The sequence below is a fragment of the Myotis myotis genome, unplaced genomic scaffold, assembly GCF_014108235.1.
Source record: "Myotis myotis isolate mMyoMyo1 unplaced genomic scaffold, mMyoMyo1.p scaffold_m19_p_6, whole genome shotgun sequence".
NCBI lineage: Eukaryota > Metazoa > Chordata > Mammalia > Chiroptera > Vespertilionidae > Myotis > Myotis myotis.
Window position 1 is genome coordinate 32,194,322 of NW_023416368.1, and position 288,358 is coordinate 32,482,679.

General features: G+C 42.5%; 3 protein-coding genes across 8 annotated transcripts; 2 read left to right on the forward strand and 1 right to left on the reverse strand.

Annotated features, from left to right (window-relative positions):
- Window positions 1-39,782: 39,782 nt before the first annotated feature.
- Window positions 39,783-181,635, forward strand: TRPC7 (transient receptor potential cation channel subfamily C member 7). The gene is made up of 12 exons (XM_036312601.1): window positions 39,783-39,799; window positions 54,786-55,563; window positions 89,568-89,750; window positions 128,384-128,548; window positions 137,224-137,440; window positions 147,598-147,831; window positions 151,567-151,831; window positions 166,747-166,942; window positions 174,480-174,701; window positions 175,318-175,398; window positions 179,397-179,472; window positions 181,406-181,635. The coding sequence occupies exons 1-12, from the start codon at window positions 39,783-39,785 to the stop codon at window positions 181,573-181,575; spliced, it is 2,604 nt and encodes an 867-aa protein (XP_036168494.1). The 3' UTR covers window positions 181,576-181,635.
- A 19,124-nt stretch (window positions 181,636-200,759) lies between these two features.
- SMIM32 (small integral membrane protein 32) lies at window positions 200,760-202,162 on the forward strand. The gene has a single exon (XM_036314394.1). It carries the CDS (start codon window positions 201,262-201,264, stop codon window positions 201,571-201,573), a length of 312 nt encoding a protein of 103 aa, XP_036170287.1. The 5' UTR covers window positions 200,760-201,261; the 3' UTR covers window positions 201,574-202,162.
- Window positions 202,163-212,688: 10,526 nt separating this feature from the next.
- On the reverse strand, window positions 212,689-255,758 carry SMAD5 (SMAD family member 5). Of its 6 annotated transcripts, XM_036312800.1 has the most exons (8): window positions 255,609-255,627; window positions 247,332-247,441; window positions 235,962-236,533; window positions 229,048-229,299; window positions 226,905-227,024; window positions 221,617-221,838; window positions 219,426-219,682; window positions 212,689-217,727 (listed from the first exon to the last, which is right to left on the reverse strand). In XM_036312800.1, exons 3-8 carry the CDS (start codon window positions 236,362-236,364, stop codon window positions 217,584-217,586), a joined length of 1,398 nt encoding a protein of 465 aa, XP_036168693.1. In that variant the 5' UTR covers window positions 236,365-236,533; window positions 247,332-247,441; window positions 255,609-255,627; the 3' UTR covers window positions 212,689-217,583. The 6 variants fall into 6 exon arrangements, with proteins under 6 accessions (XP_036168693.1, XP_036168692.1, XP_036168694.1 ...); XM_036312799.1 differs by lacking the exon at window positions 247,332-247,441 and having other exon boundaries at window positions 255,609-255,758; XM_036312801.1 differs by lacking the exons at window positions 247,332-247,441; window positions 255,609-255,627 and adding an exon at window positions 254,921-255,203.
- Window positions 255,759-288,358: the final 32,600 nt, after the last annotated feature.

Consider the following 288,358-nt stretch of genomic DNA (forward strand, 5'->3'; position numbering starts at 1 on the left):
ACACACACACACACACACACACATCCCATGCACGAATTTCATGAACCATGCCTCTGGTTTTAAAATAGGTTCCTGGTTTCCTGCAAGTGACTTGGGAGGATGCTTAAGTGTGATGTAACAAACAACAGGGGGCGCTGCAGGGCAAAGGACCATCAGGTATGCAGGCTGCCAGAGTAGGCTTTTTCACTTGGTCACACTCTAAGCATCTCAATTTCAGAGACCAAGTGTACAGCAAGTGCTAGCTCCATTGTGGAGGCCTAGAGCACCACAGTTGGAAAGGAACAAGGATTAGCTAAGCCTGACTGACCTCTCCTTCCACTAGGGGGAAACTGAGATGGGGGATGGGGGCACGGTTGAGGCTGGGCCCTCCTCCAGTTCACAGAGAATTGAAGTCTCACCTCAGACTAAAATCGGACCTCAATGCTCTAAGTTCAGTGATTAAGTTTAGAAACCCACTATTTCTATTTTCTTACTGGTTCCTCACATCAAAGTCTCTGAAAAGATAGATAAAATGTTTATAACCATATTCCTACAATCACATCAGACAGCTCTTACATTTTCCACAAAATCCCACTTAAAGATGCCACCCGGCTGGGTTCTCTTTTCTGTTTTAGAAGCCTGGTGTTCAGCACTACAGCTATCCCACCCCATGAACTACAGTAAAGCAGAGAAACAGAGAGCCACTCTCCAGAATGTGGAAGTTTACGGAATAAGTTTGTTTCACCTCATCTATACTTGCATAGGTTTAACCCTGCACACATTGGTCCCTACCCCTCACAGTCTTTGTCTTTCTGGTCTAGAGTCCTGCCTATGTTTTCAATTGCAGAGCCCTAGCATGACCCTCACACACTAGTTTAATTTTAATTTGTATAAATAGAAGCCATGTATTGCTGATATCTGTGGGGATCCTGTAGAAACCACCATCTCCACTTTTCACCAGCCTGTGACTGCAAAGCAAAGTTACCATTTTTAATAAGCAAATTATTATAGCACAAGCTCCATTTATATAAATCTTTCTAGTCAATTCCCAGCAATTTCTCCAGACTCTTCCTCTGGAACCTGCTGGTCTGGCCAGTCATAACTGCCTCTCCATCCTAGTCTCTGCTGGTAGTCACATCATCCCAAATTCAGAGAGATGGCATTGTAATTTCTAACTCCCAAACCATAGCTGTGATGTTGACAAGATAGCACAAGCTCATGGGAGCATAACTTCTTCCTAAAAGTAACTACATTCTCCTAAAGCTGGCCCTTCTAAAGATCATGGGCTCTGTCTCACTCAGTGTATTTCTGGCAGCCAGTCCTTATCTATCTCCTAACCTGTCCCAGATGGCAGGCCAAAATCATTGCCCCCTGATGGATGCTCCAAGCATCTTCACGTCAATGGTTTTCCCAACACCCTCTTCAAATTAAAGGAGAAGTCCTTCCAAAACTCCCATCTAACACCTCATCCTTCCTGCTCTAGAATTAACTTCTCATGTGACAATGGAAGCCTCATTTTCCTCAGAAGGAAACCCAAAACCACATCAAAGAAAAGAAAGTCATAATAGTCAACAGTAAATTTAGCAACATCTGGCCTTTACTAGATTAACTAACAGCATGAGATGTACCAGCGGTCCTTTTTCTTTGTCCAAATCTGATTCCAGTCCTCTTCATCATCTTTTCTCACCAGGAAGAGATTAATTGGTCTATCTGGTTCGAGTTGCCCTTCTGTGAGCAGAAGATGGAGTGAAAAGACTGGTGCAATTTCTAAGAACAGCACAGGCAGGCCAAATCCAGAGGTAAGAGCAAAACAAGAGAAAAAAACAGCTTCCACCTCTGTGAGTACAGGACATACTGTCAGCATTGCCAGCTGCCTTCTCATAGCAAAATCTCAGTCTACCACATTTCCATTTTATTTTTTGGTGCATGTGGCGCTTCCCCAAGAAAAATGGGGGAGAGGGGTGTTAATTGCCCTACATCTGCATGACACCAAAGATACAGTCCTCCAAGAAATTCAGAAGGTTATATTCCAAAGACAAATTGCAACATCCATGCAGAAATGTTGAAACAAATGGTAGAATTTCTAGTTTCTAAAAAATGTTCAATGCCTGTCAGACCTTCTGCTGCATTCACATGACACTCCCCATGCTGTCACATAGATTCTAATGTGGATGTGTCTACCCACAAAGGTTCTTTAATCCACAAAGGATTGCTGGAAATGTGGCTATGTGTAAAAATTAAAAAAGAGGCTACAGATAGCAGGGACACAGTAGGACCAGTTATTAAAGTGCAGTTTTTGGTAAATTAGAGCCTTTAAGGGAAAACAGTATAATAAACAATTGAAGCCTTTAAGGGAAACAGTATTAATACACATGATGGCCCAATCTGGCACATAAATTCCTTGAAAATGCTTAATTTTCCCCCCAAATAAAGAAGTAAACTTTCAGAGCTAAATTAGTAGGAAATAAGGACCTAGTATTTTACATTTCAAAGGACAGTCAAAAAAGAGAAAGACCAATATTCAAGGATGCTAGGAAGGCACTTTAAGTAACGGCATAGGACAACCCAGCTAGTGTGGCTCAGTGGTTGAGTGTCGACCTATGAACCAGGAGGTCATAGTTTGATTCTCGGTCAGGGCATATGCTGGGGTTGCAGGCTTGATCCCCAGTGTGAGGCATACAAGAGGCAACCAATGATGTTTCTCTCTCATCACTGATGTTTCTATCTCTCTCTCCCCGCTTCTTCCTCTCTGAAGTCAATAAAAATAGATATATTTTTTTTAAAAAAAGGCATAAGAGAGTCAAACCTAAAAACTAGAAACTAGAAATTGTACCATCAGACTCATACAACCCTGTCATTTGGGCCAACAACCACCCTACCCTGTGAGCTCCACTTCTGCTTCTCCTGGGTACCACTCTGCCCCTTGGGCAGTACCACATAGTGAAACACAGCTGTGGCCTCTGAGGGCCCCACTGTCTCACCCAGTCTCTGCTGACCTGGGTGTTCAAAATAGCACAGGGGTTATGAGGTCAGCAGGGTCTCATATGCTCTCAGAGGGGTACCGAAACAATGCTCCTTGGTCATCATCATTACACCCACCCCAGAGTCCTGCTCCCCACCAAACTTAGAACTTAGTTACACATCAAACAGAGGCCAAGAGATAAACAAAAAGAAAGCTTTTCACTGTATCACTCTCCACACTTCTCAAGTCTGCTCTGCCTGGTTCTTTCTGCCTTTAGGGTAAGTTCTCTCCAGGAGGCTCCTTAGCCCTTAAGAAGTGAGAATCTTGGCTGACTCACCTACCAACCAAGCACGCATGTGATATGGGCTTAATGCCCAGTGGACATTAAATTATCACAACCCATAGACACATCTTATATACGATACACCAGTGTGGAGGGTGGACTTGCCATGTTTGCCCTTTGTAGTCATCCAAAATGTGCCCGTGCTCAGTGACCTCCCACTCCTGGTGTTAGTGTCCACTTCTACCTCAGGACATGACATATGCTGGCTGAATGGACTGCTGTTTAATGGAGACACTCAAATCTAGAAACCCAGGACAGTTGGAAGAGAGCTGGCTGGCTGCTGGGATGTCCCTCTGCCAGCAGTTGGGATTGCTTTCTTCAGAGGTACAGGGGGAGGAAGGGTCATTCTTCTCTTCCTCTTTTATACTGATTCTCTGTGGGCCACCATTTACACAGGTGGCTGTCTCAGGAATAGTGAGACCCATATATAGTGAACTCAGCCCAGTACGTTTAACAAGCCCTTACCCTAACATGCCCATGTTCCATCATGTCCATTCATTTAGAGATTGCTTGCATTTCTTTAGCTCCACTATACCATATCATATGTAGTCCCAGCAGTAGGAAAATGAGAATATAATAAACACCACAGAAAAACTTCCCAAACATATATAAATCTCAGGAAAAATTTTCAAGACAAGCAACCTCCAGTGCAGCCAGAATGTTCTTCTTCTCACTAGAAGTCGCCACTGGCCTGGGCATGTGGTTCCAGGCCCAGCTCCATCCATTTCTTTGATAAATTTATGGATCTAGGTTCCCTTTGGTTCCTGCCTGGGTTGACAAGGAAATGAGTTGATGAAGTATAATCTTCCAATAAAAAAGTACATATGGGCACAGATGTTGGCTCTATAAATCAATAATCTCCAGTGTGACCACTGAAGAATTATTTCCGATTTTTCCTCAAACACTCTATGAGGAAGCTACCCACAGGAGTTAAACACTATGAAGGTAGAAGTCAGACCTGAAGCAAAGCAAACACTCTCCTTCTTTGCCTCGCTTGACAATGTCACTAAACTTATTAATAGTGTATTACAATTGGAAAGTTTGGCTTTGAGCCAAGTGTTGCCTTCTGAATAAGGGGCAGGGGATGGAAGAGTAATAGATGTTAATTGCTCCACATGCAAGCTCAGGGCCACCTGCCCCATGCTCCTATATCACATCAATCATCACAGCCTCTGGTTCAACCAAGTGAGGAGACTTCCCTAGTAGACGCCCAGAAGAGGAATAATCAATGTGACTTCCTTGTGCCTACAGCTTCTGACTGCATAGCATTTATAATAAGGGCCTGAAGTTATTGCTAAGGCTCTAGAAACTCCATTTCCCAAAACTCCCAGACTGAGAAACTGAGTGCAGAATGAAACAGTGGCAACAGTTCCACAGGCGAGAGAACCCGTCTGTCACTGCTGAACCCTTAGCCCTCTGCTCAGCCCCTAATACTGAGCAGAAGCACAGTAAATACTCGTGGTCCCTCCCCATTTAAACCCACAAACATAATGCTACACAGAAAGGCTCAGCCAGACACTCAACAACTCACACACACAAATAGATAGAAGTGTAGACACACACTTGTACAGTCTCTCTCTCTCTCCTCTCTCTCTCTCTCTCTCTCTCTCTCTCTCTCTCTCTCTCTCTCTCTCTCTCTCTCTCACACACACACACACACACACACACACACACACACACACACATATCTTTACCTCTTTACCTTAATAACAAGGTAACAAGGTTTGGGGCTAGAATTACCATTACTTCTTTCATTGGTTTGATATTTAACTTTGCTGGTAAAAATAGACCAATTTATACCTTGGTGACTCTGTTTTATTTCATTTTCTCAGTCACATTTGAATAGTCAGTTTTTCTAGGCCATTCTTCTCATTTTAAAGGTAGGAAAACTGAGGCTCAGATGGGAAGGGGAATTGCTTAAGTGAACTAGCAATGGTCAGGAATGAATCTGGTCCTTGGTTTCCTAAGTTAAATGGTCCTAAATTAAATGGCAAATCAATAATTTACCCCCAGCCCTCGCAGGTTTGGCTTAGTGGATAGAGAGTCGGCCTGTGGACTGAAGGGTCCCAAGTTCGATTCCGGTCAAGGGTATGTGCCTGGGTTATGGGCTCAATCCCCAGTGGGGGTTGCAGGAGGCAGCCGATCAATGATTCTCTCATCATTGATGTTTCTATATCTCTCTCTCCCTCTCCCTTCCTCTCTGAAGTCAATAAAAATATATTTTAAAAAAATAATTTATCCCCAGCCTTAGAGCGGGTAAGTGGCCAAGCCACGCTTGCCCCAGAGCCCTTCCACCTCTATGATAGCCTCCCTGAATATGCGCAACCTCCTTTGCCCATCACACCTGCCTGTGGGCAGGACCTGCTTCCTCTACCACCTCAAAGTGGCTGATTCTGATTGCCTTCTTTCATGCTTACACTAACCTTGACCTGCTACCCTCCACTCTACGGACTAAATTTTCATCGCAGCAATCCTATGGCTTTTCTGATTTCCACTCTTTATGCTTTGGAATTTTCTCTCTTTGATCAGATTAATAATTCCTTTGACTCTTCTTTATCCATGAGGACCCTGTGCCTACACTGAGCCTCCCAGTCCACATAGGTCAGGACAGCTTCTCTCTTCTCTTGGTCTGTCCTTTTCATCGTTTGGAGCCTTCTAAGCATTTACTCCTCACATTTTTGCAGTTTACTTTAAGCATGGGCACTGACTTGGCCTTCAAAATATGTCCACAAATGTTTTGATACTCCTGCTTTCATGAAGTGAAGCTTATCTCCCCTCTTCCTGAATTCAGGCTGGACTTAGTGATTGAAATCTAACAAAGAAAATACAGCAGAAGTGATGGTGTGCCACTTCCAGGATTAGGTTATAAAAAAACTGCAGCTTCCAATTGTATATTCTCATTCTCATTCATTTTCCCTCCTCTCCCCTCCTACTCTCTCTCATCACTTGCTCTGTGGAAGAAATGTCATGAACAGCCAGTCCACGTGGTAGATCTTTGCCAAAAGCCACATTAGGAACTTAGCAGAGGAACCTCCAGTCAAGCCCAGAGAATGCAAGCCCTAGCCAACAACTTGACTTGAGAGATCCCATGCCAGAACTACCCAACTAAGTTGCTCCTGAATTCCTGACCCACAAAAGCTGCAAGACAGCCAACATTTGCTGAAGCTGCTAAATTTGGGTATTTTAAGTAACTAATACAGGCATCTTTAGTCTTAATTGACAGAAAGAGGCTGCACCCATACTGACAATCACATATTGCAGATGGACTTCTTCATTCATTTCCCTAATTATTCTCCACACCGCCTTCCTAATTGCAAACTGGCCTATACTTGCTCCCATTAGCCTTCCTTGCCAGGTGCCCATTGCCTCCAAGACCTAAACCAAGTCATTTCCAGGCCAATCTTTGTTTTAATTCCATTTAGCAAAACAAACAAACAAACAAGCTAATAAAGAGTAAAACAGCAATAAAATCTCCGAAGATATGATGTACTTGTCTGACATGAGTATATGCTGCTACAAAATGACAGAGTTACAGCACCACTCAAATAAAACATCTCATTGCTCTGTTCATGGTCTCTGACTTTGAGGTACAAGAGGAGACTGAAATGCATGCTGACATTAAAAACATGTCTGAGTGGTAACAGAGACAAAAGACTCAAATGTCTGAAGATTGATTCCAATTCTCAGAAGTGTGCATCTTGCCCTGTGTTGGCAAATTATATGAAACATTTATACAGGGATAAAATCCTACAACTATGAACAACATGAAAGGCCCCTCTCTGGGTCAATTGATGGCCACAGAATTCTACTAAGTAGAAGCTGATTTAATGTAAGTGGACTTAGGAACCCTGTTGGGAATTTAGAGGTTTTACTGCGAGAGCACTGGATGTGATACGACAGCATGGTTTCTTCAGGCCTCTTAGGTGCATGGTATTTCCTCTCTCATTCCCTTTGCTCCTTTTGTCCCATCTTGCCTCACACTCCCTCATCTGGGTGTTAAGCCACGTCAGTCTTCTCAGAAGAATTAGGAACAGGTTTATTACTTTTGAGAGGTCTATCACCATGGAACCAAGGCATGCTTACTAGGTCTTTAAACTGAAACAGTATCATTTCTAATCTCTGGAAAACAGACAAAAAAATCAAGTTGAGCTTTCTACCTATTTCACAAATAGCTCACAGCAACTGGCTTTGGCTGTGGGTACCATCATTCCTTATTCTTGCTCCATTTCATCCCCCAGGTCTGCCTGCCCCTTAGAGAACACCTAATTGCTGTGTGCGCCTCCAGGAATCCAGGACACTGGGTAGGAGCTGATGTGACAGATCTGCCTATCCTCAAAACCACTAGGCCTATACCTCTCTGACAATAGAGCTGCACTGAGAACATCACTGCCCCTAAGTTAAGCCTCTCCAGTGTGACAGAAACCAAGTCCTTGGCTACCAAGATGGAAGGTTGCCCTTTAACAAGGTGATGTCATCTAAAGGAAGACATAATTAGAGGAGGTCATGTCAAGTGGATAAAAGCAAACCTTAGACATAAAAATAAGCCTGTTGGATTTGCTTTTGAAATTACAGATAAGGGAACTTTGAAATATAGTCTACGGGCTTCCTACACTCACCAATTCCACTGACTAAATGGGTTTTTGAAGCAGCCAACTGGAAAGGTACTCTGTATTTTAAGAGAGCAAAATCAGCTTTCATTACTCAAATCTGGTGATTTCAAATTTCCACACATGCTGAAACATGAAAAAGAGTAAAATAATTTGAGCTCAAACCTGGAAATACACACAAGTGGAGGAAAGGAAAAGCAACTGGGCCCATATTATTGTCCCAACTGTGAACAAACTCTGAGATCTAGCTATGAGACTTCAGTATTGTTACATAACCTCACTGTGGCTCAGTTTCATCGCCTGTAAAATGGAGATATTAGTAGAATCTTCCTCACTGTATTATTGTAAGGATTAAATAAAATCCACAGAATAACTCTGGGCACATCAGAAGTACTCAATAATTACTAGCTATCGTTGTTGATGTTACTTTTTCACTATCCATTCTCCTTCTTGTAAGCACATCATATGAGAAGCCACATCAAAGCACAGTATTGCTTGGTGAGCATAAGGTATGCAATTAGATGAATATAATGTTTACTGGTGTCAGTCAAGACGCCTGATGTCCCCAATCCGATTATATAGCAAAGGTTTCATCAGTGGGGTCAGAATATTCCCAGATCATTACTTGGAGCTTCCTTTATTCTGGTCATATGAGCAATGCTTCATTTTATAGCTCCCTACTGCCTTTCTCTTTATTTTTTTTAATATATATTTTCATGCTCCACACTGAGGATCGAGACCGCAACCCATGCATGTACCCTGACCAAGAATCAAACCATAAGCTCTTGGTTCATCAACCACTGAGCAACACTGGCCAGGCTTTCTCTTTCATTTTTAATAAATCAAACATTCTAGATAGTCTTTCTGAATGGAGAACCACTGTTGCTCCCTCACATCTCAATCTACCTCTCATATGACTGGTATGCATTAATTGTAACTTTTACCTCTCCAGGGGCTCTCTTATTTCCTTGTTCTTGGTGGACATATAACCCCCAAGAATTTATTATCTTTTTGATAAATTTTCCCACTAAATATTTTTGGAAACCCATAGAATTATCCATAGTTTAGAGACTTCATGATTCCTAGTAGTTTGATAAAATACTCTCTTTTTCTGAGTTTGGTGAAGGAAATTTGCCCTGACACTTAATAATGTTGTTTACTGCCGAAACTGGTTTGGCTCAGTGGATAGAGCGTCGGCCTGCGGACTAAAGGGTCCCAGGTTCGATTCCGGTCAAGGGCATGTACCTTGGTTGTGGGCACATCCCCAGTGGGAAGTGTGCAGGAGGCGGCTGGTCGATGTTTCTCTCTCATCAATGTTTCTAACTCTCTATCTCTCTCCTTTCCTCTCTGTAAAAACTCAATAAAATATATTTTTTTAAAAAATAAATAAATAATGTTGTTTATTTATACTTAAAATGAAACAAGATCATCAAGTCTAAGATGACTGGAAAAGACAGTCCTTATTATATACTAGAGGCCCAGTGCATGAAATTTATGCATAGGTGGGGTCCATAGGCCTGGCCAGTTATCAGGGACTATCAGGGCTGTCTCACCCAGTCCTAATAGGGGCTGGGCTGGCTGGGGCCTGCTGGCTGCTTGCCAGGGCTGCTGACCCAGACCTGCCAGACGGGGGGGGGGGGGGGGGGGATGGGAGAAGGGACCATGGGAGGTTTGCCAGCTGGGGGGAGGGACCAGGGGAGGTTGGCTGTGAGAGAGCACTGACCACCAGGGGGCAGCTCCTGCATTGAGCGGTCAGTGTGTGTCATAGTGACCAGTCATTCCCAGTCATTCTGCTGTTAGGGTCAATTTGCATATTACCCTTTTATTATATAGGATAGATAATCCTGCTAGAGTTTGGGTTTGCCTGGGCTGATCATGGGGCAATACAGCATAACTGCCCAAGGAGCCATGCTTGAGAGTAGCAAATATAATTAAATAACAACTTGGATATTGGTTTTCATTATTTTTCCTAATGATATTTTCATTAATTTTTTAATCTGTCCTTATAAACTAATAGATGATCCTACTTAATTATGTCCAAGGGATATTTCAAGCCAGGTCAGATTTTCATATCAATTATAGGCAATGAATCCACTTTCTCTGAAATGTCACCCTAACATAAACATGGTTGATCAGGTCAAAAGTTTCTGGCTAATACTGAAAGAGATCTTTCTATGTGCAAGATGCTTTATATATACTGCACTATATATATACTGCACCATTTTCACAGCAAACCTTTCATAGGTATTATGCTGATGAGGCATAGATAGATCCATTAACTTACTGAAGGAACAAACTGGTAAGAGATAAAATTGGGTATGGTGTTTTTTTGTTTTTTAGTTACAATTCTATTTGAAAGCAGAAGCCATTCTAGATATTACAAGTAGAGAAGGATTTTACACAGAGAATTCTGTTTCATAATTGTTGAGAGGGCCAGAATAGAAAAGGGGGGTCATGGTGTGATATAAAGATAAACTGTAGGGTGTCACTGCCACACCCCAGAGCCTGTACTTTTCTAACCCATGATCCTCAAGCCCTGAGCTGCCAGTGTAACTATCAGCTGATCCCACTGCTGCCAGTGCTAAATAAAGAAGTCCATTTCTTCCTATACCTATGTGCCCAAGGATTCTCTCATTGGAAGAGCCTAAAGGAGGTCCCTCTGAAAAGAAAGAAAAAAATGTAGTTTACAGACTTTCAGTCCCTATTGTACAGAGGGTCATGAATTTGGATGAGAAAAAATAATTACATCACCATTTTCAATGACCTCTTACTGAAATTTAGATATCTTTCTACATATGAGCATAGGTAACTATCCATGAAATAATTGATAATACTGTGACATTTTTAACAATAGAAGGCAGAGATATCTTCATATTACGTATGGTTGATATATTTCAAGAATTCATCCCTACAGCAAAATTAGTGGTTATCAGATCCATCACTAGATCTCATTATCTAATGCTTCAAGTTTATTACTTTATACATTTTCACAACCAATTTAACTGGTTTCCTATAAAATCTTATGGATTTTATTTTATTTTAATCATTTAAAAGTATTATTTGTAAAGACGTGCATGGGCTTCACCAGATACTAAAGGGTCTGGGGCACAGAAACATTAATTACACACAGAATCCGAAATCTGAACCCCTTTTATCAGACTCCATTGTCTGTACTTGAGTCATCACACTCTACTGGGCTTTGAGAGTGAGAGCAATTTTGAATACCACCAAAAACTTTAGTATCTCCAGTTTGTTGGGCATTGATGAAGCCTTGAGAACCCCCGGTGAACACTGGAGGAGTTCCTTCATCCAAAAGAACAGTCTTTTTTGAGACCAGGGGAGGGGTATCATCTCTGAATAATTTTACTCAATACATTGCCTTTTCATTTGAAAGGTCCCTCTTCCAGTGACTTCATTAGGACATACCAGAACTACATAGCTGACTTCTATTTTCATCAAGTAGAGTATTGACACATGCAAAGATTAAATGTTGGATGTGGTTAAAGGAAGAACTAAAGTGTTACCCTAAGAATTTTTCCATGAAACATCCAACTCAAAATTGCGACATCTGTAGGTATAGCTAAAAATATGAATGACCTGTTTGTCCTCATGCATCTGAGAATGAAAGAACCAGAACAGACATCATTTAACAGATAAAGAAAGCAAAAGAAATATGATGGAATGGTTAAGGGTTCAGTGGTAGAGTCAAATGGACTTGGGTTTGAATCCTAACTTTTCATACTACTTATGGGACAGTGGGTACAAAGCCTTGTTATGGAGTCACTTTATTACATGTTCATAATCTATAAAGTGGGGAGAATTACTTCTCAAGATATTTTTGTAATCTAATCTAATAAAAGAGAAACATGGTAACTGGCGTACGACCACTACACTTCCCATTGGCTAATCAGGGAGATATGCAAATTAACTGTCAGCCAAGATGGCGGCCGGCAGCCAGGCAGCTTAAAACTAACTGAGGCTTGCTTGCTTCAGTGACAGAGGACTCCAACGTTACTGCCTGCCGCTGCAGGCCTCTGAGCCTGCAGTTTAAAAAACATTGTAACGAATATAGAAGGTAAACAAAACCCCAGAAACCTGCTTTCAGCAAGCTGGGATCTCAGAACTGGAGTCAGAGCTGGAGTTATACATTGTTTTGATTACCTACTTTCAGCAGCGGAGGCCTAAGAGCTGGAGCCTCAGAGCTAAAGCTGGCCCAGAATTAAAAAAAGAAAAAGAAAAAAAGGAGCGGTTGAGAGCTTCCGTCACCCGCCAGCCTGAAAACAGCCCTCAGCCCCTCACCCAGACTGGCCAGGCACCCCAGTGGGGACCCCCCCACCCTGAAGGGTGTGTGACCAGCTGCAAACAGCCCTTAGCCCCTCACCCAGGCTGGCCAGGCACCCCAATGGGGACCCCAACCCTGAAGGGTGTGTGACCAGCTGCAAACGGCCATCATCCCCTCACCCAGGCTGGCCAAGCACCCCAGTGGAGACCCCCACCCTGATCCAGAACACCCTTCAGGGCAAACCAGCCAGCCCCACCCGTGCACCAGGCCTCTATTCTATATAGTAAAAGGGTAATATGCCTCCCAGCACCGGGATCAGCGTGACAGGGGGCAGCACCCAAACCCCCTGATCGCCCTGCGGCTCTGTGTGTGACAGGGGGTGGGGCCACAACCTCCCTATCTGCCCTGCTCTGTTCGTGACAGGGGAAGGCACCCCAACCCGCTGATCAGCCCTGCTCTGTGCCTGATACAGGGGAGCTCCCCAACCTCTGATCGCCCTGCGGCTCTGTGTGTGACAGGGTGTGGCACCCCAACCCCCTGATCGGCCCTGCTCTGTGGGTGACAGGGGGCGGTGCCCCAACTCCCCTATCGGCCCTACTCTCTGAGTGACAGGGGGGAGCTCCTCAACCCCCTGATGGGCCCTGCTCTGTGTGTGACAGGGGGTGGCGCCACAACCTCCTCATCGACCCTGCCTTGAGTGTGACAGGGGGTGGTGCCCCAACCCCCCAATCAGCCCTACCCTGAGCGTGACTGGGGGTGGCATCGCAACCTCCCAATCCGCCCTGCTCTGTGCATGACAGGGGGCGGTGCCCCAACTCCCCAATCGGCCCTGCTCTGAGCCCGACCAGGGGCTGCACCTAGGGATTGGGCCTGCCTCTGCCACCCGGGAGTAGGCCTAAGCCAGCCGGTCGTTATCTCCCAAGGGGTCCCAGACTGCGAGAGGGCACAGGCCGGGCTGAGGGATCCCCCTCCCCGCTGAGTGCACAAATTTTTGTGCACCGGGCCTCTAGTCCTATATAATAAAAGCCTAATATGCAAATTGTCCCCTCAGGTGGCTGTCTGACTGGGAGTTCAACTGCTCGCTATTATGTGTGCTGACCACCAGGGAGTGGCGCAGAACATGGCAGGTGTCAGCAACACGGCGCTGGCAGCGGGCGGCAGTGAGGGTGTTGCCAGCCCTGATGGACCCTGATAAAAGCAGGATAGTGGCAAGACAGTGGAACAGGTGGGTGGGCAGCGCCAGGCCAAGGCAGGAGTGAGCGGGGACCCTATCACCCGCCGATTGCCCCAAAAACGGTGACCAGTGGTGGTGGCAGGGGGCAAGGGCCACCGCCCGGCTCCCAAGTGCTGAGGGAGCCGGGTGGGGGACGCAGCCCCAATCGATTGCCCCCCAGGTAGGATGGTGGAGCAGGTAAGGGGGTGGCACCAGGCCAAGGCGGAGTGCCAGGTAGGACTGCGGGGCTGCAAGCAGAAGCTGAGGCCTGATCTCCGCAGGCCACCCCGAGGGACCCCACCCATGCATGAATTTGTGCACCGGGCCTCTAGTTAATGAAATACACATGAAAGATGACTAACACACATAATGGATATTATTAGCACAGAGACAAGACTACTAAGGTCATAAGATGGGATGGTCCAGAGCCAGGTCTAAGACCTAGGCTTCTGGCCTTTACAACAGTGTGCTTTTCTGCATGAAGATCTTCTATGTGACAGGCAGCTGGTGCTGACCCCTTTCTAGCTTGTGCCTAGAGCAGCCGTGGGCAAACTACGGACCGCGGGCCGGATCCGGCCCGTTTGAAATGAATAAAAGTAAAAAAGAAAAAAGACCGTACCCTTTTATGTAATGATGTTTACTTTGAATTTATATTAGTTCACACAAACACTCCATCCATGCTTTTGTTCCGGCCCTCTGGTCCAGTTTAAGAACCCATTGTGGCCCTCGAGTCAAAAAGTTTGCCCACCCCTGGCATAGAGAAAGGAAATATAGTATAAAAACAACATGCTTATATAGCAAGCTGAGACTCCAAAAGCAAGACTTCCTTCTTCTATCACTATAAAATGAAAAAATAATAGTGGACCAGCCAAAGACAGACACCAAGGGAGCTTTTAATCTTGTACCTGCTAGTAATCAGACAACTGAACTCTAAGCTCCCTCTGATAAATTGGCTGTTAACTTTTCACATCTCTGTGATCCATTCGCAGCACATGTTCACCTAAAGTTTATGTTCAAATCATAATCACCTTTGGAAAACACATTTCCAGATGATTCAACAGACTTCTGAGAGATGACATGTTGTCCTGTTACTCACATGGGTCTCCTTTTACTGCCCACTTGGCTGAACAGACTCACAGGAAAGCACCTCCAACTAGCTACGTCCTCAGGGACACACAGTACAAAGGGAAGCACATGCAAACAGACCAAGACCCTCTAAACCCAGGATTCTGGGGAAACACATAGCAAGAAGTCTGATCTTAACGGAAGAGATAGTTAGGGAAAGCTGGAGTCGCTTAAGCTAAGGAGCAGTCAGCAGGTGAAGAAAAGGATAAAGAAATGCCAAGCAAAGGAAACAGCATATTCCAATGCCCAGAAGTGAGAGAAGCAGAGTGGGTTTGTGAAACTAGAATAAAAAATTCTGAGAGATTCTGGAATTGGTGGACATTTAATAAAATCTCTCATGTTAAATTAAGAAGGTTTCTTTTTCCTTAATACCGTGACACCAAAAAGAAAAGGTTGTTCGTGCTACTCTGAGATGGAGCAGGTTTTCTCTCTCTTTCTTTTTGTTCGCTTTTGTTTTTTCAGAATAAAAAGATTCTCCATATAAACCATGAGCTCACTGTTGAGAAAGCAGTGATGAACACTCAGCAGCTGCTGGGGTTTGTGTGACACAGAGCAAGGGCCTTAAAAGAGACCCATTAGGCTGGGCCTGGCAACTGGGCTGTCCCTTTACCTCACAATGAGAATGAGTCATACAGGAGAAAGACAGCACTCTCCCTGATACAGCCACGAAGAAACTCCCTGGTGTGACTAGAGGTGGGATTGGATTTCGACTGGGAATTCCACTTAGTCTGCCAGGTCTAAGTGGAATTCTACAGCAGCAAGTCAATATTAGAGCTCAGTGTCCACTGATTCAGTCTAGGATGTCAACTGCTCCAGTTTGCTGGGACTCAGAGCTTCAGGAAACATGGGGCTTTCTATGCTAATTCATGGAAGTGACATTTGAAACAGGAGAGCTGGTAACTCTCATTCAGCCCATGACAAGAGTATCCTCTCTCTGTGCTGGGCCCAGACTAGGCACTGAGGATCTGGAGATGGGTAAGACACAACTTCTGTCCTCAGGAAGTTGGCAGTGTAATAGAAAAAAAAAAGCATGTAGTGAAAATAAAGTCCGGGGTCCCTCATGTATCCCTTTCTTGATTAAGTGGTTAATGAAAGAAGTTCACCAACTACAAGTAATTGAAATGCAATTCTAATTTATCTTTATCTCTCTCAGAATATCAAAGTAGATCCAGTTCATCACCCACATTCTTCTTTTTTTAATCCCCCTTTTTCTCACCTCATCTTCAAATCTCTCTGAACCTCAATGTACCTAAGCTTCTGGGGCCATCCTCCCACTCTGCTCCCTCCCCAAGGTTTCCCTGGCACCCTAATGTCAAGGCATCTTCTTCCTTCACTGGTCCCTGAACATGCAACACTATTCTCTACTGGAAGTGGCTGCTGGAAGGAACCTCCTCCGGGGCCATTCCAGGAAGGCTGGGAACCCAGTGACTCCACAGCCTGTCTTCCTCTCTGCCCACAGAGGAGCAGAGCAGTTGTTTTCTCATGCGACTGCTTTCTTACAAGAAATTCTCCATCTCATTTTACTCACATAATTCCAAACCACTCTGGTAAGGGCCATGATGAGGATAATGTGTGCACAGGGAGGTGTGTAGCCACAGAGGTGGGCACTTAGCTCAAGAACACAGCAGACACTTGGTTGCTAGAACCAAATCAGGTTGTGTCCTGCAGGTGCAGAGTTTCTCCCTTGCTGTTCCAGAGCAAGGGAACTCTAACTGCGGAGGAGAAGGGCTTAAGGCTGCATGATACAACCTAACAAGCAAATGAGCTTGAAAGCAAAGTGAAATGCACAAACTAAGCCCATGTTGCTCTATTTTCCCAACAACTTAAGAAAAATTAGGTTCTCTTCTTTCATTTTAAAAAGTATTTATTTATTTTTAAAATTGTCATACATTAAAACTGACTTCTTGGACTGGGAGTACAGTTCAATGAATTTTAACTCATTTCTTTTGTAGCCACCACCGGATACATAAATATTCCATCACTCCAAAAAAGCAACCTTTATTTAATTACACAAACCCCCTCACCTCTTTCATCTGTTGATCTGTTCTCCATCTTCACAGTTTGTCATTTCTAAAATGTCAGATAAATGGAATCATATCTGCCTTTTCAGTTTGATTCCTTTCACCCAATTTAAAACCTCCCCATGTTTGTGTGTTCATTTTTCAGAAAATTTCCTTTCTCCCGTACACCTGAATCGAACAGAGGCATCTTTCAGATGATCATAGAGGAATGATAAGCTTCCTAGTTTTAAGGAAAGTTGATAAAGTATCTCATGAAAAGCAGTCCAGGTAGTCAGGTCTCAGTTTTAATGGATCTCGGCTCTGTTCCTCCAATATGTATATACAAGTGCTTTGAATGATGGAGGAGATATGAGAGATGTACTGTATAAGACCAGCAGAGCTTAGAATCAGGCTGGGGAAGGGGCAGATTGGGGGGAGGGGCAGATTGGCTGAGGGTCTGAGGAATGATTGACTCTGAGGCTCCCAGGCTCTCCATGATCGGTCTCTCCAAGGCAGCACTATGTGGTTGCTTCCATATCTCTTTGGGTACACAGGAGTCATTTTTCTGTTCTCCATCTAATGCTGAGCTCAAGGAGTCCGCTAGTACCTGGGAACAAATACTCGCAAACAACTTCTCAGCAGATTGAACCATAGTTGGGTTAAGGTTTAGCTTCCCCCTCTCCCCCAAACCTGACATCCTAACCTTGCCCCGTCTTTTGGGATACAGATTTCAGAGAGGAAGGAGAGGAAGAGAGAGAGAGACAGAAATATCAATGATGAGAGATAATCATTGATAAGCTCTTTCCTGCATGCTACACTGGGAATCGAGCCTGGAACCCAAACTTTTGCCCTGACTAGGAATCGAACCGTGACCTCCTAGGTCCACACTCAACAACTGAGCCATGCCAGCCAGGCACAAGGAAGCCATTTTAAAGCCACCTGCTCTACATACTCTACATACCCATTGCCACTGACCTATGCGTCAGGATAAAGAAATGACAACACAAGCAGTCTTATACTCCCACGCTCCATCAAGAAAGTTAAGTGCAGATATCCTCCCTCCAAACTCTCCCCAAATCTACTCAATATACTGTCTTCCCTAGAACTCATCCATGGGACCCCCTTCTCAGGGAACAGCACCAGTGTTCATTTCTATCACATTCCCTCCACTTCTCCTTTAGCCCAGAAAATCTTTGTCTTTGATGGAGCAGGAAAAACAAAGAATCCCAAACTCTGATTGGTCTAATATTCTCTAGACCATTAGTCTCTTCAAAGCAAAGATTTTGGAACCTCAAATTCTTAAACTTTTGGAAGCCAAAAGTCTTTTTTTTTTTCCAAACTATTGCCTGCGCCTTGAGTTTTCAAACATATTTTGAAACTCAAAAACCAAGAATTGACTTCTATATTTCTGTAGTCTACTGTAAAAACCCTTCCCTGAGACAAAGAATGCCTCAAGGTCTAGTTTGAATAGGGATGTGCCACAGAACAAAACAAACACAATACTAAATACATCAAAATAGCATCTCACTACCTCTTAAGTTATCTGATTCCCCCTCGACTGAACTCTATGAAAGTAATTATTTCATTTCTTTTTAAAATATATTTGCTTTTATTGATTTTAGACAGAGAAGAAGGAAGAGGGAAAGAGATAAAAACATCGATGAGAGGCAAACATCAACATAGATCGGCTGCCTCCTGCATGCCCCTTGCTGGGGTTCGAGTCGGCAACTCAGGTATGTGCCCTGACCTGAAATGGGACTGGGGACCTCCTGATGCATGGTCCATGCTCAACTACCAAGCCACACCACTGGGCTCATTTCGTTTACTAATACTTAGCAAGTGCTCTATATACTTAGGTTGAATAAATAAATATTTCTATTCACAGTATTTGGAATTTCAAGAAATAAACAATATACTGGACTATTAAACAGAGTATAAACAAGCAATACAAAGGCAGCGAAGCTCCCGTATTACGATGGCAAAGCCAGCAGAATGGAGAACCTTGTTTCTTCTGCATGCCTTTCTTCTCAGCACTTACTCAGCAGAGTCAGACACTTAGGTATTTTACATACATTATCTCGCTTAATTTCATCTTGGAAACGAGAGCATGGAATCTTTTACGGAACAAGGCTCCAAGAGCTAGAGGCTCAGTGCTTTTACTAGAAAATGGGAGGGCTCTCTTTGCTCATCTATCAAGCTCAAAGGCTTATCAGTCCAGGTATAGACAACATTGGAGGTTAGAGAAAATAAGCATCTTTCCTGGCATCTGTGACTCTCACCCCATTAGATCTACAGTGAAAAATTGGAAAACATTTATCATTTCATATCACGTTTTCTGTTATCAACTCTTGAACTGAGATAAAATCATGGAAGTTAATATGGGAAGCTGGTAATAACTTCTGGAAGGCTCCTGGAAACTCATATTGCATTTTTCCCTGGGGCTCATAATTTGACTATCAACACAGCTAAGATATGAGGCATGAAATTTTATAGCAAAAGAAAAATGTGTGCCAGGAGGTAACCTCCTTTATGAGTTAATTATTTACTTTTTAAGGGAAAATATTTGCAACACAAATCACAGGTGTATTATTCATCAGATTCTGACTAGAGTATAAAGATGGCTATGCTCACTAACACCAAACATAGTCATTTATTCATATTCATCCTGAAGCTATTACTGTCCAGCTGTATTGCCAAAGTGGAACTAGGGAGGAGGCAATTTGGTACAGGGGAATGACTGCTAGATTTAGAGAAAATATTTGAGCTCAAGCCAGAACTCTCTCCTTCTTCACTTGCTAAGTCACTTATGATCCTGACCCTGTTGTCTCATCTCTCCCCTAGAGATAATATAACTCTACCTACAGCACATAGTTGCTATACCAAATCAGCTGATACCTGTGAAAGAGCTTTGTACACTGTAAAACATCATGCATGAAGGAGAGAAGGTAACTTAGGTAAGAGGCATATGCTTCCTGTGCCTCTTATAGAAACAATAACAGCTAGCACTCCTTTGGTGCTCACCTTATACAAACACAGTAGTTTGCGATTAGAAATATTCATTCATTTCACTCTCAAACAACCCAATATGGCAGGTTCTATTATTATTTCCATTTATAAATAAGGAAATGGAGTCAAGGAGAGGCTAAGCCTCTTGCCAAGATAGTAGTAAGCTGCAACACTGAGATTCTTATCCAAGCCATATGGCTCCAGAATCTCTGCTCTTAATGCCTTTGTTAAGGATGTCTACTAGCCTCCCCTCAGACATCTTTATCCTTTGGTCCTACTATAAAGTCATACTTCTTTGGGCTATCAAATAGCTAAAAAGAAGTACATCTCTCCAAAACAGTCTGTCTGGGGATCTGATGCTCCTTCCCACTTACTGCTGTATTTATGTACCCTATAGAGATAAAGCATCTGCTTGCTGGCCCTCCCGGTGCCCTCTGAGGTTATGCAGAGAAGTATGAATCCCTTCCACATGGAAGTTCAAATACTGAACAGAATCCTCAAATCCACCATGAGCCTTTAAAAAAAAAACAAAACACTAAACTTTCCAGACTTTTCAACTCTTTATCCCAAGGGACATTCCTAGGACTTTTCAAAAAGCTCTCCACCCACTTCTGTGTTCCTCTGATTTTGTCTTCCTAGAAATGGGTTATGACTGGACATACAGCCACGAGGGCTATCTGCCCAGGACAGAAGCCAGGACTGCCATTTCCTACAGCCAGTATTATATACCACCCACTACAGCACAGCTGAAAACCATGCTTAATTTTCACATGCTATTATAACCATCAGAGCTCAGCTTCCCTCCAGCGTGGTATTTGAAGACCTAAAATAGTGAAGCTCTTCTTGGTAGAGAACAACTTCCTGATGGAGAAAAACTCAGCCAGCTCCCATCAACCAGAGAATGGGATGCCTTTATTTCCTCAAGCACAAAATGGGTATAAAGCCATGGGGGCCACACAAAGACTTTTGTGAGCATTAAATAAAATGTTTCAGGTAAAGTACTCAGCACAGGACTTGGTAGAATGAGTGCTTACTAAACAATAGCTTCCATTTTGCCCAGAATAGGAACTTTTTCCTCTAATGAAAACAGTCCTCCTACCTCCATAAGCCTGGTGTTAGAAGGCAGGCTGGACCTTCCTTGGTCAAGAAGCATGAGTGATATTCAAAATACCGAACAACCTGTGTGGCCCTGGAGTAGCCAGTGAGAACTTCATAGTCTTAAAGCCCTCCTGTGCAGAGCATTCACTCTTCAGTTGCTGGCTTGGGAGAGGTTGAAGAGATCCCAGGGGGCAGGCCAGTGCATCAGGGTGGCAGAGGAGCCTGTCAAGGGCTTGGAGCAATGCCTATTTACCAATAAATACAGAAATATTTCAATGCTGTAACCCCAAGTATGGCCAGACAGGTGTGGCCCTGCTAAACAACAGCCTGTGTAGGACAAGAAGTGCCAGGGCCCCTCTAAGGCAGGTGATTTGATTAGTGCAGCTAGCGAAGAGAGAAACCAAAAGCCCACCCTTCCTGTCTGGAGGAGTTAGGTTTAAATGCAATCGATACCCAGCATGATACAAACCAGGGAACAAAAATTCAATTCTACAGTTTTGTCGGAGTCCCACTGCATCCACGGCCTGGCAACCAGCAGTGGGAGATAAACAGCAGCCAAGAAACAAATGAAGAGCATGGAGGAGTGTCCAAAGGCTCTGATATGGATAGATCCTGGTAAAGCAGGAACACATAGTGTGCAGCTATGAGTAACAGAAGCCAGATCAGTTTCCTCATTCTAAAAGAAGATAATATTCATACCTGCCTCATAAGTATTTTGAAGATTAAATAGGACAATATATGTAAAGTATTCAGAGAGTGTCTGGAACTCAATAAATGTTAGCTATTATTTTTCATTAATAAAGTTTATAATTTATTAGCTTTATTATAGAGTTAAATTAAGGCCTCACTCTCACTGACCCATACTCTAAAATGCTTTATTGAATGACAGGGAAAAGTTGGAAGTGTTTTTAGATTGTGGCAAATTTCTCACAATCTGAGGAATATCAAATAGAGAACCTTGCACACATAGCGTCATTCACAGTGTGCTGAGGGGTATTCAGATACGCTCCTCTGGTTAGAGCCAGAGCATTTCTTTGGGAGGGGAATGCTTGAGGCTAGGTGGTAATTTTTCTTCTCTTCTCTTCTCTTCTCTTCTCTTCTCTTCTCTTCTCTTCTCTTCTCTTCTCTTCTCTTCTCTTTTCTCTCCTCTCCTCTCCCCTCCCCTCCCCTCCCCTCCCCTCCCCTCCCCTCCCCTCCCCTCCCCTCCCCTCCCCTCCCTTTCTTTTCTTTTCTTTTCTTTTCTTTTCTTTTCTTTCTTTTCTTTTAGAGTCTAACCCTAACCCTCCCCTCCCCTCCCCTCCCCTCCCCTTCTTTTCTTTTCTTTTCTTTTTTCTTTTCTTTTCTTTTAGAGTCTAAGGACTTGGAGATCATCTTTAGAGTCAAAGACCTCAAGATGCCCAGCAGTAAGAAGACACACTCTTTAGAAGCAGAGAGATATGGGTTTAAAGTGTAGCTTAATCACAAATTATGTGACCATAGGCAAGTAACTTAAACTCTATCAATATCATTTTTCTTTTTTGTCAAATTGGATAAAACATCTCTTTGTGAGTTGTAAGGATTAAGCCAAAATATGTAAAGCAAACAAGCTGGATGTTTTCCCTGTGTGACATTAAGCATGGTAACATTTAAACATTAATTTCCTCATACAGATAATGAGGTTGACATAATGTCTGAGGGGTTTCTTTACACATTTACTAAGTCATAAGTGACATATGATAAAATACATATATATCAAGTGCACAATTTCATAAGTTTTAACATATGTATACATCCATGAAACCACCATCACAATGAAGATAATGAACATATATCCATCACACTCAAATGCTGCCTCATGTATCTTTATAATCCTTTCCCACTGTCCTTCCCATTCCACCCCCACCTATGAATTCAGGCAACTGACCCTTAATTTGATTTCTATCATTCTACACTAGGTTGAATTTCCCAAAATTTAAATAAATGGAATAATACAATATGTATTCTATGTTGTGTAATTTTCTTCACTCGGCACAATTATTTTGAAAGTTGTCATAGCATGTATCAATAGTTCATCATTTTTATTATTAAGTAATATTCCATTGAATGAATATAGCACAGTATATTTATCCTTTTGCCTGCTGAGAAGCCCTGAGTTGTTTCTAGACTATTCCAAACAATGCTACATTGAACATTTGTACACAGGTCTCTGTATGGACATATGATTTCATTACTCTTGGGTATAGAAACTCTAGGTTGACACTATTTTTTCTTTCAGTACTGTTTACTCTCTTCTCACTGGTATTTTTCCTGATGAGAGATTTTTCTGGCATTTCTGTCTCAAATGTCTCATCTTCCTCTAACTGCTCTTAACTTTTTCTTTGTATTATTGATTTTGAGAAAATTACGATGTGTCTTGTACTTTTATTTATATTTCTTTGCTTGTAGCTCATTTAGCTTCTTAAATTTGTAAGTATCAGATAAGGAATATCTAATCTGGCATTTAAAATGAAGTAATAGTTTCCAGACCCAGATGTTTTAAAAATAAGGCAACTTACTAACAGCCAATCTGAAATATTTTCCTTTTTAATCCTTCTGGATCAAAGGCTGGAATCAAGGATAGTACCAAGCAAATAGACCATGTGGAGAGGGTGTCTCAACCTTTCTTTTTGGGTCATCCAAGTACAATAAGGATTTCTTATTCATGGGAGATACTTCAGGCAGATTCTTGTGTTCCATGAAAAAAGATAGGTTGGAGAAAAAAAATAGAGACTGGGTATAGGGAAATGAGGGAGTTTGGGCAGTCTGGCACACCAAATACAATTTATCCTATCAAAGATATCACAAAAATGGTTCTCCAGACTGTCTAAATTTTTAAAATTCTCAGGTAGATGGATTCTATGGTCTAGCCTTTTCTAAGAGTTTTAGGGTAAACTAAAAATATTAAGGCAAAAATAAGAATAAGTGGTGGGAGGAGGAAGAGAATGGGAGAAGAAGGAGAAAGGGAAGAATGGGATAATGGTAAGAGGTGGGAAGGAAAAGGCAGGGCAAATGGTCAACCTTATGACTGCATTGGTTTTGCACATCTAACTTATTACCTCTGCTGTCATTCCTGGTCTCCTTTTACAAGTCTATATTCAGCCCTTTAGAAGAGCTGAAAATGATTCTGCAGATGCACCAGGATAACTAATATAAGAAAAGATTTTTTTAAAGTGCCTTTATCATGATAAGTCATCATACAGACTGATGTGGAAATAACAGCTAGATCTAAAAGAGAGGGGAAATAATGTCCTTTCTCAGTAAGAGGAACAAACATAAATAAAAGAGAACTCTAAAAAGATTTCATGAAGAACACATTTCTATCTCCTGCCAACACAACATCTGAACTTGGGCAAAGTAACATGATTTTGGTATAAAGCACTGAATCCTGAAACAGGAAGAATCAATACAGATGAGAGGCAGTGGCTTCTTGTGACATTTTTCATGCAGAAAGGTCTCCTCTTGCTATAAACTATATTATAGAATTACTTGAGAGAACATTTTTCACAAAATTAAAATTCAAAGCTTGATATAAAAGGGAAAAAAGGAAATTCCTACAGGCAACACAAGAAAGGGAAGCCACTCTCATGGTAGATCAAGGGAGTATAGGACCAGATATAGGCTTCACATGGCTGAGAATTGGGGTTTTAAGACACACTCAGGAATGCAGGGTCACATGAGACACAGTCCCATATTAAAGGGATACAATAACCCATGGACATACCCATCACAGGAACACAGCATCTCTTTGCTCTAGTATCCCTTGTATAATCACACCAAAATGTGTTTATCAATTCTCCAATTCATGGATATATGGGTTACTTTTGGTCTTCATAAATACATATATTGCTGCTATGAAAAGTCTTACACAGGGCTTGGTGCACAAAATCAAGCATTTCTTCAGGGTCTGTGTCTAGGCGTGGAATTGCTTAGTCTTTACGCATTATCAGCTGTTTACAAAATGAGATCCTTTCAGATGTTTTCATTTTTACTAACTGATGGGTATAAAATGGTATTTCATTGTGGTGGTTATTTATTTGCAATTATTTGATTACTAGTAAGGTTGATAATTTTCATACTCTCAGTCCATTTCAGGTTCCTCTGTGATGATTAAGTTTATCTTTTGTCCATTTTTTCTGTTGAGTTTTGAGAAGAATTAATTTTATATTCCAAATACTTTTTTTCTCAAGAACATATATTGCAAATATACTTTCATTTTCTGGGTGTTTTTTACTTTATGGCAGTTTTTTATGAACAAAAATTTTTAACTTTGCTGTCAAATGTAACAATCTTTCCTCTGTAGTTAGAATTTTTGCCACCATTTTAAGGAATCATTTCCTACCCCAAAGCTATACTCTACAGGGGTGAGGAAAAGTAGTTTTACAGTTGTGAGTACACAAAACACAGTTTATCCTTGTATTCTTTTTAATTAATTATTTTATTATTTATTTGTACTATTTGTTTTATTATTGTTGTTATTTCATATCTTTATGATTTATCTTTTAGGTAATGATGGCTGATAATTTAACCTACTTTTGCCCATCCCTGTATTCTCCAATAGTGCCTCATAAATTTACGTTTTCAACTTTCATCTTAATTTTTGTCATACTTTAGGAATGAATCCAATTATATATTTTTATGTGCAAATAGTCCTAGTACCATTTATTGACAACCCCTTCCTTGAATTACTAAGTCCAATATCTGAAACCAAACCTCTCCCAGCACCATGCACACATAAACACACACACAAATCTGTTTTTGTATTATTTTTTAGGTTTAGTAAAGAAAGATAAAACATGAAAATATTAACAGAAACATGATATAATATTACTATCAAATTATACTAAGGCAAAATGTATCTTTAAGGATAAAATAGGGTCTTATTAATGATGGAAAGAGAAAATTCACCAGAAAGACTTAACCATCCTGATCCAGCATAAATGCAACCATACAGTTTCAATGTGTATAAGATAAATAAGTAAAACTGAGAGGAGAAATTGATCAATCACCACAGGATATATTAACACATCTCTCTCAGAAAGTAGTAGATCAAGCGGGCAAAAAAAGTAAGGCAATAAAAGATTTGAACAAGAAAATAAACAATATTGATCCAGAAAATATCCTACAAATAGAATAAACATTCTTTTCAAGCACACACGAATAATTCACAAAAACTGACCACGTTCCAGACCATGAAAGAAGTCTGAATCAATCAATCCTTACCACATACTGAATTCTCTAACTACAATGCAATAATAATAGAAAGCAATAGCAAAATAACACCTTTCAAAGTCTATTTGTACAGCTCTTGAGGAGTTTTTCATAGCTTGCCAAGCTCTTGAAAAGAGACCTCTCCCTTGAGAGTAAAAAACAAAACAAACAAACAAAAAACGTAACAATGTAGTCTATGGAGTCAAGCAGACTCACCTGGGGATTCCAGCTCCATTACCTGCCAGCCTTGTGACCTCAGGCAAGTGTCACAGCCTTTCTGTGCCACTGTTTCCTTTCACTTAGAACGGAAAGGGCTATAGCAGGATTCAATGAGATAATACACAGAACTTGGCATAAAGTAAGACCACATAGAAATAGCTAATGTTGGGAGTTTTCGCTTTTATTAATTTCTTATTTAATTGTGTTTAGTTTTAATACTGTTGTTATTATTAAGATTTGGTTCTCAACATCACCAAGTGCATTTCCCTTAGGTTTTCTATCCTGGCATAAGGCACCTTTTTCAAATCTGAACTACTGACTCAGGTTCAATCACAGTAGTGTAATAGGAGAGGCCAACCAACCAACTAGCTTCTAGTTTTTCTTTTTTTTAAAATTTTTTTATTGATTAAGTTATTACATATGTGTTCTTATCCCCACGTTACCCCCGCTCCCCGCCCCCCCCCCCCCCCACATTTTGTGTGTGTTCTACTTTCTTACACTTGGTTTCTCTGGGTGTTTATGGCTTCCAAGGAAAATCCTTTTCCAATTTCCCTATTCAAAACATCCAAAGAGGTCATTCAGATTTGACTACTTTTTACCATACAAACTAATGATTTTTTTTTCTCTATTGCCATTGTCATTTCTACTTTGGAATCCTTTGTGGATGTGTGTGGAGCTGTGGATACCTGAAATGCTGATGAACTAGCAGCAGTGTCACTTGGATTAGAAATCCTGCCATGTCTCATTTAATCTCCTTGTAACAGGGAAAGTCCGCTTTTGCCAGTGAAATGGTGAGCGCTACTGTGGAACTTTGAAGGACATTTTTTACACTGGCTGAGGTAACTGGCTCCTCCTTTTCCCCTCGGTTTCTCACAGCTACCCACGCCCAATGGTGTGCATTTGTACTCTCTTCATATGATGTCATAATGTAAAGGGTCAGAGGGAAAGAGGTGCTTGCTTGATTGGAGCAAAGTTCAAGATGTGGGAAGTGTTACATAAAATCAAATTAGTGGGAGTTATGGAAAGGAGAGAGGGTCCAGGAACTTCAAAATCGACACAACCAAGATAATGAATATATCAATCACCCCCAAAATTTCTTCTTCCTAACCCTTTAACAGGTCTTGAGATGAAAGTATGTGGGCAAGTTTATCCAGGAGTGCGCTCAGGAACAACACCTGTGTGGGAGTGAGGGCAGCAGGACTGGAGAGAAGAAGAGTTGGGGTTGAACTGTGATGCAGAGGAGACAGAGGCCCTAGCCAGCTGACTCCATGTGGAGCTCTTCAGAGTTACCCCACACTGAAACAAGGGAGCCTGCCCTTTGTATCATGTCTACCAGTCACTGGATAAGTTGGCCAATGGCAGTTGCTTTTGGCCCTAGGCAATTCCTGGAGAAGAACTCAGTTGTGAACCTCAGCAACACTCCCAGCAGTTGTGGGAATAGGTACCTGGATCCTGAAGGGGAATCTGGGTGGGACACCACAAAATACACCTTCAATGGGTCAAGTAAAGGGATGGCATGGCAGACAGACCTGGTTCCTGCCCTCACAGAGTGGGGAAATTAAGTTTCTACTTTCTATGGGAGAATACCATCCAACCAAATGAAAGTTTCTGCCTTCACTGTGCCATGCACTCCTCTAAGCACTAATTATTACCTCATAACTACAACAGCCCCATTATGCCCTAGTACAGTAGATGAGGCAAGAAGCAGAGAGGCCAAGCAGTCACTCAGCATCACATGATCAGTGAGTTCTGAGCTAACCATAGAAACTCCAGGCAGTCTGGTCCTATTCTACATTTCTAACTCCTATAATCTGCTGCCTGAGTTTCTATTTCCATTCACATTCTTTTATTATAGTTTACATTGCATATCTTTGAAAGCTACTATTTTTTGGTGTTATGTTTAAAATGTGAAAAAATGGCAGTTTGGCACACACTGGTTGTATAAATCATTCAATATCTGTATTAAAAATTACCATAGTAACAATTACAAAGTTATGTGATAGTTTGTCACCACATTAGGAAAGGCTGTCATTATAGCTTGCAATCACTGACAGAGTGAAAACACCATCTCAGAATTAGTCTAACTAGAAATAGGAAATATAAGTATATGCTCCACAAGGAAGGAGTACTTGAAGGCCCAGAGCCTCATTTCTTATTCCCCAGGAAATGGTCATCTTTTACTGAATTATCCTAGTAACTGAGGGATACCAAGCTTGAGCTACGCAGCTACTTTGATCAAACGCATACCTATGGTATTTGACAAGATTCAGTCAAATAAGCAAAACCACGGTGACAGATTCAATATATTAAAAGATTATCCTAGCCGGTTTGGCTCAGTGGACAGAGTGTCAGCCCTTGGATTGAGGATCCCAGGTTCGATTACAGTCAAGGGCATGTACCTCAGTTGCAGGCTCTATCCCTGATCCCTGGCTGTGGTTGGGGCTCATGTGGAAGGCAACCAATCGGTGTCTCTCTCTCACACATCAATATTTCTCTCTTTATATCTCCCCCTCCCTTCCATTCTCTATAAAAATCAATGGAAAAATATCTTTGGATGAGGATTAACAAAAAATATATAAATAAAAATATGAATTGCAGGAAGTTGACCTTTCACAACTGGTGGAGCAGGTTAGTCCATATAAAGCTATTCCACCTGCTCTGGCACTGGAGCATGAATATGCAGACAGGTCATCAGAAAGAGAAGATAGATGCAAAATGGGGGAAGCAAAGAAAAACTGAAACTTATGAAGATGAGTAGAAAAGACTAGTACCCACTGCACACTATCACTGTCTCCAAGCTCCTACTCTGACAATGGAGGTATCCTGGAGGGAAGGCTGGCCCCCAGCCTCACAAAGCTAAGCACACGTCTGGCCCAAGAATCAGAGAAGCTGAAGGCAGAAAGGCAACAGGAGCTAGCTGGAGGTGAGCCAGCATATCAAGTTCAGCATGTGACAGCACGCAGTGGGCTGCGGCAGCACCTCGTGTCCTGCACTGACTTGGGCATAAATAAAATGGCTACTGCTTCACTTCCACCTGTCACACCCCCTGCAAAATGTGTGGTGTGGCCCAAGTGACTTATAATTATGCAGGGAAAATAATGCTGGGAAGTGTAGCTTTTTACCTAAGTTGATACAGTACAAATCCACCACACCTATTATTGAAGGCAGATCTAGCACAAGAGGGAACTGATCAGATGTTCTACCTGAGAAAAATGTCACCTTAGATCTTCTCAAAGCAGCCCTTGGCATTATGTACGCAAAGACTTTGTTTCCCGAAGAAACAGTGATCTCCATATTTGTCATTATAAATTTATATCCATTACCTTAGTTATTTCTCATGGTTAGTTCCATATTACTCTTATTTGTAAACAAATGCATTAGATCTTAGAGAAGTTAACAGGTTTACTCAAAAGTACACATTTATAAATCTGGGACCCAGGACCCTATGATTCCTAACTCCTGCCCATCACCAATTCATCCTGCTACTCCTATGGTACTAGTTAGCAAAAAGCTTTTCAATCATCAGTCTTGATGAAAACCTGAGAAGAGCCAGACTCTTCTACTAGTATATTGCCCTGGTATAGCCCCGCTGTTTCCTGAGTACTTACTGAGTCAAAGGCCCATAGAGAATGACAACTAGAAGGATGCCAAGAGATGGTCTGCACCCCCCCAACCCCCGCCCAAGAAAAACAAGGAAGGAAAGGGAAAAGAAGATTTAAAGTTCAGGAAGAAAGTCAGAGAGGAGAACCACAGGTCTGTTAAGGGAATATTCAGCAGAACTAAGGTGGGAAAAAGATGTATGAGCACAGAAAGGAAAGTCCTCATGCATTTTCAAAAGGAAAAGGGTTTGTCTAGTCATGAGCAGCTCAAGGTCAAGTCAGGATTTTAGTGTGGGCTCCAGTGAAAGACACAAGTCCCACATCTCTCAGACCTCTGTAAGCCCACACTGTTATGAGCAAAATGGCCTTAACATTTCTCTAACTTGACTAAATTTTAAACAGGTCTTCCTTTTCTTAGAGCATTTGCTTGAAAACAAAAACAAAAGAACTTGTCCTTATAAATCCTTTCTCTGCTTCTTTGAGATGCAAATCTCTAAAAAGCTTCTTATGAAAGTTAGAGGACAATTATACCTAAAACAAACAAACAAACAAAAAAAACTTCCTACCAGTTTACAATCCTTTAATGTCTTTCTCAAGAACCTGAGAGCCATTAGGACAAGGGCCTAACTTCCCATGGACACTGCTTAAAGTTGTAAAACTACCTCCTATCAAGAAGATACAGAAGATTTACTTTTCCTTTGGGTAAGGCCAATTAGCAAACGCAAGTGGCCTATGATCCTCCCCGCTCCCTTCCTAGCTCTTTAAAACATCCAGCTCTTTAACGCTGAAAAAAATAAAGCTTCAGGAAAGAAGAAGATCAAATATGAGATGGACTGACTCCATTAAAGAAACCATGAGCATGAGTGTACAGGAGTGGAGCAGGGCTGTTCAGGACAGGACATTGTAGATGGACATCACTCATTCATAGTTCCCAGGAGACAGAGCCAACTCAGTAGCATGTAACACAGCAGAGTAGAGGTCAGATTGGGTTCTGGTCTCTCTCTCTCTCTCTCTCTCTCTCTCTCTCTCTCTCTCTCTCTCTCTCTGTCTCTTTCTCTCTCTCTCTCTCTCTCATTATAGTAGCCTTGTATAAGTTCTTTCTTACCTGTTTAGCTTTGTCTAGTACAATTTTTGTTTGCACAATCATAAGCCCAATATGGAAGGGCCTCACATTTAACTTTGGTCTGCCTGGAGGGAAACATTACTTCAAGAGGGAAACATTACTTCAAGAGGCAGATAATGTTAGATTATCCCACTTTCAGAGATGCCATGTTTGATTACTTGGTTAAGGTGTTGAACATCAGATCTGCCCATAAAAGTGCATTTTTCCTCCTATTTCAAATAATCTTTGGAGAAATACTTTGAGACCACATAAATATCCTTTTCCTCAACAATCTTTCACCCAATGGTTTCAGCATTCACTAATCCCCCTAGTTTGAATCAATTGTTACATTGGGGTAAAAATGATGATTTTATTGTGTTATTCCATCTATATTTATGATCTAACATTCTTTTATAAAAAGAACATTTCTTCTCTCTCTTGATACTTCCCACACAACTCTCTCCTCTCATCACTATGAACTCATGAATTCAGTTTTCACTTGCCAATTATTATACTTTATAATATCTAACTTGTCCCAAGCCAGCTTTTATATTTTTCTTTTTAATGAACCCATTAATCTTTGTGCACTTATACTTGCTTTTTGACATGAGATTTTTCAGGCTTTCCTTGCAAATTCCCTGCTCTGGGCCTGAAAATAGCCATTTTTCTAAGGAGTACTTCAATAGTGAATAGTAATCAGAAATCCAGATCTGGGTGCCAACTATACTCAATACCACTAAAGTGGATTTGCTTAAAACCCTTTCAGCTAACAGCTAGAAAGTATGCTTGTTTTTCCAAGTTATCTATCAATCAATCTACTTATCCGTCTATATGTGTATACATATGTATGTATACATATATACATGTGATGAACTAATATTCATACTTTTCACTGAAATCAATCCTATAATGTTTCACTTATGAAAGAAAAAATCATGCTTCCCCAAAACATATACATTTTTTCATTATTTTGACCTATTTAAACACAAAACAGTTTCAGAATTATATCACCAATACTACCAGCAAGAACAAAGCCATGAGAAAATATAGTTCTTTTTTACTTTATATTCTATTTAGACTGTACAGTCAAAGCCCTTTATTCAAAAGTTACTTGACAATTCTTTTCTCTGTGATTATTATCAATTTAACATGCAGTTCGGTTATTTTTTCCTGCTTGTATTCAAATTTAATGTCTGCCTTTTTGTGGTTTTGTCATATTTTTGAACATTTAAAATGTTTACATGTTTAAAAATTAAAACTATATAAAAATGGTTTACTAAGAGAATTCTCATATTCATCCCTATAATCTCCACACCATCTCTATATACCCTTTTAATAAATGTTTTCTTTAATTTCTGGTTGATATATCCTGTTTCATTTCGTAAGAATAAGCAATTTCCCCTTCTTTCTTACACAATAGGTATCCTATTGTATGCACTCCATTATACCCAGGATTCACAGAGAGCTCCCTTATTCTTCCTCTTTGGCTACATTGTACTCCATTGTATGGAGTACTGTGTTTAATTCAATCCCTGTCCTTCAAGTGATGATTTAGAGTGAATGCAATACTTTGTTGTTACAACTTATTCCTGAATGAAAACCTTGCACATATGCTTTTACATACTTGTGAAGATATGTCTGTGGGGCAAGTTTCTAGAAGTGGCATTTCTGGGTCAAAAGGTAAATGCATATGTAATTTTGTTCAATATCATCAACTTCCTCCAGAGGCGTTGCTATCATTTTTGCAGTCCCACCAGAAATGCATGAAAGTATCTAAATTTCTGCAGCCTTGACAAATGTGTTGTCTAGATTTTGAACTTTCTACCAATCTGAGAGACGAGAAATGTTCTCTCAATATGCATGAAAGTATCTAAATTTCTGCAGCCTTGACAAATGTGTTGTCTAGATTTTGAACTTTCTACCAATCTGAGAGACGAGAAATGTTCTCTCAATAAAGTTTTAAATTACATTTTATTATAAGTTGAAAAACCTTGGCATGTATTTAAGGGCCATTTTTAAATTTTGTTTTTATGAACTGTTTGGGGTTTTTCTCCATTTATATCATATTTGTGGGGGCTTTTCTTGGTTATTTTTTTTATTCAGAGAGGAAGAGAGGGAGAAAGAAATAGAAACATCAGTGATGAGAATCATTGATGGGCTGTCTCCTGCACACCCTACACCTGGAATCAAGCCTGCAATCAGGGCATGTGCCCTGAGGGGAATTGAGCTGTGACCTCCTGGTTCATAGGTCAACGTTCAACCCCTGAGCCACACTGGCCAGGCTTTTCTTGGTTATTAAAAATTTTTTTAGTTACTAAAGAAATTAGCCCTTTAGCCATAATATAACTCCCCTGTCATTGGTCTTTTGACTTTGCATGGGGTATTTTGCCATGTAAAAATTTTTTTATTTTTATGAGGTTGATATTATCTACCTTTTCTTTGGTTGTTTCTACATTTTAGATTATAGTTTGAAAGTTTCTTCATGCCCACATCGAGATAAGTCAGCCATGTTTTCTTATATTATTACATGGTTCATTTTTACATTTAGATTCTGATCCACTTGAAATTTGTTTTAGTGATTGGTATGAGAGGTGAAACTTATTTCTTTTCCAAATGACAACCCAGTTGTCCCACAATTGTTTATTTTAAAAGTCCACATTTTCTAAAACAGAGAAAACTTGAGGCACAGAATTAGTTTTCTGAGTCATGGATGAGCTAAGCAGCAAAAAAAAAAGGGGGTGGGGGGTGAGGGTGGGCCAGCTCAGAGACTGACAACCATGGGAAAACCACCATCAGCTCTAGGCCAACGTATCAAAGAGAGGAGGAAATGTTCCTGAGGTCCAGGGTTTAGGGCCACCAAGCAAATGCAGGCATCACAAGAGTCAGTACAATGAGATCTGAAACTCTCCAGCAGCTGCACTTGCTGCCCAAGTATACGTTATTATTTTTTAAATATGTTATGATTGATTTCAGAGAGAAAGGGAAAGGGAGAGATAGAAATATCAATGATGAGAGAGAATCATTTATCAGCTGCCTCCTGCATGCCCCCTACTGGGGATTGAGCCCGCAACCCAGGCATGTGCCCTTGACCAGAACTGACCCCGGGACCCCTCACTCCACAGGCTGATGCTCTATTCATTGAGCCAAACCACCCAGGGCTGCTGCCCAAGAATATAGAGAGGTGTACAAATACCTCCTTTCCCCCTGCCCTTCAATCTCCCAGTGGTTCCAATGGACCAAATGCATATGAATGCCAGCTAATAGGGAGCCTGAGGCATGCAGCCAGCCAAGTTTAGCCCCATTGCAAAATAGAAGCAATATGGGTGAGGGGGAAGAACTGTTCTGAGGGCAAAGGGCCAGCACAGCAAACAGAAAGAACTGTAAAATGAACTCTTTATCTTTTTATTAAAATAAACTAGAGGCCTGGTGCACAAAATTCGTGCAGGGTGGGGGGTGTCTCTCAGCCCGACCTGCACCCTCTCCAATCCAGGAGCCCTCGGGGAATGTCCAACTGCCAGTTAAGGCCCGATCCCTGTGGGCAGTTGGACATCCCTCTCGCAATCTGGGATCTCTAGCTCCTAACTGCTCACCTGCCTGCCTGCCTGCCCTAACCACTCTGCCTGCCTGCCTGATCTCCCTAACTGCCCTCCCCTGCTGGTCTAGTCACCCCTAACTACCCTTCCCAGACAGCCTGGTTGCCCCTATTAACTTTTTTTTTTAATCTTATCCCCTTCACACACAATTGTATTTGACTTCCTTATTGGCTCTCCCTCTCACACAATTTTTCTCTCCTTTATGTAACACTTTTTCCTACTAACTCATCATTTATAAACTTTTCTTTCCTCCTTATTTCCTACTTCTGTTCCATCATCCTTCTTCCCATCTTTTTCCTACCCTATCTCTCCCCACATTCCTTTTTTCCTTTATCTTTACCCCTGCCCTCCTGCCCCTTTTCCTTCCTTCCCACCTTAATTTTTTTCTTCACTTCTTCCTTCAGACTTGCTTTGCTCCCTCCCCCATTTCTTCCTTCTTCCCATTCTCCTTTTAAGCTCTACCGGCTCCCCTTTAAAACTTTTCTTCCCTCCCTATTTCTCTCTCATCCTACCGTTTCCATACATTCTTCTCTACTTACTTCCACTATTTTAATATCTATCTATCTACCTGCCTAATTATTCACTATCATTTATCTTTTTTCTTTTCTGACTTCCAATTTTATTTTTTTTATTTTTTATTGTTTAAAGTATTACATATGTCTCCTTTTTCCCCACTGACCTCTCCCCAGCTGCTCCCACCCCCCAGCACATGCCCTTACTCCCTACTGTGTGTGCCCATTAGTTATGCTTATATGCATACATACAAGTCCTTTGGTTGATCTCTTACCCCACCTTCCCACCCTCCCCTGCCTTCCCTCTGAGGTTGGATAGTCTGTTCGATGCTTCTAAGTCTCTGGATCTATTTTGTTCATCAGTTTATGTTGTTCATTATATTCCACAAATAATGATATCATGTGATATTCATCTTTCTCCAACTGGCTTATTTCACTTAGCATAATGCTCTCCAACTCAATCCATGCTGTTGAGAATGGTAGGAGTTCCTTCCTTTTTACAGCAGCATAGTATTCCATTGTGTAGATGTACCACAGTTTTTTAATCCATTTATCTACTGATGGGCATTTAGGCTGTTTCCAAATCTTAGCTATGGTGAATTGTGATGCTATGAACATAGGGGTGCATATATCCTTTCTAATTGGTGTTTCTAGTTTCTTGGTATATATTCCTAGAAGTGGGATCACTGGGTCAAATGGAAGTTTCATTTTTAGTTTTTTGAGGAAACTCCATACTGTTCTCCACAGTAGCTGCACCAGTCTGCATTCCCACCAGCAGTGCACAAGGGTTCCTTTTTCTCCACATCCTTGCCAGCATTTGTTGTTTGTTGATTTGTTGATGCTAGCCATTCTGACAGGTGTGAGATGGTAACTCATTGTCGTTTTGATTTGCATCTCTCGGATGATCAGCGACTTTGAGCATGTTTTCATATGTCTCCTGGTCTTTCTTCTATCTTCTTTCGAAAAGTATCTATTTAGGTCTGTTGCTCATTTTTTGATTGAGTTTTTCTCTTCCTTTTGTTAAGTTGTATGAGTTCCCTTTAAATGTTGGAGATTAAACCCTTTTTGGAGATAACATTGGCAAATATGTTCTTCCATGCAGTGGGCTTTATTTTTTTGTGTTTGTTTCTTTTTAATTTTTTATTGATTAAGGTATTACAAATGTATCTTTATCCCCTCAATGTCCCCTCATTCCCCCAGTCTTGCCCTCACCCTCACCCCCTGTTGTCTGCATCCATCGCTTATGCTTATATGCATGCATACAAGTCCTTTGGTTGATCTCTCTCCCTTACCCACACCCTCCCTTACCTTCCCTCTGAGGTTTGAGCATCTGATCGATGCTTCTCTGTCCCTCAATCTGTTTTTTGTTCATCGGTTTATGTTGTTCATTATAGTCCACAAGAGAGTGAGATCATATGCTATTTATCTTTCTCTGATTGACTTATTTCGCTTAGCATAATGCTCTCCAGTTCAATCCATGCTGTTGCAAATGGTAGGAATTCCTTCCTTTTTACTGCAGCATAGTATTCCATTGCATAGATGTGCCAAAGTTTTTTAATCCACTCATCTGCTGATGGGCACTTAGGTTGATTACAAATCTTAGCTATTGTAAAGTGTGCTGCTATGAACATGGGGGTGCATATATCCATTCTGATTGGTGTTTCTGGTTTCTTGGGATATATTCCTAGAAGTGGGATCACTGGGTCAAATGGGAGTTTGATTTTTAGTTTTTTGAGGAAACTCCATACTGTTTTCCACAGTGGCTGCACCAGTCTGCATTCCCACCAGCAGTGCATGAGTGTTCCTTTTTCTCCGCATCCTCACCAGCATTTGTCATTTGATTTGTTGATGACAGCCATTCTGACAGGTGTGAGATGGTACTTCATTGTAGTTTTGATTTGCATCTCGGATGATTAGTGACTTTGAGCATGTTTTCATATGTCTCTTGGCCTTCCTTATGTCTTATTTTTAAAATTATCTATTTAGATCCGTTGCCCATTTTTTTGATTGGGTTGTCTTCCTTTTCTTAAGTTGCATGAGTTCCCTGTATGTGTTGGAGATTAAACCTTTATTGAACATATCGTTGGCAAATATGTTCTCCCATGCAGTGGGTTTTCTTGTTGTTTTGTTGATGGTTCCTTTTGCTGTGCAGAAGCTTTTTATTTGGATATAGTCCCATTTGTTTATTTCCCCTTTAGTTTCCATTGCCGCAGGAGCTGCATTGGTGAAGATATTGCTTTGGAATATATCTGAGATCTTGCTGCCTGTGAATTCCTCTAATATTTTTATGGTTTCCCGTCTTAAATTTAAGTCGTTTATCCATTTTGAGTTTAGTTTTGTGTACGGTGTAAGTGGTGGTCTAGTTTCAGTTTTTTGCATGTATCTGACCAAGTTTTCCAGCACGATTTATTGAATAGACTGTCTTGACTCCATTGTATTGAGAAGGCTAAAAAGGGCTAATTTAAATGTAATCCTGATATTTTGGGGGCTAGCAACTGGAACCCATGCCAACAAGCTAACCTATAATTAAGTAATTACCTCCTTCCCAGAAACTGGTCTTGCAGAACCTGTTACAGAGGCCATAAACCTGTGAACAGTGCACTCCCCGGAGGGAGGGTTGTTACTGCTGGCGCTGGCGCCAGGCCAGGCTATCAGATATGGCCTGGAGACCACACACACACACACACACACACACACACACACACACACACACCGCCCGTAACACCTGAGGGCCTTCTTGCAAAGCCCGCGGAAAAGCCCGAAAGCATAATCCATATTTGTGGGACAAAGATCACAGGGAGATATAAAATGAAGGCCCCTGCATGTATCGGTACTCTGATTTGGAAATCATTCCCAGAGTCCGCCAGTGTAATTAAAACAGTGTTCCTCCACTTCTTCAAAGCATCGCTTGGTTTTTCTGGGGTCTTCTTGCAACAGTATGTTCTTGCCTCCTTTGTCAAATATTAATTGAGCATAGTGGTTTGGGTCAATTTCTGGGTTCTCTATTCTATTCCACTGATCTATATGTCTGTTCTTGTGCCAGTACCAGGCAGTTTTGAGAACCATGGCTTGATATGTGGTATTCAGATCCCTCCTATTTTGTTCTTCTTTCTCAGGATCGCTGCAGCTTTTCGGGCTTTTTTAAAATTCCAGATGAATTTTTGGAGAGTTCTTTCTAGATCTGTGAAATATGCCACTGGTATTTTAATGGGTGGTGCATTGAATTTATAGATTTCTTTGGGTAGTATGGACATTTTAATGATGTTGAGTCTACTAATCCATGAACATGGTATGTTCTTCCATCTGTTTATGTCTTCCTCTATCTCTCTTTTCAACATCTTGTAGTTTTCTGAGTACAGGTCTTTTACCTCCTTAGTTAAGTTTATTCCTAGTTATCTTAATTTTTTTGTACAATGGTAAATTGGATTGTTTTTGTAATTTCTCTTTCTGTAAGTTCACTATTGGTGTATAAAAATGCCATAGATTTCTTGGCGTTAATTTTGTATCCTGCTACTTTGCCAAATTCATTTATTGAGTCTAATAATTTTTTGATGGGAGTCTTTAGGGATTTCTATGTACAGTATCATGTCATCTGTGAATAATGATAGTTTTACTTCTTCTTTTCCAATTTGGATGCCTTTTATTTCTTCTTATCTGATCACTATGGCAAGTACTTCTAGTACTATGTTGAACAGGAGTGGTAAAAGCAGGCATCCCTGTCTTTTCATACGCCTGGTGGCCATCTGGATGTACATTACTCTGATACAAAAACCAGGCAAGGACTTCATACAAAAAAAGAAAATTTCAGGCCAATATCTCTGATGAACATAAATGTAAAAATCCTAGACAAAATATTAGCAAATTTAATATAACAGCACATTAAAAGGACCAAACACCACAAACAAATGCAATTCATTCCAGGAATGCAATAAGGATGGTTCAATATCAGCAAATCAATCAATGTGATACAGGACACTAGTAAAATAAAAGATAAAAATCATATCATCATCTTAATAGATGTAGATAAAACATCTGACAAGATGCAACAAGTATTTACAATCAAAAATTCTCAATAAAATGGGCATAGAAGGAAAGTGCCTCAACATAATGAAGGCCACATATGACAAACCCTCAGCTAACATACTACTCAACAGTGAAAAACAAGACAAGAATGTCCCTCTCACTACTTTTGTTAAACAAAATACTGGACGTCCTAGCCAGAGGAATTAAGTAAGAAAAAGAAATAAAAGGCATGCCAATGGGAAAGGAAGAGGTAAAACTGTTTTGTATTTTATATATCCCCGTAGGCCATCTGTTGCAGGTTGAGAAACAGATCAGAGATAGAGTTCAGAGTGCAAGATGTTTATTTTGTAATCTAAATTGTTGAAGAGAGGAAGAAGGGAATAGGATTGTGCAGAGAGAAAATACAGGCCTGATCAAACCTTTGCCATACTCTGAAGTGAGTACAGCCTTGTGCCAAGCCATAATGGCTGGTATATCCTGAGATTTTAACAGAAACTACACATAGTATCTTTTCCCATCAGTGATAACCCCTAATACTTTTACATCTGCCAGACTGAAGGATCTAAGCAGGACTGCTTACACTACAACCTGGTCCTGCTGGAAAGTCACTGATTTCTCCAGGTCCTAGACCTAGACTGACCAATTAAATGGAGGCACCTTGGGGACTATCACCTCTCCTTTAAATCCTGAAGTGTGCCATTAATTTCCATTATTTTACTTCTCCAGTATGCTATGTCCTTTTTTTATTTTACCATCTTGTCTGGTGGAGTGTGGGTTTTTTTTCTTGGTTTGGTTTTTCTTGCTGTGATAGTTCTTATCCCATATGACTAAGACAGAATGTAGAGGTTACATTAACTGCCGAGTATGCCAAACTCATTTAACATCCTGGGACCATGGAAATGGACATCAGGTGAGCTCAAGGACTCAGTGGACCTCCTGTAAGCTCAACATTGACCAGAACTCCATTTATTACCTTATCACTGTATACCACCACTCAACAAGGGGGCCATGAGGAGGTCTTGAGTCTATGGATATTAATGTCAACTCAGACCCTGTGTCTAATAGATCTCAAAATGCCTGGGCATTCCACTTTCTCTTTTCTCCCAGTAAACAACAATAAGAACTTTCAGATAAGGGCTAGAATAATCATTGCCATATAAAGAACCTAGATGTTCTTTTTCCTAGGAATCAATCCAACACTTCAATCAGTGGATTCCAGGTCTGAAAACTGGATCAGATCCAGAAACTGAACAAAAGATCATGACTTTTTCCCCCCAACAGACTATATATTTTAAAGCAGTTCTAGGTTCACAGCAAAACTGAACAGAAAATACAGAGAGATCCCGTATACTCTCTGGTTCCCACACCTGCACAGCCTCCTCTACTATCAAATCCCCCACTAAAATAGTACATTTGTTAAATCTACATTAACACATCATTATCACCCAAAGTGCACATTATACATTAGTGTTCACTCTTGATGTTGTACAGTCTATGGGTTTGACAAATGCATAATGATACAAATCTACCATTATAGTACCATACAGAATAGGTTCGCTGCCCTAATAGGTTCTTGTGTGCTCCACCTATTCATCCCTCTTCTTCTTGCTAACCCCTGACAACCACTAATCCTTTTACTATCTCTAGTTTTATCTTTACCAGAATTTCATATAGTTAGAATCATATAATATGGAGCCTTTTCAGGTTGGTATCTTTCACTAAGTAATAAACATTTAGGATCATGACTTTTTATCGAAGTAGCATATTCTCAGCCTACTGATCATTCTTTCTTGATTTTCCTACAGGCATAAGCTGAATATTAGTTCAGCTATCCATCTAGTTTGTCTTTAGAGATCTATTTTCTACTAATCATTTCCATAACTCTATATATGATCACTCTCTTGCCTGCCCCGCCAGTCTTGCTGGTTTACAATTTTGCAACAGCTTGGTTTAGGATGTTTAAGCAATGCTACCTGACCACCATTATTTCAAGGTCCTATATGTACATTGTTACCAGTGAGCCAAGTTCTAAAGCAAAACTATCCTACTGCCACCCCTGGACTACAGAGAAGATATACCCCTAAAAATTTTAGTGATACTGGATGGCCCCTCCAACCAGTGCATTTCTTATGCCCTTGATAAAAGATATGTCCTTTAGGTCCCATGAACTTAATCATCTCATGGCCTTCTAGCCAAACATAACAGATCAAAATCAACATCCCCACATCTGTAAGCTTGTTATTCTGATAAACCTACATTAACACATCATTATCACTCAAAGTGCACATTTTAATTAGAGTTCATTCTTGGAGGTGTACAATCTATGGGTTTGACAAATGTATAATGATATGTATCTTCTGCCATGGAATTGTGTCATTTCAACTTTGTAATGTGGGCCACTGCTTTTATCTTGCTTACTGGGGCCATCCTACTAGTAAGTTCACACTATCCCCTGGAATCCTTGTAAAAATGTTAAATCCTGTAATTCAAAAGAGCATTTCTAAGTCAATAAACTCTTCATTATCAAATTTTTATTTCAGGCCCCTTGATCAAGTGTCCTTATACTCCAATCCCACATGTACTCTGTGACTCCTTCTAGTACATGTTGGCTAGTTCTTGTAGCACTATCCCCTTTCATGCCTTATCAGACTCAGAACATACTCTGCTGAATTACTCTATAGATATGTCAACTCAGATCCTCTGAACAAATGAACCCCAGTGATAGCCTGTGAACAACTTAACCTCTGTGGGCAGTGGGGAAGGTGGCGTGGGTCCTAGAGCTGCTACATGATATGTCATAGGTAAGAGGCCTATATCATGCTTCCCAGTGCAAGATGGTGAGATGAGTGGGCCACTTCTGTAGGTTCAAGGGCTCAGGGGTGTATGGAAAGTCAGAATCTTCACAAACATCCATGCAGATATCCTCATCCCATTAGAGTCCTACATTTTCCCAACCAAGGAACTGAACTTAGCTTGACAAACCTATATTGGTTTGGCATTTAGTCATCTCTGAAATTTAGTACTCTGAATATTAATTCCTAGTCTTAGACTTCGATTTTCTCTACCCATCCACAAGAGTTAATAAGAGCTTCTCTGTGTGCAACCAAGTGGTCCTCTGCTTTTTATACCTGGATTTCAATGGCCTATTACACACCCTCCACTACTCATTATCTTTCTGTTGGGCATCAGTGGCATTTAACAATAGCCATCAATACCATTGTACTTACCATTATTATTTCTCCTTAAGTTTTAAATGTATAATATATCACACCTGATAAAGTATTCTCTTCCACCAGTATAACCTCCAGACTAAGCACAAGTAAAGGTTTCAGAACTGGACCATCACCTCGGTTCAGGAGCTGTATACATTCCACATATGACCACTGAAGAGGTCCTCACTGCCAGTTGGATGGTGATGATCCAGCTTCTCTGGAAGCAGACACTAAGAGAGGGTTTGATGTGAAAGATCAACATTTATGAAAAAAAACTAGAGATGAAGTAGGATTGGGCAGAGACAGAAATCAAACTACGGTAATTTGGCCAATATGGCAGTGACCTCTGGAGTAAGTATTGCTCATTAGAGGGTCCCTAAAATGGCCTATATATTCCCATCTTTCTCAGTCACTGAATACAGTCTACCCAAGAAAAGGTAGGACCTTAGATATGGTGGATCTTTGTAGCTAAGGCAGACACTCAAGAATCTGAAAGTAGGGTCTATAAACTGACTGCTATCCCTGTGCAAGGGGATCTCCATGAATAAGTAATTATTTCATATTAATTGCTATTTGCTTTTAAAAAAAACTTTAATAGGTTACTGGCCAATTATAGCTGATATAAATTTTGTAAAGTCATAACCATTGGAATCCACAAAACTATGAATCAAACTGGAAGATAAATAATTTTCCATAAAACACATACAAAATGAACAAGATTAAATTAGTATTCTTCTTATCACTACATTGAAACACAGTGCCATTTCTAGTCATTCCCCATCTGTGAATAAAGACACACTTTTTCATGACTTGAGAACCATCTAGAGCACAGGATTCTTTCCAGGTATTGTGCTCACTCTGGGGACGTTTTCCGGTGATATTGCAATCAAAGCAAGATGAGAGTGAGTCTTACTCTTTTTGAATATGAGCTTAACATAGTGGATTTTGGACAGTCCAAGTAGTATTTTTTTCAATGAAACTGATTTGCATCACTTTCTTAAATCAAAAATGAAAGAAGAAGTCTGCTCAGTATATTGCTCTTTGTATTTAGGAGAAATAGCCAGGACTGTTCAGTAACTGAACAAAATAGCACAGACTATTAAAGAGCATTTTTAGAGTAGAAAAAAGAGAATGAACATTCCAAAGGATTCAGTCATTTGAAAGACTTTCATACTTATGGCTGCAGTTTCTAAAACAATTTTGTCTTACAATTAATAAGACTAGTGTTTCTTCAAAGTGTGATTTATGAATCATCTTCATCAGATTCACCAGAAGTTTTGGGAGGGAAATGCAAATTCTCTGGAGAAGCACCATAAATTTGTATTTTTATATTTTAACAGGCTTGTTAGGTGATTATGGAACACGTAAAGTTTAAGAACCACAAATCAATATAGTATGTTCACTGTTTAGTCAGAGAGTAAGCTGTTAAGCAATAATTAAAACTGACATATGCTAAGCTCTGACTATGTGCCAGGCATTTCTGCAAGCACTTCATGTGAATTCTCTCTATTATTACTTTCATTATATAAGTGAGGGACACACTTAGGAAATGGAATAGATGGAATTACTAGTAAAACACAGGATGTTTGGCTAGAAGTGGTATGGACTCTACTGTAACCCTGGGAGAAAACAAAGCTCAAGACCTTACACATGAACCTTAAACACCTTCTAGTCCAAGAGCTAATAGTCTTCATTTATTTTTAATTTAAATTCTTTATTGTTTACTAGTAAAGTATTACATAAGTCTCCTTCCCCACCCCCTATTGACCACTCCTTGGCCGCCCCCACCCCCAGCACATGCCCTCAACCACCCGCCCCATCTGTGTCCATTGGTTATGCTCATATGCATGCATACAAGTCCTTTGGTTGATCTCTTTCCCCCACACCCCCCACCTTCCCTCATAGGTTGGACAGTCACTTCCATACTTCTTTGACTCTGGTTCTATTTTTGTTCATCAGTTTATGTTGTTCATTATATTCCACAAATGAGTGAGATCATGTGATATTTATCTTTCTCTGACTGGCTTATTTCTCTTAGCATAATGCTTTCCAGTTCCATCCATGCTGTTGCAAATGGTAAGAATTCCTTCTTTTTTACAGTGAGCTAATAGTCTTCTGAACTTTAAATTTTTTTGTAAGAACCTAATTACTTCTGTGTCTTACATATTAAAATATTTTATTTTGTATTTAAGAGAGGAAGAAAGAGGGAGAAAGAGACAGAAACATCAATTACGAGAGAGAATCTCTGATCGGCTGCCTCCTGCACGCCCCCCACCAGGGATCAAACTCACAACCCAGGCATGTGCCCTTGACCGGAATTGAACCCGGGACCCTTCAGTCTGCAGGCCAACACTCTATTCATTAAGCCAAACTGGCTAGGGCTGAAAATATTTTATATGTATGTAAACATTTTTAAAATTACAAGTGTTTATCCAAGTGTCATGTATGATATCTTCTAGAAGCGATAAAGTTCTCTAATAATGTACACACTGAAGGTTGGAACCTTCACTAAACATCATCTTATCCTATCACCTTTGAAGAGCTGTCTGGCCTGATTCTGACCTCTATTCAGCTATGTACCTATAAAATAATCTGCTCACTTCCTCTATATATATAACTGTACTATAATTGACACACTTCTTAAAAATATGATTTTTAATGAGCCCATCATGAATAGAAACAAGAATATATTTCATGTCAAAATTTCATGGAGATATTCTCTTGTTTACTTACTAAAAAGACTATAATAAGACTCCATTTCCATTGTTATCAACTAAAAGCTACAACACAGTATTTTTAAGAAAGCATTTTGTAATTAAGAGTATCTTTTCTATACTGCTTCACTAATCAATATGATGAGACTCCTAATCAAAAGGATGTTATCAGTGTCACAGTTAATCTTCTAACCTTGTGGTTGTGTAAGACATTTTTAGTGAGTTACATATTTTGTTTTACACTTCAGTGCAATACTAAATAGTTCTTAACATTTTCTTCAAATAATTAAATGTATTTGTTGCTGATTATAATTTTTAAAAATTCTTTTGTCCTTCAGACTGTAAAAATGTTTAGTGTTAATCTTTTAAAACTTCTTAAAAAGGTATTTTATTCAATAAAGCACAATCTTTAGCATTAAACGGCTTTTGTAGAAGCCTACAGAAATAAAAATGCATTTGTGTCAAGCTTCTTAGAGAATTTTAACTAGAGAATTACTTTAATCTCTCTTGAGCAAGAAGAGAAGAACACTCAAACTTATTATGCATATCTTAAATGCTAACTCTTCTGGGTGCTCTGTGTATGTTATTTCCCAGTCAATTGTTACAAATTTGGAAAAAGGCATTATTATCCACTATTTACACAGGAGAACACTGAGGTTCAATGAGGTTAAGTATTATGCCAAAGGTAACACAGTTAATAAATGAATCAAAAGTTCAGTGTTTTCCCCTATATACCATGTTGTTTCCAGAGTAAATGATAGTAGCATACTAATGAACCATGCCATTTGATTTATATATAAACCTAGAATGGCCCTGTGCAATACATTATAAGCCAATTTTTTTAATCCTAACTATTGCATTTGCATACACTGTCTTTACAGACTGACAGTTATTAATCCATGACTTGATTTATTGTTCAGTGACCAAGGTCGATCCTGGGAGTAATCCTGGTTTCCCTCACACAGGCAATACAGGGTGAGGCAAAAGTAGGTTTACAGTTGTTTGTGGAAATAATAAACAACAATATAAGAATAAGCTCTGTGTTTCACATAATTTGTACTCACAACTGTAAACCTACTTTTGTTCCACCCTGAATTTCAATTAGGTTTCTCTCCAATGAGGCCAATACAATATCTTAGTGTTTAAAAGAGCAGACCACTTGTTAACATAGCAATTGGTGAGAGTGAGGACTGTGGAGGAAAAGGAGTTTTGCATTAGGAACTTCCTTTCAAAAAATGGTAAGTTACAAATGAAAACTAATCCTGTTCCAGTCTTGTTACTAACATCAGACTTGAATTACCTCTTCCTGATTCTAGACAATGCAAAAAGATATGAAACAAAAAAAGGTAAAGGTAGAAGATGCATCACTCACAGAAGGCAAAGTGGGGTGTGACCTTAAAGCTTATTAAAGGAGACTACTGTTGCCATTTTTCAGGTTCCTCTGGTTTTAGGTTTTTTTTAACTCCCTCGCTCTGTAAATTGATACAGAGACACAACAGGTAGGAAACCAGTTCATTCCTCATTTTTCATTTATTTAAACAGATGAATATTCTGCCTCAGGAGCAGAACCTGCTGCCTTATATAACTGAGGTAGGGATGTGAGGGTTGGTTGGGTGGGAGGAGGGTGGAGGGGGTAGGTAGAAATCCTGAGGAGCTCAGCAGAGTGTCTACCTCCCTAACAAAACTGTCTGAGAGAGGGGGTGGGGACTATACCAAGCCATCACCACAGTCTCACACACGGATCCTTCTCCATCATGTTCCTTGGGAAATTTCCCGCGGATTAGAGGAAAAAAAGGCACAGGAAGGCGGGTCTGCTTCAGAAGGCGAGTTTTTATCATTTCAGCACAAAGGAGGGAAGTGCGCGCTTTCACATCCTCCTAACTCCACTCACTGGACCAGCTCTATACTTCAGCACCACGGAGAGCAGCAGCACCTCGGCTACCACCCATGGGGAGCCAGATTCCCGCGACTCAACACCGGATTCCCATCATCTAAAGGAGAGATAAGCCTGCGTATTTCACTCTCAATGTAAGCAGCTATGATTCTTTCATATTGTTTTTTCCAATAGAGGTTGTTATCTTACTGGAATATGGAATTAAACTTTTATTAGTCCTCTCCCTCTCTTGAATTGCTTAAATATTTACATGTAAATCTGGATCTAAAATCTTTCTTATTTGTTGGGTTGGTAGAATTTTTTACTTCTCATTGAAAGTCTAAGTGTACAAAGCCACTTAGAAATAGACAACTCATCCTGGTAGCCCAGTCCTTTGTACTGGAGTGTAGTTTAAGCTTACAAGAGTATTATGTTCTTTTCTCCTACTTCATTACTAGCAGCTTTTTAATTTAGTGTTTGTGGTTTGTTTGTTTTTGTGTGGGGGGGTCGGGGGGTTGCATTTATCTTAATATAAATGTGAGGGTAGGATGAGGACAGAGGCTACATTTTAATAAGTAGGCACCATTAGAGAACAGGTGAGAAAAAAGAAATTATTTTATTTTTGCTTTGCTGAAAATACATCCTTTAGACATAAATTTCAACATAATGAATATGTTCTTAATAAAAGATCTAATCTGAGCAGGGATTTGACATAGATTTGAAACTCTGGAACACCAGAATCTCCCTCTTTAAGTTTGAATTTATAAATTCACTTAAATTCGATTGAATGGACATAACCAAGATGCCTCTGCCATTTGTCGTAATTTAAAGGCTTAATGGATTCAGGGTATATTTAAAGAGGAAATAATGACTGACCCTGTCTGGTTGCACTGCATGAATTTTTGCCTCAGAATGCCACCTGCTGGTGGGTCCTATTTTTTGAAGAACTGGGCACACAGATTTATGAATGAATGTACATTAAATCCAGAATATTCGTTATGGATATAATTCAAACTCACTCTCTAAGAGAACTTAAACAATAATACTGGTTCAATTATTTAACAACTTATAAAGATCTATGTCACAATTATAATTTCATAAAAATATATTTCCAAAAACATTTGTTTCTGAGCTTCAGGCATGTAGACTAGCTAACTCCTTTAGGCAGTAATTAACCCAGAAAAAAATCAGAACTATGTGGAGCATCACTGAGACTAACTGCAGATGCATGTGGTATCCTGCATGAGAACTGCCAGGATCTCTTGCTTAGGAAAAGCAATTAACATTTCTCCCCAGATAAATATTCACCATGCTACTTTTTTCAGTATTTTCATTTCACAATTTAAGAGCCTCTCTTACTCTTTTGGTAGTAGATGTTTATTTTAAACCCTGCTGTCATTGAGGTCAATGAAACAATATCTACTTTATTACAAGGCAACTATTTGGGGAACAAAACATAACTATTAGAACTTTGTTTCAGCTCTATCTGGAGCTATCCACAATGAGGTCTAAATATCCAGTTTCATAATTTCCCAGTTCCAAACAGACAAATAAGGATTTAAAAAGAAAGAAGTAAAAGAAGCACACACAACTCACTAGTTATGCTTGGATGGCTAATATATAAGGTACCTAGAAAATATTGAGAATAACCTCTTTTGTAAATGTTTACAGATATAATGATTTGGTGAAAAAATACTGATAAAATCATTTATTAACATTCAGGAGCACTAGATAATATTTTCAATCTAAGGTGCAATGGAAAATCCACATTAGCAGAATTGTTTGGAAAGTATATATTGATATAACACATTATAATTAAAAGTAGAAGGATACTTTGCTTGTTTCCTGTAGGACATGACTAACAAGGTATATGAACTCCTATATATTCATGGTATAAATAGGTGGATATATTTATTCAAAATACCTGTTGTACAAATTACTGTCTCTAGCTTAGGTGGCAACTTGAATGCTCTAGATCTACAATTATTATAATTGTAACAAACTAAAATATTTAATGTTATCCAATGTTACTAGAGCACTTACTAGGCACTGTAATTTATATGCACTATCTTATCTCAACTTCAACAGAATAAGATGATACCTAGAAATAAGTTGAATGCCTCTGGAAATACATTAAAAAATTTAGGAATATTATGCAGAAGTGGGAATGCCTCAGTCTTCTGCCTCAGTCATCCAAGGGATTTAATATACCCTTTGATGTTAGCTGTCTCATCTAGCAACTTATGTGCCATTATTTATAGTGGAGCTAACTGGAAACTAATTTTTCATTGAAACTCAGTTACAAATGGGAAATAGTAGTTAAAGGATTATATGTCTCCTATATTTGTAAGAAGGAAGCCACTATTAAACATTAATACCTCTATTTTACTTGTCTTTTTAAATGACTAACCCAAAGTCAAATATATCAAAAATATAATATAAAAATATATTAAGTTATTTGATCTTGCACCATAGGCCAGTCATTAGAAGTTCTAGATGCCAGGTATATATACCATATAAAAGCTAGTTATATTTTCCTGCTCTCAGAAATCCTGCACTCCAATGGAGCATTCTACAATCTAAAGAAATTTAGAAAAATGCAGGAGGAAGATGGATGGCAGTAGTATATCAGCCAAAAGCACTAGCTTTGAAATCAGATAGGTTAGACTCCTAATAGTAGATCTACCACTCACAAGTAGTGTAGTCTTGGCAAAGTGGTTAATTTAGCTGAGCCTCACTTCATTATCTATTAGATGAGAATAATAATAGTACTTATGTCATGCAGTAGTTTGAGAATTTAAAATGATGGTGCATGTAAAATACTCAGCAAGTGCCTGCTGTGTGGTTAGTGTGTCATAATGCTTATCATTATGATTGGTCAGGGAAGAAAAGTTAAGCTTATCATATGATTTGTATGTTTAAAATAATAATTCACATAAAGTATTTAACACAGTGTCTGTCAGATGGCAAATGTGTGATGCATGTTAACTATCACTATTATATAGTCATTTAGAAAAATAGCCAAGCTGAAAAATATCAGCATAAACTGTTAGCCAATTTGTAAATATTTATCTGAGTGTACTGATATGTAAGGTTTTGACCTTTATTGTCATGGACATTTGTATAAGGCTTTATAGTACTCAGGACATTTAACATACATCACTTCATTCCCACTGTGGTCCTGAAGCACATGGAGGATAGATTCAATGATTCTCTTTCCATTGGTAAGAGAGCTGAGGTTTAGGAGAAGGTTCCAAATCTCTTGACTATTTCACCACTGTTGTTCTGGACTAAAATTCAATATGCACACGTGTATAGACCAGAACTAGTTTTTCTTGGATGAATGACCCGACTCTTGGATTTTGTTTGCTTCTATGTTCAGTTGTGGAATGTTATAAACTGAATTGGTTTCAGGCCTGAATAATTTCCAGAGACCTATGGTGTATGTTACAATTAAAAAAAAAAAAAAAAAAAAAAAAAAAAAAAACAATATCTCTAAAAAGACATTTTGATTAAGTGGCCTTTTCTTATTGGTAATTAACAACAATCCCTGTACTTAGGGTACAGAATTCATACTTTTCATGGATCACTGACATCTGGCTTCCTTCAGACTGGCTGATGCATCTATCTGTAAGAGCAGCTTGATAAAAATAGCAACCAAGGGATTAAGAGGGAGTTTAATAATCAGTTCTCCTCTCAAACATAGTTTTGTTTCCACTGGAACCCTTCTCAATGACATCAAATGTCAACATATGCATTTATTAAAAATGAAAAACGTTATCTTAATTGAGGTATTTTTGATGAGTTTGATCACTCACTATCTCAATAATATATGCAAATAAAAATGCATTTGCATTCAAAGTTCATTTTTAAGAAAAATATCAAAGTACGGGCAATCAAATGTTAATTGCACCGTAGGGAGAATCATTTTGCTCCTTACTGGCCCTTAAACTGCGACAAGATCCCCAGAGTCTAGCAGAAAAACACATCTGATTCACAAGTGCCAGCTTTGGCCACCAGCTATGGTGGACCAAATGACTTCCTCTTTCTGACATATCTTTTATGGTTCTTTCCAACCCATGTGAACCATATAACTAAAGCCTGAGTGAAGTCAAGATTAAATAGCAAGAATATGGTGACCTAATATATTCATATTTGTATAAATGTTTAAGTGGGGGAACTAGGGAGAGGTTGGTAAAAGGGTACAAACTTTCAGCTTTAAAATGAGTAACGTCTGAAGGTCTAATATAAAATATGGTGACCATAGTTGATAACTGAAATTTGTAGAGTAGAATTTACATAATCTCATAAAAAAAAATATATATGTATGTATATATATATACATATATATGTGTGTGTGTGTATACATATATATATATGTATACACACACACACACACACATATATATATTCATACATACATGGTGAATAATGTGTAAACTAGATGGTGGGATTCCTTTAATTATGTATACATATGTCAAATCACCACAATGTATACCTAAAACATTTTACTATTTGATTTGTCAGTTATACCTTAATAAAGCTGAAAAATAAATGTTTGAAAAACATTATTAGAGGGACATCAAGGTAAAAGGCCTCCACCAATATCTGGATTAATTCATGTGGCTTCAGGGTATGCTGTGAAACACCTGATGTTGGAAGTAATCTCACTGAGTCACATGTCCCATTATATGCTTGTGTGCATACATGATTTGAAGGTTTCATCAATACCAAATTCTGCTAGGAAAGAAGCAGAGTTGACAATTCTGTGAGCATCCAAATGTATATCTCAAAGCTGAGGTTTTAAAGGCTAAGGAAAAGGGGCTTCTTTACTACTCTGGGTTGTCTGCTTTCATGGTCATTTGTAAAAAATGCATGTCAAATGGTGAGGACATTTTAACTTCTGACAAATACTAGCCATAAATATGTATTTTTCTTTGACACAACATAATTATTATAGAAACATCAAGATATATAATGCTCTACTCTTGTGTAGAAATTACTTACCCTAAGGTTTAGTCTTTTTGCTTCACCTACCTCAGATTCTCCACCCAGAAAATGAGAATGCTAATACCTTGCTATGTATGTTTGTGTAATGAGGGGAATTAACAATAATGCTTTAACATTCTTTAAATTTGTAGGTTGTAGCGTCTATGATAGTCATGTGGACTCTGAATTTAGATTGGGTACTTATATGTTCCTTGTGAACTGTTTCTCTACTCTGACTTGGTTCAGTAGTTATTATATTTCATTTGAATTAATCTCCCCATGGCTCATTGTTGTGTAATAGTTGTATATCCTTGACCTTGCAGTCTGACCTATTTGCCCTCTTGAGCAGACCTCTAATGGAAAGTGACATAGAATCAAGCTCAAATCCCTTCTAGGACAGCTGCCATTTCATCTCTGACACACTGTTCAGATGCTCTTGAGTGGAAACTGCTTTTTCTTGGGTAGAATTGTGATGTCCAAGTCCAAAAAGGTCTCCCTAACGGGGTAGAAGCATGATCATCATAGAACAGGCTGAGTAATTTTATGAGGATTATTAGTCTTTTGTGGGCTAAATTCCCACCTGAGTCTGTGTATCCAGATGACAGATCTTGAAACTGAATTCATAACATCCTTTGAAACTAGCCCCCTTGGGAATAAAAATCAGGTGAATGCTTAGCTTTCAACTAAATTGCCTCCTCTTCTTTTGAAAAACCTATAATAATACATACTTGCACCCTATTTGTGAGTCCCTCCTCTGCTGGACTCCCAACCTCTGGTCTGCTTTGGCATCAAAGAGCAGCCACTCTCTCTGGAATAGTGGAATTGTTGAGAGTAATGGGCTCAGAAGGAGTTCATGAACTTGAATCCTAAAAATCTTTTCTCTAGCAATCTTCTATCAAAGTGCACTTTAGAAAAGTGGATGGCAGTTCAGATGCTCTTCCTAAAGGAGCATAAAGCACTCTATTAGGATTTATCACCCACAGTTGCCTTTTGAGGGAGTTGCCCTTAATTATGCCTTTTACTTTTTGCAGCTAAAGAAGCTGCTCCACTGACTAGTTTAGCAATTTCTCCCAGGAAGTGTGACTTAGGCCCAGGCAAGACGAGAGTACAAATTCTGACCTCCAAGTCTTTGCTTTAGGGCCCTCTAAAGGAAGTAAAACCAAAAGGTTCTCAGCAAGTTAAACAGTGAAATGAGCAGAAAACTAAATAAAGCCCAATTTTTTTTATCACAAGACTGAGGGACACTACTATTTTTTTTTAAATCTCAAAACCCTAGGTTTAATTTAAAAGCCTTCCTCTGTGATTATTTTTAAAAAATGGCTTAAGTGAAATACTTAGTATTCTTAATGCATGGAGGCATGACCAATAACAAACAGAAAGTGAGAAACATGGAAAGTAGTTCAAAACAAATACCCAAGTTTTTTCTCTTCAGAACATATATTCACTTATTGAAATGTATGCCATTCTAATAGTACCTGAGTAATATGAGTAGAGGTAGACTAGAAAAGGGGAATCAAAAATATGAGTAGGGCCAAGTGGAGAACCAGAAAAGTTTGAAATGTTCAAGTTCTTAGAGAGTTAGGAAATGTCTGGTCCAGGTTCTCTTTTTTTATAGTTAAAGTGCCTTGAGCTAGGGACCTGCTCAAGATCTGAAGACTAGCTGCAGATGAGTATCTGGTTCAAGCTCAAATTACACTATGGCTTTATTCTCTCCAGTCTGCCACTTTAAAACTTTGGCAAACTAAACATTATGTAACTTGTCCAAAGTCACAAGGCTGGCAAAAGTGGACCAAGGTTTCTGATTCTAGACCTTCTGACCTCAAAGCCCATCTCTCAGCCATACTTGTCTCATGATCTTCATCTGAGATAAAGGCAACAATACTATCTCATAGGGTGGATGCAAGAATTACACAAGTAATACATGTGAAGTATAGCTCCTGGTATATAGTAGGTGCTTAATAAATGTTAATAGCTTTTACTAGCAGTATATTATTAACCTCTATACTATGTCACAATGGGAAAGAATACGTTAGAAATGAACCTGCATATGAATTGACCTGCCTTTTCATCCATAAAAAAAAACAAAAAACCCAGGTTTGATCCTAAGAAGTTATGGCTACATTTTTTTAGGAGGACTGCTATGTGGCCATCAGTAAGTGGGAGATGCTCCCTGCCACATCCTGACCTCTGTAAGTACTTAGGCTCCATGGGGACAGAAAGTGAGCACAGTCCCATACAGCAGAGGTGGGGAACATCCGTCCCGTGGGCCATATAAGACCCACAAAATCATTTGGTGAGTTAATTATATGTTTGACCAAATACAGCAGACTAACTTTTAAGCTGATAATTTTGTATGGCCCTCGAATGATGTTATAAATATCTAAATGGCCCATGGCAGAAAAAAAGGTTCCCTACCCCTACCATACAGGATAGCAATGAATGTAGAAACAAATGTGTGACTGGCTTGCATGTTATTGCATCTTGTCATTGGGAACAATACAAAGGCAGCAGTATCCATGGTGGCCATCTCTATGGCACAGCCCTTGGAGAAATGAGCATATCACTAGGCAGGAGGAGACAGGATAAAACCAATACTGACTAAGTACTTTCTACATGTTACCTCATTTAGTCCTCCTATGGAACCTATGGCCCACACAAGTTATTCACATTGTACAGGTGAAAGCACAGAGAAGCATTGCACTACAGCTCAGAGAAGTTCAAGTGACATACTCAGCTTTGTACAAATGGAAATAAAACCAACAGCCCTTGACCTGTGTCAGCCATATCAGCACCCAAACCCACCACCTCCATCTCCCATGACACTCCACCTAGAACCGCATTTCAGCTCTGCTACCACTCCTCCCCCCAAGTGGTGTAGATGCTGGATAATGAATTCAATACTTCCACTTTAATAAGAATAGTTCAGGTCATCTAATTTGTCTTAATCTCAGTGATAAGACAATTACTTCTAATAAGATTTCATAATTACTCCTAAGATTCCAATCATGACATTCTTCTTTATCTCAACAATTTTTATTTGCTCTGTCCCTGGGGAACCCACAAGCCCATGGCAGAGTAACCAAGCATCTTTGCCTTGTTGCCCCACAGGTTGGGGAGCAGCACCTTCAAAAATATGCAGCGCCGTCACACAACACTGAGGGAGAAAGGCCGCCGCCAGGCTATCCGGGGTCCTGCCTACATGTTTAACGAGAAGGGGACCAGCCTGACACCCGAGGAGGAGCGCTTCCTGGACTCAGCCGAGTATGGCAACATCCCAGTGGTCAGGAAAATGCTGGAAGAGTCCAAGACCCTCAACTTCAACTGTGTGGACTACATGGGGCAGAACGCACTGCAGCTGGCCGTGGGCAATGAACACCTGGAGGTCACAGAGCTGCTGCTCAAGAAAGAGAACCTAGCACGGGTGGGGGATGCTTTACTTTTGGCTATCAGCAAGGGCTACGTGCGCATTGTGGAGGCCATCCTCAACCACCCAGCCTTCGCTCAGGGCCAGCGCCTGACACTCAGCCCACTAGAGCAGGAGCTCCGAGACGATGACTTCTATGCCTATGACGAGGATGGCACACGCTTCTCCCATGATATCACACCCATCATCCTGGCAGCCCATTGCCAGGAGTATGAAATCGTGCACATCCTCCTGCTCAAGGGTGCCCGCATCGAGCGGCCCCATGACTACTTCTGCAAGTGCAATGAGTGCACCGAGAAGCAGCGGAAGGACTCTTTCAGCCACTCGCGCTCCCGCATGAATGCCTACAAGGGACTGGCAAGTGCTGCCTACTTGTCCCTGTCCAGTGAAGACCCTGTCCTCACCGCACTGGAGCTAAGCAATGAATTAGCCAGACTAGCCAACATTGAGACTGAATTCAAGGTAATTCACCACTCACCACCCTGCAGGCAGCTTGTGCAGTGGGCTCTTCCAGGTGTGCCCAGTGGCCAAACAGGTTGTCTTCCAGTCTAACACAGGTGAAGGACTTGGGGTCCTCTCTTTCAGGCTCACAGGGAGGAGGGCACTTCCTGAACCTGTCAGATATAGGCCTGGAAAAAAAAAGCAGCCCATTATGTGGAATATTTGAAACCATGTAAGTGTGGTGGAGAGATGACTTACACACCAACTCATGCTGTAGAAGACAAGCGGCAGGCAGGCAGGCAGAATTACACTGTGGTTCTGGTGCAAATACCTCAGTTCTGCCCTCAGAGAACTTAGGAGTGCCCAGAAGTCCAGCGATGGTTTCCTAGCCCAGGTCTTGGACTTGCTGTCTCACCTGCATGGTTGTGATTGTCTTGTCCACATCTCTATCCCAACCTGAACTGTGCTAATCCTAGATTCAGTCTCATATCTAATGCTAGAAAGACTTGGCAGCAGCCTTCCTCAATTTAGCAAGCTATTGCTTTGTCCTGTCAAAGGGCTGAGGAGAAAACACATGAAAATGAAAACTGTCTGTAGAGTTGGGCTTGTCACCCCAGTAGATGGGCATGGGGCAAAGCCCTGTAATTCAGCCACCCTGATAACACTTGGACCTACCAGGTTAGCCTAGGGCAGTGTTAGGCAAATTGCGGCTCCCAAGCGGCTCTTTGGCCCCTTGAGTGTGGCTCTTCCACAAAATACCGACTTCTGAGCATGGGCCACGAAGTTTCAATCGCACTGTACATGCATGCCCGCATGTGGTATTTTGTGGAAGAGCCACACTCAAGGGGCCAAAGAGCCACATGTGGCTCGCGAGCCGCAGTTTGCCGACCACTGGCCTAGGGGATGGTGACCCATCTCCAAAGTCCACTATTCAATAGTGGGCCTATGTTTTTCCTGTCAATTGACATTCCCCCTAAAAGAGAAGACTGGGACCTAATTCTTTTGACAGTGTTCAGTAATAATTAAAAGCAAACCATTTAGTGAGCACTTACTGTGTGCCAAAGGCTGTGTCTTAATATGATGTTTAATCCCTTCAATAATCATTTATATGGATACCATTATTACCCTCATTTTAATCCTTACTCAAAGATATGTCTTTTTATTATTATTGATTTGAGAGAGGAAGGGGGAAGAGAGAGAGACTTGGAATCAAACCCACAACCTAGGTATGTGCCCTGACTGAAAATTGAACCCGCAACTTTTTTGGTGTATGAGATGATGCTCCAACCAACTGAGCCATCTGGCCAGGGCCAATTATCCTCAATTTATATGAGGGCTATCCTGGATGTTATCCTGCAGGAAATGGAGAGCCACTGGAAGTTTGTGATTAGGGTACTTACTAAAATGATGAAAGCTAGAGTTTTTGGAATTTACTTGGCTGGTAGGTAAGGTGAATTAGAAGATTTGGAGTGTGAGGCACTGCGACTAAAGAGGGGGACAATGTAGCTGTGCGTGCATGAGGCCATGGAAGCCTCTCTGTAGGAGTGGAATCACACACAATCAGGGACAGAAGAACCAGGCCTACAGGGAGTGCAGGGCACCAAAAATTGTGAATAGATTAAGAATATTATAATTAACTAGTTTTATTACATCTGTCCCCCATCTCTGACCCATTTACTAAATTGAAGACACTTCTCTACTCATGCCTTGTACATAGCCTTACCTAGAAAAATTGGTGGTTGTAGATGTAGAGATTACCCACAGAAGTTCACAAGAAATGTAGCTACTGCCTCTCCTTTCCTTGTTTCTATACAATAAACTCCACCTACCAGCAATAAAGCCAATGATGTCCCAAGGAAACCTGGTGGAATTTTGCTGTACCCTGGGCTTCAGACTAAATCTGCATATAGGTCATGTAGAAAAAAATGGGTAAGCCAATTAATTTAGATATTTCTGGCAAAGAAAAAAACAATTCAAGGAAAAAATGTTTTCTTAATTCGATTATCTGAATAATTGCACAACTCTCTACTTATCTGAAATCTGGGAGCATGCCAGCCATTCTAAATAAAATTATGCTAGACTAACATCTGCAATTACATCTGGGCTATTTTTTCCTTTTAATAAAACCCAAAGTCTGACATATTTCAGTATATATAATATCTAGAATTGGAAGTTTACTAAAAGCATTTACTGTGGTATTTTTATTTAAAAAGTAAATTATAAAAATTATGGACAGTTAAGAACCTACTAACATGATGACAAATGCTCTCTACAATGCAATGATTTAAGCCCGTGGTCGGCAAACTGCGGCTCACAAGCCACATGCGGTACTTTGGTCCCTTGAGTGTGGCTCTTCCTAAGCCTTAGGAGTACCCTAATTAAGTTAATAACAATGTACCTATCTATATAGTTTAAGTTTAAAAAATTTGGCTCTCAAAGGAAATTTCAATCAATGTACTGTTGATATTTGGCTCTGTTGACTAATGAGTTTGCTGACCACTGATTTAAGCAGATAAGAGTTCACATAAATACACATTCACTGGCTATTAACATCTCCCTTTGTTTGAAATGTCTTTCAGGTTGTTGACAAAGGGTGCATTATAAATTAACCTAAGTGTTCTGTCAGAACTGTATCACTTATTCAACTACCCTTGCATGTGCATTCCTGATATAAATCTTCTCAGAGAAGAGAATAGCTTAGCAAGAGGGAAGTCAAATTGTAATGAAAGAGTAAAGAGTAAATGCATGTGTTCTACAGTGCACTCTTTTGGAGTCTGTTCTGCCTTAAGGGAACTACACATTACTGCCTGTAGCCATGTGTTACGGAGATGACACAGGGTACAGCACAGCTATCAGGTTCTCGATGGAGATGTCATGTCATCCTCCAGAGCCTTTAAAACACACATTCTGGGAGTGACTCTCCTGACTAACACTGTGCATGAAAACCTGATTCAGTTGCTGAGGCTACTGTTTGGGAGTCATTTTAATTTACCATCAGAATAGTCCAGTTATTAGCAAGAAGTGCAGCTAATGTGAAGGTCTCCAATAAATTGTAGCTGGTGTCAGATGCCTGCTAGAAAACCATTATTTTTAGTGTGGAAATGATACAGCTGTTCAAGGATTTTCTTATGTCCCTCTAATCTCCTTGGGTCTAGAAAAATATTAAAACTCAACGTGGTCACTGAGGCCTTCCTAGCATCTTGAATGGTTCCTAGCATCCATAAATATTTAACGAAGAAAATCCTAAAAGGATGAAGCAAGTGATTACTATATCTATGGTTTAAACTCTTCCTGCATATATGGATTTAATGGAGGTATTTGATGGACATGGTGAAATGGGGAAGCATTAAAAGTGATAAGGTAGTTAAAGGGATAAAAGCAAACCACATTAAATAACTAAAGATCAATCATTAACTGCACTGCATGGTGCCAATGATCACTAAACTCTGGAGGGTACTGTGTGTCTTCTTGGTCTTGCCCACAATACCTACCATGTGGAGTCTAAGAGCCCTGCCCACAATGACATTTTGGCTGATTGGTTTATCTATGTAGTAGGAGACAGAGAAGAGGAAGCCCAGCATGGAACAGACTATTCAGAGGTGTTTCACTACTGGAACGGGCTCTGCTCTCTCTGTGTAGAGGACTTTGTCTACCTCAGTTGAGTTACAGCTTCTGCCACCAAGTACGTAATAAGGTCTCTACATTTCTCTTGAATGAGTCTGCTTGGTTTTTTTATTGATCATCTTTCTGATAAAATTGCTCAGGGTTTACCTTATTTTGTTTGTGTCTTCCCAAATTACTTGGCATTCTGTCTGTGCATGTTGTTTATTAGTGGAGCTATTGTTTTGAAAAGATTTCAGGCATTAAATCTTTTTTCCAATTCAGAGTTATGCCAACAGCAATACCTAAGAGGGATGAAAGGGGAAGGTGAGGAAAGGACAAGAGAATATTGTAGAATGAGATTCAAGGCTTTGGAAGGAAGGAGAAGCAGGATAGGAATTGGAGGGATACCTCTTGCTCTCTCATCTTTTGCTTAAATTGAAAAGTATCCCTTGTTCCCAAGTCAGAGAAGCCAACAAACACTTCACCTTAGTTATTTAAGATTTGACCATTCTCAATAATAACAAAACTGCAACTGAGAAAGCATTTTCTGTTGACAAAACATCAGCAAGGAAGCTGCTGACTGTGCTGCAGTCACATGCAATTTATCCTTACAGGGCACAGAGGGGAAGAGTAGGGGGGCAGAAAGCTAGACCTGTAGCCTATCTTGCTCAAAGTGTTGATGAATTTTCTATTTGTCAATGAGTTGCTAACCACATGCATTATGAAAAATAATGAATTATGTACTAACTAGAGGCCCAGTGCACAAAAATTTGTGCACTCGGGGGGCGGGGGGGGGGGGGGAGTCCCTCAGCCCGGCCTGTGCCCTCTCACAGTCTGGGACCCCTCAGGGGATGACCATCTGCTGGCTGAGGCCTGCTCTCCAGGGGATTGGGCCTAAGCTGGCAATCAGACATCCCTCTGGCAGCCCGGCAGCCCTCGGGGGATGTCCACTTGCCACTAAGCTGCAGTCGGACATCCTTAGCGCGGCTGAGGAGGCAGGAGAGGCTCCCACCACCACCCCTGTACTGGCAGCCATCAGCCTGGCTAGTGGCTGCGCAAAGCTCCTCCATGTGGGAGCTCACTGACCACTAGAGGGCAGCTCCTGTGTTGAGTGTCTGCTGCTGGTGATCAGTGTGTATCATAGTGACCAGTCATTCCCAGTCTTTCTGCTGTTAGGGTCAGTTTGCATATTACCCTTTTACTATATAGGATAGAGGCCTGGTGCACGTGTGGGGGCCAGCTGGTTTTCCCTGAAGGGTGTCCCGAATCAGGGTGGGGGTCCCGCTTGGGTGCCTGGCCAGCCTGAATGAGGGGCTGATGGCTGTTTTCAGACTGCCTGCACCCTCTTCAGGGTGGGGATCCCCACTGGGGTGTCTGGCCAGCCTGGATGAGGGGCTGATGGCTGTTTTCAGGCTGCCACACCCCCTTCAGGGTGGGGGGTCCCCACTGGGGTGCCTGGCCAGCCTGGATGAGGGGCTGAGGGCTGTTTTCAGGCTGGCCAAGCCTGCAACTGAAGCTCCCAGTATCTCCTTTTTTCCTTTTTTTTTTTTTATTCTGGGATTTATTTACCTTCTGTAATTGGAACTTTGTTGCAGCTCCAGCTCCGAGGCCAGATGGCTGAAAGCCTGTATCTGGGGTTTGTTTAGCTTCTATAATTGCAACATTGTTGCTTTCGGGCTCAGAGCCAGGCCGCGGCAGGCAGGGAACCTTGGCTTCCTCCATTGCCAGGGCAACCAAGCCTCATGTTCACTTCAGCTGTGTGGCTGCCGGCCGCCATCTTGGTTGGCAGTTAATTTGCATATCACCCTGATTAGCCAATGGGAAACATAGTGGAGGTATGGTTAATTACCATGTTTGTCTATTATTATATAGGATGTTTGTTTTGCCATTTGAAGGCCCATAAAAAAAGTCAGTGGACCTAAAATACCACAAATTAAAAATGCAAATGACAACAAGTCAGACCAATTTACCAAGCACTAATGATCTCTAGTGAGATCTCATTGTGGAAGGTAAAGATGTTGAGATGATAGTTTGTAAACTGCTTGCAAACTTTATCAAAGTGGAAAAGGGAAGAAGAGGGGGAAAGGAGGAGGAGTGACTGTACTGTGGTAGGGACAGCTCAGAGCACATCTGAACTCTGGCTTTGTGTAGGGAGCCAGGAGCCAGAAGCCAGGAAGCCTGAGGGAAGACCCTCCCTGGGCCTGAGGCAGAGCCAAAGGCTGAACAAGCCCATTGCCTCCAGTGGAATCTGTGTTTGCACCTATTTCTCACATGCTTTGAATATTTTTAAAATTTTTAAATTTTATAGATGAACACTCTGGGAAAATAGAGTTGAAGTTTGAAATCTTGGCTGGTAGTATAAACAAATGCCTGCTTCACATACACAAAATGACTTGAAAACGGTTTCCTTTTCCATTGGGAAAATATTTTTTAAACTGTGAAGGCTGCAGGTCTTAAAAGCAAGTTGTTATTTAAGAGACTCTGGCAGAAAACTCCTCAAAGCACTCACTTATATGCTATCCCCAATACCCTCAGTAATCTGATTGTGTCATCCAAGCTCTCTGCTTGAGTGCTTGGTAATGCAGAGCAGAAGCAGAAAGAGAAAGATGACATATAAAAGGTGATAAGCTATGATGGGATGGCCCCCCACTAAGCATGTACAAGTAAGGTGAGGTAAAAGCACGCATGCCAGTTAACAGTCCACACTGGGGCCAGGATTGTCAGCTTTTATATCTGACAGTAAGATCTGGGGACTGGCTCATCTCAGGAGAAGAAACAGAGGTGACCTCTGCCATGTTAGCTTTGTCTTTTTCTATTTCTCTACCTAAATATCTGGACGAGCACTTATGCCAGAGCCTTAAATAAATCATAACAGGAAAAGAGTTAATTAATGTGTCCTTTAATGACTATTTTTCACTGGGTCATAACTAATGCCTAAAGTTAAATGATTTTCCTCTTCTGGCGTTCATGCCAAGAGTATAAGACAGTGTACACTGGATGACAGGTATTTAGGTGGCAAAGGAGGCCATTTTGCTTAGTGAGGACAAGGGCAGTGGACAGGCTCTCATGAGCACCCAGGGCAGCCATGCTTCATTTCCTCAAGGCTTTGAAACAGAGAACAAAAAAATTGGCTCTGGAATCTGACTCACCAGGTTTCTAGTCCCAGAGTTATCCCCTGGCAACCATGCAATCTTGGGGGATCCAGTGGAAGTTAGTTTTCTTATCTGAAAAGGGGTAAGTGGGTAGAACTGTAAGAGGTCAGAATGGAATGCTTATTTTCCTCACCCAAAATCTTGCTCTTACCCTAATCTCTGTAAGTGACATCATGATTCACCCAGTTGTTAAGAGCTTTCCATGTCTCATCCCATTTAACCTCAAGAAAGTCCTGGCACATATTTGGTATTCAATACATAATATTAGCTCAGTCAATACATGACTTGGTGAGTGACTTAATGAATAACGACCTCCCAGGGTACTGATGAGGATTAAATGAGATGAACAATAGAAAACGTTGCAGAGAACCTGACACTCCCCGCCCAACATACACGAAGAACTCAGTGAGGATCCCTTTTTGTTCCCCAAAGCCCACTGGATTTTTAGTGCCACAACTTTTCCTACCAACACAACTTAAGTGTCAGCACTTCTTCTATTCAAAAGGTCTTCCTGATTTTGCTAAGCTTCTCTCCTTGCCCACCAAGACATCTTTTCAGAGCAAGAGATAGTATGGGCTGTACATGTAAATCTCTGTGGGTAAAAACAGGGGATATTTTCAATTGGAAAATGCAGACCAGTGAAACTGAGCAAGCCTGGAGTGCTGCTAAGTATTGTGAAGACACGCGTTATGGGCAGGAAGACAGAGGAGCAGAGGAGGAGAGAGAAGGAAATGGGAAGGTACAGCTCCTATGAAACACAGAGATTACTTTTTTTAAAATATCTCCATGAAAAAGATTCATCACTACACACACAAAAAAAAATTGAGAAAAAGTAATTTCCTATACAAGTATAACTATCATGATGAAATATATCAGAGATATGGAGAAAATAGAAACAGTTCTTAGAGAATATTAGTCAATGAGAAGTAGCACAAATTAAATCAAATAGAAATGAGGAAAATACAGGACTTATCTCTGAAAAAAGTTGCAATGCTATATAAGTTATTTACAATACAGTGACATTAATCAAGTGTGCTACACACACCATCAACATAGAGGCATGTGTTTTATGAGCAAATTCACCTTCAGATTAATATGGAAAATATGCCAGGAGGGTGGAATGGGAGATGGGTTGCAGACCTGCAGAATATCAGAACTGGATGAGCCCTCATTACAGAGCTACCTGATAATTCAGCATCATTAACCCTCTAGGCTCTGGGTTGGATGTTGGGATGAAATAATGAACAAAATAAAGTTCATGCCCTCAGGACCTTCTAGTCTAGTGGAAAAGATCAGCATTTTTCATACCACCACACAAATAAACACAGCTTTACATATCGTGCTAAGCAGTAAAAGGGCAATTTTAAAAGAGCTGACTTAGTGGACAGCTGACTGTGTGTGTGTGTGTGTGTACACACACACATGCACACATACAGATGTAAATGTGTTTAAAGAAAACCTGAGGTTATGGGAGAGATAAACAGACATGATGGAATGGGAAAATGGTTCTAGGTATAGAAGTAGCACATGAAATATCTCAGTGCAGAGAGGGGAAAGAGAATTGTGAGTAACTCCCATTGCAAGGAGTAAAAAGGAGAGGTAGCAGGTAACAGTGTTGAAGAAGAACACTTCAGACATGACTTTGCCATTGGCAGCTATAGCAAGAAGATGGATTTCATTTTAGGGCGAATGGAGAGCCATTGGAAGGTTTCAGCCGGTAAGGGAGTGACTCATATCTGCAGTTCGGTAAAATCCACTCTATCTACTATAGAAATTGACTGGAGGAGACATACTGAAAAAAACTGGATGACCACTATAGGAAGGAGAGGTCCACCCAGGAAGGGGATGAGTGGCACCTGAGTGCAGAAGGACCAGCACATCCCAACCAGTGGGTGATTCATCACAATCACAGTAACAGCACAGTCAGACAAGGTTCCTGTGGAGATGGAGAAACTCATTCCCCAGGTCTGGGCAAACTGTTTGTTGCAAAGCACTGCCAGCACAGAGGTCCTGTAAAGCAGGTTTAGGAGTAACAGTCCCAGAATAAGAAGGATTCCATTGGATTTTGAAATTTCTACATTTTCCAGATTCTACGGACATTTTTCTCCCTCTGTTGGCTGCATGAATCAAGTAAAATTTTCATTAAAGTAGAGGAAAGTGGCTAAATTTTATCTCCGATTTTGATTCACCTAGAGCAGGTTTGAGCATAAAGGCATGGACTACCAGTGACGGCAAACCTTTTGAGCTCGGCGTGCCAGCATTTTGAAAAACCCTAACTTAACTCTGGTGCCGTGTCACATATAGAAATTTTTTTATATTTGCAACCATAGTAAAACAAAGACTTACATTTTTGGTATTTATTTTATATATTTAAATGCCATTTAACAAAGAAAAATCAACCAAAAAAATGAGTTCGCGTGTCACCTCTGACACGCGTGTCATAGGTTCGCCATCACTGGACTAGACCTCTCCTTCTTCCTCCAAAGCTTTGGAATTGAAATTTACTCTCATAGTGCTGGAGGCCAGAAGTCCAATATCAAGGTATTATCAGGGCCATGCTCTCTCTGAAGACTCTAAGGGAAGGATCCTTCCTTGTCTCTTCCTAGCTGCCACGGTGATCCTTAACTTGAAGACACATCATCCCAATCTCTGTCTTTGTTGTCACACAGTGATCTCACTGTTTGTATCAGTGGCCCTTATCCTCTTCTTATACAGACATTCTTATAAACAGCAGTCATTTTGGATTGAGAGCCAACTACTCCAGAAGGACTTCATTCTACCTAATTACACCTGAAATACACTATTTTCAAATAAGGTCCCATACTGAAGTTCCAGGAAGGATACTATACAACCCAATACCATGGGAAAGTACCAAGTTGAGATGAACTGGGGAAGAATAAGACCACTAATCTAGCTGAACCTCACAGCAGGGCAGGATAGAAAGCTAGAGGTCAGTTATTCTGGGAAGCCAAAGATAGTCCTAAAAGTAGGAGTCAGTCTGAAGGAAAGGAAGAGATTGCTGATGCTTTCTATTGACCAAGGCACAAGTGGAGACAGAGAACTTGGAATTCTGTTTGTGCATACGGTGCTTGGGAAAGCTGGTGGATACGGGGTAGGAGGTAACTGACAGAAGAAATGGGGTTAACTTAGAACTGGGGAACTACCCCTCCCAAGTATGAGAAAAACATCTTCAAGTGTTTGGGTTTGAGGATAATGAAAATGACACACTGATTATAGAATTTTAGAAAATATAGAAAAATAGAGGAAACAGAAAGTTCAGCATTAATCCCACCATCTAAGAACAATCCATATGTTTCCTCCTAGTGTTCCCTCTACCCCCAGGTGCAAAAATTAGAATTAAAACTATGACTCAGTTGATGGAACATTATCATATTTTTGTTTCTCTTCATACTTTATCCTCATTCCCATTTTCCTACACCTCAAAAATGCGTGCGCACGCACACATATGTGCATAAGTCAATGTATATATATAGTGTGTTTATATGTATGTATGTCTACATGTATTATTCAAGAAATATTTCTTTTTTTTTTTTTTTAAATATACTTCACTGAGTCTCTACAGAGGAAAGGAGAGAGATAGAGAGTTAGAAACATCGATGAGAGAGAAACATTGACCAGCCGCCTCCTGCACACTCCCCACCGGGGATGCGCCCGCAACCAAGGCACATGCCCCTAACCGGAATCGAACCCGGGACCCTCCAGTCCGCAGGCCGACACTCTATCCACTGAGCCAAACCGGTCTCGGCAAGAAATATTTCTTTTGCACCTACTATGTAAAAAGCTCTAGAGGTTGGAACACTCAGAGACCATCAAAGTCCTGTAACCTTTGCCCCATAGAACTTACAGGCTAATAGAGACCACGGAAAATATACATTGCTGATATGTGTGTGTGTGTGTGTTGATAAATTACGTAAGAGAGATCATACAATAAAATTGTGATCTTTCTTTTTTTTTCAATGTTTTTTTTATTTTTATTTTTATTTTTTTTTATTGCTTAAAGTATTACAAAGAGTATTACATATGATGATCTTTCTTACTCTTTCACTCATTACCAAGTTTTTTAGTCTCTCCAAATTGCTGTATATAAACCTAGTCCGTTGCTTCTGTCTGAGGCCTAAATTCCATTATCTGTACCTACAACCTCTCACTTTCTCATTTCCATAGTGATAGATACCTAGATTGCCTCTAATTTCTCGTTACCACAAATAATGCTGCAAAGAACATCCTGTACCTGTTTCCAATCCTCTCTTAGCATTCATGTGCTATAGACCCATAAGGTCTGCTCATGGCTCATTCCACTCAACACCACTGATGCCCCAGACACCTGCCTTGGGACTGGGTTGCCATGTCTGCCAGCTCTAGGTATTACCCTGCTTTCTAATGTTTGCCAATGTGAGGAACGTAAAGTGAGTTTAATTTGCATTTCTCTAATTGCTAATGAAGCTGAGTGCTTCATCTATTGTTCAGCCACATGGGTTTCTCTTTTCTTTGACTTGCCTCTTCCTATCATCCTTCACCCACTTTTTAACAGACTTTCTATTTGGGGGTATTTTTACATCTTCTTTCATGAGTTCCTCATATATTCTAAATACTAGTTCCTTCTTTACTTCAGGTATTGCAAATATCTTCTCCCAGTCTATCACTGCTCTGTTAGATATGTACAGGGCACCCTTTGTTGAACAAAAAACCCTTATTTTTTAAAGAATTTGTGCACTTAGTTTTATTAAGAAATCTTCCCCATCCTATGTCAAAAGATACTATCCTATATTACACCTATTTTTTTCTATTGCCTTCAGAGATCTACCATTAACTTTTATTTTATTTTACTAAATTTATTGGGGTGACACTGGTTAATAAGATTATGTAAGTTTCAAGTGCCTTCTATGATGCATCATCTGTATACTATATTGCATGCTCTCCACCTATGGTTCTTGTCCTTTTCCATCTTTTTAAGTCCGCAGTACAATTGGAGTTTACTTTTGTATATAGGGTGAGTTTGTGTCAGATTTTTGCTTTTCTCCATGAGTTAGTTTCCTAGCACCATTATTAGATAATCTAACTTTTCCCCCCACTAGCCTGTGATGCCACCTGTATCACACACCAATTCCCAAATACACAGGTTTCTGCTTCTGGACTCTCTATTCCATCCCAGTGTCCCAGTAACTATTTCTCTACCCATTCATTCCTCCAAGTTTTATTCCTAAGACTCTGTTCTGTTTTATGACCTATTACCAAGTGATATTTATACATGTGCATATTTTTCTGTGCATATATTTGTTCTATGCAATGGTAACACGACTATATAAACAATTTGGAATCCTGGTTTTCTCATTAAATATTGTAACTTTGGCACTTCCCTCATGTGACGGCAACACTTTATAACTAACAGCTCCTGGAAATATTCAGTGTCCTGCTTTGCTAGGAAAACTTTTCCTCTGTCACTTTAGGTTGCAATCTTGGGGGAGTGGGGTGCTGTGATTAACAGGAGAAAAGACAGAGCTTATTCATATGCGTAGAGAAGTACCTAAAAGAAGTAGCTACCTGAACAATAAAAGACAGGGGTTTATATATCAACTTAGTGGGGAAAGAGAGGGGAGAAAACAGTTTCTGAGGAATAAGAGGACTGTTAGGAAACACACAAGCTTTTGGGGAAACAAATGGAAGGCATGAGAGTGTGTGATGCTCTCACCTGGGTGCGAGTGGTCAGTCTCTTTTCTGGCAATAACACCCACCTCCACCCTCTCACCCCCAACACATTTATGGTGGCTATACTTTTGGGAGGCTCTGCTAAAAAATATTAAAAGAAGTAAAAGAAGTTTAGCTGCTGTTTATTCAGAAATTTTCAGCTTAAAATATTCTTTATGCCATTCTGATGAATTGAGAGTCCCTACATGTATAAATAAATAAAACTAAATCTCTGACAATTCATCACTGGGTTCCAAACAACCCCTGTGGCCCAGTATAGGGTGAGAGTGGGCCCCAGGGGCTGAGGATGGGCCATGTGACAAAGGGCATCTGAGCCCTTGGCCAGGGAGATACAGACAGGCCCGTGTAGAAAAGGAAAAATGATTTCCCTCCACCCTTCTGAGTTCATAGCTTTGGATTATTTTAGTGTTTGGTTTTTAGGTTGTATAATGGTAAAAAGTCATGGTTCTTTTTTTCCTCTATTAGGCTGTAGGGGATGAAAAAAAAATCGTTTTCCCTCTACCCTCCTAGCTTCCCCAGCTACAGCCCTGTAAACTAGACAAGCAAAAGACAGATTAACAAGGAAAAAGAAAAACAGAATTTTATTAACATGTGCGCAGCACAACAGATGAGAGAACTCAGAAATGAGTAACTCAAAGGGATGGTGAGGACTTGGGTTTGTAGAGCATCTTAAAATTCAGTTTTAGAGAAGTGACAATGCAAAGGATAAGGACTTGGAGCTTCTAGAGACATAAAATTGTGGGAAGGTAAGTCTATGGAGAAACTAATAGTAGATGAGGATAGTTTTAGCCAGGTTTGTTATATAAATACTTCCAGTGCTGTCTCTGGGCTGATAAAGGTCTAAAGTTGTTTTGTCCTTGGTAGAGAGGGAAAGGAGGACACCCTTACAAATAAATTTATATCCAGCTTTTAGACAAATAGGGGGAGGGCAGAGAGCTTTTCTTTTACCTACTTCTTCTTAATTGCCTTCAGCTCAATATAATCCTTACACCAAAGGCATATTTGGGGGTGGCATATTCTGCTACCCTTCAAACACATGAATTGTAAGTCAGCAAATGCCATTGCATCTCCTGGATCCAAGATAGAGTTCCATTTAACACCAGTCAAGAAAACTGACAGAACTGCACTTGATTGCAAAGTGAAAAAAATCTCCATCATCAGAAACCTCACTTGTTTTGGATGAACTAGAGGCCTGGTGCACAAAATTCGTGCACTAAAGGGGTCCCCTCAGCTCAGCCTGCACCCTCCCACAGTCTGGGAGCCCTTGGGGGATGTCCAACTAATGGCTTAAGCCTGCTCTCCCATGGCAAATGGGCCTAAACCAGCAGTTGGACAGCCTTAGCGTTGCCACGGAGGTGGGAGAGGCTCCCACCACCGCTGCTCCACTTGCCAGCTGTGAGCCCAGCTTCTGGCTGATCGGCACTCCCCCTGTGAGAGCACACTGAACACCAGAGGGAAGCTCCTGCATTGAGTGTCTGCCTCCTGGTAGTCAGTGCACGTCATAGCAACCGGTCGTTCTGTTATTTAGCTGATTTGCATATTAGCCTATTATTATTTTTTATTATATAGGATTAAGTGTCTCCCTCTTTATTTTCCATTTCTAAAATATATAATCAGTACCTAGCATGATATACACTCACAGTATAAGGATAAGAAACTTGCAATAAACACTGAATATTCTGGTACAGGCTTCCTTTTAAAACATGTATTGCCTGAACAATAGGAGGCCATGAACTTATCCATCAGCTCTCCACAAAACAGACAGGTGGTATAGTACAATCTGCACTCTTGGGTACCCCAGGAGGTCTGCAGGAGTTGGAGAGTATGGTCTCTGATCACAGTATGGGCAGTATGATGTAAGACCCTGGAGAAATAAGAAAACTAAAGTTGTAAACCTCGTCCTAAAATTACAGTGACATAAGAATGATTGAAGCTAAAGTTTTCTAAATACTATCACTTCTCAAACACAAAAGGACTTTCCAAATGTTTGGTAGCATGATTACCTTTCATATTATTAGGACCTCTCTATCGCTCATATCTACAGTGTGAAATTAATAATAATGACTTGTTATTCTGGGCTCCAGAACAGGTTTGCTAATTACTGATGGTTAAATGCTTTGAAAATTAAGAAAGGCTATACTGAAATGACTTCTCTCTCTCTCTCTCTCTCTCTCTCTCTCTCTCTCTCTCTCTCACACACACACACACACACACACACACACAGACACACACACACACACCCTAGAAACAAAACACACTTTACATTTACTAATAATACAGTTGCTTGGATGCACTGGGGGGCACAGATCATGCTTTTATTCTTAGAAACCTAATGCAGTTGCTGACCTATGGGATGATGAAGACCAGGGTGTTGCCTGTTTAGTTAATAGTTCTTTCCAGCTTCTTTTACATACTTTGAAAACAGTGGCCTAAGAATCTTTCTGATAATAATCTTCTCTGGTAAGTATTCTTTTTTTTTTTTATTGATAATGTATTCTTTATTTTATTTTATTTATTTATTTATTTTTTATTGCTTAAAGTATTACAAAGGGTATTACATATGTGTCCTTTTTTCCCCCCGCCCTTGACAGTCCCCTAGCCTCCCCTATCCCCCAGTGTCTTATGTCCATTGGTTATGCTTATATGCATGCATACAAGTCCTTTGGTTGATCTCTTACCCCCCTACCTCCTGCCCCCCAACCCTCCCCGGCCTTCCTGATGCAGTTTGACAATCTGTTTGAGGCAGCTCTGCCTCTGTATCTATTATTGTTCCAAAGTTTATAATGGTCTCTATTATTCATGAATGAGTGAGATCATGTGGTATTTTTCCTTCACTGACTGGCTTATTTCACTTAGCATAATGCTCTCCAGAACCATCCATGCCGTTGCAAATGGTAAGAGTTCCTTCCTTTTTAGAGCAGCATAGTATTCCATCGTGTAGATGTACCACAGTTTTCTAATCCATTCATCTACTGATGGGCACTTAGGCTGTTTCCAGATCTTAGCTATGGTGAATTGTGCTGCTATGAACATAGGGGTGCATATATCCTTTCTGATTGGTGTTTCTGGTTTCTTGGGATATATTCCTAGAAGTGGGATCACAGGGTCAAATGGGAGTTCCATTTTCAGTTTTTTGAGGAAACTCCATACTGTCTTCCATAGTGGCTGCACCAGTCTGCATTCCCACCAGCAGTGCACAAGTGTTCCTTTTTCTCCACATCCTCTCCAGCACTTGTCGTTTGTGGATTTGTTGATGATAGCCAGTCTGACAGGTGTGAGATGGTACCTCATTGTTGTTTTGATTTGCATCTCTTGGATGATTAGTGACTTTGAGCATGGTAAGTATCCATTTTGCTTAAGGTTTGTACTCCAAAGAATTCACCCAATACCTTCCCACAGCATACCAGAACCTTGATGTTTTATGTGCTTAAAACTGATATTTTAACATAAATATGGAGATAAGCTCCAGTAAATGTGCAGGAAAAGAAAAAAAAAATGTTTTACTTCAACTGAAAAAAAAACAACTAGGAGCAAGAATCCCGCCCCCCGCCACCAAATGGCATCTCATCTCAGATTACCAATTTAGAAATCAGACATCAAAGAAAGTTGGATCTTTTCTTCACCTAAAGCAGGGTGGGGAACCTTTTCTTTTGCCAAGGGCCGCTGGGATATTTATAACATCATTCAGGAGCCATACAAAAAATTATCAGCTTAAAAATTAGCCTGTTATATTTAGTCAAACATTTAATTAACTCACCCCTAATGCCTTGGCAGGACCAGACCAAATTATTTCATGGGCCTTAAGTGGCTCGGGGACCTGACGTTCCCCACCCCTGACCTAAAGGAAATATTTGATGAGTGTTCTCATGGTAATCATGAGAGATGACTTGAGGAAACCAAATAGCTTGGAGCCTTATGGTCTCACTCTCCCCAGGATATGGCATATGTCACTGGAGACATGGCATCATAGGCAATGCTAGGATGGGGCCTTGACAGGTGGGGCTCCCAAAGCAGAAGGAAAAGCACTGAGTGAGGAGACCAGGCTCCACCATGAACTGTCAGGTGACCTTGGCCCAGTCACTCACTGCTCTGAAGCTCCTCTTCCTCATTCATTAAACCGGGTACTTAGACTAGTAATCTTTACATGAGTTCCTATGTATCTAGCCCTTTTTGCTCCTCATTTCTATTGAGCACTTTGATAAAGAACATCTAAGTTGAGGTTTACAAAAGGATTGTTATTCCCCTTTTACAGATGAAGAAGAGACTAGAGTGGTTAAATGATTAATCAGCAAAGTGTAGTCTTCCTTCTGTGTGCAGGACTTACCAGTGTAGATGGCCATTTGGCAGATGAATATTTAAATCAGCTCCTTAGTATACAAGTTGGGGTTGGAGGTAAAAACCTGGGAATCATCAGCATATAGATAGCAGTGGAAGCTGTGGAGATATATATATATATATATATATATATATATATATATATATATGAAATCATGTCAAAGCCTCAGTCTTCTTTTTTCATATTTACAAAGTAGGCACATAGAGTCCTACTTCCAAGTGTTATTCAGTCATACACTGGATAAATTAGTTTAGGCAAGAAGCTAGAATCTGATTTTCCTGATTACATTTGAACTTATTTAAATGTAATCACTTATCTTTTACTCATGTCTTCTGAGACTTTTAGAAACTTACTGTAGTTGTCTATGCACAATATAATGAGCTTCCATCAGTCAGCTTTGGCTTCAAGACATCTCTTAGAGTCCCATATACCCTCCTTGCTGTTCCTACATCAATTCCCTGATAGCCATTCCAGCACTTACTTGCTCCTCAGCCTCCTACAAATAAAATTCTTAAATCAGAGTATATGTACTAAGTGATTTTATGCAAATTTATTAAGTCCTGTAATGTGGCAGGTCCTGGGCTGCAATATACAAATGATTAGTTAAGTATGAAAATGTCAAAAATACAAACAGCACTTTGACAGGGCTATTGGGCCCTAAGAACAAAACGCTGTGGGGGAAAGAAAAATGCTGTGGGGTTCTGGAGCATGAAACAGTGGGTTTCCCCAGGGACATAAGGAAAGTCATCCTGCAGTTACCTTCAAGCTGATCTGAGGAAGGGTTAGGGTTTCTTAGAGGAGGCAAAGAGGAGCATCAGTCCAGGCTTGGGAACACAATGGACAGAGGCACCAAAGTGGAAAGAATGGAGCATTCTGATACATCATCAGTATAACCCCCTTATCCGCAAATTCACTTTCTGCAGTCACCACAGTCAACCACGGTCTGAAAACAATAAATGGAAAATTCCAGAAATAAACAATTCATAAATTTTAGATTGATCACCATTCTGAGTAGCATGACGAAATTGTGAACTATCCGCTCTGTCCTGCCCAGAAGGTGAGTCATCCCTTTGCCCAGTGTATCCACACTGTATACACTACCTACCCATTAGTCCGTTAGCAGCCATCTCAGTTATGGGACCAACTGTTGCTATATCACAGAGATTGTGCTCCTGTAAACTTTATTTTACTTAATAATGGCCCCAAAGCACAAAACTAGTGATGCTGGCATTCAGATATGCCAAAGAGAAGCTGTAAAGTTCTTCGTTTGAGTGAAAACTTGAGTACAATACAATAAAATACTTTGAGAGAGAGAGAGAGAGACCAAATTAACATAACTTTTATCACAGCATATTTTTTAATTGTTCTATTTTATTACTAGTTATTTTTGTTAATCTCTTACTGTGTCTGATTTATAAATTAAACTTTACCATAGGTATGTATGTGTAGTAAAAAACACAGTATATATAGGGTTCAGTACCATCCAGGCCTTCAGGCATCCATTGGGGGTCTTAGAAATGATTCCTCATGGAAAGGGGCACTACTGTACTGATTTGCCTAACTTTGGTTTTTGTTTTATAATCATCAGGGCTCTACATTTTTCTAATTGCTACTTTGTCATCTAGTCTCTTAATAGCATTTTCAGTGATCAGGAGAAAATGTTAAAAAATTACTTCTATACATATGTTGTGCTATAAGTACTCTTCAAAACTTGTCTCATGAACATTTACTATTCTAAATCCATAATGAGGTGAGTCATGACATATCCTCTGGAAGGTTATGATATCCGGTGATGCCAATTCTAAATTAGAGTTTCTCTGAAATGTTTTCACAATATATAGTTAATGCAAATAAGATATATAGGTCACAATAGCTCTGAAACTTTGTCAATCTTCTTTTCATTTGATATATTTTTAAAAACCAACAAAGTTATCAAACATCAAGCAGAGAAGACTGCAGCCCTGGCCAAGGCAGCATGAAGGGTGATACCCTTTTCCAAGATTGAGATTTAAGGATTCAGCAAACTTTGTCCAAAGGAAAACAAACAGGTTTAAATACCATAACACTCAAAAATGTTTTGTGATTATATCTGCAATGTAGAAAATGAATTTGCGTATAAGAAAAATTATCTGTAAGCCAACATATGTTAACATGTCAGGGAATTTCCTCCCAGTGTTTTTCTAGAAATTCCTTCCAAAATTTTCTGTCCAAGCATGCCACATAATGAACTCTGACTTTCTCTCTGTACCTTAAATCATGTTGGTATTAAAACTTACTTCCCTAATCCATTTCTATCCCTGCATCTCTACCAACACTGCACTTGACCAAATGACTACAACAGCTCCCACTTTGACCCCACATCCAGGCCACAATATTCCCCCGTCCACCAAGGTGCCAATCAGACCATGACATTCTTCGACTTTAAAAACCTTCTTAGCTCCCTCCTTCACCTCCTTCAACTCTCTATCCAAAATCATGTCCTCGGGGAGTTCCTACATAACCTTGTATTAGAAAATAGCAATCTGCATAAGCTTCTGTCTGTTTTGCTTATGGCTATATCTCAAAGATTTAGAACAGTGCCTGGCACAGAGCAGGCACTCAATGACTATTTACTGAATGAGTGACTAGCACTGCCTCATACTTTCACACAGTTGGGTCATGTGATACCTCCCCCATAGTGGGCAGTGACCACATCTCACTCCTTGCATCTCCAGTGCTGGGCAAGCTTCTAGAACACAGAAGGTTCAATAAGCTCATTTTGAACTGAGTGGAACATCCTTTTAAGGGTGGATTATTGGAAAGTGCTCAAGCTTTCAAGCTAATAGGCTCATACTATTTCTGCTGCTTACTAATTGGGTTTATTTGAAAGAAAATGTTTTCCCAGAAATTGCTATGAGATTGGATGTAAAGAAACTCAGGTCTAATTTGCACAAAAAGGAGAGTTCCTCATTACACTTTGTAGTAGGACCTCCTGTCTGCCATTCCCTCTGGTCTGCCAGCTCCAGGAGAGCAGCAATCATGTCTGCCTCCCTCTTCATTGTTTCTCCAGGGCCCTAGCACAGTGCTCAGCACATGATAGATCTTTATTTATCTTTGTTGCTTAATGAAGTAATGATCAATGAACACATGAGTTCTTCCATGAGCCAATCCATGCACCAAAGGGGGTTAGGTGTGCTTGTGGGTCACAGTTTTGGAAGGATCCAAGAATAGGGTGTTGTTAATTCAGAGCTCCTCTGCAGCTACATTGTATGCTTCAGCTCCACCAGAACAAACAGACCCCAAAATGCTTGCTAAAAGCAGTGTACCGTGAACAGCAGTCACCATACAGTCCCCTTAGGATTTCAGCTGGTACACAAAATGCCACCTCATCCCGCCACGCTTAATTTCTCTATCTGCAGAATAAGCTGCAAGGTCCCCCAGCCACTTCAGGGAAGAAAGTGCAAACCCTTTGCTTCCCTCCCTTTCCCCTGACTTCTTACATGAGGACAGGGATCCTGGATGAGGCAGGGGAATCTGTTATAGAATAGAGAAGGATGACCCCCTGATGGGAGTCATAAGAACAAAAAGGGAGTGGGGGAATAGACAGACAGACCCTTTGATAAGAGGCTTAGAGCCTTGGGATAAATAGAATGACTTCCACTCTGACACTTTGATTGCCAGCACACCTGCTGGTAATTTGTTGAGTGCGGGTCAAACTCAGTTCGGGTCTGAGTTCAGCCAGGCTCAGCTCCCTGGCTTTCTCCTGAGTGTAGTAGATGTGGGGTATTGCCTTTCACAGTTTCAGCACTTCTGCCTCTTAACAACAGGCATCATCTCCCAGTGTTAGGATTATAAAATTTGAAGCCCTATCCAGTTTAGCTCAGTGACTAGAGCATTGGCCTGTGGACCAAAGGGTCCGGGGTTCAATTCCAGTCAAGGTCATGTACCTCAGTTGCAGGCTCCTCCCCAGCCCAGGCCCTGGTCAGAGCTTGCACAGGAAGCAACCAATCGATGTGTTTCTCTCACATTGGTTTTTCTCTCTGTCTTTCCCTTTCTTTTCCATTCTCTCTAAAAATCAATGGGAAAATATCCTTGGGTGAGGATTACAAATAAATAAATTCATTTAACTTAATTTAGAGTTAGCCATACCCAAGTTCAAATCCCAGCTGCCACTGAAGTCTCTGGGCCTCAGTCCCCTGTTTATACAAGAGAAATGATGATAGTATCTACTTCCTAGTTTTGTCATGAGAACTCAATGAGCTAAATATATAAAGCATTTAGCTCTGGGCCTGGCACATAATAAGCATTTAATAAATGATAACCAAAAGTAGTAGTAACTATGACAGTCTATGTTTTAATATTCTCTACCATTTTAATGGGTATAGAAACCAATCAAACATGCTTAGGCTAACTCCACGTGGGGGCAGAGCAGGAAGGCAGGGCAAGGGTGGGCCTGCTTCTATGTAAGTGAACCATGGGGCTTCCTGAGGGTCCTTCTTTCTCTTTCAATTCATACAGCCTGGCTGATTTTCTGAGTTGCAGCTTGAAGCAATCACCCTATCATGGAGCTGTAGGACCTTCTTCTTTTCCTCTGGTCTATCGGTCCCATGAGGGCAGCAACCATTCCTGATTCATTTTTCATTGACTCACACTGACCTATGATGACAGAGTGTCGTATATGAGAGAGAGGGAGAAGAAGAGACAGAGGAAGAGACAGAGATAGATAAACAGAGGGGGAGAACAATCAGAGAGAGGGGAGAAAGCCCTGGAGCCTTCCAGAGAGCTGTGGGGATGAGGCAAGGCTCACATAGGCAGACCTGCCTTCCAATCTTGGCTCCTGTGGTTCCAGCAGAAAAAGCAAAAAGCTAAGGAGAGGCTCTCCTGGGAGCTCAGCAAGAGAGAACCAAGCAGCATCTTTCATCTGAATAAGGATGTACAGAGAGAATATACATTAATTTCTCTCTGGATGAATAACGACATTCATGTAATAGTGAGAATTTATGTAAAACATTGGATAACGCTCATGACCTATGCACATAACTACGCTATGGTTAAAGTAGTTAGTAACTATATGGGTCCACATGGTGACTATTCTCTCCTTTCTGGGCCTTTGCACTTACCAATACTTCTTTTTAGAATGTTCATTCCCTGTTACCTCTCCTCCCGCACGTGCCTCGCCCCTGCTAGCTTTACTCATCCTCAGGTCTCAATTTATACTCCACCGCTTCTTGAAAGCCCTCCATATCTGTATCTGGGTGGCCTGGCATGTCCCAAGGCACTTACATCACTTATGGGCCTTACCTGGTTACTTCTTATTCTCTCTAGAAAGACTCTGAGTTCCTCAAGGATAAAGACTATGCTTTATTTAAGTCTGTATCCCCAGTGCCTGGCACACAGTGGGTGCTCAAATATACTTGCTGAGCTAAGGAATAAAATACTTGAGTTGCTCTTCTGTTTCCTTGAAAGACAGTCTCTCTCCTCCTTAGACAAGCCTCTGAGTCCATCAGAGAGGACTTGTTATAAAATCAACAAGCAGAACAATCCACTACTTCTGGGATTTCACAATGTCATGGTGATGGATTAAGGAGCCCATTATAATGTCAGTAACTGCCAATAAAGTAAACCAAAAAGCACGGTGGAAATCAAAGTATCAAGACAGTACTGTTGGCACTCCCTGGCTAAGAAAGGCGGTGCAGCCACCTGCAGATTCAGGCTCTGTACCCAGGGGCCTACACCTACACTGTGAATTATCAAGGACTCTGCTCCCAGCCCAAGCTCCAAGTTTCTGCCCTGCTGTGCTGCCTGCACCTTCCACCTGAGAGATGATGCAAAGTGAAGCTGTAGAACTCAACCCAATGATCAATGAATTAGCTTTGTTAGAAAGGCACTTGAAGACCCACACCCCAAAAGAGAGAAATTTTCCATGTTTATACCCTCTACTAACATATAAGCAACAGGTATAACATTCGCTAATACTTGTTATATATTGTGTTAAGTGAGTGAAATGGGTTATCTCATTTAGTTACTCCTTGAAACAGCCCTATTAAGTAACATCATCATCCCCATTATACAGATTAGAACACACGGAGAGATTAAATTATACACTCAAAATCACACAGCCAGTATGAAGCAGAGCTGTGATTTGAACTCAGATACTCTGATTCTAAAGCCCAAGCACTAACCATCCAGTTATCCTTCTCATGTAAATACTGATCAAGCCTGTGCTGAAAACTTGTAAGATCACCACTGGCTCACATACAATCAACTTTCCCAAATCCTGAAACACTTAGGACAGAGACCCCGATAGAGATGTGCAGGAAGTGTGGGATGAAAAAAGAAAGGCCTCCTGCAGAGAGCAAATAATAAACTCAACGTGGCAGTGGGCAGCCTGTGGCAGCGTTAAAGAATTGGGCCTTTGAGATGTCATGGAGCAGAGAGCCAGCCCTATCCCACCCCACCTTTGGGGCAGAACCCTGGATTCTGAAGACAGAGGGGCTTGTCTAAATCCCCCTGGGAAAGGCAAGGTGAGATATGCTGGCTATCTGACTCATGCACTAAACTAAAAAATGCTGAGGGATATTAGCCTTTTATGATAATTCAGGATATGGGCTTATTGATATGGGCTTATTAAAGGTTAATGAAACAAGTTTATGCATTAAAGACAAAACATGGATTGAAGCTTTTCAATTTATATCTGCCATAATGAGCACTAGGCTCAGGTTTTTACCCAGCATTTGATACCCACTAATTATTTCAGTGATTCCAGTTACAATTAATAAAAACTCAGCCATGTGTGTAAAATCTTAATATTCCCTTTTGTCATCCATCAACTGAGTAGCGGGACATGCAGAAGGGAGTACTGGAGGGCAGGATGTGGCTCTAAATTCCTTTCTTAACCAAAAGGTAGTGAGCATGATCTACATGCCTAGCACCGTGCTATGCACTTCACTTTACCTGCTTTGCCTCACTGACTCCTTACATACAATTTAAGTGCCCTAATCCCTTTTTATGTTATCACCATCTGTCTCCCAAGTCACTCTTCAGAACCTAAAATCAATTCTCTATAAGACTCCTCCAATCCCGCTCCATCCTCATACCTCCTTTCTTCATCTCCAGATGCCCTCCCACTTCACCATCTGGAAATCATAGTTCCTCCTCAGTAAAATCTCCATCATTGCCTCTCCTCTTGAAAATGCATCACCTTCTTGTTCTTCCTAAAGACTAGTTCCCTGAAGGACAAACTTCCCCAACAGCCCTTTCAAGAGAAGCTGGTTTTGCTCCCACAGTCCTCTTACCACTCAGATGGGAATGAGCAGTGTATCTCTCTTGCTGTTCCTAAGTACTTCCAAATCTTTCTCTTTCTCACCTCCCTAAAAGCACTTAGCTTTAAATCTTATTTCATCATATTATATTACCCATTAACCCTCATCATTGCAGCCTGCAACAATGGGTCACTCTGTCATTTCTCCATGGTTTTGGTCCCTGCTATTTAAATTCTTGGCACTCTAATATTATACATAGATCATCCTTTTAACACTCTGGCTCAACTTAATCAACTCATGTCCTTCAGTGGTCTACTTTAGTCACCACAAGTCTATATGATCCTACGACAGTCATGATCAATAAATGTAAACTCTCCATAATCTAGGCATCACACCTCATACTACTCCTTGACTTATTTTTTTTAAGTATAAGTTTATTTTTTTATTTTTTAAATAAATTTTATTGATTTTTTCACAGAGAGAAAGGGAGAGGGATAGAGAGTTAGAAACATCGATGAGAGAGAAACATTGATCGGCTGCCTCCTACACACCCCCTACTGGGGATGTGCCCGCAACCAAGGTACATGCCCTTGACCGGAATCGAACCTGGGGCCTTTCAGTTCGCAGGCCGACGTTCTATCCACTGAGCCAAACCAGTAAGGGCTACTCCCTGACTTCTTGCTCAAACTTTCCATCTCCCTCTCATACCCTAACTCTGTCAATCTTTTGCTTCCCCCCAGGATCTACCTTCCAAATCACTAACCTGACCTCTTTTTTAAATAGACTTTTCAGAGAAGTTTTCAGTTCACACCAGCATTCAGCAGAAGGTATAGAGTTACCATATACCGCAACTCACACATGTGCACAGCCACCCCATAATCAACATCCCCCCAGAGAGTAGCTGATGAATCTACACTGACACATCATTATCACCCAAAGTCCATATTTATATTGGGGTTCACTATGGTGTTGTGCATGGGTTTGGACAAACATGTAATGACATTATCTACCATTATAGTATCATACAGAATAGTTTTGCTGCCCTAAAAAATCCTCTGTGTCCACCTATTCATTACTCCCTCCCCACTAACCCCTGGCAACCTCTGATCTTTTTACTGCCTTCAATAGGTTTGCCCTTTCCAGAATATCATGTCATTGAAACCATATTCTATGTAGCCTTTTCAGATTGGCTTCTTTCACTTAGTAATATATATTAAGTTTCCTCTATCTTTTTCCTTGGCTTGATAGCCCATTACTTTTTATCACTGAACAATATTCCATTGTCAGGATGTGCCAGTTTATTTTTCCACAGTTTATTTATCCTACTAAAGGACATCTTGGTTGCTTCTAATTATGAATAAAGCTTATATAAACATCTATGTGCAGGTTTTTGTGTGGACATAGTTTTCTTACTTCATTGGATAAATACCAAGGACATAGTTTTTTACTCCTTTGGGTAAATACCAAGGATCATGATTTGCTGGATCGTGTTGTAACAGTATGTTTAGTTTTGTAAGAAATTGCCAACCTTATGTTTAAAGTGGGTTTCTTGTGGACAACATATGATTGGATCTTGTTTTTCTAACCATCTTTCCACTTTCCTTCTCCCTTAGAAGTCCTGACTCTCTCCATACCAGCCTCAATTCCATGAACTATCATTATAATCTTCATCACATACAGCTCAATTCCTCTGCCCCTCTCTTGATATGGTGTATTCTTTAGCAAAAATACAATCCTGGTAAAATCTAATTCTCTACCTCTTCCATGCCAGCACCATGAATGTGTTAGAAAACATCAACCATTTGGGACAGTCTTATTTATTTAACTTTCTTTCTTTCTTTCATTCATTCATTCATTCATTTATTTGAGGGAAACAGAGAAAAACATCGATGTGAGAGAAAAATCTACCAGTTGGCTCCTGCACGTGTCCCAACTGGGGATCAAATAGGCAACCTTTAGGTATACAGGATGATGCTCCCACCACTGACTCACACCTGCCAGAGCAGCTAGTCTCATTTTAAATTTCTGACCATGAACCTCAAATGGGTTGTTATTGTTCTCCAGCAAGCATACCGTCTTCCTAATCCACTCACTCTTAAAATTCTCCTAAAATTATTTCAGACCTCCTCTCCTCAAATTTCTATCACCTCCTCTCCAATTTTTACTCTCAACTGATAACTTTTCTTCCTATTTCACTGAAAAAAAAAAAAAAAAAAAAACACTGAGCAATAGGAAAAAAATGTCTAAAACCCCACCACCAGTGCTAGCATCTTCACCACATATTTGAACTTCTTCCTACTATAGAAAAACCACATATGGTTCTATCTAAATTCATTCCTATGTATATAGACCAGGGGTCCTCAAACTACGGCCAGCGGGCCACATGCAAATACAAATACTCTATTTGTTCCCATTTTGTTTTTTTACTTCAAAATAAGATATGTGCAGTGTGCATAGGAATTTGTTCATAGTTCTTTTTTAAACTATAGTCCGGCCCTCCAACGGTCTGAGGGACAGTGAACTGGCCCCCTGTTTAAAAAGTTTGAGGACCCCTAATATAGACTATTCAAATCGTCTGTTATATGCTATTGAACTACTTGCTGGATTAATATAATGATCTGCTGATATCATACACAAGGATCAGCAAAACTATCCACTGAAAAATTCCCATCAACATATAAAATATGTGGTTTCTCCCCCATCAGAAGAAAGAAGGCGGGGAGGGAGGGAAGGAAGGCAGTGGTAAGAGGGGAATAAAACCAAACACTTCTCTAATCTGTTACTTACCATTTCTCTGCCTCTTTTGCAATAAAGCTCCTCAAAAGAGTTGTCTATGTAACTGGCTCCAATTCTCTCTTCCAGTTCTCTAATCCTCACCAGTCATGCTTTCCACTCTCCCAAATTGGTCACCTTGTGCTCCCATCAAGGTGACCAATGACCTCCAAATTGCTAAATCTAATAGTCAATTCTCAGTCCTCATATTATTTAGGAATAATAATACTACCAGCTTTAAAGGGTAATTGTGACCACTTAAAGAAATATTGGAGTACTCAGAACACTTTTATTGTAAACTGTTATTGTAATTATTTTGTAAACTCAACCTGAATGTCAAAACCTCCTAGGCTGACAGCATGCAAACTTATGGTAATTTATCTCCCTTTGTACTTCAATGGGTGCTTTCAATGAACATTCCTTCTCCATAACTGGGTCTCTGAAGGGAGAAAAAGGGGAATGGATTGGAGGCCCACACTCCTTTTAAATCTAATTTCTAAGGTCTCCCTTGAGGATTGAGTGTTAATTATCCTGTATTGTGTGGGTGTCTCCACAGCATCCATCTGAAAAATTAATTTTAACTTTTGACCAATGAGAGTAATAAGCTTCTCCCTCTTTTCTAAGTTTGACAGTAGCTTTGAAAATGTTTGAGAGTTGGGGGGTCTTAACTAAAGTCAAGCAAACTAACAATTTCTTAAAATTTGTGTTGTCAAAACAATAGCTTCAGCACCACAGATTCAAAAATATCAACATATCATTTGGAGCTAGAGATTCATGTATATATATAAAAGGCTAAGCGACCGGCCAACTGAACAATATTCCATTGTTCAGCTGGTAACTATGATATGCACTGACCACCAGGGGGCAGATGCTCAACGCAGGAGCTACTGAGCAGCAGCAACTTTGCAGAGTGCCCTCTCACACACCCTAGGACCCCTCAGGGGATGTTGGACTGCTGGCTTCTCCTGATCCCCACAGGCCAGGCCAAGGGACCCCACTGGTGCATGAATCCTTGCACCAGGCCTCTAGTAAATATATATTAGAGCTAGCAGGACTTGCTACTGAACTATATGTTGGATATGAGAGTAATAGAAGCATCGAGGATAAATCCAAGATTGTTTTGACCAGTGGGGAAAACTAAATGAGGTGGAACATACTAGATCCAGAGTTAGTTTGATTAAGTCTGAAAAGCTTATTTAGAATCCAACTGGAAATATCAAGTTGGCAATTAGATATATGAGCTGAGTTCAAGAAAAAAATGCTGGGCTAAAGATATAAATCTTGGAGTCATCAGCATATAGATGGTATCTTATGATCTTAGATAAGACTACTAAGGCAATTAGTGTAAACAGATAAAAATAGAATTCAAAGGACTGGGCACATATTTGGGCATTCCATAATGAAGACATCAGGGCTATGAGAATGAATCAAAAACAAATGCAAAAAGTAATCATTCAGGAAGAAAAACACAGAAGAGTATGGTGTGCTGGAAGCCAGGTAAAGAACTTGTATCAAGGAGATAGAAGTGATCAGCTATGTCCAAGAACTTGGTAAGTCATGTAAGATGAGCACTGAGAGAGAACCAACCATTAGATTTAGCAACATGAAAGTCACTTGTGACTGATAAGCCCAGTCTCAGTGGAGGCAGTGGGTATAGATGAGAAAGTCTTATTAAATGGCATAAGAAACATTACAAGGAGGGCAATTGGAAATACTCAGTGTAGACAACTCAAGGTATTTTCTATAAAATGGAACAGAAAAGTAGAGCAGTGGTTGGAAAGGGAATTGGGATTAAGAGAAATTCCATTTTAACACATTGCGTACCGCATAGAAATCTCTAAGACATACGCCAGGGCCCGCACATTTTTGGGCAAACTGCACGTTATTTAAATCATCATAATGCACTTTAGGTGTTGTTTTTCAATAATTATAACATTTTTATTTACAAAAACAAACAATTAAAGTTCCTAGTACTTTTTTAACGTATGGTACTGCGTAAAACATTTTCCTCTATGAAGAGGGACCAAACAAAATTTACATAAGTATCTAGATTCACTCCTTTTTCCATGGGCGTGAAAAACAAGAACACTCGTGAGCGGTCCTTAACAGATGGCATGCGAAACACGAGAACACTCCTGAGCGGTACGAAATGTGTTAAGACAAGAGAACAGCAGCATGTTTGTATACTAAGCTAGTAGAGAAAGGGAGAAACTGACAATGTAGAAAAGAGAAAGGAAGATTGCAGGAGCCACATTGCAGGAGTAGGCATAGGGATGATATCCAGCACACAAGTGGAGGAGCTGACCCTAGAAAGGAGTTGGCGCAGTTCATCCACAGTAAGAAAAGGAAAAACAGAGCCCATGAATATAGATGCATGACGGTAGAATGTGTGATGGTGTAAGCATGTGTCATTCTCTTCTGGTGACTTAATTTTCCAAGTAGAAAAGGAAAGGTCCTTATCTGAAAGTTAAGGGAGGGAGGAAGTGCTAGAAGACTGCGGAGAGGGGAAGGTATGAAATGCTTATTTAGGAAAGAGGGAGAGTAAATTGCCCAGGAACACTCAAGCCTACCTAAGATTGTAGATAGTGAGTTTACAGCATGCCTATCAGTGCAGTTGTGTGTTCTTCTGCCACATTTACTGTGCAGAGGCAGAAACAGTTAAACTCAACCAGAGACAGTCTTTTATCCAGGGAGGAGTATGAAATAAGAGGAGGACAAGAGATTTCATAATGTATGCAGGGACGATTATAACAATTGCCCATAAAATACAGTAGGTCCTCGGATTATGCCAGAGATCCGTCGCCATAAGTTGGAACCCACCTATATAAGCACCTATGTCACTCACATGGAGCACATACACAGCAGTAATGAAGTGAAACAGTAAAAAAAATTTAAAAGAAAGATAACAATTCCTGACCTTTACTCGTGGTAAATAAATAATAAAAAAAACATAAAGCACATATGTACATATGTCAAAATGACAGAACTTTTTTTTATAAATACTGTAAATGGGAGATGGTGAGGTAACCACAAAATGACATACCTTGAGTCCGATGTAACCAGAGGACTGCCTCTATAAGCTCTGCAAGGAGGGAGACAGGGATCTAAGAGAAATGAAAACCAGTGAAAAGGTAATATGGTCAATGGCTTGGAGGTTTGGTGGAATCAAAAGACTGCTGGAGTGCAGGTCTCAGAGGGAGTGAGCTGAACATATAGGAGGCAGTGATCAGAGAGAGAGAGACCTGATGCTAGGATCATGGATGTACTAGAAATAACTAAGAGAATAAATGGTAGAGTTACTGTTGAGAATAGGTCATTAGAAAAGATATCAAGTAAATGAGAAAGTAGGGTAGTGAGAGGGTTATCTTCCTAGATACTGAAACCACCAAAAAAAACAACAGTAGTAATTTTGGGAGAGTGACAGTGAGACAGGATCTAAACTCTTCAGGGAAGGTGAGAGTGACCCAGAGATAAGTAAGTGACTAATATAGTAGTGCCCTCTTATCTGTGACTTCAGTTTCTATGGTTTCAGTTACCGGTGATCAACCACAGTTCAAAAATCTATATATATAAAAGGCTAATATGCAAAGTGTCCCCTCAGAAGTTCGACCAGGAGACTAGGAGTTTGATTGATCGCTATGATGTGCACTGACCAACAGGGGGCGGTCTGGAACATGGTGGGTGAACAGCGGTGGCAGCGGGGCACTGAGGGGGAGAGGGAGGGAAAGAGGAGGTGGGGAGGTGGGGAGGCGGGGAACCTGACCAGCCCTGATTACTGACCAGGCCTAGGGACCCTACCTGTGCATGAATTTCGTGCATCAGGCCTCTAGTATTAAATATAAAACTCCAGAAATAAACAATTAAGTTTTAAATTGCTCACTGCTCTGAGTAGCATGTTGAAATCTCACAGTATCTCACACTGTCCCGCCTGGGATGTGAACCATCCCTTTGCCCAGTGTATTCATACTGTGTACACTATCCTCCCCATTAGTCATTAGTAGTCTCAGTTATCAGATTGACTGCCATGGTATCACAGTGCTTGTGTTCAAGTAACCCGTATTTTACTTAATAATGCCACATTAACATAATTTACTACAGTATATTATAATTGTGCTACTTTATTAGTTATTGTTGTTAATCTCTCACCGTGCCTAATTTATAAATTAAACTTTATCATAGGTATGGATATATAGGAAAAAACATAATATATATATATATAGGATTTGGTACTATCCACTCGGTGTCTTAGAACATAGTATATATATATATATCCCCCATTAATACGGAGGACAACTGCACAAGGAAAAGTGAATTCTTATCTCTTTGAGTCTTAGGTTCCATATTTGTGAATTGAAAATGCTGATAGTGCTTTCATCATGAGGTTTTTACAAGGATTGAATGAGATGATGCAGGTAGAACATCTGTCACCCATTGGACCTGGCAGAATTCAGATGGCAGAAATGTTATTTTTAAAAGGGGTACTTGTGAGGTTTGGGGTATGTGTCTCAACTAAAGTTGCAGAGTGTGGCTTGGAAGGCTCAACTGAGCTCAGGAATAACACAGAAAATCATAATCATCATAATCCCCCAGGATGTTCTTATAAGCCTGGGCCATGACCCTCCTATCAGCAACTATCCATTTTCATGTCATCTCTGGGCTCCAGGTGACACAGGTTCTTTCTGTCTCTTCAAGCCATCTGCAGACACCAGGCTTGTTGCCTTCCAGCCTAAGTGTCTAATGCAGAAAGCAAAAACCTAGCTGCTTGTTCTGGTGTGTCTCCCCATACCATGTCCAGGTTAGCTAAAAAAGGCCCAGGAAAGTGAAAGTTTCTAATGAAATGGTGCCTTGTATTCTGAACTGTGCTGAACCAAGAAACGTGCAGAGGCTCTAAGGCAGTACAGTCTAATTTGCTCCTAGCATAGGGAGCCTGGGCCAAGGCCTGGGTCAAGCCCTTTCCACTTCCTTTCTATATCCATCCATGCATTCAGCTCTAGGCAGGAGTTTCCACCAAGAGATGAGGTCTTGACTAGATAATAGGGAAGTCTGTATTTTATCAAAACAGGCAATAATATTCAGAGACTCCTTGTTCTTGAGAAAGCACCAATAAAGTTGATGGAGTAGGGGGCAGGGATTCAGGGAAACTGAGTCGTAGCAGCAGAACTACTAGAGTTGAATAGGTGCATGTAAAGAAGTGACCCTTCTTGTCCATTTCCTTGAACTTCCACCTCTAGCTCATTGAGGCTCTCAGACTATCTTAGCTGGGACAAGTTCTGAGAAAGTTTTACTTAGCATGACTCTTGCACAATCCTGAGAGTGGATCCCTAGCCTCCTCTACCCCCACACTGCTCGGTGACCACATTTGCTTTGTTCACTGCCAATTTTTTTTTAAAATATATTTTATTGGTTTTTTACAGAGAGGAAGGGAGAGAGATAGAGAGTTAGAAACATCAATGAGAGAGAAACATCGATCAGCTGCCTCCTGCACACCTCCCACTGGGGATGTGCCCGCAACCCAGGTATATGCCCTTGACCGGAATTGAACCTGGGACCCTTCAGTCCGCAGGCCGACGCTCTACCCACTGAGCCAAACCGGTTTCGGCCACTGCCAATTTTTTATTCCTAGTTATAGTAGGCTCTCAATAAGGAAGGAAGAAAGGAAGGGAAGGAAGGAAGGAACAGAGGAAGTTAGGGAGGGAAAGGAAAGGAGAAATGAAGGAACACAGAACACAGCTCTTCATGTCACCACAAATTCTCTGGGCTCTTTGCCAAAACCTAAATGCTCCAAATATCTTCACTGAATTTTTTTCCATGGCAATCTGCCTGAGCTGAGCAGTCATTATTTTTTTTCTAGCATGTCCCTTCTCCCTAAATTATTTATATAAATGGGAGGTCCCTCTTTTCTGAAAACATTTTCCTGATCCTTTTTCTTTGTCCTATCTAATACACATTTACTTATCTCTTCTTTAATGTAAGGGGACATTTTGATACAGCAGTGCTGGAAGGAGACAAGAATCATTAATTCAGAAAAATGGCTAAGCTTCTGCAGTTTGCCCGGCTTACATCTACTTGCTGAGGAATCCAAGTTCTGGAAAAGCAAAACTGCACTCCTGTTTATCAACTATCACTTACCAGTCAGGGCTGCTGACATTGATTAGCACTGAAAGGATGTTTGTCTCTTGTGTCCTTTCTGAACAGACTCCGAATAGATTCATTTCAACTAAGAAATCAACAAGGAAGCCTCCAGGGGAAAACATTTGGGAGGAGTACTGGTATGAGGGTGACATGAAACATATTTTTGTCCGACATATTTTGGATAATTATCTGGAACTGAAGTAGTCTGTCTGGGGGAGAGAGAAGCTGGCCTATCACTAGCAAAGGAAGTCAGCCTCTCAGAAGTAATTCCAAAAGATATTCCTAGGGAAGAGAAGAGAGAACTCCAGCAGCAATTTATTAAAAAACAAAACCAAAAAAGTCAAGTCTAAAATTGCTTATTCAACAGGCAAGCAATTTAAGAAGCCATGATTTGCCACACAAAAGGATTTGCGGTAAGCAAGACTCCTGTTAGATTTAAATTACATTTGGTTTTTAAATTGATCATTTACAAGCAGGTTTTTCAGCATATAAAAAGAAAGCACACCTGTGCACATTTTTTTCCAATTTAGCATATCAGCCGTATCTTTTCTGTAAACTTCCTGTGAAGAGCAGCTTCCATTATAGACTGGTGGTAAAAGAGTGAAGTATTAGTTTCACTCGCCTTAGAAGTTCATTCCTTGTTACTCCTCCCTCAGAACTGAGCAGGGAGAGCTGCTGCTTTGAAAGAGCCCAGGATGGGCTTTGGCAGGCATCAGAATCGCTTACAGGACAAAAGATTCCTGGGCCTCATCTCCATGAATTCTGATATGATAAGTCTGCGACAGGGCCTGGTGTCTGCAGTTTTAGCAGGCACCCAGGCTGACTCTGATGCAGGTGACCCAATGGAGCACATCTTGATAAATCCTAGCTTAGAGAAGATGTCTTCTAGATTGTTGTGTCAAGACAAATTGCCCTGCCTTCTGGATCCAGCACATCCCCTGGCTCTAATGCTCTCCATAAGCTCACACTTGGTGGATAGTTGCTGATCAACCCTGCTGTGCTGGGCAAGCCCACCTGTGGGGCTCAGTATGACACACCCTTGATTTCTCTTTATTCTGTTAGAACGATTACAGGAAGTTATCTATGCAATGCAAGGATTTTGTGGTGGGCGTGCTGGACCTATGCCGAGACACAGAAGAGGTGGAAGCAATTTTAAATGGTGATGTGAACTTCCAAGTCTGGTCCGACCACCACCGTCCAAGTCTGAGCCGGATCAAACTCGCCATTAAATACGAAGTCAAAAAGGTAAGCTTCCCCACCTCTCCTGGCCTTCCCACCTGGCATGGCTGCTGGCCTAGCTTTGTGCTCATGTTTATTTTATGTTTACGCAAGGTGACAGTGACAACACCAATTATCCAACTTCTCTCTAGACAGGGAACTGCTCAGAGCCCCTCTCTGCAACCCCCTTTCCCATCCCCAGGCTACCAGGAGAGAGAGATCATGATAGCCATTCCATAAAAAGGCTTTGAGCCTTGAGAATAAAACGGGATTTTCAGCCTCTAAACCACTGACAGGAACAATGTCACAGTTAGTGTTCCCATGAGCGAGCAGACCAATTTGAGGGTTTTCATGGGAAACAAATTACAGGTTGTACAATAGCATGTACTGCGCTTTCTCCGTGTGCCTGGGGACCCATTGTGTAGAAAATGTTTTAGTGTAGAGCAGCGGTTCTCAACCTGGGGGTCGAACCACCCTTTCACAGGGGTCGCCTAAGACCATCAGAAAACACATATATAATTACATATTGTTTTTGTGATTAATCACTATGCTTTAATTATGTTCAATTTGTAACAATGAAAATACATCCTGCATATCAGATATTTACATTACGATTCATTACAGTAGCAAAATTACAGTTATGAAGTAGCAACGAAAATAGTTTTATGGTTGGGGGTCACCACAACATGAGGAACTGTATTAAAGGGTCGCAGCATTAGAAAGGTTGAGAACCACTGGCTTAGAAGCTTTGTGGAATCCATGGTTCTGGAAGGCTTAGAGGAATTGCACTTCCCAGGCTCATGAAAGTCCACAGTAGGAAGCTCCAGTTGACTTTCACAAAGCAAGCTTGTTTAATGGCCACTGGCACCCAGTTGCACTGCACTCAGACCCACAGTGGTTGGTCAGATCAGGTCCTAAGAAGCAAAACTCAATTATGGTTCCAATGTAGATGTACTCTGAGTTCTTCAGAATCTGCTCTTATGTTAGATGACATCATTCATCCTGATGAAAACTGCAGAGCTCCAAAGATCAAAGATCCAAAGATGTGTTTAAATATCAAAGTGCTTTCCACATATGCAGGATGGCTGATCAGTCTTTCGGGGGTTTTACCCCAGCTATTTCACAGGATCAATAACTGGGCATATTTTCAATTCCCCAAAACAGCTTCTGGGCATTTCTCCTTTGTCTGATTGTCTTAATTTGTGAGGGGTGAATTTTATGAGGAAAATTCCACACATGTATCTGTGGAATTCATCTAGAGATAGCTTCTAAATTTGATAAAATCTTCTTGCCCTTTTACTTTTAATAATAATCAAAAATTTGAAGAAAATCAGTTTTTTAAAAGAGTCTGAGTCCCAAATATATGTTGATAAAGCATGCAAAAGGTGACCTTAGATAAATATTAGGAAGTATAGAGTGATGGGAGGAGAGGAGTCAGGCTACAATTTGAAATATGATACTATTTTCTGAGCTCAGGGAAACCCACTTTTTAGCCTATCCCAAGAGCTCACTGAGGCTTTTCATCAAAGCACCGGCATCCCTTCCTGAAGCTGCTGACACATTCTCAGTCTGGAAGTTCAAACACACCCTGCTGTGAGACTGGCAATGGTAAGGATGAGCTTGAGTTTCCAGAACCACCAGCATTTCCTGCCTTCACCAAGCCAAGCATACCCCTGCCTCACAGCACAGAGAAAACCCAAAGTATTGGAGATGCTTAGAATTTGCAGATTTACTTTCACAGTTTTGGCTATTCAAGAGCAATTCCAACAGCCCATGAAATGCAAGCAGTCACCATTTTTCTGAAACATAAATCCACATATTTTAGCAAAACTGTCACTGAAGGTAGATCAGTCAACTAGTCCAGAAGTCTGGCCACTACCTCATAGCTACATGTTCCCACTCATTGTCAACTACAAAATGGGCACAGTGATGAGTGAGAAGAGAAAGTAAATTGCTCCATGAACATGACTGTTCAAGTCAGAATTAAAAAGGTTTTATGAGGAAAATCATTTACTCTAGTGGTATTCGCCAATTAGGGCAGGAAATATCCATCATGAATGTCAAGTGTCTGCTGCAATCAACAATTAAGACAATGATAAATGACTTGCATAAAATGTCAGCCTTGCTCACTCAAAGACCTCCCTCCATCAAAGCACCACCATCCCAAACCATGTATGTCATCAGCCAACAGTAAACAGACTCATAGGTTCCTTGACATTTATTCTACTATGATTTGCCAGTGAAAATACCTAATATTAAAGACTTATTAATATTATAATAAGATTTCAGTTTTAATTTATGAGCTTTAGCATGCTTGCGTAGACAGTCTACTCCTGTAGACTCCTATGTAATGACTAGCACCAAGGCCTATTATACAAATACACTGCCTTTCACACCTGATATACGTATGAGTCTTGAGGCTAAAATATAAAACTGCAAGTATTCCTAAGGCTTGACCCACGTGATATAAAAAGCAAACCATTAATTCAGTGATTAAAGTAAACTAGTTATTCTTGGCAGTTTCATGGGCTGCTAATAGGTATGACTTTAAGAAAAGGTTTTGTGTTCAAATAAGTCAAATAGATTTCTTAAAGACATTAGAGAGCCTTTAATATGCACTGCTACTCTAAAAGAAGGCAACAATATGTATTACTTACCCAGAGAACTGTATTTCTCATGGAGCATTTGATGAAACTAGCTGTCCATGTAACAGTCTGGAAAATTCTAATATAGGATCAGCCTAAATATCTATGAAGTACATGGATCTGAATGAAGTGGGTGCTGCCCTGTGGCTGGTACTGTGCCTTGAATCCTGTCTTCACTTGCATGTTTGCCTCTTTTCAGGCACCATCTTCATGTCTAGTCCCCAGACTGGCTCAGACACAATGTCAGCCCTTGTTAGATAAAGATAATCACCCCACTATGGCACAGGGACCACCTGGTACAGAGGAAGGAATCATGAAGTGGGTGTCAGGAAATTTCTAGCATGATGCTTACACTTATTAGCCATGTAGTCTTGGTTAAGTCCTTGAAGCTCTCGGTGCCTTATTTCCATCTGCAAAATGGGCATATAAGTTTTTGCTTCATAGAGTTTTCTGTGAACTTTGAAATGAATTGATATGAAAGGAAATGTTCTAGAAACTATAAAGTTCTGTGCAATTCCACAGGGAAGCATCAGTGCTAACATTCAATGATGTCCCTTTCCTTGGGACTACAGTGGTCCTTTGTCCCCAGATACATTCCCTAGCTTGTCCTTTGATATCTCCCCAGAGAATGCTAGAAATGTCCCCCTGTGTAAGGACATCATCCTTATAGCCTAAAGTGCCTCCTGAAATGACCAAAGGCCTTCAGAGGATGTGGTTGTTCTTCACAACTTCTATTCTAAAAGGGTCACTCAGGCCCCAGCTGGTTTCACTCAGTGGATAGAGTGTCAGCTTGCAGACTAAATGATCCCAGGTTTGATTCCAGTCAAGGGCCCATGCCCAGGTTACAGACCCGATCTCCAGTGTGCGGCGTGCAGGAGGCAGCCAATCAGTGCTTCTCTCTCATAATTGATGTTTCTATCTCTCACTCCCTCTCCCTTCCTCTCTGAAATCAATAAATAAATCTATATAAATAAAAGCCTAAGTGACTGGCCGACCATTCAATGGAAAGACCGGTAGCTGTGATGCACACTGACCACCAGGGGACAGATGCTCAACGCAAGATCTGCCGAGCTGCAGTGACTTGGCAACTGTGGTTCTCGGATGATGCACCCGGAACCAGAGAGGAGGGAGCCCGATTCCAGGGTGCATCACCTGAGAACCGCTCTCTCATAATCTGGGATCCCTCAGAGGATGTCAGAGAGCTAGTTTCAACCCAATCCCCACAAGTGCACGAATCCGTGCACCGGGCCTCTAGTCCTATATAATAAAAGGCTAATATGCAAATCAACCAAACAGTGGAACGACCAGTCGCTGTGATGCGCACTGACCACCAAGGAGCAGAAACTCACCTCAGGAGCTGCCCCTTCGTGGTCAGAGTGCTTCCACAGGGAGATCACTGCTCAACCAGAAGCCCTGAGCCAGGCTCGCAGCTGGCAAGCACAGCGGCAGTGGTGGGAGCCTCTCCCGCCTCTGCGGCAGTCAGACATCCCCCAAGGGCTCCCGGACTACAAGAGGGTGCATGAATTTTGTGCACTGGGCCTCTAGCATATATCCTATCTAATAAAAGAGAAACATGGTAATTAGCCGTACATCCACTACCCTTCCCATTGGCTAATCAGGGCAATATGCAAATTAACTGCCAGCCAAGATGGTGGCCGGCAGCCAGGCAGCGTGAAGCTAACATGAGTCTCGCTTGCTTCAGTGATGGAGGAAACCAATGTTCCCCCCCTGCCTTCCTGGCCTCTGAGCTTGCAGTTTGAAACATTGTTACAAATATAGAAGCTAAACAAAACCCCAGAAACCTGCTTTCAGCCAGCCGGGATCTCAGAGCTGGAGTTGATACAGTGTTTTGATTATAGAACCCAAACAAACCAGATACCTGCTTTCACCAGCAGAGGCCTCAGAGCTGCAGCCAGAGCTAAAGCTGGCCCAGAATAAAAAGAAAAAGAAAAAAAGGAGCAGTTGGGAGCTTCAGTCACCCGCCAGCCTGAAAACAGCCCTCAGCCCCTCACCCAGACTGGCCAGGCATCCCAGTGGGGACCCCCACCCTGAAGGGTGTGTGACCAGCTGCAAACAGCCATCATCCCCTCACCCAGGCTGGCCAGGCACCCCAGTGGGGACCCTCACCATGATCCAGGACACCCTTCAGGGCAAACCAGCCGGCCCCCACCCATGCACCAGGCCTCTATCCTATATAGTAAAAGGGTAATATGCCTCCCAGCACCGGGATCAGCGTGACAGGGGGAAGCGCCCAAACCCCCTGATTGCCCTGCGGCTCTGTGTGTGACAGGGGCGGGGCCACAACCTCCCTATCTGCCCTGCTCTGTTCGTGACAGGGGAAGGCGCCCCAACTCCCTGATCAGCCCTGCTCTGTGCCTGATTGGGAGCTCCCCAACTCCCTGATCGCCCTGCGGCTCTGTGTGTGACAGGGTGCGGCGCCCCAACCCCCTGATCGGCCCTGCTCTGCGGGTGATAGAGGGTGGCGCCCCAACCCCCCCCCCCCCACGGGCCCTGCTCTGTGTGTGATGGGGTACAGCCATAACCTTCCCATCGGCCCTGCCCTGAGTGTGACAGTGGTGGCATCCCAACCCCCTGATCGGCCCTGCTCTGTGTGTGACAGGGGGTGGTGCCCCAACTCCCCTATCAGCCCTGCTGTGTGTGTGACAGGGGGGAGCTCCCCAACCCCCTATTCGGCCCTGCTCTGTGCGTGACAGGGTACGGAGCCCCAACCCCCCTGATGGGCCCTGCTCTGTGCGTGACAGGGGGCAGCGCCCCAACCCGATTGGCCCTGCTCTGTGCGTGACAGGGGGTGGCGCCACAACCTCCCCATCGACCCTGCCTTGAGTGTGACAGGGGGCGGTGCCCCAACCCTCCAATCGGCCCTACCCTGAGCGTGACTGAGGGTGGCATCGCAACCTCCCAATCCGCCCTGCTCTGTGCATGACAGGGGGCGGTGCCCCAACTCCCCAATCGGCCCTGCTCTGAGCCCGACCAGGGGCTGTACCTAGGGATTGGACCTGTCCTCTGCCACCCGGGAGCAGGCCTAAGCCAGCAGGTCGTTATCTCCTGAGGGGTCCCAGACTGCGAGAGGGCACAGGCCGGGCTGAGGGACCCCCTCCCCCCCGAGTGCACAAATTTTTGTGCACCGGGCCTCTAGTATATATAAAAGGGTCACTCAGCCTCCTCAATAACCCAGGTGGATGTGTCATCTGAAATATTAGCCACTATGTTTGGAAGGCAGTGTTGAGAAGTGGCTAAGAGGGTACTCTGAGGTTAATCCTGGTCCAACTACTTATTAACAGGGTCACTTGAGCAAGTCACTAGCCTCTCTGCCTCCATAAAATTTGGATAATGATGCTTACTTCATAGGATTATGAGGATCAAATGGGATAAAGAATGTGCCTTAAATAGCCTCAGGCCTCTCCAGCCTGTGGGTATAAATGAGTAGTGTTAATATACACATTGCACTAGCTTAGAGTCAATGTCCACACTACTTAAGACATTTCTGTTACTCATCTCAGTCCATTCCAGCTTTTAAAGGCACAGCCCCTTCAGAATTCATACTTGCCTCATGAAGAAGCAAGGATGCTTCTCTCCCCATGCTGAGTCAGAAGCGACTCCACTTGTGTCTCATGCGTTAAGGAAAAAATTCCTCCAGCTTTGGCCTGCAGCCCATACACATGTCCACAAACCTGCCCATACATAACACATACATATTCATGCATGCATGCATACATATATATAGAGAGACATATATACATATATATATATATATATATATATATATATATATATACACACACACACACACACACACACACACAACACACACACTATGCACAGGCCTTAATCTTCCCCTTCAGGGTCAATCTGAGTAATAGACATCTTGCTGTCTTTTCCATTTCTATCTATATCTATGCCCAAACTTCCTTCTTAAAAGCCCTCTTCTCACCCTGTTTACCAACTCTGAATAAATGCTTAGGGCAGTGGTCCTCAACCTTCTGGCCCTTTAAATACAATTCCTCATGTTGTGACCCAACCATAAAATTATTTTCGTTGTTACTTCATAACTGTAATTTTGCTACTGTTATGAATTGTAAAGTAAATATCTGATATGCTGGTTGGTCTTAGGCGACCCCTGTGAAAGGGTCGTTCGACCACCAAAGGGGTTGCGACCCACAGGTTGAGAACCGCTGGCTTAGGGGAATTACAACCCCACCAACTAGGAGGACCCAACAGTCTCTAAATCTGTTTAGGTACAGCTGGGCCGGGACGGCACCCATAAAGAGAGCCCAGACACAATCCTTGGTGCTCTTATTCAACTTGTCTGAGGACACACATTGGGGCCCTTCATTTTCATTCCTCCCTTTCTCCCCTCTTTATTGCTTCTTCATCTCTACACTTTCATGGTTGTTTTTCCACTACATCATTCCTTCCTTCTTCCTGACTCCAAGTCTGTCTTAATGAAGATCAGGTGAATCTCCTATTCACCGAAAGAACGTTGTAGGCTCAACTGCCAAAGAAGAGTCAAAAAAAGAGACCCAGAATGTCCTATTTTGCACAATAGAGGCCTTAACTTCATCTTTAAAGGAGATGCAGGCCACTTTGGACATAACTAAGCAAAGACCCAATACCAAAAAAAAAAAAAAAAAAGGAAAGCATAAATATCTTGTCCAAAGTTATTACTCCCACTGCAGAAAGCATGTCTCTTATCATGCAATATCACTAATAAAGGTGGTTAATTCAATCTCTCACCATCTATGAGCTCTACAGACCCTGATCAGCCTGTTGGGGATCCTGAACAGAATAAAACACAGCCTTTCCCTCAAAGAGCCATCAGTTGTGGTTGAGGTAAAGACAGGTATGCTATGACTGTAGCAGCAGTAGCCTCTGCACTTCACCAGCTAAGCAGAATAGAGTTCAAAGCAGGTAGTTCTTTCACACTTCAAGGGGGCCCCAAGGTATAGAATCGTGGCACATGGCTTGATTCGGGGAATCTAATCATGGTGTCAGCCATCTTTCCTTCCAACTGATGAGACTCCCCATGTTTTTCAAGAGGTAGCTCCATTCTACTGAGTCTTCCAGTCTCTAGAATTTCAGAGGTTCCTTTCCTGACTCTGCCAAGCTCCTGGTGATTCCTGGCTCAGAAAGCTAGTCTCCCATGAAATAAATGAACGATCTGTGACAGGACCATGAGAGAGGAGAGAATTACAGGGAGAAACCATCTTAGCCTTACTCAGCAACACAGTTCCCTTTCTTCACACTGTTATACTAAAGAAAGTGAGTTTTGCTCAATTACTCATCATTTAACAAACACTCACTGATTTCTACCATACCACCAGCCCTGTGCTGAGCACTTGGGAGACTGAGTATACCAAGACCCAGGCCTTGCCCCTGAAGGGTTCATGTAGCAATGGAAAGCGATGTTTGAACAAAGGTTTTCAATCCTATCTGACCAAGGCAAATGGGGTTGGAATGGGGCAGCATGGAAGCCAGAGGAAGCACTGACAAGCTCAGTCTGACCTCAGAAAATGTTTCTCAGAAGGGTAAATCCTTGAGCCAGGGCTTAAAGGATGAGAGGTGCTGAGTGGGATGATAACTTAGGCACCAAGAGGTGAAGGAGGACAACTTAGGCAGAGAAAGGTGGAAGTTGAAAAGTCACAGATACTGGAGGGAGGAAGAAAGTGGCATGTGTATGGAACATGTTTAGAGGGAGATGTTTCCCTGTAGCTGCATCACTGTGGAAAATAAACACACTGGAAAGCTTGTCAGAACCAGGTCCTTGAGGCAACTGCATGCTCTGCATGGACACTTGATCCTGCCAGCAGTATCCAACAGAATTTTCTAATATGATGGAAATCTTCTATTTTCTACTTTCTAATACGGTAGCTACTAACCTCATATGGCTATTTAGCACTGGAGATAAGCTAATTCATTATGGAAGTGAATTTTTATTATTTTTAAATTAATTTAAATTTTAATAGCCACATGTGGCCAGCAGTTACCAAAGTGTCCAGCATGGCTATATATGTTCTCATTCATGCATTCAACAAGCCTTCACTGAGCGACCACAAAGTATGCTGTGCTTATCACTGGGGACATGGTGGTGAATAAAAATGACATGATGTCAGCCATAATATTAATCAAAACTTCACGCCAATAAATTATAATACTGCAATTGAAGTAAGCATTATAAAAGGGGAAAACATGACATTATAACTTCTAAAGGCAGATGTGACATAATAAGGGAGGTCAATGAAGGTTCCTCTGAGGAACTCATGCTTGCTCTAAGAAAAACTAACCAGAGGTGGGGAGAACATTTCTGGCAGAAAAAAAAGATGTTCAAAGCATGTTCAAAGGCGGGAGGAAACACAGCATATAAGAGGAACTGAAAGAAAGTTAATGTGGCTGCATGAGAACACATGAAGAGTTGGGAATGGGATGAGTCTAAAGAAGCAAAGACCCAATACCAAAAAAAAAAAAGAGGCTTGTAGATAAGGATAAAAGATTTTGGTTTTGTTCTTCTTTTAAGATTAGGAAGCCATCTGAGGACTTCAATCAGAAGTGGTTGTAACAATTAGGATAGATGGAGAGAGAGCTAGTCCTCTGATAAAGGCTGGAAGGCAAAAAGGGAAAGATACGGATGCAACATATTTATTGGGCAAAGGGACAGGATATTAATCAAGGTAGACGAAGCTAAGCTGTGTTGACAAGCAAAACCAAAGTTGTAGTGGCTTTTAACAAAAGGTTTATTTATTGCTTGTCTTATTTCCATCTGGGAACAGAATTCACTGAGGAACCCACGTTAAAGAATGGCCACCATCTCAAATGCTTCTACCCTGCCAAAGGAAAGTCCAGCTCTGGAGAGGTTTACACTGCAATTCAATGTTGTCACCTGGTAGTGACACACATTGTTTCTGCTTGCAACTTGTCATCAGCAATTAATCACATCATTCACCCCACCACATGTAGGGCCAGGAACTATAGCCCTGCCGTACATTTGAAGGAAGAGAAAAATTGAGCCATTTGGAAAATAGCAGTAATGACTACCAAAAGGAGAAAAGTTGAGGGAATTCATATTAATAGCCTTAACTTCTCTGCAAATAGGAAGCAGAATAACCTTCTGAGGTAGAAGGCAGACTAAAAAAAAGTTAAAAAAAATTGTTTTCCAGGAAAAATTCGGTGGGAGATGAGACAGCTGAATAGCCAGCCAAGATGAGATTGTAAATTCTTTAGCAATAGCCTGTGTTCTGAATAAAAGTGGAAAAATCTCTACCAAAAAAAAAAAAATGGTTAACACTCCATGTCAATGTCTTCCATGAACCTCAATTTTCTGCTGTCAACTTCATTTCAAGATCCTCTCATAAACATGAGACCCAGAAATGCATAACGTGTGCCCCTGGGGCACAGCACCCAGAAGGTTCCCCTCAGAAAAGAAAGTCAGGGAGGGAGGTGCAAGATTAGAAGCACAGGGCCAGTGAACAAAAGACATCCAGCTTTCTAGAGGACGTCTGAGAGGTCAATCAGAAGCTCACATGCCCTTAGCAGACATTCTCCCACTGTGTTTTCCTGCTGAGGCATCATTTGAGCAGATGCTCAGAGTTAAGAAGATCAGAGTTGTCAGAAACACAGTCTGGCTGGTCAGGCACTACCCCAAACTTCACTGCAGGATGCCTGCTAGCTGCCAAACGCTGTTGGAATCCACTGGTGTCAAAAGCATCCATCAATGTCCTCTCTGGGATTCCTCTCAGCACTTCCGTGACCCCAGCCTTGCCACATGGCACAAAAATAATCACTGTCCATTAATCTGGCTAAGAGGGGCTATCTTTTGCATAAAAAAATAAGTTTTGCTTTTTCAAGCAAAAAATCTTAAGAAAGATTAATCCAAGTACATATATATGTATCACTTTTCTGACTGGAAATCTATCAGAAGAAAAATAGAACCTCTTGGGCAATAGAATGATGTTGTGGCTCAAAGCCTGACTATACATGTTCAAATCCCAAGTCCTTCATTTGTTCTACTAGATACATGGCTATAGACAAGTTATTTCTCTCTGAGCCTCAGTTTTCTTATCTGTTTAATGGGAACAAAAAATAGTACCTAATAATAATCAATGTTAGTTAACACATGTAATGTAGCTAGAACATGATAAATGCATACTAAATGTTACCTTATGGAAGTTGTTTGCCATGTTGGCTTTATAAGCAGAACTCCCCTTAACACTAGGTTTCTCAACCTCAGCACAACTGACATTTGGGGCCAGATAGTTTTTTACTGTGGGCACTGTCCTGTGCATTATAGGATATTTAGCAACATCCCTAATCTCTACCCACTAGATATCAGTAGCACCCTCCCCCAAGTGTGTCAACCAAGAATGTTTCCAGACACACCATATCTAATGTACCTGGGGGGAGGAGGAAGGGCAGTATCATCCACTGTTGAGAATCTCTAGAATAGTTTTCAGGATCTGGGCCATAAACCCGTAACTGCCCCTGATGAAAAAGATTATAATTCTCCAATAATACTCTTCATTTCTCTAGACCAAATAGAAGTTTAGATCAAACTCAAACTCATATTCGCTAGAAAAACTAAATTCTCAAACTTAGTTACACAACGAAACCACCTGGGAGCTTTGTAAAAAACACCAATGTCGTTGACCCACCTACAAAGTTTCTAATCCAATTCTTCTGGATGGGATCCTGGGGATTGTGTTTTTTAAAGGCTCTCTGATGATTCTAATTTTTGTAAAGCCTAAGCTCCTAAAAAGTGGGACCTCCCCTCATTCATCTTGGTCTTTGAAGACAGAGCAGGCTGGGTGGTAAGTAAATGAATAGATGGGTGTAAAGAATAAAGCATAGACTCTAATGCTTCTTCAAATACCTGTAATATCCCCTAGAGATTAAAAATCAGTGCCCTAGCTGGTTTGGCTCAGTGGATAGAGCGCTGGCCTGTGGACTGAAGGGTCCCAGGTTCAATTCCAGTCAATGGCACATGCCTGGGTTGCGGGCTCGGTCCCCAGTAGGGGGCATGTAGGAGGCAGCCAATCAATGATTCTTATCATTGATGTTTCTCTCTCTCCCTCTCCCTCTCCCTCTCCCTTCCTCTCTGAAATCAATAAAAATATATATTTTTAAAAATCAATGTAACAAAAAAGGAGACATATGTAACACTCTCTGTAATACTTTAAGCAATAAAACAATTTAAAAATAAATAAAATAAAATAAAATAAAAAATCAATGTAACAGAATTATACAGAATGATGTTCCAAGCTGCCTTCAGAGCATGGGGCCATCATCTCCATTCCCTCCACTGTTGACCTGTGTCCCTTTTGGTTTGTAACTCTGGAAAAGAGCTCTCACTATCCAGAGAAGTACTGATGCTGGTTCTGACCTGGCATTCTTAGTGACAGAGCAGAGAGGTGGATGACTCTCAGGGGGATCCTGTGCTATTAGAGAGCTAAGGGGCCTTTGTCCTCCAGAGCGGGGCTCAGATTACTGAGTGCCCCACAGTGGGTCTCAGGAGTCTCCCTCCACTCACTAGCCTGAATTGCTGGCCCAACCCCACACCCTGCCTCACTTAGCTTTGAGAGAAAAGCAGAGCGCCTGATGCCTCCTCTCTGCCTTTCCTCAGGCCTGCTGCTGTGAATCATCTGACACAACTTCCTCTAAAGAGCAGTTACTGCATATTTGCAAGAAAGATTTCATATCCTCAATGTATGGGCTGTCACCACAGGGCAGAAAACTACTGCCTTTTTGGTTATTGTGCAGCTCTTTCAATATATAAATATTTGCATGAATGGACAATCCTTTAAAACGTTTTTCTTCTTCTTGGTTGTCATGTTCCCTAAGCCGCGTAGCCTTAGCTTGTGTAACCATCATTATATTCATCCAGTGCTGCATTTGTTAAATTAGTCAGAACCACATTATTATATCCTGATTTGAGAGTTAAAAAGAAGAGAGGAATTTGAAGAGCATTCCAGGGAGGAACATAAATCCCCAATGCTCCCAGGATTAAATACAAATCAGATACACTTATTAGCCCAAAGTGCAAAGAACAAGAGCCATTTTCAAATTGTCTCTCTTACCCCAGTCAAATGATCATTGAAATTACAGTTCCCTCACACCAAGGACCTGTGACTAACTTCAATAATTAAGCTAAAGACCAACTACACATTTCTGTCTCATTATTTCTGCACTGAATGCTCCTATATGGATTCTGGGTCTTAATGACCATTTGATCTTTCATATATTCCTCCCATGATATACATAACACATTATTCTTTTATCAACATTATCTGCCTAAGGTGACTTGCTAATTTCTTGATGGCAGAGAGTCTTGTAAGTAGAATTATGATGAAAATATTAGCTTAATAGAGATGCTTTCATTTATACAATACAGCCACAGTCATATATCACCTGGATGATTGCAATAGCCTCTAACTGGTCTACCTACCTCTGCCCTGTCCCTCCCCTCCTCTTCTCCATCCTGCCCACCCCCCAACTGCCCCCCCACCCGCGCGCGCGTGTGCGCACGCGCGCACACACACACACACACAAACAATGTAGCAATTTTTAAGTAATTGGATCATGTCATGCCCCTGCTTAACCCTTTCATCTAAAAATGAACAAGACAGGCACAGTCCCTGCCCTCAGGGAGCTCCCAGTCTAATCACCTTCACTGCTAGAAGCAGTCTGAAACAAGGGTCCTTGTGCAAGTGAGTGACCTTGGGAGAAACCTGCAATGAAGGGCAGAAACAGGATAGGGCAGGAGAAGAAGCTAAGTTGAGATGCGGTTTCAGTGAAACCTACCTTCAGTCTCATCTCCTGAGTGTGAGGAACACTACAATGGCCCATGTGGAGGGAAAGGGACTGGCCTTTTGTACACCTGTATCACTCAGTTATTAGTTGCAGGCTGCCCACAAGGGAAGGCCATAACTTAGGCATTTCTGTGCAAAGTAGCTGCCAGTGGCTGAGGGGACTTTATAGATAACTAGAGGCCCGATGCATGAAAATTCGTGCAAGGGTAGGCCTTCCTTCCCCCAGCCACTGGCACTGGCTTCCCTCTGGTACCCAGGACCCGGGCTGGCTTCCCTCTAGCTGCCCTCAAGCACCTGGGACCCAGCTGGCTTCCCTCAGGCCACCCGCAGGCACCTGGGACCCGGGCTGGCTTCCCTCCAGCCCCGGCTTTATCAGGAAGGATGTCCGGAAGACATCCAGTCTAATCAGCATATTACCCTTTTATTATTATAGATGGTACATCTGGACACCTGTCTCTCTATTTCCTAAACACTCCACACTAGTTCCCACCCCAGAGAAGTTACTAATCCCTTTCCCTCAATTCTCTGCTAGTTGGAGCCTTCTCATCATTCAAAACTCAGATTAATTGTCTCCTTCGCAGAGAGACCCTCCTGGCCACCTTATCTGAGTGTGGCCACCATGTTGCTCTCTCCCTCATCAGCCAGTCTCTACCCTAGTGTCCCCTTTTGTAGTAAATATCATTTGTTTCATTCATTTATGTATTGTCTATTTCTCCCAACACAATAAACTCTGTAGCAGCAGCTCACCACTGTAGCCTAGAACAGACCCAGACAAGTAGAAGATTCTTAAAAAAATATTTATTGAACTTGATAGCAGAATGAATGAATGCACATTATACCTGAGTTTTCCTGCAGTTCTTATTTTTCTGAAATACAACAAAATCCCACGTTCAGGGTGAAATGCATTCCTAAATGCTCTTGAGGAAACTCTCAAGAGTTCTCTTGAAGGGGGAGCAACTAAGATGGCAGCATAGGTAAACACCGGGAAATTATCGCCTCACACAACAATTGAAAATTACCGCAAAGGACTGAGCAAACATCATCCAGAACAACAGGAAGGCTGGCTGAGTGTAAATTCCACAACTAGAAGGAAAGAAAAGCACGCTGAGAGCCAGAGGCGCTGCGGAGGTGAAGTGCAGAGGTACGGCGGCGCGCGCGCGAGGAAAGGGGGTGGCGCCTGAGGACGCGGCTGTCTTTTTGAATCACAAACTCCCGACTGCTCTGAACTCCGGTTCCGGGAAGTCTCTGGGGACCCAGGTCTCATACGGGGAGAAGCTGGTCTGTCCGGCAGCGGGCGAACTTGAGGGCGGCTTTCCCTCAGAGGTGCTTGCAGCCGTTACCGGGACACTGAGACGTGCGACTCCGGGCGGAGAATCGGCCATAGCTCCCTGATCCGCCCTTTAATTCCCTGAGACCCCGCCCCACCCAGGCTGCGGCAGAGGCTTTTGCATGTGAATGTACCTAACTGCAGCCCAGCCAGGCAGACCTGGAACTTCCAAGAGAAGGCCCAAGGCCCCGCAGCGGCTTGCATTGCTTCACAGCTGAGCCTCTTCGTGGCTCCTGCTGTGTGGCCTCAGGCAGAGGCTGAATTAGCACCTCCTTAGATCCAGGAGCCACTGTACCCAGTGGTCAGAGGGGGTCCATCCAGACTGCAACTCCTCAGATCCATAAGGGACGCACTCAGGGAGCAGACTCAGTGAGCACCAAAGCCCCACTGAAGCAAGTCTTGCCCCAGAAGGGTGTCTTCAGCACAGAAGTTCTCCCACTTTAGACACAGCTGATTCTCACTGCCAATTGGCCTGGAGGTCAATTCCTCCCAGTGATTCTACAACAACCAAGGCACCAAGAGTGCACCAAGAGTGTCCACCCCAGGTAACTGGGGAGGCTGAGCTACTGGGCCCTACAGGACACCTGGCGCACAGGGCCACTCTATCAACACAGGGAAGCTGCCAAAATGCGGAGACAAAGAAACAGGTCACAAATGGCAGAAATGGAGGAAAGCAAACGATTGGATATAGAGTTTAAGGCCACGGTTATAAGGTTTTTCAAGAATTTTATGGAAACCGCCGATAAATTTAATGAATCCCTCAATAAGTATAGGGAGACCATGGAGGACATGAAAAAGGACCAACTAGAAATTAAGCATACACTGACTGAAATAAAGAATAATTTACAGAGATCCAGCAGCAGAAAAGAGGATCCCAAGAATCAAGTCAAAGATTTGAAATACAAAGAAACAAAAAATACCCAACCGAAAAAGAAAAAAGAAAAGAGATTCCAAAAATATGAAGATAGTGTAAGGAACCTCTGGGACAACTTCAAGCGTACCAACATCAGAATTATAGGGGTACCAGAAGGAGAGAGAGGGCAAGATATTGAAAACCTTTTTGAAGAAATAATGACAGAAAACTTCCCCTACCTGGTGAAAGAAATGGACTTACAAGTCCAGGAAGCGCAGAGAACCCCAAACAAAAGGAATCCAAGGAGGACCACACCAAGACACATCATAATTAAAATGCCAAGAGCAAAAGATAAAGAGAGAATCTTAAAAGCAGCAAGAGAAAGACAGTCAGTTACCTACAAGGGAGTACCCATACGACTGTCAGCTGATTTCTCAACAGAAACCATGCAGGCCAGAAGAGACTGGCAAGAAATATTCAAAGTGATAAATAGCAAGAACCTGCAACCAAGATTACTTTATCCAGCAAAGCTATCATTCAGAATAGAAGGTCAGATAAAGAGCTTCACGGATAAGAAAAAGCTAAAGGAGTTCATCACCACCAAACCAGCATTATATGAAATGCTGAAAGGTATTCTTTAAGAAGAGGAAGAAGAAAAAGGAACTCTTACCATTTGCCACAGCATGGATGGAACTTGAGAGCGGATAAATACCACAGGATCTCACTCATTTGTGGAATATAATGAACAACATAAGCTGATGAACAAGGACTGATCCAGAGACGGAGAGGCATTGATTAGACTGTCGGGACTTGGAGGGAAGGTAGGGGAGGGTGGGGGTAAGGGGGAAAGATCAACCAAAGGACTTATATGCAAGCATATAGGCCTAATCAATGGACATGGACAACGGGGGGGTGAGGGCATGAGCGGGGGTGGGGGGTAGAGGGTAACGTGGGGACAAGGACACATATGTAATATCTTAATAAAAAAATATATTAAAAAAAAAAAAAGAGTTCTCTTGAAAATAAAAATGACATAAATAGGAAAGTAGCCCATAATAAGCTACTAGATATTAGGCATTATTTTTACCATTTTTAAAAATTTTTTATTGATTTCAGAGAGAGGAAGGGAGAGAGAGATAGAAACATCAATGATGAGAAAGAATCATCAACCAACTGCCTCCTGCATGCCCCCACTGAGGTTCGAGCCTGCAACCTGGGCCTCGGCCCCATCTGGGAATCAAACCATGTCCTCCTGGGTTCATGGGTGATGCTCAACCACTGAGCCACACCACCAGGCTATTTATATCCTTCTTGAACTCCTACAACTATTGGTGTCCAGGCCATGGAAACTCAGATAAAGACTGATGGCCTTATTTTGTTTAAAAGGAAGAAAGAAAGTATGGGAGGAAGAGAGGAGAGATCATTTAAATACAAAATACCATTGTTTGATTATAATAAAATTAGCAATAATTTGGTCACAAATTGCATCCTAAAGAAATTACAAATTAATTAATATTATACTAAATATTCTATAATAAACCCATCTGAGATGTCATCTGACTGCTTTGCTTCCTACCCTCCTTATGCGTATTAACTCTCACTGAACAGGCAGACTTGCAAGCTTGAAGGAGGGAATGAATACTCATGTTACACCTATTAGCAGCTAATTCTGTGGACATAAAAAGACAAGTGGGACCCAACCCCTGCCATCATGAACTTACATCCCAAAGGGCTACACAGACTGAATCCAGCATTTTATCTAACAAGGAAAGGAAAGTGTAATTCAGGTAAAAATTATGTGGGAAACCTTCAAGGAGGAAGAAGAGGCAGCTTCTGAGTCAGAGTCTGAAAGGCAGGGCAGAGCTCAAAACAAAGAGAATGTGAAGACATTGCCAATGGAGAAAACAGTGGGTGAAAGCACAAAGGTGTGACAATGTTTAGAGAATTACAGAAGCTGGGATGAGGGCATTTAGGAAGGTAGGAGGCTGAGGAAAAGGAGAAAAATGAGGTGGGGGAACAGAAGTCTGGGGTTGGAGGAAACATGACCTGTTGGGGAAGCGGGGAGGCTGTGGTAGGCTATGGTAGGCATGGGCTGTGAAGATGTGCTGAAGGATCTTCATACCATAAAGTCCATAACAGAAAAAGAATCCTTGAGGGTGTCTTTACATTTGCCTTTATAAATGTACTTACTTTTTTATTGTACAAACAGTATTATAACAAGAAAAATATTTAAAAGGCAAAGAATCATCTACAATCATATGCCCCATATCAGTTTACATTTGTTTATATTCTTCTAATTTTTACCCATGTGCAGACATGTGTCTACATACTGATAGATTAATTAAACTAGAGGCCCAGTGCACGAAGTTCATGCACTGGGGGGTGGTGTGGTCCCTCAGCCCGGCCTGCACCCTCAGGAGCCCTAGGGGGATGTTGGGCCTCAGCTGGCAGTCGGACATCCTTAGTGCTGCTGCGGAGGCGGGAGAGGCTCCCGCCACCACTGCTGTGCTAGCCAGCTGTGAGCCTGGCTGTGGCTGAGCTGCGTTCCCCCTGTGGGAGCACACTGACCACCAGGGGGCAGCTCCTGCATTAAGCGTCTGCCCCCTGGTGGTCAGTGCGTGTCACAGACACTGGTCATTCCGCCCTTTGGTCTATTTCCATATTAGCCTTTTATTATATAGAATTATTTGGTGATCACCTAACATCAGAAGGTAAGCATTTTACTATTTTTTATTCTTTTTCTGCCAGCATAAGATTGATGTAACATTATTTATATGCCTTCTTTACTGGTGAATAATCACTTTTTATACATATATATCTTTTACTATTATCATCACACAGCACTTCCTTTCCTTTGCTACTACTTGCTAACACTAAATTTCTGAGAGTGAGGCTACTAGGTCAAAAAACACAAATATTTGTGAAGCACATTGCAAAATTATTTTCTCAAATGGCTACACTATTTTTTATATCAATATTATTATACAATTGAACTGGTTTCATCAGTACTTGGCAAACATCAGGTGTTATTAGGATTTTTCCCTCTAAATTCAGGGGATGTAAAATACTATGTTATGCATATTTTTAAACGCATTCCTCTGGTCACTAGGCAAATGCACATTTTCTCTGTGAATTCAGCCTGCCCATAGTCACTCATTACACCACGCCACCACCATCCTTTAGCATTTCCAAACTGGAACCTTGATCTTTTCCATTTTGATTACTACAGCACTTATGTAATAGAGAACTTTCTACCCATTTGTGTCCAAGTCAGTGATATTTCATGGCTGTAGCCAGCCTTGCCTTCATTAGATAGTTCTAGTAGCAAGGTTTGATGGTATATAGAGAAGGGGACTAACTAATATGCTATTTGAAAGAGTGCAGTGAGAGGTGATAAGGGCCTAAAGTGAGGTGGTGTCTGTGCTCATAAAAGGAAGGAATCTCTGTAATAGTCATTTTGGAGGTGAAAATAGAACTTTACCACATAGGGCAAAAGTTCAACCTAGAAGCTTCTGTGAGGGTCTGGCCTACCAACCACAGGATAAACAGGTGTACTCATATTTCTAAGTGGTCCTAACAGAGATTTCATTTAGGTGAGGAAGGGAACTGCAGCCCATTTAGGAGCCTGAAGGACTTTGTGGTAGGATAGGGCAGTGCAGAGCCCTGGGCCCACATGGATGAGGAGAGGGACTGGGAGAGGACAAGGAGAAAAGAATCAGGACTTAAGAGAGATGCTCAGAAAGAAGGTGCTGTAGAGTAGCTCCCTGAGTGCCAGCCCTGTCCCTGCTCTTCCCATGCATGCTAGCCACATCCTCATAGCAGCTTCAGGCATGTTTCCCTTTTTTACTGATGGAGGGAGAGCAAGTCATGGGAAGTTAAACAGCTGGTCAAAAGCAGAGCAGACTCCAACTACATCCCTGGTCCCAAAGTCTCTGTTCTTAACTATCACACTGTGCTGGGACCAGAGGACCAAGACCAGCTCTCTCTGCCTAGCAGGCTGCCAGAGGAATTCCCAAGCAGGGAGTTGAGGGCAAGTGAACCACGGAGCTGGGCACTCTTGCTCAAGTCCACAGGTCCAGTAAACCTCTCACCAGACCTTCAACTAACTCTTCTTATCCAGTTTCTCCAGGTTATTTTTAGTTGACACAAAATAATATTGATTTTCTAATAAAGATCCTCATTCAATGGGCAAGAAGATGTTAAAATGTTCATTAATTTGGAATCTGTGTTCAGTAACCATTAGGGTGAAATTAAGACCCCTTAGGGAGGATTTATAAAGACAAAGTTCCATCAACCAAATCTATTAGCACCAGTTCAGATCCTTGGCTAACAACAGACCACTGTGCAGAGAAAACTGGCAGGGGATATATATATATATATATATATATATATATATATATATATATATATATATAATGATCTTTTATAATAATAACTAGAGGCCCGGTGCACAAAAATTTGTGCACTCTGGAGGGTCCCTCAGCCCAGCCTGTGCCCTCTTGCAGTCTGGGACCCCTTGGGGAATGACCACCTGCTGGCTTAGGCCGCTCCCTGGAGGATTGGGCCTAAGCTGGCAGTCAGACATCCCTCTGGTAGCCCGGGAGCCCTCGGGGGATGTCCACTTGCCAGCAGGGAACAGGCCTAGCTGCAGTCGGACACTCTTAGCGCTGCTGAGGAGGCAGGAGAGGCTTCCACCACCACCGCTGTACTGGCAGCCATCAGCCTAGCCTGTGGCTAAGCAGAGCTCCCCCTGTGGGATCACACTGACCACCAGGGGTCAGCTCCTGCATTGAGCATCTGCCCCCTGGCTGTCAGTATGTGTCACAGTGACCAGTGATTCGCAGTCACTCTGCTGTTAGGTCAATTTGCATATTACCCTTTTATTATATAGGATAGAGGCATGGTGCATGGGTGGGGGCTGGCTGGTTTGCCCTGAAGGGTGTCCCAGATCAGGGTGGGGGTCCCCACTGGGGTGCTGGCCAGGCTGGGTGATGAGCTGAGGGTTGTTGGCAGGCTGGCCAAGCCCCCCAGCGGGGACCCTTACCCTATGAGGGTGTGGCCAGCCTGCGTGAGGGGCAGATGGCTGTTTGCAGGTTGGCCACAGCCCCTTCACAGTGGGAGTCCCCGCTGGGGTGCCTGGCCTGTCTGGGTGTGGGGCTGATGGCTGTTTGCAGGCTGGCTACAGCCCCTTCAGGAGGGGTCACCCCTGGGGTGCCTGGTCAGCCTGGGTGAGGTGCTGATGGCTGTTTGCAGGCTGGCCACAGCCCCTTCAGGGTGGGGGGTCCTGCTGGGATGCCTGGCCAGTCTGGGTGAGGGGCTGATGGCTGTTTGCAGGCTGGCCACAACCCCTGCAGGGTGAGGGTCCCCGCTGGGGTGCCTGGCCAGCATGGGTGAGGGGCTGACAACTGTTTGCAGGCTGGCCACAGCCCCTTCAGGGTAGGCATCCCCACAGGGGTGCCTGGCCAGCCTGGGTGAGGGGCTGATGGCTGTTTGCAGGCTAGCCAAGCCCCCCAGCAAGGACCCTCACCCCATGAGGGTGTGGCCATCCTGGGTGAGGGGCTGATGGCTGTTTGTAGGCTGGCCACAGCCCCCAGCCACCCAAGCTCCCAGTGAAGGCTGGCTGGAAGCAGGTATCTGGGATTTATTTAGCTTCTATAATTGAAATTTTGTTGTCTTTTGTGGAGGCCACAGCCGGCCAGGTTAGGCGGGAAGCTTGGCCGGGGCAACCAAGCCTCCTGGTTGCTCCAGCTCCATGGCTGCCGGCCGCCATCTTCTTGGGTTAATTTGCATATAGTCGCTCTGATTGGCTGGTGGGCATGGCTTGGGCATAGCGAAGGTATGGTCAATTAGCATCTTTGTCTTTTATTAGTGTGGATTGGTTATTATAGTTATAAAAAGGGCACACATATTCTAAAGGTTCTTTACATGGCTCTTAAGGACTTCTTACTAAAGTAATTGCCTCCCAGATAATCAAATGACATATATTTCTGCTGAAATACAGACCTTTTAACATGTGGCACAATGACTCCTTGTGAAGTAGTGGTTAGAATCATGAGCTCTGGAGTGAGGCAGCCTGAAGTCACCTCAGACAAATCACTTAACCTAGCTTTTCTTTCATCTCTAAAGTGGGGGTCATAATACTTGCCCTGTAAAGTTGTGGCACATAGTAAGTACTGGAGAAGTGTGGGCTACTGAAAAATTACAAATGTATCTTTCAGAAATTATTCTGATCTGGAACAGGTACTAGTTGGGACACTGGCTACATACTACCTGGGCCACAGGCAAGTCACAGCCCACTCCAAGTTCTTACTCTATTACTAGAAAAAAATTCTCTATTTCTAACCTTAATCTGTTCTGTTGAAAATATTATTTTATATTATTTATTTAAATGAGGCATGCGGCCCGCCAGCCACAATTTTGACATGCTTGCTAGGTGCAGAGAATACAATTAATAAAAACAAAACAGGCAAGAATCCCTTCCCTCATAGAGCTTCCAACAAAGCAAGATCTCTGGGCTGAACTGGTGTCAGGGCAAAGCCCTCCAGCACTCTGCAGTGGCCCCATTTCAGGGTCCTTGTGCCTCCCAGGTATACAGTTCAAGTGGAATCTGATGTCTACACCCCATGGGAAATTCCCAAAGCCCACTTCCCCCTTCCAGTGTCAGAAAGTGTCTCTCTAAATACTAAGTACCCTCTTCCTGCCCCTCCCCATTTACTGAGCCTTGATCCAAAAAAAAAAAAAGGCCAGTATGTGGTCTGCAGAATAATCCCTAAACCCCCCAGACTCATCTCCCAGGAACATTTTTCAGATATCCAGTGATACAGAGGGGTCAGGGAGGAGGTCAGTGGGCCTGATTCATAGTGAGCAGAGGGAAGAGTAGAAGGATGTAAAGAAGGCAAGAAAAAGACTACCAAAAGTCTTATAGACACAGGAAGAAATGAGATTTTGTTTTTTAAGCATAGTGGGCAGCCACTGGTCTGGCTTCTTTTCCCACTGAAGGAAGCTTAGTTTTTAGCAGTAATCCATTCTCACAAACCAATAATGCTCTTTCCCTGCTCCAGGAAAGATGAAGGAAGGGGAAATTATAGAATCCGCCATCATCGTTGAGCCTAGTGGCTCATCCTCAGATCACTAGGCTTCCCCTCTGGATTCTGAGAGCTAGGGGATAGTGTCTTTGTTACACATTTGACATTATAGTGATTAGAAGCTACCCAAATTTGGTCTGGCAAAAAAATGGGGGGAAAATGCTGCAAAGCTCCAGATGGCTTTGTAAATTAAATTAAACTGACAACTGGCCTAGGAACTTTCCCCATCATAATTACACTTTGATCATTAACATTTAAAAGAGATTGCAAACAGAATCCTGGATGTTGCAATAAATTATCATCTACTGGGCATGTTCTATGAACCAGGTGCCACTGGAGCCTTTTGAGACTGTCTGATGATATTATTTAAATGATATTGTTCTGCTCTTTGGTACATGGGAGAACACTGGGGGTGGAAGTTGGGGCAAGTATGTGTGCACCTACAATCTACACTATGGCCCATATTCTAAAAATGAAAGTCTGTTACAACTCCCCCTAACTCCCAAGGAACCCTGCCTTTTGTCATAATTTGAATGAACCAGGTGTCCCTGAAGCCTTTTGAGACTGTCTGATGCTGTTATTTAAATAATGTTGTTCTGCTCTTTGGTACATGGGAGAACATTTCAGTCATATGTAGTCTCCATCTTAGCATGCTGCAAAACCCTTGGGGGGCTCCCATCTCCCATCACTCCCCAATGGACCATCCACCCTGAGCCACCTGCATCTCTCCTGACACACAGGCTCTGAGGCATCATGAATAATAGCAACAATTTATTAAGCACTTAATCAGCACCCTTCACCATGCCAACATCTTTGAATGCACTCACTCAGTGCATCACCAATACTGTCATCCCCACTTTACAAACAAAATATATATGGCTCAGAGGTAGAATCAAAATTTAAACCAAGATCTGACTTTCCAGCCCAAACTCTCTGCACTCCTTTTCATCAGCAAGCCCTTCCTGACTATCTTGGTAGCCTGATTATAGCCTCTATAATTCACAAATCCATTCTCTAAGAAGCTTTTCATCACTTTATCACTATCCCTCACATCCACTCTTGGGCTAGATGTTATTGTATCACATTCTGAGCTAAACCCTATTATGGCACTAATGTAGCTTCAGTGAATTTTCCTGTTTACCTGTCTGTTTCCCCAACAAGATTTTGAGGGCCATGAGAGCCAAGACATTATTTTCAATCTTTGTGTTCCTGGTGTCTGGCTCAGTAGGTATTTTCTGGATGGGTGAGTGGATGAGTGGATGGGTGGATGAATAAGTGAATTGATGGATGGATATAAGTTTATGAATACATAGATATAAACTTAATATATCACAGTAACATATGAGACTACGTTTCTACTTCTGAAGAATATGACCATGTTGAGAGAAAGAGATTTTATTTGCCAGTGGTGGATAAAAACCAGGATTCAAATTATGACTAAAATTAATTAATCAAAAAATTTTCTATTAAAAAAACAAACATCTTCTATATATATCAGAGTGTGGGGTTTGGCCCCTGAATGACAAAGGGGGCTACTGCCTCTTCAAACACCTAACACAAGTGTTGATGGAATTTTTGCATTAGTTACTAAATATTCACATGCCTCTTTTGACATCCAAGAACAGAGAGCCAACAGTCAGCTGCACGACCAGAATATGCCTTCACCAGAAATAAATGCTGCGTGTTTCTCACTGTTGAGGGTGTGAAGAATTTCCACATTTCTCAGAGAAGTAAAAGGAGCAATTAAGGATGATCTCCAGGATGGAAGCTATGGGTGATAGAGTGGGCACAGATACCCCCAACAGAAAAGAAACCAACCTGTACTAAGTATCTGGCTAAGGTATATGCCAGGTTCTTTGTCTAAGTAACAATGTCCCTGAAAGTATCAGAAGGTAGAAACAGGCAGTTCTCTGTGTGCTCCAGATGTGAAGAATTATGGTGGTTATTGAGGAGAGGGTTGTTCATCTTAGACACTCCATATTGTTTGCAAAGGGTGCAGAACCACACGAAAAAGTACTTGAACACTGTCTGCACTGGGTTTAATTCTGTTGGTCAGATTGGTGCTGGCAGGTGAGAGTCTGAGAGTCTGAGAGAAAAATTCCCAGAAGTAAGGAGAAGTCTGGTCAAGACCTGAGTGTACAGGATGAGCAGGGATTCTGAGTTCAGTATAAGGTGGTCCTCAGGTCCTCCCCACAACCAACATGAGCTGTATGTAAGAAGCTAAGAGTACTGGCTCAGGATTTTTTTCTGTTTTTAATCCTCACCCTAGGATATTTTTCCATTGATTTTTAGAGAGTGGAAGAGAGAGAAAAAGACAAAGAGAAACACATCAATTGGTTGTCTCCTGCACTCACCCTGACCAGGACCTTGGGCCTGGGAAGAGCCCACAACCATGGTATGTGCCCTTGATTGGAATCGAACCCAGGACCCTTTGGTTCACAGGTGGACACTCTATCCACTGAACCAAACTGGCTAGGGCCATATACTTTATTTTTATTTGACGGTTTTATTTGCATATACAGTTTTATATTTAAAGCATACTCAAGATTTAGTATCACTTTTTAAAATTTACAATTAAGAATTCTCAACACTTATAAAATGTTACTATGACCAGTATTTTGATAATATGGGACATAAATGTGAAATAATGGCATAGTCAGTGGTTTAAGAATTAGAAATAGCATATATGTGACATATTTTCCACATCTTGGTGAGTGATAAGCACAAACCTAACCCCATTGGTAGACATGCACCCATCTATCCAACAGACAGAAAGTAAACACTAATTCATATAGTGCACCAAGCACCTTCAGGTACAGAGGATACAGTGGATGGTCATTTGGGGGGGGGGGGAGAGGAGAGAGAAAGGGCGAAAGAGAAAGAGAGAGAGAGAGAGAGAGAGAGAGAGAGAGAGAGAGAGAGAGAGAGAGGAAGAGAGGAACACCAATGTGAGAGAGACACATTGACTGGCTGCTTGCCGCACGCACTCCACACAGGGCCAGGGATCGAGCCCACAACCGAGGTACATGCCCTTGATCAGGAATCGAACCTGAGACCCTTTGGTCTGTAGGCCAATGCTCCAACCACTAAGCCAAACCAGCCAGGGTGATACATTTTACTTTTTAAAAATCACAGTTTACATTTTACTTTTATGTAATTATTTAAAAGTAACTTTAAAAATAATTTTATCTCCTACAAATTTATATTATAATGCTGATGTTTGTATAACATATAGTTTCTTTCCACTTTCACTGAAAATCAATGGAGAAATATCTTCAGATGAGGATTTAAAAAAAAGTAAAGTGTATCAAATATACTATTGCTGAGTTATATACATATTTTTCTCTCCAAGAAAAACCTGGAGAATTTGGAATCATTAAGAGAGAGTCGTAAGTAAACTCCAAATATTTCCCTCTGGTTTCTTCATCTGCCATTGACCTAGTATTCGTGCACTTTGAAAGGAACTCTGGCCACGAGGCTGCAGTAGGCACAGGGGCAGATCTCGGCCCAACCTCTGCAACCTCGCCCCCGCCCCTCCCGCTGCAGCCCCGTCCCCTGCCGGCCAGCAGCCCTGCTGCTGCCACTCCCAGCACTGGCCTTGCTCGCTCCTGCTGACAGCGCAGAGTGATTGGGGCTGGCGCCAGCTGTGGGTTCCAGTGGAGCTGGCACTGTCAGCAAGTGCAAGCAGTGGCTGCTGCCCCTATCACCCCTCAGGAGCAGGGGAAGGTGGAGAAACCCTCAGGGGTGATCAGGGCCAGCAGCCACTGCTCACACCCGCTGATGGCACCTAGTGATTGGGACCTGCACCTGGCACCAGCAGCGGGTGCAAGCGGTGGCTCTGGCACCAGCTGCAGGTGCAAGTGGGGCCAGTGCTGGCAGTGGGTGAGAGCAGCAGCTCCAGCCCCGGCAATGGGTGCTAGTGGGGCCAGCACCAGCAGCAGGTGCTAGTGCCGGGCAGGACTGTGGCACGAGGGAGCAAAGAATTTTCAGTAACAACCAGAGGCTCGCCCAGATGACAGCAACCAGTGCCCCACCTGGTCTGGTACCCCCACTCACCTTCTCCACTATCCCATCTAGCCAATGCCTGCCATGTTCTGCACATGACCCTTGGTAGTCAGCGCACATCATAGTGACCATAGTGATCGGTTGTTCCGATTGTTCCGCCGCTTGGTCTATTTGCATATTAGCCTTTTATTATATAGGATTTGAGTCTTTTGACTAGCTCTATCAACCTAGTATTATAACTGGACAATCAATGGGTCTGTGCTGCCTGTTACTACTTGAGGAAATTAAGCAGAGACAGGGTTGAATCATATGAGTGTTTATTCCAGTACTGCCAGCAGTATGGGAGAGCAGCAGGTCATTCACAAAAATCTGCTCTCCACCCCACTATAAGCCAGCTGCTTATATTGGGTAGAAGGATAAAGATTACATGGGGAAGTAGGCAAAAGGGTATGCCAAATAGGCAGTTAAAAGGTAATGCAGGCTGGAGATTTGCAAAGGCCTACAGGTATGCAAAGGCTGGGGGTCTTCAAAGGGCTGGTGATATGAAAGGGTTAGGGGTCTTCAAAGGGCTGGTGATATGAAAGGGTTAGGGGTCTTCAAAGGGCTGGTGATATGCAGAGGGATACATTTCCAGGTGAGCTCCCAGGTCCCACATGCAACTCTCAGCCAGGTTAGAATGTGCTTTCTTTAATCAGAACAAAACAATCATGGTTAACAGAGCATGATTACTATTTCTTACAATTATAGCTTGTCCCCAATATTCTATTTCTGCCCCTATCAGTACTACAATTGTTGTACAAGTTGGAAGTTGTATTTTATATTTCAAGCAAGCATTATCTAATCAGATTTCGGGATCAGAGAATTACCTGAAACTACAGCTCTTCCTGGTAAGATGTCAGTGTCAGGTGGGATTTGGCAAAAGGGCTGAGATCCTAATAGGTCCTCCAGTAAAGTGATTTTTGGCCAGTCTGTATTTTTTTTTTAATTTTATTTTATTAAATCTTTATTGTTCAGATTATTACATTTGTTCCTCTTTTTTTCCCCCCATAGCTCCCCTCCACCCAGTTCCCACCCCACCCTCTGCCCTTACCCCCCCACTGTCCTCATCCATAGGTGCACAATTTTTGTCCAGTCTCTTCCCGCATCTCCCACACCCCTTTCCCCCCGCCCCAAGAATAGTGAGTCCATTCCCTTTCTATGTCCCTGATTCTATTATAATCACCAGTTCATTCTGTTCATCAGATTATTTATTCACTTGATTCTTAGATTCACTTGTTGATAGATGCATATTTGTTGTTCATAATTTGTATCTTTAACTTTTTCTTCTTCCTCCTCTTCTTAAAGGATACCTTTCAGCATTTCATATAATCCTGGTTTGGTGGTGATGAACTCCTTTAGCTTTTCCTTATCTATGAAGCTCTTTATCTGACCTTCAATTCTGAATGATAGCTTTGCTGGATAAAGTAATCTTGGTTGTAGGTTCTTGGCATTCATCACTTTGAATATTTCTTGCCACTCCCTTCTGGCCTGCAAAGTTTCTGTTGAGAAATCAGCTGACAGTCGTATGGGTACACCCTTGTAGGTAACTGACTTTCTTTCTCTTGCTGCTTTTAAGATTCTCTCTTTGTCTTTTGCTCTTGGCATTTTAATTATGATGTGTCTTGGTGTGGTCCTCTTTGGATTCCTTTTGTTTGGGGTTCTCTGTGCTTCCTGGACTTGTAAGTCTATTCCTTTCACCAGGTAGGGGAAGTTTTCTGTCATTATTTCTTCAAATAGGTTTTCAATATCTTGCTCTCTCTCATCTTCTGGCACCCCTATAATTCTGATGTTGGTATGCTTGAAGCTGTCCCAGAGGCTCCTTACACTATCTTCATATTTTCGGATTCTTTTTGCATTTTGCTTTTTCGGTTGGGTGTTTTTTGCTTCTTCGCATTTCAAATCTTTGCCTTGATTCTTGTGCTCCTCTGGTCTGCTGTTGGGAGTCTGTATAATATTCATTATTTCAGTCTGTGTATGCGTAATTTCTAGTTGGTTCTTTATCATAACATCGAGGGTCTCATTAGATTTCTTGAGGATCTCATTAAGTTTATCAGCGGCTTCTAGACAGTTCTTGAGAGACCTTAAAAGTGTGGTTCTGAACTCAATATCCTCCATTGACAGTTTTGTCCTGTTTCTTTGTCTCCGCATTTTTTATGCTTTCTTGGTGCACCCCCTAGTGGTCTTTGTGCACAGTCTTGTTGTAGTTAAGCCTTGATTGTTGTAGTTAATACTAGGGGGATTTGACCTCCAGGCCAACTGGCTGTGAGAATCAGCTGTGTCTGCAGTGGGAAAACTTCTGTCCTCTCGGGAGGTGCTAATCTAGCCTTTGCCTGAGGCTATCTGGCAAATGGCTCTGCGCAGGGCTTGGGCAGGGCAGGTCGCACGGGATCAACAGAGCAGGTGGAGGGAGCAGTTATGGCTGCTCTCAGTCCCGTCCCCAGAGGCTCTGCCTCTCAGAGTCCCAGCAACCGCTGCAAACCTCAGAGAGAAAGCTGCCCTCGCGTTCCGACCGATGCCAGACAGTCCCGCTTCTCCCGTTTGAGTCTGGGTCCCTAGAGACTCACCCAGAACTGGATCTCAGAATCTGAGACTCCCTCCCGATTGAAAACGACAACCGCGCCCTCAGCTACCAGCCGGCTCCACGCGTACCTCCGCACCTTTGTATTTTCCGCACTGCGCCTCCTCTCAGTCTCGTATGCTGTTCTCTTTCCTTCTAGTTGAAGAATTTCCCCTCAGCCAGCCTTCCTGTGGTTCTGGGCGATGTCCGTTCCATCTTTTAGTTGTATTTTTGAAGTGGTTGTTCGAGGCAGCTAACTCCGGTGTTTACCTATGCCGCCATCTTGGTTTTTCCAGTCTGTATTTTTTGAGGTTGTAAATCAGGCTTAATTGGCCTCCACATTAACCTGGTTCCTGGCAGAGTGGTGACCAGGCAGCCAGCAGAGCCATTGCTGAATCAGCTGCTGCTGCTATGGTCTGTGTGCAGGAGAGAAAGCCCAGGCTTCACCTTTACAATGATGACACTCCTTTCAGGGAGATGAAGTTGTCCAGAAAATTGTCTTTGAGCCTTTACTCTTGTGTATTCCTGATTTTTATCTTCACTGGGCAGAAACACAGAGAATTGAGAGTTCTAAGAAATTCTTAAAACATGAGGTCTCCTGGCCTCTGTGGGCTTGGAGAAATCACTGTGGTGCCTCTTGCTTTGGTATGTCTGCCTAATTTTAAATCTACCTTGAGGAAACACAGGGTAATAGTTCAAAACATTGTCCTTGAAGTCAGACTGGTCTGGATTCAAGTCCAGACCATGTCATAATTACCTTTGTGATTATAGGCAAGTTACTAAATTTATCTGTGCCTCATGCTTCCGTATTTAAAATAGGGATATGATAATATCCATCTCAATAAATGATGTGAGGGTTAACCGATACAGTGACTATTAAGCACGGAGCTTGACACAGAATACATACTCAATAAACATTAGCTGTTTTTTCTTTGTAATGATAATAATTATTATGGTATAGATGTCTTCAGGATTGATGTCAGTTGCACTGATAACTGCATACATAGAAATTAAACAAGCTTAATCAAATCCAAAAGGTACTCCTCAAATCCTACTTTAACCTCACATTTCAATCTCCTCCTCCACAAGAGGACAAGAGCCTGGTTTAGTTTTCATCACCTCTCCCTGTTTTCCCTCTAGTAAAGATGTGAAGACAGTTAAGTGTTCAGCAAACCCTGAGTAACAATGGATTTGTCATTCTTAGAAATTATTCTGGGATAACAAGTCAAAGAGAAAATCATGAAGCAAATACTAGAGGCTTTAGAAGAGCATGTAATTTATCACTCAACATATGTTTCTGAGCACCTATTATGTGCAAATCATAAGGCTGCATACTCTTGGGGATGCAAAGACAGTTGGTTCCCTCAAAGAGCTTAAAAATAACAGAAGAAGAAAAAATAGCAAAAGAGATCAGAAGTAAACACAGTAGTATAGCTATTCACAACCTGACCATGAACTATGACTGCCAAGTGAGTAGACCACAGAATAGGACCTAAAGGAGTCCAACACCTCTCAGGGGGCTGAGGGACTTGGCAGGACTTAAGATAGAAAAAAAGTTGGTTCTCAAAGACTGATTAGGAATTAAACCAGAGAGAAGCAGGATGGATTGTCCTTGAACACATGGGGTGGAAGGTGAGGTGGGGGTACATAGGCCATGTTTGGTAACAGCATGTTGGGCAGCTTGGCAGGAGGGGGAAGCTCAGAAAAGTGAGTAGTTGAAGATAAACCAAGGTCTGCTAGAAGCTGCTTCCACTTCTCCTTTGGTTTCAGGCTAGGGCAGAGCCCTGCGTGGGGTAGAGAGCATCACTGCCCAGGTATGGAGAATGACATTTGAAAGAACAGAGGCAGCCATCTGGAGCCAGCTAGAAGCTCACTCTGAGCCCTAATAATGGGCAGGCATCCAAAGCACGTGGGACTCTGGCCATGATAACATGGCTAGACTGTAAAATGAGTCACCTCGTTAGCACCCTCTGGGCTCAGTACTATGGGAGGGCTCCTGATGAACCTAGAAAACCACACTTAGCATTTGCTTCCAGGAGGGCCAACCAAGGCTGCCTGCCACTCTCCCTGCCCTCGAGAAATGGCTCACCCACAACTATAGAAGTCCAGCACTATTTGTTTAGATCCCTGCACCCTAAAGACTGAAGTGCAGGTGGTTCACAAACAACTGTCCTCAAAATCCTTTCTCTGGCAAGGGAGAAGCTGCTGAGTCCTCAGAGCAACCTACCAATTTGAGACATTTGTGTGAATAACACTCTGGAAAGTTGCAAGTTTGCTTAATTTGAGGTGGGAGAGAGTTTTTTGTGTCCTGCTGTCCCTGAGAAACAGGAACAGAGAATTGTCTTTGAGAACAGAGCAAGCTACTCAACTCAATAAGTGCTATCAAATCACCATGGGAGTGAAGAGCCTTCTGCAGTGCCCATCTCCTCTTGCTGCCCAGTACATTTCCAGAATGGCTCAGTGAGCAGCTGCCCAGCAGGACCTCCAGCTGTGGAAAGAACTAAGAAGCATGCCAGGGTCTGTCCTGCTTTTGGGTGCACAAATGGAAGAGGAGGTAGGGAAGGCTGTAATCAAGCGAGACACATCTGTACAAGGATCCAAATGCAATTTTCTGGCAATGAAGAGAATGTATTTCAGAGGTGATCAGAAAATGGAGAATTTTTTGTGGGTTTTTTTCCCTTTATTGATTAAGATATTACAAATGTGTCCTTATCCCCCCAATGTCCCCTCATTCCCCCAATCCTGCCCTCACCCTCACCCCCTGTTGTCCACATCCATCGCTTATGCTTATATGCATGCATACAAGTCCTTTGGTTGATCTCTCTCCCTCACCCCCACCCTCCCCTACCTTTCCTCTGAGTTTTGAGCATCTGATCGATGCTTCTCTGTCTCTACATCTGTTTTTGTTCATCGGTTTATGTTGTTCATTACAATCCACAAATGAGTGAGAGCATGTGATATTTATCTTTCTCTGACTGACTTATTTCACTTAGCATAATGCTCTCCAGCTCGAAAATGGAGAATTTTTAAGGTGGTGCTGGGAAAAGGTGAGGAGAGGGAGGCCGAGGCAATGATTATGAAACAAGAAGTCAAAAATCCCCTTGAACTCAGTCCAACCCCTGCCCTCATCCTTGGCTTGGTTCTTGAGCAACCCCTTCAGATGATGGTATGAATTTTTTCCTGGTAAGAGCTTTAAACTCCTAGTTCAATTGACTTTGGGGATGAAATTGTTATTGTTTTCAAATCTAGCACTCCAATAGTGAAAATAAATTTAGTGGTGACATGAACTCAGTCATTTACATATCCATCATATCTCCAAGAAAGCAAGCAAACTTTCAGCCTCTTGTACCCATGTGCCTCTTCCAGATGTGGTGACATGGCGAGAGTGCTGCACACAATGAGATGATGAGTAAGGAAAGTCACTCTGGTCCTATAGATGGCCCCAGGTTTGCAGTCTGAACACAGAAAATTTCCAGCTGCACCACTTATTCAAACAGTACTTCCTGAGAACCCACTCACTGCAAACTACAGGAGTGCTCCCTGCAGGAGTTTTCTCTCTGGTAGAGGATCATTCAGACATACAACTTCAATAAAAGGTAGACACTAAGAATTGCATGAGAGGAGAGAAGGAGAGGTTCTCCCCTTAGTGGGTAGGATAAGCTTTCTTGGGAGAGATGGTTATTGAGCTAGACAAAACTTGGATAAATGAAGATGAAAAAGAAAGCATTAACAGGTAGCAAGAGATGCCCTGAGCAGAGGTTCAGAGATGGTCAAGCTTGCAGCATGCTCTGAGAAGAGCTTTACTAGATTTTGGCCAGAGACCAGAGATGGGAAGGAAAAGATCAGGAATCAAGCTGGAGCAGAGCTGGAAGTCCGATTTTAAACTCTATCACCTTAGCTCTGTTCCCTTCTTGTTTTACCTTCCTTCATTCCCTTTCACTTCCTTTCTCCTCAACTAAAATCCCCTCCTCCAACTATGCTCAGTCCTTCCATGCATCCCAAGCAGTGCAAATGGAGTGGACATGGGATTAACACAGAACGTATAATGCCTTGAAGAGGGAAGGTAGAGATAACTGTCCTCTCCAGCAGGACACGGCCCAGTTACAGGATTGGGCTCAAAAACCATATGAGCATCTGAAATTGCAGGGTCACAGAGATGCTCTCCTGCTTGGCAGACAGAATGAGATAATAATATGACCTGGAAAAGATTCGGGAAACTTGAGTTGAGAGAAGCAATACAAAGAAGTGATGAAAATGTCTAATCTGGAGACAGATCTGAAAAGTCACAGACCATCAGCTTACAATGGGTTAACCACTCCTACTTAATTGTTTAAGGAGGATTAAATGAGAAAATGTTAATAATGTGCTCTGCACAAGGCCTGATCTGTATGAGTGCTAAATAAGTGTTTGCTTTTTACTGTTTTATTTATGACAAAGAACTAAGACCAGGAAGGGCTAAAGTCAAAGCCAGTGAAATCAAGAGAATTCCAGAGGGAGTGTACTGGAATGGAAAGCACCACTGAGCTCAATCTTATGAGATGCCCCAAACAGGAAATTCAGATTGACTGTTCACACTAAGAAAAGCCACTTGATGACTGGTACAATGGCAGTCTCCCTTTGCCTATGTAAACAGTTTTTGTGTGTGTGTTGTTTTTGTGTGTGTGGCGGGGAGGATTTCTATAAGCAAATGCTGATGATGAGCTAATGAAAATAAGTGGAAAATCTTAACCACAGTCCCATCAGACTTCAGTGAGGCTTTTGATAGTTTATCTGTATAAAAGGAAGTTATTTTCTCTATAAGCACTGGATTTCATAAAACTTTCTCAGCTAAGTTATTAGCAAATCATGTACTGCCACATATTATTCTGTAAATGAGGCCTAGTGTCAGAGAGAAAATAATCTGTGCTTAATGGAAATCACACAGCCTCAAAGCCTCTGAGCTCAAATGTAGCCCTCTTCCCCTCTTTTAAGGTAGAGGGGGAGGGACAGCAAAGGGGAAAGAGGAGTGCCTTCCGCAGGTTCAGTAACCTACACAGCTCCTCATTGACAGAGGGCTCCGTAATCAGGGTGCAGCTGAATGGACCTGATGGTGCCCTGGCTGCCCTAGCAGAGACCAGCCCATTTTGAGCTAATTGCCTGGAAAAATCAAGCTGCACCTCAGTGGAGGATGAAGAAGGAAGGATTGGATAGAGTGGCCTAACCCACCTGGTTGGCCTACGTGGACCTTTCAAAAGGCACTAACACTTCAAGAAACTGTCTGTTAAAATAACATGGAGGTCAAAAAAAGAGCAGTGCTATAGGGAGTGAAAAGGAAGAAAAAAAAAAGAGTAAGAGAGAAAAAAATTGGAAAGGAACAGAAAGTCATGGGCTCATTTTTATTCATCAAATACGAATATAGTACTTACTCTTTGCCAGGTGTTGTTCTAAGCACTTTACAAATACTCAGTTAGCTATCTGAGTATAGTTACATTTTACATACTGGCCTCATTTTACAGAAGAGGGAAGCTAAGCATAGAAGAACCAATGACAAAAGAGCACATAGCCAGCATGTGGCAGGGCCAGGACTTGAACCAGGCAGCCTTGCACCAGTCCATGCACTTAACCATGCCCCCATCAGGAAAGTCTTAGACGCTGTTATAATGTGAGTATCTGGCCCAAGGGTGTTAACATCCCATGAAACAACCCTAAAATTACTCAATTGTTAGTGAATGATTATAGCTCTTCAACTATTCTTAAAATGTCAGATATTTCCTTGTCAATGAATACAAAATGGAGAAGAAAGTTAAGGAAATGGTTTTCCCTTGGCCATCAGTAAATTAAAAGCAAAGTAACAGCCAACATTTGGCCAATATATCCAAGAGTTTCCCTATGCCAGCATTATACTCTCACACTATGTCACTAGGGTCTGGGAGAAACAAGAAATTCAGGTGAGATGTTATCAGAAAATTAGTTTTGGGTAGAAATATTGTTATATTAACCATAAAAGCTGGTCAAATGTGCCACCAGAATAACTGGCTTGGGAGAATTCAAGAACCAGCAGCCACATACATCCTGGTCCCTCTGACTCTCAGATCATTTCCCAGTCTAGCTCATCCCACTAGTCTCCTTTCTCATTATAGGGACTTCTGTCTCAGAGATCCCTGCTCTCTCTCTTTGCAGTTTAACTTCTCTTAGCTGTCCCCCTGCTCCCTGCCCAGTTCTCTGGAAAATCCATCACAATGGTGAATGTGGTTTGATTTATATTCCCTTGAGGCTGCTTAGCTCCATATAAGCCCACCTTAGCAGATTCTCAGCTCCGGGCATTACACATTCCCTGCTATGAAGAATGTGAATCACGTCACTGGGAAAATGGAGGTGGTTACATCAGTTTTCCCTAGAATAACTTTCATAAAAGCATACCATGACCTCAATCCAGATGTTTTAGAGGCAGAAATAGCCGGGCAAAGCTCTTGGTGTCACTCAGCCTTTGACTGTTGCATCCTTCTGTGTGCTAGATGCCAAAGAAAACAGGCCCAAGACAGTAACAATTTTCTGAGTTCCAATTTTATTCTAGCTGTATGCTTTTCTTCCATCTGTTCTTCTCTGACCCTGCTTTTAAGAATCATGTCCCTGCCCCAACCTGGCCCCCAGGAATTCTTTCTGTATTTGTTCTGTGGCTGAGTGCCCTTTTGGTTATGGTGTTCTTTGTATCATGATGGCATGTCTCATGTTACTCTCATCTTCCTTGGTTCAGTGATGATATTTCTCTGTGCTTCAAAAGCACAATAGAAAAAATCCTTTGATACACATTGAACTCTATGTCATGAAGTTGTCATGAAGGCCTGCCACGATTACAGAAAAGTGCCCATATAAAAATAAGAATTTGGGCTTCATCTAGCTACCTGCTACTGTCAGCTTTCTGGAAGCATTAGAGTATAAAGTCTGTAAACAAATAAATAGTACATTTGGAGCTAGGTTGTTTCATTATGGAAGGGGAATTTTAGCTGTGGAAATCCAGAGATCTCATCAGAGAAGGACCGAGTCCTTAGAGAGTCCACTTGTTTTAGTAGGGACCACCATCTTCCTCCAAGGAAGACAAGAGCAAATGGGAATGGTTTCCACTGTGTCCTCCCCTCCAGCTCTGCTGCCCAATCAGTCTTGCTGAGTTATTTGCAGGAGGCAGCAGAAGCAACTAGGATGGACTCTCCCAGACACAGACGAAGAGGCCAATGGGGGGGATTAGGACTGAAGCCCTGCCAGAGCAGCGACAGTGCAGGGAGCCATTACATATCCACATGGTCTTCTGCTATTTCATGGGCATATGGCCCACTGTCTAATCAGACTGTCCGCTTCTCCAGAGCAAGGCCATTGCAGCACCTAGAGAAGGCTGGCTATTGAAGACAAAACTGACTACACCCCCACACTCGCCATCCCTCTGTGGCACCTGTGTTGTGACCAGGCTCTCAGAATTACCTAAACATTCATATGCTTGTCTTGCTTGCTCCACTTTTCCGTGATCCAGAAAGGACACAGGAAAGCATATCGGCTGCTGGCCTGGGGTTCCTACCTGGGTCAAGAATAATCATTGCTATGGGGTTACTAGGCATAAAGCTACTCAAAAAAGCCTCATTTGTAGCTGATGTTTGAATTATAGTATTATTAGGGGACACTGCAGAGCCAAATAAACCTTTGATAGTGACCTCACAGGTCACTTGGCTGCTGCTATGAGTTCCCAGAAACCAGAAACAAGAATGTGTTGCCATCTGCATTGAGAATTTTTAAAAATAGCTTTATTTATATTGTTCTTATAATGAAAAGGGAATGTTTCCCAGGACTTATTGTACATGTCCTCTTTAAAACCCAATGAAGCAAATGAGATGAAAACCAGCATGTTATACTCCAGGGTAATCAGATGGAAACTCAATCCCTTTGAAGAATGCCGGGTCTATCTGCTCTAGTCCATGGGTCCCAGCTCCTATGCTGAGCAGGGCTAAAGAGCAGGGCTACCAAAGCACATAATGGCTTTCTCCTGTCGCAGGAGGAAAATAAGCAAATGAGTATAATTTTCTCAAATGTAAACTGTGTTCTCACAAAATACTTAAATATTGCCTATTACCAGTTTCCACGGGTCAGGACTCAAAATCAACTAACAATTGACCAAGTACACCAAATATTTGCAGAAAAAGAATGTGTGTTGCAACTAAAGTCAATTTGCTGGATCAAGCAGAAAAAGGGTGAATCCAGAAGTGTCTCATGGACCATGTGGGCAGAGTGGAGCTGGGCTCGAGAGGGTCAGACACTATCTGAGCCTCTTTCTTCACTTAATTCTTTTTTCCCCTTTTAAACTGGCATGTTTTGCTATTTAGTCCACACAGTGGAAAATGTCTGCCCAGATCTCCCCAGGTTACATGTTAACACCCCTGGAAATAAAGAGACTGACTTCTCTTTCAATCATAGTTTCCAATACCCTGGTGAGAAAACCTGATGGGCCCTGCATAAGTCAAGCCCCCTGCCCTCCACCCCACCCCCAACCCCGAGTCCAATAAGCTCTATCCAAAGGGCTGAGATCAACAATACAAAATGGCCACAAGAGGTCAGCCATGTAACCTGGGCAATTCCAAGAAAGGGAGATGGTTTTAGAAGCTACTACAAGGGGATACAATGTGTCAGTGCTCCAGCATACCACAAAGAGTCCACTAACCCAAGCCAAACACCCCAGGAATTCAATGGCGAAATACCGAGGAGTATCAAGTCCTCCAGAAACACTGCCAGTACTTTTTTTAAAAAAAAAAACTACATAGCAATAGAGAGGGGAAGCTTTCTACAATATCTCATTTAATTCTCTAAGACATTATGACAAGCTCTGTTTTACAGATGACGATCCAGAGGTTCAGAGAGGTTAAGTAGCTAAACCAATGTCACGAGGCTAGTAAATAGTAACACAAAACTCAAACCCATGTGGATTCCAAAACCCCACTCATGCTCCATCCATTCTTTCATGTTGACTCCCAGATGAACTCCGCCCAGAGAGAAGTCTCCCTGGATTGGAGATAATCGTTTACCTAGAAGCCAGCTGTCATTTTCTGTGTCTGAGACTTCTCTGAGTCCTCAGTTTGCCAAGCACTGACGTAGCCAGTCCTGTGAGGGCTCTGGCAACTGTACAAAGACCCCCAGCATCCCCAAATTAGAAGAACCTAGCAGGTACCTGACCCAGATGCTCCTGCTCTAACACACAGGCAACCCCCAAGTAGAACACTTCAGCCCCAAGCTACTCATAGTTGTATACTATTTAAGTGCTACTGATGTCATTTCCTGTTTGCATTTAGTTTTTTGTTTTTGTTTTGTTTTTACAGTTCGTTGCTCATCCTAACTGTCAGCAGCAATTGCTTACCATGTGGTATGAAAATCTCTCAGGCTTACGTCAACAGTCTATTGCTGTGAAATTCCTGGCTGTCTTTGGAGTCTCCCTAGGCCTCCCTTTTCTCGCCATAGCCTATTGGATTGCTCCGTGCAGCAAGGTACAGATTGCTTAAGGTGCATGTCTTCGCGGTTATTTCTTCTCTCTCTACTTAGCAAGACTGATGTCCACTTTGTTCAAATAAGCAGCTGATCATTTTTCACATTTAAAGAAAATAGATCTAAGATACCTAGCAAAAGTAGAAAACCACATTAGAGGGAATGTTAAGATCTGTTTTCTTTCAACCATCTTTTTTTAAGAGAGAGGAACGATAAAATGGGAAATTTAAAAAAAAAAAGTGAGACAATCTGATCAATAACAGATCAGAGAGAGGAAAAAGGCACTTTTCCTCTTCTAATTATGCAATATCCTCAACATGTCCTCCAAACCCACAGTAATAATTATAATTATAAAAAGAGGAATAGCCAACATTTACTGAATACTTTTCCTTTGCTAAGTAAGCCCTTTTCATGGAATATCTCATTTCACTCCCTCAATTACAGTAGGATGCATACACTTAATGAAGTAGGTTCAGAAAAGAGAAATAACTAGTTAACTGAGAGTCAAATGCAGCTCCTGCGGGGGCACTGCAGATCCATGTCAACATCTTCCCAGTTTCCTTGGCTTCCTTGATTGGGTCTGGCCCCCATGGACAGTTAATTAGGTCACAAAAAGGAAAAAGACAAAGGAAAGAGAAGAGATTAAAAGGTGCAAAACTGGGTTCTTTTCTCACAAGGAAGGGGAAGTATCTGGTGGCCAATGGTAATGAAAGCAGTGGAACCTGCAGGTCCCAAGTTGCCACACACACACGCTGCCATCCCTACAGCCCAGTCATTTGACCCACAGTCACAGAAAGCACCAGCAGCCACTCCAGCTTCAGATAAGAGTTAGCACCTATAAGACTGAGCCATGCAAAAATTTTTCAAATAAATGTCATGGGTTAAGATGGTCATTAAAGGTTCCAAAGTTGCATGTACCTAGTGATATATTAAAAAAGGAATTAAGCTTAAGTAATCAATATTTAGTAGAAGAAATATGACTACAGGGAGATTAGCTCCACAGCAAATATGATCAGCTAATGCAGTTAATAAAAGTGTCATCAGTAAATGGATCCTCAACTCCGCCAAGAGGGAACTCATGCCAGGATGGTGGGTCCAAGACTTAAGGACTGTTGATGAGGCCACTTAAGCAGGCAGGCATGGAACTGACTGCCTTAGGTAGGAGGGGTGTCACAGAGAAGGGTTAGGACTCAAACTCCTTCCTCTGCAGAATGGCATTAAAAATAGAATTCCTACCGTGGCTGGTTTTGCTCAGTGGATAGAACATTGGCCTGTAGACTGAAGGAAGAGTCCTGGGTTCGATTCTGGTCAAGGGTACATGCCCGGGTTTGGGGCTCGATCCCCAATGGGGGGCGTGCAGGAGGCAAGTGATCAATGATTCTCATCATTGATGTTTCTATCTCTCTCTCCCTCTCCCTTCCTCTCTGAAATCAATAAAAATATATTTAAAATAAACAAATAAATAAAAGTCCTCATACCGAATATCTGTGGTGTTCAAAGTACAGTGAGTGAAAAAAAATGAACAAGATTTAAAGCTGGATTAGTTTAGGCACAGGTTTCCATACTGGAATTATCTAGTCTGTTTTACAAATTATCATTGCCTTTGCCCAGAGCCTAAATGGATGGGGATGCTTGCCTCCACACCCTCTGAGCCCCAAACTTATTCTAGGATATTCAATCATTAAAATAACAACCACTTGGTGAACAAAACACTGCCAACACCACTTTTACTGTAAAACTAAAATTGACTGCTTCCAGGAAACTAGGACTAGCCAACACCATCAAATTGGTTTGCTTCTGCCTGCCTGAGGAAATATTCACAAAGAAATTATACGCCAATGGCTAACTTTCTAGTAGGATTGAGAAGAACCTTAGCCAAAATCACGCTGGAGGAGGGGATTTTGGACTTTCTTGTAGCTCAGTAACTCTAAGAGACTGATGCTACCATGGAACATAGGGGTCCAAGGTATAGCAGTCTTCTGGAACATTCTAGAAGAAATGATTGCAGGAAAGTTTGGCACAATGGTTGGGGCTTCCTCTCTGTTCTGATGCATGTCTGATTGACATCTGGTACTCCTAGAACTTCCATTAAGACTAAGAAACAGACCACTCAAGATAAAGAAACTGGTCATTAAGCCATTATAGTGTTTGTGCACCTTCTGGGCTCCAAGTCAGAGCTCAATGCAGTGGAGGGTATGTCCACAGCTGAGTGACAAGTCCTAACCCATGGCATGAGATAATTTTTGGTAGCAATGCTTATTCCAAGGGAAGAGTCCCTCAGTAAACAGCTTTTTAAACTTGCTCTGATGCAGCCAAAGGAGAGATAAAATAGTCAAGATATTACACCTCCCTCAAAGAAATTACGTATTCATAAAATCTCACTGCTAAACCTCATCAACCAGCTACTGTCTATCAATGTCTAATAAATATTGAGATTTCTGCTTCCAACTTAATGGCGTATTTACTTCCTAATAGTTGCTGTCAAAATTACTTGATTGGCCTGCCAAATCACTCCATCACTTATTTCCAATTGAATTCCCAAGGCTGTCAATTCTACTTTTACATAAGTTTCTGAGGGTCTCTAAGAAAGACAGTCAAATAAGATGATAAGATTAAGGGTGTCAACAGGAGTTCAGCTTACTGATCTGGTGGTTGAAGAGGATGACTAAGTCACCAATGTGTACACATGGTAATAACTGCAGGTCTGGAGCACTGGAGAGGTTTGTCAGGGTCAATAAACAGATCAGTGATTTTTTAAATCATTTCTCATTATAAAACCAACATAGGTGAGTTCAGGCAGCCCCTGAGGGCCCAGTGGGTTCTTTATACACATGGATGCTCTCAAGTAGATCTTTTCCTAGAGAGCTCTCAACAAGGGCCCCAACGCCAAAGGGCTTGGATACCTGATTAGGCTACTTTCCATCCTTTGTTATTCCCTTCTGATTCATATTTTAGTTTTTTTTCCTGTTAAAATCTGTCAACTGAAAGAATAACAGCCATCTTCAGGGGCTCAGTGTCTCTATGGCAGGTAGACTGGGACAGAAGTCAGCATCATGAGAGTGTTGAAGAACCACATAAGTCCTATTTATAAAAGTGCAAAAGGGGAAGCTGACTTCCTTTGTTACCTGTTAACCTTTACTGTTCCGTTGTCTTTATAAATCAGTCCAGGACTCAGGCAGGGAGAACTGTAAACAACTGTGGACTCCCACCTGATGTCTTTGCAGTGCACTCTATCAATGCTTACTGCCACGTTACTCTTGCTTGCAGAAAGATCAAAGTGTTAGTTGTTGCCCCCAATCCTCAGCCCCATCCCAAACAAAAACATCTAGTGGTGGTATGTAGGGGTTGGGGGTGGGGGGAAGATGGGAAGAGATTAACCAAATAACTTATATGCATATATGCATTGCCCATGAATACGGACAATAGGGTGATGCAGGCCTGGGGTGGGGTGGAAACCAGGTGTTGGGGTCAAGGTGGGGGGGTGGGAAGGGAGGACATCTATATTTTCAACAATAAAAATGTTTTTAAATCTAGTCAGGAAGGCATGGGCGATTTTACAGCTTTTGAGAATCCCTGTTTTGCCTTTCCAAAGCTAAAATAGTTTGAAACATGGTCCAGGGTCAACCAGGGGAGGACAGTGCCTCCGATGGCCTCTGTGTCTCCCTCATTTGCCTCTACCAAAGCTACACTGGATTTAAAAAAATCATAATGCAATTTTTGAAGCATTGCCACAGAGGAAATTTGTGCTAGGAAATAAGAGTTGTGCTCCTTTGTTACAAAAGCTTCTGTCCTCAAATCCAAAAGGAGAGTCCATCACCATTACCTGTGGGATAAGATTAAGAATGCCAGAAGGTTGATCACCTCCATGCCCAGTCCAGTGTGACACCTGCAGCACTCTCTCCCCACCTCTTCATCTATTTCCTACCATAGCATTCAGCCTGTCTCTCCCCACTGGCAAACCAGCAGCTTTGAAGGGAAGGACCAATCGTATAGCCTGTTTCATCTCCATCACCTCGTGTTTAGAAACATGTTGCACATAGAGAGTGCCCCAAAAAGGCTTGTGACATAAATACATAAGGACTATGTAAGTCTCCTTTTGTGAACCCTTACATATAAGTTTCTCACGAGTCAGTCAAGTTTAAGTTTCCCCTTAGGGGAACTGCCTCAGCCCTTCCAGTGCCACGTACTCAGTGCTTCCTATGTGCCAGTAACTGTTCTGCTTTGCACATATTAAAATAATGCATTCCTTATGTCAACCTTGTGCATTAAGTACTATTTCATCCCCATTTTTACAGATGAAGAAACTGAGACACAAAGAGATCAAGTAACTTGCCAAAAACTATGGAGCTGTGATTTAAACCCAGGCTCTCTGGCTTCAGAAACCTGACCTTACTTACCCACTGCACACATGCCCACACACACACATGCACACACCCATACCAACCTTCCTCCCAACCCCACCCAGTTACATCAGCAGCATTACAACCTTCAATGCTGAATGTAAACATCTTAGCTGCTGACTAACTGGCCTTATTTTATTGATTTCAGACAGGAAAGGAGAAGGAGTGAGAAATTAAAAAAAAAAAATCAATGATGAGAGAGGATCACTGATTGGCTGCCTCCTACATGCGCCACACTGGGAATCGAGCCAACAACCCAGGTATGACCTCCTGGTTCATAGGTCAACCACTGAGCCAGGCTGGCCGGACTAACTAAAGGGGAGGAATAAAAACCTACTATTCCTTCCTTTTCTTCTCGGAAGCCCTACCTTTGAAATCCCACTATTACTCAGCACCTCTTCAGCCCCCAGGATGACAGGTGGATTCGCATGGTAATATAAGACAACCCTGATTATAAACTCCTAGGGAACAGTTCCCACCCCAAAGACAGGAAGATTATTGAGCCCTAGGTTAAACATTTTGAATAATATTTTTGGAGGGAGTGTTCTAAAGAAACTGCCACTAATTTAACTGGGATCTCTCTAAAATGTAAGAACCATTCCAGCTTGAAGGTATTTCTTTTTGAAATACTTGATCTAAAGTTTTTCTCCATTCAGTTTTCCAACTTGTACACCAAGCCCTTACTTGAGGCCACTGGCAACTGGCGATGAGTGAGGGTGGCACTTGGTGAAAGGGATTCTTGATATCACAGACCGGAGAGAGATGCTGAAACACTCTGTGTGCTTTACTGCAGTCCTGGCCTTTTCTACAGACATATGGCCACCAGGCAAAGTTAGGTGCATACACTTGGGGTTAGGGTGAAGAGCCGGGTGCCAGGAACACAGAGACGAGCTTACCAGTAGAAGCAGGTGCCTAACCCTGAGGGCTCATAAATGCAGTTCATTTGGAGGTAATTCAGGAGTGCTACTCAGTTATTCTCACATTCATATACTTCCCAAAGTAAAAGAACAGTGCCCAGAAAGTTTGGAGTGAGCCAGACTTAACTATTACAAGCTTGGATTTCCTGATAAGTTCTTAGCTGGTATGGTCCAAGTAATGACAGAGCTGCTGAACTCATGTGTCAGACTAATGAGTTTTGCACTCCAGGGAGAGCAGGCCAAGTCCTACATCTCCCAAAGCTTTGCCATCTCTTTTGACACCTATGCTGTTGCCTGACCCAGCTTTAATGATTCCCAGCTCAGAGCCATTGGCATATATGAGTTGACTTTTCTCCTTTCTTTTGGATCACCTGGGCCTATGAAAGATAGAGGTTTTCCCAAATATAATTTGCTTCAAAAATTACCTTTGAGAGACAAATAAGAAATGTCACACGAAGAAAATTATTGAAATAATTTGATTTCATCTGACCTTTATCACAGTTTTACCAGTAAAAAGATACATTCAAACCCAAAAGATAATTAGGAAAGGAACATCAATGCCTAACCTCACTTTCTTCCTTACAGCCTAGATCTGTGGTCGGCAAACTGCGGCTCGCGAGCCACATTAGGCTTTTTGGCCCCTTGAGTGTGGTTCTTCCACAAAATACCACGTGCGGGCACACATACAGTGCGATTGAAACTTCGTGGCCCATGTGCAGAAGTTGGTTTTCGGCCTGGGCGAGTCTATTTTGAAGAAGTACTATTGATATTTGGCTCTGTTGACTAATGAGTTTGCCGACCACTGGCCTAGATCAAGTGGGAACAGAGCACAAGCTCATCTTCCAAATCATAGCAGGCCTTATCAGGGTTTTTCCTTATGGTTGTAGATATAGTAATTTTATAGATGCAACTTCTGTCAGAAAATAACAATCAAAGGAAGTAACAAAGACAACATTAAGTTCCTCAAACCAGCTCTCCCAGGGAATCTCAAGGCTAGCTTAGGTACAGCTACATGCATATTCCTGCAATCAGGTAAGTCACCCAGGTGAGAAGATGCAAAGATATTCATCCCCACCTCCTCATCCAGGTAGTTATTATAGATGTAACATAGAAACCACTGGTAATCCAGCTGGCATGGCACAGTGGTTAAGCGTTGACTTATGAACCAGGAAGTCACAGTTCAATTCCCTGTCAGGGCACATGCCCGGGTTGCAGGCTCGATCCCCAGTGTAGGGCATGTGAGAGGCAGCCAATCAATGATTCTCTCTCATCATTGATGGTTTTTATCTCTCCCTTTCCTTCCTCTCTGAAATCAATAAAAAATATTTTTTTAAAAAAAGAAATCACTGTAAAGGATGGGGGAAACTTAGCCATCAATCCTTTTAGAGCTATGTCTAGCTCTATGTTTCCAATCTTTTTTTTCTGATATTTCTGGGGCCTCGCTGGAACACACAAGAGCTGGTGTCCCTTATCCTCTCTTCAACTTTCCCTCTCCCCACAACCCACACCCCACCCTACATTCTCCATCTTCTCTTGCCTCTCACCACTACACCAGCAAGGACACAGTGACAATAAGCAATGTGTTGATTACTTAAGGATGTCTCCTGGATACACCTCGTGTCCCAGTGTCTTATTTGGGAAACAGAACTCCAATATGTCAACAGTCACCTAAAGTATTAAAAATTTCAAACTTGCTACTTGAAATCATATAAATCAAAATGAGATTTGATTTAATTTCATGTTTTACTGAATTTCTGTGAAATACTTGTCTTTATATTAATCTCTGCATTCTGAATTTAGCGTATCTACTTATGGCCAAAAATAGTCCACCATCTCTGTTTTGTAAATAAGAAAGTTAAACATTACAAAGAAAAGCCATGTCTCAGATGTTTATGGGCCCAGTGGTTTTCTGGTCATCTTTTTCCATTTCTAAGGTTATTCTGGTGCCATATGACAAGTTGTGATGCAGGTGAATCCAAACAAGTGTTCTCTAGCACAAGCAGGGCTTCCCAATGTCTGGACTTGAAATGCAGTTTTTTAAATAAGATAAAAACTACCTTTTTAAAATTTTTCAATAGGTAAATACGTGGGTTCTATGACATGGGAATCTTGATAAATCATGTTACACAAATAACTAGCATAATGAAAGCAGATGATTACCATACTGAAGCACATTATCAAGCCATCTGATTTATAAAAATTGTGTTCAGCACAGTCATAATGAGGAAAATTTTACTTGGAGAAACCCTGTAGTTGATCTTCTAACAAATCAACACTCTACCTCATGGGTGACACTTCACTCTAGGACTCTTGAATGAGGCAGGATGTGGAACTCAATTAACCAGTCACTGGCTCTAAGTGAACATCTGCCATGAGAAGGAATTGAGCTTCAGAAAAGGCTTCCCTCTTTGCTCTTGGCTTATCAATCAGTACACTTGGGTGCTAGGTAAGACTTGGTGCTTAGATGAGGGTGATGGCAGTGGCCTGAAAGAGAGTCAAGTGAATCACTGATGAGGGTCAGCAAAGACTCACTGTTCTACCCCCAGTTTAGTCCTCAGACATCTAAGTGGCCTTTGGATGGCCTGTAAGGAATAAAGATGTGATCATCATTTGCTCCTTAACAGGGCATCTTTTGGATCATTTCAGGTTCACATCACATGGAACAATTGCACAAGTTAACATGTGCTAGGCCACAAGGAAAATCTCAGTGTAATATCATAGCAGCTATGAGCTGTGAACATGCTGCAATAAAATTAGAATTTTTAAAGCAGAAAACAGTCTTATATGTCTGGCAACTAAATAACCTCAGAATTAAAAATGAAATAAAAAGGAATTTATAAAATATTTAATGACTGAGTATCAAAGAAAAGGCTACAGTCAAAATTTTACAGAAACACAGCTAAAGCAGTACCTAGAAGAAATGTACACTTTAAATAAAACAAATAATCTAAACATAAAAAGTCAAGAAAATGGACAAAAGAGCAACATAGCATATATCTAAAGACTTCTGTGTTTGTTTTAATCCTGAATGCTATTGACACACATTACTTTTCCCCAGATTTGAAGGGCATAAAATTCACATCCATGTGTCTGGGGAGCTGTTCCGTCAAAGTGTAACCTGATGATAGTGAGTGTGTCCCACTCCGTTCTACTTTCACACTAAATCCTCCAAATAAGAAAAATTGAATTCGGTATGAAACAGATTTGGCCAAACAGCAGCTCACATAAAAACGCAAGAGCAAATGTTACCTGAGTTCAGTTAGCAGTTTCTGTTCAAAGACCTGATTCAACATTTGGCAAAAGCAGTGAGCCCACCTAGAGTAATCCAGTTTAACATGTCTGTACGTATTTTGTTTCCAGCTAGGACGAACCCTAAGGAGCCCTTTCATGAAATTTGTAGCCCATGCAGTTTCTTTCACAATCTTCTTGGGATTATTAGTTGTGAATGCATCAGACCGCTTTGAAGGTGTCAAAACCCTGCCCAATGAAACCTTCACAGACTACCCAAAGCAGATCTTCAGAGTGAAAACCACCCAATTCTCCTGGACAGAAATGCTCATCATGAAGTGGGTGTTAGGTAAGCAAGTCACCCTATCTTCTATCCTTTCTCCCTAATTATAATAGGATATTACTAAGCTCTGACTTTTGAACCTCTCCTTCTCAAGTGCACTCTCAGCAGGCAAAATGGAGTGTGATGACTCACAGAGAGGTCAAAGTCAACTTCTATGTGTGCTGGTGTGTAAGACGTACAGATCTGTAGTATAAATCCCAGTTTTGAAAGTAAATGTTGGGGGAAAATGGTTAGGTACTTTTCATTATATCTGTATTGAAAGTGAGTGTAAAGTGGCTTTGCATGGGAAAATATACTACTTTTCTCATTTAACAATAGTCTCCTGAAAGCTTAGGAAATCAAGTTCTGAAACAGACTATAAAACTACATAGCAAAAAGATACTTTTGTTATCATTGAATACTGATATATAGTAGAATCTTCATGATTAATATGAATCTAAAAAGCTAGGAGCATAACATTTTCTCATCTTTTGTGTTAATGAATGCAATGAAGCTGTGAAATTCCTCTTTGCGGTGGTATTTTGTGCTGCCAATGTCTGCCACTGGAATTGGCAAGGAAATTGTTCCCATTCCCAAATGACTAGCTAAGAAAGGCTATCTCATTTTGCCCAACTCATAAAAAACCTTTACTAGAATATAAGCAAGATAAAATATAACTGGCAATGGCTAAAATTGTACATGACAAAATATGTTACAGATTTTCCTAACATGGAAAACTTCAAAAAAATGAAAAATTGCAAAAACTATTATCAAGTGATATTGTATATAATCAAAACCTGATGGATAAATTTTAAGATTTGCTATTATCATAAAGACAACAAAAAAACAAGTATTGGTGAGGATGTGGAGAAAAAGGAACCCTCATATACTGTTGGTGGGATTGTAAATTGGTGCAGACAACATGGAAAACAGCATGGTGATCCCTAAAAAATTAAAAATAGAATAACCATATGACCCAGAAATTCCATTTCTGAGTATTTATCCAAAGAAACCCAAAACACTAATTCAAAAATATATATGGGCCCCTATGTTCTCTGCAACATTTTGCAAAGTAACCAAGATATGGAAATATTCTAGGTATCCATCAAAAAGCTAAAGATGGTGTTTGTGCGTGTGTACAATGAAATGTTACTCAGCCACTTTTTTAAAAAGAATAAAATCTTGCCATTTGCAACAACATGGATGGACCTAGAGCAGTGGTCAGCAAACTGCAACTCGGCAAACTGTGGCTCGCGAACCACATGCGGCTCTTTGGTCCCTTGAGTGTGGCTCTTCCACAAAATACCGACTTCTGCGCACGGGCCACGAAGTTTCAATCGCACTGTATGTGCGCGCCCGCACGTGGTATTTTGTGGTATTTTGTGGAAGAGCCATACTCAAGGGGCCAAAGAGCCGCACGTGGCTTGCGAGCCGCAGTTTGCTGACCACGGACCTAGAGGTAATTATGCTAAATGAAATAGGTCAGAGAAAGACAAATACTGTATGATTTCACTTACACATGGAATTTTAAAAACAAAACAAACCAGAAACAGACTCATAGGTACGGAGAACAAACTGGTGGTTGCCATAAGTGAGGAGGGTAGAGGTATGAGAAAAAAAGGGTGAAGGGACTAACAAGTACAAAATGCCAGTTATAAAAAAGTCACGGGGATAGAGACTAGAGAATACAGTATAGAGAACATAGTAATATCATAATAACTATGTGTGGAGGCGAATTCTTATTAGAATTAGTCATAGTGATCACTTCACGAAGTATATAAATATCTAATCACTATTTTATACCTGAAACTAACATATTGTATGTCAATTATAACTAAAAATTTACAATATATAAACAGTAAGGTTTCTATCAGAAATATCTGACTTTGATAAGAATGTTTTGAATAAAATAAAACTGAAAAAATTGAACTATGCAGTATCAAAATTTGATCAATTGTGTTTCTTTTATTTATCCCAGTCCAGCTTTGTGTTCATGACAAAATTTCAATATTGTTATAATTTTCATTACTTTTATGTTCACAACATTGAGTCAAAATGCATTCAGGGTCAAAGTGTGCCATCAATTAACAAAATCACAAAAGAACAAATACATGAAAAGACAGCCCAGCACATGGCCTGTGCTAATCAAATGGTATAGCCTAAACAGTGGTTGGCAAACTCATTAGTCAACAGAGCCAAATATCAACAGTACAACGATTGAAATTTCTTTTGAGAGCCAAATTTTTTAAACTTAAACTATATAGGTAGGTACATTGTTATTAACTTAATTAGGGTACTCCTAAGGCTTAGGAAGAGCCACACTCAAGGGGCCAAAGAGCCGCATGTGGCTCGCGAGCCGCAGTTTGCCAACCACTGGCTTAAGAGAGCCACAGAGTAGAGGCACTGGAGAGTATCCTATAGAATGCCCAAACTGACAGTAATTGGGAATATGATCTCTAAACTGGACCTCTCAATAGGCAGAGGGAGATGAGAAGAATACTTTCATTAAAAGGGCAGAGGAAGAAAAGCACACCATGTTTCCAAGGGCTTGTAATCAACTGGCAAGTCTATAACCAAAGGCTCATTTAGTGGAGTTTTTGGCATTAAAGTTCGCAAAGGACATTAAAGCTTGTTGCAGATTGAGTGTTGTGGTCTCACTTTCATAGCTCATAGTCTATCCTGATTCTTCCTAGTACACTGGGCACTTTGCATGGGCTGAAAGTTTTATGTCCCTAAAAATTCATACGTTAAAATTCCAATCCCAAGGTGAGGGTATTAGGAGGTAGGGCCTTTGGGAAGTGATTGGATCATACGGGTGGAACCCTCATGAATAGGATTAGTGCACTCATAAAAGATAACCCAGAGAGCTCTCTCCCCCTTCTCTGCCATGTGAGGATAAAATGAACCAGAGATTATCACTCCCTCCAGCCTGGAGAATCTCCAACATCAGTTCATACCATAGAAACCCATCTTTCTTGCTGGGGTAGTTGAAAGAGGTTGTGCTAAAGCTTTTCTGCTGGAGATTGTGGCTGTGGAGACATTCATCAGAGGACTGTGTAACAACAATAGAGGTTCCCAGGAAGCCATCAGGCTTAAAAAGCAGGAAGCCGGTCCACAATGCATGTTATTTCTTCATCAGGAATAGAATCATGTCATGAAGGCTCCTTTTACACCACTCTTACAGACAACCTGACAGTGTTTTCTTAAGCAGATGCCCCAGGATGGAAAGCTCAATTGATGGAGGGAGATGGAAATGCCAGCATAGTGGGAAAATACACTTAGAGGCCTAGAGAAGAGGAAAGAGCTTAGGCCTAAGTGTGAGGAAACCCAGTCTGACTGTCCTTTCCTCCTTGGCGGCTCTGTCTCTTTAAATTTGTTCTCACATGTGTAAAATGATGTGTACAATGTGAGGATCAAGCTGCTCCCTCATCTACCCAGCTAGGATTACAAACTCTTTGAGGGCAGTACTAAGATTTACCTACAGAATCACATGTCTAGGTTGGACCAAGGGTAAAATTGTAAAAGCACATGGGCTGGGTTCCTCACTTAATTTGTTCTTTTAATGATTTTATTTATTTGGACAAGATTTCCAAGCAGACTATTCCAACCAATTTGCCAAATTTTCTCCCAGCAAGTAAGACCATGTTTCGGCCCTGCTTATCACCTTTAGGGGCTACAGATGCCTAGGATGAAAACCAGCCTCCCCCTCATGGTCTACTGGGCCTTCACTAGCCTTTCCAATCTCCAGTCCCATGCCCTGATTATTGAGCCACACTGAGCTCTTGTGTTCCCTCATTTCCATGGCCATGACCTGAAACACCTTACCAGCCCCTCCTTCTTCACCCAACTCCTGGTTCCTCATATCAACTGTCACCTCCTCCATGAATTCACTCCTTTGTTCTGTCAACAGATATATAATGTACCAGACACTCTGATGAGGCAAATAATTATAATGCAGATGGCTCTTATCCCTGCGACTCCCCTGAACATTTTTTCTTATATCATCTGTTTCTGTGTAGCACTAGTGCTTACAGATACATCTGTCTCCAGCACTGAACCTGCTAGGGATGGGTTGTCATCTTCCTGGTTGTTGTATCCCCAGAATGGTGTCTGGCACAGATGTGGTTCTCAATAAAGCCTGGTAAGCAGGTGAAGAGGATCCTACCATAGAATAGCTGTGCCTAGTAGAGGCCATGATGAGTGACAGAACAGTAGAGAGCAAGGATCCTGGGTTGCCTTTGTGACTTTGGAGGACGTACTTGCCATCTTTGTACATGAGTTTTTTTTCATCTGTAAAGTGAAGATAATTACTGTAGCTACCTATTAGGCTATTAGTGTAACTGAACAATCAATCAATGGGCATGTGCTGCCTGTCACTACTTGAGGCAATTACTAGTAAGCAGAGACAGGGTTGAATCGCATATGAGCATTTGTTCCAGTACTGCTGGCAGTATAGACCAGTAGGTCATCCACAAAAATTTGCTCTGCCTCTCCCCATAAACCAGCTGCTTATATTGGGTAGAAGGACAAAGATTACATGGGGAAGTAGGCAAAAGGGTATGCCAAATGGGCAGATAATAGGTAATGCAAGCTGGAGATTTGCAAAGGCCTAGGGGAATGCAAAGGCTGGGGTCTTCAAAAGGCTGGCAATATGCAAAGGGCTGGCAGCTCTGGTTTCTGCAACAAGGTTGTTAATCTGTCCATTATAATAGGCAGCTCCCTGATGGGGAGGATGGGCTGCATTTCCAGGTGAACTCCCAGGTCCCACATGCAACTCCCAGCCAGGTCAGACTGTACCTTCTTTAATCAGGACAAAACAATCACGGTTAACAGAGCATGATTAATATTTCTTACAATTATAGCTGGACCCTAATATTATGTTTCTGTCGCCATCATTAGGAAGATTTAGTGTTAGTAAAGTACTTAGCACAGGGCTTGGCACCTAGCTGGTTCTCAATATTGTTATCTACTAAAATCAGAGGAAGATGTGGAGCTTTGTTAAAAAAGTTTTTAATCTATTAATACCATCTTCCTGCCAGGAAAACAAATGAAACCTGAATGTGTCTGAGGCTAAGATCTGTTGCAAAGGACTTGCCACTGAGATAGTGTTTGGATATTAGGTCTGAGGGTTGAAAGGTTCTGGGCATATTCTCCCTCCTGTGAGTTCTGGCCCAGTGATGAGAAGCTGACCTGAAAGAACAGACAGACCTTCCAGGAGGTGGTGGGGAAGAAGTGTGCTCTACCCAGGCCCTGGGACAGTGTAGAGGAAAGCATGCAGACCATGGCCATTCAGGGAGTGTGCACATTTCAGTCTCACCCCATCCCCCAGAATTTTGAAGGAGGATTCCTTCTGAATTGCATCTGAGGCAGGGATGGGAGTGAACCACCTTTTGAACTGTCTAGCTCCATCTCAGCAGCCTGTGGCCATTACTCCAAACTTGCACATATGAAGCTACTCATGGCCCCCAGGCTTCCCAGCATTTCCCAGCCTGTTCCCTTGCCAGCCACCCTCATTAATTATCAGTTGACCTTGTTCTCCAGGCTCTCAGCTTCCCTGAGTGAAGGGGATTTTGCCTGAAGGAGGCTCCAGTAGCCGCAGGCATCCTGACCCTCAGAGCTCCTGGGCTAACACTCCTCTGACTGACAGGCTGGAGGCAAGAGACTATGAGGCTCAGCTTGAATATAAACTGCTGAACTACCCTCAGCACCTTGGAAACAGAGGGTTTAATTTCACTCACTGAAGTATTTAATTTCACACATTTCTTTTTTCATTAAGCATTCCTGCTGCCCAAACCCTTGGGTCCATGCTACTTTTACTCATGGCCTTGGGATAATTTAAATTAGTCTGGGTGAGTTAATATTCAAATCTAGGAAGACTAATATGGACATTTGAGCATGGAGGAAGTGATTTGCAATGCCCAATGAGGAGCTCCATATTAGCCAGAAAAGTGAGTTTCCTGCAAATAATTTGCATTTCAGATTTATAGAGCTTTTAAGACTTGAAATTACCCCAAAACCCCAAGAAAATCAAGGGACTTATCCAAGGTCACAAACCCATTATGTAGCCAAGCTAGAGCGCCAGCTTCCTGAATTAAAGCCAGTGATAGCCCTAAGTGATAGCCTATGCCCAGTTAAAAGCAGTTCCACTAAGACAATGGTTCTCAACCTTCTGGCCCTTTAAATACAGTTCCTCATGTTTTGACCCAACCATAAAATTATTTTCGTTGCTACTTCATAACTGTAATTTTGCTACTGTATGAATCGTAATGTAAATATCTGATCTGCAGGATGGTCTTAGGCGACGCCGGTGAAAGGGTCGTTCAACCGCCAAAGGGGTCACAACCCACAGGTTGAGAACCGCTGCACTAAGTCATTAGAAATTTTAATTTGGGGGTAGAGGAAAGCAGCAAACATTTTTTCCAGCCTAGAATTTTTTTTTTTATATTTTTCAAATATTTATTTGGACAAGCACAGATGAAAGTAAATCTCAGTGTTACAGAAATTACCACACAAATTTTGAGAAGGTAAACTTGAGAAGTGTGGCTTTAAGGGGACGGGATGGGGGGCAGGAGGGGGGAGGCTGGAGGAGGGTATCTTGTAAACAGACTTGGATTACTTTTCTCCTCAAAAAAAAAACAAAAAACATTTAAGCCTGGCTGGTGTGACTCAATGGTGGAGTGTTGACTTATTAACCAGGAGATCATGGTTTAATTCCCTGTCAGGACACATGCTCTGGTTTTGGGCACAATCCCCCAGTAGGGGGCATACAGGAGGCAGCCAATCAATGATTCTCATCATTGATGTTTCTATCTCTCTCTCTCCCTTCCTCTCTGAAATCAACAAAAATAATATATTTAAAAACATACATTTAGTTTCAGATCTCTTTATTTGATGGGCCATTTTCACCAGAAAATAACAAATTCTGATTTTAAAAATATCTGGACAGAGTCCCAAAGGAATAGAGATGATCAGCTTATCTCTCAAATTCTACCAGATGTGGGCCTGTGACCAAGTCAGCCATGCCTCCACCTCCATGACCATTTGTCTACTCCTAGTATCATCCTTAACTCCAGGCTTCTGTGGTCATCGGACAATGTGCTTGGGTTTGAGGTCTGAAGGAAAACATTCACAAGGAAATGAAGGACAAAGTTGCAGATGTGGATGAACTTACATAAGGACAGAGGGAAGAATGAGAAAGGCTGAAACCTTGGAAAGCAGTAGCCTTTAAGGCAGGAGTGGGGAACTGATTTTCTGCCAAGGGCCATTTGGATATTTATAACATCATTCGCTTAATATAATTCACTTAATATAAATTTCTGCTGCTATCGAAAAAGCTCCTAGATTTATTGAATTTCAAGTCCCACCTGCAGTTGCCTTGGTAGGGCCACACCAAATGATTTTGCAGGCCTTGTATGGATGCTGAGGAGAGACAGGAGGCACCTGGGAAGGCAGGCCATTGTGCCTGATGCAGAGGAGCAAGGGGAGTACCAAGAGAGGCTAGCAATGTTAACATGTTGAAGTGTGTGGTCAGTGAGGTGGAAGTGTTTCACTAACCAACCAGTTAGTGATTCTTCTACCACATTAATTTCCTAAGTATGCCTCCTAGCTGGGCACATTATAACTCTCTGTGCCTAACAAAACATTAGCTGTAAAACTAAGATAATAATAGAATGTACTTCATAAAGTTATTGCAAATATCGAAGAGAGTTAATATATACATCTATATCAAACAGTTCCTGGAACATATTAAGTGCTTGAAATGTTATTTAATAATTAACTTTTAATAATGCAAACCAATAATCAGTGAAGATAAAGGTAAAATAGCACTATTCAATAAAAATGTAGTGCAACGGCCCAAACCAATATGCTCAATTAATATTTGACAAAGGAGGCAAGAACATACAACGGAGCCAAGATAGTCTCTTCAATAAATGGTGTTGGGAAAATTGGACAGATATGTGCAAGAAAATGAAACTAGACCACCAACTTACACCATACACAAAAATAAACTCAAAATGGATAAAGGACTTAAATGTACGACAGGAAACCATAAAAATTCTAGAAGATTCCAAAGGCAACAAAATCTCAGACATATGCCGCAGCAATTTCTTCACTGATACAGCTCCTAGGGCACTTGAAACTAAAGAGAAAATGAACAAATGGGACTACATCAAAATAAAAAGCTTCTGCACAGCAAAAGAAACCATCAACAAAACAACGAGAAAACCCACTGAGTGGGAAAACATATTTGCCAATGTCATATCTGATAAGGGCCTAATCTCCAAAATTTATAGGGAACTCATACAACTTAACAAAAGGAAGATAAACAATCCAATCAAAAAATGGGCAAAGGACCTAAATAGACACCTTTCAAAAGAGGACATTCAGAAAGCCAAGAGACATATGAAAACATGCTCAAAGTCACTAATCATCCGAGAGATGCAAATCAAAACAACGAGGTACCATCTCACACCTGTCAGACTGGCTATCATCAACAAATCAACAAACGACAAGTGCTGGAGAGGATGTGGAGAAAAAGGAACACTCGTGCACTGCTGGTGGGAATGCAGACTGGTGCAGCCACTATGGAAGACAGTATGGAGTTTCCTCAAAAAACTGAAAATGGAACTCCCATTTGACCCTGTGATCCCACTTCTAGGAATATATCCCAAGAAACCAGAAATACCAATCAGAAAGGATATATGCACCCATATGTTCATAGCAGCACAATTCACCATAGCTAAGATCTGGAAACAGCCTAAGTGCTCATCAGTAGATGTAGATGAATGGATTAGAAAACTGTGGTACATCTACACGATGGAATACTATGCTGCTGTAAAAAAGAAGGAACTCTTACCATTTACAACGGCATAGATGGAACTGGAGAGCATTATGCTAAGTGAAATAAGCCAGTCAATGAAGGAAAAATACCACATGATCTCACTCATTCATGGATAATAGAGACCATTATAAACTTTTGAACAATAATAGATACAGAGGCAGAGCTGCCTCAAACAGATTGTCGAACTGCAGCGGGAAGGCCGGGGAGGGTTGGGGGACAGGAGGTAGGGGGGTAAGAGATCAACCAAAGGACTTGTATGCATGCATATAAGCATAACCAATGGAAATAAGACACTGGGGTTAGGGGAGGCCAGGGGATTGTCAAGGGCGGGTTGGGGGGGGGGGGGGGGGAGAAGGACACATATGTAATACCCTTTGTAATACTTTAAGCAATAAAAAAAAAAATGTAGTGCAAGACATACCATAAGCCACATATTTAATTTTAAATGAAATTAATAAATATTTTATTTAACCTAAATTCTTATCATTACAACATGTGATTGATATGAAAAAGTGAGATATTTTACATTTTTTGTACTAAGTCTTTGAAACCTGGTGTGTATTTTACACTTATACAGCACCTCTCAATTCAACAGGCCATATTTCAAGTGCTCAGTATCCATGTGATTAGTTGCTCCCTACATTGGACAGTGCAGGTATGGAAGGATACACACCAAATTGTTAGTCTAGGCTACCTCATAAGGCTGTCTTAGAAGTGGAGTGGGGGAACTAGTAACACTTTGTTTACATACCTCTACATAGTTTAATATGTAAAAATGAGGACATCTGTCTTTAAAATCCAGTAAGTTATAAAAAGATATTAAAAAGTTATGAGAGTAAGAAAAAAATTAATAACTCAAAACTAATACTCACTAAAATAGTCATAGAAATACGGAGAAAAGCATTCTAACCTGGAAGGAAGAACATGTGGGTTCTAAGTCATATGTGGGACCTTCAAAAAGCCCACCTCCATCTAGGTTTCCTCAGAAATGGATGATTTCGTAAGACCTCCCTGTTCTTCAAATGTATAAAAGTCATCCACTGTATTTCTCTTATATTGCCCTCAAGAATCTATCAATGGAGGAGAACTCTCTCCTTGCCTCTGGAGATTATCCAAAAGGAGAGGCACAGAATAGGTTTGTGAAACCTATTCTCACAGTCTGAGGATTTGCCGATTTTCAATCTGCCTTTTAAGATAGGTTTCTGTTTGTTGCTGGCTATCAACCTTCTCAGCTCCCAAGAGTTTTTATTTATATTTGTACCCCACTTCCGTCCATGCCCCCCTGTAGTCACAAATGTCAAGGACACTGAAAAATAAGCCTGACCTTCTCACTCTCCCACAGGGATGATTTGGTCTGAATGCAAGGAAATCTGGGAGGAGGGGCCGCGGGAGTACGTGCTACACCTGTGGAACCTCTTGGATTTTGGGATGCTGTCCATCTTCGTGGCCTCCTTCACCGCGAGGTTCATGGCCTTCCTGAAGGCCAGCGAAGCCCAACTGTACGTGGACCAGCACGTGCAGGACGACACACTACACAATGTCTCTCTTCCGCCAGAAGTGGCATATTTCACCTACGGTGAGTCCAAGTATTCCTACACATTCCTCCCCAGGCACTTCTGGGGCGTGACCCTGGGCCCTTAGCTTGGCAGGTCCTGCAGCAGTTGGTCATCTAGAATGTTAATGTAGACACAACCTTTAGCCCCAAAAGAAAGTCCTAGTCACTGCACTGCAAGCTGAATTAGTGACTAAGAGAAACGAATCATTTTGTGTTAGAAAGGATAGATTTGTTTGGAAAAGGTTCTTGTAGCATTTCTGTGGGGTTTTTTTTTCTTTTTTAAAGAAAAATCTCAGTTCTGATGCGGATCCAGAAGCTTTTCCTTTCATGTTGGATCCCTGTGTTTTGTGCAAGGTCCTGGTTTCTCAGTTTAAAATATATTTTCTCGTAGCAAGATAGTGTCTTAGGAGATGCCTTAATTCTTTCAAACCACAAGGCCATACAGCGTGAGTACTAGCTTGAAATTTTAGGAATAATGAGTTATAGGATCCATTTTTTGAGGACCTACTAAGAGCTATGAACTGTACAGACATTTTATACTATAAATTGCAATTCCTGCAATAGCGTTGCACGAGGGTTTTTAGTCCCATTTTATACATGAAGAAATAGGTTTTCAAGGGAGAGCTCACAATGTTCCCATAAATACAGGACTGCCTTGGATTGCAAGGGATCCAGGCCCAACATGAATTTGAAAACCATGCAGAAGGCACAGTGGTTATGTTCTCAGGCTTTGAAGTTAGACCTGAATTCAAACCTACTTCTGTAGCTTACTGTGAAACCTTGTTTGTTTAACTTTTCTGATCATCCATTTTCTTATATGTAAAATTGGGATAATACATGTCAGAAAGTTTGTTTTGAGGAGTAAATAAGTCGGTTCATACGAAGAATATTGTACTGTATTCTGAGAATAGTAAATGCTACTAAATAGTAACAGTTATTATCATACTATCTCCCGGGTCATTTCCTTGCTCAAACACTGTACTTTCTGTACTAAAGAGATGTGTGGGGAGAAGAAACAGTAGATATTTGTTGTTATGGGTAAATTAGCTGGACATTTCATACACACTCACTAATGGCAACTGTTACATCATGAAGGGTTTGAGTGTCAAATGTCACTGTTAGATAAAGCCACATGGCTCCTGTGACCACAGAATCTTCATTATCAGGTACAGCAATGATCTGCAGAGGATTGGCCAATTACTACAAAAGTTGAGTTGCTGCCTATATTCAATGTAGATTGTTATGCAGATTTTGACTTTTAAATGTGGTAGGTAAATCCCCATTGAGAAATGGAGGGCCTTATAGTATTACAAATCATCCACTCTTCATTTATTGGTTTGAAAATTCAGACTTTTCAAAAGCAAAATGGTCTTGTATGTTTTCCCCTCTGTGCTGCTCAGGGTTCAAGGGAAGATGAGAGAATCTTGATACTGCACTGGGTCCTTTTCTTAATGCCATGATTCAGGCTTCATACTGTCCACTTGTAACTTCTAATCCTTTTATGGATTACATTAAGGTCTCAACCAACCCAAGCATTGCATATTTATTGCCCTTGCTTTGCTTTTATGATTCACTCCGTGCCCTTGGAAATCTTTTGGCTCTGTGTTCATTTGTGTTTCCGTTGTGGAGAAAGAATGCCCTCTTGTGGCCAGATAGGCAGTGGTCCCTTCCAACCTCTACAGTACTAAGTAGGCAGGTATTTTTCAGTTTAGGACAAATTTTCTCATGGAAATAGCTCCAAGAAGAAAATCCTTGTCTGAATTATCACAGAGCTGTTTGCTTTTACACCCATCACAACTCTTACAAGCCAATTCAAGGAGAATATTTTTCACTAAAAAGTCCTGACCTGGTCACCAAGGTCTGATGAAATTTAAATCTATCTTAGACTATAGGAGTGCCTTTCAGCTGAGGTTTAAGATGGTAAAATATAGGAGGAAGAAAAAATAATTCCTTTTGGTGTCTGTCTGAAGAAGCTAGGTCTTATTTTATACTATCCAAATGTTTTATTTATCCATAGAGGGCGACAGATATATTGGAAAAACATAATTTAGTCTCCTTGTCTTTTGTAGACTTCTGAGTTATGACCTTGATGAGAACAGAGTCTATAATTTTATTATATTTCCAAATGTAATTTAAATGCACTACATGAAACTCTGTGGCAAACAGAGGCCTGTTTCCCTTACTAAAGATTTCTTACTGTTCTTTATTATTGTTTAACAGAGTCTAGCTTTGAAAATAAAGAATAAAATTCTTCCTCTTCCATCTCCCTTGGGGTGCCAAGACTTACTATATAATATCTTTGTTCTCTGAATTTATTTGGCTCTTAAAAGAGCCCCATACCCCAAATCCAGCCTTTAAAATGGCAACAATATGTACTCTACAGGGCTGTTGTGAAAATTACAGCTAATGTAAATGTAAGGGCTAATTAAGGTTTCTCAGTGTTTCTCCGTTTAAGTTTCACTTCGCATTTCTCAACAGGGACACTACTGGCTTTTTTAGCAGGGCAATTTTCAATGGTGTGGGTCTGTCTGGAGCACTGCAAGACATTAGCACCACAGTAATACGCCTTCTCCATCATCATGACAACCACAGACACCCCACACATTTCCCCAGGAAGAAGAAGCTGCCCTCATTTGAGAATCATTATATATCTTGACACATAGTAGGCAGCTCATTAGAGAGAGATGCTGCTCCTTGCACCATTAGAACTGCAATAGGAACACTTTGCAGGTTTGCTCTGCTGCAGGAATACAACCAAGGTAGCTCAGACCTTCACTGGTGACCACAAGCAGCATTTCCCCAGCCTCGGACAAGTCCTAGGACTCTTGCCACCTAGAACAGGTCTGTCATAGCAAACTTGGTTGACTGGTCACCACTCTAGGGTTCCTAACTCAATCAAGTAACAACTCTCACAGACACACAGTTAGGAACACAACCCAGGAGCATTTCCTCAGGCAAGATCCTCCAGATTCCTGGCCCCCACGTGAGCTCACTTGTTCTAATTTGTGGCTAGTCTAAACTTGTGGTTGGGATTTAATTCTGTCATTTAACAAACCTTTATCAGCACCTGCTGTGTGCTAGACCCTTGTCCCCAGAAGCTCCTGAGTTACCTGGAATTTGTTTTCCAGCTAAGCACTTTACATATATGATTTCATTTCATCCTCACCACAGCTCTCCTAGGCTATTTCCCAAGTTACAAATGGGGAAAATAAGACTCAGGAAGTTAACTAACTTGCTCAGAATCATACAGCCAGTGTGTAGAAAGGCCACTCTCAACCTCAGGTCTGTCTGACTCTAAGTCCATGCTCCTCCTCCTCCACCTACTCATAAATGGGATAGCCCCTGCCGATGGAGCTCAAACATAGAATAGCAAGTAACATGGTAAGTGCCTCAAACACATTATAGCAGTAGCATGGTAAGTGCCACAACAGGGGGTATACACGATACTGTGGTGGAGTAGAGGAGAACAGGGAGGCTTCCCTATCCCATGGTGGGGTCATAGAGGGGTTCCTGAAATTGATGACAGCTGAGAAAAGTCTTGAAGAATAATTGGGAATGAAATGGACCTTGAAGTGAAGGAACAATGTTCCAGGCAGATGGTCCAGCACATTCCAAGAGGGAGCGTATTGGGATCAATTTAAAGACAAGGATGGGAATGGCATGTGATAAGGTTAGAGACTTCTAAAGATGACTAACTGGTTTCTCTTCTAGAGCATATCCTAACCCCAGAGAGTAACCCAGATTGTTTTCATTTAGCCAGGGACAAGTGGTGGCCCTCAGACCCTCAGATCATATCAGAAGGGCTGTATGCAATAGCTGTCGTGCTGAGCTTCTCTCGAATCGCGTACATCCTGCCAGCCAACGAAAGTTTTGGGCCCTTGCAGATCTCATTGGGGAGAACCGTGAAAGATATCTTCAAGTTCATGGTCATTTTCATCATGGTCTTTGTGGCCTTCATGATTGGGATGTTCAATCTGTACTCCTATTACCGAGGTGCAAAGTACAACCCAGCGTTTACAACGTGAGTATCCCAGGGCTCCCCTGAGGTGTCTATGGGCTTTCTAGGAGTCTTTGAGAGTCTCTTGCAGGTAGCTCTTTGCAGAGACTCAGGTTTCCTTGGTATTTCTAAAAGTTAACGGCAACTTTATTCAAGGGTACTTTAGAGTTTGTGTTCTCAAGTTGGAGGAACAGAAGAGCTGGGTTCAATCCTCATTTTGCCACTTACACGCTGTATGTTCCTTAACTTCTCTGGTCCTTAGTTTCCCCATCTTTTTTTTTTTTTTTATCTCTGCTCTCTTTTTTTAAAAAAAATGTGTTTATTTATTTTAGAGAGAGAGGAATGGAGAGGGAAATAGAGAAACATCAATGCAAGAGAGAAACATTGATCAGCTCCCTCTTGCACATCCCACACTGGAGATTTGAGCCCACAACCTGGGCATGTGCGCTGATGTGGAATCAAACGCCAGCCAGAGCAGTTTCTTCATCTTTAAAATAAGGATAATACAGATAATAGTACCTGCTTAATAGGGATAGTGTGCTCTGGCCAGGTGGCTCAGTTGGTTGGAGCATTGTCCTATACACCAAAAGGTTGCAAGTTCAATTCCTGATCAGGGCATGTAACTAAGTTGTAGGTTTGATTCCTGGTTAAGGTACATATAGGAAGCAACCAATCGATTGTTTCTCTCATCTCTCTCTCTCTCTCTCTCTCTCTCTCTCTCTCTCTCTAAATAAAAACAGATCCTTGGGTGAGGATTTCAAGAAAATTAGGATACTGTGAAGATTCAATGAGCTGATATAGCTGCCACACACTAAGTTCAATAAATAGAAGGAACTATTATCACTACTGTTATTATTGGCTTAGCCTGTGTTGCCTAGAAAACAATGCTCTGGGAAAATCTTGCATGCCAACACATTAATGGAGCAAGAGAGTTGCAACCAAAGTGAAGTAAGACGAAGGAAAATGGAAAATGCAGTGTGGGAGGAGGGAAAGCACATACTGGTTGCTAACTTGGCCACCATCTACCAGAACATAAAACTTGGTCATGACAGACTTCTCCGGGAAGACTAATGGAAATGCCACATCTCAGAATAGCCCATCAGGATGAGAAATCAAGAATTTATCAGCCAGATCTTTCCCATCTGCTATTTGTCATGAGTCAAAGTCACTGCCTAGGACATTAACTTGCCTGCACTTCCAGGGCAGCCCCTGGGGAAAACATATCCACATAGCATGGGAGGTAGGTCTGCTAGTGGGCACAAGTCAGCAGCTCTCCGTGCCTGACTGGGTGAGCCAGCACCTGTGCACGGCCACTGAGCAAGTCCTGCAGTATCATGTGCCTCAGCAGCAGTAGGGAAGGCCCAGGCAAGGGAAGCAAGAGACATGTGGTACAAGCATGAGGCTGGGCACAGTCAGGTGGATACATCAGGGCCCAGAAACAATTGCTGCAGACAGAGCAAGGCAGTGGCACAGCCTCCCCCACAGGGCTGGTGTCAGATCTCAGTGAGCCTGTCTCCCCAAAGACCTGTGTTCCTTCCCTCTGTGGGGGATGCCAGGCGTCTCCTGGAGAGGTTAAGTAGCACTGAGCAGTGGGCTAGTAGAAGAATATAGCAGACCTGAGCTTTCATTATAGCAAAGGATGACCTTACTAATGGCCAAGTCACTGGGCTTATCCGAGTTTGTGTCTGTGCAGACAAGTATAAATAAGACTTCCCATCTTACTCACAAATACCCCTTCGGTGATCAATGAGACAGTTTAGTAAAGTGCCTGAGGCACAGAAGTGTTTCGTCCAGGTCCCACCCCAGGCCACCTAGGCCCAGAACTTCTCCCTGCCTTCCAGCTCCTGCCCAGAATCTCTAGCCATAGTCAGGTCTCCAGCCACAGGCACAGCAGCTGGGGCCAACAGGGTTAAGCACTTCTTGACATCTCTAAGAACCCAGACCCAATGCAATGAAACCCCATGCCTCGCCCAAGTGGAACTACCAATAAGGATGGGGCCTCGGTGCTGCTGAATCACAGAAGCTATTACTCTCTGAAGCAAAGTAGTAGTGTATGTTCACATAGCGCAAGTGCCTGGCCCAGTGCTGAGAAATGCACCTGAGGAGTACCTAGCTCCTCCCCTCAGCACATGCACCCCATGGCTCAGACAGACAAGGTTTTAGTCTGAGCTTTCATCTTATTAAGCAGTATGGCCTTGAGCAACTGCTTAAACCCCCTAGGCCTCAGTTTCCCCAGCTCTGAAGTGATAACACTAAGATGATCAGCATCACAGGATTGCTATAAGGATCCAATAAGAGGAAATAGAACTGAATCCATCCTTGGTGTATAAGAAGCTTCAGTGAATGGTGGTGATCATAATAGAGATGGTGAATGAGGGGTAAAGGGGAGGGTAAGCTGCAAGAAAAGGTACCTGTAGACTGATCTGGCTCCACAGGGCCCTTTCTGGACAGGGGCCTAATTTACAAACTGTCTACCAGCTCAGGCCAAGATCATTAGTGAATCCGTTGTACTCCAAAACCCAGTGATCGACTGTGGAAGGAATTAAATCACCCAAAAGCACATTTGCTGTAGACCTGCTAGAGGCAAAGTTAAATGTATTCACTACGGGATGCACTGTTATTGAGCAACAGTCAAGATGTCAGTTGATAAACACAGGTTTCAACCCTTCATGGTCAGGCCCTGATGTCCCTCCTGTGTTTCCAGTCAAGCACAGTGGTCAGCAAACTCATTAGTCAACAGAGCCAAATATCAACAGTACAATGATTGAAATTTCTTTTGAGAGCCAAATTTTTTAAACTTAAAACTATATAGGTAGGTACATTGTTACTAACTTAATTAGGGTACTCCTAACCTGGCCTTTGCTAAAAAACGTCCTCAATCTGATTGAGGTACGTTCGCTGAGGTCGACCCCTTCCAACTCTCCCATCCACACTCATCTTGTATACTTGTTTCAGATAGAGGAGTGTGGATGGGAGAGTTGGAAGGGGTCGACCTCAGCGAACGTGCCTCAAAACAATGTACCTCCCCCGCGCTGCTGCGTATACCGCGGCCCACCTGCGCTGCGTCTCCAGTCGCCTGACACCCCCACTTCTAACACCACTTCTTCAAAATAGATTCGCCCAGGCCGAAACCGACTTCTGCGCATGGGCCACGAAGTTTCAAGCGCACTGTACGTGCGCGCCCGCACGTGGTATTTTGTGTAAGAGACACACTCAAGGAGCCAAAGAGCCGCATGTGGCTCGAGAGCTGCAGTTTGCTGACCACTGGTCTAGCACAATGCTTGAACACAGCATTGTTCACCAACTGTTTCATTAACAAGAATGAGGGAATGAACAGGAGAAATGAAGCTAGATACGAGGCAGATTGGGAACCTGTGTGGACTCTATCCCATTTCTACGCCACATTCCTGCACTGCCTGCCCACAGCTCCTCAGAGGTCAGTGCCATGACACATGGGAAGATGGAAAAGGTCATGACTTAGAGCAGGACTGACCTGGCCACAATTCCCAGCTAGATGTAGCACAGCTAATCTATAGGGGAAAGGTGAAAAGAGGAGAAGGGAACAAAGCAATTGGCTTATCCCATGTGCTGGGAACCAAATAGAAACTTCCTAGACATGAGGGGCCTAACCAAAGAGGACCCAGGCCCTTCAGGATGGGGAAGGGAAGGTGTTATGGTGGCAGCAAGTGCAGTGAAGAAAGGACGGGATATTTATCACCTTGGCAGCTCCTAAAACGGGATGCGCAGCTGTAAATAGGATTAGACTGAACAGGAAAACAGTCAATAGAGCAGTGAGGTGGAGAGGAAAGAATGGATTTTTGTAAATGCCACCTCTTACCTTTTGAATTCTCTCTGGAGCATGTCAGAGCTTAGAACCTTCTTTGATAAACAAAAGGCCACACTAGAGATAAGTGAGTCTTGTGCATTAGGCAACTCAGAACTATTTTGAGAATCAGCTAAGCTGATGATAAAGACCAATGACCCCTCTCAGGTGAATGTTTGCTTCATAGTGGCTCATGCCCCGGCCACCCTTCCCAGCTCAGGATCTTCCCTTTGGCCCATCCACGGGGGGAGTCTTTTTAAGCTTATAGGGAAAGATGGTCTTACAGAGTTGGAAGACTCAGTCCTACAGAAAGGAAATTTGGCCAGGAGCATAGTGTAGGTATCCTTGCCCCATTGATTGACCCCCACCCCACCCCAAAACTCACCCCTGACATGTTCAAGGACAGCTTAGGTTCCTAGAGACTGTTCAGGAGTCTATTTTGCACTCCATCTGTTAGGAACTAATAGCTATCTTATAGGAACCTTGTTCACCCTAGGGGTGCAGTCCCAGGTCAGCTCACAAAAGCCACTCCCACTTAAACCCCACCCAGTAGAGTACTATCCCAGATGGGAGACGTAGGGACATCCTGGGACAAAAGGAAAGGTTTCTCTACCAATGGCAGACCCCCAACCATCAGCCAAGCCCTGCCCTAATCCCCATTGTGTTCCAGTTCTGGAATCACATACCTCCTTCCCCACTCAAATTCCCATCCCTCATCTGACAGACCTCAAGGAGGGGGTAAGAAGAAAACAGACAGATTGAATGAATCTGCCACAGGATGAGTAAACACACAGTCTGAGCAGTCTTGATTGAGATCAATGATTCTCAAACCATACCAGAATCATCTGGGGAGATGGCTAAACTTGGGCCTTCCCAGGCTCTACCCCTTTCGAGTTCCACACAAGGCCTAGAAGCCTGCATTAACAAGCCACTGGGGACTCTGATTCAGGTGGTCTTAGGACCATGCAATGAGCAATGCTGATCTGATTCAACCTCATCATTACTCAGATAGGGAGGTGGAGACCAGTCTCAGCTCTGCATTAAAAAAGCAAGCTCTGGAGTCAGATCCTATAAGCATTTCCCAATCTTTCAGCTTCCTTCCACTTCAGAACCAACGGTTTCCTCAAAGGTCTCGGTCATGCTTCATAGCTGCTTCTGTGTAGGAGGCTGACCTGAAGGGAAGAGCAGGGACGGGGCTGCCTGGACATGACAGATAGTGCACCTGCTAACAGCTCACTGTCTCCAAGCCACTTCCATTAGAAACTGCAAATGACCCGCGGGAAGGAGGAGATGTTCAGTATGTTTTATGCTCTCAGTACAAAATCAAGTATCCTAAGGCCAGGGTGAGGATGTGAAAAGAAAACTGCCTGAGAATGTACTTTCTTTCAGAAAGCCTGTAAGAAAAGCTCTCAATTCCAACTGTTAGGAATTTTGTTCTAAATGGGACTATATCTTTGATCTTATCATAGAAATCAGTAGACAAATAGGATTTGGTTTTTGGAGTTTTGTTTTATAGTCAACTTTGCTGGAATGGACATATTTCATAAAGCAAGGATTTTTCTGCTTAGAGACTATATGGAAATCTTGGGATCCCAGCACTCTGTATTAAGTGTTAGAAAAAGAGAGACAAAAACTCCTTGGCCCACTAATGAAATGCAGCTGAATGAGAATGCACAGGAAAGGATGGCCTTCTTTATACCCATCCAACTGGTGACCATCGCAGATCAGGTACACAGATGTGACCAAGAATGCCCAGGATGGGGGGACCCATGATGGGCTCCTCGTCTTCCCTTTGGGTAAACTTGGCCTCCCCCACTTACTTCTGATTAGAGATTAAATGTGGGCCCTGACCCCCCAAAGATGATCCCAGCCAATCTTTTCCACAGTCTTTTATGGAGGCAACTTCACAGCATAGCTGGGTTGAGACTTTTCTAATAAAAAATAATACTTTTCCTAAGGTAATTCTGTCTCCCAGGAATCTTTTTAATGGAAGGAGCTTCAGCAGTGCTAGGCAAAATTAGAAGCTTCTGTTTTCCATGACAGTTATGGAAAATTTCCAGACTCAGATTCGTATGCCCAGCAGGGGCAGAAGGCACTGATTCAGTGCCCACAGCTCAGAGGCTGGCTCCAATGAACCTGAAGGGGCACTGGGGCTGAGGGAGACTCCCTGAGACTCTGTCCATGCCTACCCCACCTCAGGACCCCTGCACCATCCTATTGTTGAACAATTTGTGATAAGCACATGTGCTGCTTTCCCATTTGATCCTCACAATGGAATGACACAGATATTACTACCAGGAAACTGAGGCTCGGAGAGATGCTGAACTTGCCCAAAATCACAGAACCAATAAGAAGATTTGAACCCATATCTGCATGACTCCAAGCCCATCCTCCACCTTTTGACCAGAAATTCCCCCCACTTCCCACACCAGGGCATATGCTCTGAGGTAGAAGCTGGGTGTTTTACAATAGCTTTCCTATGGCTATTCTAAAAAACAACATATGAAATTCAGATTAATGATTATCACTGAGAACCTGGTGATTCTACATATCTCAGCACTAAATATGCAGCCTGCAATTGTCCCCTGGGTAAAGCAGCTTTCTACTCCAAAGTGTGTATATTCATTCAACAAATATTATGGAGAAGCTATCGAATGGCAAGTTCTGTGTTTGGCTCTGCTATCATTGAGGTTAATAAAACAATGCTCTCATCCTTAATAATCTCATAAACAAGTAGGGGAGTCTGAAAAGTAAAAAAAAGCAAGCATCAGCTATTATGGAGACAACTTCACAGCATAGCTGGATTGAGACTTTTCTAATCAAAAATATCCTCAAAAGGTTACTTGGGCAGCACAGTGAGGAAGAAGCACTGGACTCTGTCTGGCAAGGTCAAAGAAGGCTTCATGGAGGGGGTGACCCTAAAAAGGTCTTTGAGGGTGACTAGAAGGATATGCCAGCCTGTGCAAAGTGTCAACAAGCAGGGCCTTTTTTTTTTTTTTTTTTGAAGTGAAGGAGAAAGTAGCTGCCTTACCGCCCATATACTGATGTACTGATGTGCTCAGATGTTTCAATGCCTCGTGGTACAAAAATTTTCTTTAAAAAAAAATAAAAGCTGTTTCCATGTCTGGCCACAAAGGTGGCAAGAAGCAGCTCAAGGAGACAGATAAGATAAGGCACTGGAGCAGAAACAAAAAGAGAAGAAATATGAGGAGCTCAAACTGAGGGGCACATGGAAGGGCCCCCTGGCCACAGTGGAATTAAGAAATCTGCCAAAAAGCAAGCTGTTCTTTGTGCCTAAGGCATGGTGATCCTTAATTCCATTCCTGTCTAAACATCTGGATTCCCTGCCCTACTATCTGCTGCCACCTATAGCTAGAATGAAATATTATCTTGGAGCTTGTTGTACATTTAAGAATAAACTTTTGTAAAAAGGAAAAGAAAAAGTAGGCAAGAGTTTTGGGAAATGGCAGAAAGTAAGATCAGATAACCCAGCAGGAGCCAATGAAGTGCGTCCTGATAGGGTATTAGCTCTCCACTAAGGCTTTGTGAAAAGGAGGAAGTGAAATCAGATCTGCCTTTAGAGAGTACTCTGGCAACTGGGCACAAGAGGGTAGGAGGAGGAGCCCTTGCATGGCTTAAATATATACCTTGGGTCTAACATTAAGTTCTTATCTTAGCATAACTCTCCAGTAAGTGCAATAAGTGATAAAAATATAGATCTTTTCCTGGGTTATTTTTTTGTTGTTAATCCTCACCCAAGGATATTTTTTCCATTGATTTTTAGAGAGAGTGGAAGTGAGGAAGAGGAGGAGGAGGGAGGTGGGGAGAGAGAAAGAGAGAGACGTTGATTGGTTGCCTCCTACACACACCCCAACCAGGGCCAGGGATCAAACCTGCAACTCAGGTATGTGCCCTTGACTGGGAATTGATTCTGTGACCCTTTGGTGTGCGGGCCAACACTCTAAACACTCTAACTACTGGCCAGGGCTCCTGGGCTACTTTAGAAGGATGATTATGCCTGCTACCAAAAGGCATTATACTATCCTATGTTTATTTATATCCTCTCCTCATGTTTATTCATGACATGAATTCTAAAAGCCTGGTACCTTTGAGCTTCTGGAACAGGCTAAGAGCTCACAAAGTTTTGAGGGAAAAGAACTGATGATACACTGAAAATGTGCCCTTTTGGATGTTTTCACAGCATGTTCTCAGACATTTCCCAAAGTCCTTTTTCTTATACTCAGACTGATGGTAGCCATCCTAAAGGGAAGAAATCCCTACCTTTTTATTCACTAAAATTCAGTTTTAGGATATAACTTGGGTTTAAACTGTCATTCTTCAAAGTGACAGAGGGACAGGAAACTGAACTGTCCAGGATTAGCTCTAGAGAGCTACCAGAAGAGACAGTTCTTGGGTGAATCTGAGCACTCATTTTCCCAGAATTTAATCATTCATTGACAAAAATGTTTACTGAGTCCCTACTATGAGCTGGGCGCTATTCTGGGTACTGATGACAGAAAAGTGAGCAGGCCCTGCCCTTGTGGAGGTCGAGTTCCTCCATGAATGTGATAACAGAGAAAAGAGACCCAAAATAATTTTTTTAAATAAAGAGGTTAAGTGCTGAGAGCTAAGAAAAAAATAAAACACTATACGAAAGGGGAATTAGGAGAGGGCTTCCTTCAGACACAACAGTCAGAGAAGGACTACTTGAGCATGTGACAATCAGTTAAAGCCTAAAGGATGAGAAAAAATGAGTGGCCATATGGAGAGAAAGGGAAAAGGCATTCCAGGCAGAGGAACAGGGAGGCACAGAAGCGGGAGTGCCTTGCTGCTGTGGGCTAATGAGGTGGGGAGGATTCAGATTACCTGGGGCCTTGAGGCGTGAGCTAGGTGACTGAGTTCAGTTGTTAGCCTATGGAAAGCCACTAGAGAAGAGGGGCAGGATTTGATTCATGTTTTTAAAAGATTATTCTGAGACTTGATTGTAGGGTGGAAGTCTTTTGCCCTGATGCTGGAGCCAATGCAGTTAAGAAAGAAAAAATATGAATATTGGTAATAAAATTAGTAACATTTACCACACATTTGTTATGTGCCAGGAAGTATTTTATGCACTTCACAAGCATTCTATTAACTCATTTAATCCTCATGACAACCCTATGAAGTAGAGATTGTTGTTTTTCCATTTTACAGCTAGAATTAAAAAAAAAAAAAGGCACAGAGTTATTTGACCAAAAGCTCACAGTCAAACCCAGGTTTACCTAACTTCAAAGCCTGCACTCTGCCTCACCAGAGCCCTACCTGGACTAGGTGACACTGGGATCAGGAACCAAGAAGCCAAAATGTGCATCAGGGATTTATTCATTTATTCAGTGGACATTGAACTTACCCAGTGCCTTCAGTGAGCCAAAATCTGGACTAGGTTTGGAGTTTCATAAGGGAAGAAAGCACAGCTCTGCCCTTGAGAAGCAACCAGGCTCCTGGAGGAAGAGTTTGGTCTTCAGTATGAATAAATCTGGGCTGTACGGGCTTTAGGCTTTGTGCATCCAAGTTCCCTGGCACTGACTCTGGGGCCAGACTCCTGTACTTCTGGACTATCTAAATCAGTGATTTTCAACTGATAATGCAGAAATTATTAAAATATGCAATACCTGACTATTTAGTCTGGGGCACTGACCTCTTTTCCCTTAGATCAGTGGTCGGCAAACTGCGGCTTGCGAGCCATATGCGGCTCTTTGGCCCCTTGAGTGTGGCTCTTCCACAAAATACCGACTTCTGCGAATGGGCCACAAAGTTTCAATCGCACTGTATGTGCGCACCTGCACATGGTATTTTGTGGAAGAGCCACACTCAAGGGGCCAAAGAGCCACATGTGGCTCGCGAGTCACAGTTTGCCGACCACTGCCTTAGATTATCAAACAAACAAACAAAAAAGAACAGCCAATACAATAGCCATCTGGTATGATGAATCAAATTATACCTATTTTTTGTCATATCAGCTAAAAAAAATTTTTTTTGGTGTGCTACAGAATTTCAGTAATTAGTTTATGTATGCCACGAGATGAGAAAGGGTGAAAATCACTGGCCAAACTCCTCATTTAAGGCCCTAGAAAAAACAAGAAGTGAAAAACAGGAAGTGATTTGAAGCACACAAGTTAGCAGGACATAGCAGGGCATAGCAAGGCATAGCAGGGCATAGTAGGGGTGCAGTTCAGACTTTCTCTGGAGTCTCACTCTCTTCCCCTGACCTTCCTAAAGCCTGGTCCTACTGCTCTCAGTCTCCAGTCTGGGCATTAGAGCATGGCCCTCTCACAGAGTCTCTCTATGGTCCAAGCATCTTGTTCCATCTCCCAGCTCAGTGGCAGGTGTCCAGTGTTTCTACTTCAGCAGAACTCTAGCCCAACGCCTGCTACTGAGAAACAGTCTAGTAGGAGCTGATCCTCCTGCTTAATTTTACCCTGCTATGTGCAGATTTGGGTAGGTAACTGAACGTAACTGTTTGGGGAAGGAGAGAGAGAATGCCATGACACTGGAGGAAGAGCTTCATGGCATTCTGAAGAAGCAGCAATTTTTATAACAATCCTCCCAAACCGTCACCTTGTTGATCAGTTTTTTCTCATACACAACTGCCTCTTAAGCAAGCTGTTATTAAAATCCCATTATGCAGGTGAGACAGATCTGGTAGAGAACTGATTACCACATCCCTGCCGTCTACTTGACAAATCAGCTCCAACCTCCCCTCCCCACCCCAACACACACCGCACCCACTAAGAGGGGGGTGAATCGTGCTCTATTCAACATCACTCATAGGCACTTTCCCCTTTTATTCGTTAGGAGCACTTCTTCTGCCAGGGTGGCCTATTGAGTACATGTCAAATATTGAAAGACAGAAAGCGTTGGAGAAAGCAGAGAGGATTTACATGAAATCAAGGGTTTGTGATGATCTTTGCAGACAGGAAGGAAGATGAGGGTTGTTCAGAAAAGTCAATAGGCATCTGATTTATTAACTCCACTCAGTCTTGTGTGGAAGCACCTGAGGGGCTGATGGGGTTCTATGTGTTCCCCAGCAAGGTAAGGCAAGGCAAATGGAGAGTCCTTGCTTACTTACTTATAGCATTCACTCACTCTACAGGGCATGCTTGAGACTGGGACCCCCACAAGGACAGAAACATGTTCTGGGCAGCAGAGTATCCTTATAACCTGGACAATAGCTGGGAGGTCAGTGAATATTTGACTAACAAACAAATGAATAAAAATAATAGCTACCATTTATTGGGCTCTTACTATATACTTTACAGCAACTTAATAACACACCATTATCCCATTTCATAGATGAGTAAATTGAGACTCAAACAAGTTTTATAACATGCCCAAGCTCACAAGGCCAAGACATGTTGGAGCTGGAATTTGAACCCAGGCATGCACCCTTGCTGTTCTTCTGCCTCCAGCTATCTCTGTGAAGATTCCCATGACTGACACAATTGGAGGAATCTATGGCAAACTCTGTAGCTAGCCAGAGTGGATGGGAAGATGATGTAGAACCAGTGGCTGCCTTCCCTATCAGTAAAGAACCTTAAATTTAGCCTTGAGACCAGCTAGTTGACAGTGGGAACCTTTTGTGAGACAAATGGCTTCCTTGGTATTCACCAGGCAAGGTGAATATAGGTATAAATGTAAGATACTTTCTTCTTGAAAGACAACCCCATGCTCTGAGTCCCATAGCTCCTAAAATTTGTGGTGCTGATTAGTACATGACTCAGAGAGCATCATAACCTCACAAGACATTGGGATTAGCTCCAATGCCCAAACTTCTGAAATTAGTAATGTACTATTATTGCCTTCTATCTGAGGCCAGCTTCTTTCTGAGAATAATTACTATAGGTTTCCAAGGTCAAAGTGAACAAAAGTCTCTTCCCTCTCAGGGCAGTGAGGAGAAGTTTCATTTGTTTCCTGCTACATACTCCGCCAGAAGATGCCATAAGCATGGCATATCAAATTAATTATTGGGCATATCAAGTTACTTATTGTCACCAGAAAAACATCAAGATTTTATGGATATTTCCCCTTCTTTCTACTAGGATGTCTGTCATTTTCATATTGATTTATAAGAGCTCTTTATGTAAGAAAGACATCATCTATTGTCCTATGTGTTGCAAATTCTTTACTCCCTTAGTCTTTTTACCTTATATTTTTACTTACGTTTTTTATGTATACAAGTTTGATTGGGGCAATTCTTTCCCTCTGTGGTTTATGAAATCTCTCACAGACCAAGATTATATAAACATAAATGTTTTAGTTTGTTCATGTAATTCTGAAACACTGAATTCTTCAATTCTGTTCAGAATATATTTTAGTTATGTTCTGAGCTATGGATAAAATATTTAATTGCTCACAACTTAGTCCAGCTAGTTGGGCACAACTCAGCCCATAAGGTCCCCTCTGAGAAATAACAACAAAACTATTATATTCTGTTAGTCCACTGAAAGTTCCTGTAAAGAGGTGTGGGTATAAATGAAAGATCCAAGAGATGACAATGGTGAATCTAGCCATTTTGGATTATACAAACCAATGGACTCTGCTTTTTTTAAAGGTATTTCTTACTGAAACTCATTTTGCCCCATAATAAGAGGAAGCAGGGGCTATAGATATCCCCTAGTGGTTAGAAGAGCTTGTTAAAAACACATTGTTTGTTTGGGTAAGACCCCTTCCTGCCAGGTAAGATGCCAAGGGAGTTCCTCTCACTCTGGCAATCCCAAAGTGCTTGGGCCAGGCCTCTTGTAATTAGATTTTCCTGGAGGTCATGGTCAAATTCAAGTCTAGAGGCTAATCCTTAAGCTATAGAATAGAAATAAAACATTTTTGAAGATTAACTAGAAGCCAGACAACAATTGAACAGCTCATCATTCCAAGCCTGAGAGGAGGGGAGCAAAGGGTGGGAGTGGTAGAGAAGAGGCATGGGCCTAGGTTTAGGGATCTATAAATATTTTTTTAATGGAACATGTACAGCTTAATGGGCCAGCTCTGCCTCCTTCAGACTGTTGACATAGATTGCCTAAGAGAAGGCACTAAGGATAAATCAGAGCTTGGTGGCAAAAATCATAGGAAGAAGCAAATGTGAAAAATACAGGCTGAACCTAGGCATTTTCCCTAATGAGAATTCAGAAGGCTTTCCTGTGATGTGTTCTATAATTGCTTCCTTCATTGTGTCAGCCAAAGGTTTGCGGGGTTTTCCAAGGTAAGAAAGGGAAGATGAATTTCTGTAAAATGTCTCTCAGTCGTATATATTACCCATTTCTTAGACTCTTTGTGGTTTAAGTGCATAATCCTAGACCAGTACCTGTTCGCCCAGCCCCTCCTTTCAACAGAGTGTCCTCCAGATTCTACCTGATCCACCAGGAAGGAAACAACTGTCAGAGAGGCCACATCCTAGCTATGGGGTTTGGTGTGCGGCCACTGTTCCCTTCCACTAGGGTGATAACCAAAAGATTGCTTCTAAATGGAGACAATGCCTGCAGTGAGCCAGGCTCCACAAGGAACAGCATCTTTTTTACACAAATGGAAGCTGCATCTTGCATGAGGAAACAGTTTTCCCTCTTTCTCAAAGTAGCCTCAGGAGCTGGAGCTCTACAATAATGGCTTGTTACCCAGTGGTTACTTCCAAACCTCCAACGAAATTCCTTCTTGCTAAAATGAAAATGAATTAAATATTCCAAACTCATGTTTTTAAAGGAAAACAAAAACAAATAATGACCACAAAAAAACACTTCTATATTTAGTTTGCAGACAGCGGTGCATAGAGCCAAACAGCTAGCTAGACACACACGTATACCTACGCCCCCACACACTCACACACAGGAGTGCGGAACATTCATGCGAGTCAGAGTGAAATGTTTAACCAATGTGGTAAGAACCAGTATTTTTGTACATCTTGTCAAATAAATACCAATCCTTAAGAAACGCTGATTTTTTTTTTTTTAATCTAGCTAATCCTGGCCATTTGTGGGTGAGTGTAGAAAATCTGAAATGTTAAAGAGAAAAACGGAAGTGCTTTCTCACAAATGATACGAGAAATCTGGGTGCAAACTAAAAGAACTGCTCAGCCAGTCAAATGTTATCAGATACATGTGCATGTTCTAAACCACCCAACCAAAATCCAGCTTTCTGATTAGGTTCTATGTCATAAAACTAATACAGGGTCAGGACCACAAAGTACAGTGTGAAATGTGCTTGGATATTACTCTTAAAACCAGGGTACTTTGGTAACTCCAAAATCTCATGAGCATCAAAGAGTAGTGTCCTAAATGCCAGGTGTTCCTCAAACTTTCCTCAATGCACATGCAGTAACTACTTTGAGTGAGCTGAAGAGTGAGTGCAGTTTGGGTGTTGACCTAGCAAACTGCAACAATATGGGCACACTAAACTCCCCACTCTCATACCTGATCATTCAACTCAAATTTAGAGGACTTGATATATGTGGCTGGCCTCAGTCCACAGGGCCAGGGGGTGGGAAGGGATAGTGGTTTGAAATACACACAATTTTAAACTCAGACACACCTGGATTTGCATCCCACTTTCCAGGAAAGACACACAGGCTCTGAGCGTGAGTGGTTCCATCTGTAAAATGGAGGTAATAAGCAAGCCCACCACAGAAGTGGTTATAAGGCTTAAGTGAGCTGATCTGTGTCAAGTGCCCAGCAAGTCCCAGTCACCAGTGATGCCAGCTTCATCAGTAGACACCATCCTCTTCCTTTCATGTGGGACTGGGTAGTCTGAGAAGAGTCTCAAACTACTGAAGGAAGAGTGTGCTTCTGAGAAAAATAATTTGTATTAGAATAAATATTTGCCCTGGTATTTAATTTTAAATGTTTAATTACAAGATAAAAATGATACTACTGTCAGTAGTCCAAATAAATTGACTGAATGAAAAGAACCTGCCCTTTATAATATTTTTTCCAAGTGTTCTTAGAAATCTGAATGTCTCATTATTTCAGAATACAGGCACTACCAGCCAGCCTCAGCCCCACTCAAGGGTAACCACTGAAGTCTAGGTAATAGCAACTTCCGTGTGAAAACTATTAGCTGATACAAACTGCCTGAAATGACTGCTGTTTCCTTGCAGGGTTGAAGAAAGTTTCAAAACCTTATTTTGGTCCATCTTTGGCTTGTCTGAAGTGATCTCAGTGGTGCTGAAATATGACCACAAATTCATTGAGAACATTGGCTATGTTCTCTATGGCGTTTATAACGTCACCATGGTGGTAGTGCTGCTCAATATGCTAATAGCCATGATCAACAACTCATATCAGGAAATTGAGGTAAGACCCGTTAATGGATAATCCTCTCTCTCCCTTGGTTTAATTTACATTGCTGTTTTCAGCAATGAAGGTAATGATTTTAGAACCCCCGTGTTTTTAATGTGAAGCCAAAACAGCAAACAGGCATTCATTCTTCCTGGATTGCTCCAAGAAGCAATCCTGTCACCTGCCACATGGCATAGTGGGCACCACACAGAAAATGGCCCGACAAAGGCAGAAAGACTCAGGTTCATGACTCTTTACTCTTTACATGTTTCCCCACAGGATGGCATACAGGTGACCCACAGCAAATCAAAATAACTGTATCTTTCAGCCCACATTCCCTCTGCCTCTCACATGTATTTATTAATTCCTTTCTGTATGCCATGCCTGTGGTAGGCATGATAATACAGAAATGACTAAGATACAGTCCGTGCCTTTGAAGAACTCAGTTCAGTGCCAAAAAAAAACATGTCAATCAACAAATTGTAGTGCCTTGGGCCAGCGCACCCAAAGAAGTCCTACAAGGTGCAGAAGGTGCAAAGCAGAGACTGTGATTGGCCAAAGGAGAGGAAGCTTGCAGAGGTGATGCCTGAAGGCCATTCAGAGACTAATAGAATTCTGCCAAATAGATAAGGGAGTCAAGAGAATGCCCCAGGATGCATTCATCAAAATTAAAATGCATAAACCATAATCTATTGATTGAAACCTTGTTAAGAACAGCAAGAAATTAAAAATAAACTAAATGAGCATTAACAGGAATCTAAATAAATAGATTATGGTGCATCTCAACAGTGAGATACTGTGCAGTTTAAAAAAAGGATGACGATGTTCTCTATACACTGATTTGGTGAAACCTTTAAGATAGAGTGTAAAGTGAAAAATATCAAGTTGCAGAACAATATACATGGTGTACTCTGTCTGTGCAAGAAAGGAAGAGAGGGGAATACATATTAATTTATGACTGTATAAGTATTTGAAAGAGTACCTGACAGATGCACAGCAGGGTACTATTAAGAGGTGGTGCTAGGGGACAAAGGTGGTTGGATGCCTTTCCATTTATACCTTTTTGTGTTTCAAAAATCATGTTATTGATTTACTTATTATAAAGTTATATAAATAAACTAAAAATTAAAACAAAATAAAATGCACTAACCCCTTCATGCAATAATTCCAATTCTAGGAATAGATCCATGCAGAAATATGATTTTACATAGTTTTTCATTAAAGAAAAACTTGGAAGTACGTCATCAATATTAGAATCTTTAAGTAAACTGTAATATAGTATAGGGTACTGTATATAATACTATATATACAATGAGAAAAACTTTGTGCTGACATAGCAAAATTCCTATAATATTGAGGGAAAAAATGCAAGTGATAGAAGAATATAAGTAAATCTTGTTTACATGCAAATGTGAATATACTGAAAGAAAAAGTAGAGAAAGACAGAGAAAAGATTCCACACCTTCTGGGGAAGGGAGTAAGAGAGAGGAGTTTTGAAAGGGACATTCACATGTGCTTGTTATATCTCTGCACTTAAATCTTTTATAAGAAACAATGACTTGTGTATTTCTCACATAGAAAAAATAAAGACCTCCATGTATTAGTTAACTAGATCTTCCATAACAAAATACCACAGACTGGGTGGCTTAAACAACAGAAAGTTATTTACTCACAGCTCTGGAGGCTGGAAGTCAAGATCAAAGTGTCAGCAGGGCTGTTTTCTCCTAAGGCCTCTCCTAGGTTTGCAGGTGGCTGCCTCCTCATTCTGCCCTCACATGGCGTTCTTCTTTGTGCATGCATCCCTGGTGTATCTTCTTCTCCTTATAATGACATCAATCATACTAGATTATGGTCCCATCTTTATAACTTCATTTAACCTTAATTACCACTTTGAAGGCCCTATTTCCAAGTAAAGTTACATTCTAATGTATGGAGGATTAGAGTTTCAACATATAAATTTTAGGAGGACACATTTGGTCCATAATGCCCTCCAAAAAAAAGTATGCTAAATAGTAGGAACAACACAGAAAGGGGTCAAATGATGTGACAGATTAGGCAAGGAAAAGCTAGGCCCTGAAGCCCTCATTTCCCCTCCCTCCTCCCCAGCCTCCTCATACCCACCCCCTGCGGAAATGCAGCACCTGTTGAGAAACATCTTTTTTTTAAGTGCTATGCCTTTTTGGTCACCTATGTGGATGAGCTATTGATAACTAGTCCTCCCTGCCCTTCTGGGCCTCAGTTTTCCCGTGTGTAAGAGAAAACAGTAATCTGTGGGTCTCTGTACCACTCACCTGAGAAGGTTGGCCCCATCCTAACAAGCATATCATACTTTGGTCCAAATGAATGTGAAATGTAAAGCCATGTTATTTTTTAAAAAATATATTTTTTATTGATTAAGATATTACATATATGTCCTTATCCCCACGTAACCCTCTACCCTCCCCCTCCCCCCCGCTCATGCCCTCACCCCCGCCCCATTGTCCTTGTCCATTGGTTAGGCCTATATGCTTGCATATAAGTCCTTTGGTTGATCTTTCCCCCTTACCCCCACCCTCCCCTACCTTCCCTCCAAGGCCCGACAGTCCAATCAATGCCTCTCCGTCTCTGGATCAGTCCTTGTTCATCAGTTTATGTTGTTCATTATATTCCACAAATGAGTGATATCATGTGGTATTTATCCGCTCTCCAGTTCCATCCATGCTGTGGCAAATGGTAAGAGTTCCTTTTTCTTCTTCCTCTTCTTCTTAAAGAATACCTTTCAGCATTTCATATAATGCTGGTTTGGTGGTAATGAACTCCTTTAGCTTTTTCTTATCTGTGAAGCTCTTTATCTGACCTTCTATTCTGAATGATAGCTTTGCTGGATAAAGTAATCTTGGTTGTCGGTTCTTGCTATTTATCACTTTGAATATTTCTTGCCACTCTCTTCTGGCCTGCATGGTTTCTGTTGAGAAATCAGCTGACAGTCGTATGGGTACTCCCTTGTAGGTAACTGACTTTCTTTCTCTTGCTGCTTTTAAGATTCTCTCTTTGTCTTTTGCTCTTGGCATTTTAATTATGATGTGTCTTGGTGTGGTCCTCTTTGGGTTCCTTTTGTTTGGGGTTCTCTGCGCTTCCTGGACTTGTAAGTCTATTTCTTTTACCAGGTAGGGGAAGTTTTCTGTCATTATTTCTTCAAATAGGTTTTCAATATCTTGCCCTCTCTCTTCTTCTGGTATCCCTATAATTCTGATGTTGGTACGCTTGAAGTTGTCCCAGAGGCTCCTTACACTATCTTCATATTTTTGGAATCTTTGTTCTTTTTCGGTTGGGTATTTTTTGTTTCTTTGTATTTCAAATCTTTGACTTGATTCTTGGGATCCTCTTGTTTGCTGTTGGATCTCTGTATATTATTCTTTATTTCAGTCAGTGTATGCTTAATTTCGAGTTGGTCCTTTTTCATATCCTCAAGGGTCTCACTAAATTTATTGGCAGTTTCCATAAAATTCTTGAAAAACCTTATAAACGTGGTTTTGAACTCTATATCCAGTCATTTGCTTTCCTCATTTGTGACCTGTTTCTTTGTCTCCGCATTTTTTATGCTTCCCTGTGTTGGTAGAGTGGTTTTGTGTGCTAGGTGTCCTGTAGGGCCCAGTGGCTCAGCCTCCCCCGTTACCTGAGGTGGACACTCTTGGTGCACCCCCTTGTGGGCTCTGTGCACAGTCTGGTTGTAGTTATGCCTTGATTGTTATAGGATCACTGGGAGGAATTGACCTCCAGGCCAATTGGCAGTGAGAATCGGCTGCGTCTGCAGTGGGAGAACTTCTGTGCTGAAGACACCCTTCTGGGGCAAGACTTGCTTCAGTGGGGCTTTGATGCTCACTGAGTCTGCCCCCTGGGTGTGTCCCTTATGGATCTGAGGAGTTGTAATCCGGATGGTCCCCCTCTGACCACTGGGTACACTGGTTCTTGGAGGTTGCCCAGCAGGAGCTATGAAGAGAACTGCAGATTCCCCTTCCTTTTTTGGAGTTTGGAGGTGCCCTGATGAGGCCCAGCTGTGAAGCAATGCAAGCTGCTGTGGGGCCTTGGGCCTTCTCTTGGAAGTTCTGGGTCTGTGGCCCAGCTGCAGTTTGTTAGGTAATTTTCAGGGTGCAAAGGGCCAGGGCATTCATATGCAAAAGCCTCTGCTGCAGCCTGGGTGGGGCGGGGTCTCAGGGAATCAAAGGGCGGAGCAAGGAACTATGGGGGATTCTCAGCCCTGCCCTAAGGGGCTGTGCACGTCTCAGTGTCCTGATAATTTAATTGCTGCAAGCACCTCTGAGAGAAAGCCGCCCTCGAGTTCCGAGTTCTGCCCGCTGCCAGACAGTCCAGTTTCTCCCCGTATGAGTCCTGGGTCCCCAGAGACTTCCTGGAACCGGAGTTCAGAGCAGTCGGGAGCCTGTGACTCCCTCCCGATTCAAAAAGACAGCTGCGTCCTCAGGTACCAGCCCCTTTCTGCACACTCTCGAGCCTCCGTACCTTTGCACTTTACTTCCGCAGCTCCTGACCCTCAATGTGCTTTTCTCTTTCCTTCTAGTTGTAGAATTTCCACTCCGCCAGCCTTCCTGTAAGTTCTGGATGATGTCCGTTTTGTCTTTTTATTGTGTTTTGAAGTTGTTGTAGGAGGCAGCAATTTCAGTGTTTCCCTATGCCGCCATCTTAGTTTCCGTAAAGTCATGTTATTGATGCCTACTAGTTCGGGGCAACCCTGTGGTTTGTAAAGTTATCCCAACAGTGTGATGACACAAGATGGACATAGCTCACTGCAGCCCACACTTCTCATCAGGTGAGAGTCCTCGTCTCCCCCCCCCCCCCCAATCTCACTGGCAGTATGTGTGCAGGAACATGAGAAGTGGAATAAAGCCTCTTGAAAGTGCCCACTACTCAAGATCACATTGAATTTTGGTAGAGTATATATTTACATAGCCTTCCATGAGAATACTTATTTATTCAGTCAGTAGATCTTGAGTATCTACTGTCCAAATCCACACACCCCCTGCTCTGCCCCACCTGCCCTCCTTCTCCATCCAATCAGGCTGCCCACATGCCCTGGCCCCTTGCCCCCTCGCCTCCTCAGGAGCCGCCATTATCCTGACTCCATATGCCTCATCACCCTCTCCCTTTCTATCTAGTCCTTCCTGTCAGTATTTAAGTAAGTCTCTGGATCTTAAAAGGTAACTACAAAAAAATCCTCCCTCAATCTCACTTTCTAGTTCTCAATCTCTTCCTCTCCTGCTCTTTACTGCCAACTTTCTCAAAAGTTGTCTCAAGAGTTGTTTACACTTCTCACTGCCTCTCCTACTAATTAACTCCCACTCTTCTCCACCTCCCAGATCACCCACACTTTAACCTGGTTGGGAACTACACATCCCTTGGATCTCAGCTCAAATGCCAGCCACCAGCACAGCCTTCCCTGATCCCCAGGGCCAGGCCACAGGCCTGAATACCCAGAGCCTCCCACGGCTCTTAGCACAACACTAGGTAAAAGTCTAGCTGATGTATTGTTTAACATACTTGTGTCATTGCCAGAGTGTGTGTTTACAAGGGCATGGATTGTCATCCCCAGTGCCTATCTAGCATATGCCAGAATAATAGTAGGTGCTCTACAAATGTTTGCTAAATGCCTGAAGGTTGAACACTACGCACTGTGTAAAGCTACAGAGATAAAAAAAAAATAGTATCGCCATAGCCAGTTTTGCTCAGTGGATAGAGTATTGGCCTGTGCACTGAAAAGTCCCGGGTTTGGTTCCAGTCAGGGGCACATGTCTGGGTTGCGGGCTCAATCTCCAGAAGGGGGCATGCAGGAGGCAGCCAATTAGTGTTATTCTCTCGTCACTGATGCTTCTATTTCTTTCTCCCTCTCCCTTCCTCTCTGAAATCAATTAAAAAATATTTTTTCAAAAAAATAGTATTTACTGAGGGTTTACCAATAGTCTGACACTAAGTGTTTTTCAGGCATTAACTCCTTTAATTCTCAAAACAACCTATGAAGTAGGTATTATTATCCTCATTTTACAGATGAGGAAACTGAGGCCCAGAGCAGCTAAATCACCTGCCACGGTGACAGAGCCTATAAGGAACAGAGCCAGGAGGGCTCCAAAGCCCATGTTCCCATCACTATATCACCATTCCTCTCAGGTTGAGTGTCCCTGTCACACCTCTCTGTTGTACAAGGAGCGACCCCTGCCCTCACAAAGCTCCCAGTCTAAAAGGATGCCCCATAGACCAGGCCAGGTGCTGATGGGGTCTCAGCAAAAGCAAACAAAATGACCACACCTACTGGTGACGACCTTATAGCTCATGGCACATCCCTGCAACCTCACACAGATGCTTGAATGTAACCAATGCCTGTGGGGAGAGGAAACCACCACTTCTAGAGCACATACTCAATGCCAATCTCAGGGCTATGTGAGGGAGGCAGCATCATCTCCGGAGCCCAGGCCCTTGCCTAAAGTCACACAGCTAGTAGTAAGGGGTTGTGAGCCCAGGTCTGCATGATCCCAAACCCAATGCCTCTGTGCTAGCCGAAAATCCCTAAGGAGCCTGCCTACAGAACACACCTGCTCCCACTTGGAAACCCAGTTAGCCTTCAGGCACTGACATCAACTCAGAAGTAACAGATCTGGGGTTTCAATCTATCACCACCACCAGGGAAGGGGGTAAATTATAGTTACTATAGTAACAACTATAACTAAAGTAATTATTACTAAGTCATAGTTATTATGGCCTGACTAACCATAGTCAGGTTTGTTCCCCTTGAATTGCAGAATCTCTTAGCACCTTCCCTGGAAGCATTCTAACCAATAGAAAATACTCAGTAAGAAATATGCTGTGGTGTCCAATATGGTAGCCACTTACCACATGAACACTTGAAGTATGGCTAGTCCAAGTTGAGATGGACCGTAAGTACAAAATACACACTGATTCTAAGACTCAATATGAGAAAATGTGCGATAGCTCATTAATAATTTTTATAATGATTACTTGTTGAAATGATAACATCTTGGGTCTACTGGATTAAATACAATATATCAATGAAATTAATTTCACTTGTTCCATTTTACTTTTTATATTGTGGCGACTAGAAAGTTTACCTATGTGATCCACCTTTATGGCTCACATATTTCTGTGGGGCAATGCTGCTCTAAAAGAGTAATATGTTGATGGTGGTATCTCAGCAGATCTGTGAATGTTTGTGGGTAACAGGATTAAGTGTCCATGAGATATCTTCTTTGGTTAGAGGCAAGTGGATAATATTGGTAAAAATACCCAGTATGAGGGGAGAATGAACTGGCTGCTGTTTTCCCTGCTAAATCCAAGAAGTGGAGATCTTTTGGAATGACTAATTGCATAAGGTTTTAGCGAGAGCAAACTCCCCAGTGTACCCCTGTAGTGAGGATCCACAAGTGTATCGGAGTCCTGTTTAGAAATCTGCTTCCAGAAATTGGATGCTACACCCCAACACCCACCCCCGAGATTGAGCTCGGCTGTTAAATCATGGCCTTTGATGGTGTCTTGTTTCCCTTGTTCACAGGAGGATGCAGACGTGGAGTGGAAATTTGCCCGGGCAAAGCTCTGGCTGTCTTATTTTGATGAAGGAAGAACTCTACCTGCTCCTTTCAATCTAGTGCCAAGTCCTAAATCATTTTATTATCTCATAATGAGAATCAAGATGTGCCTCATCAAACTCTGCAAATCCAAGGCCAAAAGCTGTGAAAATGACCTTGAAATGGGCATGCTAAATTCCAAATTCAGGGTAGGTAGCATGGAGTTTATGGGGCTAAGAAGGCAGCAGGAGGGGGAGGAGGAAGTTGTATGTGTTTCATATGGGGCCCCTGATATAAGGAGAGCCAGGCACCAAAAGGGGCCAATACTTTTCAAAACTCTGGGCACATCAGCAAAGCTCCAGCACCAGCAGTAGTGACGGGGGCCACCTGCTCCCTGCAGCTCCTTGGGCAGGTGCATTGCTAGGGGCTCAAGCTCAGGCCCCAGTTTAGGGGAACTCCTTAGTGGACTTGGAAGTAGAATAGCTCTTCTTGGAATGTAACTGGAGAATGATCTCTGGGAAGAAAGGTTCCTTGTCCATTACCTCCTCCTCCTGGGGATTCTCAATATTCGCACATTAAAACCTCTAAGGAGTCCTGGAGGACAGACACACATATAACTTTAACTCAGTGCTTTCCAGAATTGACAAACAATATTCCATAACCTGTTGGCATCCTACAGAACTAAACTGTTCTAGGAAGCCAAGCAACACTGGGCATATTGACCTCCCAAGGGACCTCTTTTTAGGGACCACCCCAAAAGTGGGTGTTATTCAAGTCCTACTAGGTATGTATGAATTATGTATTATGTATGTATTTTTCTTCTAGAAGACTCGATACCAGGCTGGCATGAGGAATTCTGAGAACCTGACAGCAAATAACACTTTCAGCAAACCCACCAGATACCAGGTAACCACACTTTACTCAGGCATGGGCAGAAGTGGATTCCATTAAGGCACGGATTCAGTCACATGGCCGTGTCATCCCCTCAGAACACCACTTCAGTCTTTCCTTCATTCAGTGAATATTTACTGGGTGCTTCCTGTATGCCAGGCACTGTGCTAACTAATAGGGATAAAGATATGTTTCCTATCTTAATGGCACATCAGTAAGGGAGACAATGAGCAAGTAAACACACAGATACACACATTCAAACTGATAAAAGTGCCAAGAACAGGATGAAAAGATGGAGAAAAGAGAGAGCCCCTGCTTAGATATGGTTATCAGAGGAGGCCCCTCCAAGGAGAGGGCAGTTAGCTAAGACCTCATAAATGAGTAGGGGGCAGCATGTGGGGCCTTCCAGGCAGAGGAAAAACATCAGCAAGAGCTGGAGGGGAGAAACTAGGCAGGTCCAGAGAAGCTGGAGCCCAGCCAGCAGAGGGGAGGGGAGGGGAACAAAGTCAGAGGAGAAAGCATGCAGCCAGACCAAGATTAGGGTGTGGTCTACATGACCACTGAGTAAGGCAATTGGAGGAGCTTAACTTGGGGGAGAAGATAAAATTTTATTTATGCTTTAAGAGGTCTACTTAATTGCTCTAATGAGAGAAAATTGGTGGGGATTAGAGAGTAAGCAGGGAGACCAGTGCAAACAATGTGACAGTCCTGAAGGTGCAGGGGATGTTGGCTTGGATTGGGGTATGAGTAGGATGATGGAAGGAAGCAGAGATTCTGGATATAGAGCCAATGGGACCTGAAGCATACAAACAGGTATGCGGTATGGAGAGGCAGCATGACTCCCAGGTATTTGTCTTAAGCCACCAGGTGGCTATAGCTGCCTCCAGTGAGCGCCTGGCCTTAGGCTCCCAGCCTACAAAGTCTGTTATAAAAATTAGAAGATGGCCTCTTGACCTTACATTGCTTTTGGAAATTCATGTCAAATCTCTGTATCAGTTTGAATCAGTCTGTGAGCCAGTGATAAATGGAAACTACAGGTTTTTGATTATAAAAGAGCAGCCATTCTTTTCCTGACTCTTCCTTCCTTATGATCAGCGGTTTGATCCATGCTGATCATTTCTTATCAGATGTAAATTTGAAGCTATTCTGAGTGTTCCTCTGGGCCCAGGTGATGTGTCCCTAGAGCCACCATCCCAGAGGGAGCAACTGCAGATGTAGCATCTTCTAGACACAGATCCTTAATTGAATCTCCATCTATATTTCAGAAGTCAGCTGTGCGGTGAAGAGGATTTAAGTACAACTAAGAAATGACTCATCCCTCAAAATACTATTCTCATCAGATGACACAGGCTAAAAATTGGCAATGGGCAAATCTTATATTTAATCTCACATAAAATCGGGCCTGCCCAGTTTGATCTGCTTTGAGTTATTTTACAGGAGATTCTCAGAGAGAAGTTTAGATTATCTGTATTATCGAAAAGATAGATAACTCTGGGGTTAAGGGCCAAATTCTCCTGCTGAGATAGAGGAAGACTCGTTATGTGGTGAATGTCCTGTACCCGTAATGAATCCTTTGTAAGCAAGACCATTTCAAAGGCCATCTCAGTGCCATCCCATTTCTGTTCTCCATCTTCTCTGGGTGAGCCTGGCAGCTTCCCATCCCTTGGAGAGTTTTCTCCTATGATTAAAGAAACTGGTCAGTTTGCAGCTCCAGGCTACTGATAACCTTGGAAAGCTGCTCACCCAGTGTTCTGTAAATCCACCATGAAAAGCCTGAGGCTACTTATTCAACCAGTTGTCACAAAAAAAGAAGGAAGGAAAACTGAACCAAAGCTGTCAGAGGACAGTAAACAGGAGCAGAGAGCACCTTGCATTTGTACTTTGTTCAGCCCTGCTCACCAGTTCTGCTTACAAAGGAGTAAACCTTGAGAAGACTTGAAAGGACAGCTGGGAGCAGACTAGACGAGAGCATTGGTATGATCTCACCATATTGCTGTGAGAGGGGCAGTATCTTTAACCCCATTTTACAGATGAGAGAACTGATGCTCAGTGGCAAAGGTCACACAGCTGGTTGAACTGAGATCTGACTCAGAAGGACATGGTCTTTCACCACACACGCTGCCCAGGCACTGGCCCACCCTTCATCTTCACAGTGCTGCACTAGAGCAGTGGTTCTCAACCTTCTGGCCCTTTAAATACAGCTCCTCATGTTGTGACCCAACCATAAAATTATTTTCGTTGCTACTTCATAACTGTAATGCTGTTACTGTTAAGAATCGTAATGTAAATATCTGATATGCAGGATGGTCTTAGGCGACCCCTGTGAAAGGGTCGTTCGACCGCCAAAGGGGTCGCGACCCACAGGTTGAGAACCGCTGTACTAGCCTGAAAGTTTGCTGTGGGAGAATACTTCTGAATTCCTATTCAGTAAGGATGTTAGATGCTTGGTATCTGGGTTGTTTGTTCTGTTTGTGTGTGTGTTTTTTTCTCAGAGACTGGTTTTGGGTGAAGTTTTGTTTTGTTTCTTCAATTCAAAGTGAAAAGAATATTAATGAGCCCCATGGAAAGGTATATATTCTTGTAACTTAGGTAACCTGCCTCAATGACCAGAAGAGTATCAGTGAGGAATCTGGCACTAACTACTAACTTGACAAGACTCAGGCCTCTCTGAGAAAGAACAGCAGGAAGGGAACTTGCTAATTAATGATTCAGCCTGAAATTGGATCATAATTCAAACCACAGAGCAAGTGGACCCTCAGCCAGCTAATGGCTGGGGAAGGACAGCACTGGTCTAAGTGGACTGACAGAGCTCGCCAGAGAGAGTCTTGGAATCACAGGGTCAGGAGACATCTCCTCAGCAAGGTCTTCACTATTAAGGCACTGAGAGAAGCACTGTTTGATGATGATGAGTTAAATCCTATAGCTCTTTGCATCATGCCTTTTACCTACAAGAAGCTTTTCCTGAGCCCATGTAGTCAGAGAGAAGTTAACCTGCTTGACATCCCACAGCTAAACGAGGGACAGAATTCAGGTCCCTTCAATCTAGAAAATGCTCTTCTGTCACCTCAGTCCTCAGGTGTGAGCAGGTGAGCAGATCATAGGAAGGTATGACCAAGGAGCAGGGAATCCCTCCCTCTCTGCCTGGCTGCTCATCTCTTGCAAGATTCAAAAGTCTCAGCTACCAGAATACTTTTAAATCCTGTGATTTTGCAAGAACCTTGGAACAACTAGCTGGCAAAATCCAAAGTTCACCCCCTTTAGTTTTTCTTACACTTGGCTCTATTCTTGGTGTCTCCTGTTTGTTCATGCCTTATTTGCGTAAAGAATCCAGTGTCTGCATATTAAATGAATCTACAAGCCAAATCTTTCCCCTCCTACATGACAAAGGATGCAGGATCAGACACTTGGGGTTTCTTGACAAAACTTCCCAAGCCTGGCTATATCTGTTTCTGCCTATAGTAGGAATTTTCCAATGTATGGTGGGCTTGTCCTCCAACCCTGGTCCTGATTCTGTACTAAGCACATCTCCACTCACAGACAGCATCTCAAAGGGAGACAGCTACACCAGGCTGGCTGCTAAGACTTAGTACTCCCTCCTGATCACATCAGTTGTTGAACTAGAAGAAAATGTTTCGGAGCTGAAGTCCCAAGAAGAGAATATAACAGGCTGAGGACATAACAGGCTGAGGTCACAGAGAAGGGCAGGGATGGGTCAGGCCTTGGACCATAGAGCAGTGTCCATGGATCTTAGATGATTCTCTCTCTCTCTTTGGCTCGCCATCCTGCCACTGAGAGTATCCTGTTCTTCCATCCCAGGGTCAGGTGGTATTAAATCCTTGGGGGAGGAGTTAAACAGAGGGACTGGCCCAGGTTCCCCCACAAGGCAGGGCACCAAGCGTGGGTAGACTCCCATCAGCTTACCAAAATCTGCAGGGGAATTGTACATACACAGTGCAGGCTGCCTCTGTGCTTAGCCAAGCTTGTCTGATGCCTTCCTTGTGTTCACATTTCAGAAAATCATGAAACGGCTCATAAAAAGATATGTCCTGAAGGCCCAGGTGGACAGAGAAAATGACGAAGTCAATGAAGGTAAGAGACTAGATCAGTTTCCTGCAGGGCGGCAGGAGTTGGGCAGGGTCTCACCAGGCTACAATCACGGTGGGGTTGAGAAACACTGGGGTTGTCAGGTTCTGAGAGCCTGGAAGTGAGACAGGATGGAGCCAGCTGGACCTGAGGCAGTGGCAGAATCAGAAGGAGGTGTGTAGGACTGAGACCGCTAGTCCCATGCTGGCTATCAGCTGAAACAGCCCTTAGCTCTAATCTCGAGTCCCTCCTCTAGTCTGGCTGTAGCATGGAGCCACTCATCTCAGAACCAGCAGTGGGACACACACCTCCCCCACCCCCACTTCTCATGCTGCCACCTCTCATGCTCCTTCTGTCATCACATCTCTCTGACCCACTCTTCCACTTTTAAAGACTTGTGATTAGATTGGATAAACCAAAATCACCGCCCTATTTAAGGTCAGCTGATTAGCAACCTTAATTCTATTTGCAGCTGTAGTTCCCTTTTGCCACATCACATAACATTCATAGATGGGACACCAGGGAATGGGATCGGGATATCTTTGGGGGTGGAATAATTATTCTGCCGACCACAGTGGTGGCTGCCTTGAGTTGGCCTCATGGCCATTGAGTTCAGGATGGCCCAGAATTCCTCATTCCATGGTGCACATGCAGGTTACAGCAGACTACACACTTCCTGATTCTGCCACTGTCTCAGTCCAGTTGGCTCCATCCTCTCTCACTTCCAGGCTCTCAGAATCTGACAACCCCAGTTTCTCAACCCCACCTCAGCGTCACTTGTTAAAAATACACATCCAGACCCAATGAAACAAGCTCCTCCTTAAATAAAGGCACTAGTCTACCCCTCTCTTGAGCCACAGGGGCCTACAGGAAGAGTCTGGTCAATATCAGTGACCCTCTGCTTCACCCTGGGGCTTCCCCTCTGGGCTGAAGCTATCTAGGGACTGAGCAACAGCCCTACTACCTACCTCTACTTTTCTATCTCAATCATAAAATTGCCTCGAGCATGTGTAATTGTGACTGACAAGAAGATACCTGATCATAGAAGGTAGGGCTGCTCAGGTTTCGTGCCCCTGGAATTACACCAAGAAAGTGCAGCTCAGTGAAGCTCCCAGTGAGTTTTGAGGGATGTCAAAACTGACCAAATTGTACCTTTAAGACCTCTACAATGTATGTATGTAAGGCACGCCTAGGAAACAGATGTGAATAATGTGTCCTCAGGCAGTGACTTTCAGTATCTATAATATCAAGAAATATTCAACTCACCCCTGTGGTTAATAAAACAGCTCCCACAGCCCAGGTCCACGTGGATTTCTAACCCTGTGGTTCACTGTGGAAATAAGTGGACGTCCTCACCTGGGTGTCCCTTGTATGGAAGAAGGGGGCAGTAGGCTTGTCACAGGGCTTCCATGACATAGTGCTGCTTACGTGGTCGGGACGGGCCTGGCTCTTGTGTTGGCTGCCTATTTCTATGGCCCAGTTAATCATGCTAAGTTGCTCCCCTCACACTCAGGAGTTTCTCCCCTCTGCAAATAATGACAGAACAATACAGGTGCATCATGAAAACAAGGGTTCCAGTTAATGAGGGTGTTACTCAGACTCTTAAAATCTACCTTTATTGGCTCTAAGACCAATATTCTAACAATCATTATATGAAATAGACACTAGCAATTTACAACCCTGATCTTGACTTCTCCATCTAGCTCAAACCCTTACCAGAGAGCTTAAACAGGAATGGGAGGAGAGCAGTCTCAAATAGATGGGTATATCCTTTAGTGGGAGCAGCTGGGCAGTACTTAGGTCAAAAAGAAACCCCTGTCCCCTCACCAACACCCCTGGTGGGCTAGACCATTCTGCTGGAAAGACAAACGCCCAAATGCATGTGGCATGAGCGCCTCCTGCCTGCTCACACTCACCAAAATCTCACCTGTCCTTGCAGGCGAACTGAAGGAAATCAAGCAAGATATCTCCAGCCTGCGCTATGAGCTTCTTGAAGAGAAATCTCAAGCTACTGGGGAGCTGGCAGACCTGATCCAACAACTCAGTGAGAAATTTGGAAAGAATTTAAACAAAGACCACCTGAGGGTGAACAAGGGTAAAGACATTTAACAGCCCATATGGGCATCTCTAACTTCTACCAGCATTCCAAGGCCAGGCTTAATGCCCTGGCCACCAGCCCTGGTGGCAAGGGTCCCAAAACCACTCCCCTAGGACCCTAAAGGGATCCACTGGCTCTGTCCTGAACAGCCTTGCTGATATCTGCAGCCCAGTGGCCTGCCTGGATCCAGAACTGTCATGAATCTAGGCTGTTGAATGAGAAACATGACCACAGAAGGGGAGGAAGTGCCCCCACTCTCACACACATACATGTGTGAGACCTTTAGTCCAGCCACAGTGACATACATCCAGTGGCTAGTGCAGGAAAAGGCCTTTTGGGATGCACATGCACCCTCCCCCTGCACAGTTCTGTCTGTGTCCTGGGAAGACAAACCACCTCACCCCATGTGCCCCTTCTCAACCCCTCCCTGCCACCCACACATCCAAACAGAACCGGGAGGTAACCTGTGATCTATTCTTAAGTGCCAGATGAGAACACAGATAGCCTAATAGCAAAATAGTTCTATTTGTTTATAAAAAATTTAAAAATACTAAATCAAAAATTGCAGTGTAGGTAGCACTGTTAAAAATCCAAATGATGTATTTTTACCTTTATTAAGATTATCTTGTATTTACTATTTTTACCTAAACTGAAAAGAAATAAAATTACCTCATAATAGCCTGGGGAGCCTCTGTTAATGTGCTGCCCTCCTGCTATCCTGTGCCGTCTGGAGGTGGATTTGGGAGTCCATGAAACAGTGGTTCTCTGGGAAAAAAATGGAGCAGGTATGAGGAGGGAAGACACTCACCCCCTCCCCAGGGTCATGCAGCCACCCCCACCTAAAAGCCCCTTCTCCTATCCGCATAACTAGTGACCCTAACCTCACCAACTCAGGAAGGAGAAAAAGGAAATGGTGAGCAATATGTTGTCTCTGGCCCCATCTCTCGCCCACTCCCTGCGTGTGTGTGTTGGGGGGGGGGGGGTGGAGGGTAGGGGCAGGGGCAGAGGGGGACGTGGAGTGCCAGGCGAAAGGGAGCCAAAAATCTTTCTGGAGGAGCCTAGGTGTGAGTGGGAAGAGTGGCCACCAGAGGGCGCCCCAGTCCCAAACAACACCCATTGGGAGCAGGTTGGTGATACCTTTGGACTCCAGGAGAGCCTCCTAGCCCCAAGCCCCAAGGAAACTGCTATAGTAACACTAGCTGGATGTACTGAGTGAGCACTTGCTGAGTACCAGGCACTGTGCCGATGACTTTGCCTGCATCAGTCCACTGAACCCTCACAGCAACCCTGATCCGGGTCACAAATTCAGATGCCTTGCAGACACCCTGGAAGAGTAAAATACATGCGTGTTTTATGTATGCATATGTGTGTGTGGGGGGGGGGGGTCATGACACACAGTATGTCTTCAGAGATAAAAGTTTTTTACTTAACTGTGCTCTAAGAAAAGAGCAGATCAAATGGGGCAATGAACAGAACTGAAGGTGGTCCCAGCACTGGGGGTGATGAGGGGCCACAACAAACTAGAAGGCTATGCCCTCCAAAAACTGGCCAAGGACACTCAGCCTGGCCAATTATTACCCTGAGGAATACAAGCTCAGTTTTGCCGAATCTCCCCAATTTCTTGGGGGTAGGCAGAAGCCCACATTTGTTGGGTCCGTGGTAACTGGAGAAGATGCCCTGAAATGTGACTCCAAACCTGGGCCCTCCTGGCATCACCACCCATTGCTCACACAAAAAATAAACAGAGGCATCAGAGGGATACCAGGGCATAGTGTGTGTTCAGGGAGCTTTACAGAGGTAAATTCTGCTTCTGACCTGCGAATCCAAAAGCGCCCATCAGACTGTGTGCTTGTCTTTGTGGTGGTGCACGTTCTGGAGAGAACACCTATAGCTTTGCTCAGATACTCCTCCATGGCCCCCAAAGCCTGGTGAGGGCTGAATTCACTCAGGAGGTATTTACTGAGCCCCTTGCCAGGTGCAGGGGATGAGACACATGCTTCCAACAGGGCTTCTTTTTTTTTTTTTTTTAATATATTTTATTGATTTTTTACAGAGAGGAAGAGAGAGAAATAGAGAGTTAGAAACATCGATGAGAGAGAAACATCGATCAGCTGCCTCCTGCACACTCCCCACTGGGGATGTGACCACAACCCAGGTACATGCCCTTGACCGGAATCGAACCTGGGACCTTTCAGTCCGCAGGCCGACGCTCTATCCACTGAGCCAAACCGGCTTCTTTTGAAGCCTGGACTCTGAACAGAGAGGCTGAGATGCTCTGTAGGAAGAGCAATTGAGTTATCCAGGGAACAAATTAGCAACATTTCTGGAATTTCCTTTCAGATCCCTCACTTGTCTTCATCAGAATGCTAATAAACACTTCTAAGATGCATTATTCAATTCCCCTATCTGCCTTCGACCAGAGGCAGCTGGCAAGCCCGTTTTTAAATCCCAGGGCGTCTTTTCCCTATCATACCTAAGTCTCAAATTCACCCTGTAAGGAGATAAAGGGGGGGGAAATCCCACTAAGTAATTAAAAATTATCCATTAGGCTTTAGATGGCATGTCTGGGAGGTGAAGGTAGTCCAGGAATGGATTCATGGCTGCTAGAAGGATGTGGGGGAGGAAAGGAACCTCTCTTTTGTCAAAAGCTTTTAGAGAGGCCTTGAAACTGAGGGCTGGCAGAGCTATCAGCCTGGAGTGGGTGGGTGGAGGGGGGGACAAGAGCTTAGTGATTTTCCAGGCACTGACAACCTTCCTCATGCCCCTTCCCCCGCCCCCGCACCCCCCTCCCCCAACCTTGGTTCCTGTTGACTTAGCCAGGCAGGGGAAGCAGTTCTTAGAAAAAAAAACAGAAGAGTGAGGACTGAAGTCTGAGAGGGGCTCAAGGGCAGACAAGAGGAGGAGAAAGGGCCCAAACCTCCCTGAAAAGTCCCCAGACACCCCCAAGTCCATCCCCTTACAACACTCTGCATGCCTGCCTTTGTTTAGTCTGTAACTAATGTATACATGTAGGCCTGTCTCTGCTGCTCAGGGGAAGCTCCATGAGGGGTCCAGGCTGTTTTAGCCCCACTGTGCCCTGGCACAGAGGAAGGGTCCCGGTGAATCACTGCTGGACCCCATTTTCTCAGATTACTTCAAATGGCACCATCAGGCTCCGAAATCTGGTGAGTCTTTGGGAAACACAAGCCACCCCTGCTGCAGCTCAGTGCAGGGTCAGCAGCAGCTTGTGCCTGTTTCCCTCTGGTCACAGTATGAAAGGAGGCCTGGCTCTGGCACCCTCTGCTATTACTGAGCTTCTTCAGACTCTGCCCCTGCCCCAAGCCAGACAACCATCGTGCAGACCCGGCTGGGAGTGCTGAGGGACTCGGGAATGGTAGCTCTGCCCAGGTCTCCTGGTGACCAGTAGTTAGGCAGCAAGTTCTCCAGCAACTTGTCCCCTTCTGATGGCTCATACTAGGACTCCACAATCCTAGTGACACTTCATGCACAAAAAGACCTCAATTAGTCCCTAGAGCTATTCCTAAAGGACAAGTGCTCATACACTTGAGAAAGCACAGCTGGCCTCCTCTGCCCATCATAGGGCATCTCCTTCTCTCCCAATAAGGACCAGATGCTAGGGTCCAGCCCCAGCAGGTCCAGGGGTCCCCAAAGGTGTGGACGGAGTCGGCGAAGAAGGAATGACACAGAGACAGCGTTCAGTTGATCTGCAGCCTAGCCAGGATCTCTAGCCAAGTTCTGGTCAGGATCTCCAGCGAAGTTCTGGTTAGGATCTCCAGCCAGGTTCTGTGTCCATGTTCTCTTGCTAGGTTCTCCAGCCAGGTTCTCCAGCCAGGTTCAGTCACCAGGTTCTAGTCAGGTTCTCTTGCCATGTTCTATCCAGGTTCTGTAGCCAGGTTCTGTCTCTAGGATCTTCAGCCAGGTTCTCTCGCTAGGTTCTGTCTCTAGGTTCTGTTGCCAGTTTCTGTCCAGGATCTTTTGCCATGTTCTGTCTCTAGGTTCTGTTTCTAGGTTCTGTGTCTAGGTTCTGTGTCCTGTTGTCTTGTTACATCTGTATTTATACCAGTTGATTCCAATCCTATCAATCTCTATTCCAAAGGTTAGGGCGTTTCTTATCTCCATTCCAGGGAGTAAAGACTATGTAGCTTAAGCATGATTGTTCGTAGTTAAAGTGATTAATTACCCGCCTGGCACTTAGTTAAGGGGTTTTATTCCCTCCCTAACTTCAGGGGAAAATCCCTACCTGGGGAAACAACTTTTCTCAGAGAGGTGACCTTGGTTAAAACACATAGTGCCAAGAAGGTGAGCAAACATATTAAGAACAGTATGCCAGCCCTAGCTGGTTTGGCTCAGTGGATAGAGCCTCGGCCTGCGGACTGAAGGGTCCCAGGTTCGATTCCGGTCAAGGGCATGTACCTTGGTTGCAGGCACATTCCCAGTAGGGGGCGTGCAGGAGGCAGCTGATCGATGCTTCTTTCTCAATGATGTTTCTAACTCTCTATCTGTCTCCTTTCCTCTCTGTAAAAATTCAATAAAATATATTTTAAAAAAAAACAAAACAGTATGCCATATATGCCAGGTCCCTTGAAACAGCAAGGATGGACCGGCTCCCGGCACCCAGACAAAAGTTTGGCCAACACAGTCTGAGCTGTGTTCCCTAACGTGGGTACAACTCTGTGAGAGCTCTGACAAGGGGCCATAGGCCTGGGAAGACCACAAGACACCTTCGTGTCTATTGCTCCCACCCCGCAGGGAGTGGGGGTGAGACACCTTGCCCTGCTCAGGAACACAGTGTCTGGTTAAAAATAAGTGGTCGCACCACCTGTCACTACTCAAAGTGCTCATTAAGGCTTATGTAAAGTATAGAGTCTCAGGCTCCCAGAGGCTGACAGGAATTAGGAGTTTTGATCCGCTGAGGCGCGGAGGCAACGCCCCATTCTATGTTTATCCCATCTCTTCCCCTCAAGCCTTAAAAGGTGGTAGTGCCAGAGGGAAGGGACTCTAGGAGAGACACATAGGTATAAATCAACTCAGGCTTGTTAAACAGGAAGCAAAAGCCCCTCACCTGGGCCTGCGGACAGCGAGCCCCTGGGCCTGCACTGGCTCTCCCTAGAGAAACCCACCGACTCGGCCCAGGATCTCTCCCTTCACTCCACCCCAGTCAAGCTGTAGGTGAACCGGGCCCTTCACCTCAGGGAAGGAATGACACAAACTCAGGGGGAAAATAAAGGTCAGCCAGGCTTGGGTTCCCAAAGGTCTGAGTCTTTAAAGGAGACGACTGAATAAAGAATCCACAAGCTTGCCCTAACCGGTTTGGCTCAGTGGATAGAGCACTGGCCTGCGGACTGAAGGGTCCCAGGTTCAATTCCGGTCAAGGGCATGTACCTTGGTTGCGCGCACATCCCCAGTGGGAGGTGTGCAGGAGGCAGCTGATCGATGTTTCTGTCTCATTGATGTTTCTAACTCTCTATCCCTCTCCCTTCCTCTCCATAAAAAATCAATAAAATATATTTTTTAAAAAAAGAATCCCCAAGTTTGAGAGAAAGCGTGTTAGAAGAGTGCAGGGCTCTCCTGCCTGTGAGGGATAAGTGCTCTGATGCCCACAGAAATGAGGACCACAGCTGGAAGGCCACCTCCTCGCCCAGCTGCCCTTCCACTGGCATCCAGGGAGACATGAGGCAGAGGAAGGGCTAAGTGCCCTTTCATTACAACACATTTAAAATATCTCTGAGAAAATGCCTAAGCCCCACCCTGAGCCTGCCCTGCCCTGCGCTGAGCTACCGGGAAGTGATCCCTGGGGCTGGGTTCCTGCTTTCCCCAGTCTGAGGAGTCATTGCAGTCAGCCACACTTCTGGATGCGTTACCATGGCAACTGAAGAGTCCATCATCTGCATTCCCCCTTACCACTACATCCATGTGCTGGACCAGAACAGCAATGTGTCCCGTGTGGAGGTTGGGCCAAAGACTTACTTACATCCGGCAGGACGATGAGAGGGTCCTGTTTGCCCCCATGTGCATGGTGACTGTCCCCCAATGCCACTACTGCACAGTGGCCAATCCAGTGTCCCGGGATGCCCAGGGCTAAAAAAAATAAAATAAAATATCTCTGAGTGTCTGAGTCTGAAATAACTGGGTCAAATAGAGCTCATCGCGTGTTGACAAGGATCCAGTGACAGCTGTACTAGCTGACAAAGAGGCCCCCAAGTCCTGTGGTGCTAACCCCCCCCCCCCACACACACACACACACACAGGCCAGCGGCTCACCCACCCAGCAGTCTGCTGGGGAAACAGAAGGCAAAAGAAGGCAATTTACATCCAACTAAAAGTTCGAGGTTACTTTCAGGTGTCTCAGTGCAGATGTAGACACTCCCAGGGTAAACACTTGTAAAGCTGCCACCTCTGCCCACCCACCTCCAGACTATTTGTGTATTTATGGACTATTCGAGTTACATAAATACAACTCACTATTGGATTAGGGGGACTTTTGCTGCTTTCTATGAACACAGACCACTAGAGTGACGGGAATATCAGTATCTGTACCATGGATCCACCTGGGGAGGGGGGGAGGGGAATAGTGACCACCCCCAACCTGAGCTGGGTGAGTCTCCCAGAGAGGAAGTAACTCTTGGACCATTTCAATGATAGAAAAGAGCCAGGGGGTTCCTGGTCAGCTCAATCAATCACAGGCTAGACGGCCCATCAAACAGAGCCTCTGGTGCCTTCCCAATCTGCAGGACTAAATGAGAAGCCCTGCCGAAGGGCACCGTGCTGAGAGCTAAGCTGCTTTTCCAGCCACATCTTCATGGAAAGACGCTCACGGCATCGTCGCTGCCTGTCACCGACAGCATGCGCACCATGTGTCGCCTGCACTTCAGCCAAGACCACGGGCGTGCGAGCCAGGGTGTCTTCCCATAACCTTTCCCCTCCGCGATGCACAGCCCTGTCTGCTGTGCTGGGCCGGGGGCCAGCACGTCCCCAAGCCCAGCTCCCAGGTGAGGGTTTCCATTGTGCCGAGACACAGATCATTACTCCCGTGACGGCACAGATTTCCAGTTTTCCTCCCCAAGGGTAGAAATACCATCTCCGTGATTCCTGGAGACCCTCCCGTCTCCCCTCCCACTGCACGCACGTGGCGTGTAGGATGCAGCCCAAGGGGAAATGCAAGGGGTCTCTTCTGGAAAACGGAGCCGACGGGCTGAGAAGAGCACAGGTGAGTGTGGAAACCAAGAGGCCTGCACTCCCCACAGGACCCAGGTGTGCAGCTACCCTCAGGCCCAGGCCCTCCGGTGCGGTCACCCCCCACCCCCACCCCACCCACCGCAAGGTCAGAGAGGAGGGGATTCAGAGGTGAGAATGGGATCTGGGCCCAGGTCTCCGAGGAAGGAGAAGAGGAGACGCAGCCCCATAAACGCGCTCACACGGGTCGACCTGGCGGCGAAGACCCGGAGGCAACCCAAGCACAAGCGGAGGGCCATGCGGTTGATGGCTCCATCTACAGGGACCCTGGGAGCCAGATGCAGGGCCTCCGGCAGAAAGAGGCCAGAACCGAGGCACAGGAGGCAGCGCTGTGCCAGGCGCCGCGGCCAAGGGAAGGGGAAGGGGAAGGGGAAGGCGCTTACCGCCAGCCTCTGGGCCTCCTCCTCGCAGAGCCTGGGTCTCGGTGACCTCAAGCCCGGGAGCCTGGGCCCGGGTGCAGCCGATGGAGAGCGAGGGAGAGAACACAGTGCCCGGCACAGCAGCCGTCCGGTCCTGTGAAGGGCTTGCGCGCCTTCCCGAGAAAGGAAAACGTGGGGAATTACTCCCTCGGGGGGCCCCAGTGAGCCGCCCCAGGCCCAACCGTCCTGACACGCGCGCGCGGCGGCTGCTCTTCCCTCGTGACCACTAGGCACGGCCACGGCCACGTGACTGGTGGGCGTGGCCACGCGCCTCGTGGGAGCCAATAGGATGTCGGCAAGTACAGCTGCTGCAGCTGCAGCCTCAGCAACAACAAAAGCCGCAGAGCACGTGCCAGGTGCAGCTGAGCGTGGAGAGGTGGCGGGGGAGCACCGCTGAGCGTGGAGAGGTGGCCGGAGGAGCCCCGCTGAGCGCGGAGAGGTGGCCGGAGGAGCACCGCTGAGCGCGGAGAGGTGGCCGGAGGAGCACCGCTGAGCGCGGAGAGGTGGCCGGAGGAGCACCGCTGAGCGCGGAGAGGTGGCCGGAGGAGCACCGCTGAGCGCGGAGAGGTGGCGGGGGAGCACCGATGAGCGCGGAGAGGTGGCCGGAGGAGCACCGCTGAGCGCGGAGAGTGGCCGGAGGGCACCGCTGAGCGTGGAGAGGTGGCCGGGGAGCACCGATGAGCGGAGAGGTGGCCGGAGGAGCACCGCTGAGCGCGGAGAGGTGGTCGGAGGAGCACCGCTGAGCGCGGAGAGGTGGCCGGAGGAGCACCGCTGAGCGCGGAGAGGTGGCCGGAGGAGCATCGCTGAGCGCGGAGAGGTGGCCGGAGGAGCACCGCTGAGCGCGGAGAGGTGGCCAGAGGAGCACCGCGGGCAGAGACGTCGGGCCTGTCCAGTCTGTTCCGTTCCCAGCTGAGCGCAGCCCCGGAGTGAGTCAGCGCCATGGAACAGAAACCCGCCGAAGCCTGTGGACCACAGAATCAAAAGAAATAGTAAGTTGTTCTTTTAAGCCACTCCGTTTAGAAGCGCGATTACCGAAGCAAAAGATAACGCAAAGGGTGAAGGATGGCCCGGGAATGTTTCTCAGCATACTCAGCCTAACCAGAGGAGAGGAGTCTCCTCCTGGCACCCCAAGAGAAGGACTGACTCTGAGTGCCTCCATCAGCAATGCCCTGGGAATGCAGGTCTGCGGTGTTTGGGTTCCCCAGTGCCCAGGTCAGGTCTGCTCCAACTATTCTAGATTCTAGAAAGAAACCCTGTTTCTCTCCACCAGTAGAAACCTCCGAAACAGCTCTGGCCGTCTTGCACAAGGAAACACACTGGTGAACAAGCTGAATGAAGCCGGTGGACAGTACTGCAGGGAGCAAAGGACTGAAAGACACTGCACTCCTAGCGCAGAGGAGCTCGCAGGCTCGCTGGAGAGAAAGGAAGCAAGCCTGGGAACAGTGAAGTCGATTTGCAAGGTTTTTAATGAGTGGTAGACAATAAAAAGGAGATGGTATACGCGAGATAAACCAGTCAGAGAAAAATAAATATCACATGATCTCACTCATATGTGGAAGCTAATAAACAAAATAAACTTATGAACAAAATAGATCCAGACACTGTTGAATGTCAGAGGAAAGGTGGGGTGAAAGGGGGGAGGGAGAATAACTGGGGGAATTATATGCATATAGGCATAGCCTGTGGACATGGACAATAGTGTGGTGAAGGTTTGGGAGGGGCAGGTGCGGGGTGGAAGGGGTCAATGGAGAAAAAAAGACAAAGGGGGCATCTGTAATACTTTCAACAATAAAGGTAAATTTTTTTTTAAAAAAGTCACAAAGCAGTCAGTGAATCATTGCCCAATGGGTGATAACACTCCCTTAGATTTCCAAACTGACGGCTATCCAGCTATCAGAGCACTTTCACATCCCTTAATTAAAGCAACAACCCAATGAGGTGGGCAGGGCAGGACTAATTACCTCCTTAGCATAGAAAGAGCTCAGGTAGTGCAGGGGTCCCATTGAGTGCGACCTCCACAAAGTTCAACACCTGGGGCCCTGAGCCCCATGAACTGGACTAGGTGCAGAGTGCGTGCCACTGAACGCAGCTGAATGGGAGGGATGTCCTCGGGCGGTACAAGAGAAGAAGCATGGTCCCAAAAGGCAGCCTGGGGCAGAAGGAATGGTGCTTGCAGGGTGTTTCTCTGCAGTCCTCACACCCCATGCCTTAGAGTCCCCCTGAGACACCTGTTAATGATGTAGCTCTATAGGTCGGGAGTGAGGCCTTGGAATCTGTATTTTATGGTGTTCCCCAGTGACTCTGATGGTCGACCACATTTGAAAACTATTGCCACAGAAGTCACCTTGCCAGATGGCATGTTTTTCAAGTCATCTGCCTAGTAGGTGGGGGAATTGGGACTGGGGACTCATGGTCCGGTGCTCTAGCTAGCTTTCTGGTCTTCATGAGGGAGGTGGGACTGATTCTGTTTTGGAAGGATGTGTAAGATTTGGACACGTAGGAAAGACGGGGGATAAAGCATTGGAGACACCAAGAAAAAAGTGGGGGTGAATAGTTCAATCCCACTCTATCCTATGCTACATATCCATTATTAAACAGCATTATGATGAAGCAAAAACTCAGTGAACAGGAAACACTAACAAGGGTTTGAGTAATCTCATTCTCCAGGGATGGCCTAGTTTGGATTTTGTCTCCTGTTTCCTGGAGGTGAGGAAACATCACTCTTACACTGGGACATGGGCAGGGGCCCCACTCCTGTCTGTCCTGGGATCTCAGGGCTCACCTGGAGTCAGAGAGCAGAACCCTGAGGCAGACAACCTGTCCCAATGAGGTCAGCAAGCTTCCTGGGTGTCCTGGCTTTAGACCACGATGGGGAGAGGCACTCCTCCCCTGATTCAAACAGGTTCTACCCACAGAGATGGCAGGGAGAAAAGCTTGAAGCTGGCAGAGAGGGGAAAGACACACGGCTGCCTCCTCATATTTGAGATCCACCTGTTTGTTTGTTTGTTTAATCACCCTTTTCTACTCTTTGTGACAGAATCAGAGCCACTTCCTATCTGTATCAGAGGAAATGTGCTGCGTAAGTGTGCTCATAATTAGACCCAGGAAATTCACTCTTTAATAATCAGCCTGTTTCTCCCTCCAGCTCACTAAGCCTCCCCCTCCTCCCTCCCGTTCTATTTTCATCCTATCCCCTCCCATGTGGGGACTCCTTAAAGGGGCCAGCTGATTTGTCCTTTCCCTTCCTTCCCAAATGGCACTTCCTGCCCAGCGTGGGCCTTTTCCTCCCCATGACTCAGAGTGAGGCTGAGAGCAAGGCTCTAAGGCAGTGGTTCTCAACCTTCCTAATGCTGTGACCCTTTAATACAGTTCCTCATGTTGTGGTGACCCCCAATTTCATTGTTACACATTGAACATAATTGAAGCATAGTGCTTAATCACAAAAACAATACGTAAATATATATGTGTTTTCCGATGGTCTTAGGTGACCCCTGTGAAAGGGTCGTTCGACCCCCAAAGGGCTCGCGACCCACAGGTAGAGAACGGCTGCAGAGGAGCAGATTAGGAGGAAGGGCGCTATTTCGGGAGCTTGGAGAGTGGAAACGCCCAGACTCTGGCTCAGCAGATCCCAGCTCAGATCCTCTGCCGGGGCCGGAGGAGAGACCATCTCCACAAAGCCAAAAATGATGAGTGTTCCTTCCACCCTGGCTGTCCTCTCAAGAGGGTGCAGAGAGGATTAAAAGTGTCCTAACGATGCTGCTGTCAGGTCATCGTGAGCAGGCCTATGGCTCCAGCACCTACCTGTCAGGCCAGCAGAGCAGGACGGGGCTCCAGGGTCTGAAGGAAGCAGGAAGGAAGAAGCACTTAAGGACCGAGGACCCCAGAGAGTGGAGAGAAATAAAAAAGCAGATTACTTTTGCTATTCTTATACTTTTTTAATTATTAGTATTCCCATTATAAAAGTAAACCATGATCACTGGAGAAATTTTCAAAACTCTGGCACTCAGAAAGAAAATGAAAATCTCCCTTATTATTTGCTTGTGGTTTTCTTTGTGTATTTGTATCAATCTTAATCTACAAAGTCAAGTGGGTACGAAATGCAACATTCGTTTTCCCTTAGTGGGCCTCTGTGAGGAGCCCTGCACTTACCCCACTTCAACCCCCACCCCTACCCCCACCCCACCCCACCCCCCAGCTATTCCACTGAAATGATTGAAGTCTCAGCTCTGGGTCCCCATAACTAGTCTCCTGGCACTGCTGCCTGGGGGCTGCAGGTGGGTGGTGGACATCCCTCTGTGCAGGCATCCACCAAGCCTACAGGTCAGTCCTGCAAGTCCCTGCCACGTGGACCCTCATTTCCCATCCGAAAGATGCCTCCTTGCCATTTTCATGCCCTTCTGGAAGCACTGGCCCAGGAGTCTATCTTCTGTCCCAAAATACTTTGGAGCCGGAGGAAGCCAGCTGTGCCCCTGGGCACTTCCAAGCACACTCAGCTGAGCTTGTAGGAATTATTCCACCACCTTCCCCAGTGGGGCTGGGGAAGCCACCCATACTCTGAGGGCTCCTGCCTCCCTATGGCTCTATCCAAGAAAGGTATTTATTATCTCCCTCTGCACCCTCATCCCCAAAACTATCCGGTTTCTGTCATCCTTCCCCAGGCAGAGAGAGCCCCCCTCAGCGACCCGCCAAATCTAAGGTCACCTTGTCTCCCACCAACATTCCTCTCCTCTCCTACCCCACACTGCCCTGAGATCAGGGAGGTCTCCTGTCGCGTCAGAGGTGGGAAATGTGCCCCTCCCCAGGGCTGCCACATCAGATGGGGCAGTGTGTGCACTGCACAAATGTGCCCTGCTGAGGGGCGAGGGTGCAACAGGAGAAAGCCACCTTTTCATAATGCACCCCAAAGTGCCATGTATGCTAGCCACAGCCAACCTAACTCATATCTGTTCCAAGCCTTATACCCAGGCCTAGACTTTTAAAACTAAACAAAAAAAACCACAAAACAAAACAAACAAATAAAAAAACCTACAATCATTTGACTCCTTTGTTAAGTTGTGGTTCCTTCCCGAAGGCGGTTAATGTTGGGTAGTCTGACTGTCACCTGCCTGCAGGGAAGGGTCACAGGTGTTAGGAAATGCAGGGGGTCATCTTGGTCAACACTGGGTTACTCACACCCATGCACATGCATGCACGTGCACACATATACATGGACACTCCCAGCTCCAAATCTTTGGAGTTGGGGCCAGACCTGAATTTACAAAGCTCCCTGCGTGATTTGGAAGGAGTTGGGAGAGGAGGATGAGGGGGATTGAGACCGTGTTCCTGGAGAAGCTGTCCCATAGCCTGCAGCAGCCTTTGGAGAGCGGCGCCAACGCTGCCCTTCTTGCCTGAGTGGGGGATCCAGGTCCAGGCCGTGCTAGATGGTGGGCTGTAAATCTCCGCATGCCCTTTACACCTCCAGGCATCTGTTTTCCCTATTTGGTTCCAGTTGAGATGTTGAGAAAATCCACTCGGTGCCATTTCTGGGAGAGTGTCATCTTAAAGGCCTTCTCAAGGAGGGGTCTGAAGATTCTGAATCACCCACCCACTTCTCCAGTCCACAGAGAGCCCACAGGCAGCGTCCATGGGGAGGGGTGGGTGATGCTCCTTCCCCAGCAGTTCTGGGGTGCAAGACACGTGTGTCTCTCCAGAGGAAACTTCCAGGGTGGAGATACCCTAATCTCAGACCTGGGAGCCGAGCCCCGGGTCGGGGCTGGGGGGGGGGGGGGGAGTGGGCGGGGAGGAACAGGTGGGGATTTCTATTGCCTCAGCACAAAATGGCAATGCTAACGTAGTTTCCAATTTAGATTTTAAAATACCACTGAAAGGACAGCTTCAGTTCTCTCACTGAAAACTTTTTTTTAAATCATCACATTTCTTCAAGAATCAGACCCTGGGCATATGTGTCCCTGCCCCCCTGTCAAGAAGTGACGGAGCAAAAGGGATGTTCACTCAGAATTTTTCATGACCAATGTGCTGCTTCTTTGGTTAAGGGTCCCTCCTCTGCCCCTCCTCCACATGTAGAGTCCCCTCTGCCCCAGGACTCTGGACAGCGCATCATGACGCCCACCTCCACCCCCAAAGATGATGCTGCCTAAAGGACCAGGAAAGACAGGAGAGCTGTCCCCTAGACACTAGCCATGGGGAGGTTTGGAGATGGGTGATTGGCAGTAGGGTGGGACTTATCCAAAATTAAGATTATTGGGATCCCTAAGAGTTTTATGGGAGAGAAACCAAGGTGGGTTTTTTTTGTTGTTTGTTTTGTTGTGTTTAAACTTTGGAAGAAAAAATAATACTATTTTGTGGATTAGGAATAATCTTTTATGCTCCCAATTTTTGTAAACATGGAAATCCATTCCTATATTATAAGTATAGGTGGTGGTGGTAGGACGGGGGGTGTATTGTCAGAAGGATGACCCTCTGATTCAACCTTCCTGTTGATATAGAAAGTGACTTCAAGATTTGTGCCCATGAAAACAGGGTCTGCAGGAGGCCCAGACCAGCGGCCAGGGGCCCCATCAAGAAAGTAGAGAATTCTCTAGAGGACCTAGTTTGCAGGCTTGACCTAGTCATTGAGGTGGAGTAGGTAGGAAGGGGGTGCCTGTCCATGCAGGCCCAGGACTAATCCCCTGAGATTCTGGGAAGTCAGGCCTCTAACTGCCCATCCAGGAGCCCAGCTCAGAGCAGAGTATGGAGGCAGAGCTCAAGCCTGCACCTGCTGCAGCTCCCCATCCTGGGCCAGCTCCCCACAGGCTGTCCAGAGCTCACTCCAGAGGCAGCCAGGAGAACGGTGTACTGATGACAGGAGTGGTGACACCCCTTTCAGTAGGTTCCCAATCCCAGAGCTTCTTGGAGATCTTTCCAGCTGGTGCTGCCCCTGGCCATGGGTGGGGTGACAGGTAGCCTGGACCATCATCTAGTCCTCTCTTCCGAGACTCTCAGCCCCAGCCCCAGGCAGCCCTATGAACCACATAACTGACTCTCTCCATTCCTACCCTCTGATCCTGTAAGTCACTGCAGGCCCAGGGGGTCAGGGGAAAGAGACGGAGGCATTGTTTTTAGGAGGGAAGCCCTATTGTGAGCGCTCTCCTTACTGGACCACCTCTTCTTCACACCCATCCTTTCTCCAGTTATCCCACTCCAAAAAGCAGACTCCAACCCCCACAAGAGCCCTGGCTGACCATTCTCCGAGCCTACTACTGTCCATTACCACTTGAAAAATCCCTTCATTTCAGAGTCTGGGCTTGGCCTGCTGGCTGTTGAGTTCTAACATGGTGATTCTAAAATGCAACCTTAACTTGTCAACCACTACGGGTGCCAAAGCCATGTGTAAAAACAAAGTCAGCCCTGGCCAGTATGGCTCAGTTGTATGGGCGTCATTCCATGCACTGAAAGGTTGCCAGTTCAACACCCAGGGCACATTCTCAGTTTGTGGGTTCAATCCCTGGTTTGGGGCATTCAAGAGGCAGCCGATAAATATTTAATTCTAACATCAATGTTTCTCTCTCTCTCTCTCTCTCTCTCTCTCTCTCTTTCTCTCTCTCTCTCTCCCCTCCTCTCTCTCAAAAAATCAGTTTAAAAAAAATTTAAAAAAGAACAAAAGCAAGAAAAAACATTGCCAGGGGTAATGGTTTGAAAGAAAGGCCTGGAAGCCAGGACATCCTCAGCATTCACAGAAGAGTGGGAGCCATCCCACAACAGTCTAATAGGCAACCTCCTGCAGCACACAGGGGAAACCAGCCAGCAGCAACAAGCTCCAGCACTCAGACAGCAACATCTCACCCTTGACCTTCACCCCAGCCTCTTGGCGACGCTGAGTGGTTTAATAATAAATCCCCTGGTGTGCAAAAGAAACAGAAATAGCTTCGCCAGGCGCCGCAGACCAGCGCAGCACAGTTTATGAAATCGTGGGGCTCTAATGCTCCCAGTCTCCCAAGTTTCCATTAAACAGATGCCAAATGGCCCTACGGTGGCAGGAAAGGCACCCTTGCCTTGCCTCTCTCCGTCTCTCCCCAGATAGGCTGGCGGGGAAAGGAGGGTGTGTCACTCAGTGGCCATGTAATGGAAAAGAGGTTGCCCTGGGGTCCCAGCCCCGTGACCTCTGCTTGTCAACGCCAACCTCTGAGCCCCTTTATAATCTTTTTCGAGACTTAAATGTGTGGGTACACAAAGCTCCCTTAATGGAAGGTCGCTCTGGCTTGTGTAAAAAGCTGTGTAAACTTCATCTCTGCATTTACTTAGCTCCAAGCCTTGTTTAATTTCCTGCCCGGGGATATTCGGAGAACATGACTACCCTCTAGGGCCTCTGAAATCTTTCAGAAAAAAAACAGTGCCCTCCCCACTTTGGAACCAAAAGACCCCCCACAGAAAGGCAAGATACCTCCTCCAACTTGACCAAAAGGGGAGGCAGTTTAACCAAGTGCCCTCTGCTGAGTTTCCCATTATTAAGAGGAGGGACAAGCACGGCTACAGAACCCGAGGCTCTCTTGCACCATGGCCTGGCTGTGTGACCTTGGCAAGTGCCACCATTTCTCAAGGTTCCAGCTTCCTCGTTGGGAAAATGGGGCAGATAACAGTGCCCATCTCACAGGTTGCTGTGAGGAAAAAGATCGTGCAGAGGCCCAAGCTAACGCTCAGCCTGTGGGAAGAGGTCCACGAATGGCAGCTGCTGGAACAGCTCTGCCATTGGAGGCAGCCATGGCAGCGGCTGAGTGCGTGGACTCTGGAGCCTGGCTGTCTAGGTTCAAGTCCCAGCTCCACCCATGCACAGGCTGCAAGACCTTGCATGTGTTACTTCTGCAAAATTCAATATGATGATGAAAAGCAGCAGCTTTGGGGGAAAAATGAGCAGCGCACGTGACTCCAGGTTCACAGATTTCCCCTCCTAAACCCCAACACGAGCAATGGAGTTGCAGGAACCCCTCTCACCATCCACACCAAATCCTTCACAGACTCTCCCTGCTCCATACCCATTTCCTGAATGCTCACAGCAAGTTTCCAGAACAAGACCAGAAATCACCTACCACAAACCCCCATTTTATAGCCCGAGATTCCACTGAGGACCTCCCTACTGAGCTGCCCAGGCTTCCTGCTACCACCTAGTGTCATACTTGACCTCATAGGTGGCCTGCAGAGGAAGTGGAGACAGAGGAAGTGTTACTCCCCATGCAGATACAAGGAGGAAATTCTAGGCCAGACTCCAACCAAGCCCTGCCGTTAAGCCTCACCAGGATCCAGGGAGTTACTGACAGCCCAGGTTCCACCTGGATAAACTCCCCTCCATCCAACCCCCAGGCTGACCCTCCCAGTGGCTGACAGTGTTGGTCAGGAGGCCTGTTTTGGTTTCACATCATATTGCCTGGGGTCCTCCTGGCTAAGCAAAATGCTGTCCAAAATAGGTCAGGCCTTCAGAGAAAGGCACACGTCCGAGTGGCCCACATCCATGACTGCTGCGTCGCCGCTCCGTGGCAGCTGTCCTGTCCTCTTGGAGTCAGCGCTCCCATCTGGAAAAGGGAGGGTTGACCTAAGCAGCAACCAGGCACAGGGACTCAGGGTCTGATGCCCCTGGAACATACTGGCTCCCCACAACCAAGGAGTGCAGAGGGGCAGTGCTGAGTCCTGCCAGGTCCTGCAGCCCACGCCATCCACACACACAGCCCCCTCCCAGTCTAGGGAGGCCCTCAGACGCCCGTCCATGGGATTAAGAGGAAAACACTGCAGAGAGCCTCTGGAGCACATCTGCACCTCACTCAGCCAGCAGTCAGACACTCTGCAGGGGCAGGACTTGGAACACAATTTCAATGTCAGACAAAGAGCTCACAGCGGTGTTTGTCCTGGGCTGAGCTGAGATTTGTGGGAATGAGCTGTGGTCAAAACTGGCCTTGCACAGCTTAGTTGTTCACGTCACCCAGGTGGCTGAGTGTAAGGTGCAGAGAGGGAGAGGGGGATAGCTAACTCTTCTTCAGCCAGTGCTCACCAAGCACTCCCCATGCACTGCACCTCCTGACAGGGGAAGGAAGATAGCTGTGAATTTGGCTGACCTTGTAGGGCTCTCAGACAAGTGACCAGGCAACAAACTGGGACTAGGCTGGGGTGAGGTGCCTAGGGTGCCACGTGGAAGGAGGCACACTCATTCTTGACTGCACCTGCAGGACCTTTTCCAGTTTAATGCCCTGGGCTTCTCACCTGCCTCTCCTTAATTCTGCCCCTGTGAGACAGTGACAGTCCAGGGTGGTCTTTCTTTCTTTCTTCCTTTCTTTCTTGAATTAGAGAGAAAGAGGAAAGGAGGGAGGAACCATGAGAGGGAAGGAAGAAAAGAAGGAGGAATGAAGGGAGGGAGGGAAGGAAGGAGGGAGGAAGGAAAAAACACTGATCTGTTTTTCCATTTATTTATGCTTTCACTGGTTGATTCTTTTTAAAAAAATATAATTTATTTATTTTTTACAGAGAGGAAGGGAGAAGGATAGAGAGTTAGAAACATCAATGAGAGAGAAACATCGATCAGCTGCCGCCTGCACACCCCCTACTGGAGATGTGCCCGCAACCAAGGTACATGCCCTTCACTGGAATCAAACCTGGGACCCTTCAGTCTGCAGGCTGACGCTCTATCCACTGAGCCAAACCAGGTAGGGCTCACTGATTGATTCTTGTATGTGCCCTGACCAGGAATCAAACCCACAAAACTTGGCAAGAAGCTATGCTATAACCAACTGAGCTACCCAGCCAGGGCCTGTTGGTGTTTCTTGAGAAGTGCAGGGGTGGTGGTGGCCAGGGCACTGGTTCCCATTCTAGTCTGGGAGGATTGGAAGGTTTCTCAGAGGAAGTGAGGAATTTAGATTCCTGGAAAAAGAGACTGCCCTCCTTGCTTCCTCCCTTAGTCCTGCTGACTGCTCACCTCTGTCCTGGCCACCAAGCCTAAGCCAGGGCTGCCGAGAGCAGGTGGGCCATTGCCAGCATCACACCTTCTCTTGTCCCTTTTTCGGAACTGGCCAGCCCAGGGAGCTGAGTGAATGAAATCCTGGTGTGAGGAGCACATGTACCCTCAAGACACAGCAGAGAGTTGCCTGGGCCCACCAAAGCTGTCCCATCTTGCCTGGGAGTGTCCCTGGCTTCCCCTGGAGGCTGTGTGCCCTGCCGGAGAGAACCAGCAGCCAGAGGGGCTCTGCAAACCAGGCTTGGCTGGCAGGGAGAATGGCAAGGAGGATAAGGAAAGCAGGTGCCCATGCCTGGCTGAACCTTGTCTCCCATTCAGCTTGCTGTCCACAACTGTCTGCTTTGTGTGCCTCTGTTGATAGATCTGTACCCGTTTCTTTATCTGTCAGTCTTTCAGTGACCCGGTGTGTCCCTCAGTGAGTGTTGTGAGGTTGGGCAGGAGCAGTCACAGCCCTGTCCCATCTCACCCTCATTGGTTCTCAGCGGCTCCCAGGGGACAGCCTCTGTCAGTCCCGCCTCCACCCAACCTGAGCTTGCTCAGAGCCGCCTCAGCGCTCAGTCTGCTCAAGACCAGAGCGCAGCAGCCCAGGCAAGTGGGACAGGTTCACCGCACACTCGGCGTCCGGACAGGGACCGGAGGCTGCAAGGGCGGGAGGCGGCAGCGCCGGACAACTCCCAGCTTCGCCCTCGGTGCATCCCGACGGCACCCAGCAGGGACCCGCGCTGCAGCCGCTGCAGCCCACAGGCGCCCCGGAGCGCGAGCGCGGAGCTCACCGGAGCTGGGGGTTCGAGCCCTGAGGGTGATTTGGCACCGCGAGTGGTGACGGCGAGACACAGGGAAAGCCCAAGGGGCGCGGGCACGGAGCTGTCCAGCTGACACCCCGGGGGTCCTCCACCTCACCGGGAGGAAAGCTGAGCTCGGAGGCACCGGAGTGGCCGCGGCCCGGGCGCCCCGACTCCCGGTCAGTCGCGCGCAGCGGGGCGGGGCGGGGGGGCAGGACGCGCCATGGAGGCGCGGGGCAGCGCCAGTCCTCGCGAGGCGCAGTGAGCGAGTTGGCCAGGGACCCGCGGGCCATGTACGGGGACGTGTTTAACGCCACCGGCGGCCTCGAGGCGGAGGTGGGTGGCGCGCTGGCTTTGGCGGCCACGGTCAAGGCGGAGGGCGCTCTGCCGCTGGAGCTGGCCACCGCGCGCGGCGTGCGGGACGGCGCGGCCGCGAAGCCCGACCTGCCCACCTACCTGCTCCTCTTCTTCCTGCTGCTGCTCTCCGTGGCGCTTGTCGTCCTCTTCATCGGCTGCCAGCTGCGCCACTCGGCCTTCCCCGCGCTGCTCCACGACCGCTCGCTGCGCGACGCCCGCGCGCCCTGGAAGACTCGGCCGGTGTAAGGGCTCAGCAAGCCGGGCCGGCGGCCTCCGGGTTCGCGTCTCGCTACCAGCAGTCGGTGTGAGCCGAGCAGGGCGGACCTGACCTCAGGGGTTCGATGGACCTGACCTTTGCGGGTCGCCAGACCCAAGACCCTTCCCGACCTCGAGCGGCAACCTGGGCGTAAAGGAAGTCGGGCTGCCTAGGTTGCCGCCCTAGTAGCCCTGGGGTACCGAGGTTCTGACCCCCTGGCAGAGCCTTTCTTCCCAGGGACAGCGGGTCCAGCTGGGACATTCCTGAGAGAAGGCGCACCGCCGGCTGACTTCCTCACTTTGCGCACGGAAGGGGCAGGCACAGAGCGCAGGCCACTAGGACCTGAGTGTGAACTCAGCTTGACTTTGTGAAATGATGGCCCTCGGGGACCGTGTGCCCCAGGAGACGCGGAGTTTCCCTGGGTCCCGCCTAGGGGCCGGAGGACCCAGCTTTTCCTGCGGGCACGGATGGAGGGGAAGCCGGTCTAGAGGCACAGGGTCCCGCCGGCAGCAATCTGTAGTGGGAATCCACGTCCCACATCTCCAGGGGCCGCATTTCTACAATAAAACCTCACCGAATTAGACCCAGTGCTGAGAACGCTCTGGTCTGTCTTTGCGCCACTTTGGAAAGCGGGATGGGGGCTGGGCACTCTTATGAGCATCCTGAGAGCCAAGTGCTGCCGCCTCCTGCCTTGCTGTGGTGTGGCCCAGGTCAGTTTCAATGCAGCTTTCCCCCTGGGTCGGTCAGTTACTTGCTCTGGGAAGTGTTTTTAGAACAGGACTCAAAGAGGAATTGCTGCCTCTTCTGCTGGGGGAAAAAACAATTGCCCTGAAAGGGGGCTCCGTGGCAACTTTTCCTTCCCTGTCCTCTCCTTTCCTCCCTGGGCCTGAACCCTTCTAAGAGCTATTTCTGGATCAGAATCAGGTGGTGAAGGAAGGGCCTAAGGGTCAGGTGATGGGGACAGCGAGGCAGGATTTCTTCCCAAATGAGGCAGGAGGCCAGCTCTAGGGAGCACAGCAGAAAGCAACAGATGAGTAAACCCTGCCAGGAGACAATCTCAAAGAGCCTGAGAGGGAAAAGTTGTGATAACCTTGACTTTTCAAAGTGAGCCTAATTCTAGGGAGTTTCTGGGCATTTGAAATCGTTTCAGGAGTCTCCTGGCTCTGGGGCACTAGAGCTGAATGTTTGACTGAAAACTGATTTGGTAGATTATCTAATCCAGTGTCCTAAACCATCTGGGGTCACTTGTGTGTTGAGAACCTGAAGAATGCTGAGGATACTTGACTCTGGCAGAATGCACACAGGCACACAATTCTACACACCTTTGTACAACCCTTTGGAAAGGGTTGTCAGAAACCTATCTAAGGACCCAGGCTAAGTCTGGGAAATGTGTGCTAGGGCTGGAGTCTCAGGCCAGAGCTCCTCACCACTTCCCACTTGTGTCTAAGAGTCCCTCCTGTCAACAGATATGAGCAGAAGACATTTCACCTTGGGCTTAATTATTTGTTTTGGAGAGCTAACACCAGCCAAGTCCTAATGGTGCTAATCCTGTGATAACTCACAGAACATTTTAGTTTAGTCTTTGGAAATGACACCAGATCTCTCCAGGCTATACAGCAAGGTTAACTCAGCGAATCTGTGTGAACCTTGGAATAAACGTAAGGAGTTATGAGGAACCCTGGCTGGCATAATGAAGTCACACAATGCTGCTATGGGGGATTGATCTGGGGGCTGGGTCGGGGGTTAGGATATTAATGTAGAGGCAGAGTGTTTCTCTTCCACATCTCCCCATGGACAGACCTGAAGGCAGTGTGCAGAGTGGCCAGAAGCACACGTTCTGGAGTCCCACTGTCCGGCTTTAAACTCCAGCTCCATTGCTCACTGGCAGTGTGACCCTGCACAACTTAATCTATTTCGCCAGTGTGGCTCAGTTGGTTGGGCATCCTCCCATGCAAGGAGAGGTTGGTGATTGATTCCCGGTCAGGGCACATGCCTGGGCTGTGGGCTCGATCCCCAGTAGGGGGCGTGCAGGAGGCAGTAATCAATGTTTCTGTCTTTTCCCTTCCTTGCTCTCTAAAAATTAATAAATCAATAAACGATTCTTTAAGACAGAGAGAGAGAGAGAGAGAGAGAGAGAGAGAGAGAGAGAGAGAGAGAGAAGCTGGCCCACAAACAAAATGTGGTCTTCCTGGGGACTACAAACAAAAGTGCCCACAAACAAATGCAAGGGTTGATTCTTGCAGGGGAGAATATGAGTGAATGATTAGCTTAGAAGTCACCCAGAGTTCCTGGGCCAGAATCAGCTAAAGTCAGAGTGATCCAGGAGGCTGTTGGGATCCCTTCATAAAATACAAGGCACACAGAGGTTAAAGCTAAAAAGTGCCAACATGGAGACAACTTAGAAAGCATCCCTCTGAGGTCTCTAAAGGGTTACAATGGCCTCAGCCACTGAAACCAAAGGCTTCAGTACTTCAAATGAACAGACCTTTCTGGAAGAAACTCCTAGGTAACTGGGCCTGCAGAGACGGAATATAGAAACCAAGGGGGGGTCAGTGAGAGGAACTAGTCTAAGGTTCTACTTTTTGTCAGCACTGTGACCCTGGACAATTTCACTCGCTTTTCTAGGCAAGTATTAGACCAGTTGAGCAGTAATGGTTCCTTTCTCACGTTGGACCTAGTCCCAGATTTTCCCTGGAAAGCCGGGATGTGGCTGCATTCATCTGCCCTCTACTGATATGCAGGTAAGTGGACTACAATATGGTAATTGGACATTTAGATGGACATCAGGTTTATACACACATCCTCCTGCTCTCTGCTCTTCTGCAGTCCCATGATGCCTTGGAACCACCTTTGGAGAGCTGGGCATGACAGGCTAAAAATAGGGCCCATGACATAGGTGTTTGGACTGGGAGCAGACAAGAAGGATGAGAATATACTTTTGATGGGAGGTGAGGGGTGGGGATGGAAATTAGGAAAGTGCTGCAGATGCTAGGTAACAAGGAGAAGCAGCATATTGTAGTGTCCGAGTCTCAGTCCTAGAGCGAGGTAACCTGACCTGGGTCATCCACTCTATGCCTTGATGATGTTTCTGGATGTCTGAGAGCCTCAGTTTGCTCATCTTCAAAATGGAGATAAGAGCATCTGCCTCATAGGATTCCCAACATTGCATGAGACATTATAGGTAGTGTTTAGCTCATGTTTGATATGTACTAAATCAGCAGTTCTCAACCTGTGGGTTGCGACCCCTTTGGGGGTCGAACGACCCTTTCACAGGGGTCGCCTAAGACCATCGGAAAACACATATATAATTACATATTGTTTTTGTGATTAATCACTATGCTTTAATTATGTTCAATTTGTAACAATGAAAATACATCCTGCATATCAGATATTTACATTACGATTCATAACAGTAGCAAAATTACAGTTATGAAGTAGCAACGAAAATAATTTTATGGTTGGGGGTCACCACAACATGAGGAACTGTATTAAAGGGTCGCGGCATTAGGAAGGTTGAGAACCACTCTACTAAATGCTCTGAATGTGAGCTATCATTCTTACTAAACAGGATAATCATTCCAGAAATGTTTGCAGTAACACAAACGCTAAATGCTTTCCCTCAGTGACTTGCAGTTCTTTTTAAAAGGCATGTACTATCTCAGAACAGTAAAGAGGTCTGCCATTTCCCAGTGTGTATGCCGAGCTGGAAGGCAGCTGTCCTAGGTCCTTTCTCCTGTGCTTTCCACTAAACTAACTCATCCACTCACTTGGCTTCAGCTGCTTTTCAAATAACTCTCTCCAGACCTTATCCCTGAGCCCATTCAACACCTCCATTTGGATATCTCATAAGGAACCTAAAACTCAACATGTCTAAAACTCACCTTTCCATATAAATTGGGTTTTCCGCCAGTCTTCTCCATCTCAACAAATGGCATCCCATTGCCCAAAGTAAAAAATACATGATGGTCATTCTTGACCCCAAACTGTTCTTCATCCTTCCCACATGCAATACATCACCTCCTAGACACCATTCTACTCCATCTCCAGCAGCACCAACCGAATTCAAAGCCCAGCATCCACTTTTGCCTCTCGCCAATCAACATACACATCTGATCCAGATATTTGCTCCAGCCCCTGTTTACATTCCACTGGCTTCTCCTGGATCTGAGGAATTAAAACAAAACTCTAATCTTGACCTACAAGACCCAGCATCATCTGACACCCAACAACCTCTCCAGCCTCATCTCCTCACACTCTTGTAGTCCAGGCTCTAGTGACTATGGCCTTTCAATCCCTCAGGACTTTCTGCCTAAGCTGTTTGGTCCTACATTTGGCCAATGCCTTATCCTTCCGGTCTCAACTTAAATATCTCTTCCTCAAAAAGGACTTGCCTGCCTGGCCAGCGTGGCTCAGTGGTTGATTGTCGACCAAGAGGTCATGGGTTTGATTCCCGGTCAGGGCACATGCCCGGGTTGTGGGCTCAATCCCCAGTGGGGCTTGTAGGAGGCAGCCTATCAATGATTCTCTCTCACCATTGATGTTTCTCTCTATCCTTTTCCTTTCTCCTCTGAAATTAAAATATATTTTTTTAAAAAAAGGACTTGCCTGAGTGCAGATCAGTTTTATTTATTTATAGCCCCCAATCAGCTCCCTTATCACAACTATTAAATAGCTATACACGTCATAGCCTAACTAATGTCTCTCTTTCCCTACTCACACGGAAGCTGATGTCTGGGACAGCATCCATCGTGTTTACTACTGCTTTCCCAATGCCTGTCGTTGTGATAAACACAAAAGAGGCAATGAAGTATTTGTTGAATGAAACATAGTAGAAAAACAGAGCTAGAGGTTAAGATAAATTTGTCCATGGGTTCTTCCTCTGAACTCTTCCCCTTTATTTTCTGCCTTAAACTTGTATAAGATGAAATATTGAGTTGAACTTTTCTTATTGATTCATAGTCCCCAGTGGCCAGTTTCCTGGAGGTGGTAATCCGAAAAGTTGTTAGTAGTTGATATTTCTTGTCTCCGTCTATGTAACACTCCATTATTATTGTATCTCCCACAGAGACTAAAAGAACATACAATTTAAATGTTTGTTCCTTTAGCTGTTTCTGCTTGAATTACCCCTTTTCCTGCAGGGATCCCGAGATCTTTACTGTACCATTCATACGCCTTCTGAATTGCCTTGACAAAGAATCAGCTAAATCACTACTTCACATACCGACTTCCTCACCTCTTCTTGGATTTAGATCAAAGATTTCCTTCTCAGCAAGCTTCCCTGGCTTTTTGATCTAAAACTTCATCTTCCTCCCACCCCAACCCCCTGAATATTTCAAATCTCCCTTTCCTGCTTTTCCACCTTAGAACTTACCACTACCTATGCTATATTTCACTTAGCTTGTTTTATGTCTCTGTAACCAGAATGAAGCTCCTTGAGGGAAAGAATTTTTGTTTTATTCCTTTTATCATCAGCCTGACATCTTATATGCCCTCAAATATTAGTTGAATGAATGAGCAACCAACCAAATACTGCTCAGGACCAGAAAAGATACAGACAGAAAAACAGAAGCAGAGTCTATTTTCAGTTTCCTTCTCCATTCTGCTTTTTCTCCACCCTCCAAAACTGAAGAGCCCTAACTAGATGGGGATTGAACACACTAAACTGTTAGTTTCACTTTCCATGAGGACAGGAGGTGACTCCCTGCTGCCCAGTGTAAAGCCTGACTTGCAGAGAACACTACAAGTGTTTGGAGAGAGGAAGTGAGTGAGCAAGTAAGTATTAATTAGGTTACATTCTAAACTGTTGTAACAAAGAACACTCCCCATCTCCAAGTTTCTTGTGCACATATAACCTTCCAGGAGTAGCACAGCTATCACCCTATCCCCTGGCTTCTACGCCCACTTCAAGGTGGTTATTCTAGTTCCTGCCATCATACCTGCATTCTGGCCATTGGGAAGGGAAAAGGAACAAGAACATTACTCTTTGGTGCCTTATGCCAAAACAGTGCTACACTTCTGCTCAAATCCTATTGGTCAGAAATTAGTTACAAGGCCACATCCAGCTAAAAGAGAGGCTGGGAAATGTGGAAATGTGGTAGGCAGCTGGACAGAGGTGTTCTGTAATTAACAAAGGGGAGAATGGGTGTTGGTAAACTTCCAGTAACTCATTAAACAGACAATAAAAAGAAAGCACCATTCTTTTCAGATGCTTATCTTTGCAGTCTTACTGCTAATACTACTTTGTGCTTACAACCATCATCACCTTCACTGCTGTATAAACACATTCTGTAAAATTCACAGAATTTTATGTCAAGAAAGGCAACCAAGGAATGTTTATTAATTAATCTTAACTAATGGTGGTATAGCCCACATCCTCCTGTGCTTCCCTCCCCGCCACAATCACACGTAGTCTTCAGCAAAGCTAATCTTCTACCCCGAAGTACAAACATAGGTCATTATTGTCTCTATGGGATCTAAACCAGGGCGCTGAAGTCAAACTACTGGGCTCTTAACACTGCCATCCCCTAAGTTATAAAATAAAAACTACACTTTTTTGGTTATTTTCTCATCCAATACATCAAAGAAAGTATATCCTTTCTCTAGGAAAATATTGTTACTTTGTTAGGTTCTCTAACCAATAATTCCAGGAACCTGATAACTTTGGAACAAAGATCCAAAAGTTCAGAGAATATGAGTGTTCTAGTTTCTCCTTTCTTCTCTTATGAGGCATGAAATAGAGATCTAATCAAGTGCTGAGCTAGAATCCATTCAACTAAGAATTCTCATTAGACAATTTAAAAGGTGAATTCTAGTACTCTCATTTCCAACAAATATTGGAGTGCTTACAAAATATGAAGAACTGTTCTGGCAGTGGGAACATAGGTCTGGTCTCATAGAGCTGAAATTCCCATGAGATATGACAATCTATAAAAAGAGTAAAGAAATATTATATATGTAACATGTTAGATGGTGGTACATGTTATGAGGAATGAAAAACTTTCCTTTTCTTCTTAATGCCCAGGGTCTTTTATTCCCTTTCTGAATGCCTTCCTAGATTAATCCCAATTGGTTTTGTTTTTATTTTTGTTTTGTTTTTTTTTTGGTCACTTCAGTCATCTCAGTAAAAGATCTGGATAGATAGGTTTGATGTTATACATTTTGGAAAGGTCTGCAATTGAACAAAATAAGAAATAGCGAAGATAGCAAATGCTCTCTGATATGGAATTCAAGAAACACTTTAGACCCAAACAAATTTCTCTGAGAACCCTTTCAAAACAGGAGCTATATCTCCACCCATAATTGGTTAAGCTTTTGTCAAAGAAAGGAAAGGGCCGATGTAGAGTGATTACCAGAACAGGTTAGAAGGGTACACACATAAAAGTGTAGTCGTTAGCTAGTTTGTGGTTTTCCGTACTGTTAAAATTCTCCACATTTATCTCATGTAAAAGTATTTTAAATGAAATAACAGGTGAGGTTTTTATTGGGTGGGAGATAGGTAGGAGAGTAAGGCAAGTTAGAAGGAAGCTTTCAAATTCATCCCCAACTTCAAGACTGCCTCAGGAAATGCCTCTCAGGAAGTACGCATATATCCACTTGATAGAATATGGGTTATGAAAGAATGTTTACCATCAATCCAAATGCGCCTTCCACCTCCCACCCAACATACTCTAAGATGGAAATGGTTAAGCAAGCTGCCAACAATTGCTTTTTATATTTTCCCTATAGCCTCATTCCCCTTGCCTCTAAAATACAACCACAAAAAGTGATTTAGATAAAAATACAGATTCTCCCTCACACAAGTCAGTTTATTAAAAATAGGCTTACAAACTCAGCAACAACCAAAACCACAGTAATATTTAAATATTCTTTGAATCATGTATACTACAGAACTCTTAAAAGTACTTTCTTATAAGTTTGCTAGCCTGCTGATACTTGTAAATACTTATACAATATAAACTGCATCAAAACTGCTGTAATATGGAAAAGCTTTGGCCATCAAGTCTCAGGTCTAAAACCGGAGCAATTGATCCCCTCATCACCGAACTGTTTGGATAAAGCAATTTGAAAACTAATTACTTTAAATCTGAGAGAAGCCCAACACCTCTCATTGTTCACTAAAACCTTCTGCCAGAACAAATTTTTTTTTATTTTTTTTAATTAAATCTTTATTGTTCAGATTATTACATTTGTTCCTCTTTCCCCCCCCCCCCATAACTCCCCTCCTCCCAGTTCCCGCCCCACCCTCCGCCCTCACTCCCCACTCACTGTCCTCATCCATAGGTGCACGATTTTTGTCCAGTCTCTTCCCGCATCTCCCACACCCCTTTCCCCCCCAAGAATAGTGAGTCCATTCCCTTTCTATGTCCCTGATTCTATTATAATCACCAGTTCATTCTGTTCATCAGATTATTCACTTGATTCTTAGATTCACTTGTTGATAGATGCATATTTGTTGTTCATAATTTGTATCTTTACCTTTTTCTTCCTCTTCCTCTTCTTAAAGGATACCTTTCAGCATTTCATATAATCCTGGTTTGGTGGTGATGAACTCCTTTAGCTTTTCCTTATCTGTGAAGCTCTTTATCTGACCTTCTATTCTGAATGATAGCTTTGCTGGATAAAGTAATCTTGGTTGTAGGTTCTTGGTGTTCATCACTTTGAATATTTCTTGCCACTCCCTTCTGGCCTGCAAAGTTTTTGTTGAGAAATCAGCTGACAGTCGTATGGGTATTCCCTTGTAGGTAACTGAGTTTCTTTCTCTTGCTGCTTTTAAGATTCTCTCTTTGTCTTTTGCTCTTGGCATTTTAATTATGATGTGTCTTGGTGTGGTCCTCTTTGGATTCCTTTTGTTTGGGGTTCTCCGTGCTTCTTGGACCTGTAAGTCCATTTCTTTCACCAGGTGGGGGAAGTTTTCTGTCATTATTTCTTCAAATAGGTTTTCAATATCTTGCTCTCTCTCATCTTCTGGCACCCCTATAATTCTGATGTTGGTACGCTTGAAGCTGTCCCAGAGGCTCCTTACACTATCCTCGCATTTTTGGATTCTTTTTTCATTTTGCTTTTCCGGTTGGGTGTTTTTTGCTTCCTCGCATTTCAAATCATTGACTTGATTCTTGCGCTCCTCTGGTCTGCTGTCGGGAGTCTGTATAATATTCGTTATTTCAGTCCGTGTATGCTTAATTTCTAGTTGGTTCCCCAATATAACATCGAGGGTCTCATTAGTTTTCTTGTAGATCTCATTAAGTTTATCGGCGGCTTCTAAACAGTTCTTGAGAGACCTTAAAAGTGTGGTTCTGAACTCTATATCTTCCATTGACAATTTTGTCCTGTTTCTTTGTCTCCGCATTTTGTTATGCTTCCTTGGTGCACCCCCTAGTGGTCTTTGTGTGCAGTCTTATAGTTAAACCTTGATTGTTGTAGCTAATACCAGGGAGGGTTTGACCTCCAGGCCAAGTGGCTATGAGAATCAGCTGTGTCTGCAGTAAGAGAACTTCTGTCTTCTAGGGAGGTGCTAATCTGGCGTTTGCCTGAGGCTATCCGGCAAATGCCTCTGTGCAGGGCTTGGGCGGGGCGGGTCGCACAGGATCAACAGGGTGGGCCGGAGAGAGCAGTTATGGCGGCTCTCAGTCCTGTCCCCAGGGGCTCTGCCTCTCCGAGTCCCAGCACCCGCTGCAAACCTCGGAGAGAAAGCTGCACTCGCTCTGACCGAAGCCAGACAGTCTCGCTTCTCCCGTTTGAGTCTGGGTCCCTGAAGACTCGCCTGTATCTGGAGCTCAGAGTCTGCGACTCCCTCCCGATTGAAAACGCCAACTGCGCCCTCCGCCGCCAGCCCGCTCCGCACACTCCGCACCTCAGAATTTGACTTCAGCACTGCGCCTCCTCTGAGTGTCCGTATGCGTTTCTCTTTCCTCCTAGTTGTAGGACTTCCACTCAGCCAGCGTTCCTGTGGTTCTGGGTGATGTCCGTTCCATTTTTTAGTTTCACTTTTGAAGTAGTTGTTCAAGGCAGCAAACTCCGGCGTTAACCTATGTCGCCATCTTGGTTCTCTCCAAATTTTTTTTTTAAATATCCTTCTAAAACAGCAAGTGAAGTCACCACTAAATACTTTACTAAATAAATGCCTTATACTTGAAATAAAAAGGCATAAGAAGGAACTGATTTGAATAATTGGATTACTTTGATATAATTTTTTTCTCTAAAGAGAATAGTAAGAGCTGTTATGTTTACTATTTGGTGTTAAAATATTTAGTTTGGGTTTTTCTACTTTTCTATGGGCACACATGAACTTTCACCATCCCTTCCTAAGCAGGATGTTTACATTTTTAGTATATGCAACAGACGTGGAAAGGCGTGCACTTGATGGGGGTAAAACTAATCTGTGATTTAAAATTTTTTAAGATGGAAAAAATAAAGAAAAACAAAGCTAATTCACAAAGCGGATAATCAAGGGTTGACCTACCAAAGTCACGCAACATCAGAAACAATTCCTCTAAATCAAGGAAGAGATGTAAGAGATAATAAAAATATGAGTTCTTATATGCCAGGCACTGTTCTTAGTACTTTATTTGTATCATTCTATTTAATCTTCCCCAAATCCTATTAAGTAGGTAGACTTTTACTTTGCAGATCAGGAAACTGAGGCACAGAAAGGTTAAGCACAAGCTAAGGGCACAGAGCTAAGAAAGCTCTGAGGGCCAGGATTCTTATGTAGGCAGGCAGCCTCCAGAGCCAGCTCTGCTACGAGCTATTCTATCTCTGGATCATGGGTCAAGACCTTCCATTTATAGATGGATCTAAAGAAGGGAAATTAGAGGTTAAACTAAAAAAACCCAGACTTTAGATCCAAATCCTTTTTCAAAACAGAACAAAACTAGCAAAGAATAACACATCAACACTCTTAGAAACAGAGTGGGAAAATATTAATCATTCTGAGCAAAACCTCATGCTGAGTGGCAAGACATGATATTTCCATTTTCTATCATTAGTGCACAAAACAGCTTGTCACAGCAACTAATACTCTCTCTTTTTTATAACTCCAAATAAGCAAGTTAAGTCAAAACAGAGCACACACACAAAAACAGAGAAACACACACACACACATTAAGCAGGTTTTGAGGTTTATTAAAATAAAGTATTAGCAAACAATATGCAAAAATGAAGTTCTTACGAGTTATGGCTTTGAAAAGCATAATATAGTAAAACCTAATACATTTTTATAAGTATAAAAAAGATAACAGAATGGAAGCATGTTGCCAGAATTTCACTTTCTACAACATAAACAGAAGCAGAACAAGTACAAATAAGAAGCAGACCTATAGTGCAGCCATTGGTTTGGTCTTTATTATCTGCATATAGAAATATCTATTTGAGAGAACATGGACAGGTACATATAAACATCCAGTTTTCATTATAATCTTATCCAATTTTAAAATAAGTAATTTTCAAAATGTAACTTAACCAATCAGGTTAAAAAAAAAAACCCACTTCTATTACCTTCAAGAGTCCCTACAGTTAAAAGACTTTATGAATGAATCAGAGCAACATCATCTGCAATGGGAAATCCAAATCTAAAAGATTTTTCTTTTATAAAGAACCTAGGCTTGTCTGACCTCACTGGAACTTGGTTATAGCTAACACCAACTGGTACCTAATAATGGGGATAAAAATCTATCTTACACAAAATTCTGAACTTTTTAAAAACAGCATCTTCAAATAAAACCTTACAGGACAATAGAATGATGATTTTAAGAATGTTAAGAACAGATTTAGATAAGAACCATGCAAACCTTTTTCACTCTGCCATGAATGACAGGAAAATCCTGCTCTGACTAGATCTTTTCAACAAAACAACTCATCACTGGTTTTACAGCAGTTGCTACCAGCAAATATTATAGCATAAGCTCTTACTTTAAAAATATATATTTATGTAAAATCTCTCATTGGTTTTTGTTAACCATCCAATTTTTGGGTAATACTTCAATTATAAGATAGTTGTATGTTAGAAGATAAGTTTCTATTATTAATCCAGTATAACAACGGCTTGATAAACACTGTTACCTCTTGTAGTCAGGGCATGCTGAACCTGAACTGCAATCCAGTGGATTCCAGAGAACTGTCCAAGTTTCTGTGCAGCAGGTAAAATTGTTGCTGCAGAAGTGATGCCTTGAATTCTCACCTTCCATACATGGATGATCTCTGAGAAGAAAACCTCCCCAGAATCCCACCTGCTTCCATGAGGAAAATGCTGTTCAGGGGAAAACAGGTATCAAACCTGAGATTACCCCCCACGAAAAGCTCCCTAGTTAATAGCTGAGGAGACCATCCATAAACCAATACTTACGAAAACTCGCTCCCATAAAAATCACCAACACTTCTAAAACCACCAGGCCATCTACTACCTTAAAAGGTCCGTGTTTATCTAGCTGATGAGTATGAGGAGGAAACGTTTATATTCCTACGAGAGACTAAGTGAGGCTTTAAATAAGAAGACAAAGAAGGGCTCTCACGCTATTAAAAGTCAACAGGTCCAAAATTTTAAGTCATCATTGGAAGTTGAATTCAATAATTACCTAAAGGTTCTTCCTTCTTCAGAAAGTATAAAATGTACTAATATATTTTAAGTGGGAAAGCGATAATAATCCAAAGTAATATTAAGCAAATAACTAGAAAAAGTATGAAGAAATGGATCTGAACTGGTATATTAGATGCTCTCTATAACAGAAGCACAGAGCTGAAACTGGTACTATAAAACTTTAGAGTCCCTCTGCTATTGGTAGGATTTGATTTTTTGTAAAAACTTTCTCCCTCAGCAGAACACTATTACAGGAGGATCATTTCCAGCAGGTCCCTTCAAATACAGTACGTTTTTTAACGTGAGCCCCAATTCTTGTCTTGATAATACATTTCAGATCTGAATACTTGACCATTTTACATCCTAAAAGGATGTCTTACTCTCAAATGTATGAAAAGTACATGGCTACATCCTCTTTCTGTACTATTAGATGTAGCTTCTTGAACTATCTAGTAATTTTACACTGGATTTGACCTCAGAAACCCAGCCAATTCTATTATCACAGTTTCTTACATAACAATAAAATGTGAAAAATTATTTATATTCTGATGTATGTATTTGACATTTTGGTTGATGTCTCCTTTGAATTTTCTCTAAAGAAAATATGTTAGCTTTAATAGGCCAATAATATGCTTACTAAGTTTTCATTTCATAACTTAAGTCAGGCAATACCCACCAGACCATAATATCCATTATGTAGCGATGTTAGTCAAATGCATCTCTTAAATTCTGTTTTCTCCTCTGCCAATCAGCATCTTTCTGTTGCTTTAATTCATTACCGAAATCAATTTAGATTCTAGTCTTCTTTTTGCATTTACCAAATTGGTTGTAATTTTATTATTCCCAGACTGTCTTTTCAGCTGGCATATATTAACATGTTGTATATGCTATAAAATGTGATTATTGTAATGGTGGCAATGTTTTATAAACCATTCTGGAAATTAAATTAAAACGTAAAACTATAATTTTCTGAAATAGTGTCTTTCAGAGGTACTTTCTTTTCATTAGTCAGAATTTCATTTAGTTTTTAAAAATCTTACTGGCAACTTTTATTTCCCATCCATGGATATTGGGCATCTTTGGGAATCATAGAAGCAGCCAGATTAAGTTTTCATTTAAAATCCACGGGTGTGGAATTGACAACTTTTAGTAAATACAACAGACTTCTACTTCTCCATGAAACTCTTAACAGTTAATAGTTTCAGGACTGTCATTCATGAGACACAGTTCCTTAGAAAAACCACAGAAAAGGCCAATCACATAAAATCCTGCTAACTCTAAAAGCTGTGACATGAATAAAAACTATTTGTAGTTAACTCAATGGAAAGTCTCAATAAAACAATTCCATAGTTTCCTTCAGTTCAAGCCCACTGAGGTTGATTACATGTTTCTATCATTCAACCTGGTGTTTTTTCCTATAAATTTGTTCCACAAATTGTATCATGAGCCTGGTAAGCAAAAAAAAAAAGTAAAATAAAAATTGTTCTATCACTAAGCAAATAGTATCCTCTTTCAGATGGCTGACACAGTTACAGAAGACTGATAATGTATGTCATGGAAAACTATGTTTAAGGCTCAGGGGACTGTCAGAAAGTATCCTCTCACCCAGCAAAGGGCTGTGAGCTGAAGCACATGGAAGGCACGTCATCTGAAAGAACTAAAACCATCCATTGGTTGCACTTTGTAAAAGCAATAAATAATGTCACAGAGAACAAAAAGAATCACATTCTCCTTTCCTCAAAAAACGTATTTACTTCCTCACAAAAGCAGAAAGGGTCAAGTAGAAAGTCAAACCAAATGAACATTTTAAACACAAAACTGACATAGTTCCATATAGTACTACAAGACACCAGAAAATAAGCTTTTTCTGATAGGTAAATTAGGTCACATTTTTCAAAATAATGTCTTTGTTCTCATGCCATAACTAAGTGTCCATCTGACTGCTCCATAGAAAAATGGGTAGAGTCTTTTATCCAAACCCTTTGAGCATGACTGATTAAATGGCTATTTTAGGGTTTTCATGTCTTCCCTTTCTGAGAATTGTGTTCTTGGTGATTAGCATTCACATAGGTACTAAAAAAAAAAAATGTAAAAAGAGCATGCATGGTAACTGACAGAACAGTCTGTGTTCTTTGACACATGAAGTTTTTAAATCAGCTATCTCAACCACCACTGCTGATTCATTTAGTTATCACCAGTGCCCCCAACCTCGGGGCTAGACTGAAGAGGCTTCTATGGCTATAGCAGTCTCCCTGCATGGGGAGACTGATGTAATAAGAGCAATGGGATTAATAAGTACATGACTTTTCAACACTAAAAACATCCATAAAACTGGAATTAAAAAGGCACCTTAAGCTGGGGCTACAGAACAACAGTATTATAATCTAGGCTGAAAATACAACAAAAGCTAAAAAAAAAAAAAAAAAAAAAAGTATAACTTCCTACAACTGTAATCTATAAATTGCAGTGTTTGTTAATACAAAAGGGGTACCAAGGAAGTAAGGATGAGCATGTAAGTCCAAGTCACTTGAGTGTGTTTCACAAAAGATTACACTAAAAACTGTCACCCATCAAAGTGCAAAATAAAAGATTAATGCATGTCAAAATTAGAGTCCTTGCAACACTGGCCGAAAGCAGCAACATAGCTGACCAAGGCCGTGCATGCGCTGTCGCTAGCTATAAAGTAGTACTTATGGCATGTTCTGAGTAAATGACACATACTGGAGACCTGTTGTTGGCAATAATTTTTTTAAAAAGGAAATGTTTTACAAAAGATATACTGAGTGAAGTCACAATACACTGACAAACAGTTAGCTGTATTAAGTGTAAATGTTATGATGTCATCTAGAAAACTATCACTTTGCTCTTACTGGACACTGCTTGTTACAGCAGTGCATAGTGTTCCTTCAAATACAAGATTCTTTTTTATAGTTTCTCTTAAGTCCCTACCATATGCTTTTATAGGACAATGAATTAGACTTTTAAAAGTTGGTGGGACACAGAAACTGGTAAAAGTACAGCTTCTTAAGGATCAAGAATCAAAGGAAAGACTTTTCACTGTATACCCTCTTATTATACAATTATAATTTTTCATTATGTGTTGTTTTTTACTTTTTCAAAAACATTTTAACAAAAAAATTTGTTGAGACAATAAGGCAAAAGTATGTTCCAGTTTAAGATTAATGCCAAACTTTTGAACTGGGGCATAATTTTTCTGCATCTTTCACAACAGTTTTGAAAGTTAATCACGTGAACATTAATACAAACAAATGTAGATTCATCACAAAATACAAATGTATTGGTCACAATTACGTAAAAAAAAAAAAAAAAAAAAGCTGTTTTCCATGTAAGCTCACAGTATCTGTACTGAAAGTTTCCCTAAAATTAAAACAAGTCCACTAATAACATAATTGAAGAGAATACTCTGCACTATGAAACAGAAGATATGGGGTTCAGAGGGGAGCCCATCTGAGTGAGGACTTTATCCAGCCACTGAAGAGGCCCATGAAGATGAATCTCAATCCAACATGGGGTGCTGGTAACATCCTGCCGGTGATATTCTGCTCCCCAGCCCTGTGGAAATGAACCAGTTGAAACCAATTTTAGGGCACTAACAAAAAGATACTTTAACAATAGACATATGCAGAATGTACTTTAAAAAAAAATTACAAAACCAATCAGCATTCACCATGGAGTTAAAATCAACACAATAGCTGCATTATTGAAAGATATATGCATTTTTAATAACATAATTCCATTAATAGAAACCCCTGGAACAAATTATTTCAGATTTCTTTATTTAATTTTATAAAGTTAATACTTTCTAAAGTGCAATATTTCATAATTTAAAAATTAATATTTCTTCAGTGAGATACATTTTAATTTAAAGGGATAAATAAAACATATAAATAGCCTCATATAAGTTCACATCAGATTTTGTCACCAAAATTTTTTGCTTCCAGGTTTTAATTTTTTAATCAAATAAGGCATTGTAGATCTGATCAAGGCATGCAAGTATAATTTAAGTGGCAATCACATATCAATTATCCTTTAAAATGGGAAATTGCTGGGATGAACTGAGCTAGAACACTTTATTCTAAAACTCCAGACAATGATTAAAATTTTCTCACTTTTACTTGCCCTGATTTATCAAACTCTCTGCTTTACCACTTACAGTAGTCCTGGCCCAGGAAAAGTAGGGTGGGGATCCAGTGGTGGTGGTGGTGGGGGAGGCACACGGGGGAGAGGGCACGGGATAGGGGGCGCAGAGTGGTGGTGCAGAGGAACAGAACAGGAATGGGAAGACAAAATTAAATATGCAAAAGTCAGGTTTCTACAGTAGGGAGGGAATGAGGACCTTCAAGGCTACTGATAAACTGATGCTTATGACAGACCTATAACGAAGCAGCAAGGAAGCACTGGACTGTGGGACTGAATGCCAAAAAGAAAACACCCCCACACAGCATCTGACAGTTGCTCTTGGGCTAAATCCATAAGGACCAAATACAGGTTGCTTAAATATATCACTAAAATTCTTTCCAAATTTTGTTCATGAACCATCATCATCTTTGGATTGCCAATAAAATCTGGTCAAGAGTAAATGATAAATTTGAAAACTTCTTTAAACTTTACAAATTCTCAATAACAGAACTTAGGTACAAGAAAAATAATTTTAATATCCCAAAATCCTTTAAGTTACTCTAATGGGAACTAATAATAATTTAAATTGCTAAAACTAGGGAACTTTAAAAGAAATGCTAATATTAAATGTTCTCGCCCGGCCAAGGTTGCTCAGTGGTTGAGCATTGACCTACAAAAAAGTCATGGTCAATTCCCAGTCAGAGCCCAGCTTGTGGGTTGGATCTCCAATGTGGAGCATGAAGGAGGCAGCTGATCAATGATTCTCTCTCATCATTGATGTTTCTATCTCTCTCTCCCTCTCCCTCTCTCTAAAATCAATAAAAATACATATGTATTTTAAAATGCTCTCTAGCAATTTAGCCTTTAACTTAAATTCTTTATAAACTCAGCCCCTATTCATCATCAAAATTAGTATCATGCATTTTATAATGTTTGGTTTATAAAATAAAATCACAGACCTATCATGTGGACAAAGTTATAGATTTAAGAATTTCATTTAAAACCCTATTAAATCAGGTCAAAATTACCACCTTTCATTTAATAATGACTTTTTAAAAATTATATTCTACAGACATATAATATACATATTCGCAATGACTCAAATTAAGTTACAGGTCACAACCCACTTACCTTGACAAAACTCATTCGAATTGTACACATTTTGGTGAGCTCATATACTGCCTCAAACCCATGATTGACAGACTGAGCCAGAAGCTGTGCAAATTCTTGATTGTTAAAAATTTTGAGGCTGCAGCTGCTGGGAATCTTACAGACAGTGGTAGGATGAAAGCCGTGATGAAAGTTGCAGTTCCTACTCTGTACAAATATGCTGCTATCGCTGAGACACTCTGCATACACCTCTCCACCAACATAGTACAGATGAACACCTTAAAAAGACAGGCATTACAAGAGTCAACAAAGCAGTATAATGGAACCAAAGAGGCTGTATGAGATGCAACCAAGAACTCCCACTAATCTATAGCAAACTCCCCAGTCTTTAGATAGAAGGTACCACTAGATGGCCTTCCACTGCCACAATAATCAAGAGGTTAATGTCTACATAAATCTAAAATTGTCCTCAAGTAACTAACACTTAAGACTCAAGTTGGCAGCATAAGAGGTTATCAATTCCTATGGCTTTTTCCCCTTTTCCAACAATCAGTTATCTCTATGAGAGAAAGCAACAGAAGAAAAAGACAAAAGGTACCTTATGATGAGTCCTTTCAAAGGCACGCTTGGTGCTATCAACTATCAACAGAGCCATTTGGCAAAGAGTTTTGCACTCCTTTTGCTAATGGAGGGAAGAGTAACATTAAAAAGCCACACACTCACCAAAAACCCTAAGGCATATGTGTACATTCAGGCCACAAAAGGGCCTGTAAATGGCAGATTTACCTTTTCTTTAAAATAATATTTTTGGCCCTGGCAAGGTAGCTCAGTTGGTTAGAGCATTGATCCCATACACCAAGGTTGTGCGTTTGAACCCCAGTCAGGCCACATGTAAGAATCAACCAACAAATGCATAAATAAATGGAATGACAAATCGATGTCTCTCTCTTTCTCTCAAATCAATAAATGTTTAAGAGATTAAAATAAATATAAAAATTAAAAATATTTTTGGTATTTAATATAAATAAGTATGAACATAGTTACAATATTAAAAATTCAAATTATACAGCTAAAGCTGGAGTTGTTCTCAACTTTTCACTATGCAAACAGTGCTAAAAAGATCATCCTTGTACATACATACCTCTGCACACCCATGAGTCAGAGACATGTATTAAACTGAGACATTAAAAACTTTTCTTTTCTGAGCAAATAAAGATGACCCTTAGAAGAAAGGGTCCTAGAACTATATATGCTGGGGGAAAAGGGAAAACCAATTCTAGAATTCACAAAGTAGATTTCTCTTGAATTATTCTACTATAGTGAGAATATTAATGCATAGAAATGAGGCATTTCACTGAAAAAATCAAGTTGGCTAAAGTCAAAAGAGAATGGAAACTTTCTTTTCAATTTATTTTTGGCCATAGTATTTTTCTGAATCTTTTCTGTAAGAAATTGCATTACAATTTATTTACTCTTGTTCAGTATTTGGACTAAGATTTTCTCAAGTCAAAAAAGCAGTAAGTGATAAAAACAGAAGTTCTTAAGAAAGAGGCAATACACACTCTACCCGGGACAGACTTCTTTTCTGACCACTTGATTAAAAGAGACTCTGACATTTCACTGCAGTGTGAGAAGTTCTTTGCTTGTTATGGCAACTGTCTTGTAGGACAAATAATAAATAAATCTTATTACTTGAATTAAAAAGTGGAAGGGGTGATGGTGAAGCTATGGAAAATTTATATCACTCAAACTATATTTCCTACCTGTAACCCTTTTCCTCCAACATTATGGAAATTCCTGTATGTCATCTCAACCCCAAATACTCCATAAATATCATAATAATAAAACCCTAATCCTTCCATAGCATTCCTTTATTCCACAAATATTTGTTGTATATTTACTATGAGTCAGGCACTGTTCTAGCTGCTGAAGATGTTGTAAATAATGCAAATTTCTGTAAAGCTTATAGTGTAGTCAGAAAAATATTTAAAAATATAAACATAGAAGTAATATTCTTTCAAATCCTAAGTACTATGAAGAACAACCAAGCAGGATAAAGAGGACCGATTATGTCTTTACTTCAACACCTGCAACTTGAGGGCAGAGACTATGCCTTAAGCTTTGTATACTCCAGCAACTTACACAATGCATGGGACACAGAAAGCACAACAAAAACACACTTCAAGTGAACGTAGGGAAATAACAAAATTACCTTTTCCAATATGTCTCCTAGTGTTTTCAATTGTCGAATTACGATTAACGTTTGACAACAACCCCAAACAGAATCTACTTTTGTTATTTGAAGGGTCTGTGAATCCATCTACTAACACACTAGTAGAAGACGCATGAAAAGCTTCCCCAACACGATTGTTTAATTCATAGTAAACAATTGAACACCAATGTTTGGGCTCTTCATAGGCAACAGGCTGAACATCTGTGAACAAACCAAACAGAAAAAATATTTAATGAATCCAAAACTCCAGATTCTTTAGATGCTTCCCTCTAACCCAAACCAAGAACTATATGAAAAAGAAAATTTTCGGATATTTCACTTAGTCTCACTGTCCTTCCTAGCTTTGAGTCTGTATCCAAAAAACAAACTCCAAAATGCCTTGAATATGACAATTTTAAAAATTATACAAATACAAGGATAGCCAATATCACATTTTAAGTTGTTTTCCTAGCAGGATCTATTCCAGGTTTAAATTTGCAATGACAAACCTGTTTCAGCATCCTAAAAGATTTAACTATACCAGAATCTATAAAATTATATTAAACAAAAACCTGAACTAGAAAAACTAAGTGAGACACTCAATAAACCAGAAGAGAGGGGAACTTCCTCAACTTAATAAAAAACATTTACAAAAAAACCTAAAGCTAACATCATACATACTTAATGGTGAAAAACTAGAAGCTTTTGCTAAGATTAGCAGTAATAAGGTAAGGATGTTCTCACCACTCCTTTTCAACATCGTATTGGAAGTCCTAGCTAATGCACCAAGACAAGAAAAGGAAATAAAAGGTATACAGATTGGAAAGAAAAAATAAAAAATTTTTTTTTGCACAAATGAAATGACTACCTACATGAAAGGCGAGGCGTATTAAATGCTTTCTTAAAATATTTTCAATTTTCAATGGGTTTATTATAAGTTAAGGAGTATCCATCTGTACTGACCAAATTCTCACTCATGTAAAAGTCAATAATTCATAATGGACACAGTGGGTGGGAGGGGCATGGAAGCTCTTCCTACAGTGCTAGTAGGGTGTCTGTCTTGGAGCTGTAATCAGGCAGGAGTCATGGACCCTCAATTTTCTTTTAAAACAGCAGGGATAGCCCTAGCCGGTTTGGCTCAGTGAAGAGCATTGGGCTGTGGACTGAAGAGTCCCAGGTGTGGTTCCAGATCAGGGAACATGACCAGACTGTGGGCTTGATCCCCAGTAGGGGGCGTGCAGGAGGCAGCTGATGAATGATTCTCTCTCATTGATGTTTCAATCTCTCCCTCTCCCTTCCTCTCTGAAATCAATTAAAAAATATATATATTTTTAAAAGCAGGGATAAACATATGAGAAAAACTTAAGAATGGTCACATGGCCTATGTAGGCAGTGCAAAAGAACTGGTTAACTTTTAAAATTTAATTCTGATTATTCAATTGCAAAGAATTCAGATGAGGAGAAACAGAAAACAATATTTTCTCCCAGTCTGTGGCTTGTCTTCTCATAAAATGAAATCCTAACAGCTCAGATTTTAAATAAGTTTATACAAAAATGGAATAAGAAGGGGCCCATAATCAAAGACACATACAAATGAGTAACAGGAAGTTATAAGAATAGTATCAGGAAAGCTAGAGCCAAGAATGAGCAGAAGATTGTAGGGAAAAAATGCTAAGCAAAACTGAAAAGACAATTTTAGTTAGGATGAGAAGAAGAAAAAGAAAAGCTTTGCCTCTGCTCAAGGCAAAGGATATATTGTTAACTGATGACTCAAAGCATTGCAGTTTAACTCTGATTTTCCTTTTGTTACCTCTCTGTCAAAGAAAAAACACAAAATATGACTGAAAGGGGAAGAAAGTTGGTGAAAAAAGACATCTGTAAGAGTGAGAAGACTTCCGTGCCAATTCCTCTAAAGCAGTGGTTCTCAACCTTCCTAATGCCGTGACCCTTAATACAGTTCCTCATGTTGTGGTGACCCCCAACCATAAAATTATTTTCGTTGCTACTTCATAACTGTAATTTTGCTACTGTTATGAATCATAATGTAAATATCTGATATGCAGGATGTATTTTCATTGTTATAAATTGAACATAATTAAAGCATAGTGATTAATCACAAAAACAATATGTAATTATGTGTTTTCCGATGGTCTTAGGCGACCCCTGTGAAAGGATCGTTCGACCCCCAAAGGGGTCGCAACCCACAGGTTGAGAACCGCTGCTCTAAAGTGATTCAGTTGTTTGGCTTAGACAAACTGTACTCCAAGGAACACCTAACATACAATACTATCAAATGGCACTGTCTGGTTTCTGGGGAACCAGGAGAAAGAAAAAAAGGAAAATGATTGTTGGGATAAATATTGTCCATATTCTCAGAAGGAAGGTAATACCATTTATTACCTATGCTACATGCTAAGTTCATTACAAATATTGTCTAATTCAATCAATATGCTAATAATCCCTTTGTAAATATTCTATTTACAAATGGAGAAACGTAGGTTTAGAAAATTTAAAAAGCTACCCTAAGTTGCAAAGCAAATAAGTAGAGATGTAGGAATTCAAATCCAAAAATTCATGATCTAAGACATTTTGCTCTAACTGAAAGCAGATTCTATAAATTACAAGCACATTAGTATGACCAAATTCCTTGGTAAATTCTAAACCTTGAAAAAGCAGACATTATTCAGATATTAATAATACTATGCGGAGCCTGAAATTCAACTCTTTTTAGAAACATGGAGCACCTAGAAAAACATAATGTGACATACAGTCTTTTTATATGATCACAAACACATATAACACACATAAAAACACGACTCTTAAGAAATGGCATAGATATGGAGCATCTTTTTATATATTTATTTACCATGTGTTTATCTTCGGTGAGGTGTCTGTTATGTCCTTGACCCATTTTGTTTAATTGGGTTGTTCATTTTCTTGTTGAGTTTTAGAGTTCTTTGTATATTTTGGATAACAGTTCTTTATCAGATATGTCATTTGCAAATATTTTCTCCCAGTCTGTGGCTTGTCTTCTCATTGCCTTTACAGTGTCTTTTGTATATAGGAAGTTTTTAATTTTTATTGAAGTCCAGCTTATTGATTACTTCTTTTTTTTTATCCTCACCCAAGGAGTGAGGATATTTTTCCATTGATTTTCAGAGGCAGTGGGAGGAAGTGGGGGGGGGGAGGGAGGGGTGGAGAAAGAGAGAAACACCAACTGTTTGCCTCCCGTGCTCACCCTAACCCGAGGCCTGGGATTGAACCTGCAACTGAGGTACATGTCCTTGACCAGGAATTAAAGCCAAGACCCTTTGGTCTGAGGGCCAATGCTCTAACCACTGAACGAACCAGCCAGGGTCTTATTTCTTTCATGGATCATGCCTTGATATTGTATTTAAAAATGCATTACCTTATTCAGACCTACATTTTCTCCTATGTTCTTTTATAGAATTTTTATAGTTTTATGTTTTACATTGAGGTCTGTGATTCCTTTTGAGATGATTTTGGTGAAGGGTGTAAAGTCTATCTCTAGATTAATTTTTTTACATATGAATGTTAGTTGTTCTTATATCATTTGTTGAAAAGATGAGCTTTTCTCCATTATTGCCCTTGCTCCTTTGTCAAAGATCAGTTAATTATATTTATGTGGGTCCATTTCTGGGTTCTCTCTTCTGTTCTTTTGATCTATTTATCTATTTTTTTTTTTTAATCTTCACCAGTCAGGGCAATGCTAACTCTTACAATCAACTGATTACTGAAAAAAATACCAAAGCAATTCAATGGAGAAATGATACACTTTTCAATAAACACTGAGTGCTACAACCAAGTGGATATCTACATGCACAAAGATGAGTAGACCTTTACCATACAAAAAGCTTAACTCAATAGGAATCAGACACTTAAATGTAAGAGCTAAGCTACAGAACTTAGCTTAGAAAAAATTTCTCAGGTGCAACACCAGAAAGGAAAAAAAAACTGTTAAATTGGACTCATCAAAACTAAAAACTTTGTGCTTCAAAAGATAACCACAAGAAAATAAAAAGACAATCCACAGACTGAGAAAATATTTGCAAATTATTTATCTGATAAAGGACTTCTGTCCAGAAGGTATAAAGAACAATTACAATTCAATAATAGGACAAACAATGCAATTTTTAAATGGGCAAAAGATTTGAATAAACATTTCACCAAAGAAGATACATGAATGGTTAATAAGTACATAAAAATGTTCAACAACATTATTCATTAGGGAAATGCAAATTAAACCACAGTTAGATAACACTTTACACCCACTAGAATGGCTATAATAAAAAAAATAACTAGTGTTAAGAGTATGTGGAGAAACTGGAACCTTCATGGTCCTGCCTGTTTAGAGAAACTTGGCAGTTTTTCTTAAATAGTTAATTTACCATATGACTCAGAAATTCCACTTTTGGCATCTACCCAAGAAAAAGAAAAAGAGTGTCCACACAAAGACTTATATGCTAATGTTCATAACAGCATTGTTTATACTAACCAAAAACTGGAAACAATTCATATGTCCATCACCTAGTCAATAGATAAAAAAAATGTGGTACATCCGCATAATGGAATACTTGTTCAATAAAAAAGAACTACTGATACATGCAACAACATGGATGAACCTTAAAAACATGATACTAAGTGAAAGAAGCAAGGTGCAACAGAATATACAATATGTTATTCTATTTATATGAAATGCTTAGAAAAGGCAAATCTATAGACATAGAAAATAGATTAAAAGGTCTCTGAAGAGACAAATGGCAGGGGAGGGGGGATTAGAGAACAACCAAAGGACTTGTACGCATGCCTATTAGCATAACCAATGGACACAGACACTGGGGCCGTGGGGACTTGCCTGGGTGGAAATGGCTGGGGGGGTGGGAGGGGGGCAAGGTTCAAACGGGGGCGGGGGGGGGAGAAGGAGACATATGTAAAACTTTAGCAATAAAAAAATAAATAATTTTTAAGTTATTGAAAAAAATTTTTTTAAAAAAAAGGTCTGTGAAGATGGATCTGGGAGTGGGAATAGACTACAAAACAGGTCCATGGATATTTTTAAAGCGATACGACAATGCTCTAAAACTACATTGTGGTAATGTTGTAAAACTTTATACATTTATAAAAATTGTTGACTCATGTACTTAAAATAAGGTCAATTTTATGGTATATAAATTATACTTCAAGAAAGGTGTTTCTAAAAAGTGGCCAAGAAGCTAAAAAGAAGCAAACAAACAAACAAAAGAGTAAGAACAGCAAAATAAATATACCTCTGCTGGATATACTGGGCATAATCTGAGGAATCATATTATTGCTTGTATCCATAGGCTGGGAATTATCTTGACCCATCTGATCATCTGGTGGCATATAGGCAGGAGGAGGGGTATCAGCTGAGAGGAAAAAAATGAGACAAGTTAAAGTCCTCAAAGAATAAAGTCTTCATCCTGCTCAAAGTTATTCTAAAAGCATTTAAAAATTCGTAAATTTACCAGCAGGGTTCATTAATGAGTATCACAGACACACAAAAATGCAGATGCTATCTTAGGGCAAGGGAAAAGGCAAAAAGACACAACATTAGCTACCGAAAACCTACCTACTGTAAGTCCACATATATTTGGGACAATCCAGGATAGTAAGATCAGTGCTAAAATTCACTAACATAGAATTCAAGGTCAAGAACTTTGCCTTTATTTGCTTCGAATAATATGCTCCAAGAAACTGCAACCACTGGAAATCAATCTGAAGGAGATGATTATCCTAGTAAGGGTATGTATCTACGGACACTTTTAAATTATTAAACTCATCACATACTGTAAACTGTTTTCAAAACTGGGGGAAAAGCCATGCTGCTTCAAAATTTGCCATCAATACTAAGAGCAATTGTCTAATTTTTTGCAATGTCCTAAAATGGCTGTTGTACCCTATTTAATGGCTAGGTAATTCTCTCAGGAAACTGAATGTTACTAGAAAGTCTTTTGAGTTCCAACACTCATGTCTGAAATTCTTTGAAAAGCTACAGCTATAATTCTTTGTCTCAGAAACTATAAATACTGAATGTAATTTTTCTTTCACCCCAAGGTTTGTACAAGAAATATTTTGAGATATACAATCAAAACTGAATCTAGAGAAATACCAATCAGAAAGGATATATGCACCCCTATGTTCATAGCAGCACAATTTACCATAGCTAAGACTTGGAAACAGCCTAAGTGCCCATCAGCAGATGAGTGGATGAAAAAACTGTGGTACATCTACACAATGGAATACTATGCTGCGGTAAAAAAGGAACTCTTGCCATTTGCAACAGCATGAATGGAACTGGAGAGTATTATGCTAAGTGAAATTAGCCAGTCAGAGAAAGATAAATACCACATAATCTCACTCACTTGTGGAATATAGAGAACTACATAGACTGATGAACAGGGACAGATCCAAAGACAGAAAAACAGCAATCAGACTATCAATCCCCAGAGGGAAAGTAGGGGAGGGTGGGGGTAAGGGGAAGAGATCAACCAAAGGACTTGTATGCATGCATATTAGCCAAACCAATGGACATGGACAACGGGGGATGAGAACATGAGTGGCAAGGGGGGGACGTTGGGGGTTAATGGGGGGATGAGGACACATTTGTAATACCTTAACCAATAAAGAAATTTAAAAAAAAAACTGAATCTAGGACAAAGTATGAAAATTAGCTTTTGCAAATAGTACATAACATAAAGGGTTGATACTTAATTCTTCTTTTAGAAAAGAATATGCTTACATATGACTCCACATGCACTAGGCATTCAAATATTTCACAGAGTGACATAAGATGTGTTTGTACATGACATTACCAAAAGTTAGAAACTGGATAAATTATAATCTACTTACCTTTCTCCAAGTAAATCAGTTAACCAGTCATCTAATTAATGATAACTGGAATTCAATTTAACCTTCCAAAGTATAAAATGATTTGACAAACAAAGTAGTAAAGTTTAAAAAGCACAAACATTCCAAGTCAAAGAAACTTGGGTCTGAACCCCTAACATTTATTAGCTGTGGGACCTGAGGCAAGGTACTTAAACTCTTGGAGTTAGTATCAATTTATTTTTCCATCTGTTAAACAGAAATAATATCATCTCACATGCTGTTCTGAAGATTAAATTTAATGTAATGTCTTTTATCACAGCATCAGTTATATAAAAGGCACTCAATAAACGGGACTTAGTATTATAAATTATATGAAAATATGTAAACATGATATTTGGCAAAATAAAATCTAAAACCCTTCTGTAAATCAAACAATTACCAAAGAATATAGTCAAAAGTAGCTAGATCTTGACAAAGAACAGTTCATCCAGAGAGTCAGCAGTATAATAATTGTTGATCCTCAGGGATTATTTTTTTTGTATCGATAAAATAAATTCTTACCTGGGAGCTGAAACGGACTTCCTGGTCCAGAACTTGCTGGGGAGTTGGGATACGTGCTGCTAGCAGGGGAAGGGGGATAGGGGCTATTTGGAGATAAGGGGAAAGGAGTGTTGTTGGGCTGATGGAAGGAATCTGGAAAAGTTGCATTTTGTGGCATGTGCGGTTCATTGTGGCTCAGGTTTCTAAACTGAACCAAAAGGCTGTGTTGTGGGTTGAATTCATTATGACGAGGCACTAATACTGGAGGTAAGACTGAAAGACAAAATCAAAAGTTATCTATCAGCAATGACTAAAGCAAATATCCCATGCACATTAAGGGGTACATAGAAAGGATTCAGGGAAAACTGTAAACCTAATAAACAATTCACTTGTAGGAAGTACTGCTTTGTAGAACCTTGAATCTATTTACATAATAATTAAACCCAAAACCCTGTAAGCATTTAATATGTATAAAGTACTCTGGGAGACAGAAAGCCCAGAAAAGATACCACTCCTGTTCTATAGGAGATAAGGGATATTTTAAAACAACCATATTACAAAAAGTTTAATGCAATGAGAGTTCAACAAAGGTGAGTACTTCTGGCTGGCAATGAATCAAACAAAATATTGTAGAAAATACAGTATCTGATTGGACCTTAAAGAACTAGGAAGATTTCACATGGGAGTGCTAAGGGTGGGGAGAATCAAGGAGGAGATGGGGAGAGTCCAGGAGAGAAATAAGAAAGGATAAAATAGTTGGCCTAGCCACTGAACCAGGAAGCAAGACAAGACTGAGAGATTGAAGTTGATTGAGGTTAGCTATAGAGATGTCCTGAAAGCCTCCATGTTTCCAATTTTTAACATTTCATGTTTCTTGTTTCTTTTTTATTGATTTCAGAGAGGAAGGGAGAGGGAGAGAGAGAGAAACATCAATGATGACAGAGAATCATTGACTGGCTGCCTCCTGCATGCCCTCTACTGGGGATCGAACCCGCAGCCAGGGCATGTGCCCTTGACCAGAATCAAACCTGGGACCCTTCAGTCCACAGGCCCACGCTCTATCCACTGAGCCAAACTGGCTAGGGCCATTTCATGTTTCTTAGTTTGAGAGATCTCACATTTTATGTTCTTTGGTAAAGTTTTCCCTACTCAAATAATAACCTTTCTTACGTAGAAGTCTTCATTCAAAGTCAGATTTCTAAATATGACCATAATGAATATATATACAACAAAAGCCTAAACATTTTAAGAGATACATTTTTTTAAAACATAAACTTTAGCCTTAGCTGGTTTGGCTCAGTGGACAGAGTGTCGTATTGGTCTGCAGACCAAAGGGTCCTGGGTTCAATTCCGGTCAAGGGCACGTACCTCAGTTGCAGACTCCTCTCCAACCTGGAGGCAACCAGTGGATGTGTTTCTCTCACATTGATGTTTCTCTCTGTCTTTCCCTCTCTCTTCCACTCTCCCCAAAAATCAATGTTAAAATACCCTCGGGTGAGGATTAACAAAAAAAAAATTTTTTTAGAAAGATAAACTTTATTCAAACATTCACTTTCTCTAAAGATACAAGTGATCAAGCACTTTCAAATATCTTACTACCTTTCACTAGCAGTGGTTCTCAATCTTCCTAATGCCACAACCCTTTAATACGGTTCTTCATGTTGTGGTGACCCCCGTTGCTACTTCATAACTTAATTTTGCTACTGTTATGAATCGTAATGTAAATATCTGATATGCAGGATGTATTTTCATTGTTCACAACCCACAGGTTGAGAACTGCTGCACTATAGGAAACAGAAACAAACCTAATTTCTTTAAACTTATTGTACCAATTCATGTCTTTTACAACTTTCCTATATTTGTCAATGTAATTTTACTTCTGAAAATCTCTTTGACTCTGACATCATTCTGCAGCAATAAAATCAATCTGTTTTTAAGTTTACTAGATCATACTTCCCGCCTTAGAAGCAGGGGTGTACCTGAGGAATCAGAGGCTCGTATTTGTACAGCTGGGTTTCAGGGGGCAGGAGGTGTCTCTTTTTATTTTACTGAACTAGTGTTGTAATTATGTGGTTAACATCTGTTTAAAATTGTTTTATTCTACTGTATATTACCAACTTGTGTCCCACTACAGAATGATGGGACAGCTAGCTACCATGGAGAGTAGGGAGGGTATTAGATAGCAAAAATGTCTATGTTTAGCTAGCTAGCAATCTGAAAGATTTAATAAAATAACTACTTAAGTATTCAATCCAGTAAGGATTTCTTCACTTTTATTTTTAAGGCAGAGCTCACTAACTTCTCTCTTACTTGTATATCTATACATTTTTTAGTAATTATTTTATTTTCATACAAAATAGTACATGAATAGTTTAAAAAGATACAAAAGATTATAATAAAAACAGCAACTTCTAAACCTCCTCCCATACTGCTTCCAAAGACAAAAAACAAAACAAACTCTTAGCCATTTTATTCTAAAACTTTATGTACTGCTAACTAATATGTTTATATTATTATTATTGATCTCAATACATTATTTGTATACTTGCTCTTATGACAAATGAAGCAGCTTTCTTATATCATTCTATCCCACTCACATTCCCCTTCCCCACAGTAAAGTTATATTAAAAGTTTTTGGTTAAATTACTATCCATTGTTTACATTATATATAAAGGTCATTCATTGTTGAGCTAAGTATGTCCTATGATCATATTTTTTCATGAAAAGTGCTTTATCTACAGCTTTGTTCCTTCATTTGCTTAATCATATTTACCACTAATATTTCCAGAAGTCCAACATATCAAATTCCTATCAACATGTTTTCCAGCTGTCACAAAATAAACAAAAAAATCCACTGATTCAATTTTTCCCCCTGAATCCTCCATCCTTTTGCTAAAATCTAGACTAGTTGCTACTTAAGTTTCTTACAAATCTGAAATCCTTGGACTTCCATTCTCTTCTCTCCTGTTGGATGTCATTTCCTGGACCTCATGTTCCTCAATTAACTTCCTAAGAAACAGTGTGTAAATTTTTAGTCCTTGAATATACAATAAATATTGCCTTTTGTTTGTCTGCAGATTTCAGAATAGAAAACTTTTTCTCTCTGAATTTTGGGGACAACGCTTCATTTTCTTCTAGAATCTAGAATTGCAGTGAGAAATATAAGAATCTCATTTCCAGCCCTTTGTATGTATCCTGTATTTTCTCTCTGGGAGCTTTTAGAATGTTTTTTTTATCCATGATATACTAAAATGTCATGTGTGGGTCTGTTTTTATTCCCTCTTCTGGTTGTTCAGTCACTGGGCCCTTCCAATTTTCAGTTCTGAAAACTGTTCTAATAGTATTTTTTTGATAACTTTCTGTTATATTCCCCTATACTCTATTTCCAGGGTTATTATTTTATTATGATATTTAACTTGAACTCATTCTGAACCAGTTAGTGTTTTAATCTAAGCACTTCCCATGCATTAATTTATCTAATCCTCCTAACAAAGCTATAGGGTAGGAATTATTATTCCCATTTTACAGATGAGGAAACTAAGTTACAGAATGGTTAAGTAACTTGCCTGTGGACACACTAGTATATTGATAAAACCAGGATTCAAACCCAGAAAATCTGGTTCTAGGACCCAGTCTTACCACTAGACAACACTGCCTATTGGATTAAACTCTGATCCACTTGAGGTGGCCCTCTATTCTTTTCCAACTATCTTCCATCTTTTTAATTTTTGTAATACTTTCTGGCTCCACTATACAGTAGCAATGTGACCTTATATAAGTTACTTTCCTTAGTTTCCCTACCTGTAAATTTATTAAGTTTTTAAATGTTAGTACCATTTTCTAACCCTATGAAGAAATAACCTCATAGTATCAGAAAATTACTCAGTTCATAAGTGCTCAATAAATGTTCATAACTATTAGTTACTACTTCTGCCGCTTTATTAATACTAGTACCATAAAGTGATCCATCCTGTACCATAGATTCTTGATTAACTTGCTTAAGCATACCAGAGCTATGCCTCAGTCTTTTCTATAAAATGAATCATGTCTGAGAAAAATTGATTATAAAAAATAAAACATTTCTATAGGGGGGTTACAAATCACACCCTAGCTATGGGGAAATACACTAAATTCCTATACTTTATTCCATCAATTCCTAGAAAATATCAAGCTAGGAAGTTTTTCAAACTACACTTCTCCATTAAATCCTCACATCATCCTTTCTTTGTCAACTCCTTCAGGCTACAGATTTCTTAGGTTCAATGAGAAATTGAGAATCACCTCAAATATCAATTGGTAGATCTAAAGCTCTTAAACTAAACTTTCCCTGACAGCACCATCATTGCTATTCTTTTTGCTAGTCTACACATCCAATGTTATTTTCATAGCCTTTTTGCCATACTGGGCTTATATTATATCCATGTGAAACCCAGTGTGGCACAGAGACTCCAGGGTGACCACCATGATTCCCATTTCTGTGCAACATTCTTGCATAATCCCCTCCCTTTGAGTTCATTGCCTGTGACTTGCTTCTAACCAACAGAATATGGCAAAAGTGATAGGATGTATATAATAAAATTCCATAAGAATATAATACCCTTCCAGCAAAAAGATCCTCTCTTTCCTACTGACTTTGAAGAAATAAGCTGTCATGAATGTGAGCTACATATGAAGAGATCATGTGGCAAACAAAGGAAGGTGGCCTCCAGCTGACAACTACCAAGAGTCCAACAGCCTGCAAGGAACTGAATCCTGTCAGCAATCACATGAGCTGGCAAGCAGATCCTTCCCCAACTGAGCCTCAGATGAGATCTAAGCCCTGACCAACACTTTTGATTACAGCACTACAAAGGACCCAGTTAAGCTGTGCTTGGAATCCTGACCCACAGAAACTGTGAGATAATAAATGTGTGTTAAGCCACTTAGCTTTTGGTAATTTATTATGTAGCAGTAGATAACTAATGCACCCAGCTAGTATCTCAGTTTATGTAATTCATTCATTACAAAAAAATACTAAGCACAATCTATAAAGTGCCAGGTAATAACACTATTCTAGGCACTGGGGATGCAATGCAGAACGAGGCAGAGGAAGGTCCTGCTCATGTCAGTCAATAAACAAAATAAATGTCTAACATAGTGTCAAGTAATGATGGGGTTATTTGAGTAAGGACAGAATGGAGTGAGAAAATGTGCCATGAAAAGGTCCTGGGAGAAGAATACTGTAAGAACAAAGCCTAGATGCAGGAATATGGCAAGTCCAAAGAATAAAGGAAGTTTGACAGGTCAATGTAGGGTCTTATAGAAATCTGTTTTAAGTGTGATAGAGAGCCTTTAAAGTATTTTGAGCACAGACTGGCATGATTTGATATATTTTTTTTAACTATTACTCTGGCTGCTATGTAGAAAACAGAATGGGTTGGAGTGGGACAAAAAGAGGCAGAGAGATCAATTACAAGACTACTGAAGGTAAAAGATGATATTCTATACTGGAACAGCAGTATTAGAGATGGTGAGAGATGATACTATCAAAATATATTCTAGCCAAAGCCGGTTTGGCTCAGTGGATAGAGCGTCGGCCTGCGGACTGAAAGGTCCCAGGTTCGATTCCGGTCAAGGGCATGTACCTGGGTTGCAGGCACTTCCCCAGTGGGGGATGTGCAGGAGGCAGCTGATCGATGTTTCTCTCTCATCGATGTTTCTATCTCTCTATCTCTCTCCCTTCCTCTCTGTAAAAAATCAATAAAATATATTTAAAAAATATATATATTCTAAAGATATAGCAAATAGCATTTGCTCATAGCTCAAAAACAGGACTTAAGAGAGAAAAATAAAAGATGACTTCTAGGTAGCAATTACATGAATACTGGTGCCATTTACTTCAATAAGGAAAGCTGGAGAAATAAATGATCTGGTGGAGGGAAAATCAAAAGTCCTATTTAGACATTAAATATGATATATTTATTAGACATTCAAGTGGAGATATCAAGTAGGCAGCTGGATGTAAGCATCTAAATCTCAAAAGAAAAGCTGACTTTGGAGTTCTAAATGTTAGCATGAGCTTATAGATGGTTTTAAGACATGTGACAGCATGAGAGCTCTAAGAAGAAAGATATAGATGGACAAACTGTTCAGAGACTGAGTCCTATAAAAATAGGAAAATAAACCAACAAAGAGACTAAGCACAAATAGGAAACTAGTGTTTAAGAAGCCAATAAAGAAAAAGTTTTGAGTGAGAGGGAAGGAGAGCAACTGTATCAAATGATGTTGGGAGGGCAAATAAGATGAGGACTGAGAATGACCCATTTACCTGTAAGAAGGCAGTCACTGGTGATCTTGACAAGTTAAATGGTAGAGAAGAAAGACTAACTGGAGAGGTGTCAAGAAAGAATGGAAGGAAAGTAATGTGAAGATAATAAAAATGGAGACTCCTTTAACAGAACTAGAGGACATAGTGCATAAGATTGTGTGTGAGTAGGTGTAACTGAGGTCAAAACAGGAATTCTTTTTTAACTTTCGTTTTAGGATGGGCAGTATTATGACATGCTTATATGCTCTCACAAATAGTCTAGTAGAGAGGAAAAATATAAAGCTGGGGGAAGGTGTGACAACTTTAAGAACAAAGTTCTTAAACAGATAAAAAGGAGTGGGTGTAGTATGTACATGGAGCTTAGGCCCTAAATAAAATAGAGACAGGTCATTCACTGGAATGGTAGAGTTACATATAACTGACTCCTTAACAATGAATTAGAATAAGCCACTTGGGAGCTATATTATCTATATACAAAAAGCTGAATTCAAAATCCAGTATTCCTTCCAAGATTAAAATCTGTAAGAAGGAAAATACAAGGCTAATATCACCTTTTAATTACTAAATCCAGTTAAATGCAAATCAGGAAGAGAGGTCTTTTTCATTCTTCTCAAGGGGTAAAACCTACCTGGACTCTCCACTCTCTTATAGTGGTATGGGTTGATACAAACTTCTTTTTGCTTAGATCCAAAAGGAAATTCACAAATATCCAATGGTTTTAGCTCATGATGACTTTGCAAATCAGGCCAGCGCCAAACACGACAATATATAACGTGGGGTAAGCCTTTTCTGTGAGAAACCTGAAGGCGTCCGTCTAAAGATCTGGGAATAGTGACACATTTGCTCGGCTGTCCTGGACTGCTCAAGGCTTTCTCCAGTTCCTCCATGGCACCCTTTTTCTTTTTTAGCTTTTTCACCAAAGCATCGACTGCCTTTTCTGCCCATTTCTCCTCTTCATCACCTTGCTTCCAGCCCAACAATCGCTTTACTGCTGGACTAGTAAAAGAAAACAAGCTGGCCATTGACGTCATTTGATATAAATCTTCAGAGACCTTCTTGCAACTCAAAGTCAATGGCTACTGAGTGAACAGATCACAGATGACAAGTTATACACAGGTCCTAAGCAGAAGCTCCAATTTAAAAGGGAAGAGTGACATTTATCTTCATAAGTGCCATAAGCTTTTTTCACTGGTTCAAGTCCTGAAAGAGAAAGGGGGGAAAGGATAAGATCCCTAATTTAAATGAATGCAATTAATATACATTAAAAATCAATATAACTGAAAAGTATGTTATTTTTAAGTAAGAGCAGAAAAGTAAAACAAAAAAATCTAAGTCTAGAAAGAAAAATTTTCTCTAAAGTCCTGTGACCACTCAATTCCTTCTTCTTAACATGAACAAATAATTCACAGGCAATGCCAAATGATAGCCAATAGCAAAACCAGGTTGCTCTATTTTCTATGTATCATTAAAAAGAAATAGCCTCTAGATTTTGATTCTTTTAGTTTCAGGCTAATAAGCCCCCAAATGGCCTGCTAAGGTTTGATTCTGAAGTACTTTTCATCTTTGCAACGCATGTTACAAGCTATGTCAATTCTGAACATGATATGTCCAAACAAAAGTCTTAAGAAAATCTAGCCCTTCCCTAAGGTCATTATTCTCTTTAAAATGTGTCACAGACTTATAAGGTTTGGGCAAAAGCCATGGTCTTATTCAAGTCACATTATTAAATGCAAATTATAGTAACAGTTGTCATAAGATAAAATGTACCAAGACCTCAAATAAATCCTAACACACATAATTGCCAAAAAAACGGAAAGTATCTATTTTTAGAACTAAGAATTCTATATAATAAAAGCCTAATATGCTAAGTGTCCAGTCAACCAGTTGGCCGTTCAACCAATCAAAGCATAATATGCTAATAATATGCTAAGGCTGCTCAACTGGTCACTATGACATGCACTGACCACCAGGGCGCAGATGCTCCGACCAGTAGGTTAGCTTGCTGCTGGGGTCCAGACAATCAGGATTGAGCGAGATGGGCTGGACACGCTCTGGAGCCCTCCCGAAGTCCCTCCCCGGCTGGCCAAACTCCCGCGTCCCTTTCCGGCCCCGATTGTGCATCGGTGGGGTCCCTCGGCCTGGCCTGCACCCTCTCGCAATCCATGACCCCTCAGGGGATGTCGGAGAGCCAGTTTCAGCCCGATCCCGTAGGAATGACCGGTTGCTATGACGTGCACTGACCACCAGGGGGCAGACGTTCAACGCAGGAGCTGCCCCCAGCCCACAGGCCCCAGGCCAGCCAAGGCAGGTGCCAGCAGGGGTCCCTGATTGCACCACCAGTCACCCTACAGATAGGCCCTGATCACTAGCCAGGCCTACGGACCCTACCCATGCACAAATTTTGTGCATCAGGCCTCTAGTACTGAATAAATTTAAAGATAATTCAAAGTTTAACCGAGAAAAGGACAGTTTATAATTTTATAATTCCTACTGTCTTCTGTGATATTTTAAGCACATTAAATTAATGAACCTGCTCCAGGCAGACCACTACTCTGCACCATTAAGAAGCTCTTGGAGTTAACGACAAGAAGAAATGATGTGCAGTGGCACTCCACTGATAAGAGTGGGTACAATCCCCTGTGGTGACTACATAGCCAATGACAGACAATGAGCAACCAGTGAAGTAGCAGAAGTAATGCTGGAAAAAAGGTATCAGTAATAGATACTTTATAAACTGCAAAGTGATATTCAAATGTGAATTATGATCATTAGTATTCAAAGGAGGAAGAGTGAAGATTTCAAAGATTGGTTAGATCTTATCTCAGGCTAACATACCTGCCACTGTACTACACGCACTTTCTGATCCAACCCCAATCCCTGCACCTCTGCTCATCTGTGTCTTTCAAGAGAAATCTTAGTCATCCTTAATGATAAGCTCAAATCCATCCCCTTTTGTTAAGAATTCCTTTACTACTCCACCCTAAAGAGGCTATGGCCATTTATTATACTTATTATAATTAATAAACAATATCTGAAATGATAAAAACATATCTTAACTTCCCAAATGGAATACAAAATCTTCCCAGGAAGAAGTCTTCAGCACCTGGCACTATGCCATGTACCATACCACATACTAAGGGAGTATATAATGAATGGCCATTGATTTTTCTATCAACTGTACCTTGCAATTAAAAAGATAACTTCAAATTTTAAGTCCAGGTGACTAAGATAATGACAATTCCATTAGAATTAAGGATACTAAGAAAGTGGCTTAGTCAGCCGAGAAGATGGTTAACTCTATTGGGAAAAGGGACATGACTGGAGATATAGGTTTAGCAAAGAAAAGATGAGAAACAGATTTAAGATTTTGTACAAAGAGCTGAAACAGTAAAGAAAATGTAGGTTTTCAACAGAATGAAAAGAGCAGCAGGTAAATACCCAAATAGTAGGGAATATTCACTGGTAGAAAAGAGGAGAAAGAATTACTGATAAAGTATCACTATGAAGAAGATTTTAGAACTACATACAAAGATACTGTGGAAGATTAAACACAAGAGAGAGTTTTAAAAGAATGGGAACAAAGAAAAGGCCAATGACTTCGTGAATGGTGAATGGTGATGTCATTAGTTAGACTTCAAGAGATTGGCTTCAGAAAGAATAAGGAGTATCAGATTTTAAAACCTAAGACTCTAAGATTTGTGCTTTCTTAAAACTAGTAATAGGGTCCTGGCCAGTGTGCCTCAGTTGGTTGGAGCGTCATCCCATGCACCAAAAGGTCTCCTGTTCAATTCCCAGTCAGGGTACATAACCAGGTTGTGGGTTTGATCAACAGATGGATGTTTTTCTCTCCCTCTCCCTTCCTTTTTCTCTAAAATTAATTTTTTAAAAAATAAAAAACTAGCACTACGAAAATGGTAGGGACAAATCTTACACTAAACTCTTTAAATACGGAAGGATATAAATTTACCCAACTACTTTGGAAAATTGTTTGACAATATTTATTGATACTAAACATAAATTCCTAGGACCAAACTATTCCATTCCTAAAAGACATGATGGATCTCATAGATATAATACTGAAGAATTCAGATACAAAATATTAAACATTATATCATTCCATCTATATAACATACAAAAAGAGGAAAAACTAACCAATGTTTAATATGCAGGACAAGAGAGACTCTTCTGGGGAGCTATAAATTTTCTGTATCTTGATTTGGGTGACAACATAAATGTACGCATATGTAAAAGTTCACTGAGTTATACACGTAAGATTTATATACTTTATTATAAGATATACTTCAATATAAAAAAAACTTTTAAAAATTTACTAGTGTGCAGATCACCTATAAAATTAGTTTGTATTCACTGGCATCTCCCTCACCATAAACCATGAGTAAAACTGCAAATTTGCAAAAACTATAAAATTTCACAAAGTTTATTAAAATGATAGCAAAAATGTAGGGTGTGGGATTTAATTTTACCCTACTACTCTACTTGCAAATAAGTTAGTTTCACAGATACTGACAAAGTACATGAGACTCCTGGGTCAGAGACAAAGGACTTTATTACTCATGGCACAGCAAGCAGCATTAGCATCAGATTTGCATTCTCTTTGCCTGGAAAACCCATGGGAGTGATGCACTATGGCCCAAATGGATGGTACTCCTGTAGTGGGTTTGCAGTGATGAAGAACAGACCTTTAGAAATTTATCACTTTTGTAGTGATTGGTAAACAAGCCTATTGTTTGTAGAGAAAGAACTTGACTATCAAAGGATTAACAGATGTTCTTGGGAAAAGCAATTTATATTTTTATGGATATTTTTGCAAAAAAACAAAAATCCTCTTAATGTCAGCACCACTGCTATATTATGCTACTAAATTATTTTGTGAGAAGAAGCCTATCCATTCACACTTGATTCATTCGTTCGTTATAAAATTAATGCATGTTTATAACTATAAACTAACGTTTATCCAAAATTTTGACTTTTCAAGATAAAGTCCCAATCAGATCTTTTAGTCACAATTCAGTATGAAATACTGATCTGCATTTTAAGTGGTTTCATTTTAAATGAGCATTTTCCTACACCACTTATCATTAGTTCACAAAGACCTAAATGTAACATGAGCTTTTCTTAAAGACTTAATTATCATTATGAACCTGTTACTGTGCTGTGTTGGAAATCCACTATAGAAAGCATGGAGAATAGGATGCATTGTTACTGACTGACATGGGATGACACTCCAACCAAATGAATAGATGAAAGTGCACGAATGATTTTGAAAAGGTAGACTTTTAGAAACAACTTTCTTCAAAGAAACAGTTATTTCAAGGATTTCAACAGCATCTTTTCCTTGGTTATGAAAGAATTTCTCATTAAGTATAAAAAATTAATTGCTAAAGCAAAGAAAATAATATTCCTTAGAGGAGGAGGAGGAGGAGGAGGAGGAGGAGGAGGAGGAGGGGACAACTAACATTTATTGAATACTCACTATGCCAAGCACTGTTAAGGGTTCAAATTCTGGATCTAACACACCTGTATCCTCATTCTTTCCTATTTTATATAGTGAATGTAAGTTCTAAAAATTAAATGAGATAAACATTTAACTCAGAGATGTTAGGAGGTGACAAAAATTGCAGCTTTTCTCCTCTCCCAAAGTCCTTTCTGATGATCCCCATCACCTCCCGCCATTATCTATTGCTCCCTCCTTCTCTTTTGTGCTCATTTCTTTGACTCCTCATTTTTTGCCTCCTTTCTCCATTCCTCATAGCTTCTTCCACATTCCTCAGTGCTGGTTTTGGAGAAGCTTAGCTACTACCTAATGATGTATAAACTAACTAATGAAAATGCACTTTTCTTCTACCTCCAACAGGACCCAATTAGCACACAGTGTGCAATTTGTATCTTCAGTGTTTTCATGTGCTCCAGTGCTTTCTTACCTCTGAGTTCTCTCCAAGTAGAAGGGAAGATATATTTTGACAGCCCAGATATTTGAGACAATGCTCTACATGAAAACCTGACTTCTGAGAGAATTCCTACTTGTGCCTCTGCCATCCTCATCCTGGGTCACTAACATATTAAAGCTATCCTGAAGTACACCACTGGGAATAAAATATGTTATTATTTTTTAAAGGTGATGTATTTAGTTCCTAAGAAAACAAACAAACAAACAAAAGATTTCAAGAAACTTAAATCATAGATTTTCTTTTGCAATAACCTTCATAAGAAGCAACTGTAAAAATTACTACTTGCAAATATTAAAGCCTTATTTCAATAGCAAAATTAGGGATAGAAGACAAATTCTATTTTCTCTTACAGAGGCTATACTAAACCAACTTTTTAGAATATAAAAAAAGTCTGAATATCATTGAATCTTTCCTTAAAAGCCAAGTCTTGTTACAATGACAGTGGGCTAACCAATAAATTAATAAAACAAAAGCAAACGAAACTGAACAGTGCCCAAGACATCTTTCAGGGAATTTCTATTTCTAGCTTAAAAACCAGAGAACGCCCCTCCCCCCCCCCCCCGCCCGCCCCAATCTAAAATCCCATTGAGAAATACACAGGACAATCTGTGTACAGTGAGTCAGTCAATTATCAATATTGCAGTTTGAGTGAATATAATAAAATCTAGTGATCAAACACTATCACACTTAGACCTATAAACAGAAAATAATGCAAGAGGAATTATCCCAAAATAACTGAAAAACAGAGGAGAAAAAAGGTAAAAAGATTATATACTTGTGAATAAAACTGCTTAAGAAGAATTAACTGTGTTGTAAATGACTAAAGACAGACAAAAAGTGGAGGACTTAGCAAGTATACAAAAAGCCAAGCTCTGACAGGCTCCTGTCTCCCCCAAACACACACACACTACATGGAGGTGAATAAAAGCCTTAAGGATGAGACATGGATAACTGTTCATCATATTAGCACAAATTTGGGAGCAACAATCACAAGGAATTTAACAATCTACAATTCACAGTCCAGTTGGTAATAAAGGTCAAGAACAAGGAAAACCAAGTATCACTTAAGCCAAATGAGACAGGAGAGACTATGAGGATACAATTAACCATTTGTGAAGCATAAGGTTAAAGCACCACCACAGAATAAATGCCAAACAGGGAAAGACTGAATTCAAGGCTAAGGAGTCAGGCTGCTGGAAGTAATCCTATGTGCAATGTAGAGTTCCACCTAAGCAGAAAGATATGTTCAAAGAGGCATCTGAAGGAGACAAAAATGGAAGAAAAGGAAGATGGAAAACATAGTAGTAACCCCAACTATGAAAGGAAGATATACAAGGGCGGTGGTACACAGAACAAGGTAAGTGATGAAAGTAGAGATATAGATAAGGAATATGTGAGAGACATTACAAATAAACAATCAATAAGTCTTGGTGACTACCTAGAATAGAAACAGGGGCAAACCAAAAAGGTAAAGTTTAAAAGCTGAAAGAATAAAGATACACTTACCTAAACAGAGGAATTCTAGTTAAAGCCATGATGAGGTAAGAAGCTGGTGGTGGAGGGATATAAGGAAGCAAGCACCAATGCAACTTCAAGAAGATATGACATTAAAGCTCACGAGAAAAGGAATGAATATGTATATTTGGGGGATCATATGAACAGAAGTGAGAGTTGAATCTATGAGAATAGATATTTAATTTATTCAAATATTATTGGGTACCTAATAAGCCAGGAATACTCTGTGCTAGGAACTCAGGCTTAAAGAACACTATCTGTAACTTCAAAGAGCTTAAAGAGTAATGGGGGAAAAGAGAAGGTACAATGAAGAGCTTAATATACTATTTAGCACATCACTTAGTTTCACTCTTAGTTCCATATGATAGCTAACTGAGACAGAACGCTAAAATAGAGAGTAAAAAATATGTATACAAGCCCAGAAGGCCAGTAACTGATGTGCTTCTTACATCAGAACTTGGAGAGACTTAAACAACTATGCTTGGCCTTTTATAGTTGACCTCTGGTTTATGAAAACCTGATGAGATGACTCTCACATTGATATGTTTTGTTATTTCGTAGAGAAATGACCTCAGCTAGAAAGAAACTGTGATAATAGTAAGATTTAGAACTTTCTGCATGTGTTAGGTTCCCTGAGTTCTAAAAAACTGCAACTATTGATAGAACAGTAACACAGAACAGTATCTTGGAAATCCAAAGAAATGCAGTGGTACCTCCGCCATATATGAAAACCTTATAAAATTAATAGATTACATGCATTACAAAAGAATCTATCACATTACAAACATACACACTCACACATACATCTCTGATTTCAGCTTAAGCATTCCTTCTTCAGGGAAGCCTTCCCCGAGCACCCTGCCTAGGTGACATTCCTCTATTATATCACATACCGCTATTTCGTAGCACTTATACCTTTATTTTTACATCTATCTGTCCAGCTCTGCAAGAAAGTAAGTTCTGGCCCTAATCAGTTTGGCTCGGTGGATAGAGCATCAGCCTGTGGACTGAAAGGTCCCAGGTTCGGTTCCGGTCAGGGGCATGTACCTTGGTTGCGGGCACATCCCCCGTAGAAGGTGTGCAGGAGGCAGCTGATCGATGTTTCTAACTCTCTATCCCTCTCCCTTCCTCTCTGTAAAAAAATCAATTAAAAAAAAAAAAAGTAAGTTCTGGAAGAATGTAAATGAGAGCAGCCATATCTGTTTTCACTCATCGTTATAAACCGAGTGACACATGTGCTCAGTAATTATTTGTTTAATAAATGAAAGAGAATCTGCATAAAGAGTTTTGAAAGGATATTAGTGGGGGGGGGGGGCAGGGCAGGGATACAAAACACTTTCTGCTTCACACAATTCTGTACTTCTTAAAATAAACATGTACTTTTGCGTAGTCAAGGGGAAAAACAGATTTTAAAACCAAAGTATAGCTGTACCTCAGCCATATTAAAATACTTACTAAAGAGGGTTTACATTACAAGAGTCATTCATATTTCAAAAGAATTCCCTTCATTATATTTAGGACTATACAAGTTTAGAAGCTGAAATTTAAAAGAAATTGATTGGAAACGAGGGTAAAATACTTTCTGCTCTGAATAAATATTAGTAAGAATTCATTTTTTCAAAAGCATTTCTCTTCCTGCCTGGAAATGTCTTTTGTACCTCAGATATGTTACAAATGCCATTCTCTGCCTGGACCACTTTCCTCAAGCTCCAACCACTAATTTCTAGACCTCTCATCATTTAGGCCTCAACTTTAGCTATGTTCCCAGAGACCTTCCCTGACCACCCTGTAACCCTATATAAATACTATGTTCATCTCCTTCACTATATTAACCTATTTGTAATTATCTGTTGGTTTACTTAATTTTTGTCTCCTACTAGAATGTAATATTTAAGAAGCAGTAGAAAGCATATTCAGAGAACTTATTAAATTCAAGTTATTCATTCAAAAGTACACTTATTGAGGTAGCATTCTAGGAGCTGAGAATATAAAAGTGAATAAAGAAGACCAAATCCTTGTCTTCATGTAGCTTACATTCCAATGGAGAGAGACAGACAACATACAATAAATAAGCGATACAATAGGGTTTGTTAGGTGAAAAGCGTGATGGAGAAAAATAAAGCAGAGGGGGGTAGAAAAGGCATGCTGTGGGAGAGGTATAATTTTCAATAGGTTGGACAGGCCTCACTGAGGTGTTAACTGAGTCAAAACTTTAAGGAAATAAGAGCCAGGCAGATATCTGAAGGAAAAGCATTACAGGCAAAGACAACACAAAGATCCCAAGGCGGGAGCATACCTGGCACACTCACATTACTACAAGACCGGGGTAGCCTGAGAATAAAGTGAACAAGGAGGGGGAAATAGGAGTGGGGTCAAACAGGTAGTAGACACAGACTGGTCATACTGGATATAGTAAGGGCTTTGGCTTTCACTATAAGTGAAATTCAGACCCTATTTGAGAGCTCTGAGTGGAAACATGACATTATTAAACAACCAGTGGCCTGGTGCACGGATTGGTGCAACAGTGGGGTCCCTCAGCCTGGCCTGCAGGCTGACACCGGCTCTCTGACATCCCCCGAGGGTCCTGGATTGAGAGAGGGTGCAGGCCAGGCTGAGGGACCCCACCGGTGCACAACTGGGGCTGGGGAGGGACTGCGGGAGGGCTCCAGGGCATGTCCAGCCATCTTGAGCAGTCCTGATCAGCCAGACCCCAGCATCAAGCCAACCTACCAGTCAGAGCGTCTGGCCCCTGGTGGTCAGTGTGCGTCATAGCTATTGGTTGAACGGTTGAACAGTCGGACACTTAGTATATCAGGCTTTTATTATATACGATTACTCTGGCTAATGTGTTGAGAATAAACTGGGGGAATGGGGTCAGCAAGGGTAAAAAGCAGAGGGACCAGTTCAGAATTACAGGAATCTAGGTGAGATGATGATGGCTTAGATCAGGGTGATAGTAGTGGGGAGGTGAGAAGTAGACAATTTCGCATATATTTTGGAAGATAATAGATTTCCTGATAGAATAGATAAAGGGAATGTAAGAACAGAGGAGTCAACAGTGATTCCAAGGCTCCTGAAAGGATGTCATCAACCGATTCAAGAATGCTAATAACGAAACTGAAGAAAGATCAGGAGTTACATTTTATGTACATTAAATGTATGAATAAAATATTAAGCTTCACCAGGCTTCCAATTCAAATGAAGTCCTATTAATATCAAGAACCCAAAGGTCCTGTTCTTACCTGGAGGTACCTGAATAGGACCTCCTGACCAACTCCCATAAACACATACAAACCACCCTCAACACTCTTCTATAGACAGACAGACACAGAGACACATATTGCTACTGCTCATGCCCAAATTTCAGAGGTAAATTCATAGCAACAACTACTACACATTCTGCTCCAAAATCTCTCTAATTGTTTCAGTCCAAAATAGAAGGCAAACAAACCAATTCAAAAACCTCGCCCAACACTTTAGCCAAAACAAAATCTCCTGAGCATATCAACCCATGAAAATAAAGGCCCATATGTGTCACAACCCACCATCTTCTCAGCCAAACCTATACAAACAATTGCAGGATGGGGTTTAAAAAACAAATTACTCATTACCAAAAAATTCAGATTCATTAAGTGAAAGTAGGGTCCTATCTTCCACATTTTAACAAGAGTCCCAAGTTACATAGCAGGTTTGAGAACCAAGGACTTTAAGATCACCTGCAATAGAAGAAAGTCACTTGCCTATATACTAAATTCAAGGGTAACTTTTCTGTGGTTGTTGGTGGTAAAATTTAAAAAATATCTTACCCTTGTAATTCTAATATCAATAGTAGTCACCAAGTATTAGCAAGAGAAGACACCCCCTACCACCACCACCACTGTCAAACCAATCTTAGACCCAGGTCTATAATTATGACAAAATATGTAAGCCACAATCATGCTGCAGGCAGAGAAGATAAAGAAACCAAGAGCAAGTTTACCCACAAGGTCTCCTAGATTTAGAAATCTTATTCTATAAGGAAACATTTATAAGGAAGAGGAGATAAAATCACATGAGCATCAAAACCATTTTCCTAGAGAAACACTTAAATCACCACTTTTACCCAATTTCCCAATTTCCAAAGGCATCAAAAAAGTGTTCATAGTGAATGAGAATTATTCAATGCTGAACTCATGGTCCCTCACACTTTTCACAGCATAATTTTCTTGCCTAGCCTCTCTTTGTGCCCACACAAGTCTATACTTTTTTATCTCCCACATCCAGACTTTTGCTTCCCAGTTTTTAATCACTCTTTAAAATTCATCTGCTCCTCTAAGTCCTCTAATTAAGCAGAGCCTGATCTAGATATATTACTCACCCCCACAGAGCCTGCAAGATTCCCTACATTACTACCAGATGGATTCAAGTATACTTGTATAGGCCTGTAGGCACAGGAATAGACACGGAGCTGGTCAATCTTTATAGTGCTTTCCTTTAAATTATAAAATCATCAAGGATGGATACCAAATCATTACATTACGTGTCTCTAGCGCAGAAGGTGCTAACTTGTGTACACAAGATATATTCCAGTGTTTTATGAAGATGTTCCACAGATACCTCATGTGCACCCCAGAGTTCAAGTTACCTAAAAGAAAAGATAGCAAATATGACTCTGGATACCTTTTCAGCTCTAGGCAGTATTCATGTAATTTATACTTTCAAGCCCCAAGAGTGGAAATAGTCAGTGAATTAAGCAGGCACTCACTTAAGTGAGCAGTAAGATGTGAATAGAGGAAAGAAAATGAAAGGCTAGCTTTGAAATATTTCTGCAGTGTCTCCATTTCCTGGGAAGATACAAACCAGAATAACTAGATCTCAAGTTATACAACCTACCAGATAGATGCTAGGCAGATCCTAACACATCATGAAAACAAAATTGAACAAAACAAAACTTGCCTTGAAAGCACCAACCATATTCTGAGGTCATAGTTAAATCTGTAAAGTGTGAGACTTCCCAGGACTCCAGTTGCTATGCTCAGAGAAAGGTGGGAAGGTGACACCAGTTTTATTTTTCTCACTATTATTTTCAGTAATAACAAAATAACATATATGGAAATTAAAAGAAAAAATTTAATTGAAACCTAACAACAGATCAACCTATTTCCAAATTTCTACAGACTATACCAGTCTGTAAATTATATATACATTATAGGCAGAGACTGGTGTACCAAAGAACTCAAGAAAAAAAACAACTTGTTTATAAAATGTACTTTAACAACTAGTTTCCAAAAGTGAATTACAATTATAGTAGTGCACACACAGAATAAAAAATTCCTTAAGATAGAGCAGAAAGAAACAAAATAGTCTAAAAAAACAATTCCAAAGATTAATGAAACCAAGAGCTGATTCTTTGAAAAGATAAACAAGATTGGCAAACCTTTAACCAGACTCATCAAGGAAAAAAGAGAGAAGACCCAAATAAGTAAAATCAAAAATTAAAAAGAAGTAACCACTGACACCAAAGAAATACAAAGGATTGCTAGAAAATATTAAGAACAACTATATGCCAACAAATTGGACAATCTGGAAGAAATGGAAAAATTCCTAGAAACATACAATCTTCCAAAACTGAATCAGGGATAACCAGAAAATCTGAATAGACCGATTACAACTAATGAAATTGAAGCAGTAAAAAACAAACAAACAAATAAAACGCTCCTAACAAACATAAGTCCTGGCTTTACAGGATAATCTTTTTTTTTTTTTAAAATATATTTTATTGATTTTTTACAGAGAGAAAGGGAGAGAGATAGAGAGTTAGAAACATCGATGAGAGAGAAACATCGATCAGCTGCCTCCTGCACATCTCCCACTGGGGATGTGCCCGCAACCCAGGCACACGCCCTTGACGGGAATCGAACCTGGGACCCTTCAGTCCGCAGGCCGACGCTCCATCCACTGAGCCAAACCGGTTTCGGCGTACAGGATAATCTTACCAAACATTCAAAAACTACCATCTATCCTTCTCAAACTATTCCAAAAAATTCAAGAGAAGGAAAGACTCCCACACTCATTTTACAAGGCCAGTATTATCCTATTTCCAAAACCAGATAAAGATACTACAAAGAAAGAAAAGTATAGGCCAATATCCCTGGTGAACATAAATGCTAAAATCCTTAACAAAATGTTAGCAAACTAGATCCAGTAGCATATTAAAAAGATCACACTCCATGATATGATTTATTTCTGGGATTCAAGGTTGGTACAATATCTGCAAATCAATTAAATGTGATACATCACATAAACAAAATGAAGGATAAAATTCATATGATCATGTCAATAGATGCTGGAAAAGCATTTGATAAATTCCAGCACCCATTTATGATAAAAACTCTCAGCAAAGTGGGAACAGAGGGGACACACCTCAACACAATAAAGACCATATACGATAAACCCAAAGACAACATCAAACTCAATAGTCAACAAGACATGGACATTTGCTTTCACCACTCTTACTCAATATAGTACTGGAAGTCCTAGCCACAATAATCAGGTAAGAATATAAAGCATCCAAATTGGAAAGGAAGAAGTAAAACTGTCATTTGTATATGACATGATACTATATAGAGAGAACTATCTAAAAATTCTACCAAAAAACTGCTAGAACTGATAAATTAATTCAGCAAAGAAGCAGGACACAAAATAAATATCCAGAAATTATTACTGGTGCATTTCTATATACCAATAATGAACTATCAGAAAAGGAAAAGAAGAAAACAATCCTATTTATAATTGCATCAAAAAACCACCACCACCACCTAGGAATCAATTTAACCAACAATGTATAAGACCTGTACTCAGAAAATCATAAGACACTGAAAAAAGAAACTGAAGATACAAATAAGTAGAAGCATATACCGTGTTCATGGATAGGAAGAATTCATTGATAAAATGTCCATATTACCCAAAGCAATCTATACATGCAACACAATTCCTATTGAGATACCAATGGCATATTTCACAGAACTAGAACAAATATTCCAAAAATATATAGGCCACCACAAAATACATAGGCCACCACAAAGACCCTGGATGGAGCAGCAATCTGAGAAAGAAGAATGAAGTTAGACAAATTACTCTACCTGATACCAAACTATACTACAAGGTCACAGTAATCCAAACAGCATGGTACTGGCATAAAAACAGATATAAATCAATGGAACAAAACAGAGCACCCAGAAATAAACCCACACCTTTATGGTCAATTAATATTTGACAAAGGAGGCAAGAGCATACAATAGGATAAAGACAGTCTATTCAATAAACGGTGTTGGGAAAATTGGACAGATACATGTAAAAAAAAAAAAAAAAAAAGAAAGAAAGAAAAGAAACCAGACCACCTTCTTATACTATACACAAGAATAAACTCGAAATAAAGACTTAAATGTCAGACTTGAAACCATAAAAATCCTAGAAGAAAACATAGGCAGTAATATCTTGGACATTTCTCAAGCAATATTTTTTCTAATGTATCTCCTCAGGCAAAGAAAACAAACAAAAATAAATAAACAAATGGGACTACATCAAACTAAAAAGTTTTGCACAGCAAAGGAAACCATCAACAAAATGAAAAGACAACCCACAAAATGGGAGAACATATTCGCCAATGATACATCTGATAAGAGGTTAATATCCAAAATTTATAAAGAATTTATATAATTCAACAACAAAAGAACAATCTGATTAAAAAATGGACAAAGGGCCCTGACTGGTTTGGCTCAGTGGATAGAGCGTCGGCTTACTGACTGAAAGGTCCCAGGTTCGATTCCAGTCAAGAGCATGTACCTTGGTTGCGGGCACATCCCCACTATGGGGTGCGCAGGAGGCAGCTGATCGATGTTTCTAACTCTCTATCCCTCTCCCTTCTTCACTGTAAAAAATCAATAAAATATATTTAAAATTAAAATAAATAAAAATTAAAAATGGACAAAGGGCCCTGGCCCACACGCTCAATGGTTAGAGTGGGCCCCGCCTACCTAAGGGTCTTAGTTTGGTTCCCAGTCAAGAGCACTTACCTGGGTTACAGGTTCAATTTCCAGCCTGGTCTGAATGCTTGTAGGAGACAACCAATCTCTATCTCTCTCTCTCTCCTTCCTTTCCTCCCTCCCTCGCGCCCCCCCCCCCCCAACACACACACTCTTTGAAAATCAATGGGAAAAAATATCCTCTGTTGAGAATTAACCAAAAAAAACTCTAAAAAATTGAAAAGGTGCTGAATAGACACTTCTCCAAAGAGGACACACAAATGGCCAACAGACATATGAAAAGATGCTCAAAGTCACTAATCATGAGAGAAATGCATAATAAAACCACAATGAGATATCACCTCACACCTGTCAGAATGGCTATCATCAATAAATAAACAAACAACAAGTGTTGTTGAGGATGTGGAGAAAAGGGTACCCTAGTATACTGTTGGTGGGAATGCAGATTGGTGCAGCAACCATGGTGGAGAGCAGTATAGAGTTACCTTGAAAAATTAAAAATGGAACTGCTTTATGATCCAGCAATTTCACTTCTGGGAATATATCTGAAGAAATCCAAACCATTAATTCAAAAAAATATGTGCACCCCTATGTTCACTGCAGTGTTATTTACAATAGCCAAGATTTGGAAGCAGCCCAAGTGCCCATCAGTAGATGAGTTGATAAAAAAAAAAAAAAAGCTGTGGAACATTTACACAGTGGAATAGTCGGCCTTAAAAAAAGAAATCTTACCTTTCTGTGACAGTATAGAATAGACAGATCTGGAGCGCATTATGCTATAAGCCAAGAAATAAGCCAGTCAGAGAAAGACAAATAGCACATGATTTCATTTACATGTGGAATCTAATGAACAAAATAAACTAACAAACAAAACAGAAACAGACTCATAGATACAGAGAACAGAGTGACAGCTGTCAGAGGAGAGGGAATTCGGGGGCTAGATGGAAAAGGTGAAGGAATTAAGCAAAAACAAAACACAAAAACACCTCATAGACAATTGTATGAAGATTACGGGGGGGGGTGGGGTGGGAAAGAGTAAAGAGGGGATAAATGGTGATGGAAGGAGACCAGACCAAACTTGGGGTGATGAACACACAATATAATACATAGATGATATATTATAGAATTGTACACTTAAAACCTATATAATTTTATTAACCAATGTCACCCCAATAAATCCAATAAAAAATAAATTCCTTCTGAAACCACCTCCTACCAGAATGGGGCCGAAAATCTTCCCACCTAGCTGATGAAGGCAAAAATATATCAAAACTAAACAGCCTAGAACTATATCTGATTATTTATGGGGAAAAAAATTCTGTAATTATCTCATTTATTCAAAGGAGTAAAATGATAAAAGCTGTTAGAATATGAAAGTGACCTACAAGGTTGGGAATTTAGTTGATTCTAATAAAATTTTTAGCAGATCTTCAAAAAGAATTTTCTATCTTAACCCTCCAACTAGTAAACAAACCTCTCAGATTCACAGTTCTAGACAATGGCAATGAACTGGATAATTTAGCACTAAAATTTTTAATAACTACTATCCTATTAACTTTTAAAGTGGAAAGCATGAATAGGCTTCCTGGGGGCATGCACCATCTTCCTTGGTGGGAAAGCACCCCATTTCTGTGCAGCCTTCTTGAGTTCTAACCTCCCAGATACTTTTTTCCCCATGATATTTAGGCTGGTGAAGAAAAGAATCATCCCTCATGCTGCTACTGTCCTTTATAAAAGGAAATCTCCCATGTCTCTGACCTTATGAGTAGATTAGCAAACACACAGGATATAAGATGCCTATAACATTTGAGGAAATAAAACTATTTGGCTTCTTCTTTGTGCTTAGTATGGAGAGAGAAGAGAGAGAAGACACACACACACACACACACACACACACACACACACACACACACACATATCTTCTGTAAGTAAAGAGAACAGGGAAGACTGACAAACCAGGGGAATAAAGGCAGCAATATCTTATAGTGTACTCAAGTCAACTCTGAAATTCAACCAAATGTGTGGCTCACTGCCTAATCCAACATATACATCTGGTAATAATAAACACTGATAAGTCATAAACAAAAAGGGCTTTCTTAATTCAAAGACTCCACAAAGTATTGGTAACATTAACATTTACATAAAACACAAGCAAGCAATTTGTGTAAAATAGATTTTTTAAAATAGTATTTAAGTTACTAAGAAATAAAAAACTGTTTGATATTTTATTGCCTAGTCTTCAAAAGACAAAAAGCCACTATCTTTGATTTGACCAAGTTACAAATCTGGTTTCAGTAGAGAGAAAAAACATATTGCCTCTATTTAATGCAAAGGACAAAAAAGATCATCACTGCAAATCATAATGTTTGGGTTCATGATGAAAACAGGAAACAGACAGGCTGCCCAGGTATAATTATGGTTATAGTCTAATGTGCCTTCAGGTTCAGCCAAGAATTAAAACCCAGTGAAGAGGGTAAGGAGAATTTACTTGCCTCTACCTTGCAACAGAAGGCAACTTTTAATAATACTCCCAGCAACATGTTACATAACCAACAGTAAACAACAATCTGATTCAAACCTCATTAGTAACAACATTCTGCCACTGTCTCCCACTGAAATTAACAGCTGACTTTGCCAGAGGGAAAAGAAATGCAGCACATACCAATCTACCCATTTCTGTGGCGCCTACCACAGTGAACCAGACAAGTAGATAATACTACCAAATCTACACAGATCCTAAGAAAATTATTTTATTCTTTTCTTTTCCAGTTCCCTGCTCTCTTCCTCTTTTAAACCAGATGATGTCATATGGATTTAAAATCTAAGAGGAAAGTCAGTTGAGAAGATGCATCTAACTTTTACACTTAAGGGACGAATGGGTTTTTGTAACAAAAATAAACGAGACTAGTTTATGCCATAACAGCAGCTCTGTGAAAAGGTAAGGCACACCGAGGGGGTAGCAATTAGAGAGGAAAGAAAGGAAGATGCTGACAATCATGCAAACAATCATAAACAAAAATTAAAAGTAGAAACTAAAGACGTAGGACTTTTATGAAGGTTACATGTTAATTTGTCTCTTATGAGTTGTTTTGTATTCTTGTAATCTCTTCGAGGAATAAGAGTTAGCAAAGGAGTAAAAAAAGAATATAAAATAATTTGTCCAAATCCAAAAATAATCCCTAGCTTAACTTGGAACGCACTAATTTCTTAACACTATTCGGACCAATAAAATGTGAAACTATATTACAGTGTGTCTAGCTATTGTTTTCTGGTATCAAGCAGAAATTTTAAACTACTTGGATGTTACTATACCTACTGGGACTAAAGGTTTTCAACCTTTCAACTTTCAAATTAACGTTAAAAACTAATCCACTCTGGGTAATTTGGGCACTCTAAGGAAATTTAAGTCCTGTACTCTAGTTTTTAAAACAATATTTTTTAAGAATTTTAAAAAAAACACACACACACAGCAACTCAAGTACCCTTTCCTCTCAACTTCTGTGAGGCCAAGCCACAACCTCCACCTATCCCGCCTTTGGTGCTAGATAAGAACACTTTTGGTAGTAGTGCTAGGCAACAGGCATGATGTGGCCAACCCAGCCAGACTTGGAAACTTTTTCCATAGAAAGATAAGGTAAACAAGATATACTTAGCGCCACACCCATTTCAAGGCACAGGCGGCCAGGAATGCTCTACCGCCCCCCCCCCCCAAAAAAAATCTCCAGCTGGTCAGGAAACAATGTCTCTACAATCAAGATAGAGATCTGGCCCAGGGTGTTCAGGCATTCCTCACCTCCAGGCTGGCCTACAGCTTCACTCTCCAATGCCATCAAAACCAGAATGGGAACATTTTGTTGGGAAGCGGGCAAACGTCCAAACCCCCGACTATCCTCGTCCCAGCTCTTTTTGCAAACCAAACTCTGTTTTGGCTACTGAGCATGCTCCAACTTAAGACGGGCGCCACATGGGAGTTTTCAAAGCTTAGGCTCCAAACTCCACGTAATAACAGCAGCTGAAAGGGGAAGAAAGGAAAAGAGGGGGGGGGGGGGGACCGGAATATGAATCTTAAGTATTGATACCGAAGCGAAGGGCCCGGGCAGGGGCTGAATACGACGAAGGCAAACTCGTTGCTTGGCAATGTCCGTGCAGCTATGCCTAAGTTTCACGCGAAGGGGAAGAGACCTCTGCAGCGGTGAACACCGGCATGGCAAGTGGCAGCAACGGGTCCAACACCCAGCTGAGTGCAGGAGCCGGTCACAACGGCCCCGAGTGTAACTCCCACCGAGAAGCGTGGATCCTTATCTCGGAAACACAAAGCGACGGCGGCACGGGTGCAGCCAGCCACCGGACAGCTCTGCAGCGCCGCTGACCGGGATGCTCCGCCGAGCACGGCAACCGCGCGGGGCGGTGCTGAGAGGAGGAAGAACCACCCGATCCTCTGGACAGAAGCGGGGTCGCGGAGCCCCTCGGGGGCGCCCCCCACGCCTTCCTCCCCAGACCCGCGGTCACGCCGGCGCAGGACCAGGGCCCGCCTCCGCCCCGCCTCAAGCCGCCCCCGGCCGCGGGCGAGGCCTCCGTAGCCGGACGGGCCGCCCCGTCCCCGCCCGCCCGGACCCTAGCAGGCCAGGACTCGGCCTACCTCCCGCCCCGCAGGCCGGGCGGTTTCTGCTGCGTCCGCGCCGAACGCCCCGCCTCGGTCCGAGGCCGCCTGGAGCGCCCAGCTCGGCCCGCGCCCCGCTCCCGCTCGCTCCCGGGCCCCTCACTCACTCTCCGGCCGCCGGGCGCACTCTCCCCGCCGTCGCTGCGCTTCCCCTCGGTGCAACTTTATTAGCAGCTCGGCCGCGGGACACGCGCACGGCGCCCGCTCGCCCAGGACCCGGATGAGGGAGGGAAAGAGCCGAGGGCACCCCTTTCCCCCAACACCCCCCCGCGCGGAGGCCGGCGCATGCGCGTGAGCACCGAGTGACCGCTGCGGCGCGCAGGGCGGGCCGCCTCCCCGCCGCTGGTGGGGGCGCCGCGCCCGCCGGGCTTGCAGGCACCCCGGCTTCTCGCCACGGGGCCGACCCAGAAGTGAGAGTCGGACCCGGCCGGGGCCCAGTTCATTGGATCGCTGACCCCGTATTCCTGAAAGATGTCGCGTGTGATTCCCAGCCCGGGCACATGTCTAGGTTGTAGGTTCAATCCCTGGTCGGGGCGTTTACGTGAGGCAACCCAAGGGAGTTTCTCTCTCACATTTCTCTCTCTCTCTCTCTCTCTCTCTCTCTCTCTCTCTCTCTCTCTCTCTCTCATCAAAAACATATAAACATATCTTCGGGTGAGGATTTTAAAAAAGTGAGAGTGGGCTAGCTCCCACCCCCACCATAGCCCCTATTCCTCTCCACTAACCCAATCAACCCACTTTATCATAAAGTAATTGGCCTCGACATGGACACTTGGAGGTGTACCCAGTGATAGATAAAGAGCAAATAAAGACATCACCAGATGCAACTTTGCTATTTTTATTGACTTGTATAGGAATCTGAGTGAAGACCATCCTCTGAAAAAGTAGCTTTTCAGAGGTTCTCAACCTGTGGGTCGCGACCCCTTTGGCGGTCCAACGACCCTTTCACAGGGGTCGCCTAAGACCATCCTGCATATCAGAGATTTACATTACGATTCATAACAGTAGCAACATTACAGTTATGAAGTAGCAACGAAAATAATTTTATGGTTGGGTCACAACATGAGGAACTGTAGTTAAAGGGCCAGAAGGTTGAGAACCACTGCTAGAACAAGATCCTGCGTATCTTCTTACAGCTTCGTACTAGCTGTGACGGTGGGGAAACCCCTCCCATATGGAAATCTTGGAGCCTCTCCTATCCCCACCCTTGCAGGCACATGGGAATGCTGCCAGGGGCCATCTTGGGGATCCCCGAAGTATCCCCCAGGGAATTCAACCCCAGTAGCTCAAGATACCCAACCCCTCCACCTCCTGGGGGCAGGGGATATCCTGTGGGGAACCGAGCCCCTGGACAGGTGGGGACACAGAGCAGAGGCCATCCATAGGCTGATACCACTCTGTTCCATCTCCTGGGGCAAGAGCCTAACTCTTTCCTTAGCACCTGGGGCTACTCCCAATGCTTTCCCAATCCAATTTCCCAAAACTATCAGTGTCTCCAATAACCTGATAGTGTACCACCTAGGGCAGGAGTGGGGAATGTCCTGCCTACTGGCCTATAAAGCCTGAGAAATCATTTGGTCTGGCCCTGCCAAGGCATTAGGGGTGAGTTAATTAAATGTTTGACCAAATATAGCAGGCTAGTTTTTAAGTTGATAATTTTGCATGGCCCATTAAAAATATCCAAATGGCCCTAGCTGGTTTGGCTCAGTGGATAGAGCGTCCGCCTGGGAGCTGAAGGGTCCCGGATTCGATTCCAGTCACGGGCACATGCCTGGGTTGCTGGCTCCATCCCCAGTAGGGGACGTGCAGGAGGCAGCCAAGCAATGATTCTCATCATTGATGTTTCAATCTCACTCTCCCTTTCCCTTCCTCTCTGAAATCAATAAAAATATATTTAAAAAAATATATATCCAAATGGCCATTGACAGAAAAAGAGTTCCCCACCCCTTACCTAGGGAATCCAATTTGGAGAGTATTAGTGAAGAAAAATTTTTAAATAATTGTTTTTATCTTAATAGTTCAATACCCATTTCTAATATTCCACTATAAATAAATCCTTTTTAAATAAATTAATCTGTTTTTTAAAAAATGGAGTCCTTTTTAATACTTTCATACCTTAATTTGATCCATCACAAAATCCTATTAACTCTATCTTCAAAATTATTCCCAATCTGACCTTTTGTCACCAGTCTCCTGCCACACTGCCTGAGCTAGGATCATCTCACCTGACACACAAAGTGGTCAGTTGCTATTCTGCTTCAGGCTCCTTCAGCCATTTGTTTCCACTGTAAAGAGACAAAGCAAATGTTGCAGAAATCTGCCTTAGGGTGGCCATCTCAAATGTGGCCAGAGGGCTAGTAAGGCCGTGCAGTGGGCCAGGCTGGGAAAACAGAGGGTCCCTGCTCTGATCGCAGGGAGCAGTTGCTTTTCCACGCCAGTCAACTCTCACCACAGGGAATTGCAGGAATCAGGACCCAGTGTTGGCAGATCTTCTGATTTTTCAAAAACAGCTGGAAATCTGGATTCTAATGCAAAAATTTCAGTTTTACATGTTAGCAACTCCTTTCATTTTTTCTCTCTTTGTCACTCTCTTTCTTAGACATTCAGGAGACCAACCCTGTACATGCCAAGCAAAACAAATCCATGGTCCCGATTTAGCCTGCTGGACATCGGTTTGCAATCTCAGGTCTGCATCTTAAACCTCTTTACTACATCATAAACTTTGTGAAAGTAAAGTCTGTGTACTTTAACTCTTTGTCACACTCACTGATTATTTGTTGTTAATTCAGAATTTTCCAGTCCTTGGAAGGCACATATTTCTGGAGCCTGCATGGGTTTACAACTCCCATAAGTGCCTATAACCCTGCCTTGAAGGATGCTTTTTTTTTTTTTTCCAGGACTGATGTTTGCAGAGTGCTTTGTTGAACAGTATAAGACATAACAATTTGGTTTAAATGTTTTGTACACTAGAGCCACTTCTTACTTCAAACAGATAGTAAAGTCCTTCTCAAAACAAACTGTTTGCTGTCTGACAGTCACTGCACATATGTAAGGAACAATTTGTGATTACAGGATTTCTTTTGACAATCACATTTAAAATCTCAACGCCAACACTTCTGTTTCCTGAACTGTGTGTCCACATATTGATCGAATCATCCAGAGACTCGACCTCTCCAAGTTGCTATGTGGGCTCAGCTTAGGTCTTAAATTGCAAAAGATGATAACCTAGAAGAGAGGAATGGAAACTTTAGCAGCACAACAGCTGCCCCCAAAAGGACTGAGAAATTATCCAGACCTCACAGGGTATAGAACATCAGGCAGATCACTAAATATCTATATCGTCGGAAAGATATCAAGCAGCAAATGAACAGGCCTGCCAGAACCAGAGGAATGGAGTAAGGAAGCCACTGTTCTGGCCAAGCAAATGGGATTTAAAAACAATGGTAGAATAGGATGGTCTGAGCAGATAATCAAATCAGTAGGGCACCAAAACAGGTGATCTGCTTTTCAGTTTCGCATTCGTCTGATCAACAACATCAAATAAAAGATAAATACTCAATTTTACTTTGAGAAATCTATTTCTGGATAATGTAGGCCTGTGCTTTCAACCAAGGGTGCCTGTGCACATATTTGATAATGTTTGAAGACAATGTTGGTTGTTACACCTAAGACGGAGGTGCCAGTGGCATCTACTGAATAGGCCATGGATGCTGCTAGCATTTAACAGCATACAGGACAGCCTCCTTCTACCAAGAGTTATTCAGCCCCAAATGTCGATAGTGCTGAGGTTGAGAAAACCAAATAGTTGTGTGTGTGTGTGTGTGTGTGTGTGTGTGTGTGTGTGTGTGTGTGTGTGTGTTTAATTGGGTTGATGTTGGGGGGGGGGGGGGTGCGCGGGCAGAAATGGGCCTTTTCTTTGAATTTTTCCAGTAATTGTTTTAATCATTTGGTGGACAGAACCAGCTTAAATGTTGACTTGGAGAATTTTTTTTTAAGAGAGAAAAGGAGGGAGAAAGAGAAAAAACACATCAATATGCTGTTCCATTTACTTAAGCATTCATTGATTGATTCTTATGTGTACCATGACTGGGATCAAACCCACAACCTTGGTGATAAGGATGCCGTTCTAACCAACTGCACTACCTGGCCAGGGCCAGAATCAGCCTAAATGTTTAGTCCATGACCTACTCCCACTTGAATTTTCCAGACCCAGAAAGGAGGTAATTTTCAGGAAATATAAGATATGAAGAACTGGAGTAATTAACTCAGCCTTTCAATATTTAGAAATTTTATTTTTAAATATGGGTAGTTGAAGCAAATTGGTTTTGGTTTCATAACCTTAATAAATATGTCAATTCCACCCTTCGCTGAAGCTTAGAAGATCCTCCCTAAATGACCAGTACACAGCCAGTAAAACTGGAAGGATGTGATCATGGTTGGAGTGTTACCCAGCGTAGAAGGATCAGTGAATGAATGGCATCAGGGAGACTCATAAAGGGTCTGGTAGCCACCTCAAAGACTTCTCACTTCCCCAGACAGTCATGGCAAGTGGACATCAGAGTAAAAAATATCTGTTTGTATGACTCTTCCAGACAGTGTCCTGGAAACAAAGCTGCCTTTTCAAGTTCTGGAAATTCTATATTTCAACTGCCAAACTACCTTACCCCAATCCCTACTATCAGAAACAGTGCAGAAGCAAGAGCTAAACTAGGAAATGTTGTGAGAAGAGTGAGCTTCCCAAGAAATGATGTGCAAAGACATAACTCACGATCCCATCGGAGAGAGAGAAAAAAAACTCATGTTACAATTTTCAAGAGAAACTCGTGTTAGTTTTTAACAGAAGGAGCCAAGTTCCCGCCGCCAGCCAGAGAATACATGGAAAGGATTTCATCCAATATTTGAAAGGATTTTTCCAGTAAAATTTGAGTGTTCTGATGTGAAATGTTTCCTTAATAATCTACGGACCCTTATTTTCACAACTCAGAAGCTGAGAATCTTACTGGATTGAAAAAAGGAAAAAGAAAGTAAAAGAATGACAGCTCCCTCCACCGGAAGCACAGCAATCTCACGGCCACAGACACTTGAAGCTTCAGGGGTGGATATCAGAGGCTCCATGAGCCCCTGGAATGAATACGCACATTTGTGTGTATATACCTATGTACAAATTTTCTGCAAAAACAATCCATAGCTTTCATCAGATTCTCAAAGGGTTTCCTGACCTCCAAATGTTTGCTGATGCTTAGAGCAATGGTTACTTTATGTGTGGTGTAAATTTAATGTGTCCATTTTAAGTTATCTTCTTTTTTTCAGAGCAACATAATTGGGAGAGGCCTCTCTAGGGAAGGCTGTTTGATGGAGAAGGTAGGAACCCGGCTTGCCTGTCTCCAACCATCTGCTACATTAAAGAGGGCCTCCTATGGCTGGAATCCAAAACACAAAATTAAAAGGGTTGCTTGCACCCAGAGTCATAAAACAAAGAGGCTTTCTATAGCAGGGCTTGAAGTGAACACTCATTTCTTCCTGACTGAAGCAGCATCTGTTCTTCCTGATGGTGAACACGCTCCAAGTTAACTCAACTGACCTCCATGGCTCTACATTCTCAGTTTTCATCCTCAGAGACGTCGTCTCCAAAGAGCCAAACCACATGTGCACTCCGCCACAAACCCAGAGCAGCAGGTGAAATCGGGGAGTGCTGTGGAATTGGGGAGAGGCAAAGGAGATGGAAACTTCACGTTCTCTAGGGTGCCTTTTAACTGCATTAATCTTAGCTATGAGAACTCTGAAGCCAGACATCCTGAACACAGGCTGTCTCACTACCTGTGTCAACTTGCACAAGCTTCTAACCAATCTGTGTTTCAGTCTCCTCATCTGTGAAATAGGAGTTAACAATAGTAGCAATTAAATAGAATTATTATGAGGATTAAATGAATACAGACTTGTTAGGTGCCCAGAAAAATGCCTGGCACATAGTATGTGCCATACAAATGTTTGTTTTAAAAACACATATTTTTCAGCCCTACCTAGTTTGGCTCAGTGGATAGAGCCAAGCTCTATCCACTGAGCTCCCCAACCTGGTCCTCCTCCTGTCTTCACCATGTCAATAAATGGCAGCTCCATCATATAGTAGCTTATACCTGGCAGTCATCTGTGGTATATTGGATTATTGTCCTAAATCGTCACTCCTTTCCTGTTGGATAATTATACAGTCCACCCTTTGCCACATGACTTTGCAGTATCTTTTCCTAGGGAAGGTGACATGTACTTCCTTGCCCCTTTGATGTTGACTTTGGCCATGTTGACATTTATGCATATAATAACTAATATTGATTAAACTGGTACTTTATGTTAAGTACAAAGCCATGTGCTTTATATATTTTATTAAACACCACAGTAAACTTACAATGTAGTTGTTATTGCAAACATCATTATCTCCTTTTTCTAAATAAAGCCATTAAGAAACTAGTTGTTAAACAACAAAAAAAGCCCACTGCATGGGAGAACATATTTGCAAATATTATCACCGATAAAGGTTTAATCTCCAACATTTACAGGGAACTCATACAACTTAACAAAAGGAAGATAAACAACCCAATCAAAAAATGGGCAACAGACCTAAATAGATACTTTTGAAAGAAGACAGAAGAAAGGCCAGGAGACATATGAAAACATGCTCAAAGTCACTAATCATCCGAGAAATGCAAACCAAAACCACAATGAGGTATCATCTCACACCTGTCAGAATGGCTATCATCAACAAATCAACAAATGACAAATGCTGGCGAGGATGTGGAGAAAAAGGAACCCTCCTTCACTGCTGATGGGAATGCAGACTGGCGCAGCCACTTTGGAGAACAGTATGGCGTTTCCTCAAAAAACTAACAATGGAACTCCCATTTGACCCAGTGATCCCACTTCTAGGAATATATCCCAAGAAACTAGAAACACCAATCAGAAAGGATATATGCACCCCTATGTGCATAGCAGCATAATTCACCATAGCTAAGATTTGGAAACAGCTTAAGTGCCCATCAGTAGATGAGTGAATTAAAAACTGTGGCACATCTACACAATGAATACTATGCTTTGGTAAAAAAGGAGTTCTTACCATTTGCAACAGCATGGATGGAACTGGAAAGCATTATGCTAAGTGAAATAAGCCAGTGAGAGAAAGATAAATATTACATGCTCTCACTCATTTATGGAATATAATGAACAACATAAACTGATAAACAAAAACAGATCCAGAGACAGAGTAGCATCGATCAGACCGTCAACCCTCAGAGGGAAGGTAGGGGAGGGTGGGGGTAAGGGGGAAAGATCAACTAAAGGACTTGCATGCATGCATATAGGCCTAACCAACGGACACAGACAATAGGGGGGTGAGGGCATGAGTGGGGAGGTAATGAGGGGATAAGGACACATATGTAATAACTTAATAAAGAAATTTTTTTTTAAAACAAAGAAGAAGAAAAAAGAAACTAGCTGTTGTGAATGTGCATACTACCATTCATGTTTCTAACTCTGCCTTGGGGGGTTGTGTGTGGCGGGGGGGCGGGGGGGTGGTGTTTTAAGAATTGGTGTTTTCAAAATGCTTTGCTAATCCTTGAAAGATATAATGAAATTTGGTTGAAATATTTTGTACGCTAGGCCCCATTCCTCACTCCGTGCATTCTGGAAGATCTCACATTCTGTGCTTCCCACAAGCCAGTCGCTTCCAACTTCTCCCACCATCTCCCTCTACTACCCTCCTGTCCCCTGTCATTACATGGTCTCTCTGCTGTCCCCACTACTTCCAATTTGTCATCACATTCCCATCAACACACCTTTACTTTCTCAGTAACCTCTGAGGAAATGTCCCCTCCTGCAGCTTGTCCTATCTTTCCTTCCCAGACCAACTTAAATTCTCCTTCACAAGGCCTGCCTAGTCCTCACAGGGTGTTTTTTGATGCTTGAAATTAAGGAAGCAGCATAAGAAGGAGAAGATAGGCAATGTAGAGATGCTGAGATGTGAGGGATGGCACAGCCATTTTACAGATAAGGAGATGAAGACTCAGAGAAGCAAAGTTAATTCCTGAGTTTATGTAGATCATCAGCAATGGAATTAGAATTCAAATCCAGATGAGTCTGACACCCAAACTCGTGGTTTACACATAATGGGTGCTCTCCTGTCTCACTCTCACCGACACATTCTAATCTTCGTGTACCCCAACAAAATGGCTCTGGCGAATCCTTTGGTGATAGTTAGGGAACCACAATACTCTGAACTGAACTGGAAAAAAAACCCACAATAGGTTACTAAGTAAGAGAATGAATGAATGCATGGATAAATAAATGAATGTGTCAATGGACACAATTGCAATTTTAAAACTGAATATGTGGTGTTTGGTGATGGTGAAGTCACACAGAGCAAGTAGGTCATAAAACTTTGTATTTACTCTAACAGTCAGGTAAGGGCCCTGAGCAAGCTCAAAAGGCCCTGAGTGAATGGAGTTACTGTTCCAACATGTTTATCTTGAAGTGTAGTGAAACCTATTAATTCTATTTGTATAATGACTAATGCCTCTGCGGATGTATCATTTACAATATGGTGGCATTACTAATGTGCCACATTAAAGGTGATTTGAACCGATGAATCAAATCAGTTAAGCTCCTCTAAGTCAACGCTGGCTGCCCAAGTCATGCGGTGTACTGTTTCCACCGCACAGAGGAGCCGTGCTAAGCAGCGCAGGGGTGTTGATCTCATCTGTGTTGCTTCCGCAGGCCTGTTTTTGTAAGAGCGCTATCGCACTTGGTACTGAAAACCAGAGTTCAACTGTTTTAAATACGAGGCAAGAAGTCAGCATAGTCTCCTGCCCTGGATGTGCCACAGATGGAGCAGTTGAAGCCCCCTGCCAGGTCATTCTGTCAAAAAATGAGATGTCTGGGCTCCATAGTCCTAGCTATGATGTCTCTGAGCTCTGAGCAAAAACCGTCTGGGGATTGCTCTGGTTTTCAGGACCATAGGAACGAAAGCTATTTATCATGTAGGTTAAATATTTGTCTTATTTGTTTATGATCTCTGGATAAGTTTCTATTATATGCACTATATAATGATAAGAAAATTGCTCCATACATCCCTCTTTTTATTCATGAAAAATGAGGATATTCAGAGATAAGCTATCAGTGGAAAAGCACACCTACTTCTCTCCTCGAACCTCCCGTCCCATCTCTTTCTTCAGTCAGTTCCTTGTTCCTATGCCTGGCTTTATGATTTGAAACCTCCTTTCTGATTCATTTATTCACTGGAAAAGCATTTGTGGGGTGCTTGCTATGTGCCAGGCCTTGGGCTAAACCCTGAGAATGCTTAAAATGAGAAAACAGGCAAGGCCCCTGCTCACATAGAATGCAATCAAGTCAGGAAGGCAGCCATAAATGGCTCCATCTTTACTCTGCCTAAATAAGATGGTCCCCAAATACCTCCTTGATTCTTTGGATCAGCATTGGCTGAGCTAAACTTTTTAAACTGCGAATGTTTCCCCCTCTCTCTCTTCATCTCATCATCATCTGCCTGGAATTCATTTTTGAGGTCTATAACCAATCTTGGGGAAATAGATATACCCATGCCCTGCTTGATTTTGTTGTTTTTGCAACACTGACAGAGCCACAAGCTTGGAGTGACTATAAGCACCCAGACACCCAAGCACCCACATTGCATTGACTCCTGAAGGATTAGCGCCTGGGGTGCTGGTGACTACCACCAATGCACAAACAGGCCAGGTCTTCACTTCCCTATGAAATTTCACTTTAAGAACCCCCAGCATTTCTGGAACTACTAGGATACCATGAGCAATTTCATCAGCAGCCAATGCCCCACAGCTATGTGAGCAGATCAGGAAAACAGGCACTAGACACAGATTTGTTTTACTGAGCAGTTTCTAGCCGCCACTTTTAGAGACTCTTAGCAGCCCTAAGGAGAAACCAAAGAGGTCCTTTGTGTGTGTGTTTCTGTTTGTCTGTTTTATACAAGCACACAACAAGGACAAACGCTCAGAGAAAAACTCATTCTCATCCTCACACTTGGATTGTTTTTATTCCTTAAAATTGAAAGGAAGGGATGAACACGAGTGACCATTGGTTAAGGAGGCATTTTACAAGGCTCTCTGGAAGTGCAGGGTGGCAAGGACTGTGGTTTCCTCGGCCATGAAGTCACTCTGGTCCCAGGGCAACTAGCGTGATAGCACAGGGCATGGTTGGGGATTGAGCCAGCCTTAAAGTGACTTTCCTTCTCTTTTTGCATTTTTCCAGAATTCCTGGTGGGGAGACTTCTCAAGAGAAACTCCCAAACTTGCCGCCACCCAAAATGAATTATATTGGGTAGAATTTCATGCCAAGCCTCCTCAGAAAGCATTGACTTCTCTCACGCCCAGCTCATCTGCAATTTGGCAAGGATACCACTCCTCATCTAGGCAATTGTATACAGAGTTGTAGGGCTACTTCTACTCAAATCACATGGCACAAATCAAAACCACGTTTCCAGGAATTAAGTTGCTCAGGTGGCTTCCCTGACAAGGTTGCTGTGGGATAGCAGACATCTGACCTTGTTGGACTCCATTTTTTTAAAAATATATTTTATTGATCTTTTACAGAGAGGAAGGGAGAGGGATAGAGAGTTAGAAACATCGATGAGCGAGAAACATCAATCAGCTGCCTCCTGCACACCCCCTACTGGGGATATGCCCGCAACCAAGGTACATGCCCTTGACCAGAATCGAACCTGGGACCCTTTGGTCCGCAGGCCGACACTGTATCCACTGAGTCAAACCAGCCAGGGCATGGACTCCATTTTTGTCAGCCCAGCACACAAAGTGAGACCCAGGGAATCTGCTTTGTATGGACAGCTTCCCCCATACAAGGCAGTCACTGATTTATTTATTCATGCAAACATTCATCATACTTTTACTGATAGCCTACAATGTGACAGGCTTTGTAACAGATGCCAGACACAGTGGTGAACAAAAACAGACCCAGTCCCTGCCCACACAGATTGTATAACCTAGTATGAGAGGCAGGTATTAATCAAATAACCACATGGTATAAAAAGGAACATGAGCCAATGAGCACATAGAACCAGGGGGCAGGGAGGACTGCTCTGACAAAGAGGTGCTTGAGCTGAGATCTGAAGGATGAACAGGAGTTAATTGAGGGTGAAGTTTGCGTGGGGAAACCTTCCAGGCAGAGGAGGAAAGAGGGTGTGTGAAGACATCAGGCACAGGAGAGAGTGGTGGTGGTGGTAATGAAAAACTGAGGGAAGACCAATGTTGCACAGAGAACACAAGTAGGTGTGAGCCTGGAAATGGGGGCAGGACAGCCCAGGGCTTTGTAGGCCAGGGCTGGTGTTTGGGACTTACCCTAACTGTGCATCACAGGTCAGAGCTGGGCCTCGGGCAGCCGTCTTCCCAATGAAGAGCGAGGCTGGTGGCATCAGAGAGGAAGTCCAGAGGGGGAGGAGATAGGAAGATGGGGTTACTCAAAGGACAAGCTCTCAGGAGCACCATCACTGTCTCACCTGTGACTTCTATGCAAGGCCAGCCTTGGACCACTCAGCCACCCCAGACCCACCCCATCTGGCACTCCCAAGACCTGGTATCACTTTCTTGTTTTGTTGTGACTGTGTCACTATAGAGACCAGGGTCCTAGCCACATTCATATCAATGGATGGGAAGGGCAGGGGTAAGATAAGATGATGGAGGAGCTAGGAAGATTTGTCTGGGGGCAAACAAGCCCCAGGCAGGACTTTTTCCCTTCCAGGCGTTAAATGTCACTTCCTTCTGGGGTGGGAGCAGGGGGGACTCTTCCAGGACTCCTAAGTGGCCAGACACCCTGGAGCTTCTGTGGGAAGAGCTATTGCACCTGGACTTATATCTGTGATGTAAAGAAGGGGGAGGGACATATTTGTCCAATTCTTTGCTGTGTTGTATATAAGTACATAGTAGACCCAGAGTAAATGTTATTAATTAAATTCTAATGCAAAACATACAAAAGGCAATTTTAATGTTCTCTTATTACCTTGAGGGAAAATAGAAGCAATATCCCCAAATTTTGTCCTCTGAGTTGGGGTAGATATTATGTTTTAAATGGGTGGCTCATTGTCCCATGCACCAAAAAGGTTACAGGTTCAATTTCTGGTCAGGGCACATACTGAGATTACGTGTTCAATCCCCATTTGGAGGCAGCCGATCTATGTTCCTCTCTCACATGGATGTCTCTCTCTCCCACCTCCTCTCTCTCTCTCTCAAATCAATAAAAACATATCCTCGCCCTGACCGGTTTGGCTCAGTGGATAGAGCGTTGGCCTTTAGACTCAAGGGTCCCGGTTCAATTCCGGTCGAGGGCATGTACCTTGGTTGCGGGCACATCCCCAGTAGGGAGTGTGCAGGAGGCAGCTGATCAATGTTTCTCTCTCATAGATGTTTCTAACTCTCTATCCCTCTCCCGTCCTCTGTAAAAAATCAATAAAAATACATTTAAAAAAATAAAAACATATCCTCAGGTGAGGATAAAAAAAACACACCAAAACTTAGTGGGTAGTGAAGATGAAATAAACTGGGGCTCCTGCAGACTTTGCTTTCATTCTCTTAAAAAAAGTTGACTTTGCTTGTTTGTTTATTTGTTTGTTTGAATTGTGGAGACTTCATTTATTTTGCTCAGGTGAGTGTTCCAGCCAAGGTGGGCACCCAAACAAAATTTCACTGGAGAGATGAATCTGTAGGCCCTTCAGTGTGCGTGTGTGTGTGTGTGTGTGTGTGTGTGTGTGTAAGACACCTGGCTCTGGCTGGCCAGTCTAGGGTCAGCAGATTAGTTCAAGACCACATGTCTGTAGACAATTTTCCTTATGAAAGCACTGGAAATAACACTTCACTCACTTCTGGACCTAGAAGAAAATTCTTGCCTGGGAGTTCCAATTTAAATGACAGTAGAAAGGAAAAGCCCCTTTTCAATGGCATTATCCCCCAAAAGAAAAGAAGCTGCTCGTCCTCTAGTTCATTCTCTGCAGCCAAGACCTGGGAACAGGACCCAGGATGAGGCCACAGGTTTCTCTGCCCTCTGACATGTGGAAGAGGGACTCAGGTGCCCTGCCTGCCGACGAACTTCCAGCTTACCAGCTTACCTGGAAGCCCAGGTCTCTCCTGGCCCTTTGCAAGGTGGAACCCTGGTGCTGCAGACAGAGCGCTGTGCACTTCTGCACATGGGCACCCTTCACCTGCTCTAAGGGTTTGTGACCCCTAAGATGCTAAGAACCTCTTCTCTTAATAAAGGGAGTGCTTACATTTTAGCTCTTCTTCCAGAAACACTGATGGCCATGGCCTCGTTCCTGTCTGATCATCTCAGGACCCTACAAGAAGAGGCGGCACACAGGGGACCCTAGACCCAGGGATGAAGGCTATGGACTAGGTCACTAGGAGGTTTCCTGTGGGGCTGGAAGGTGGCTTTCCATGGGAGACATGTGCTCCCTTTAAAACAGGACTCACAGTGAGGCACTTGCTACCGGGCCAGGCATAAGGCCAAACGGCTCCGAGGTTCTAGTTCCAAGAGGGCATCTTTAGATGTGCACAGTGCCCTTCCTTGCCCCAGGCAGCACTTTGGAACCTGGTTCTGATGGGAGTTTGTCAGGGAGATGAGCAGAGAAAGGGAACAGGGTGTGGGCAGGTGGTGGGAGCCCAGGGGTCTTGGGAGGGTTCTCCCTTTTCTCCTCGCATTACTTACAGCCTCTGGCAGACAACGTGGAACCCTTGCCAGAGGGTCCTTAGAGTTTGATCTGGGATTAAAAATAAAATTAAATGGTGGAATGAAGCACCAGGTGAGAAAGGAGAACCGTGGGATGGGACGGGAGGCTTGGGGTTCATGAACTGAGTGTGAGGAGGGCTCTTTGTGGCTAAGAGGAGGCTGGAGGGCAGGTAGGGTGGTATTGGGAAGGGAGTGTTCGGAGTCAACCAGGGGGAAAGGAACTGGGGTCTGAGGGTGAGAGAAAGGTGGGGTTACCTGGCAGAGAGAGAAGTCTCCAGGCTTTGAATTGGGATCACTGTGGGTTCAAGAGGGAAAGGGTCTGTGTCTGAGCTTGTGGGTAACAGCTTGGGTTTCCTGAGGAAGGAAGAAGGCCCAGGAGTCCGGACAAGGAGTGCATGGGACTGAACCAGACAGTCTGGCACTTTAGGTTCCTGTCCAGTAAAAAGAACAAAGATTAAAACTAGACAGTCAAGTGTACATTTTTATCATGTTCATTTCAGATCCTCTTCATCATAATTTCTCATTGTTTCTTAATTAGCAGGCACTTGAGTCAATTCAACTCTGAGTTAGTAAAGAGAGGGGTCCAGCCCTGTGAGAACCCCCTTAGTCTTGGCAAGTTCACCCTCCATCTGTTTCCAAGTGAGATAGTCGGAGGCTGTATATGTGCGTATACGTGTGTGGGAGGGGGAGAGGTGGTGGTGGCAGTAGTCATGTGTATCTCCATAAAAATCTTTTCTCTCCTCTTCCTCGCTGGCCCCTTCTCCTTTCTATCCACTTCTCTCCATCTTCCCTGCTGCCCCCCTAGCTCACGGCACCATCCTCTTTTGTCTGGAGGGTCCACAAGAGTGTTTATTCCCACCCATCTTGCAGATTTCAGCATCACTTCCTTAAGAAAGCCCTTCCTGATGCCCCAGTCCAGAGTGGTTCTAGGCTCCCATAGAACTTGTTTCATCTTTCAGGGCACCTATGTCCCTTTGCTCAGAACGTTGGTTATTTAATTAAAGGTGGTCTCCCTCGATAGACAACAAGCTCCACAAAGTCAGAAATGCCTGTGGATGTTCACCAGTGCATCCCTGGAAACTAGCACTGGGCTTGGTCCACGGCAGGTATCCTACCTTTCGCTGTAACTCACTCATTATTGGTAGGGAAGTAAATGCTCTGGAAATCCACAGAATAGGTCTAATACTTTTTCTGTGAGGTGAAATATTCTAGGGTAATTCACATGACCCCCCCCCCCTTCCAAATCTTCCCAATGTCAAAAGCCTCAGATCAGAGTTCTGGCTTTTCCTCGGAAACAACATGAAAACAGTAGAAGCTCTCAGATGAGGCAGAAGGGGACCAAAGACTTCCCATCGCACACCACCTTTTAGATGGGTCCAGCTGACTCTATTGAATCAATAGAGGCATGAACTCTCTTTCTCAAATCCAGGAACTCATGATTCTAGAGCTGCTGCTACTGCCCTGGTGGGGAGGAGGCCCCCTTAGTGGTGAGCACCAGCAGGTCACGAGAAGCTGTAGGCAGTGCCTGCTCAACCATCTGGTTCCCAGAATTGATGGTCCCCAGTGTGCAGCCACATATTTCTTCTCCTGCTCGCCTGGAACCAAAACTTTAAGAAATATATGGTCATAAGGGGAGACGTGAAAGTTTTCCTGGGGTCTCTGGGAGGAAGGGGAGAAGAGGAGACCTTCTGCGCAGAGTTCCCAGCCCATGAGGTGAACTAGGGGCTGAGGAAGCCCTTCTTCCCTGGCTGGCTCAGGCCCAGACCTATTCCCAAGGGAAGCTGACTCTGAGCACAGCCTCTCTGGGGCCCCAACTCCACATGAGGAAAATGAAGGGGTTGTCCCTATATCCAGGCAGCTGGACCAACTGCTCCCCTTTTCTGAAGCTCCTAGTTCCCTTACCAGGGAGCAACTCAGAACATACCAGTCAGTAATGTCTGCTGCCCTCATAGAAAACAGACCCTTGAGCTTCCCATGCTCCAGGCTCTGGCAAAACTTGACCACTGCCTGCCAAAGAATCTACAAAAGAGCCCAAATCCAACCATCTCTGGATTCTTGTAACTGCACTCCAACCTAGCTGAAGGCCAAGCATGTACCCTCAGCCCCTTAGATTTATTTACCCTAATGTTTGTTTATGTACATTTCCCTAATCATCTTTACTAGGTTTTTTAAATTCAAAATTAATACATCTTTATCATGAAGAAGTCAAGCATTATAGAAATAAACTCCGTAGGGTGCACAAGTCTCCTGTATTCTTCCCCCTTCCCCATCAAGGTAACAATTGTGAATAGTTTTATGTCTATTCACCAAATCTTGTTTCTATGCATATATTAATGAAAGAGGTTTCACTACATTGAATATTTTGCAATCTACCTTTTCTACTTAATACATATTTGGAACCTTTCCATGCCACTATAATCTATATTCTAAACCATCTCAGTATTTTAAACAGCTCCTATAAATAAATTTTGCATTCTCTGTCTTATTGTCTGTCTCTTTTTCCTTCTGCGATTACAAACCTGGTGTCGTGAGTGTCCTTGCATTTCTGTGCATTTGGATGGGCACTTGGGTTGTTTCTGATTCTTTTCTATTACTGCCCAGGTTGCCCTAAACAGCATGTGTCTCTGTGCATGCGTCTGGGGGACAGATTTTTCCAAGTAAAAGCTGGGTTAAAGGGTAGGTGCATCTGTAGTTTTGAGACATACTGCCAAATTGAGCTCTGAAAATGTTGTGCCAATTTTCATCCCTACTGGCAGTGTGTGAATCACTCTGTTGTGCTTTAATATTGTCCTTGGCTTTATTGAAGGACGTGCTAAGACACAGCACATGGGCTCTATTCCTGCACTTGCCATGGGATTTAAGCTCAGCATAGTATGGGCGACATCAGCACCTGCTGACACATCCCATTTGAGGCTGCATGTGAGCAATGAGATGGTCCAAGGAAACTTCTGAGATGGACTTTATGAAAAGTGCTGAGAAACAGAGAGGGGGGCAGATAGTTAGCAGGGGAGACCCTGTGTCCACTCTCTTATCCATATATATACTAGAGGACTAGTGCACAAAATTTGTGTGTGTGGGGGGGGAGGGGGGCGGTGTGTCCCTCAGCCCAGCCTGCACCCTCTCCAATCTGGGACCCCTCGAGGGATGTCTGACTGCCCATTTAGGCCCGATCCCACCAGGACCGGGTTTAAACGGGCAGTCGGACATCCCTCTCACAATCCAGGACTGCTGGCTTCCAGCTGCTCGCCTGTCTGCCTGCCCGATTGCCCCTAACCGCTTCTGCCTGCCAGCCTGATCACCTACTAACCACTCCCCTCCCAGCCTGATCGACGCCTAACTGCTCCCTACCAGCCCGATTGCTCCTAACTGCCCTCCCCTGCCAGCCTGGTCACCCCCAACTGCCCTCCCCTGCTGGCCCAGTCCCCCCCAATTGCCCTCCCCTGCTGGCCCAGTCCCCCCCAACTGCCCTCCTCTGCTGTCCCAGTCACCCCCAACTGCCCTCCCCTGCTGGCCATCTTGTGGTGGACATCTTGTGTCCACATGGGGGTGACCATCTTGTGCGTTGGAGTGATGGTCAATGTGCATATTACCTCTTTATTATATAGGAGATATATATATGTTGTAGTCTTAGTCTAACCCAAGTTGACCAGGCAGCCTGATCCCTCAGTTCACTCCACTGAGCTCTCCTGTTCACACAACATGTCTCTTATTTTTAGAGCATTCCAAATACATCATCTCATTGGATGGTCAAACAAAGCAATGCTGGGAGACTGGAAGGACAGGTATTAATGTACCCATTTGACAATTGGAGAAACTGAGGCCTGGATATGAGCCTTATCTCAAGCCCCATCCCAATGGTGAGGCTGGAATGTGAAGTCCCTTGACATTGGGGTTTTTCACACGACATCCCAGTTGAGTGTCTGTCCTTAGATCTCCAGTATTTCCTCAAAGCACAGGCTTGAAGCACCAGGCACTGAGCCATCACAGGTGGCTCCCAGCCAGGTGACAGGATCTGTAGACAAGCTTGGTCCCTGCCTCAGGCAATTATTTTCAGAAACCATTGACATCTTGGTTGGCTAGAAAGCCTGGCTCTCACCCACTGCCCAGGAACTGAACTGCTCATTGGTCCATGGGTTTATGAGTGTCAGCTGCTTTTTCTCATTACCACTTTCAATTAACTCATTGTTCTGAGCCCCAGCTAACAGGCCCCCCTGGGAGTCATTTACATTAATGTGAGGGCCCTGGTTTCTTTCCTTTTTTTAGAAGAAAAATTCAGGTTTTGTGAAGTAAACAATTAGAAACATCAGGGATAGAGCCCTGGTTGTGGGCCCAGGAGAGAAGGGGCACACATTTCCCACAGTGACTCTGCCTGGATGAGGTGCCCTGGCTACCCAGACAAACTAAACTCATCCTTCAGGGCCAAGATCAATCTTTCTTCTTGGAGGCAGCCGAGGCAGCAGAACAAAGATGCAGGTGGGAGAGGAAGCAAAGTGCTAGGGGACTTGTTGAAGAAGGCAGCTCCTGCCCTGTTGGGACCCACTCCTTTAAGGAATGGTTTATAGTCTTCCATTACAGAAGGAAGAGAATTGCAAGGAAACCGAAGCTTATTAAACATCTACTACATGCTTAGTGTGATACCCTCGATTTACATAATCCCCATGGCAACTATATCAAATAAGAACTATTATCCCCACTTTATAGGTGGAGAAACTGAGGCACAGAGAGGGGGGGTGATCGAAGTCACACAACTAGGAATGGTGGAATGGGGATTTATACCAGTAAACACAAATGTATGTGGGGAAAGCAAGGGATGGGGAAGAGGGAGGCCCTGACCTTTGTACAATCGAGTGATACCCATACTAAAGGTTTCCTGTGATGACTACACTTGCTTTTTCCTGCATCTCTTTGGGAAACATTTGCTCCTTATTGCCCACTGAGGCCAAGAGTGCCGACGTGAAAACCAGAGTCTTTTCTGGGTATGTTTCCTCTGGCATTTTTTTTAAAAGAAAGGCTTCTGCTTCTCCTTTCCCTCGAGGTGTTGATTAGGTGGCAGGTGGACACAGGCAGGAAAGCCCCATCCACTGCTCTGGCTGCTGCTTTGTGGCTGGGGGTTGTAGATCAGAGTGACCCTGAGAAAGCGACCCAGCCAACCATTCCGAGAACAGAAGGATGCGAGGCAGCGAGAAGGCAGGCCAAGCCCCGGCCTGTGACTGCCACCCTCCTTTCCAGAAACATCTCAGGGGAAGAGTATAAGTAGAGCCCAAAGCGGGCCCTTGAGCTGGGTTACCCCACTCTACCATCAACCAAGGGACCTGAGCACAAATCTTCCCACCCACCCCTGCCCTGGCGGAGCCTCAGTTTTTCTACCTGGAAAGGGAAGGCGTTGGATGAGCTGCTCCCTGGGTTTTCTCCCAGTTCCTAAGTCTGCTTTGTCTCAAAGATTATCTGGGTCGTGCGTTATGCCAGAAATTGCAAAAACTGCCTTACCTGTATTCTTCCACACCCACATACTTTGATGGTAACAGAATTTGCATTCATTTTCATTTGCATGTTATTTTAAGTTGTGAATTTAATTATCTCTGTCTTTGATCAAGGCCACCTATTCCCCATTGGGTCTGAATTTGGCGATAGACCAAGTGAATCCAAGAGCTGAACTGCTATCCGGCCCACCGCACCCTCTCCACCAGCCACCAGCAGTGGCCTTACTGAATGGGGTACATAAATACGCGGCACGTTTGCAGCAGTGTGCAGGCCACCTTCTGTTTCTCCTCCGGAGGCTGTTCATGTGCATGAGCTAAAGGAGATGGAGCATGAAGAAGCTGAAAGATCTAAGGGAGAGGAAAGGCCGGAAGTTTACAGGGAAGATGGCTAATCCTTGCCAATGGGGTGAAAAAGTCAGACATCTGGTTGCTGGTTGTGCTTTCTGCTGAAATTCAGGGCAAAAGGTCTCCTACAAGTTTGCTCTGGGCTGGAGGAGAAGAAAGGGAGTTGGAGGATAAATGTGAGACAGACATTCTGCAGTCGGGGGAGGGAGAAGGGGTCGGCGAAAACAACTGTTCCTATAGTCTTTCTGTTCAAATATTCTTCCAAGAGTGGGAAGGAGATTTGGCACAATATTCAAAGCAATCCAGCTTCCGGGGAGTGAGCAGGATCTGAGGCCCTTACAGACTTGCCCTTGGCCCAGCTCCGGGTTTTCAGGAGGAGCCACAGGGCTGTGATCCAAAGTCCTGCCAGATAATAGAAGCTGGGGGTGAAGCTGGAATTCTTCATTAACAGTGCAAATTAGCAAGAAGGAACATAAACAGATACCCAGATGCTGTGTGTGTGCCTCTGGCTGGAATGAGCCCTCACATTCTAACAGCACTTGTGCTTTTGCAAAGGACAATGTCCTACATCTGACTCCCATCATCTCATCTTGGTGAGGATGAGTGAGTCAGGCCTGGGATTTTAATTCCCACTTCACAGAAGAAGAAACAGGCTCAGAGAAGAGAAGTACATTTTACCCTTGAACAACACGGGTTTGAACTGCACGGGTCCACTTACACGTGAATTTTTTCAATAAATACACAGTTGGTCCTCCTCTTTACCCCCTGGTTTTGCACCAGTGGATTCAACCAACACAGTTCAAGGGATGACTGTAATTTGACCTGCTTCACAGACTCATGAATGATGAGGCCTCTAAGCCCAGACTTTTCCCTCCAACACCTATGTCACCAGAAACTCTGTAGAAGCCAGAGCCCTGTGGGTGGGCACCTGTAGCTTTCTGACAAAGGTGCTACTTCTGGACCACATAGGGTGGAACCAGCTCTTTGTAACTGAGAACTCCGGAAGCATTTCGTAGTGATTGCTGGTCCAATGCCTATTTGTGTCACAATCAACCAACCCAACTTTAAATTCAGTGTCTCTTGAAATAAACTTTGATCACTAGCTCTTAATTTATGTTAACAATTGTTGAGTCAGTACTACACAATTATTTCAACTTTTTTATATGTTAGAACAATATCAGGGGAAGAACAATATCAAAATACCATACCAGGGGCAATAGTTTTTATTTTGTTTGAACTTTCCAATAAAATGATGAGTTGGCCTTCCTTCCATTCATACAGTAGTGAACCAAACAGGCATGAACTTTGACTTCATGACAAGACGCACATTAGCATGTTTGAAAAATATAATGATGTTTCTTCAAAAATGCCTAGAAGAAAAAAGAAGTTCTATGGTACAGAAAAATTAATAGGAGGACCTGTCTTCAAGATGGGGAAGGAGGCCAGGAGGGAGAGCACAATGAGCAAAGGGAGGGAAACAGCAAATGCCCCAAGATGGGCAGGAGTGTGATGGGGCCTAGAAATGGAAGAAAAAACCAGTGTGGCCTGAGCTCCTAGGAGACTCTGAAGGTGGCTGCTCAATCAAGCAGGGCACTCAGCAGCATGCCCTGTAGGAGGCTTTCCCTGCGGTCTGTAGTCTTCTTTCTCATCTGTCTGTCAAGTACAGAGAGTGATACCAACCACTGAGACAATGATCAGAGTCCAGTGCAATAAAATGGAAATCCTAACCTGAGATATGCAATGTGCCTCTATCATATTATCACCTTTGCTTCACCGTAATGCCTCACCACTCTTCCTCAGTGGTGTTGAGCACTTTGCTTTCAGTCACTCCTGCAAGGAAAGTTTTCTGTAATCTGTAAACAAGCATCTGAAAGGTTTGCCTGCAAAAGGAATGCAGAACTTAAGTCCCAGCACCCCCCTCCCCTCCAGTTCATGTTCACAAGCATTCCAGTGCCAATGGTAGGGGTCCAGCTGAGTAATATACAAGGCTGGCCTTTGCTTTAGGTCATATAACTCCCTGCCACCATATTTGGGACATATTTTGAAAACTTAGAGGACATTGAGATAAATACGGACAAGTATTTTCTCAGCTATAAAGCAGTATTTCTCAACCATGTGTGTCCAGATGCCCCTCTCTTCTTCGAGGCCCCACTCGTTTGAGAATCGCAGGATCTTGGGTGGTTGGTGTTACAAATGTAAAAATTACATTTTATATCATGTTTTATAGTTTGCTAATCCCTTTGATGAAACTTACTTGAAGGCCTGACAACCCTGGGAGATAGGGTAGCAAGCTAGAACGTGACAGACTGCCTATCCGAGTGTGCTGTTGGATGCTAACCAGTGAATAAATTTACTTTATCACTTCTTCTCCCACTTCTAGAATGTTATCTCAAGGACACCTTCACTGCTATTTGCATGGCACCTGGAAATATGCCTGGCCCATTGGGAGCAATCACTAACTGTGAGTTTGGTGAATTAATTCATGATTTCATTTTAATAGACAGGGCAACTCGGGTGTAGTGACTTTTCCAGGTTCAGGCAGGTACTAAATATTAGTGCCAGAACTGGAAATCAGATCTGGATTTCTCACCTAGGACTCTTCCTGGAATACCTCTGCTCTTTCTATAGCATAATCATAAGCTCAGAAATATATGAAATATGTATCTGAAATATCTGAATGGTTATCCTAATAGCCTACTCTTAGAGTCAACTTGATTTTTTTAATCTTCTAAACAAAGGGGATTAGCAGCTCTAATGTGGGAAGGAGCCGTAGGGGAAAGCCACAGGCTGACATCTAGGGAGAGACAGAACTACCGAAGTAGGCCTGCAGCTCCAGGGGTTGGCTGGCTGCGGCATTTACTGTCATGGCAAAGTGCCCTGACATAGTCTAGATAAGAGCGTCCCTGCATCGCAACATTTGTGGAACTTTCCAGAAAATTCCAAGTCAGGAAGGACATGCCACAAACTGTAAGAGGGGTTATCTGGAGAATAGGAGCAAACTGGGCAGATGTCCAGTTTCAACTTTATAGGCTCCTGCATTGTTTCTGTTTGTACAGTGAGGTATATTAGGCATAACAAAGGCCAAAGTATTCACTGTACTTAACATGTTCTATTTAATAAGCCTGGAAAATATGCACTTTGAGAATGTTTTCATAAAAATAATTAAGGTTTACAGAAAAGTAATTAAGATACAAAGGAAAGGGTCATTTTCACTGGAGGGTCAAGTTGCTGCTATAAAATAATCATGCTTACCATCTACTGAAAGTCAATGACATGCCAGGCTCTATGCCAAGCACTTTGCTTACTTATCTCATGTATGTCTCACCACAACCCTATGAAGCGTCCCTTTCCATATCCTGATTTTACATCTAGGAGAGCTAAGACACTCGCACACTGGCCCACAGGAAAGCTACAGAGCTGGGCCCGAAACTCCGACTTCTCTAACGTCAAAGCTCAAGTTCTTAGGCAAGTGCCTGAACGGCTTTGTTTTTTGTGTGAATACTCTATGAAGGGGGTTGGGGCAGATGAAAGGTTCAGAGAAGGGTCTCCATTCTGCAAAACAGCATGCCTCCAGCAATTCTTTCCCTGCTCCCTGCTGGTTAAAGATGCTAATTAGAAAACCCCTCTCTTTTCCAGCTGCCCACTCCCTTTCCCCCCAAATCTGAAGCTCCTACCTCCTTGTGAACAGAAGGGTGGTAACCCCATTTTCAGTTGACTTAATGCTAATGTATCCTCACAAATGCTGCTTATCTCATTATCTATTTGCATTTACAGAGCAGCGTATGAAAATGGCAAGATATTCCCCTTTAGATCCAAGAAAGAATTTGGACCCTTGAGCCATGAACTCCTCACTGACCCCAGCTTTGCTTTGCATCTTTATGGTGGAACGTGGCATCTTGAAGTATAAAGATGATTGTCACGAAGAAACGTGCTGCTTGCTGAGACAGATTTAAAAAATGAAGGTGAATTCTGAGTCTTTTCTAATTAAGCCACTTGCCTTGTATCTTTGAGAAGTAACCTTGACCTGTCAGTGTAGCCTCAGAAGAAGGTGCTGCCCGAGGCTCAGAATATGAAAGAGCCAGTCCCTCCCCGGAGAAAGGAAGCTCCGCTTCTGTTTGATCCATCAGTCAGATGGACAGCAAGGTTTAGAAAAGATGCCTGGAGCCCTCACATCAGGAGCAGGAGCTTCCAGCTTGTGGAGGCAGCAACCATCCCAACATGTAAAAGCACAAAGTAAACTCTTAATATAAATTTTAGTTATGTTACAGCCACGTTGAAATGCCAAATACTGAATATATAAGTCACACAAATTGTCACAATATGGTTGAGGTAAATGTCACAGAGTGTAAGGTGCAATAAAAAATTATAATAGGCGAACATAATCTACCCTGGGTGGTCAGTGAGAACTCCTTGAAAGAAATGAAGCTAAAACTAAGACCCAAAAGATAAGAAAATCCTTCAAATGGGAGACCAGCACTATTCAAATTGTACTTTGCAAAAACCAACGACATCAGAATCCCCTTTAGTGTGTAGGTATTGTAACTTTAAAAAAATCTACAAATGTAAAAAGAAAATATTAATATTTCAATACTGTTTCATATATGTATATCTTTGATCATTAATTAGGTTAAATTATATTTTCAAATATTTATGTATCAGTTGAGTCTCTATTTTATCTATGATCTTTGCCCAAGTTTCTTTTTGAAAGGGTCTGTATTTTTCTTATTTATTTTAAAAGCTCTTTATATATCAATTCTTTGTCATATTCATCAGACATTTTTCCAAAGTAGTAATTTATCTCAATTTTGTAATGCTCTTAAAATTTAGAAAATGTAGCCCTGGCCAGTGTGGCTCAGTTGGTTGAGCATCATCCCATTATTTGAATCCCGTTCAGGGCACATAAACACAATACGGGTTCATCCCCAGTCGGATATGTGCAGGAGGTAGCCCATTGATGTTCCTCTCTTTCTCCCTCTCTCTCTCTCTCTAAAAATTAATAAAACATATTTTCTAAAAATTGAGAAAAAGTAAAAATCTAAGTCTATTCCTATTTTGATAAATATATTTTTTCATTGTTGATGTTATTTGTCTGTTTAGAGATTTCTTGCCCTTAACATAAGATAGATATTCACCTATATTTTCTCTTTTATGGTTTTATTTTTGATTACATACTCATAACAAAATTTTAAGTCTCTGCAATCTTTCAATTATGTTTTATTTGTTCCACACCCACTTGTTTTTATTCTATTTAGGGTAGCCTATACTTCTTAGAATCAGCCTCTATTGCTATCTTTCAAGTAGATAATTTCCTTTCTCATAATCTTTATTGCTTTTCCCATTTCCTTTGAATTTTCTAAAGACTGCTAATGTTTATCCTCCATGTGAATGATTTAATTTTCTGGGCATATAGTTTTTATTACCTCCACTTCAGATGATTTTAATCTTACCATTAATGTATGAGTTTCCTTGTCCTACTTATATCCCTTTTCATCTCATCTTGTTTTTTTCTCATAATTTTCTGCTTCTATTTTATAGGAGCTATGCTTAATGAAGGTTCCAGCTTTCTAAAATTTTCTTCTGTGTTATGCCATAAATCATTTTCATTGTTATATTCTTCTGAATTAAGATGTTATTTGTTCCTATATTCTTTAAATATATATATATCTTATTGATTTTTACAGAGAGGAAGGGAGAGGTGATAGAGAGTTAGAAACATCAATCAGCTGCCTCTTGCACACCTCCTACTGGGGATGTGCCCACAAGCAAGATACATGCCCTCGGTTGGAATCGAACCTGAGACCTTTCAGTCTGCAGGCTGACGCTCTATCCACTGAGCCAAACCAGCTAGGGGTGTTCCTATATTCTTTACTGGGGTTTTAGTTCTCCCTTGTCACGCTCCCCTTTCTCCACTTGGTTCTGCACAAAGAACTAACTACGGAGGGAGATGAGCGGGCCAGTTGTGCTGCCCCACTTATCATGAATTCACCAATAGAGTAGGTGACCATATAGCTCATTACCCAATTCCCAATGCTCAGTAGGAATGACTGTCACAGTTTTCGGCAGAACCTTTTATCAGGAAGAAATTTTATTAGAAACTCCAACATAAAAGTATATAAAATCATAAAAGCTTGATTGAAGTGAGGAATATGTGCCCCACCTGTTCTAAGGCAAATTTTCTCCTGTTTCCCAGTTCTTGCTCTCTTGGTGGGTTGAATTGATGGGATAAATGAGAACTGCAAACACTCACCAGGTGCTGTCATGATTTCTTCCTGCTTCCTTATTGTCAGAGCATTGACCTTGGACCTCAGTCCTTTAAAATTCCCCATACTTTTCTTCCTCTTCCTCTCTTGCCCAACTCCAAACTCCCCACCCTCCCTCTTTCTGTGATTTGCAGTCTTTGGATGGATGGAGAGCATGTGGGCTTGGAAGGAGTGGGAAATGATCGTCCTCAGAGCTCCTCAAAGGCAGCCTCCTGGTTTTCTGTAGGTTCCTGATTTGATGGCTGTGGCAGAGCCCCAGGCAGGTAAATGTGGACGCTGAAGATTTTCCTGCCTTCTTTCTAGGAAGCAGAGATGCTTTGTTTCCTGGGTGAAGCAGGATTGTCATATTGTCATCCTCCTCCCCTCCCCCATCTTACCCCATTAGCTCTATAATTGGTAGAAATTCTTCCCAAATTCAGTTTCTAGGTTATCCTTCAGGTCATGTGAGCCTTGGGCCTTTTCTGTACCTTCACAAATACTTTGATGGAAATTTGGAAATAGGGGTCTTGCTTGTATTTAAAACTGCAACTTCCAAGAATCATGTCATGATTCTAGGAACCATAGGACTGCTTCCACCTCATCTACAGAAATGGCCTTGATACCGTTATAACTAACCTAGTTATGAATAACTGGAAAGGGGCAAAGGGCAGGCCAAATAATATGGGTATGCCATTTGTGCAGCGTTGTCAGGAAGCTGCAGTTTAGACACATGCCTAGAAAGTCTGGGTGAAATAGGGAAGGTACTGTCATACCTGGGGACAGTCATTGGCCAGGGTAGGCATGGCCACTGCAAGCACAGGAAGATGAGATGTATAATCTCCTAAATAAATAGGTTCACTCTCTTGGCTCCCACGCTCCTGTGCTCTTGGATCCTGGCTTGCGGGACTCTCACACTCCTGCATTCACCCACTTGTCTCACATCCATGTAGACCCCACATAATGGATTAATGGACTGCAACTCACCTAATGCTCTGCCAGACCCAGCGCCACCGTGGAACGGAAACTTTGGACACTGGCTTTGCTTCTAGATCTGCTGAATCTCCAGCTGCACATCTTCTAGGTCTAGGACTAGGTTAAGGGAAATGGGACTTTACAAACTAAGAGATATAATTCCATGAAAATAAAGCTTTCTACCACTTCTCATCCTCCCACTGGGGGCCTCCAAGTCTTTATGTTTCTTTTTTAACATTTAGTTTTAAATTTCATCCTTTAAAATGTTGACTTTTTTAGTTAATAAGATGTTTGATATATCATAATTTATATGGGGAGTATATGCCCAAACATTTTTAGCAATAGAAGTAGTAGGGATCAAAACAGCATGGGGGGGAAAACAGAGTGGAGACCGCTGGCCTGTAAGATACTCTGGCACCTCTGGCCCAGAAAGTTTAAGTGCTGTCCTCTCTCCCTCCTTCATCACTCCCTCTGGCCGGCTGGGTTGCAGGAGAGGAGGAGGCCACCTGGGCAGCATCCCTCCTTCCCTGCACTCCCAGCCCAGGGCTCAGACACAGGTGTGAGGGCCCTCTTTCTTTCCAGTTTGCTACAGCCATGACCTTGCTTTAGGATATTATGCTCTGTTCCAGAGCCTAACAGAGTCAGCATTTAGCTAATGAGCACCATACTATTGAGAATGTCAAAGACCCCATTGTTTCCCACCCGCTCCCCCGCCCTTTATGGAGGAACGTGGCTTCCTGAGGTAAATTAATTTGCAGAAGGAGTCAGAATAACCAATTGCTCTACAATGAGCAGCCCTTCATGCCAGTCATGCAGAGGGGGCTCAGGGAAAATATGACATGGTATATTTTCAACTTATATCTCTTATGAAAAACATTTTTAAAAGCTTGTATTAAGGTATTTAAGCTATGAACTCGGAATGGTTCCAAAATGCTTCCCTGCATTCTTCCTCATGCTCTTCTAAAATCCTTGGGGTAAAAATTCAAAGGGAATCGATATAGTGGGCACCATAAACTGTTAGAGAAACAGATAGATGTATAAATATTCATACATAATGTTTATCTTCAAATCAGTCTCTTATTTTAAAATGGGGGGGGGGGGGGATCCTAACCGGTTTGGCTCAGTGGATAGAGCGTCGGCCTGCGGACTGAAGGGTCCCAGGTTTGATTCCGGTCAAGAGCATGTACCTTGGTTGCCGGTACATCCCCAGTGGGGGGTGTGCAGGAGACAGCTGATCGATGTTTCTCTCTCATTGATGTTTCTAACTATCCCTCTCCCTTCCTATTTGTAAAAAATCAATAAAATATATTAAAAAAAAATAAAGTGGGGAGGGGGATGCTTTCATAATGTATTCAAATAACTAGTAAATCTAAGCAGTTTTCAAAAGCCACCCTGAATCCTCCTTTTCTTACCTTCTTTGAATACTTTTGGAAGAGAAGCCATGTTTCAAATAAAATGCAATTAAAGTAATAGAACACATGAAACCTTTAAAAATAGGACAATGAAAGCCTGGCCCATAGTAGGCACTCAATACATATTTATTGGAGTATCTGTTTGTGAACTAAAACTATAATATTTTTCAAGCCTGCTCCTCTAATGTGTCCATCAGTTCTTGGAGCTCCCCAATAGCTTTCAAATAAAACAACACAGAGAAAGCTTATGTTTGTAACAAAGAAGCTTAATTACTATCCGGAATCATTTCTCTTCCTCCCTACACCATCTTCTCACAGAAATATCCATGCAAACATATAAAGATCTATATGAATATTTCATTAGACTATTAGACACCAGACTATTGGGCAATGGGTCTAGATATCAGGACTCTCCATCAATGACAGCCTGGAAAAAGCCCAAAGGTTGATTGTGATCACCAACGCCAGCACAAGCATAGCCTTCTAGGCACTCAAGTGTCCTACAAAGGAAGGGGCATCAGTCTGTGTCAAACTTTTCCTCAACAATACCGCACAGCAGAAGACAATGGAGCAGAACCATCCATGTGAGGAAAGAGCGTTCACAGCCCTCCTGGGGAGGGGAGCGAGTCCTCAACAGGCACTGTGCACCTTTGGAGGCAGTTCTAATGAAAAGAGGGCAAAAAATCGCAAAAACGAAAACTTTAAAAAGTAGAAAACCTTGGCTAGAAACCTTGGCTAGAAAACTAACCAAGGAACTTGAAGAGGAGAACAATTATGGCTTAGAATGGGATTTGTATTCTGGAAAATCAAATGAGGGCAGCATCACAAACACTCAGAGGCAAAAACCAAAGGAATGCAAATCATGAGTACAAGGTAATTCTTATAAAGGGTAGTTCTGGAAGATTGGGTATGCAATAACAGGAGATCCTTACGACCAAAGGTATAGAAGGAGAAAAATTACAAAGAAATAATTAAAGAAAACTCTCAGTCCTAGAAAACCTGGTAGTTTAGGACTAAAGGGCTCATCAACTTTCAAGTGGCATTAAAATGGAGGAGAATTTCAGAACCTACCACATAGGGTTGTAGCGAATGGGTGGGCATTAAATGTAGTAATCAATGCAAAGCACTTTCCACAGTCTGGCTCCTAATGAGCACCCAATACTTGTGAGCTATTGCTGTCTTATTGTTATTGCTATTGTAGACGTAAATGAAGTATCTAGAACGGTGGGTGTCTGGCACATAGTGAATATCAATTGACTACTGCTACTCTTTTGGATCCAGCCAAGGTGATATGCAAATATTTAACAACCCTGGCATGAGCCAATCAGAGGGAGGCTAAGTGTTAAACTTTGGACAGAGATATGGGGGAGGCAGGGATGGCTGTATGGTGGGGGGTCATTTTGGGGGATCTGGGTAGTTCAGAAGTATTTCTACATTTAACACCAAGGCAGCCACACTACTGTGAGCCCTGGAGCAGCACTGAGCTAGATTCTGTGGGATCTAAACCCAAGGCAGTTCTCACCCAATTAGAATGCTCACTCATACCGCCAGGGTCATTGTCAGGCCTCTGCCTCCTCTTCTGGACCCTTTTTTGGTCACGTTGGCACAGGAACCAATTCCCTTCGTTCCCAGCGTCTTGTAGGCTCAACAACACCCCCACTATCACACTTTGCAGGGACTGGCCTCCCCCTGGAAATCTTCCCAGTCCTCAAAGCGCATTCATGTTCCCCTCTCTCCTAACCTTACCAGGCAGATGTGGGAGTCCCTCACCACCTCCCCCTCTCCCCCCCCCCCCCCCCCTCAGCCCCCAGCAACACAGCAATCATCTCATTGCCCTTGTCATCCTCTAGTCCCAGGCTGAGACCCTCAGGGGCCTGAATGTTTGCTCCATTTCCCACTCTCCGCCAGGACACCCAGGCCCTCCAGTGCCATTGGCAGTGGGGCTGGGTTTGCCTTCCCACCCCCAGCCGACTCCCATTCAGGAAACCAGTCTTTATTTCGAGCACAGGAGCCTGTCACACCTCCCTGGGCCAAGACACCTCCTCCCTTGCCAAGAAACCACACTCCAGCTGTGCTTAGCCAATAAACGTTCAGTACCCGTCTGCAGAAGCCTTCAGGACCTTTTGTTGTCTAAATCATCTGAGCCTCCAAAAAGCAAATCTTACTTTCTCTTTCTTCCCCACAGTCAGCTATATATAGTTCCAGGCACAATAGCTAACCTTGGAGGGCTGAACACTTGGATAGGCTTGGCCTATTGTCTCAACAGCTGCCCAGGTGCAGCCAGAGGCCAGCAGCCCCAGCTGGGAGCTGCCTGCAGGGAGTGGTCCACAAAAAGAAAGGAAACAAGCCCAGCCCCTCAGGCCCTTCACTTCCGGGCCCTGAAGCAAAGGTGTGGAAACCTCCCCTGCCTTCTGTCTCCTCCCCTCCTCCCTAAGCCACTCAGGATAATATCTCAGGCTAACAATTACCCCAGGAAAAAAATTTATTGATTGTGGAGGGGAAAGGGAGCCAAAACCCTGAAAGGTATGTCCTGCCTTACCCCTGCCTAGCTCTCAATATCAATTCTATTCCTGCTTGTCAGGGTATCTATTTATTCATTCACCCATCCATTCATAAAACAAATGCTGAGTGCTTGCTACTGCCAGGTGCTGTGGCAGGCCCTGGGAGACAAGGATCATATGTAAGATATGGTCTCTCTGCCCTCATGACACTGTACTCTGCCACCCTTGGAAATATCTGGGTTTACTTAAGTGTATACTTGCTAATGGATGAAAAACATGGGGGGTGGGGGAGGTGGAGAGGAGAGAGGTGGCCCTTTAGACAGTGTTCGAGGAAAGGCCCTCTAAGGAGGTAGCATATGAGTTGAGTGTTAAAGAATGATTGGAGGTTGGGGGGATCTGAGAAATAGTGAAGGAACAAGAAAGGGCATGCCTGAGGAACCAGAGATGGCAATGTGGTTGCAATAGGACAAGGTCGCTAGAAATGTAGGCTGGCACCAGATCACCCAGGAAATGGAGTCTGGGTTGGATTCTAAGAATGAGAGGTCTTTCAGTGTTCTGAGCAGAACTGGACGTTATTTGCTTTAGCGTTTACAATAATGGGAGATTTCCTTATTGTCCAGGGACGTTTGCCCACCAGGGGGAGTGCCTGGGACGCACCCGCTGTGTCCTTGCCTTTCTGCTGGCCAGTTCTCATTCCTAAACCCAGGCTCCAAAGCCAGGGCTTGATTAGGTCAAGGACTGGGAATGGAGAGGAGGGAAAATGATTACTTTGGTAACTGCTTACTGAGCCTACTACGTGCCTGGCCTGAATGCGGTGCATCATTACCACATAATTTCCCAGGCCTTCATCACGTACATACTATTAGTAGGCCCATTTTTGGATGGCAATTTGGCAATTACAATTTTAAGTGTGTATGTTACTCAGCCCAGCTATTCCTCTTCTGGGAATTTATCCTCAATAAATACTTGTTCATTTTCATGAAAAGGCTTGTGCAAAGATGTTAATTGGAGCACTATTTGTAAACTAGTGAAAAAAACAGAAACTTCAATGCCCAGTCCTACCGAGAAATGGCAAAATAAATCATGGTTCATGTACTCATGGGAAGTTATAAATAATGAGAGATCCCAGACGTCACTGTGGGAATATTTCCCAGACACACTGCAGAATTTCCCACCAAGCTGGTGCAGTGCAGTCCCAGGGTATCAAACAAAACACAGCCATAAGCAAAATAAAGCGATATAGTTTTATTTACCTTCGTATGTAAATTGATTGAAAGAGGAATGGAAGAAGGCAAAGCAAACATTTTAAAAATAGCTGTTACCTCTGAGGAGGAGTCTGGTATGTAGCTGGGATTAGAGTGGCTTTCATTACTTGTATGGGTTTTAACTTTTCTTGTGGTTTTTGTTTCACAAAATGAATATAAAAAACAATTTATAATAAGCTTGAGATTGAAATCACACAGCTAGGAAGTGGATGGGCTGGGCTTCAACCCAGGTTGGGGATCATAAAGCACAGTTCTAATATAATGCTGTCCTACTCTCCCCAGTCAGTGACTTGCTCACTTAAATGTTTATTGAATGCCTATTGTGGACTAGGACTAGGTACTATGCTAGGTACAAGGAAAGAGCAAAGAACAAAGTGGAAGATTTCTGTGTATTGTAATTCTTTTTTTAATATATATTCATAGAGGAAGGGGGAAAGAGGGAGAGGGAGAGAGAGAGACATCAATGATGAGACAGAATCATTGATTGACTGCCTCCTGTCCCCCCCACCCCCCCACCCCCCCCCCTTACTGGGGATGAGCTCACAACCTGGGCATGTGCCCTTGACAGGAATCGAACTGGGACCCTTCAGTCCTCAGGACCACGCTCTGTCCACTGAGACAAACCAGCTAGGGCAAATTCTTAACATTTCAATTGTTTAAACTTCGTCTCAGTTTATTCATCTGCAAAATGGGGCAACATTACCAAACTCAGAGTTGTTCTGGCCATTAAATGGGTAAATGCTCAATCCAGAGTTTGGTATTGTGGTATGTGCCCAGTGATCAGGGACATTATTGTCCTTGAGGTGCCAGTCCCTTTGTTAGCAATTGTACCGGTAAGGTCTCCATCCAGCTCCTGAATCATCCCAAAGGAAAGAAGTA

Excerpts from the sequence above, each read along its gene's own strand:
- TRPC7 (XM_036312601.1), top strand. Across the intron at positions 147,832-151,566 it reads AGTGGCATATTTCACCTACG|CCAGGGACAAGTGGTGGCCC; the intron begins GTGAGTCCAAGT and ends GTTTTCATTTAG. Across the intron at positions 179,473-181,405 it reads AAATGACGAAGTCAATGAAG|GCGAACTGAAGGAAATCAAG; the intron begins GTAAGAGACTAG and ends CTGTCCTTGCAG.
- SMIM32 (XM_036314394.1), top strand. The coding sequence starts at position 201,262 with ATGTACGGGGACGTGTTTAACGCCACCGGCGGCCTCGAGGCGGAGGTG.
- SMAD5 (XM_036312799.1), bottom strand. The coding sequence starts at position 236,364 with ATGACGTCAATGGCCAGCTTGTTTTCTTTTACTAGTCCAGCAGTAAAG. Across the intron at positions 229,300-235,961 it reads TAAGAGAGTGGAGAGTCCAG|TCTTACCTCCAGTATTAGTG; the intron begins GTAGGTTTTACC and ends TTTGTCTTTCAG. Across the intron at positions 217,728-219,425 it reads TTCGAATGAGTTTTGTCAAG|GGCTGGGGAGCAGAATATCA; the intron begins GTAAGTGGGTTG and ends TCATTTCCACAG.